Source organism: Diabrotica virgifera, chromosome 7 (assembly GCF_917563875.1).
Source record: "Diabrotica virgifera virgifera chromosome 7, PGI_DIABVI_V3a".
NCBI lineage: Eukaryota > Metazoa > Arthropoda > Insecta > Coleoptera > Chrysomelidae > Diabrotica > Diabrotica virgifera.
Window position 1 is genome coordinate 88,844,501 of NC_065449.1, and position 233,055 is coordinate 89,077,555.

Sequence of the window (233,055 nt, forward strand, 5' to 3'; positions counted from 1 at the left end):
GCTCTTCTCCAGAAGTCAATTTCTGTTACTAGTAACATTTTCTCTGTTCTTTGCTTCAGTGTCCATACTTCACTGCCATATCTGATTACACTTTTAAATATGGTATTACAATGCCGTTCATCAGTGATGAACGGCATCATCATGGCTTTTCTACGCTGTATGTTTCTGTCTTTTATAGCAGCCTCAAGTGTTCGATCTTAAGTTATCTTCATGCCCAGGTACTTGTATTCATCACAGTGTTTAATTTCTACCTCATCAAATAACTTCAGTTTTCTTAATGTAGAATTCGAGACCCCATTTTTTATATTCTTCGATTTTGGCTTCCGCGTCATATAATTCAAGTCGTCATCATCTTGAGCAATCAGAATTTGGTCATCAGCAAAACAGTTTTCTTTTTAAATTTTTAAAATCTGAAAACTTACAATTGCCTTGTTTAGCGTTCCTTAATAGATTGTTACTTTCTCTGTGGCTTAGTTGTAAGAGAGCCTACCTTTGGGTTCAAGAGTCGTGAGTTTGAATCTCATCAGGGGTAGGAAATTTTTCATTTATTATAAATTAATAAGTGAAAATAGTTTCTATCCTTTGGGGATCGGTATTTACCGGAGGGACCGCAGACGTTAGGATACAATTAGCGTCCCTTTGTAAAGACAATTAAGCCGACTTTTCAAAGTAACAAGACATATACTCAACACACACAAAGATAATATAGCAGACGCAGATCATGACTTCACAGAAGAAAATGCGTCAGCGCTTGAATATGGGGGATGATCATGATCACCATATCGTCATTGGTAAAGAAATAAGACATATTTTTATCCAATTTTAATCTTTACTCTGTTTGTGTTACTGATAAAGTTATAAACCAACATAATAACTTTTAGTCTAAGTGTAATTATAATATTGTCCTAATTTTTATTTTTATTTATTTAAGGAGCTGTGGAACAAACAAATAAAAGAAATTCACTTCTTTAATATGCCCAAATATGCAGAACAGATAGTTTATCTCTGTACAACGTTTTTGAACAAGGAATTACGTGAAAAGGTACATAACTGTGAACTTTTATTATTCTTATTATTACTTGCTTTATTTATTAATTAATTCGAGATTATAAATACTTTAATATTTATAATTATTGCAGATATTTGTCCACAATTCTATAAAAGAAGTTTATAAAGTAATTCCAAGAGAAATTTTACCAAAAGATTATGGCGGCGATGAAAAATGTTTAGACGAACTTAATAGTAAGTATTTAGTTTATGATACAAATATAAGATATTTTGTATGAATGTGACTGAAATTAAAAAAAATCCGTATCAAATATAAATAATATTTGTCTATGGATGCTATACAATGTGCAATCATTTTTCTCACTACTTATATAGATTCAAAACAAAGAAGTTCTCACTCAATGAGAAAAGTCGGCCATTGCACTGAGAAATAATTTCTCACTGGTTCTCCGCCGGTTTTTCATAATACATAATGATCGCCGTTTCCATGATAACGTGCGCAATACAAGCACAATTATTGTTGTCAAACAAAATGTGTTGAAGCAAAACTTACCAGGAATTACCTTTCAAAGCTGTTAAAATATAGCTGTTAAGTACAATTTTAAATAAATAAGGTATAAACAAATGCCAAAATTAAAGAAAAAAAAGAGAGAAAACATAGCCAAATATACAAAATCGCTTCGATTAGAATGGATACGACATATACTGAGACGCCCACAATCAGTTATGTTGAGAAGGATAACTAACTGGACACCACTATGGCCCAGGTGCAGAGGAAGACCCAGATGAAGATGGCTGGATAATCAGAGCCGTGCGGTACATCTTTTCAATATGATGCAAGTCTTCGAAATGCCGCCCACTCAATATTATTGAAACTTAATACTATTTAGTATTTATTTTTATTAAATGAAAATACACAAAATGAATGAAAACTTTTATTTTAAAAACAAAACATACTTAAAATTAAATGAAATATGTATTAACATTAAATAACATTTGTGAAAATTACAATTTTATCCTTTTGATTTTAATTTTGGCAAACTCAAATCTGCTCAATCAGATTGGTGTAGTCTTTTTTTTTCGAGGTGGGAATCTTCTTAAGACCGGCTGGGAAGGTGTCCCAGGTGTGTCGGATTCGGCCCGCCCTCTCTGTATCACGAGCCGCCTACCGACTAAACCCACCTCCTCTTTCTCCAGCCGACGGGTCTGGAACCGCTCTTAGCGAGCATATCTGATGATTGGTGTAGTCTAAAGGAGCAGCTAGTGAGGACTCTATTGAAATGAGTGCAAATTTTTTTAATTTTGTTTGTCTTATGGAGCTCCGTAAATAGTAATCATTTTTAGTTTTGAACAACTTCTTTCCCCAAGTTACCGAGACAGAGAGTGTTAATAAAATTCTTAGGGCCGGTACTTTCTGCACGTCGCATGACAAAATTCCTCTAACCGAGGTTTAATCGGGACAGATAATACCGGCCCTTAGTGATACAACTATATTTGGGTATAAAGAAATTAGATTATTTTGGCACAAATAGTTCAAAACCTCTAAAGGTTTCATGGAATATGGGATCATTTGGGATTGGGATAAAGCATGCAATAATTCTAGAAAATCATTTGCCTCTATATCCGATTATTTTTCTATGAAAAATATTGAATGAAGATTTTCTAGTATTTTATCATCTTTCCCTTTTCCTTTTTCTTATATTTCCCTCAATTTAAAAATATCATATAAAAATTTAAAATTTTTATTATGAGTTTCTAAAAGCGACCATCGATCAATTAAAGAATTAAAGGCAATGTCTAAAATATAGATGAAAAAATTTACTTTAAATAATTGATCTTCCTCTGTTGAGAGCTGATCCACAGATCAAATTGACGCATTTTTCTCTTGCCTTAATAGTCATTTTCAGCAGGAAATTCGGAACTTATTTACAAGATTTTTTGCAATTTCATTATCAGTAATTTTCATTTGGTCATAGCCAAATTGTCAGTAAATTTTCATTTTTTCCATAGTTTCTGACGACATTTTTACACAATCTGACAAAATAGTTCCATGTTGCAACGTCTTCGAGACTGAATTTATATGAAATAAAATATCATGCCAAAGAACTGCACGGTACTTATATAAATTTATAATTTTTAATATTTTTTACTAATCCTCGTGCTTTGACTTTAGTTTCTGAATCATTGTTGACGTCTTCTACTATTTCGAATAAGGCATTATATATTTCACAAAATTGAAATCTTAGAGGTTTCAATGCATCTAGTCGACTTAACCATCTAGTAGTACTCAACGGTTTTAGTGTTAGTTGTGCAACATGTTTTTTTAAGAACTTCTCAACGCTTTGTAAAACCAGAAAAAAGTGTACAGTTCTTGTATAATACACAAAAAGGTTGTTGTTTCTGTAGAAGAAGACGCTGCGTCATTTATGACTAAGGTGGCATGCACAGGTCACGTAAAACGCCCTCGGATATTTTTCAAATATTCTGTTTTGCACACCCTTTCTTATTCCTTTCATATTAACCCCGTTATCATAGCCTTGTCCTCTGAGCCGTTTTAAATCAAGAACTAATTTTTCCAAAGGACATCGCACACATCTTATGGAAAATATAATGTCACTCAAATTCAATAAAATTTATACCAATAGATTCGTTTTAAATTAAAGATCAAATCTTATCATTGCGCCAACTCTCCATTTTTAAAAATAAGAGCAGAAATTGATATAAATAAACCTGAAATCAAATGGGTAGGTACATAAGTTAGAGAGAGAAAAAATATTTTAAAATACCCAGATTTTCGGTACTCCATAAATCAGCGGATTAGTTTCACTAATCCGCTTAGGCCCAGCGGGATTTAAGCTGTTATGAATAGCACTCAGAGCAATAATGATTGTAAACTAACATTTTATGGACTCAAAAAATGTGATTTCGATAAACTTTAATTGCAATTTGCGCCGTAATTAATCATAATTAAGAGTTGGCGCAATGATAAGAATTGATCGTTATATTAAAACGAATCTAATCGTATAAATTTTATTGAATTTGAGTGACATTATATTTTCCATAAGATGTGTGCGATGTCAAAATAAGTTCTGTACCTTCACCGGTTAAATATTTTCGGCTGACACTTGGTCCTATATATATTTTTAATTATTGAATGGCTCAATTATTTGTATTTTGATTTTACTGATTATGCCGCCCCTCTTGTGATGCCGCCTGATGCGGCTGCCTCACCGCATCATTGCCCCGCACGGCCCTGTGGATAATGTAGAAGAAGACATAAGAGCAATGCATGTGAAAGACTGGAAAGTTCAGTGCAAGGACAGGAAGAAATGGAAAAAAGTCACGAGAACAGCAAAGACACACAGCAAGCTATAAAATGACAGACGACTAATCCACCTCACCCAAAAATAGGATTTTAAACGCCATGGCGTTAGCTATAATCTGTAGGGATTGTGATGCTTATTGAATGTATGTATGTATACACCGTTCTTAGGCGTCAACGCCCTTCGGTAGGGATCTATGGAGGAGTATCACCAAGCCGGAAGCCCTTATCCCTTCCCGTACCGCTCCTCCATAGGCCGATCAGACGCCAGTTTATTCCAGACCAAGCCGTAGACTCTATTGAGTTTTATATTACGGCGTTGGCCTTTTATAAATTTCATGACCTAGCTGAGGCTCGAACCAGCGACCGCAAATCGCAAATCCACTAAACTTGTCGATCGACTGAGCCCCAGCTAACTGGACCGTCAAGACCGACTGCTTATTAAATGAATGAATATAAATATTAAGAACATTAGATACCTACATATTATAATATGTATATTTATTTTAAGTATATATTTTATTATATAGGGTGTCCCAAAAGTAGCGGAACGGTCGAATATTTCTCGAAATAAACATCGTATCGAAAAACTGAAAAATACGTGTTCAATAATTTTCAAAAATCTTTCGAATGAGGTGGAGTGGGGGGTAACTTTGAAATCTTAAATGGAAACCCCCAGTTTTTATTTCAGAACTGGATTCCTCATGTCAAAGTAAGCAGCTTTTATTGAGACAGATTTTTGAATTATAGGTAGATGGCGCTATAATCCGAAAAAACAATTTATCGTGATACCATAAGGTAACTAATTATAGGAACCGTCTAATATCTCGAGAAATACACTTCCAAATGAAAAACCAAAAAATATGTTTTTAATATTTTCAAAAACCTGTCGAATAACGCTAAACATGACCCTCCACCTCACCCTCTAGAGGTGAGGTGGGGGTAACTTTAAAGTATTCAATAGCAACCTACATTTTTTATTGCAGATTTGGATTCATCATGAAAAATTAAGCAACATGTATTCGAAACAGTTTTTAGAATTGTTGATAGATGACGCTAATAAATCGTCTTTTCCCAGTTATAGAGCCATCTATCAACAATTCTAAAAAATGTTTCGTCGAATAAATGTTGCTTAATTTTTCATGACGAATCAAAATCTGCAATAAAAGATGGATGTTGCTGTTTACTATTTTAAAGTTACCTCTAGAGGGTGGGGTGGTGGGTGATGTTTAGTGTTGTTCGATAGGTTTTTGAAAAATATTAAACACGTATTTTCTGGTTTTTTATTTGGAACTGTATTTCTCGAGATATTAGACGGTTTATATAATTTACATATGGTATCACGATAATTGTTTTTTTTTTCGATTATAGCGTCATCTATCCACAGCTCGAAAAAATGTTTCGAATAAAAGTTGCTAAATTTTACATAAGGAATCCAAATCTGCAATGAAAACTAGGGGTTTTTATTTAAGATTTTAAAGTTGCCCCCCACCCCACCTCCAAGAGGTGGAGTGGGGGATCGTATTTGATGCCATTGGATAGATTTTTAAAAATGATTGAAAACGTGTTTTTCGATCCAATGTTTAGTTCGCGAAATATTCGACCGTTCCGCTCCTTTTGGAACACCTTGTATATTTTATATTAAGTTAAGCATACATAATATTATAGTATGCGTAAAATCACCTAAATTATTTAATTTTTGAAGTTCGAACTCTTGACAACAACGCATCCATAGAAAAAGTACAGTGTACAACACGTGAGAAAATGACACATTTCTCCCAGGCTTGATTTGCGGCATTCACCATGCCAACAATATTTTGCGCTCGTGAGAAATATGTCTTTTTTCTCATTTGTTGTACTTTAGTCACGCGATTCCATACAAGTTAATCACTATAAATTTTTAAATAACTTTAAAGCAGTTTTGTTTTTCTTGTTTTTTCATGAAGCATGTTTTTCCAAAAAATTATGATATAGTCTTCTTTTTAGTTGAATATAACGATTCAACGATTTTTCAACATCTTTATGCCGTCTACGTCGCAATAATACAATTCTGGAAGCTCTGTAGAAAAGGTGTTTGTGTCGTAAATTATCTCTTTGTTCGAGCTGAACTTTTCGCTAATCAAAAATTTTGTTTGTCCATATGCGTCACTTTTCTAAACACACCAACTTTTTGCAGCTGTCAAAAATATGCTAATGGTTGCATCGTGCTAAAATTTGAGATGTGTGCCCAAAAAAGGTTAGATTTTCTAAAACTAACGTTTTTTGTAATACCGCAACGCCCCAAATGGAAGGAGGATACTTATCAGCTCACTAGATAGTTTTCGAGTTTTAAAAATTTCGAAAAAAATAATACAATACAATTTTCTTTTTTAGAGGAATGGCTACAGAAACTTAAAGAATACAGAAACAGATTTGAAATCCTTGAAAATATTAAAGTTAACGACTCGCTGAGAATACCGTATGGAAAGAATTGTGATATTTTGGGATATTACGGAAACTACATGAAAACTGAGATTGATTAAATCATTTTTTATCTGTCAGTGTTTAGTTCATATTTTTATACGTTATACTGTTAATTTCATACCATGTATTTTAGTTTATTAAGTTACTAGTTTTAAATAAACTTTTTTAGTGTACTTAGTGTAGTTTACTTTAGTCTGGTTTAGTCTTACTACTAATACTCGTTTTGGTATTAATAATATTTTCTTATTCTTGACAGGCTTTCCAACTCGGGGCGAGTCTTCGTCATATCCACTATAGCCCTCCAGACTACGATCTTGTTCTTCAATTTTCCATTGTACCCCAATCCTAGATAAATTGGCTTCAACATATTCCTTCCATCTTTATTCCGGGAACAGTCGCGCTCACTTCTGTCACGTAAGCAGTCGCGCGTAGACAATAATCTCACAATACGAATTTAAATACGAATTTAAAATAAATTTCTATTTAATAATATTTTTGTTTACTTGTTATGTTAAAAATATCTATTTCTAACAATTTTAGAACTAATTGGTTCTCACTAAAGCCATAAATTCCACAAAAAAAATATTAAAAATAAAAAAAAATAAAAAAAAAATTCCCACGCATTACTACAATCTTCCTCGAGGCACTTACAAGTGGAAAGTTATGTTGCAATTTTGTTCATTAAGTTATCACGGAAAAGGATAAAATGTTAGGTTTTTTTCTAACGGCGCTGCTGCTCCCGGGTTATCTAGGAGGGCCAATTGGTCATATACTGTCTGATCGCTCAAATAATACTTTCGTCAACGCTCTGTCATCATCTTATTTTACCGTATGACCTGCCCATCTTATCTGAGTTAGTGTTTATATATCCGACGATGTTTTCAGTACCATACAGAGTCGCCATACATCTACAGAGACCATATACAGGGTCACAATATATCTCTTTGAGGGTCAAATATCATTCTGAGAACCTTCCGTTGAAATAACAGCAGCTTACTTATTTTCCACTGGTGTAGAGTCCATGTTTCCCTTCCATAAGTAACAATTGGGCGAATCATTGACATGTACAGTCTTAATTTAGATTGTCTTTTTAGCAGCTTAGACCTCAGTAATGATGATAAGGAGTATAATATAACGCGTTATTCCCTGTAGCTATCCTTGCTGATACCTATGTGGTTGTTATCTATTTTTGCCACCTCCAGATATAACTCTTTCACTATTTCGAAGTTGTGGTCATTAATATTTATGTTCTCCCTATCTGTTGCTATTGGATTTTTGGTTACTAGCATGTATTTGCTGTTGGTACGAAAGAAGCTTTGTTTTCAATACAAGTCTTATTCCACAGATGCAGAGCCGTCAATTGCGACGTATACGCATATATCTGGTTGATTACGAGAAAGCGTTTTTTGTCATGCGATATGCTTCATGCTTACAGGACACCATGATGATGCATGTACTAAAGAAGCAGGAATTAACAACTAAGGTCTGAAAATAATTAGAAACCTTTATGGGAATCAGACTGCGCACCCCAGAGTTGACGGTAATATGTGAAAATTATGCGTGGAGTGAAGCTAGGCAGCATTATTTCTTCAGAAGTAGGGAAAGCGGAAGGAATTGGGAGCCAACCAAGGACATATTTTTATATTAAATTAAAAATTATAAAACAGCTCATGTTTCATTTTTAAATTCGATTAAGAGGTGATGCACCATCCATAAAAGTCCCCTGGTCCTGGTGACATCCCTGCAGGATTAGTGAAAACTGGTACAGAAAAACTCCAGGAACAGCTAAGAAAACTCTTCCAAGATTGCCTAAATGGTGCCGAATTACCAAAAGAATGGAAATTATCTATCATGTCAACCATCCACAAAAAGGGCAGCAAATACTAATGTAAAAGTTACAGAGGAATTGCGGTAAACAGCACAATAAGTAGGATGTATAGGAAACTTATTAAGAACAAAATAGAAAATGACTAGAGAGATTACGAAGCAGAGGAGCAAGCTGGTATGACAGCCCTTGCATTAAGGCTATCTGCTCCCGGTGAGGGTGGTTATCCCTTATCCGAGGGGTGGAATAATTGATACGCTTTTACTTGTTGAGTTGTTTTATTTACACTCGCATGAGCATAAGCTGGTAGCACCGCACCCAAAGAACGTCTCGTGTAGAAAGAGACACTATCTTTAATGTGGAAATATTACGTCTGATCACCAAAATAGAATGACGAATGTCTCATATAATAATAAGAATTCCCTTGTTATAGTTTTGCTGTTTATATATTTAGAAATGCCTATTCAGCATCGACCATGAAAAGTGTTTATAATTGACTCTGCAATTATTAGTGAATCGTGATCTAGGATAACAATATTTATATAATCGAATGAAGGTTGTAATATTGTTATGATGACATAAATAACTGAAAGTAATTATCGTAGATAATTACAGGGTGTTTTTAAGATATATCTACTGAGTACAGATGAATTCTTGTACACTGGTTTTAGAGCTGGGCGGTCCACACTAAACCACCTGTACTCTATTACGCAAGTTACTGAGAAAAAACAGCCGTCAATAAAGAAATTCTCCTGGTATACGTAGACTTACAAAAAGCATATGACAGTGTACCCCTCAGCAAACTATGGTCAACCCTACATCAAACCAACATTAAACATGGTCTTATCAAAGCAGCCCAAAGTCTGTATAATGAAACGATTGCAAAAATTAAAACTGGATCAAGGATGCCTGAGGGATTTAAGGTCACGAAAGGAATAAAGCAGGGTGGTACTTGTACTAGCAGGTACCAGGTACTTGTATTCCTCGCAGTGTTTAATTTCTGCCCCATTGTCTAATGTAATGGACTGCTTTGTTCCTCCAATACACATGGCTTTAGTTTTCTTAAGGTTGACTTCAAGACCCCATTTGTTATATTAAGATAACTCACGCATGAAGATACCTCAAGATGGAACACTCGATGGTGCTATAAAAGACAGAAGCATACAGGGTAGAAAAGCCATATACATGATGAACGGCATTCTGTGGGACAGACAATATCTAAAGCGAACAAATAGCTCATATACAATAACATATTTAACAGTATAATCACATAGAGTGAAGTTTGACCACTGAAACAAAGAACGGAGAAAATGTTACTAGCAACATAAATGGACTTCTGGAGAAGATCAGCAGGCAAATCAAGAAGAGACCAAATGAGAGAATACGAGAAATGGTGGGAGTCACACATACAATAATTGATGACATAAAAACAAAACAACTAGTATGGTACGGCCATGTACAGAGAATGCCAGATGACAGAATCCCTAAGCAGATTTTGGCATGGACACCACAAGGGAGAAGAAAAAGAGGAAGGCCGAGAAAAAGCTGGAGGGAGGGAATCGAAAAAAAGAACTAGAGGAAAGAGAAATCCCTTCAGGTCTATGATTAAACAGAGAAGAATGTCGGTTAGTGGTCGGAAGGCGTCGGAGAACGCTGTAAACCGATATTAGTAGTAGTGATGCACCATCTCTGGATCAGGGATGACGAAATATTTTTATTTAAACTATACCACACTATTAGTATATAAAATTACTGGTATTTTCCAGTAATACTACGTTACCACATATTGCCACTCCGGCGAACAGTTTAAAACGAACTCATTTAAATAATCGCAAAACTTATGAGCCATAACAACTCAAGATCAACCATAAAGAGCGTTCAGCAGTTATATTAAGGCATTTCAGTCCGTAAAAATAAGATGGCTCCCATTACCAACTCTCAATACCACCATCTCCCCTAAATGGAAGCTTTTGGGTATGTGTTTCCTTCATCGGTTTTGTCTTCTTCCTTACATGCCATCTCCGCGAGGAAGGTTGGCAGTCATCATTGCTATTCACACTTTCGACACTACAGCCCGAAAGAGTTCAGTTGAGCTGCTTCCAAACCATTCTCTGAGATTTCTCAGCCAGGACATTTTTCTCCTACCTATGCTGCGCCTTCCTTGAATCTTTCCCTGCATAATTAATTTAAGGAGTCCATATCTGTCACCACGTGTTATATGACCCAAGTATTGAAGTTTTCTTATTTTGATCGAATCCAGTATCTCCTTGCTGTTCTGTATTCTCCTTAGTACTTCATCATTGGCTATTCTGTCTGCCTCATGGTCTATTCTGTACATCTCAAATGCTTCCAATCTATTGAGGCATTGTTTATTGAGAGTCCATGTCTGCACACCATACAAAAGAACAGAAAATACATAACACTTTAGTACTCGCTTTCTAAGATCTAGGCTGAGGTCTCTACTACACAATATTTGTTTCATATTAGTGAATGCACTTCTAGCCTTTTCTGTTCTAATTCGGATTTTCGTGGTATAATCGTTTGTTTCACTAATGTTCGTCCCTAAATAGTTATAATTCTGAACTCGTTCTATTGTCCTATTATTTACGTGTAGATTGATGTTTCTAATATTTTTCTTTGATATAATCACGAATTTCGTTTTCTTTATGTTTAGTGACAGACCAAATTCTTCACTTATTGCAACAACCTTATTTAAAATTCTTTGTAGATCTGTAATAGTTTCTGCTATTAGTATTGTGTCATTGGCGTATCTAATTTCACATATGGATAGGCCATTTATTTTTATACCTGCTTCTTCATCTTCTAATGCTTTTTTGAATATTTCTTCTGAGTATGCATTAAACAGTGATGGCGACAAGACACAGCCCTGTCTAACGCCACTTTTGATTTTTATTTTATTGGTGTTTAAATTATTTATTCTTATGACAGCTTCTTGTTTATAATACAGATTATTTATTATTCTTATATCCCGTGTGTCGATGTTCTTTGTTCTCAGTAGGTAGTTTTATTAACGGATTATGTTTTCACCGTATCGAATGCCTTGTTATAATCTAGGAAGCAGACATAGATGTCCTGGTTTACATCTAAACATCTCTGTATTAGCACATTTACTGCAAATAATCCTTCTCTGGTTCCTTGAGCATTTCTAAATCCGAACTGAGTTTGTCCAATGTCTTGTTCTAACTTTTTGTATATTCTACGATGAATAATCTTTAGAAATACTTTGAGTATGTGGCACATTAGACTGATGGTACGGTGTTCGCAACATTGTCTGGCGTTTCTCTTTTTCGGTATAGTCACGAATGTTGATAGAAGCCATTTTTTAGGTAATATACCTGTTCTGTATATGATATTAAATAATTCGACAATTACATGTATATTGCAGTCGGCTATAAGTTGCAATATTTCTGTCGGTATTTCGTCCGGTCCTACTAGCACGATCAAAGAACAATCTGTCCCCAAAAAAAATAAAGGAAGGGTGAAAATTTGGGAATAGGTAGTTGAAATTATCCATTATTATATATGAAAAAGTTTACAATTTTACATCCCCTCCATTTTACAAAAATGGAGGAGAATACCCCCCTCTCGAAGATGAAATAAATACATTTAAAATAAGACCGGAATTGGATAAAACGACTAATTCTAAACAACTTTTCCTCTATTGAGTTTTTTCACTAAGTCAATTCTTTTCGAGTTATTTGCGAGTGAATATGTTCATGTTTAACAAAATAAAACATGTTTTTGGACGGTTTTTCGGAGATAACTAAGAAAGTCAGTATTTTAGCGAAAAAAATATTCTTAGCAAAACTATAGCCCATCAAAAATTTAAAAAAATGGTGTATACATGAGGTCTGTAGACCCAGTAAAAGTAGAGTTGCAGCTAATGAAAAGTAGGTTCTTCTTCGTCAAATTCCAAATCGAATATTTAAATGTGAAATATTCCAAAAACGGAGCACTTTTAGGGGAAAATTCATTTTAACTTTTTTAAAGTGATTAAAAAAGGTTTATTTTTGTTAAAAAAAAACTTGTAATATTAAAAGTAAGCGAATTACGCTCCAAATATTGTTGGTCCCTTTTATTTTTTGGTAAAAAAATCGCGAAAATCACTTCCTAATTAGCATCACATATACGTTTTAATATTACCACTTCACAAGTTACTTTGTCTATGTATTATTTATATGATCTGTAAGTTTCATTGGTTCAAAGTGCTTCATTTTGAAAAAGCTGTAGTTAAAATGGGTTGAACGAGTAACTAATCACGAGTTTAGGCAAATTTTGAACAGCCATAGCATAACCAATTTTTGTCTAACAAGAAAACAAAAAATCAAAAGTATTCAGAAAAGCAAAACGTACATTTTATTACTCTTTGATATTTTTGGTATTCCTAACTGTTTTTAAGTTAATTCCATAAACAATTACGATTTTCCTCAAAATTAAAAATAATGCTTTATTTTAAACCCAATTTTTTTCAAAACTAAGCACTTTGAGCCAACTAAACTTATAGATAATATAAACAATACATAAGAAAAGTAACTTGTAAAGAGGTAACGATTAATTTTATTTGAGAACCTAATTAAGGGGTGATTTTCGCCATTTTTTTACCAAAAATAAAAGGGACCAACAATATTTTGAGCGTAACTGACTAACTTTTTTTGTTGGAAGTTTTTTTTAAAAAGAAAAATAAACTTTTTTTAAACACTTTAAAAAAGTTGAATTTTCCCTGAAAAGTGCTCCGTCTTTTGGTTATATCACATTGAAATATTCGATTTGGAATTTGACGAAGAAGAACCTACATTTCATTAGCTGCAACTCTGCTTCTACTGGGTCTGCAGACCTCGCGCATACACCATTTTTGTTAATTTTTTATAAGCTATATTTTTACTAAGAATATTTTTTTCGCTAAAATACTGTTTTATACAAAAACATTTCTTTTTGGTTAAAAATGAACACATTCACTCGCAAATAACTCGAAAAGTATTGATTTAGTAAAAAAACTCTATAGAACAAAAGTTACTTAGAATTAGTCATTTTATCCAATTCTGGACTTATTTTGAACGTATATTTTTTCACCCCAAGAAAAAATTTTTCACCCCGTATTTTCCAATTTTTGTAAAATGGAGGGGATTTAGAATTGTAAACTTTTTCTTGTATACTCATAGACAATTTCAACTACCTATTGACAAATTTTCATCCTTCCTTTATTTTTTTGGAGGTTTTCGTAAAATTTTGCGTTCCCTGATCGGGCTATACAGCTTTCCCAGTTTTCAGTTTTTTAATGGTGTGTTTTACTTCACTTTCTGTTATTTCTGGTCCAGTCTCTTCAACGAAATATGCGTTATCTATTGTGCCTCGGTTGTCGTTAAACAGCTGTTCTATTTGTCCATACCAACAATTTGTTTTCTGTATCCATTACTATGTCTCCCTTTTCATCAACTAGTATATTTTGTTTGCATCCTGGTTTTCTAGTTAATTCTTTTATTTTACTGTGTACATTAAAGCTGTCATGTTTATGTTGTGGCGTTCCGATTTCATCACATTTTTCGTTTAAAAAATTTTCTTTTGCTATGCGAATTTGTCACCATATTTCGTTTTGTGTTTGCTGGTATAACGATTTATTTTTGTCCTTGTATGCTCTTCTTTTGTTCATTAAGTTTAGTATTTCGTCTGTCATCCAATCTTTTTTCTTTTCTTTGGGTTTGGGTAGATACTTTTTTGAAAGGTCTATTAAGTCAGTATTTATTTTTTCCCAGTTTTTGTTGATATTTTCTTCACTGTATTCCCCCTCAATCTGTACCATGTTTAGACGTTCGTTAATTCTTTCTTTGATATTTTCTCTGATTTCTGGATTTCTTAGTGCACTTATATCAGTTCTTTCTTATTTTGCTGTTTTCTCTATTCTTTTAATTTTAATTTTCATGTGAGCTACCAAGAGATTATGATTAGATGATATGTCTGCTCCTGGTTGTGTTTTGACTGCTGTAATACTATTCCGATATCTTTCTTTGTTCATGATATAATCTACTTGATTTCTCATTATCTGATGTTCATTATCTCTTGGCGATTGCCACGTGTACAAACGTCTATTAGGTAATTCAAAGAACGTGTTTGTAACAATCATATTATTATCTTGGCAGAATTGTATCAACCTATCTCCTCTTTGATTTCTATCACCTAATCCAAAATTTCCCACTACGTTACTTGTGCTACCCTTTCCAATTTTGGCGTTTAGATCACCCATTATTACTGTGACGTCACGTGCTTTGGTAGTTACTCAATGCCTCTTGAATTTGTTCATAGAACGATTCCACCTCTTCGTCATCTTTTTCGGCCGTTGGGACATAGACTTGAATTAGGTTTATTTTTCTGTCTGTCGTTTTTAGCTGTAGTAGCATAACTCTTTCGGATAAAGGTAGAAAATTATGGACGTGTTGTGAGACTTTATTGTTCAGTATTATTGCTACGCCATGTCGATGTTGTGTGTCATTATTACCAGAATAGTATATTGTAACTTGACATTTTCCATTTCCTATCCATCGGGTTTCACTTATTCCTAAAATATTGATGTTAACTCTTTTCATTTCTTGGATTACATTGTGTGTTTTTCCGGATTCGAACATGCTGGTTACACTCCACGTTCCAATTTTAAATTCACGGTCTGCTTTTTTCTTTTTCTGGCAGGGATTTCGCTGGTTGACCACCTGAAAAGCTCTGACTCCTTTCCTGCCGGATCTTGGTCTCCGATACCCATGATTAGTACCCGTCTGCTTACTCTGTCTTATCATTTCATGATGATTCGACTAGGGATATCTTACGACCTTTAATACAGTGGTTTCCCGTTGCCTTCTGTATTCTTATGCCGTTGGCTAATATCTTAGCTCATCCGCCTTTAGGGCCAGTTTCCCAACCCCAGGACAAAGGAGTGCCCTACCACTTACCAACTAATCCACCCGAAGCCGTTGGTCAGTAAGTGGGGGAGCCACTTGGTAATCACTCGGACGCCAGAGCCTCGTTAGTTATCTAGCAGGATGTACCAGATGACCATGATCTGGATCATCACACGAGCAGATGAGGTTGACTTTTGGATAGGAGTGGCTATACGTTGCGCGTCACTATCCCTTACATCGGTTTTGTACACAACTATAATAATAATTTGTAAATAGTCTTGTGGTATCGTTAAGGATGTACATATTTTTATTATTCAGCTTTCTTTAATAAAGTTTTCATTTTCCGAAATAAACATTTTAGTAAAACTTCATAATATAGTTTTATTTATGGGGCTCTATATTGCAAGCATATTTTTCAGTTTTCTTTTTAAGCACTTCAATCAAGTAACCTTGTATTTGAGTGACCCAAAAAAAATCAGAATATTTTTATATGTATATTTGGTATTTTTGTGTTGTTTATTTGTCAAAATTGAGATGGGTAAAATAAGCCATGGCCATAAATAAAATTTTTATTAATTCATTGACCACTGTTAACTGTAATAAACTATAATATTTATATACTCATTAGAGTCATTATAAATATATTAGGTCTGGATCCCGCGTATGAAAAAAAAGTTGATTAATAGCAACCTGAAAATTTGTTAATAGCTTAAGGGTGTCTAGTCGGATAAACTTTGATATATGGGAACACTGGAACAGGGGCAGTTTTAATTGTGGAACTGGTTAAAAATTTGGAACGGTCAGACCACGAAAACGGCACATTTATTTTGTCCGACAGAACAAATTTAAACTCTCCCAACAGAGATTAAACTCTCATGCAAAAATCAGACTGCTATTATCACCTGTCATAATTCCTGTCATTTGACATATTATACATGTTCCACTCATTAAAACGCCCATTTGGTGATAAATATCAGTCTGATTTTTGTATGAGAGTTTAATCTCTGTTCGGAGAGTTTAAGTCTGTTCTGTCGGAAAAAATACATGTGCCGTTTTCGTGGTCTGACCGTTCCAAATTTTTAACCTGTTCCACAATTAAAATTTCCCCTGTTCCAGTGTTCCCATATATCAAAGTTTGTCCGACTAGCTTAATCTATTAACAAATTTTCAGCTTGCTATTAATCAATTTTTTTTCATACGCGGGATCCAGACCTATATGTTTTCAAACGTTGCTTACCATACGAACCAGATTTTCTTATATAAAGCCTTTTTAGTATACAATTTTAGTATACTACGTATTGTGACAAACTTAGTTGTACCAGAATATTAAATACTATTGATTATTGAAATGGAGTCTGAAAATTTTCTAATAACAGATTATAAAAAAGTCTGGACTCATTTTGGAAAAACTGAGGAAACTGTTGATAAAGATGTAAAAATTATAAAAAACTGGATAAAATCTAATCATTATTTTCCTGAAATACCAGGTAAGTATTTTGGAAAATTTGTTTTGACTTTATGTAAATAATTATTTTTTAAAAGGATCAGAAAATAATCAACAGATTAAGGTTTAGATTATTTATTATGTTTATCACATATACTTGCTCATTGTTATTTAGTCTCATCATTATCATTGAATCTTCGCTTGTCCTTTGCTGGACATAGATCTCCCTTATAATTTGCCATCTGTTTCGATCTTGTGCCTCTTGTATCCAATTCCTATGACAACATTTTAGATCATCAGTCCAACGTGTTGGTGGACGACCTCTGCTTCGGTAGGCATTATCTCTTGGTCTCCATTCCAGTATCCGTTTTGGCCATCTGTTATCTGTCATTCCAGCCACGTGACCTGCCCAGTTCAATTTCAGTTTTGCTATTCTCTTCACTGTATCAGCCACTCCTGATCTTTGTCGTAGCTGACAGTTTGGGATCTTATCTCGCAGTGAAACGCCCAACATAGCACGCTCCATCGCGCTTTGATGCACACGGATCTTTTGCTCTGTTCTACTTGTCATGCTCAACGTCTTCTTCTACTACGAATATTTTGTAAATTTAGTTTTTTTTTAATGTTGTACTTAATATTTACAATCTGTCCTCAACTAAGAGCAATAGGTAAATTATTTGACAAAAATTGAAAATTTGACCTGTAGAGGGAGATCCAGTGATCACCCTCTTTACATAAATTAAATTAAAACAAATTAAAAAAAGTTAAGTTATCACAGATTATTCGAATCTTCTTGCTAGGTCCACTACTTTGAATCTCTTCAGGCGTCGTACATCATTGTGGTCATCAGTGAGGTTGCTGGCTAACTCGTTTGGATGAGATTCTAGTCTCTTGGAATATTTTCTGTAATATTCCGTTATTACTGTTTTTATGGATGGCACATTGAGGTCTTGCTCTATCACATAGTTTGGCACGTACCAAGGGGCATTCAGCATTGTTATAAGGACTTTGTTCTGGAATCTCTGCAATATTTCTAGGTTAGTTTGACTGGCTGTCCCCCAAAGTTGGATACCACAGGTCCACACTGGTTTTAATATAGTTTTATATATCAGCAGTTTGTTTTCAAGTGATAGTTGAGATTTACGACCGATGATCCAGTACATTTCTCGAAATTTTATTCCTAGTTGTTTTCTTTTTGTAAAAATGTGTTTTTGCCAAGTTAATCTCCTATCAAGATGGATTCCTAGGTACTTGACAGTATCGGTTTGTGTGAGTTGTGTTTCATTCAGTGTTACAGATGGACATGTTTGTCTTCTCATGGTGAAGGTTACATGGATGGATTTACTCTCATTCGCCTTTATCTTCCATTTTTTAAGCCATATTTGTATATTATTAAGGTCTTTCTGAAGGGTTCTGGATGCTGTATTTGGATCATGGTGAGAGGCTAGTACAGCAGTGTCATCAGCAAAAGTTGTACACGTTGTTTTGTTACTTGTGAGTAGGTCAGCAGTGTAGAGCAAGTACAATATCGATCCCAAGACAGTTCCTTGTGGTACTCCAGCTTTTATTGGTCTTAGGCTTGTGTATTCATTATCCTGCTTGACTAGGAAATGCCGGTTGGAAATATAGCTTTTTAGGATTTGATAAAAAGAATGTGGAAGGTTTTTATTTAGTTTAAAGAGCATACCAGCATGCCATATCTTGTCGAAGGCCTAACCAATGTCCAGGAATGCAGCAGAACAATACCTTTTATTTTCTAGATCACTTCTGATGTGTTTTACCAGTCTATGTACCTGTTCTATCGTTCCGTGTTGTGTTCTGAACCCAAATTGGTGTTGGAGAATTAGTTTCCTTTCTTATATAACCGGGGATAATTTTTTAAGGAGAAGTTTTTCCAAAATTTTTGGTAGAACAGGTAGCAGGCTTATTGGTCTGTATGAAGTCACCTGAGTTTTATTTTTCCCTGGCTTAGGTATGAGAATAATTTGAGCAACTTTCCATTGTTCTGGGTAGTAACCTAGCCTAAATATTGCATTAAATACTTGCGTTATCATTTTCAGACCTTTGCATGTCAATTGCTGCAGTATTTTCCCGTTGGTCAGGTCATACCCTGGAGCTTTTTTTGGACTGATTTCATGCTGGATCATATTTCTAACTTCTTTAGTGGTGATTTTCTGTATAGGTAAGTCCATCTGGTAGGGCGATTCCAGGAAGTCATTTATTTCTTCCTCTGTGTCGCCATCTTCCATGGGATGTGGCTGGAATGCATTAGTGAGGTGATTTGCAAATGCTTCGGCTTTTTCCTTATTATTTCTACACCAGTTTCCCTCTTGGTTTCGTATTGGTGGTATTTGTTGTTTCGGGTGTTTGATTTTTCTCGTGGCCTTCCAAGGGGAATATTCACTATCTGCGTTTGCTGATAAACCTGTAAGATATTCTTGTATTTTGTTATTTTTGATATTATGCAATTGTAGTTTAATTTCCTTGGTGATTTTATTTAATTTCGTCTTGTTCTCACGTGTTCTTTTTCTTCGCCACTCCTCCTTTATTTTTCTCTTTCTAGCAATCATTTCCTTTATTACAGTTGGGCAATTCTCTTTCAATTCTGTTTGGTAGCAGTTAGGGGTAGCATACCAAGCAGCTTCTTGTATAGATTTCTGAAGATTTTCTATTGCTGCGTAGATGTCACTTTCTGTTTTCAATGGGATGTTTATGTCAATTAGTTCATCTAGTTTAGTCTTGAAAATGCTCCAGTCTGTTTTGTTACTGTATAGTGATGGTTGTTTAGTACTGTTTGTTATTTGTGCATACCATGTCGCGATTACGCTAGAGTGGTCAGAGGGTAGATCGTAACAAGATTATACTTTTGCCAATTTAACATTAATTCCTTTAACAATATAGAAGTCGAGTAGATCAGGTATTTTTGCATTGTCGGTAGGCCAGTAAGTTGGTTCCCTTGTGGTGAGGTAATTTGCATTGGTCGCATTTATAGCTTTAAGAAGTTCTCTACCTTTTGTGGTAATAATTCTGGATCCCCAGGTAGTATGCTTAGAATTAAAATCTCCCCCTGCTATAAATCTATTTCCTAATGTTTTAAAGAAATTTTCAAACTGTCCCGTTTTGTTATTGTGCTTTGGCGGACAGTATATAGCTGATACTGTTAGTGGGCCTAGTTGATCTTCCACAACAATGCTGGTGGCCTGTAGATAGTCGCATTCATGTTTTTGTATTTCGTAGTGCTTTAGTTTATTACTAACTATTATTGCAGTGCCTCCATGTGCTTTTTCGTTGGGATGTTGCGTATGATAAGTTGTAAATCGTGGAATATTAATGTGGTTTTTGGATGTAAAATGAGTTCCTGTAATCAGCATTATGTCAATTTTTTGTGTGTTAATAAATAGTTTTAATTCTTCTACATGTTGACTTAAGCCATTGGCGTTCCATAATACTAGCTTTAGTAACTGAGTCATTTCTGGTTGAGAATTATGGTCAGGAGGTTGAGCATAGTGCTCATTTGTTCCGTCAGTTTTTTTAACATGTCTTTCAGTTCTGACATGTAAATTTAGTAAACTCTTCTTAATCATCATTCTCTTTGCCTTTACCCTCATGCGAGATCGGCTTCCTTAATTAAATGTCTTCTTAAGTTTATATTTTGTGTCATATCAATTCCCTTTACCTACCTGCCCTGCTTAAGCGTCTTCTTTCAGGCGTTCTTTGGTCTTCCTCTGCTACTTCTTCCAGTAATTGGCAGATCAGCAATTCTTCATATAGTGGAGTCAATGAAGGTTTTCACCTCCGATTTCGTTGAACCTCCTTCGATTTTCATGAAAATTGGTGAGTAATTAAAGGATACCTGAAGGAACAAAGGTGACATGATGCCAACTTGCGCTTTTACCCTGGGGGGGGGGGATGCCACCCCTTCTCGGGGGTGGAAATTATTTTATTTAAAATGATACTAATAATCGAAGAGGGACAAATTATAAGTAAAATTTGTTATATAAAGATTCCAATAAATCAATAGTTTTTGAGTTATTAAAGATCAAAAGTTTTGATTTTTCCTGAAAAAAATCCATGTTTTAAGGCAGTTTTTCATAAATAAATCAAAAACCATAAATTTCTTCAAAAAAGTTGTTATTACCAAAATCGAAGATAATATAAAAATAAATGAGCTCCTTATTCGAAAAATTCTTTATTATATATACAAAGTGAGTTATATGCAATTGAGTGTATATTTTTTTTCCGCAAGTACTCAAATCTTAGAATTCAAGCTTAAATAACAGGAAAACGATGCACTTTGTTAGATATAGATACTAAACATTTTAATAAAGTACTTAAAGGTAACTATCAAAAAGCTATATAAGAAGTCGATAGCATCAAAATTAAGCCAGTTATGATGGAAATAATAGGACCCTTTCAGATTTTTTAGGGAAGAATGTAAAATGAAACATACGTCATTTCCACAAAAATTAAAATTTATAGTAACCCATTTAAAACTTTATTTATTTTAACATGAGTAATAACTTCAACAATTTTGACCGGTTCAGAAAGCATATTTTTGAAAAAAACACGATTAAAAAAATTAGAATTTTTCAAATTTTCGTGAATTTCATTTCTTTTGATAATAACTCCAAAAATACTCGAGATACTTAAAAAACGGTAGAGAACAAAATTTTAGTTTTAACTTTATTTAAGCTTTTTCTTTTTTTAATATTTTTTTTCCACAAAAAATAACCGAGATAGAAACATTTAAACCCTAAATTTTACTGCGAGAACCATGTAACCGGGGCCCTTTCACCTTGTATTTAAAAAAAAATAAAGGATTTAGAAAATTATGTTTAATACAGTGTTACAGACCTTTTACTTAGCTTTGTAACAGTTTTTGGGTAAATCTCGTATTTCAAAAATTAACGGAGTTATTTTAAAAAAACCAATAACATTTTCTTTGAAAAAATTTTATGGCGGAGATTTTGTATGTATACAGGTTGTGGGAAGTACAATTAGTCGTTTGTTGTAGGAGATACGAAAAAAGTTTATTTAGGTGAGATTGGGGCATAGATAATATCAGAATTTAAATACATTTCCAAACATACAGGGCCACCCATATTGACAGGGTGAAACAAAATTATCTTTTGTTTAATGGAACACCCTGTATATTTTTACATTTTTGGATTCTCCTCTATGTTTTATTTCTTAAAATATTAGGTTTTGTGATGTTATACGAAGTAGTTTAAAAGATAATTACGTTTTTTTTTTCAAATTTCATAGCAATATTCACCCCCTGTATTATTGTAGTGATTTGACATCAGAAAATCAATTTATATTCAAGTGATTTTTAATATAGTCTATTACTGTTAAAAATTATTAATCTAGCAAAACGTTTAATTTTAGCTAACACAGGGTTGGTCGAAACTGAATGAGTGTTTTCTCAAAGTTTAAGAGTTTGAGTTTTCTCAAACGGAGCAGCCTGTAATGCCTGTAATGAGCATTGTAATGAAATACTATTGTATGACACTTTTTTATTTCCCACCCTGCCAGTGAGAACTGAATTTATTTTTGAATTCCCTAACTTTATATCTTTAATTATTTTAAATATTGTAAACGATTAAAAAAAATCAAATTAAATTGAAATGAATAACCAATGTATATCTTCCACATTTACTTCATATTTAAAGTAGCCTGTACCATAATATTGCACAGATTATTATCCCTGTATAGCAACGATATACCATGACTGTGAATTCATACTTGAGAAATGTCCTATATCCAGTCTCACAAAAAAAAAGGGATTCCTCAAACATAATATATATGCAGATAAAATCAGCCAAAGTGATTTGCGATATCTAATGAAAGGTATGTTCCGTTTGTTTGTAGAATTATATTTAATTAGATTTGCTTTAATTACTAAAATAAATAAATTTTCAATTATATTTTATGTATTTGTGGAAAAGGAAACCTAGCATTAGCGGGCACATTTCTATAACGGCCAATTGTGTTCTATTTTTAGTTGCCGTTATTGACAGGTTTTACTGTACCAATAATGTTTTATTAAATTATGAAACATTATTTAAATAAAAAATTTATAAACTTGGGAGTTATTTTTAATAAAATAGTGTTCACCCATGAGAAGGGGTAACATCCACCCCCAGGATAAAAGCGCAAGTTGGTACCACATCATTTTTGTTTCTTGGGGCATCCTATAACCACTTACCAATTTTCATGAAAATTGATGGAGGTTCAACGAAATCAGGGGTGAAAACCTTCAGTGACTGCCTTTTTGGAAATATAAAAGAATAATTTTTTTCGTGATTGTCGTGCTAATTTTCTGATTTTTGGTTGCTATAAGGTCTGAAAAATTATTAAAAATTATAAATCATGCAAATAAATGTAAAAAATATTTATTTTACTTAATTAAACGAGATTGCTTAAGCCAGAATGCTAAAATCTGCATTTTTATCATTAAAAAAAAGGTGGATTTCACCCTAAAATGCAGAAAGCGCAACTTGGTGCCATATCACTTTTGTTTTTTGAGGTATCCTCTAACTACTCAACAATTTTCATGAAAATCGATAAAGGTTCAAAGACATCGTGGCTGAAAACATTCAGTGACTACACTTTCAGAAATATAGAAGAATAAGCTTTTCGTGATTTTCGACTTGTTAATTTTCGGATTTTTGGTTGCTATAAGGTTTGAAAAATTAGAAAAAAAATGTATTTCATGCACATAAATATAAAAAAATATTTATTTTTCTTAATTAAACGAGATTACTTGCGCCATAATGCGGAAATCTGCATTTTTTACAATTTAAAAAGTATGGGTGTATTGCACCCCTAAAATGCAAAAGCGCAAGTTGATGCTATATAACTTTTATTGCTTGAGGTATCCTCTAATTATCTACCGATTTTCATGAAAATCGATGAAGGTTCAACGAAATAGGAAGTGAAAACTTACAGTGACTGCACTTTCAGAAATCTAAAAAATAATTTTTAAAAAGGGGTGTATTTCACCCCTAAAATGCAAAAAGCGCAAGTTGGCACTATATTACTTTTGTTCCTTGAGGTATCCTTTAAACACTCAGCAATTTTTATGAAAATCGATGGAGGTTCAACGAAATCTGAGGTAATAACTCATATCCACCTTCTTTGACTCCACTAATATATGATTAACGTCTGGACGTTGAACATGACCAAAAATGTTAAACCTTGCTCTCTCATTTTGGCATCATACTCTTTCCTAATTTTATCCATTTTTTCGCTTGACTCATCGATCAAAGCATTCTCATTTCTGCCATAAGGATTCGTCCTTTCTTTTTCACTGCCAAATATTATTCAGTTCCGTACATTTTGTGGCTGTTTTATAAAATTTTCTCTTCAGATTTAATAGACTTTTTCTGTCTTACAATATATCACTTGCCCTCCACTTCAATAATTCAGCCCTAATAGTTCTACTGCACGCATCTCCATCTATTTCCTCATTACACTGCAAAAGGGAACTTGCACATTTTTTTTATTAAATAATAATGTTCAGTTTTGTATAAAAATGAGATTTACAAAATTCCACGCTTCAAAAACTCATAATAAATTAGAAGTACAAAGGACCCCGCACAAACCTTATGAAAAATAGGTCCCAGTGGATTTCGTTCACACTTTGGGAAAATACTCTTTGAAGCATCCTGATAAAAAGTTCTCATGGACACAACTCAATCGTATGAAGGATTTTCAAGATATAGAGGCCCAAACTTGTAAAATTATAAGATTTACGATGTATTCCAATTCCGTGAGTTACTGGTTATTTGGCAACATGTAGAAGTTTGGATCAAAGAAAAGTACTAGTATTCTAGGATTTCTTCCTGGCTATCCAATGGCGACCTTTACTTTGACCTTGACCTTCAACGTACGTCATCTTCTAGAGTTTCGAGGGTTTTCGGCATTCAATTGATATAAACAGATTACTCATGGGTTTTTGGGACCGCTTAACACGAAAATGCCATCAGAATTGCCCTCCGGATGATGTGGTGGTCAGTGCCTCTGCAAGCGACGTCATCTTCTAGAGTTTCGATGGTTTTCGGCATTTAATTGATGCAAATGAATTACTGGAGGGTTTTTTGAGGTCGCTATACACGAATATGCCACTAGAACCGACTCCTGGAGCACCTGATTTTCAAGGTCAATGAAAGGGGCTCTGGGATTTTCGAGGGTCATTGGTACTACATTATTGCAAACGGATTAGTTATAGGTTTTTGGGGTTGCTGAACACGAATACGTGATGCATGTTATTTTGATCCCAACCCCTGTTGGATAACCAACAGGTTATCCTTGACAGGATAACCTGTCCTTTGTACGTCCTTTATACCGTTTTCAAAGTCAAAAATATTAATAAAATAACTATATTGTGCTCTTAAATTGTCTTAATTATTTATAAAAAATATAAACTCAATTTATATCTGACAATGTTTTTCCTTCATTTATTTTAATATCGATTTACTACATTGTATTTTGATAGTGGTATTCATCGTGGCAACTAGATCCTCCAGAGTCTTTTATCTAAGTCATATTCGTGTTCAGCAACACCAAAAACCTATGAGTAATCCGTTTGAATCAATGTAGTACCAAAGACCCTCGAAACTCCAGGAGCCCCTTTCATTGACCTTGGAAATCAGGTGCTTCGGGAGTCGGTTCTGGTGGCATATTCGTGTTTATCAACCTCAAAAAACCCTCCAGTAATTGATTTGCATCAATTAAATGCCGAAAACTATCAAAACTCTAGAAGATGACGTTTCTTGCAGTGGCCCTGGCCACCACGTCACCCGGAGGTCAATTCTGATGGCATATTTTTGTTTTGCGATCCCAAAAACCCATGAGTAATCTATTTATATCAATTTAATGCCTAAATCCTTCGAAAATCTAGAAGATGACGTCCGTTGAAGGTCAAGGTCAAAGTAAAGGTCGCTATTGGATAGCCAGGAAAAAATCCTAGACTACTAGTACTTTTCCTTGATCCAAACTTCTACATGTTGCCAAATAACCAGTAACTCACGGAATTGGAATACCCAGTAAATCTTATAATTTTCCGAGTTTGAGCCTTTATATCTTGAAAATCCTTCATACGATTGAGTTGTGCCCATGAGAACTTTTATCAGGATGCTTCAAAGAGTATTTTCCCAAAGTATGAACGAAATCTACTGGGACCTATTTTCCATGAGGTTTGTGCGGGGTCCTTCAAAGTCTGCTTTATCTTAAAATAGTTCAAACGACCCGTGACATCACAGAGTTTAACTATGTGGTTCTGTTTATGGTTATATTTGCGTATATTCTTCTTCTTCTTCTTTAGTTTATTGACCTCCACCTACTTGGGTATTTAGCCAGCTCGTCGTCGGGGAATAAAGGAAAAATATTTTTATTCTAATGACATTTATCGTATGTCGTAATATTATATACCAGTTTGTTGAGATTGGAGTTTGATACAGTTTTTGAAGGAAAGGAAAGAAGGTTTACTATTGAAAATAAAACCATTTTGTAAAAGTACAAATTTTCTATGAATAGTTCAAACGGTCAAAAACACTTTTAACGTCACATAACTGTATTTTTTACTGACGTTTATAATGTCTAATTTAAAATTATATATTATTGGTGTAGAATGTAAACATACAACCCCGTGACGTCACGACGCGTTTTGGGGTGGCTGGTGTAAGATGAACTTTTAGTCGTCTTTAGGGGCCAAACGAAAGAAAAACAAAACTTTTTTATCTTTGATACAGGTTCTAAATTATGTTCTGTTGTGATTTATACCATTTTTTTCAAATTTAAAATTTTATGCAAGTTCCTTATACTGATCCGATATGCTTAAAATTCCGTAACCGTCGCCGTATGGGCTCCGATGATTTTCTCACTTATGCTATTTAACGAGGCATATTGATTTTGTTTTTTAAAATTTTCGCATTAGGGCTACTGGTGCTCTGTAGGTGTTAATTATGACTATGACCCAAATTTGTAATGTTAATATAGCCCAGTCGGGATAACATTTGACCTTGCATTACGAGATGTCCCAAATTTTACTTCTCTAATCGTTAGTGGGTGTCAATAGTAGTGTAAATTTAAAATCTCGTCTGAATTCCACTGTTGCGTTCGCCGCCATCTTGATTTTAAACGAGAACCGTTTTTGCTCAATATCTCCGCTATTTTCAACTTTTTGACAAAAAGTGGAGATATTGAAATTGTTCAAAATGCGATTTTCTATAATTTCATTTATTATAATTTTTTCGTGCGGTCGAGATTTTCCGAGTTATGGAGGGAAAATAATGACAGTTTGAGCATAATTATTGAATTATTGGATTATCTCGTTTATTATTCGTTTTACAACAAATTAATACCTATAGAAAAATGAAGAGAATTAAACTTTGTACGATTTTAATATCTTTCATTTTTTTGATAAAATTAATATTTAAGGTAGTACGTTTGCGGTAAAAGTACGAGCGTAAAACCTGATTGATTTTATAGCAATTGTTTTTGTTCAATATCTCCGCCATTTTCAACTTTTCGACAAAAAGTGTAATGACTGAAATTGTTGCAATTACGATTTACTACAATTTTTCGAGAGAACCAGTGGCGGGTCTACGAGGGGGGGGGGTGAGGAATTTTCCCCCCAACAGAGCCCATAAATTAAAAAAAATTGAGGATATATAAAAATATATTAGCTGACATAAAACTTAAAATATCGACCGACAACATCAACCCATAAAACCGGCTGGTTAATAAAATTAAGTGAAATTATTGCATATAAGTTATTATGTACATATGTCTCTTATGTACTTAATTTGGTTGGTGTTTCATTGGGAGTTTCAAAAATTGTAGAAAATATAATTCTCTTTATTTTTGTTTATATACAATGATGTCGTAAAGTTAATAATAAATGAGACAATTCAATAATTATACTTCCCCTCCGCTTCCACTATTTTCCCCTTTAACTCGGAAAATATTGATCGCATAAAAAAATAAATTGTTAAAAAAGATTGTAGGCAATTGCATTTCGAACAATTTTAGTTCCTACACTTTTTGTCGAAAAGCTGAAAATGGCGGAGATATTCAGCAACAACGGTTCTCCTTTAAAATCAATATGGCGACTAATGCAACCGCGGAATTCAGTCGAGATTTTAAATTTACACTAATATTGATCTCCCCTAAGGGATAAAATTATAAAATTTGGAGCAGCTCGAAAACAAGATTCAATTCAATAACTATGCTCCCCCACCACTTTTTACTATTTTCTCACTTAACTCGGAAAATATCAACCGCATAAAACATTTTTTAAAGAGAAATTGTAGGAAATCATATTTGGAACAATTTTAGTTGACAATGGCGTAGATATATTGAACAAAAACCATTGCTATTAAATCAATCAGGTTCAGGTCTTACGCTCGCGCGATTACCGCATACGTACTACCTTAAAAATAAATTTTAGCAAAAAATAAAATAAATTAAAATTGTGTAGAATTTAATTCTCTCTATTTTTGTATAGGTACATTTTTGTCTTAAAACTAATATTAAACGACATAATTCAATAATTATGCTCTAACTGCCACTATTTTCTGCCATAACTCAAAAAAGATTGGCCGCACGAAAAAATTGTAGGAATAGAAATTATAGAAAATCACATTTTTAACAATTTTGGTTCTTATACTGTTTATCGAAAATTTAAAAATGACGGAGATACTGAGCCAAAACCGTTCTCGTTTCAAAACAAGATGGCTGCTAAATTTAAATTTAATTATACACTACTGTTGACTCCCCCTAAAGATTAAAAAAATAAAATTTGGGGCAGCTCCTAATGCAAGGTTAGGCTTGTTATTCGTCTAACCCGACTGGACTAATAGGTTAATGCCTGTGCTTTTCTCCTTCATACCATTTGAAAATTTGTTAGTTTTTCGAGTTCTTGTTCGAGAAATCTTTGGAGAATATTTTTTCGGCATTCCGTATATGGTCTATCTCAGGGTTTCGCAACCTAATTCAGAAACAGGAAGAGGGGTTGGTGACGGCAACTCAAGTAATCACTAATTTTAGAGACGAAACTATCAGATTGAGTTAGATTGATGCGCAGTAAATCATCTATTCGCATCTTTACAGGTCAAGACATTTTGAGTACATAGAAACTCTGTAATCTTATGAAATATGTTACATAATATGTTACATAATATGTTATATAATATGTTATATAATATGTTACATAATATGTTACATAATATGTATGAAAAGTGAACTATGTAGAAACCATAACTATAATGTGTTTTATATACATATCTATCTTGAGTAGGTATAACATAATTTAACTATTTGAAATAAAAATAAAATTCCTTCAGATGATATTATGATCCAACACTTTCTGACCAACTGCAACTTTAGTATTGAAAGAACAAAACAGTGCTTGGACATGTATTATGCAGTTAGAATTGTTGTACCGGAGATGTACAATTACACCAATCCAACATCAAGTTACATGGCTGCAGCTTACGAACTTATGTAAGTATATTTTTTATTATTTTTACTCAACTAGGTATAACGGTACAGAGTACAAACAGAAATCGAAAAATTTTAATTTAGAGTTCCAAAACTACGTAGCATTATTTAAAAATTAAAATGTAAGGGTCAATTCAGACAATGTTTAAGAAGTGCGGCTCTTTCTAAAAAAAAAGTATATCGTGGGCGTACTGAGAAAATCTACTAACTCCATTTTTTTTCCAATTTTGATATTTTAATAGATACCATTAAATCCACAAACATCAATATGTTAACAGGAAAAACCATATATCTCCAAACTCGTCATCCACTGTGTTTAAATCGGTACATTCAATGACAAATAAAATCAATCAACTCCATCTTTTTCTAAGTTTTCATGAATAAAATAATGTTTTTCCAAATATTTGTATGTACATGTATGTGCACACCACCTGTGGTTAACATCCTTCAAAATAATATCCAGGTACCAAAACCTTCCATCTGGTTCTTCATTAAGTATTTTTTTTTTTTGAAAAATGGCTTTGGCAGAGCCAATTAGCCAGACTTGTTTGTGATTGATTGCAGATTCATAGTCATAAATTTCTTATAAACATAAGTACATTCTACAATATTATTTTTATAGATACATTGGTACATCGTGTAGCTTTTTTTTTATTTTGTTTTTTTTTAATTATTTTACTGTTTTTTTAATATATATTGTAATTTGTGCGAAACACTTCTTTTTTTATGTTTGTTTCTATTTTTTTTTTCTTTTTTTTTATATTTGTTTCTATTTTTTTTTTCTTTTTTTTTATTTATTATTTTTTTGTTATTTTATTATGTGTTTTTTTTATATATATATTATATACTTTTTTATTTTTTCAAACCACATTAACAAATTATGCCTATTATATTACGTTTATAACTTGTATTTACATAATTTAACATGTTTGTAAATGAGATGAAGAATTTCCATATCATTTGTAAATATTAAAGTATTAAGGTTTATTGGGAAAAAACATTTTAAATCTTTTAATTCTTTATAAAGGTCGTTTATGTTATTTATGTTTAAATGACATTCTAATATGACATGTGTTAGATCTCCGATTTTGCCACAAGTACAATTGGGAGTATCTGACAAGTCGATTCTATGCATGTAATATGGCGTAAGAGCATACTACTTCATTAAGTAGCTCTCTAAAATGCTCCTGCCATCTATCTAGTTTCCCCTGCTTATCTCCTATCAGGTGCCCTTCCTTACTCTTGTAGTAATTCTGTTTTTTTGCACATTGTTCACTGCTCCTTCTAGCCTCCTGGTAGAAGTTCCTTACATTTTTATTAATATAATGCTGTTCAATCTCTTGAAGCTTTTTATCCATATGCTCCCTTTTCTTCCTCCTACACATTTTTTTCGCGTTTCTTCTCGTCGCTTCATATTCATTTCTGTTTTCGTCACTTGGTTTATCCATATATTTTAGTCTTGCCTCATTCCGTTTGTTATGACTTTTCTTGCAATCGGTTTTAAACCCTTATTTGTCTCTTCCCTTCTTAATTGGACCTAACTGTTTTCGGGCTGCTTCCTTCACAGCTTTTTCTATTATTCTCCACTCCATTTCAATGTCACCTTGCTTTTCGCTCTGAAGTAGTTTTGCTGTCACCTCTGCCTGGAAATTTTCAGCGGTTTCTTTGATTTTTAGTTTGGCGACGTCATATTTTTTATTTGTTATTTTCTGTTCTCTGACCTTTGGGACAGCTTCTCTTAATTTCGTGATCATTAGTATGTGATCGGAATCCGCGTCTGCTCCTCGATAAGTTTTAACATATGTTATTAATTTCTCGTGCTTGCTCTCAACTAGGACGTGGTCGATATGGTTGCGTGTTCTGCGGTCTGGAGCGATCCATGTTTCTTTGTGTATTTCCTTGTGGTCGAAGTAAGTACCCATAATTCTCAAGTCATTTTCCTGCGCAAAGCCTACCAACATCTTCATATTCTCATTACTTTCGTCATGTTTACTTTTACCTCCAGTAGTTTTTCGGTACATTGCTTCATTCCCTTCTTTGGCATTTAAATCACCTATTATAATTTTAATATCATATTTTGGAGTTTGATTATATGTACATACATAAGTTCAATCTTACTATAGAAATCCTGTTTTACATTTTGGTCTTTATTCTCTGAGGGAGCATGCACATTTATTAGACTTAATTTTCTAGTCTTACTTCTTAGTCTCAACCTACAAATCCGATCAGATATTGTCTCGAACTCCACTATCGCACTTTGCAACCGGTCACTGATTATAAAACCAGTTCCCAACATTCGGTCCTCCCCACCACTACTAAAAAAGCTGTAGTTGTCTATCATTATTACACCAGTTCCCTTTTGTTTCGTTTCCTGCATTACCAGGATATCCACTTTGTATTGCTTCATCACTGACACTACATGTTTTAATGCGCCTGCTTCATAGGTATTTCTCATGTTCCAGGAACCTATCCGGATTGAGTTTGGATGACCTTTATTTTTCTTACGAGCATTTTGATATACTTAGTCAAATTTCGAGTTTTATTCGAGAATCATAATATAGAAGTCTCTTGATTCTCTCGAAATATTTTCTGACCTGTTCTTTTCTCGATCTTATTTCTAGATCAGGATTTAAGCTGCTATTGATTCACCATTCCAAGGACTAAAATGTATTGACCTCTTCTAAAGTGTGCCCGTTTATTGTGCAAGGTTGAGGTATACTACCAAAAGTTAGGAGAAACTTAAGAGAACCAATTTATTTAAATAAAAATAAATACAATTTTTTTTAATGTTGTAATATTTACAATCTGTCCTCAACTAAGAACAGTAGGTAAATTATTTGACAAAAAATTGAAAATTTGACCTGTAGAGGGAGATCCAGTGATCACCCTCTTTACATAAATTAAATTAAATCAAATTAAAATAAGTTTAGTTATCACAGATTATTCGAATCTTCTTGCTAGGTCCACTACTTTGAATCCCTTCAGGCGTCGTACATCATTGTGGTCATCAGTGAGGTTGCTGGCTAACTCGTTTGGATGAGATTCTAGTCTCTTGGAATATTTTTTGTAATATTCTGTTATTACTGTTTCTATGGATGGCACATTGAGGTCTTGAGGAGATATGAATGCACGAGTGGGCAAAAAAATAGGAAATAATGTCATTGGCAGGTATGGAGAAGAAATCCTAAATAATAATGGCGAGCGGTTAATAGAACTTTGTACGCTAAATGAGCTAAAAGTCATGAACGGATTCTTCAAACACAAAGATATACATACTTACACGTGGATTCAAACAACACGCAATTTGAAATCGATTATTGATTATCTAATTGTGGCCCAAAAAACTAAACTGAAAATCCTTGATGTAAGAGCATACAGAGGAGCAGAAACTGGAAGTGACCATTACTTGATAAAATCCAAAATAATACTGCCTTCATGGGCCCAACAGAAACAGGGTGTCTTAGACTCAGGGAATGGAGAGAAAATTGAAGCGGTTCGATATAATCTAGAAAGTTTAGAACACCACAGTACAAAAATGGTATACAGAAGCCGACTAGATAATATATTGGATGAAGGAACACTGACACAAAACATAGAAAACGTACACCAACACATTACTTTAAGTATACACCAAGCCGCCAAAGAGGCGCTAGGTATAAAAGAAAATAGAAAACATAGGTAATAGCTGGTGGAACGAACATCTACAAACACAAAAAGAAAATAAACAACAACTATACCAAAAATGGTTAAACACTGGCCGGATAGAAGATAAGGAAAAATACAGAAACGCCCTCAAAAAATTTAAACAGGACGTATGGCAGATAAAAAATGATTCATGGGAAAAAAATGTAATGAGTTGGAAATATATATAGGTGGTAGGAGAAGTAGAGAATCGTGGAGGTTTATCAAAACATTGAGGTCAGATACAACAGAAAATGTAAGGCTTGACAACATAACAACAAATACATGGGAACAGCATTATAAATCTTTGCTGACTGAAGACCGTCCACAATACATACAAGAAAAATCAAACCCAGTAACAGTAGAAGGTGAAGAAATAACAGTAACAATAGAAATGGTACAGAAAGCTATCTCACACTTAAAAAATAGTCGGGCACCTGGCCCTGACAATGTTCCCGCAGAACTAATAAAATCAGGTTCAAAGAAATTAATCCCAATGATCACAGAATTCCTTCACAGAATTATTAACGGAGAACAAGTTCCGAAAAGCTGGAAAGAGGGCTGGATCTCTTCAATACACAAAAAGGGAAGTAAAACTGATGTCAACAATTTTAGGGGAATAACTGTAACAAGCACAATGAGCCGTTTATATGGCAGAATACTGAAAACCATTATTTGCGAAGAATATCAACCCTATGAATCCGAAGAACAGTGTGGTTTCAGGGCCGGTCGATCTACGATTGATAATATATTCTGTCTAACACAGATTATGAAAAAAAGACTAGAACGTGGACAAGACACACATATACATTTTGTCGATCTAACGAAAGCATATGACACAGTGCCCGTGAAAAAATTGTGGGAGGTTTTGGACAATACACACATATCTGCAACTGTCATCAAAGCCATACAATGCCTCTATAAATATTCTATGTCAAGGGTAAAGAGAGGTAACCATCTGTTATCTAGCTTCCAAGTAACAAAAGGCCTTAAACAAGGGTGCTGCTTATCTCCCATTCTTTTCAATATATATATATATATATATATATATATATATATATATACCGACGGTGCTCTCAGACTTTGGAAGCAGAAATGCAGTGGTATGGGTATACCAATCGGAGACATACCATTATACACTTTGAACTACGCAGACGACCAGGTGGTAGTTGCCCAAGATAAGGAAGACTTAGAATATATGACGAGAAAATTGATGGAAGAATACAGGAAATGGGGTTTAGAGGTAAACATAAGGAAAACACAATATCTACACATTGGTAACCAAATACAACAGGAGGACCTAGATCTTGACGGAAGTGACTATATCAGGGGTTGTACAGAGTATATATATATCTAGGGATTAAATTAACAAATAGTGGAAGAACGGAACTCAGTATAGATGATAGAGTGACCAAGGCTAGAAAGGTTACTGGAGCCCTAAACCCTGTCTTATGGCAACTTAACATAAATTTAAATACAAAAATGAGGATGTACGACGCTATTCTGAAACCAATTTTAACGTATGGCTCCGAAGTGTGGCAAATGACAAAAAATCCGAAAATAAGTTGCTTCCTACTGAAATGGATTTTTTTAGAAGATCTGCCAGAATATCGAGATGGGACCATGTTCGAAATGAACAGATCAGAGAAAAAGTAGGTAAGCAGAAAACAATAGTGGACGAGGTACAACGAAACCAACTTACTTGGTATGGACACGTCCAACGAATGGGAGATGAAAGATTACCAAAAATTACAATGAGATAGATACCTCCAGAAAAACGGAAAAGAGGAAAGCCACCGACCTCCTGGAAACAAGGAATTACAAAAGCCATGTCAGAAAGAAATCTTCAAGAAAGAGACTAGCTAGATCGATAGGCTTGGCGATTGGTTACCGGAAGGCGTAGAACGCTATAGAACCGGTTATATACAATATATGTATAGTCGGTTCGCTAAACTCAGACGCAACTGGCTAGATATTTTAGTCGATAATTTTTTTGTTTTTACTATTTAGTGATTATTAACTATTTAGTAATTATTTTTTGCCAATTTTACTAAAATTGGCGAAATTACCGACTAAAATATCTAGAAAGTTGCGTCTGAGTTTAGCGAACAGACTATATATACATTGAGGTCTTGCGCTATCACATAGTTTGGCACGTACCAAGGGGCATTCAGCATTGTTTTAAGGAATTTGTTCTGGAATCTCTGCAGTATTTCTAGGTTAGTTTGACTGGCTGTCCCCCAAAGTTGGATACCATAGGTCCACACTAGTTTTAATACAGTTTTATATATCAGCAGTTTGTTTTCAAGAAATAGTTGAGATTTACGACCGATGATCCAGTACATTTCTCGGAATTTTATTCCTAGTTGTTTTCTTTTTGTAAAAATATGCTTTTGCCAAATTAATCTCCTATCAAGATGTATTCCTAGGTACTTGACAGTATCGGTTTGTGGGAGTTGCGTTTCATTTAGTGTTACAGATGGACATGTTTGTCTTTTCATGGTGAAGGTTACATGGATGGATTTACTCTCATTCGCCTTTTTCTTCCATTTTTTAAGCCATCTTTGTATATTATTAAGGTCTTTCTGAGGGGTTCTGGATGCTGTATTTGGATCATGGTGAGAGGCTAGTACAGCAGTGTCATCAGAAAAAGTTGCATACGTCTTGTTACTTGTGGGTAGGTCAGCAGTGTAGAGCAAGTACAATATCGGTCCCAAGACACTTCCTTGTGGTACTCCGGCTTTTATTGGTCTTAGGCTTATGTATTCGTTATCCTGCTTCACTAGGAAATGTCGGTTGGAAATATAGCTTTTTAGGATTTGATTAAAAGGATGGGGAAGATTTTTCTTTAGTTAAAAGAGCATACCAGCATGCCGTACCTTGTCGAAGGCCTGACCAATGTCCAGGAATGCAGCAGAACAATACCTTTTATTTTCTCGATCACTTCTGATGTGTTTTACTAGTCTATGTACCTGTTCTATCGTTCCGTGTTGTATTCTGAACCCAAATTGGTCTAGGGGAATTAGTTTCCTTTCTTCTATAACTGGGGATAATTGTTTAAGGAGAAGTTTTTCCAAGATTTTTGATAGAACAGGGAGCAGGCTTATTGGTCTCTATGAAGTCACCTGAGTTTTATTTTTCCCTGGCTTAGGTATGAGAATAATTTGAGCAACTTTCCATTGTTTTGGGTAGTAATCTAGCCTAAATATTGCATTAAATACTTGCGTTATCATTTTCAGACCTTTGCATATCAATTGCTGCAGTACTTTCCCGTTGATCAGGTCATACCCTGGAGCTTTTTTGGACTGATCTCATGCTGGATCATATTTCTAACTTCTTTAGTGGTGATTTTTTGTATAGGCAAGTCCATCTGGTGAAGCGATTCCAGGAAGTCATTTATAAATACAAATAAAAATCTAAAAGATTTCTTAACACGGAAACAAATTGTGATTTTCACCTGTACCCCATCCTTTCATAGGTCCCTTGAGTTTCGCCTAGCTTTTGATAGGTTTCGCTATAGCGAACAATTGCAAATTATTTCATATTAATTCGCTTACATTTTTTTTATTTAGCTCTCAATTTATTTACAATTTTTAAAACAAGTTACAATGAGTAAATGTTCTGACCACTGGTGTAGGTGACTTGGAGAAAATGATTCTTTAATCATTTTCTTTACAAATATTTTACATGGCTATAAAATTGTTTGTGTGTGTGTGTGTGTGAAAAAATGGCTTGGATGCGAGTCCGTTAGCCACAGATTTTTATTTTATTTTTACCTCAATTTATTAGTTTTGTTATATTTATACGTATTTCACTTTAATGATTATATTTGTTTCTTTCAAGTAGTTTATGAGTAATTTAAATATTTCCATTTTATGACAACTTAGTAGATATTCTATACTAATTGAAAAATGAACTTGTGTTTGTCGTAAATTGTAATATAATTGATTTATATATCTCTCGTTAATTTTGCATTCCAAGAAAATATGGTTTAAATCTCTAATCGAAACATTATCACAAAAACAGACTGATGAATTAATTATTCCTAATTTGTGCAGATGTGCCTCATATTTCCCGTGTCGAGTTTTTAATCTGACGATAGTAGCAATCTTGCTTTGGCAGGTTATATTTAAATATGTATTCAGGTGGCGGAGGAAGTTCTTGATATAAAGAAAAATATAAATTTTTTGACATGCTTGTAATATTTTTCCATTCTTTTTTCCATATTTTATTTATTCTAACTTTGACGTCATTTATTGCATCTGTCGATAAAATGTGAGTTAGTATCTCACCTTTTTTATTGCATCTTTGGCCAACTCATCCACTTTCTCATTACCCAGTATACCGGCATGCCCTTTTGCCCATATAAATACTATTTCCACTTTAGACAAATTATTTTTTATATTACATAAAATTTTTGATTTGTATGAACTAAAATTAGTATTTTCAATTGCATATATTGCAGATCTGGAGTCTGTTATTATCACAGCTTTTTCAATATTATTCTCTTTAATCCATTCTAGAGCTTTTTCGATGGCTATAATCTCAACTGTAAAAATACTACTTCTTCTTCTTCTTCTTGTGCCACTCCTATCGGAGATTGGAAATCATCAAGGCTACCCTGATTTTGTTTACAGCTGACCTAAAAAGTTCATTAGTGGTGCAGCCAAACCACTCTCTCAAATTCCGCATCCACGACATTCTTCTACGGCCTGGATTCCGTTTTCCTTCTATTTTTCCTTGCATTATATTTTGAAGTAATGCGTATTTATGACCTCTCATCAGGTGACCCAAATACTCGAGTTTTCTTCGTTTTATCGTTAATAAAATTTCTGGGTCTCTTCCTATCCTTCGTATTACTTCAAGATTTGTGATTCTTTCAACCCAACTTATCTTCAGCATTCGACGGTAGCACCACATCTCGAAACTTTCAATATTTTTTATGTTGTTCTGTTTGAGAGTCCAGGCCTCTACACCGTATAATAGCGTGTTAAATACGTAGCCACTTAGCATTCTTAATCGTAGAGGGATGCTTATATCTCTGTTGCAGAAGAATTTTCTCATCTTTATGAAGGTGGCCCTGGCAATTTCGATACGTCTTTTTATTTCATTGTTTTGGTCTCCAGTTTCGTTTATTAAAGTTCCCAAGTATTTATAACTTGATACTTTTTCAATTTGAATGCCGTTTATACTAATATGTGCTGGTTGTGTCATGATTTTACTGAAGACCATATACTTGGTTTTTTTGATATTAATGTTTATGCCATAATTGTTGCAAGCAATATTTATGTTTGTAAGTAATCGTTGTAATTCTTCTACTGTTCTTGCAACTAGTACAGTATCGTCTGCGTATCGAATATTATTTACAACCTCTCCATTGATTACATTTGCTTGCAAAAGGGCTTCCTGACAGATGCTTTCACTATATACATTAAACAGCAGTGGTGACAAAATGCATCCCTGTCTTACTCCTCTACGTATTTCTATTGCTTTTGATATCTCGTTTTCTATTTTGATGTTAGCTTTCTGATTCCAATATAAGTTGAGAATTATTCGCAGATCTTTATTATCTATGTCTTTCCTTTCAAGAATGTCTCTTAGCCTATCGTGGCGTACTCTGTCAAACGCTTTTTCAAAATCGATAAAACATGCATGTACTTCTTGATTAACGTCTAGGCATCTTTGTGTAAGAACATTCAAACCGAAGAGAGCTTCTCGAGTACCTAGTCCTTTTCTGAACCCCATCTGTGTATTACTAATATCTGACTCCAACTTTTGATAAACTCGGTTGTGGATGATTTTTAGAAATATCTTTAGTAGATGGCTCATTAAAGATATTGTTCGATGTTCTGAACATTCTTTTGCATTGGATTTCTTTGGCAGTGTAACGAATGTAGACAGCAGCCACTCTTGAGGTATAATACCAGTATTGTATACTGTGTTAAATAAGTGCAATATTATACCTATTGATTCATCATTCAAGAGCTTTAGTAATTCAGTAGGAACCTCATCGGGTCCATTTGCCTTTCCAGTTTTGGAATTTTTAAGTGCCATTTCTACTTCACATTTTAGGATTTCAGGTCCCGTTTCACCATTTACCTTGTCAATGTTATTTCTGTTGTCCTCAAACAATTCTCTTATGTATTCAGCCCATCTATTAAAAATACTACTAATACTAGATAATTTGTAATTATTATGTTGATAGGTATTTTGCCCATACATAGCACATCCTACTCCTGTTTGATTTTTAGAACCGTCTGTATAAATTACTGTGTAATCCACAAAGTCGCTCAGTATAGATTTTACTAAAATATTATTTAAATGATTTGATTCTGTATATTTAGGAATTATGATTCTGGGTTTTTTTTATCAAAGTTTTATACGGAAATTTATAAATTGGTAATAATTTACTGTTGTGTAAATCTGTAAAATTCCTGGTTTCAATGAATGCATCTGTTAGTGGTGGTGAATTTTTTATTCTCCAATATTTACTAGTTAAGTTTTCCATGTTTAATAAAGCCAGATTTGTTAAAAGGTCTGACTCAGTGTTTCTTAGCTTTATGCAGTATTTTTGAGCTAAAAATTGTGTACGTAAATTTAATGGGATTTCATTACACTCTGCTAGCATAACGTTTATTGGAGTGGATACCATTGCACTAAAACATATTCTCAAGCATCTGTATTGTATCCGATCTAAAAATTTTAAGTTCGTATTGCTTGCTGATCCATATATCCAACACCCATAGTCCACGACTGACCGAATACAAGCATTGTAGAACAATAAAGCTGTTTTGGGATCTGCACCCCATTTTCTGTTGGTAATACACCTTAGTACACCGAGAGAAAAAAATTCTTGACATAAAGAAACTTTATTAATATTTAAGAAAGATCGACTTGGCATATTGCCTAAGAAATATATCTTTGTATGTAAGATATAATTTTCTAAAATATTTCAAATAAATTCTACTATAGCCAAAGAAATATATCTTATACATGATTGAACTATCACTTTCTGGCAAACTTCAAACCCATTTATCAGAAAGAAATTACACTTGATGTTAATTAATTTTATTAGTCATAAAAATATATTTTCTACACATTAGAAAACTGTTCTTTCTGAGCAATAATATTTCTTAGTAAGGAATATTATTATTTTACTATTAATAATTTATTTATTTAATGTTAAGAAATATATTTCGCAGAGATTAACGTATATTTAGAGTTAAGTTAATATTTCTTGAAAATAAAGTGATATTACATACGGCGAAATAAATCATTGTGTTAAGGTAAAATCATTACTTATTAATAAAACAAGATATAAAACGTTATTATTACATACAAATATTTTCTCCACCCTTAAACCACTGGCTTCTACACAACAATAAAAGAATGGAGAGGCAAATCCCACTTCCTCAAATTTTCCTTCTTTTGTTAATCACTTAAACACTTTGTATATCAGCAATTCACTAAAACAAAATCGTTATGTAGAAAGAGTAAACTTACTTTAATAAAAATTTTTTTATAAAGATATATATATAATTATTTTGACAAATTTAGGAAATACAAAAAGAAACAAATACACGGCCCCACGTAAGAACTATTAATACTAATAATAATCAATCATATTTAGTTCAAACATATGGCATTATTTAACCTACATATATTTGTTTACTTTTTTCTTTTTGTTAATGAAATATTAATTATTTATCTGTATAATATTAAGTCACACAATAAACATTGTTAGCTAAAACAAGAGGGAAAATACAACCAATGTAAAGCATTGAAGCAGACATAATAATATGTAATTTTCTTAATTTTTTTAATCTAAAAGAGACAGCATACCTAATCATTAAGAAATTTTATTACGGGAAAGTATTATTAGTTTACATCTAAGTCATTTAATACATATTAACTAATTCACGGTTTTCGGCAATAACATTTCTTAACCATAAACATATATTTCTTTTAGACTAACTGATTTCTTTATCTCAAATAAATTAACAGAAAAAATCCTCAGCGTTGCACCCGCCATGTTTGATATAGCGTTATATTGTATATTTTTGTAGAAGACGATACATTCAAGAAACCTATTATAGTTGATACATAAGTATACACATTTTTAAAAAGGTACTTACATGTATGAAATTCTGGAAGGTCCCGCGCAGTTGGTTAATAACTCCTTTCTTAATATTGTTCTGAAGCTATATATTATATCATTCTGTCCCAGCTTTAAATTGTGGCATATTTCCCAGTCAGAATAATAAGCTCCTTTATTTCAGAGTCGTCCATCATTATACCTAAAAAGCATATAAAGATACTATTATATTTCTTTTTTAACCATTCGGATACGCAACAATATTATTATTACATCTTAAATTACTCAATTTACTTTTATTTAATACCTATAATATATGTACGTACCTTCAAAATATCCGTTAATTTTTAAAGTACACCAATAAATCCAACATCCATCTATATGAACATGAACATATCACGCCATCTTGACAAACACTGACGACTAAATCATAAATAGTTAATCTGCGCAATTCTTTTGTGGAAGAAAATCTCTTTGCAAGTAACATTTCGGCATTAATGACAAAGTTTTTATCTTATAACCACAGTTACTACAGAGGGTATTTCTGAAGAATTATTTCTTGTGGTTTAAAATATTTATTTAATTGCAAGAAAATTTCTTGTTCACAAATATAAATATGCATTAACTTAACATTATATTTCTTATACTGCAAAATATTTGTAGTTTTCAATTTAAGAAATAAAAACTTTAGGATAAGAAAATTAAATGTAGCCATTAATGCATTTCTTAGTATTGAAGAAATTATCTGTAAGAAATTGTTGAGTTGTGTTTAAAAAACTCGTTTCTTTATATGTGAACCGGTATGTTTAAGTTAATAGGATATGTTAACTTTTAAGAAATATTGCTCAAAGAAATCGGTGTTTTAGGAGAAAAGAAATTGTTCTCTCGGTGTATATTTATTTTTTTTCATACTTACCTTTGATGTATTGAATATGTTTGGTCCACAGAAGTTTATTATCTAGTACTATCCCTAGATACTTATACTGATTCACCACTAGTATAGTACGCCCACTCGAGGTTACGTTTCCCGGTGCGCGCAACCTATGCCTGGTGAAAAACATAATATTGGATTTTTCTGTGGACATTGTCATATTATTTTCATTTGTCCATTGTATAATAATTTCAACTATATGCCTCAATGATCGTAGACATATCGTAGATCGTAGATCGTATACGTGTGCCTGGATGGACTGAAACATGTGAAGACTTATACACGAAGTTTCTCGAAAGTGGTGACCGAGAAATAGCCGATGAGCTTTTACACAACATCGATACAGCTAGACGCCAAAAATGGATAAAGACTGTCGAAAACCTTGACTTCAAAAAATCAAGCCGGCAGGCATGGTCCTTGTTGCGGAAAATTGGAGGAGCTAACCAGCTGGAATCCAGAGAGTCTAAAATGTCTCCTAACAAGGTTGCCTCCCATATAGTATCTCTATCCAGAGCTCCACGAGATCGAACACATACTACCAACGTGAAAAGAGACTTAAGGGCATTAAAACAAATGAACAGAACAAACTCCGAATATTCAGCAAGAATACTTATTTATGAAATCACACATGCGCTGAAAGAAATGAAATCAGGTAAAGCACCTGGCTTTGATGGTATCCATCCAGAGTTCTTGATACACAGTGGTGCATACACGAAACAGTGGCTTGCAATGTTCTTTAATGATATACTTCAGTCAGGTAACATTCCTTTCTCACTTAAGCGAACAAAGATAATTGCCATTCCGAAACCGGGCAAATCAAACGATAAGCCAGAAAACTACCGCCCCATAGCTCTACTCAGCATGGTATATAAACTATTAGAAAAGCTTCTCCTCAACAGAATTAGTCACAGGATACTAGAAAATGTCCCCATTAAACAAGCTGGCTTCCGCCCTCATCGAAGCTGTACGGACCAAGTGCTGTCATTAACAACTTTTATAGAAGCTAGTTTTCAAAAGAAACAAAAGACAGCAACATTATTTATAGATCTAACAGCAGCATATGATACTGTTTGGAGACAGGGATTAATATATAAACTGGCCCGCATTATCCCCTGCAGAAAGATAATTAACCTCATTGACAACATGCTGACCAACAGAGCCTTCCAGGTTATAATGGGAAAGGAGACGAGTAGACAGATGAAACTTAACAATGGTCTTCCACAGGGTTCTGTCCTTGCCCCTTTACTTTTCAGCCTCTATATTGCTGACATGCCTGAAACCGAATCTCGGAAGTTTGGATATGCTGACGACTGGACCCTTGCAACAAGCCACCAATCTTTAGAAACTACAGAAATCACTCTCACGAATGACTTATCCATCCTCAGCGAATACCTTAAGAAATGGAGACTACAGCCAAGTACTACAAAAACTGAAGTATCAGCTTTTCATCTAAACAACAAGTTGGCAAACAGAGAATTGCGAGTGTATTTTAATAACAAGCTGTTAAAACACAATAAATACCCGAAATACCTTGGGGTTACTCTAGACAGAACGCTCACATTCAGAGAACACCTGACGAAAACAGCAGCAAAATTGAAAACACGCAACAATATAATACAGAAACTCTGCGGCACTACATGGGGGTCCACAGCATCAACATTAAGATCCTCTGCTCTTGGCCTGATATATCCGGTGGCAGAATACTGTGCTTCAGTGTGGCTAAATAGCAGGCATACAAACCTGGTCGACACCCAACTAAACCGTACTATGCGTATGATAACAGGCACAATTAAGCCCACCCCTACAATGTGGCTACCTACCCTTAGTAATATAGCACCACCCAACCTACGCCGCGAACATGCATTGGTTAAAGAATATAACAAAATAATGGACAGTCGCCAGCTTCTAGTCCACAACGACATCCCCGATATTCTTGGAAACCGTCTCCGATCCAGGTTACCCCCTCTACAATCTGCTCAAGCGCTGCAGCAATCCAACTTTGACTTAAATACCCGATGGAGAGAAGATTGGGAAAGTAGGACAGATCCACATTACCATAGTCTACCGGACATCATAGGGAAACCTGGCGAATTTGAACGTCCCCGTAAGATTTGGGCAGCCCTTAATCGAATTCGAACAAACTGTGGAAGATGCGCCGACTCCCTCCACAGATGGGGTAAACTCCCCTCGCCTTCTTGTGACTGCGGCGCTGCAAGACAGACGATCAGTCACATTGTTCAGGACTGCCCACGCAGAGCATACACAGGCGACCCTATAGACTTTGTAATGGCAACCGAAGGGTCAATCGAATATATAAAAAAATTGGACATCTGTTTGTGATGCATTGTATAATGCATAAATCTAAATATGTTCTGTGATATACTTAAGCCATACGCTAAATAAATAAATCGTAGACAGTTTATAAAATTGTTTGTCTCTGGGAATTAGGGCGCATATGCCTTACGACAATTCGTTTACATGGCATTTGGATTTGGTTTCGATTCAGAGCAACCACGGGCTGTTCTAAGGAGATCAAGATATCGAAACATGTGGTCTCTCAAACGAAATTAAATCTTAACTGTGTCAAGGGCGGATCCAGAAAGGGGGCCATGGGGGCTATGGCCCCCTCCGAGAATTTAAAAAATATAAATTTAAATATTTGCAGTTCAAATGTGTTTAGTGTCAAACACATATACATATATTATGTACAAAACAAGGAATAACCAAAGATGTCTTCTGGACTAGAATTGAACAAAAGTAGTAACGGAGGCTTCAAGACTGACATAGGATGTTTTGTAAATCAGAATGTTGGTAATTTTACAAAGTGCCAATTGTTAGAACGACCTTGGCAGCCATCAAAATGATATCAATTTCCATAATCTGTACACACAAAGAATAAAAAGAAGACAAATAAGAAAAGAATGAAAAATGTGGTCACAATAAAGGGATAACAGCCCAAAACCTTGCCACGAAACCTTAAATATCTTTCCCCAAACTCATGGGCACAGACGGAGCCATACACCCATGAAAAAACATTATATCACAAGGAGTGCGTTTAGGCTGGACTGGATTTTCTGCAAAGTTATCGCAACCCGCAAAAGTCAGTCATTAACCAGATAATATACTCTCAGAGGTCTAAACAGATACAAGAAAATAGGGAAAGACTACGACCAATATTAGAGTCTATAGTGTTCTTAGGTCGACCAAATATTCCTCTAAGGGGTCATCGTGATGATGCTGCCTTCTGCTTCTGGACGAAGATGCTGGACCAATCAATGAGGGAAATTTCAGGGAATTGTTTAGGATTAAAATCGCATCAGGAGATGAGACTCTTAACCAACACCTATCCACAGCATCGGACCAAACATCGGACGAAATAGAAATACGTAGAGGGGTACGACAGGGTTGTATATTGTCACCGCTCTTGTTTAATATCTATAGCGAACAAATATGCCAAGAAGCTCTCTCATATGCAAACTAAGGTTTAATAGTCAATGGAGAAGTTATCAATAACAATCGATATGCTGACGATACTGTGATAATGGCATGAACAGCGGAAGATCTACAACATCTAGTTGAAAGTATGAATGAGATATGTAATAACTACGGCATAAGGATGAACGTCAAAAAAACCAAATATATGACCTTCAGTAAGAATCCAATAAATGACAATAGTATCACAATAGACGGTACCCAACTTGAAAAAGTAAACGAATACAAATACTTGGGAACCCTTATCAATGAAACAGGTGACCAAAATCACCAGATAAAAAGACGTATTGAAATTGCCAGGTCTACTTTTATAAAAATGAAAAAATTATTTTGTAATCGTGATATTAGTATTAATCTACGAACTAGAATGTTAAAATGCTATGCATTCAGTACTTTGCTCTACGGTGTTAAGTCATGGACTCTTAAACAGAGGAATATTAAAAATCTTGAAAGCTTTGAGATGTGGTGCTACCGCCGTATACTAGGAATAATTTGGGTGGATAAAATTACAAATGAAGAAGTAATACGCAGAATAAATAACGAGCCAGAAGTTCTACTGAATATAAAAAAGAGAAAACTTGAATACTTAGGCCACCTGATGAGGGGACAAAAGTACACATTCCTACAAAATATAATGCAAGGAAAAATCCAAGGACGAAGAAATCCAGGCCGTAGAAGAATGTCCTGGATGAGAAATTTGAGAGAGTGGTTTGGCTGTACCACTAACGAATTGTTCAAAACAGCAGTAAATACAATTAGAATTGCCCTAATGATATCCAATCTCCGATAGGAGAGGCACTCAAAGAAGAAGATCCACAGCACCTTCCCGAGCAACATACACGTATTGTGGTGAAGAAATAATTGAGCAAATAATGAACCAGGTTCAAAGTTCAAATTATTACTCTGTTATATTTGACGAAACGACCGACGTATCCCACGTGGAACAGCTTTCTCTAAATTTGAGATATGTACATACACAATAACAACATTCGTGAAGATTTAATGAAGTTCATTGACGCTTATGAGAACATAAAAATACTTGGTGAAAGTCAAGAAAGAGGGGAAGAACAACGCCTGACAGGAGAAGTTTTGGGAAAAATAGTATTAAACTTGTTGAAAGAACTGCACTTGGATCCGAAGAAATGTGTAGGAATCGGTACTGACTTTAATATTACTTTAATAACAATAAGTTTTGATTGTCTTTATGCCACTCAAAAGTGTGTGAGAAATGCCTAAAAACTCACCACCTTAGCCATAATTTTTAAAAAATTCCCCCAGTCCCCCGTTACTCCCCCAAAACAGCCCATGGCCCCCACCGAAAATCGGCCCTGGATCCGCCCTTGAACTGTGTTTATTTATATTCGTTGTTACTCACGAATTGAGTGCTAGTAGTAATCAAAATTCGTATGATGTTTCTTCTTCTTGATGTGTCTATCCGTGACGAATGTTGGCGATCATCATGACAATCTTCACCTTATCTGCAGCAACGCGGAAAAGCTGCACAGATGTTGTGTTGAACCAGGTTCTGAGGTTCTTTAACCAGGATGTTCTTCTTCTTCCTGGACCTCGCTTTCCAAATATTTTTCCTTGCAAGATGGCTTGTAGAAGGGCATATCTGGATTTATTTCGCATAACGTGTCCAAAGTATTCCAACTTTCGAGATTTGATGGTGGTCAGTACCTCTCAGTTCTTCCCCATTCTTCTCAGGACCTCCTCTTTTGTGACCCGATCAGTCCATGGGATTTTAAGGATTTTCCGATATAGCCACATCTCAAATGCTGCCAACTTTCGGCACATATCCTCGTTCAAGGTCTATGATTCAACATCATAAAAAAGGACAGAGAATACGTAACATCTCAACATTCTTACTTTTATACCAAGAGAAAGGTTGTGGCTCTTGAAAAACGCACCCATACGCTTAAAGATTGATCTAGTTTTTCCGATGCGCGCTCTTTCTTATCTTTTGGTTGTTGATCCATTCTTCATTTATTATGGTGCCTAGGTAGTTGTAGTGCCTCACTCTTTCTACAGGGGTTTGGTTGATATAGAGTAGACCTTTTGTTATCTTTTTCTTGCTGACGATCATCAGCTTTGTTTTCTTTACGTTTATATTGAGTCCATATTGTTGACTATAATACTAGTGCAGTCACTGAAGGTGAATATGAGCTATAACCTCCGATTTCGTTGAACCTCCATCGATTTGCACGAAAATTAGTGAGAGGTTAGAGGATATCTCAAGGAACAAAGGTGACTTGGTGCCAACTTGCGCTTTTACCATGGGGGTGGATGCCACCCCTTCTCGGGGGTGAAAATTATTTTATAAAAAATAACCCCACAATTCGATAGAGCGACAAATTATAAGCAAAATTTGTTATATAGAGTTATCAAAACTTTTTGAGTTATTAAAGATCAAAGATTTTAATTTTTCGTGAGAAAAATGCATGTTTTTAGCCGATTTTTCATAAGTAACTCAAAAACTATAAGTTTTTACAAAAAAGTTATTATTGTCAAAATTGAGGCTACTAAAAAATCAAATAAATTCCTTACTAGAAAAACCTTTCAATGTTAACTGAAAGTGAGTTATAGGTATGGTATGTTAAACAGTAAATGGTCAAGTTCAATTAGTTACCACTATAAACAGCCCGGATTAACCGATAATAGTATAAAAGGCCCGGTTTCAGGTAAAATTTGTTTTAGACTTTATTATGGAAGTACCGTATAGTCAGTGTTAATTGCAAAAGACCAACTCTGTCTACCTCGGTGGCTTATCGCTCCGGGTGGGTCTTAACAATGGGCCAGGTCAGATAAATTTAATAATATTTAAGACCGCACTAATTGAACTCAAACCATTTACTGTTGAACAAACCATAATTGGTTTACTCTAAGTATCAAATCTAAGTATTCAAGCTTAAATACCGGGAAAATGATGCATTTTATAACATAAACTTATTAAACATTTGTCAAAGCACATTGAACTATCTATCAAATAAGTGCTCGAACAAGTTGATAGCATTAAAGTTTATGCACCAAAAATGTTTCAAAATGTATCTTTTAAAAAATTTTCTAAAAAATGTTATTGTTTTTTTTGTAAATAACTCCGTTAAATTTTAAAGTAGCAAGTTCATCTAATGACTGGTTAAAATTTTATTCCAAGAGCTATTAAAAAACGTCAAAATAGTCATTTATACCTCTTACTTTTTTAAAAAATAAAAGGTTAAATGGCCCCGGTTACATGGTTCTCGCAGCAAAATTGAAATTTTAAACGTTTCTATTTTGGTTATTTTTTACTCTACAAAAATAGTAAAATGGGTAAAATATTTATTACAGAAAAAACCTAAAATTTAGTTATTTATCACTTTTTACGTATATTGAGTATTTTTGGAGTTATTATCAAAAGAAAATGAAAAGTACGATAATTATAAAAATTCTGATTCTTTTAAATTATAACTTTTTTTCAAAAATATGCATTCTAAACCGGTCAAATTTGTTGAAATAATTAACTATCATAACATAAAGAAATTCTTGTGAAGATTACTACAAATTTTAATTTTTGCGGAAATGGCGTATGTTTAGTTTTTAACTTTTTCCTAAAAAAATCTAAAGGGTTCTCTTATTTTCATCATAACTTGCTTAATTTTGATGCTATTAACTTCTACTGAAGCTCATTTGATAGGTATTCCGAAGTACTTTGACAAGTGTTTAACAAGTATATTCTATAAAATGCATCGTTTTCCCGTTATGTAAACTTGAATACTTAGATTTGAGTACTCGTCGAAAAAAATATACATTCAATTACCCACAACTCACTTTAAAATAACATTAGTTTAGTTCTTTAAGTAGGGAGTGTATTAAATTTTTTATTATCTTTAATTTTGGTGATAATAGCTTTTTTACAAAAGCTTACAGTTTTTGAGTAATACGTGAAAAACAGCTTTAAAACATGCATTTTTTTAAGAAAAAATAACATCTTTGATATTTAATAACTCAAAAAGTATTGATTTACGTTAATAACTTTATATAACAAATTTTGCTTAGAAGTTGCCCCTCTATCGATTTCTGGTATTATTTTTAATAAAAAAATTTCACCCCCGAGAAGGGGTGGCAACAACCCCCAGGGTAAAAGCGCAAGTTAACATCATGTCACCTCTGTTCCTTGAAGTAGCTTCTAACTACTTACCAATTTTCATGAAAGTCGATGAAGGTTCAACGAAATCGGAGGTGAAAACCTTCAGTGACTCCACTATACGTGATTTTGTTCATGAGGACATGTAGGTCTTCTAGGTTGTCCGCAAATACTATGGTGTCATCTGCATACCTGATGTTATTTAGCCGGTACCCGTTTAGTCGAATACCTTTTTCAGTATCGTGCAAAGCTTCGATAAATATTCTCTCAGAGTTCAGAGTAAAGATTGAAAATTAGGGGGGACAAAATACAGCCCTGCCTCACTCCATGCATGATTTTCACATATTCGGTGTGTTCACCGTCAACTCTGAGGTTTGCAGTTTGATTCCAGTAAAGGTTTCGAATTATTTTCAGATATTGGCTGTGAATTCCTGCTTCTTTTAGTATTTGCATCATCTTGGCGTGTTGCACTCGATCAAACGTCTTCTCGTAATGAACCATACGTGCGTATACGTCGCAATGGACGTCTCTGCATCTCTGGAATAAAACTTGTATTGAAAACAAAGCTTCTCTCGTACCAACAGCATTTATAAACCCGCACTATGATGTTTGCCCAGATAAATTGACGTGTTGTGGAATGCATATTTTAGATTTCCCTCATCTATTCATTTATCGCCCTTTTTCCTTGCAAATTACAGAAGGATGACGCACCGTACCATTGTGGTTGCAAATGCCGAAAACGTGGTCATGAACCTTGAAAAGCTTATATTGTTTGTAGACTTCGGAATTACTTTCGTTCATAAGGGTTTTTGACATCGCTGATCACGAATCTGACATTATTTTTTCTGAAAAACAAAATGGCGAATCCAACATGGCGGGAAGAAATTGAAAATATAGATCAAACCGCAAATTTTTTTGTCATATTTTAAGTTAAAGTCGAAAAATTACAAATCTAATATTACTACTTTTAAAACAAAATGGCGGATCCAATATAGCCGAAAGAAATACGAAAATTTTATTTTAAACTCATATTTGTTTAAAATTTTATACCGGGTGTCCACTTATATTTTCCCCCATTTCAACTGCCTATAACTTCTAAACGGCTCAAGATAGAAATATGCGGTTTTCGCTGAAAGGTTTTATTTTAGTAAAAGTTTTGTCTGAATGGATTGAATTTTTTATATGGCTTTCAAATACGAACAAAAAAAAAATGGCGGATTTTTGAAAAAAACGTTGTTGACTTTTTTTTAATGGAACACCCAGTATATTTTTTCGCAAATTGAAAGAAAGGTCATTCACCTATCCAGCGATATAAAGTTTTTGAAAATCGGTTGTCAAATCACTGAGTAATTAATTTTTAAAATGAGGGGTGCAACGTGGATATCACATACCTAAATAACATAACTGAGCAAAATGATATTATGTATGTTATGAGATTTCCACATTGCATCTCTCATTTTAGAAATTAATTGCTCAGTCATTTGGCAACCGATTTTAAAAATTTTTATATCTCTGGATAGGTAAATGACCGTTTCTTCAAGATACAGAAAACATACTGGGTGTTTCAAAAAAAAAGTCAACAACGTTTTTTTTTCAAAAATCCGCCTATTTTATTTAAAAGCGATATAAAAAATGGTCACTTACCTAAAAACTTGAAAAAACGGTCATTTATGTATCCAAAAATATAAAATTTTTTAAAATCTGTTGTCAAATGACTGAGCTATTAATTTTTAAAATGAGAGATGCAATGTGGAAATCACATAACTTGGTTAATTATGTTATTTAAGTATGTGATATCCACGTTGCACCTCTCATTTTAAAAATTAATTACTCAGTGATTTGACAACCGATTTTGAAGGACTTTATATCGCTAGATAGGTGAATGAACTTTCTTTCAATTTACAAAAGAATATACTGGGTGTTCTATTAAAAAAAAGTCAACAACGTTTTTTTCAAAAATCCGCCATATTTTATTTCGTATTTGAAACCGATATAAAAAATTCAATCCATTCAGACAAAACTTTTACTAAAATAAAACATTTCAGTGAAAACCGCATATTTGTATCTTGAGCCGTTTAGAAGTTATAGGCAATTAAAATGGGGGAAAATATAAGTGGACACCCGGTATGATAAGGGACTTTTGAAATTGCTGATTATCAATACATTTTCTTTATGATTGGCAATATTCAGAACCTATTATGTACAACCGCCCATACATACTCAACAATCGCCTGCATCATGTAATATGCGCCATTTACCCCTTTTGTATTCAAACAACTGCCAGCACTGCATAGGCAGTTATAGGCACCTAAACCAAAGTGATTATGTATGTTCTTACTGTGTATTTTAAGATTAACAAACATTAATCGCTGAATTATTCAGAATTTTGTACTTTTTAAATTTTACAAAAAAAAAAAATTTAATTTAAATTTTACAAAATTTTGATTATTTCAAGTATATTTTTACTATTTATTATTATGCATTAACAAATTTAAGGCATTTATTGCAATGTAATCTTAAGTAAACTTACATCTTACATTACTATATACTTAAAAAAGAAGAATCTGCTCTACAGCAATAAAATTGATAAACTACAAAACGTTTTACAGCGTTTTCAATATACGCCTCCTTTTTCACTTTCTCTGCTGGCCGAAATAATCTCGGACACTTTTTTCGCTTCATGATCACGTTTTCAGCATTTGAAAACAGTGTGCGTACAGTCAGAATTTGTTTCCGACCTAAGAGATTTTTAATTTTACTTAAAAATGGAAGTCACTTGGGTTTCGCCTAGTTTATAATATTAACCATGTTTCACTAATTGACAAATTTAGATAAATATAACTGTTCAAGTATAAAAATACTGCAAACGTTTTATTTTAGCTTATGTTGCCCTTTGCCACGTCTAACCGACCAATTGGAGAGAATATTGTTTCTAAAACTAAATGATGGTGATCTTCAAATGTTCAACATAAATAAAGCAATGGCTCTAGTATATAACAATGTTTCTGAAGTCAGAATTTGGGAAGATCTGACACTAGGTGACAAAATTGTCGGAGATCTTAAAGATATGAAAATTGGTCACGTTAAGAAGATATTTCCAAGCGATGTTAGGAAGTTGGGTTTTATTCTGGAGGTAAGTCGTTACCGGTTTTTTCCCAATGTCGTCCAGTATTTTGTATTACTTCATTACTTCAGTTAGTGTTGCCCAAAATAGGTCTGGGTCTTGCAGTCTTGGTCTTGTTCTTGCATTTTGGCAAGACCAAGACCAAGACCGCCTAATTTTAGCAACACCAAGACCAAGACTGAGCCTGCAAGATTTGAGCAAGAACAAGACTAACCCTGCGAGACTCTTGCGTCTTGCAGTTAGGACCGAGTGTCATTTAAGTATTAATATTTCGGGTATATACTTAGAGGTATAATAGAGACTATGAGACGCAAAAAAATATGTAAAACAAAAATTTGTAAAATTGGACTTATGCGCATTACGAACAATACCATAAGCATACATAGCGAATCAAAATATCGAAATAAAGAAAATTTTGCACATTTGATACCTACTCAGGGCTGGTCATAAGTACAATGTAAAAATAAAACATTTTGAAAATTTTTTCCAAGCAGACGCTTTCTTCGCTCTGAAATTAATTGTCCATATTTTGATAATAGCCGCCACAATATTTTAAAAATACGTATACGTCATCTTAGCTTAGCTGATAAGAAATATAATATTACAAATTTTATCGACCTAGCTAGGTTATTAGACTAAACATTGTTTGTGCTGAGTGTGCGATATCAGTTAAACAAACCGAAATTTGCTGAAAATGCGCGGCTATTTTCGACTAAAAAAAACTATCAAACAACATTCTATTTCTATTATATTTTAACATAATGAACAATAAGTTTCTTTCTTTGATATGCAATTCTTTTAGTGTTTATGACACCGATACATGTCGCGTTGTTAATCGCGAAACAGATTATGTTACCTTTTCGGTTTTCGGTATCCTTATCTTTGATAAAGAAATTTAAACTCATCATTCTTTTTAATCGCGCAGCAGACTACAAACAAAAAATTAACAGTTAAAATTTCATTGACACGTTCGCATTTTAAACTTAAAGATGAAGTCTCTAATTTCATGCTTTTTTAAATTACTTTAATCATTGTAGTATTAATGTTAAAAGTAGTAAAGTAGTAAAGTTTTATTCAAAAGTAACGAGACAAATTAACAGATAATTCCAGCTGCCCTATAAACAAAATACCGAAATATTTAAAGTAACGAAGTAACGGTATAAGGTATTGGACTATTGGACTAGTAGACCAGGGCGCATCTGTAAAAATATTAGTACATTTGGACGTTGAGAGGTGACTCAAATTTTGCAGAAATTGCTTGAAAATAACTCAAATAATAATATTTGAGTTATCCTCTCTCTCAAAAAGTCCCGGAACATTGTTTAAATAATTAAATGTCAAAAAATGAAGGAAAAATTCGATTTTTTCTTCGTTTTTTGATTATAACTTTAAAAGTATTTACTTTCGAGAAAACTTGTGCTGATGTAAAAGTTGCATAATTAAATTTCCTACAATAAAGAATTGGTTAAAGATTTAAAAAATAGTCACCCTTGTTGGAAAATAGCAATAATTGCGAAAAAACCATACAAAAACAAGTATTCGCATTTTACGTTTTTCAACCATTTATGCTACTTTTTAGGAACTTCATATTTCACCCAGAAAAACTTTATGATACAGTTAAACAAGACTGTCAATTTCATTAAGATCGGTTTAACAGATTTTGCAAAATAAATTTTGCAATCCAGCTTTTGCAAAAGAAATTCATTTTTTCAAAATGTCACAGGACTGAAAATAAAGCAGATAACAAGTTGAATTTTTTTTGCTTATAGAAGTGTGCTGTTCCTTTAATTTGCAATTTGCAAAACCAAAATTGATTAACTACCACGGCGCGGCGTCAGGAATTTTTTTAAATAAACATTAATTATTGGTGCTACGCGCAGGACAGCGGATAATTTGCTTTGATTGGGCATTTCAATGACCTTTGATAATGATTGATACATTTTAATTTTTATTACATTTTGATATAAATAAATAAATTTGTTTATTCCAAATTAAAAACACATACTCTATCCTTTGAAATAACACTTTTTTAAGCAAAAACTTTCTTTGTTCATATATTTTAACTTAGAGAATAGAAGTTTATTATTTCTAAACATACGCAATTGTTTAAACAATATTTCACAAACAATAATAAAATTAGTTTGACTTTTGTGGAAATAAAATATTAAAATACAACAAAATATAGAGTAAGAAAATAATATATTAGATAAAGATTGGAAGAAATTTTGGTGGAAATCAACTTGTGTGAATCGAACACCGCTGTCCTGCGCGTAGCACCAAAAATTAATGTTTATTTAAAAAATTTCCTGACGCCGTGGTAATTAATCGATTTTAATTCTGCAAATTGCAAATGAAAGGTACAGTACACTTCTATAAGCAAAAAAATTTCAACTTGCTAATTGCTTTATTTCAGTCCTGTAACATTAAAAAAAAAATTTTTTGCGAAAGCTGGATTGCAAAATTTATTTTGCAAAATTAATCAAACCAATCTTAATGAAATTTACAGTGCTGTTTAACTATATCATAAAGTTTTTCTGGGTAAAATATGAAGGTCCTAAGTATGGCATAAATGGTTGAAAAACGTAAAATGCAAATACTTGTTTTTGTATGTTTTTTTTTCGCAATTATTGCCATTTTGCAACAAGGGTGACTATTTTTTAAATTTTTAGCCATTTCTATATTGTAGAAAATTTAATTACGCAACTTTTATGTCAGTACAACTTTTCTCAGAAATAAATAGTTTTAAAGTTATAATCAAAAAACCAATAAAAAAATCGAATTTTTCCTTCATATTTTAACATTTTGATAATTTAAACAATGTTCTGGACCATTTTGAGTGGGAGGATAACTCAAATATTATTATTTAAGTTATTTTCAAGCAATTTCTGCAAAAAAATTTGAGTCACCTCTCAACGTCCATCTCAAAACAGATGCGCCCTGGACTATAGGGAAAGTAACAATATCCTAATACTTACGGTATTGGATACTTTGGATGGTAGTCCAGGAATTGAAGCTTTTCACCTAGCAATTTTTACAGAATGGATCGATTTGCTTGAAAATTTGAGAATAAGTAGTGGATAGTCCATGGGTCAAAATCTATATGATGCCGAAAGGCGCTTTTACCATGGGGGTGGTTGCAACCCCATCTCGGGGGTGGAAATTTTTTATTATATTTTGACCGCAAAAGTTGATAAAAACATTCATTCTAAGCAAAAAATGTTATATACATTTTTTTGATAAAATGAATAGTTTCCGATTTATTCGCTATCGAAAGTGTTAGTTTTATATCTGAGAAATCAATGTTTTTAGGTATAGGTACTCATTTACAATTCACTCAATTTGTACCGCAGAAAAAATATTTTCAAACCAAGTTCTTGGAAATTAAATAATCTACAATTTCATATTGAATCATTTTTTCGTATCTCTGATGTTATCTTTCTATTCTGAAGAAAATGGCATTTTTTACCAAACTACAAAAATTCGCTATTCGCTTTTAATTTCAGTTTTTTAAAAACTAATCATTATATGCCAGTCAAACGTCAAGAATCTAATAATAATACATAAATAAAGAAGAATGAATAAGGCAAATGACTAAAAATACCGCTAACTTACATTATTATGCTTCTAATTGGATTTCTCTTTTGTTTTTTTTTTAAATATATTGATTTTTTAACCGTAACTTTTTAATTTTTTATTTTAGAAAGTTTGGTGATAAATAATTTTATAGGTTTTTATGAGATCTATAAGGCTATTAATATTAAATCCTTTTAAAACCCTCAGTCTCAAAAAGGGGTGACTTTGAAAAGGTTGGTAAAGGCGGTTTTTGCATGTTATTACAAGTTTTAATTGTCAATAGCTCACTTAATTTTTGCCATAGGAAAAATTTTTGCAAACCATGTTCTTGGGAATTAAATAAACTACAATTTCATATTGAAACATTTTTTCGTATCTCTGATGCTAATCTTTCTATTCCGAAGAAAAGGGCATTTTTTACCAAACTACACAAATTAATTATTCGCTTTTAACTCCATTTTCTTAAAAACTAATAATTTTAAGCCGGTCAAACTACCAGAACCTACCTAAAAGATAAATAAAGAAGGCCAAACAGGATCAATGACTAATGTTAATTAGGCTGGTGATAAAGGGGTTGTTTCCGATAAATTTTTTGCTGAAAAAAATAGGGACTGACATTTTTTTCATTATAAGTTACTTAATTTTTGAGCTAGAGACTTTTTTTATTTCTAGAGATAGATATTTTTAAATAATTTAAATTAGTTTCAACGAGTTATCCTCGAAAAATGCATACTTTTTCCGTCGTTTGAGTTTGAATCTACAATATTGAGCATTGGCGAAGAAGAGCTAACATATAAAAAAGTATAGCTCGTTTATAAAAGTAGTATATCACGCTTATATAGCTCGATTACTATTGGTTTAAGAAAAAAATTTAAAAATAATTGTTTATTTTTTCAAAAGGTACATTTTTATTAAGCAAAATTGTTTTGATAAAACGAAAACTTTTTCAGTTATTAGCAGAAAACTGATTAAAAACATTGATCTTTTCGATATAAAACTAACACTTTCGATAGCGAATAAATGGAAAAGTACTGATTTTGTCAAAAAATGTATAGAGCGTTTTTTGCTTAGAATTAATGTTTTTACCAACTTTTGCGGTCTAAATATAATAAAAAATTTCCACCCCGGAGATGGGGTGGCAACCACCCCCATGGTAAAAGCGCCTTTCGACATCATATAGATTTTGATCCTTGGACTATCCACTACTTATTCTCAAATTTTCAAGCAAATCGATCCATTCTGTAAAAATTGCGAGGTTTTGTTCTATTGTAAGCTTCATTACTTGGACTATAGTAACGAGTATAAAGAATTGTATTATGTATTTTGTATTAATTCTTGGCCAAAAAAATTAATACAAAGATAAAGTAACAGTAACGTCAAAGCAATTGCGTACTGTTCTGTAATTTAATTTGCATTGTATTTTATTTTTTATTTAAATAAATTGCAAATTGTATAACTCTTTTATTTCATTTCATATAAGGTGGGGGTCGATGAATCTCTTTCTAGATAGATAGTCTTTGAAATACAGTCAACTTTATGTCATTAATTTGTTTTTCTTTGTATTTTAACCATGGTTTAGCACATGTAAGCTTATCAAAGGCAAACGTTTATTAAAAAACAGAGTGACTCCCGTGGACCATGGATAGCTCAGTTAGTTAGAGCATAGGCACTGGTCGCTTAGATCGTGGGTTCACACCTTACCCAATGTCAGTTTAGACATTTATTAATTTTATTGGTCATTACTATCGCTATGTTAATTCAAGATTAAAATGTACCTACTTTGTTACAGTGTACAGATTCTAAAGGTGCCGGTGGGGGATGACGTCTATAGTCGTTATAGTCGGTGTAAAGAGAGGACGTATTCGAAATAATGAAATAACAAATAATATAACATTTGTTATTCGGAGGGACCGCAGACGTTCGGATACAATTAGCGTCTTTTTGCAAAGACAATGACGTCGACTTTGCAAAGTAACAAGACACTTACTCAACACACACACTACACATGACACTAGGTACCTAACTGTAAAATTCACCGTACCTACCATGCCAATGGCCATTAGTTGGCGAGGCGTTAGCTAAATAAAAAATGTTTTTACAATTATAATGTGATCTCGAATACTTTCTCTCCCTTATACTATAATACTACGAATAGACGCCATCCCCCACCGACACTTTTAGAATATGTGAAATGTACGTTGTTCTAAGATCTAAAGTAACGCTTAATAAATAAATAGCAATAGGCTAATGGGTAACTGCGAGATTTGCAAGACTCTTGCTGCAAGACCAAGACCAAGACCGAGAGTTCAAGACCAAGACCAAGACCAAGACCAAGACCAGGTATATTGGCGCAAGACCAAGACCAAGACTGTCTAAGCCTCGTCTTGGTCTTGCATTTGGGCAACACTAACTTCAGTACAATAAGCAAAAAGACACTTTAAGGTATCTAATACTAACGCAATACAGCTTTTTTCTTCTTCCTCATGTGCCTCAGCCTTTAAGGACATTGGCAATCATCACGGCCCATTTAACTCTCTCTGAAGCGATTCTGAAGAGTTCTATTGTTGTTTTCCACTTTACTACTTTAATTTTGTCGTCTGCCCGATCCTCTCTTTCTTTCCAATTTCCCTTGTATAACTAATCACATCAACTCATATTTTTATAAATGGTAGCCCATTTTTCTTTTCTTCATAGTGTTGAGTATTCAATTTTTCATCTTTCTTAATATTCCGATATGTATTTTCCACATTATTCGATAACACCATATCTCAAAGCTGGCAAGTCTTTTTTCAATTACAGGGAAAAGGACAGAGAATAAATCATCATCATCATTCAACCAGGATCTATCAACTGCTGGATATAGGTCTCCCTCAGTCTTTTCCATGCATTTCTCTTTTGTGCTGTTTGCATCCAGTTTTTGTCGATCCATTTTATGTCATCAGACCATCTTGTTAGCGGACAATCTCTACCTCGATATGCTTCTTGTCTTGGTCTTCAGTGTATTATTCGCTGTGTCCATTTGTTGTCCAACATTCTAGCTATGTGTCCAGCCCAGGTCCACTTTAGGGTCATAATTCTTTCTATGGTATCCGTCACTTCTGTTCTCCGTCTTATCTCCCTGTTCGTAATTCGATCCTAACGAGAAATGCCTAACATTGAGCATTCCATAGCTCTTTGGGTAACACAAATTTTATTTCTTACTTTCTTGGTTATTGTTAAAGTTTCTGCACCATAGGTAAGTACTGGCAACACACACTGATCAAAGACTTTTCTTTTGAGACACAGAGGCAGTTCTGACTTAAGAACATAGCTCAGCTTGCCGAATGCCACCCAAGTGAGTCGTATGCGGCCGCTTAGTTCGCACGTTTGATTATCTCTTCCTATGCGTATCTCATGTCCTAAGTACTTATAAGAGATGGTTTCTTCAATAGGCATGCCATTTACTGAAATCTTTTCGCTTAACACAAGATTTGTCATGATTTGTGTTTTTGTATGGTTGATTTTTAATCCAACTTGTTAGGAGGCTAGGTATAGTTTCCCCAGTTGCGATACTGCATCATCGATGCTGTCAGCAAAAAGAACAATATCGTCAGCGAATCTCAAATGACTAAGTATTTCTCCGTTGATATTAATTCCTTTTCACTCAGATTTGCGTTCTTAAACATATGTTCTAATAATGTTGTAAACAATATTGGCGAAATTGTGTCTCCCTGTCGCACTCCCCGTTTTATTTTAAATAAGTTGGTCTTTTTATCTGCCAGTTTCACTACTGATATAATAATCACGCTTATATAGCGATGATCTATATGGCACTCTGTTAAGGCTTTTAGCATTTTTTGATGACTTATGGTGTCAAAAGCTTTTTCGTAGTCAACAAATATCAGGACTAATGGCTTGTTATATTCAACACTCTTTTCTATTAAGTTCTTAATTATTTGTAAATAATCATTCGTGCCATATCCTGCTCTAAAACCTGCTTGCTCTTTTGGCTGATAGAAATCCAACTTACTTCCTAGTCTGTTGGTAATAGTCCATGTGGTGAGACCGCTCCCGTCTGAAAAATTTCTGATTCGGTTTCTTTGTGGATTCCTTTTCAAAAACATCTCCTTTAAACAAATCTGAAGGGTGCCGGGCGGAATTTTTGGGCAGAAATTGTTTAAACAATATTTTTAAACAAATACAAAAGATCACCTTTTTTTGACCCGAGGAATATTCTTTTAGGTTTCTTGGGTCATTCTAAACAAGAAAGGTATCTTGTAATTTTTCTCAAGAATTGATAGTTTTTGAGTTATAGGCGATTTAAAATCTGAAAAATGCGAAAATACGCAATTTCAAGGCTTAAAAACTCATAATTAAATTAGCATTTTTAAGGTTGCCAAGTACTTGAATTGTAGTTTAAGCATTAGTTTTCAAGATTCTGCAGACTGATCGGGTCTAACTTAAGTTTACACCATTGTTATTTAATTGTTAACTATACGTGTTCATCCAATTTTTTGCCGGCGCGCACTATTTCCAAAAATCTCCTATTGTCTTCCGAAAAATATATTTGTTAGATTTTTTGGGACATTTTAAATAAAATAGGTTTCTTGCCATTTTTCTCAAAAGGTAATAATGGTAATAGTTTTAAAGTTATAAGCGATTTAAAGCGCATTTTCGGATTTTAAATCGCTTATAACTTTAAAACTCTTAACTTTTGAGAAAAATGACAAGAAACCTATTTTATTTAGAATGTCACGGAAAATATAAAAAATATATTTTTTGGAGCAAAATCGGAGATTTTTGGAAAAGTGCGCGCCGCACCGGCAAAAAAATCGGATGGACACGCATAATTAACAATTAAATAACAACGCTGTAAATTGAAGTTAGTCCCGATCAGTCTGCAGAATCTTGAAAATGAATGTTTAAACTACAATTCAAGTACTTGGCAACCTCAAAAATACTAATTTAAATATAAGTTTAAAATGCGTATTTTCGCATTATTCAGATTTTAAATCGCCTATAACTCGAAAACTATCAACTTTTGAGAAAAATAACAAGATACCTTTATTGTTTAGAATGACAGAAAAAAACTTGAAAAATATTCCTCGGGTCAAAAAGATGATCTTTTGTATTTGTTTAAAAATATTGTTTAAACAATTTCTGCCCAAAAATTCCGCCCCGCACCCTTCAGATTTGTTTAAAGGAGATGTTTTTGAATAAGAATCCACAAAGAAACCGAATCAGAAATTTTTTCAGACGGGAGCGTTCTCACCACATGGACTATAATAACTCTTGTGAATAGCTTATACAGTGAGCACGTAAAGGTTGGAATAAATTCATTTTCTCGAAAATGGACGATTTTGGAAAAAAATCCCGAAACAGGTCGATTTTTATTTTTAAATTACGATCTTTTGGCATATATATCATCCTAGCGACGTCACCCATTTGGGCGTGATGACGTCATCTATGATTTTTTTTAAATGAGAATAGGGGTCGTGTGATAGCTCATTTGAAAGGTTATTCAATTCTCTATTCAGTAATATAAACATTAACATAATTATTTATACATATAAATTTTTTTAAATTAAATTTATTGACATAAAAAGAAGAATATGTGTAATTTATTTAATTCAAAATACATTTTACTGCTCTCAGAAAACAGAAAAAATGTGTATTTGAAAAAAAAAATCATTGCTTTTCGATTAAATTAAATGCTCACATTGTCAAGAGGCAGATGGGTGACTGCTTTAATATTGACTTTGTAAAAAACAATATTTATTTCTCAAATGAAGATTTTTTCCTGTTGTCTGATAGCAGTAGAATGTATTTTGAATTAAATAAATTACACAGATTCTTCTTTTTATGTCAATATATTTAATTCAAAAAAAATTTTGGACACCCTGTATAAACAATTGTGTTAATGTTTATATTACTAAATAGAGAATTGAATTATCTTTCAAGTGAGCTATAACATGACCACTATTCTCATTTAAAAAATCATCGATTACGTCATCACGCCCAAATGGGTGACGTCGCTAGGATGATATATATGCCAAAATGTCGTAATTTAAAAATAAAAATTGACCTGTTTCGGTTTTTTTTTTCCAAAATCGTCCATTTTCGAGAAAATGAATTTATTCCAACCTTTACGTGCTCTCTGTATACTTGTGACAGCAAGCTAATGGGTCGGTAGTTTCTAAGGTCGTAGATATCTCCCTTCTTATGGAGTAAGACGATTTCTGCCTTGTTCCAGAGAATACATAGCATCTCAATACTCTAGATTTAATTTCTGTTTCCAGTTTTCGATTGTATAATACTGTTTTCATCTTATTGAAAGCGCTTCTGGCAATCTCTATGTGTCGTTTTATTTCGAGGCTGAGATCCCATTGTTCATTTAGTTCACATCCCAAGTAATTGTATCTGGGGACTTTCTCTAAAGCTTTTCCTTTACCGTAGATTGTTTCGTCTTCAATCTTGTTCTTACTGACAATTATAATTTTTGTTCTTTTTTTGTTCAGAGCTATTTCATACGTTTCGCAGTCTGCAGTCAAAATTTGCAGCCCTCTGCTGTCCGCAAGAAGTATTGTATCGTCTGCATATCTGAGATTATTCACTAATGTTACGTTAATTGATATGCCTTAATTGATGTGTTCTAGCACCTCTTTAAACATTTTTTCTGAGAACACAATAAAAGTAGAAGGTATAGTACATATCCTTGTAGTACTTATTTAATTATTGGAATCTCTTTAGATTTTTGTTATTTCAGAGAAATAAGATTTTTCTCGTGACACATCCCCCTCCAGGTCGAAACCAAATTTTTTGAGTGGTATGGACATCTATAATAATAACCTATATGTCTCCTGCAGCCGATTTTTATGATATACATAGTTATAAACAAATGAAGATCAAAAACGGTAAATTTTCGCTTTTTTTCGTCTATTACCAAAAAGTTAAACATTTTAAACAAATTTGATGGTAAGAAATCATAAATCCTATAAAAGAACTTCAATATGGCGTTCGCTGAATATGTCTATCCTTATTGGTTGCTTAGAAAATGGCAAAATAAATCATAAATTTTGAGTTTTTATAAATATTCATAACTTATGTAGAAATTAACTTTCTTCTTATTACACGGAATTTTGAGACTTCTTGTGCTTAAATTTTATTTTAAATTTCAAAGAAATTGGTCAAATTGTTTAAAAGTTATTTAATATGTTTATCCCAAATTCATTTTTTTTGCAATTCTATAAGTCAGAAAATTATAAGGTTACATTAATACTTTGGACAGTTTAAGAAAGAAGAACATTTATACTATTAACTTAATTAAAAAAATGACAAAAAGTAATTTTAATCAGTGTAAAATTATTTTGCAAAAACATGTCGTTTTTTTGCTTATTTATAAACAATTAGAATAACTTTTTAATCGTTACCCGTAGAAAATAGTTATTTATGATATAAGTGTTAAAAGTACAATTTTAAGGCACGCATGTAAAAGTTTGCAGAATGAGCGAAGCGAATTCTGCAATTCACATGAGTGCCTTAAAAATGTACTTTTTAACACGTATATCATACAATATTTTTCTACAAACGTTATAAATTTATAAAATACAATATTTTTTTAATTGCTGAAACCATGAATCCTGTTACCTGTAAAAGGTAGAACTGGTTGTCTACACTCGAGGGGAATGTCTAAAAATTCTTAGCGAAAATATTATATTACATAAACTTTTTTTTCTGCAAACTTGTTAAAAATGAAATAATACAGTTTAAATTAAATTTTAATAAAACTTTTAAACCACCTTTTTCAAATTGTGCAAGTTGTACTATTAATATTAATGTTAATAAATGAAATATAAATATTTTGACGTTTCACAATTTAACAATTCACTTTTAACTGCAGTGCCTTAAAATTTTTAAAGAACTAGTGCCCTAAAGTAGCATTTTTAACGCTACTATGGAGTGCCAAAAATTGCATTTTTAACACGGTTGTAGAAAAATGATTTTTTCATATTTAGAAAGACTGAATTTTTATATACATTTAAAAAGAAAAACAATTGTCCTAGGACAATAATTAGGGACGAAGTTAGCCGCACCTTTTTTTTAATTCACATGTTCTTACAAAATAGTTTTGCAATATGTAGAATTATTTTTTGTCATTTCTTTTTAATTAAATTAACACTGTAAATCTGCGTGCGTAAACTATTTAAAGTACTACTGTAACTTCATCATTTTCTGACTTATAGTGTTGCAAAAAAAAATAATTTGGGAAAAACAAATTAAATAACTTTTAAACTATTTGACCAATTGCTTTGAAATGTAGGGTATGATTTAAACACTAGAGGTCTCAGCATTCCGTGTAATAAGAAGAAAGTTAATTTTTACATAAGTTATGAATATTTATAAAAACTCAAAATTTATGATTTATTTTGCAATTTTCTAAGCAACTAATAAGGATAGACATATTCAGCGAACGACATATTGAAGCTTTTTATACGATTTATGAGTTTCTTACTTTCAAATTTGTTTAAAATGCTTAACCTTTTGGCAATAGACGAAAAAAGCGAAAATTTACCGTTTTTTGATCTTTATTTGTTTATAACTTTGTATATCATCAAAATCGGCTGCAGGAAACATATAGGTTATTATTATAGATGTCCATATGATACTACTCAAAAATTTGGTTTCGGCCCGGAGGGGGATGTGTCACCAACAGAATATTTTTTCCCTTATTTCTCTGTACTATGTTGGTCTAATCAAACTTCAACTTCAAGTTCGAATTCAACTTCCTCATGACATTTTTATTAGTTTCTTGAACACGTGTCCTTACACTAGTTGTTACCTTACACTAGTTGTTACTTCACCATACACATCTCTCATCTTTTCAATTGTTGTTTAAGATTTTACCTTTTTTTAGAACGTGTGGAATTTAAAAATAAAGGAAATTCACTTTTTTAACGTACCTAGATATGCAGAAAAAGTTATTAAACTTTGTAAAACTTTGTTTAATAAAAAGCTGGGCGAAAAGGTTAGTATAATTTTAATAAATAGTTATTTATGAAGTGTTAAAATACAATTTTAAGGCACGCATATGAAGGTATTTTGCAATTCACATGAGTGTCTTAAAAATGTACTTTTAACACGTATATCATACAATATTTTTTCTACAAACGTGTGAAAAATGCAATAATACAGTTTAAGTTAAATTTTAAAAAACCTTTAAAAAATCTTTTAATACATTGAAAGGAGGAGTTTTAAATTGCATCGTATATTACCTTAGCAACCATTGTTGACTTAATTTTTTATGGAAATTTTGAAGCATCTGTCAGACGCCTGTTAGTTTTTTGAAACGCGGTTGTGGATGTTTCATTAAAATGTAAGGAAATATCGTAGAAAGAGATTAATTTCAAGATATAGAGGTAGCAGCCAGTCTAGCTATCCTGGATTTGTTGCCGAGGAAATACAGAATGCAATATGATATCGCTTATAGTAAGTTTAAGAAATGGTGTGAAGCGAAAGTCGTTTCTGGAAATATACTGAAAATGTATTTCTGGCGTATTTTGAGGAGAAAGCAAAAGGCGGCTCTTCGACCAGTAAATGTCGGACATCAGCGATTTTTTCTGAAATACGTGAAAGGTAAATGTACCATAAATCCGATTGGAATTAATTCGTTTGGAAAATTTTCTGCTGCTATATCAAGATTTCTGGAACTTCCAAATCCGATCCTTTATACGGGGCAGTGTTGCCAATGTTGCTTACTTGCCGATGCTGCCGCAAATTTGACGACAATTAAGCGTCATGTTGGGTGGACATCTTCTACCGTTGCTGAGGGGTACATCGAGGATTCTTTGGAAAATAAAAATTTGATTGCCCCAGTGCCGGATTAAGCATTAGGCAAAGTAGGCAGTTGTCTAGGGGCCTCAATCCCAAAAAGGACCTCGTAATTGTTGAAAAATTCAAATATCGCGCAAGACCGTAAAAGTGATGGTGGACGTATAAAACTACATTACAATGCCAACTTTTATTCACATAGAAAGTCTATGATGTGAGAATAAATCACTAACAAATGCCCTTTGGTAAAAGAAAGAGTATTACAGATGGAAATAAGAAAAAAGTTCGAGAGTGGAGCAGAAAACGCAAGAAAAAGCAGGAGAAAGAAAATATCCTTAAGCAAGATCTAAAACAGAACCAAAACTCATTTAAGCTCAGTTTCTCACAGAAATCCATAGCTAGTGAAGCTGCAGCCAATGAAAATACACGTGGTGAAATAAAAATTACTGAGGGAAGCATAACCTCCATAACTAAAGAAGATGAAAAAAAAAATGTAATGACAGTTCTATTCCAGTTCAAGCAGTTAAAGAACCAGAAACCAAAACTAAGGTATAAATTGAAGTTAAAGATAAATTGGGTCCTAAATTCGGAAAACGACATAGGATTACGAAATACAATAAATGAAGAAGTACGGAAATTTTGGATCGGGAAAGGTTTTCATAATGTAAAAACTTTGATGGAAGTTTTTCAGCATAACAAAGAAATTTTAAAGGCATTACCACTTTTACACAATCTACGGTTTTTCGAAAACATATCAGTGAAACAAAAATTAAAAGAGATTGGCTAACGTATTCTCCCTCAAGTGGAATATCATATTTTGGATTTGTTCAGTCCGTGTACAACTTTTTGTCAGCCTCTACCCACCATTAGGAAGTTACGATCAATTAAATGAAACTCCACTAGACGATCACATTCGCCACGATCTAGTCCTTAAAAGATCAATCAGCACAGATGGACTGCAAGGACACATGCAACAAGACCTTTGTCTAAACGTTATAACGCTTTCAAATCTGCTCTTCATACTCTTACTGAAGACACTAATCAGAAAGCTGAAACAGTTCATGAGGCTAAGAGCCGGTTGTTCGAACGCTAATCAACAATGATCACTATCAGATATTTAATTACTGTCACAACTGTCAATGTCAACTTTGGTTGGGTTGCTGAAAACATAATTGATTATAATTATGAGATTAGTTAATCAATTAAGATAACAATTATTAACATAATTCATTAACTAATTTTATAATTGTAATCAATAATTATGTTTTCAGCAACCCAATCAAAGTTGACATTGACAGTTGTGACAGTAATTAAATATTTGATAATGATCATTTTTGATTAGCGTTCGAACAACCGGCCCTAGTGTTTGTTGAAAGAAATGTCAAAAAAGAAACATTCATAATGAATTAGTTTTGGTCAACAATTTTAGAACGCTGTCAGTAAATCATTACAAAGAGTGAACGTTAAACTGCTGTTCAGCCTCTAAATTCACTTTTGGAGCTCTTAAAATACCAAAGAAATAGGTACTTAATTTTGATTACTATGAGCAGAATGCCTGAATATTTTGACCCGAGTAAACAAAAAGCGAGCAAGAAAACTATATTTTGATGATTCCAATTAAATTGTTCTACGCAAATTGTACTATTAATAATAATGTTAATAAATGAAATATAAATATTTTGACGTTTGCTTTCAAAATTTGACATCTCACTTTTAACTGTAATGACTTAAAAATTTTAAAGCACTAAGGTCCGGTTTCACCAACATCAAATAAATCAATGAAGTTATTCGTCGAATAAAATTTATAGTCTAAGAGCTAGTGAACCCTCCGACTAACGGTCGTCCTGTAAGGCTAGAAATTTTTCTAGTGATAATTCATAGCACACCAAGGCTAAAAACCATGACCTGGCAGGCCTGAGTGGTGCACGTGTATCTACCAGGTGAATCGAAAAGTGCAAATTTAGGGGGTAAAATAAACTTTCTCCTGTAAGGTTTAAATTTAAGTATGTGTTTGAGTAAGCCATTCAGAAGAAACGTGTACAATGACAGGCGATTCTGAAGAGCATAAGACCTTGCCAGGCGAGGGGAAAGATTAGGGGTTTCTCCTAAAATTATTCTTTTTGCATCAAACAATTTTTTTTAGGTTTTTTGAATCATTCCAAACAGAAAACGTCTTTAGTGATTTTTCTCTTAAGTTTATAATTTTTTTATATAAGCGATTGAAAATTTTGAAAATTGCGAAATCGGCCATTTTTAACCCAAAATCGGACATTCATCTAAAAATTTCAATGTTGCCAAGATACGTAGATATTCTTTACACATTGGTTGATGAAATCCCGAAGAGTTTTTTGAAATAAAATATCGAAAACCCCTTTGTTTTTTAATTGCTAATCAAGCAGGTGCGACACTGTAGTATAAGTGAGGACGTTTGAGTTTGCATAAATTCATTATCTCGAGAATGGGCAAATTTCAAGAGAAATCCTCAGACAGGTCGATTTATATTTTTTAATTAGGACTTTTTGGCTTATATATAATACTAGTGACGTCATCCATCTGAGCGTGATGACGTAATCGATGATTTTTTTAAATGAGAGTAGAGATTGTGTGATCGTTCATTTGAAAGGTTATTGAATTTTCTATTCACTAATATAAACATTAATATAATTATTTATGCAGGGTGTACAAAAAATTTATTTTATTAAATTAACTTTGATTAAATTTGACAAATAGAAGAAAATTTTTTTGTACACCCTGTATAAATAATGATGTTAATGTTTATATTACTGAATAGATAATTAAATAACCTTTCAAATGAGTTATCACACAACCCTTACTCTTATTTAAAAAATCATCGATTACGTCATCACGCCCAGATGGATGACGTCACCAGTATTATATATATGCCAAAAAGTCCTAATTCAAAAATAAAAATCGACCTGTCTGAGGATTTCTCTTGAAATTTGCCCATTCTCGAGATAATGAATTTATGCAAACTCAAACGTCCTCACTTATACTAGTGTCGCAAACGCTTGATTAGCAATTAAAAAAACAAAGGGGTTTTCGATATTTATTGCAAAAAACTCTTCGGGATTTCATCAATAAATGTTTAAAGAATATCTACGTACCTTGGCAACATTGAAATTTTTAGATAAATGTGTGATTTAGGGTTAAAAATGGCCGATTTCTTAATTTTCAAAATTTTCAATCGCTCATATAACAAAAACTATTAACTTAAGAGAAAAATCACTAAAGACGTTTTCTGTTTGGAATGATTCAAAAAACCTAAAAAAATGTGTTCGATGCAAAAAGAATAATTTTAGGAAAAACCCCTAATCTTTCCCCTCGCCTGGCAAGGTCTTATGCTCTTCAGAATCGCCTGTCATTGTACACATTTCTTCTGAATGACTTACTCAAACACATACTTAAATTTAAACCTTACAGGAGAAAGTTTATTTTACCCCCTAAATTTGCACATTTCGATTCACCTGGTAGATACACGTGCACCACTGAGGCCTGCCAGGTCATGGTTTTTAGCCTTGGTGTGCTATGAGTTATCACTAGAAAAATTTCTAGCCTTACAGGACGACCGTATGTCGGAGGGTTCACTAGCTCTTAGACTATTACTAGACGTTTACATTTTTATTTTGTTTCAATATAATTTTGATAATTTTAAGTTAAACTGACGAGATTACTTTCTTATAGATATTTACAGCGAGATTACCTTGTCAATTTATTTTTATTCGAAATTGCGAGATTAAATATAGAAAATAAATAAAATAAGTCTTATTTGACGTTAGTGAAATTGAGAAATGTCATTTTATTGGTCGAATAACTTTATTCATAAAATAAACTAATATTTGTCGTTGGTGAAACCTGCCACCAGTGCTTTAAAGTGACATTTTTAAGGCTCCTATGGAGTGCTAAAAACTGCATTTTTAACACGTTTGTAAAAAAAATAATTTATGCTTAAAAAATATCAATATTAATAGTATCTTACGTTAACACAAATTTCACTATAAGTTTAAGCGAATATGTATAGTCAAAAAAGCGAAAAATATGCGTTGATTATTACAGATATTTAATATCTGTAGTTGGATTATAAAATGTACTTCTCCTTCTTTTAGTGCATTGTCCTCCAAAAACCTTGGCAACTAATGGCCATGATCTTTAGTTTGTCAGCAGTGGACCTAAATTGTGCCGTAGTACTGACTCCATACCACTGGCGGAGGCTCTTAAGCCAGGATGTTCTTCGGTGTCTAGGGCCACGTTTCTCGTCTATTTTCCCTAAATAATTAGATGCATTCATTCTTCTTCTTTAGGTGTCATCTCCGCGACGAAGATTGGCAGCAATGATCATGGCTATTCTGACCTTCGAGGCCGCTGATTTGAACAATTGCCTTGAGCTGCAACCAAACCATCCTCTCAGGTTCTTCAATCAGGAAACGCTTCTCCTTCCTACGCTGCACATACCCCCTATTTTTCCTCGAATTATGAGTCTCAAGATGTCGTATCGTTCGCCTTTCATCACATGTCCGAGATGCATTTCCTTTCTTTTATTGTGTTTTCCATTTGACTTTCTCCGCCTATTCTCCTTAACACTTCTATATTCGTATCTCTATCTACCAATGAAATTCTGCATTTATAATGATTAAAATTTCGGTTTTTCTCGTTTTTGCAGTATTCAGAACCTCCGCTTTCTGTTTGGACGCTGCAAAACTGCTTCATTCCTCACTCTCTCCATCCACTATATCCTCAATATTTGACGGTACGTCCACATTTCGAACCTATTCATCTATTCCATACCAATAGCAGAATTATAAGAACACAACAATGTAATCAAAATATACATATATAATATAAACAACTCCCCCCCCTCAGGGAAAAAGAAGTAGAGGAAGACCGAGAGAGACATGGAACGAAGTGATGGCAAGGATTCTGGACAAAAAAGGAATAGCATGGAACGAAGCAAAGGCGATGGCACAGGACAGGAAACAATGGAAGAGATTTGTGCACTGTTAACAGAGCACACGTTAATACCTACACCCGAGAGGGTAGAAGGTCTAAAGATTATATATATATATATATATATATATATATATATATATATATATATATATATATATATATATAATATAAAAAACTAATAAATAATACATATGTATATGTATAAAAATGAAACTATTATAGTACAACTATACAAAAATACAAATCCCATCCCCATTAAGAGAGGAGTGAGACAAAGAGACGTAATGTCGCCAAAACTTTTCAACCTAGCTATAGAAGACCTCGTCAAAACTACAAATTTGTCAACCTATGGCATTAAGTTAATGGCAACACGTTAAACCACCTTACGTCACCATTCGCTGATGACATTGTGATGATAGAGAGCACATTCGAGAAACTGCAAATTATGATGGATGAACTCACAAGCAGCTCCCAATACGTAAGCCTAAAAAATAATATTAGAAAAAACAGTAATAATGATAAACACAGATGACACCAGACGTATATCTATAAATAGTAGTGAAATAGAACAAGCCCAGGAATATATCTACCTAGTCCAAATCCTAAAATTTGACAAAGAGAACCTAAGTGCTGAAATTAGTAGAAGAACAAGACTAGCATGGGCAGGATTTGGAGAACTTAGTTGGACACTTAAGATCGCAAAATATCCCAATACTCGAGGAGCAAAGTGTTCAACTAGTCCATATTTCCTATCATCACATATGGATGTTAAACCGGGACCCCAACCAAGGCAAATATGAAAAAACAAATGTTTATTTATGAAAGAGCAATGTTTCGAATACGACTGCCAGATAAAAACAAGAATAACTGGGTAAAAACTAAAACAAAAGTCGAGGACATAACAACAAAAAATGCCAAAGTTAAATGAAGCTTTCTCAGGCCACATTGCTAGACAAAAAGACCCACATTGGAATTCAACAAAACAACTAACATTGGAAACCTTACGAAAGTAAACGACCAAGAGGAAGACCACAGATGAGATGGGTTGATGATGTAAAAAGTGTAGCAGGAACAAATTGAAAATATGTTTCTCAGCATTGAGACTTATGGAAAGAGTTGGGGTACGCCTATATCCAAGTATTGACGATAGAAGGATAAGAAGAAGAGGAACAAGCCAATAACCTGATTTCCAAAATAATTATTAACGCTCTGTTGGTTAATAACTTTTCATCTTCTTAAATTATGTTCTAGGTCTCATTTTGATTTTGATTATCCATGATAAGTCCCACTTTTATTTACTCAACTTTTCAACAAAATTGAATTTAAATCGTTAATATGTTTTAATTTAGAGATATGTATAAGAAATTTATATATTTTAAGATCTTTGTTCATAACTCAATTGAAGATATCTATAAAATTGTGCCTAAGGAGATACTACCAAAAGAATATGGAGGAAACGAAAAATCTTTACAAGAACTTAATGGTAAGTCAGTAGAACTTCTTAAAAACCTCTTTTAACCGGCAATACAAAGACAATAGGTTTTTCTTACCTTATTATTTATGTTTCAGTTTTCTTGATAAGTTCTGTTTAAACACGTCTTTTTTTGTTCATATAACATGACTAGTTATATGTAGGGTATTCGCCAAAATAAATAGGACCTAAATGTAGATGGCTGTGAAATTGACCACGATTGGGCTTATTTGTCGTTAACTGTCATATTAACAGAATTCTATTATTAAAACTTTTGTCTCTCACATTCTCTGTCAGATAGTTCTTCCATCTCCTCCTCGGTTTCTATCTACCTCTCCTTCTCTCAATTTCGAATAGTTTTCTTCTTCATCGGAGAGTACTCCGCTCATTCGCTTTCAGTTAAACCAACCAGCCTGTAGCCTGTGGACAATTTCTCGATCTAGTGTCCCATTTTTCATTAAATACGAGGTATTTAAATTCTCCTACTTGCCCTAGTTTTCCTACAAGTAATTCAACGTTCATATCTGTTCTTCCCATCAACATATACTCACTTTTCGACCTGCTAACCTTAAGTCTTTCCTCTCGGATAGCTCTTCTTCAACCCTTCAACTTTTACTTCTTTGCTCTCCTCCTCCTTTCCCTTTCCATCTTTGCTCTCCTCGTCGGCTTCCCTAATTGCATTTCTCCACACAATTCTATCTTGGGTCACATAAATGTTAATCCCTTTTATCAACATGTCCTGCCTTATCTTCTCCCCCTAGGTCTTCTTTGGTCTTCCTCTCATACTCCTTCCAGAAATCTGCACTTCAACTATTCTTCGTATTGGATGGTTAACTCTCTCATTTTGTCATCAATTGGTGCCACACCTAGACTTCCCCTAAAATATTCATTTCTAATTTCATCCTTCTTTGTCACTCCACTCATCCATCTAAGCATTCTCATTTCCGCCACATTCATTCGTTGTTCCTCTTTCTTTTTCACTGCCCAGCATTCAGTTCCGTACATCATAGCCGGTCTTATGGCTGTTTTATAGAATTTTCCCGTCAGCTTCATTGGAATTTTTCTGTCACACAACACACCACTCGCTTCTTTCCACTTCATCCATCCAGCCCTAATTCTACTGCATGCATCTCCATCTATTTCTCCATTATTCTGAAATACCGATCCCAGGTACTTAAAACTATTGCTTTTTACAATCAGTTCACCATCCAAAGATATCATTTTATTTATAGTAACTCCACCTTTAAATGAACATTCCAAATACTCTGTTTTTGTCCTACTAAGTTTTAAATCTTTTTAACACTAGTCGTTACTCCCTCATACATATCCCTCACAATCTTTACATATTCACCAGGGACTCCTTTCTTATTGAGTGCCCACCACAGAATCTCTCGAGGAACTCTATCATATGCTTTCTCAAGATAAATGAATACCATATGAGAGTTTGTTTTTTTACTCCTGTATTTTTCCATCAACTGCCTTATAATGAAAATTGCATCTGTTGTTGATCTGCCCTGCATAAAGCCAAATTGACACTCGGATATTTCGGTCTCTTCACGTATCCGTCTATCAATTACTCTTTCCCATATTTTCATGGTGTAGCTAAGCAGTTTTATGGCCCTGTAGTTTATAAATTGTTGTATATCTCCCTTGTTTGTTGTGTACTGTTGTGTACTGGTACATAGCAGGTACCAGTACACTGCTTCTCTATTCGTCTGACATTTGTCCAACTTCCATAATTCTATTAAATAGGCCTGCTAGCCACCTTGTTCCTGTCTCTCCCAATGCTCTCCATACTTCCCCAGGAATATCATCTGGTCCTACCGCTTTTCCTTTCTTAATTTTTTGAAGCACTTGAGGCACTTCCTCATTTGTTATTTTGGTGACCATTGCTACTACTGTCTCCGTTGACTCTACAGGCTGTCTGTCAAATTCTTCATTTAATAAGCTGTCAAAGTACTTTTTCCATCTCTTTTCGACATCCCTTTCGTGAACTAGTATTTTATTATTTTCATCTCGGATACATCTAATCTGATTAAAACCTTTTGCTTTCTTTGCTCTCTGTTTGGCTATTTTATGTAAGTACCTACCTTCGTTTCGCCTTCCCTGGTATCAAGTTGATCGTATAGGTTTGAATACGCTTCTGCTTTGGCTTTTGCTACTGCTACTTTCGCTTCCTTTTTCACCACCATATAGTTTTGCAGATCTGTGTCGCATCTGGTTTCTTGCCACTTTTTATATAATTTTCTCTTCTCTTTTATTTTTCCTTGAACTTCGTTTCACCACCACCAAGTCTCTTTATCCTCTTATTATTTCCAAGTATGTGCCCCATATATGCTGTTTTTACTTTTTAATAGTGGTCAAAATTTATTTGTCTCTTCCCTTCCATTCGGTGCAACACCATTTCGTTCGTAATATGATCGGTCCACGGTATTTTCAAAATTCTTCTGAGAAACCACATGTCAAAAGATTCTAGCTGTCTCATTAGGTCAACATTAACAGTCCAAACTTCGACACCATAAAGAAGAATAAAGTGGATATACCATTTAACTATCCGATATCGGATTTGCATATAGAACTTTTGGTTACTGAGAAATTTCCTAATCTCCAAAAAGGCTGCTCTTGATCGCTCTCTTCTGAAAAGACTTTCTGATATCGGATTTGACTTGTTCTCAACTATCATAGTAAATTTAGTCCATAAAGCCACTGCGCATCCGCTAGGAAAAATATTCCGATTCGGATTTTTTGCACAATCTTTCTTAACCTTCGGAGTACGAAGACTGGGTCAAGCGTGACCCGAAATTCAGTTATTTCTTAATATTTTATGAAATAATGTTTTTACAAATCCGATTGATCGTAAGTTCTCCTTATTTGTTTCAATGTATTTTTTCGTATATAATTCGTGAACAAGCAAATTACAGTTTTTCCTCTACGTAACATCTATGATGCCGGGTCAGTCCTGACCCGTTCTTCGGATTTCGAAGAATATTTTCATTATGTTTGTAGGTACACGTAAATCGCAGCCGTCTCTGTTTACGGGTATACGTACAGTGGAACCCCGATAAGTCGGCCTCCGATAACCGGAAGTCCGGCTAACCCGAACCGATTTTCATCAGACAAAATAAACATTTTTTCACTTTGACCAAGTTTTTTACCAAGAAATAAACAATACTGTATACAACTGTACTTAATTTAGATGTACATATTGTGCATATTTTATGTACTTTATGTTTTTGCAATTATAATGGAGTTTATCTGTAAGTATACCGTGTTTTATTAATTTTTACTATATTCTCCGGTTAACTCGGATTTTCGATAACTCGGATCGGCCGCTGTCTCGATTAATCCGACTTATCGAGGTTCCACTGTATTCAAATATATGGCCGGAGCAAATTTACCTATGCCAGTTTTCTGTAAGGTATTAAAATCTGGCCGCCGGAGCAAACTAGAATATGCCCATGAGTAACCATCTTAAAAAATTTAAATACAATAATTTAGGATTTTTTTGTTTTTTGTTGAATTAAAGATACTGTTTAATAATACTGACTATTTAAAACATCCTTATAAATAAAAAAATGAGAATGGGTCACGCTTGACCCATCTTCGTAATCTAAGTAAGTCAAATAATCTCCGTACTCCGAAGGTTAAAAAGGACCCCTTAAAACAAATTTGCATGTTGCCAGGTCCAAAAGTGGCAAAAAAAAACAGTTTTTTCTGTTTTTTTCCTAAAATAATTTTTTTTTTGCATCGACCAAAGTTTTTTTAGGTTTTTTGGATCATTTCAAACAGAAAAGGTCTTTAGTGACTTTTCTCTAAAGTTGATAGTTTTTGACATATAAGCGATTAAAATTTAAAATTGCGAAATCGGCCATTTTTAACCCTCAGAAATTATGTGAAAAACTGAAAATTTCGATGTTGCCAAGGTAAGAAGATATTTTTTGAACATCGATTGATGACATCCCGAAGTTTTTTGCAATACAATATCGAAAACCCCTTTGTTTTTTAATTGCCAATCGAGCGGGCGCTTGATTGGCAACCGTTCGATTCAATTTTTTTTACCATCTTGCTTGAAAATATTAGCTAATACCATCTTAACAAATTTGTATGTTGCCAGGATCAAAAAGTCAAAAATTTTTTTTAACGTTTGTTTTTTGTTTTTTCCTAAAACTAATTTTTTTGCATCGGACAAATTTTTTTAGGTTCTTTGGATCATTTCAAATAGAAAAGATCTTAAGTGACTTCTTTGTAAATGTGATAGCTTTCGAGATATAAGCGATTGAAATTTTAAAAATTGCAAAATCGGCCATTTTTAACCATCAAAAACTATGTGAAATACCAAAAATTTCAATGATACCAAGGTTCGTAGATATTCTAAGAATATGGATTGATGAAATCCCCAAGAGCTTTTTGAAATACAATATCGAAAACCCTGTTGTTTAATTGCTAATCAAGCTGGAGCGACACTATTTTCAACCGTTGCATGTGTATACGTAATCGGAGAACATTTTAAGTTTAAAAAAATTGTTTAAACATTTTTTTGACACATTTTTGACCATGGCAACATGCAATTTTTTTTCATAGGGAACCATTTAAGCAAGATGGTGAAAAAAAAATTGAATCAGGATATTTTTCCGCACATATATTTACGAATTTACGCATATTACATACAATGTTGTATACATGCAACAGTTAAAAATAGTGTAGCGACAGCTTGAAAAGCAATTAAAAAACAAAGGGGTTATCGATATTGTATTGCCAAAAGCTCTTCGGTACTTCATCAATCGATATTCTTAAAATATCTACGTACCTTGGTATCATTAAAATTTTCGATGTTTTACATAGTTTTTGAGGGTTAAAAATGGCCGATTTTGCAATTTTTAAATTTTCAATCGCTTATATCTCGAAAACTATCACATTTACAGAAAAGTTACTTAAGATATTTTCTATTTGGAATGATCCAAAAAACCTAAAACAATTTGTCCGATGCAAAAAAATAAGTTTTGGAAAAAACAAAAAACAAACGTTTAAAAATTGTTGGCTTTTTGATCCTGAAACATACAAATTTGTTAAGAGGGGATATTTTCAAGCAAGACGGCGAAAAAAAAATTGAATCGAAATATTTTTCCGCACATATATTTACGAATGTTACATAATACATACATGAAACGGTTGCCAATCAACCGCCCGCTCGATTGGCAATTAAAAAACAAAGGGGTTTTCGATATGGTATTGCAAAAAACTCTTCGGGATTTCATCAATAGATGTTCAAAGAATATCTTCTTACCTTGGCAACATTGAAATTTTCAGTGTTTCACATAGTTTTTGAGGGTTAAAAATGGCCGATTTCGCAATTTTTAAATTTTTAATCGCTTATACAGGGTGTCCCGGAAAATAGTGCGTTCCTTTAAGGTATGGAGAGAATACAGAATTCGGAACAGAAAAGTCCTATACCATTTTTTTCTAAAGTTAGCCGTTTCCAAAAAAAAGTTAACACTGTTTTCCATATACCTGTATTTTAATGTTTGGAAATTTTAATAAACTGGCAACATCGTACGCACTACGGAATAATAACATAATAAGAACTCGTTTGTGATTGTGATTAACAGTATTTAAAATAATCCAACCTAATAGTAGGTAATACTTATGTATTTACTATTAATTTGTTTACTAAAATTATTTTCTTTTGAAATGTATTGAAATACCTATTGCATAATTTTAAACGAATTACACATCTTTTAACATAAAAACACATCCTTTAACTGAACTAGTGTTATGTATTTAGTAAGGTTTAAATGGGTTGAATGCTGAGTATTGCTGAGGGCTTTAACTGAATTACATAGTTTTAATAGTTTACAGTGGAACTTAAATACACCAGATAATGTCTCAGTAATTTGTTTACTTGTGAACTGAAATAACTAAGTTGTACTTACTTGAAAATAATTATTATACCGAATAGATGTTTCAAGTAACCTTTCACAAACACCATTCATAGGTAATAACATAATAGGTAATACACTCACTATTCGAAAACATTTTCGGCATTGACACTAAACAGGATTCTTTAAAACTATCTGTTTACTATCTGTCTTCTATCTCTATTTATTTACATGGGACTGTCTATGCTTAAATTTGCGTACCGCACATAGTTGTCAGATTTAAATTTGCCTACCAAAATATATTTTAATTTTTTGGTCAAACGGTTGCATTTAGAAAAAAATGTTATAAGAGTTTTTTGTTCTACATGGTGCCTTCTACCTATACCTTTAAGGAACGCACTATTTTCCGGGACACCCTGTATGTCAAAACTATCAACTTTAGAGAAAAGTCACTATAGATCTTTCCTGTTTGAAATGATCCAAAAAACCTAAAAAACTTTGTTCGATGCAAACAAAAATAATTTTAGGATGAAAGCAAAAAATTAAAAAATTTTTGACCACCTTTTGGCCCTGGCAACATGCAAATTTGTTAAAAGGAGTCCTTTTTGAGTAAGATAGTGCAAAAAATCCGAATTGGAATATTTTTCCTAGCGGATGCACAGTGGCTTTCTGGACTAATTAGGTATTTAAAATTTTTATATCTTGTAGATATATGGCTAAAAAAGATGAAACAATATGAGGATCGTTTTACAAAGCTTGAAAATATGGATATTAATAATTTCATTAGACCAGAATTTGGCAGCAGTGATATATCAGGATATTTTGGCAATTATATGAAACTTGAAATGGAATAAATATCAGCTTTTCTTGGAATGGAATAAATAACATTAATACATATCTGCAATACTCGGTACTAATTATCTTTAGCTAATAAATATTATTGAAGCATAATTTATTTTATTTTTAACAATTCAATTCAAAGTTTTACTTTAACCTTAAGAAAACCAAGGGGGTAAATTTGGACCTCAGCGTATGTTTTTCTTAAGTAAATTCAAAAGTATTTTCAATTTTTAAACCTTATTTTTTTATTTGACTTTAATATTATTCTAGATATCCTCATGTTTTGAAAAAAAAAAATCCTATATTTTACGAATAAAAAATATATTCTGAAGTTGATGTTTAGTAAAATACCGTCTATTATTTGGAATTCCAAGTAGTTTTACACTGCGCGCTATCAAAATCTATTTTTAGACTGTGGTGTACGAATCATGATATTCCTGTCTGCTACAGTTAGTCATTATTATTATTTCCTGGCGTATATTATTATAGTTTCTTAGTATTTTGTGTACATATAAGATATGGCCCCCAAATAGCTGACTGAGGCTGAGTTACAGGAAATTGTTACTGCTAGCGATTTTTATGATGATATAGAAGACGAAATAGTATCAGAGAACGAGGATGTATTGTTAGATGAAGATTTAAATGCTGAAAACATTCATTCCAGGTCATTTTTGACCTGGGGTTATTTTTTACCCCCGTTGGTAATCCGTGTGACAAAAAAAGGTTGGTCATCGGAAGGTTAATAAAATTAAAAGTAATATCAAAAATAAAACTTTTATTGAAACCAAGTTTCTGGTAAAGCCTTCGTGGTTTCTATTATTTACAAACCAACCGAATGCTAAAATCAAAGACGTCTAGGGGAGATCTATAATTTGCATCTCACTTTCTACCTGTTCAGCATGGCAAAATTCCAACGAAGACTTGGTCCCGATACACAGTTAGGAGTAAGACTAACAGAAAATAATAATTTTGTTGTAAAACGTAATCAAGAGACGTCTTATGTTTCAGTTGGTTCGTTTGTTTATGACGCTCTCTGAACAAACTGAAATATAAGATGTCTCTTGGTTTCGTTTTACAGCGAAATTAGTATTTTATTTTTATTTACGTAATTTTGTGGATATAAACTAATAGTCATGGGCTTTTACGAAATTAATAGTGAAGCACTAGCCAATTTAACCCTCTTTAATCCAATGTATCTCACAAGATACATGACTTTATAATTGATTTTTTATATATTGCGGGCTTGCTCAATAGTTCAAACCTTGGCTGTCACATTCAGATGTCCTTTCTCTACGCAGTTGTCAAGCTCTGTTTGATTTAAAAGGTGTTAAAGTATTAGGTTTTGTTGATTTATTTTCTTGTTCTGTAAGTACGCGCCATTTTCAAGCCATCAACACAAAAGGTAAGTTCAGTTTACTGTTATTATTCTATTATAATGTTCTTTATGAAAACTAATTCAAGTCGCTGATTATTTTGTTATGTAAGTTTGATTATTGACACGTTTTAGGCACTAATACTGTATGGCTCATTTGCAGTATACTTTTATAAAATGTATCTTACAGTTCACATTGGGCTCTTGGACAGCATGATCCTATTTGTGACATTGTCAATTCGTATATTTGGTTTCATGCAAAGAGTATAATATTATTTTTTATAATTCGCATATTTTTATACTTACCTATATTATTTTGGCTGTTTATTTTTAAAGTTTGTTTTCGTTTTGAAATTGTAATTTTTTGTTCAGATTTTTTACTCTTGCTCTCAATTATGTTCAAAAATAAATTTAATTGGTGGAATATATAACGGCTAAGTTAAATTTAAAATATTTTACTAATTTCAAAAGTTCTTTTGATGATGTTTATGAGTTATCTTATCTCTTTTCTGCAAACCGAATTGAAATTTGAACCACCAAATTTTTGCTACATTATTCACTGTGGTCCACAAAATGAACCATTTACTAATCTATTTTTATCAAGTTACACCTACACAAAGAGGCTTGTAATATCATTGTCTTGTAAATACTACTGATTCCCTATATCCCTATCAAGTGTTATCTTTAATTGGTAAAATTCTCACAGTTTATATAGGTTTATTTATCGGCCAATTGCAAATGGTTATCAGTTATTTCTTGAAAAGTGAAGTTTATAATTATTAGGAAAACAACGAAAAGCCCCAGATACAAAGTTTACTACCTTTTAAACAATTAGAATTATTGAAATAAAAATATAATAAACAATATTTTAAATCTAAGACTTTTCGTTAATAAACTGCTTTCTGGCTGCATCCCGTATGTCCGGATTTTACAATATATAATCACAAGAGACGACGAAAGTAGGAGAAAGCAAATAGAGGACGCTTAGTCCACGCATTTACCTTCCCTTCGTCAAGGAAAAGGACCGAAAAACAGTTTCTAAATACTCAAACTGAGTAAAAATGAAAAAGATAAAAAAAATCAAGGCAGGTTTTGTTTATATTTGATTCAGAGTTGGACCACCATTTCCATATAGCTATTTCAGCATCCTTATGCCTCATCAGTGAAGCTCAGAAGTCTCAACTCTGAAGGAAATACAAACAATTCTGCCAATTTAAGGCAAACCATCGCAATGCAATGGACCCACCTCTGAGACGCAATTTAGCGACATCTCTCGTATTACGAGGAAAACAACGAAAAGCCCCAGATACAAAGTTTACTACCTTTTAAACAATTAGAATAATTGAAATAAAAATATAATAAACAATATTTTAAATCTAAGACTTTTCGTTAATAAACTGCTTTCTGGCTGCATCCCGTATCTCCGGATTTTACAATATATAATCACAAGAGACGGCAAAAGTAGGAGAAAGCAAATAGAGGACGCTTAGGCCACGCATTTACCTTCCCTTCGTCAAGGAAAAGGATCGAAAGACAGTTTCTAAATACTCAAACTGAGTAAAAATGAAAAAGATAAAAAAGATCAAGGCAAGTTTTGTTTATATTTGATTCAGAGTTGGACCACCATCTCCATATAGCTATAGATTTAAAATATTGTTTATTATATTTTTATTTCAATTATTCTAATTGTTTAAAAGGTAGTAAACTTTGTATCTGGGCCTTTTCGTTGTTTTCCTCGTAATACGAGAGATGTCGCTAAATTGCGTCTCAGAGGTGGGTTCATTGCATTGCGATGGTTTGCCTTAAATTGGCAGAATTGTTTGTGTTTCCTTCAGAGTTGAGACTTCTGAGCTTCACTGACGAGGCATAAGGATGCTGAAATAGCTATATGGAGATGGTGGTCCAACTCTGAATCAAATATAAACAAAAACTGCCTTGATCTTTTTTATCTTTTTCATTTTTACTCAGTTTGAGTATTTAGAAACTGTCTTTCGGTCCTTTTCCTCTTTTATATCTTTTTCATTTTTACTCAGTTTGAGTATTTAGAAACTGTTTTCGGTCCTTTTCCTTGACGAAGGGAAGGTAAATGCGTGGCCTAAGTGTCCTTTATTTGCTTTCTCCTACTTTCGTCGTCTCTTGTGATTATATATTGTAAAATCCGGAGATACGGGATGCAGCCAGAAAGCAGTTTATTAACGAAAAGTCTTAGATTTAAAATATTGTTTATTATATTTTTATTTCAATTATTCCAATTGTTTAAAAGGTAGTAAACTTTGTATCTGGGGCTTTTCGTTGTTTTCCTCGTAATACGAGAGATGTCGCTAAATTGCGTCTCAGAGGTGGGTTCATTGCATTGCGATGGTTTGCCTTAAATTGGCAGAATTGTTTTTATTTCCTTCAGAGTTGAGACTTCTGAGCTTCACTGATGAGGCATAAGGATGCTGAAATAGCTATGTGGAGATGGTGGTACAACTCTAAATCAAATATAAACAAAACCTGCCTTGATCTTTTTTATCTCTATAATTATTATACATGTACAAATTTTGTTTTGTAAATAGCGATGGTTTACCATATAACAGTGGTTTGGCGTGCACAATGTATCTCTTAGGGTACCGCTTCCAAGATCTATCTGTCCAATGTATCTCACAAGATACATATTTTTTAAACGCCTTTTTTAGAGGGTCGTAGGGCCGGAAAAAATTTTAAATGTGATTTTTGCTTAATGGGAATTTCTTGAACAGCTTCACAAAGAATTATCAAAAATATGTCAATCGCGAGAAATAATATTAAATAAATGATATTAACACCAGAGTAGGATGGAGACTGCATCATGTAAGAGTTCAGAGATGCGCGACATGCGATAGCAACAAGAAAGAAAAACTAAGCGAACGAAGATACAACATCAAAAGCATTGATTAAGAAAGCATAACCAACAATTGATGATAAGCTAAAAATTCTCCCCTCTAAAAATACTGATCAATTGTACGAACATGTAAAAATTTATTTTTATAAAGTAACATTTGAAGCATTGGAATACTACAAGACAGAATACGAGAAAATAGATATAATACAAGACACAATAAAATATTGAAAAACAAGCAGACTTGCGAAGTGAAAGTTTCTGCGAAAAGGAGAAGAGCGAGTGCTAGAAAAAAATTGCCAACGAATTAAAACTTTTCTAAGAAGAACCAGAAGCACAGAAAACTGAAAATTGATAAAAACTTCTTATTTTTTTCGTTCGTCTTCTTCTTTTTCTTCTTCTACTACTTTTTGTGTAGATATGACTTTGTCTGTTTTTCAATGTGCCTCCAGTAAGTTGTGGTACCATTGTTTTCTTGGTCTTCCCACTGATTGTATTCCTATTGGGGAACCGTCTCTAGCCTTAATTACTTACTCTATTTGTTGTCATTCGGCCTATGTGGTCGTTCCATTCTACTCTTCCGTTTTTTACCCAGTTAATAATGTTGTCCAACTTAGGCTGCACCTACATTGGATCCGTATTTCTCCGATCCGATCGGATATCGACCGACGTCGAACTGCTTCTCTGCTGTAGCTTCTCCTATCAATCGCCCGATATCGGTTTGGAGAAATACGAATCCAATGTAGGTGCAGCCTTACATCTGTATTTCTAACTCTGTCCCATACTATCTTACCATCGATTTTTCGAAGGATTTCCATCTCTGCTGTTTCTAACAATCTATTTGTCCTTTCTGTATCAGGTTGTGTTTCTGCTGCGTATGTCACTATTGGTCTCATGACTGTTTTGTAAATTCTGCCTTTCACTTCTTTTCCGGTATTTTTATTTCTCCATATGGTTTCATTCAGACAACCTGCGACACTGTTTACTTTATTCACTTAATCTTCCACTTGTGTTTCGAGTATTCCGTAGTAGACCAGGGCTCATCTGTAAAAAGATTAGCACATTTGGACGTTGAGAGGTGACTCAAATTTTTTTGCAGAAATTGCTTGAAAATAAATCAAATAATAATATTTGAGTTATCCTCCCTTTCAAAAAGGTCCAGAACATTGTTTAAATAATCAAAATGTCAAAAAATGAAGGAAAATTCGATTTTTTTCTTCGTTTTTTGATTATAACTTATAAAGTATTCATTTTCGAGAAAAGCTGTACTAACATAAAAGTTGTCTAATTAAATTTCCTACAATATAGAATTGGTTAAGAATTTAAAAAATAGTCACCCATGTTGCAAAATAGCAATAACTGCGAATAAAACATACAAAAACAAGTATTCGCATTTTACGTTTTTCAATCACTTGTGCTACACTTAGGACCTTCATATTTCACTCAGAAAAACTTTATGAAACAGTAAAATCATACTATAAATTTCATTAAGGTGGGTTTAATACATTTTGCAAAATAAATTTTGCAATCCAGCTTTCGCAAAAAAAATTCATTTTTTCAAAATGTTACAGGACTGAAAATAAAGCAGAGAACAAGTTGACATTTTTTTGCGTATATAAGTGTACTGTACCTTTTATTTGCAATTTTGCAAAATTAAAATCGATTAACTACCACGGCGTCAGGAATTTTTTTAAATAAACATTCATTATTGGTGCTACGCGCAGGACAGCGGATAGTATTTTGCTCTTATTGGGCATTCCATTGACCTTTGATAATGATTGATACATTTTAATTTTTATTACATTTCGGTATAAATAAATAAATTTGTTTAGTGCAAAATAAAAACACATACTCTATCCTTTGAAATAACACTTTTATTAGCAAAAACTTTATTGTTTATATATTTTAACTTATAGAATAAAAGTTTATTATTTTTAAACATAAATGCAATTGTTTAAACAATATTTCACAAACAATAATAAAATTAGTTTGATTTTTGTGGAATTAAAATATTAAAATACAACAAAATATAGAGTAAGAAAATAATATATTAGATAAAGATTAGAAGAAATTTTGGTGGAAATCAACTTGTGTGAATCAAACACCGCTGTCCTGCGCGTAGCACCAAAAATTAATGTTTATTTAAAAAATTTCCTGACGCCGTGGTAGTTAATCAATTTTAATTTTGCAAATTGCAAATGAAAGGTACAGTACACTTCTCTAAGCAAAAAAAAAATCAACTTGCTATCTGCTTTATTTTCAGTCCTGTAACATTTTGAAAAAAAGAATTTTTTTGCGAAAGCTGGATTGCAAAATTTATTTTGCAAAATCTATTGAACCGATCGTAATAAAATTTACAGTATTGCTTTACTGTATCATAAAGTTTTTCTGGCTGAAATATGAAGGTCCTAAGTGTAGCATAAATGGTTGAAAAACGTAAAATGCAAATACTTGTTTTTGTACTGTTTTTTTCGCAATTATTGCTATTTTGCAACAAGGGTGACTATTTTTAAATTTTTTTTACCAATTCTATATTGTAGAAAATTTAATTACGCAACTTTTATGTCAGTAAAACTTTTCTCGGAAATGAATACTTTTACAGTTATAATCAAGAAACGAAAAAAAAAATCGAATTTTCATTAATTTTTTGACATTTTGATTATTTAAACAATGTTCCGGACCACTTTGAGTGGGAGGATAACTCAAATATTATTATTTGATTTATTTTCAAGCAATTTCTGCAAAAAAATTTGAGTCACCTCTCAACGTCCATCTCAAAACAGATGCGCCCTGGACTATAGCTAGATAGTGTGATGCCTAAATATTTAAAGTCCATTGACATGATCTATTATCTGACCCTCCAGCTCTAATTATTCTATTGGTGTAGCATATATTGTAAATCATCTTCACTTTGAGAGATTAGTATTGCGTCGTCTGCATAGCAGATTATTTTAAGTTGTTTTTTCCCGTGATGAACTAGTTGCTGGTATGAGCACATTGTGTAAATGTTAAGATATAAAGAGTCTAATGCTAATAATCTTATTAAAGGTTTTATTTACTACAGTTTGTGGGGGACCCGTTTCGGCGTTTACAATTTGTACGCCATCATCAGGTCGCCCACAAACTGTAGTAAATAACACCTTCAATAAAATTATGAGCATTAGACTCTTCATATCCTAACATTTGTTTTTTTTTCATTTTGTATCCTGTTTTAGTCTTTACTTTTTTTGTTATTTCATCAATGATCAGGTTGAATAATAGAGGACTCAGGGAATCCAGATGGAGAATAAAGAGACTCAGGGTACTATTGCCAGCTTCAATTGGATCAGTTAGTTCTTCATCTACTTTTACTTTTATTAAGTTGTTTGGTCAGAGCCACCTCCCTTGCGTACAATAAATGAATAACGTTCATTAAATTGACCTTGCCAAATGCCTTCTTAAGGTCCATGAAAAATATGCCAGTTTTAAAAACTGATAGTAGAGAATGCGAAAGTAAAACCAAAATCAACATAGAATAGCAGTAGTAGACTCGGCAATAAGCTCGTTATTTCGTAATCCCAAAACAAATCGATTTTTATTGTCAATTTAGAGATTTTGGCATAGATATCATAATAGTGACGTCATCTGTCTTGGTCTGATGACGTAATCGATGTTTTGTCAGTAAGAATAAGAATCATGTGCTAGCTCACTTGAAAGGATATTGAATTATCAATTTAGTAATATAATGGGGTCAGAGCCGGATTTAAGGCAGTGGGGGCCCCTGGGCAGAATTATTGTGGGGGCCCCTGGGCAGAATTGGTGTGGGGCCCTTCCTCCTACCATTAAACAAATTTTTGTTATGACTACGGTATGGTTAAAGTCCGGGTACTTTTCGAGATTTTTAACTGAAAATTCCTTGACTATGTCGGACAGGTCTAGTTGCTTTAAGGCATTGTGTTCAATGCTAATTATAAAGAGATGGTTCAAACGCTCTTGGCCTATCATAGACCGAAGTAGATTTTTAATTAACTTAAATTTTTAGAATGATCTCTCTCCACTGCAGTTAGTTACCATCAGAACTAAATATAAACGAAGTGTCACTACAAAGTTTGAAGTTCTCTACTTATATTTGATGAGCCAATTTCCTCTTTAAATGAATTGAAAAATTCTACAAATTGTACTAGTTCGACACTTAGTTTGTTATCTAAATCATTGCTATAATTGTCGGTAAGCTTCAGTGAGTGAGCTTCAATTTCATTGGGAGTTTAATTTTCCAAATAATGTAAAAATCCAAAATTTTAATGAATGGATTCATATGCCGAAAGCCTATGACTTGAATAGGAAATGAAGTGATCTATTATAGCTATAAAATTTTGAGTCCTAAATTTCTCTGATGTTGTCAATTCAGTCTCTGAAATATTCCTTAAAAGAATATAAATTTTTTAATTGATTTAAGTGCCGCCACTCCTGAATTAAGGTCAATATTTGCATCTTGGAGAATACGACTTGTGCTGTTTATGCTCTCTAAGATTTCATTCCAAAAGGTTGCAAATATCCCTGTTTTCAGTAAACACACTCGATTATACAAACCATTTGTATCGCTACGAGTTTCAAATTGTTGCCCATCGTCTTTTGAAATTTTGGATAATACTCCTTTAATCTGATTATAACCTTTAACTAGTTCTTTTGCGGCATCACTTCTAGGCGACCATCTTCTTTAGGAACTTTAACATTTACTCTTTTTTAAGAACAATAATATTTCTGCCATGGTCGGCGTGTCTCTCGCTTAAAGACGTTTTTAAACATTCGATTAACACGTTGTATCTATATGTAGAGGAAGTGAAAAATATATAGGGTTCATATAGTCCTTAAAAAATCAAAGAATTCTATGGCAGCAGGACAACACTTAGCTGCAGCTTTAGCAACTAAATTTAGAGAGTGGGCGACACATGGAATCTACAACGCCAAGATATTGTGTTATCTAAATTTTAGCTGAACACCATTGTATTTTACACTCATAACTGACGCATTGTCGTAGGACTGTCCCCTACAGATTTTTAAATCGATATCATCTTCTTGCAAGAATATCCTTTATGACCGTAATTTGCCAAAAATACATTTATCTACTCTATGTATGTCATATTATGTATCAGTTTTTAGTTTGTGAAAACTGTTATTATATATAGCAGTCCGTGAAGGGTTTAAAGTGTGCGTGAAGTAACAATGTATTTTAAATGGGATTTACTTTTTCGCACACTTTCAATGGATTTTTTGGCACACTTTCATATATGGTTCATTCCACGAATATAAGACTGTTTTGGATTATCGCGACAACGATTATTTTAGTGTACAACATAAAAAGTACGAAAGTAAATGGCTCTAATAATTACTCCAATAAACAACAATGTAATTTGCAATTTACTTTCGTTCTTCATATTTTGCACAATAAAATATTTGTTGTCGAGATAATCCAACACAGTCGTATGTTCGTGCAATAGGGTATAATCAAATAACCTTAACTTAAGTAGTTAGGATTTTTAAATGTCAAAGTTCCAAAAAATTGTAGAATAGAAATGAATTTCAGTGACGAAGAGTTATAGTTTTTTTTATTTGTTTATCGAAGAGTAGATAAAATATTGTATGAAACTGTGCGTGAAGTACTTTTTGCGAACTTACGCGATGTATAGCACTCACTCCGTTTTCGCTCGTGCTCTAAATATCGCGTGCGTTCGTAAAAAGCATACTTCACGAACTGTTTCATAAATAACTATTTTAATAGGAGAGAAACCTTCCATATAACGAAATATTACAGTTAATCGATTGACAAAAATTATTCTATGTGAATAATGCGCTGATTTTTTTAAGTTTGGGGCTTTGTGGGGTCCCCCAAAAAGTGGGGGCCCGGCCAGCTGCCCAGCCTGCCCCCCTTAAATCCGGCCCTGAATGGGGTACATATTAATTTATTAAAATAACCGATTATTCCTAAGTCAGATAATAATATAAAAATTTAGGACACTTTGTATGTATGTTAATTTTATTGTTTTAAGTTATTTTTTACAATCTGATTTTTGCACATTTAGAGAACTCTTTTGAATTTATTTTGAAACTTATATAATCTTATGTTAATATGGATGCTTACCTTGAATTAACAGATATTTAAAGAGATGGTCGCAAACATAGTGGCTTACTATAATGTCTTAAACTTTAAACTTCAAATCCGACCAATAATATTTTTTAATACAGATTTTCAAAAAAATCTTTAACCATTTCGTGAAAAGTGGGGAAAGTGTTGCTCATGCCGTTGGTGTTATTAGCAACTGGCTTAAAACTCAGGATCACCTTTCTGAAATACCAGGTAACTGTTTCTTTCTACTTATTTTTTTTTTAATTAAACAATTTCGGTATGTTGCTTCCTTTTTTTCCCTATTAACGGAATAGATCCGCATCATTTTAACCTACGCTCCCTTATTTTCTGTGCTCCCTTTTGATTAATTTTATCATTTGTTTTTACTAGACTCATCCATCCAAGCATTCCCATTTTCGTTACATGCATTCGTTGTTCCGCTATTTTCTTCACCCCCCAACATTCAGTTCTAATTATAGCTGAATTTCATTGGAACGTTTCTGCCGTACAATCAAACACTCGCCTTTTTTCTACTTCATCAATTCCACCATATCTTTATTGTATGCGTCTCTAGATCTTTAATGCCTGCATGGTTACACCAAAAAATCTTAAGTTCCAGCTCAGTTTATGGATAGAGCTATAAGAGCTGTGAGACATTTTTGAGTAGGTATTTTAGGCAACCTGAAAATTTTTCAGGTGACTCTTCCATGATAGCCTAATACAAAAATGCCGGTCTGGCTAGAAAGTAGCGGTTATTTTCCCCAAAAATCCCCCCCAAAGTTAAAAAAAGGGTAAACATTTTTATTACAAAAAATATCATTGACGTGACTTTAAAGTAAATTTAAATATTCAAATATAAAGAAAATAAACAGGCCAGGCGATTTGAGGGCGATTTTAACTCTGCAAGCTACTTGCATGGGCGCCCCAGGATTATTTTCAGGGGATGCATCTGAACTTCAGAAGATTTCATCTGAATCTGTACATACTATTAACGAGTATAAAATATACAACTATACATGCAAAGCTATGTACATTCCTTCCGGACAGGGAAGTAAAATTATTATTTTGACAGGGTATTTTTTAATATTAAAAATAAATATTCTAAAAAGACAGGTTTTTTTTAGTGAAATTTTCCAACTGCCATGTGATCGAACAAATTACGCTTGCGTATAAATGAAAAGCGCTATAGGTAAGCAGGAGTGTGAGAAAGAGCGTATACCGATAGCTGTTTGCGTCCTCTGTTGTACCTGAGCGAGTCCGTTCGCTCGAGAAAAATCACGTGACCTGGCGATCCCATGTTGTTGTGCCTCGAAACGTCAGAGTAATTATTATATATTATAGTTTTTTAAGTAACTTTTTCTTAATTAAAAGAAAATAATTCGTACTTACAATAGATTTTGCAAATCAGATATAAAAAGACAGATTTATTATTATAAAGATATAGGTAGAAAAGTATAAAAGTATAAACTAAATTAATTCTGTGTCCGAATCTTGTACTTCTTCTTCAAACTCCTTATCTGAGCTTAAATATTCACTGTCTTCTTCTTCGTCAGACTCCCCTCGAGACTCAGATTCCTCTTCTACATGATATGTAAATAGTTGTAATATGTATTTAGAATTAATTAAAAATGAATTAAGGATTAATTAATTGAGTTTCTACATATTCTCTGTCCTTTTATACGGAGTCGAAGCCTGGACAATCACGGGCGCATCTGAAGATAGACTTGCCATTTTTGAGATGTGGTGTTATCGAATAATGTAAAAAATATCATGGACGCAACACGTAACAAACGCAGAAACATTAAGAAAGATAAAAAAGGCAAAACAAATATTCAATACTATGAAGGAAAGAAAAATTAGCTACTTTGGTCATATCTAAGAAATAAAAAACGTGATGTAATTTATAATATAAGTAAAAGTATTAAGTATTAGTTATTTAAATAAGAATACGTAGCAACTCAATTAATTAATCACTAATTAATTTTCAATTAATTCTAAATACATATTTGCAACTATTTACAGATCAGGTAGAAGAGGAATCTGAGTCTCGAGTGGAGTCTAACGAAGAATAAGAGAATGAATATTTATTTTGGCTCATTTTTCTTTCCTTTATAGTGTTGAGTATTTCTTTTGCCTTTTTCATCTTTCTTAATGTTTCCGTGTTTGTTACGTGTTGTGTTTATGATATTATTTACATTATTCAATAACAGCACATCTCAACAATGGCAAGTCTTTCTTCAGATGCGCCCGTGATTGTCCAAGCTTCGACTCCATATAAAAGGATAAAAAATACGTAGTAATTCAATTAAATTATCGCTAATTAATTTTTAATTAATTCTAAATACATATTACAACTATTTACAGATCATGTAGAAGAGGAATCTGAGTCTCGAGGGGAGTCTGACGAAGAAGAAGACAGTGAATATTTAAGCTCAGATAAGGAGTTTGAAGAAGAAGTACAAGATTCGGACACAGAATTAATTTAGTTTATACTTTTATACTTTTCTACCTATATATTTATAATAATAAATCTGTCTTTTTCTATCATATTTGCAAAATCTATTGTATAGTACGTATTATTTTCCTTTAATTAAGAAAAAGTTAGTTAAAAAACTATAATATATAATAATTACTCTAACGTTTCGAGGCACAACAACATCTGATCGCCAGGACACGTGATTTTTCTCGAGCGAACGGACTCGCTCAGGTACAACAGAGGACGCAAACAGCTATCGGTATACGCTCTTTCTCACACTGCTGCTTACCTATAGCGCTTTTCATTTATATGCACGCGTAATTTGTTCGATCACATGGCAGTTGGAAAATTTCACCAAAAAAAAACCTGTCTTTTTTAGAATATTTATTTTTAATATTAAAAAATACCCTGTCAAAATAATAATTGTACTTCCCTGTCCGGAAGGACTGAATATTTGTATAATACACCTTGTTGCTGACTGGATCAATTGAACATCTTCAAGCGTTATTGAACCAAATGGTGGCATTCTGCGCGATATATGGACTCAAACTCAACGCAAGAAAAACAAAGTTTATGGTTATTAGTAAACAGGCAGCCGTAAATAATAATAACTATAACGTAACAATCGCTAATGACTCAATTGAACGAGTAAGTAATCTTGTATATCTGGGTACTCATATTAATGAAAGCTGGAACCCTAGTACAGAAATAAAAAGTAGAATTGCCAAACCAAGAACAAGTTTTATGAAATTTAAGAAAATTCTGTGCAGTCATGATCTAGATTTGGAACTTCGCATAAGAATGGTCCGATGTTATATATTTCCAGTACTACTTTACGGGGTTGAAGCATGTACACTGACAGAATCGCTTTTAAAAAACCTAGAAGCATTTGAAATGTGGGTCTACCGCCGTATTCTGAAGATCAGTTGGGTAGAAAGAGTCGCAAACGAAAGGGTTTTGCAACGTTTGAATAAAAGTTGCGGAGTAGTGAACACGGTTAAAAGGCGCAAATTGGAATACTTTGGTCATATAATGCGTCACCCAGAAAAATATGACATACTTCACCTTGTCATGCAAGGTAAAATAATGGGAAAAAGAAGTGTGGGCCGACGTACAACTTCTTGGCTTAAAAATCTACGCCAATGGTTTGGGAAAACTAGTACTGAACTATTTCGTGCGGCTGTAAATAAGACAATGATTGTTAATATGCTGGGCAACATGAAAGCCAACGATCGACAAGCGGTCTCGGCACCTTAAGAAGAAGAAGTCCGGAAGGAATGTACATAGCTTTGCATGTATAGTTGTATATTTTACACTCGTTAATAGTATGTACAGATTCAGATGAAATCTTCTGAAGTTCAGATGCATCCCCTGAAAATAATCCTGGGGCGCCCATGCAAGTATCTTGCAGAGTCAAAATCGCCCTCAAATCGCCTGGCCTGTTTATTTTCTTTATATTTGAATATTTAAATTTGCTTTAAAGTCACGTCAATGATATTTTTTGTAATAACAATTTTTACCCTTTTTTTAACTTTGAGGGGGATTTTTGGGGAAAATAACCGCTACGCTCCAGCCAGACCGGCACTTTTCCTGAAAGTCCCAAGAGTCACCTGAAAAATTTTCAGATTGCCTAAAATACCTACTCAAAAATGTTTCACAGCTCTTGGACCATTATATTGCATCATAATTTTCAATTCTTATCTGACTTTGGCACGTGGCAATCTATTGTGTCAAACTAAAAATTGATTAAAGACTCAATGGTGTAACGCATACCTTTCGTAAGCTTAAGGCACGTCTTAAGCTTAAGATATGTTGGTGCCACCAGGCATAAAACTATTACTTCTTTCAAGCTCATTTTACACACATACCTACTCTGTTTTTGTACTAATGTTGTATTTATTATTGCGGTTTCATTTCGGGCTAGTACTACATCGACAGTGCGCATTAAGTACCAGGGAATGTTTCTCTGCAGTTTAAAGTAATTCATCATCATACAGCCAAATTTTCCATTGTCGGACATAGGCCTCCTCAAGATGTCTCCACTCTTCTCTGTCCTGCGCAGCTGCAATCCAGTTTGTTCGCTATTATTTTAATGTCGTCCATCCATCTGGTAGGTGACTTTCCACGACTTCGTTTGTCTGCTGTTGGCCGCCACTCTAAAATCTTCTTTGTCCATCTGTTGTCTCTCTGTCTTGCGACGTGTCCTGCCCATTTCCACTTCAACTTTTTAATGCGTTTTACAATAGCGGATCCAGCAACCTGGCAAGGTGGGGGCAGGCAATAAAATAAAAATTTTCTCGTCACTGGCGTAGGCAGGATTCTATTTCGGAATGGGCTATTACTTTCTTTTTCTTCATGTTCCATATACTTTCAGTACGTTGGTTAGCATCATAGCTATCTTATATTTATTCACTGCCACCCTAAATGAACCACGAAGTGATTCTTCGTCCTGGACTGCGTTTGCTTTATATTTTCACTTGCATAATATTTTGTAGCAACCTATATTTGGGACCTCTTATTACATGTCCGAAATATTTCAGATTTTTCTTGTTGATGCCTTTTATAATCGCAGTCGTCTTGCTGACACGTTCTAGTATTGTGGAGTTTCGACTCTTCTCCACCCAAGAAGCTCTTAAAATTCTTCTATAGCACCACATCTCGAAAGCGTCATGGCGATTTAGATCGATTTTATTCACAGTCCAATTATACCATACAGTAAGGCTACGGCTCCACGGGCTGGAAATTGACGCTAGCAGTAGCCGCAAAACGAACTGAAGTTTCCGCAGAACGGAATAGGAATAGCCGAACTGTACCGACTACAGGACTTGTGCGTAGTCGGTTCAGTTCGGCTATTCCCATTCCGTTCCCCGGAACCTTAAGTTCATTTTGCGGCTACTGCTAGCGTCAATTTCCAGCCCGTGGAGACGTAGCCTAAGACCAAGAACACATACTTCGCTTTTAGCAGCGAAGTAGGCGCATCCTTAATGCCAATTTTAGATCTCTGTTACATAATAATTTGGACATTCTTCTAAAAGCGGCTTTTATTCGGAGAGTTTTTGGTAAATGATCAAATAGATTTAACTAACTCTGCTTTGTTAAATATACTTAATTAAAATGGATATATGTACATCCAACGTTTGTAAAATTATTTAATTCACCTTAATAACATTTAATCATTATTTTCTAAAAGATATTAAAAAGTTGGTAAAGTTTATCAGTAGTACCTACCATAAAAACCAACTATACCTATTTGTTATTTAATCACTATTATACGAAAACGCAGTATCGCCCGAAATATATCACATAAATAAATCACACAAATGTATTAACAATATTTTCTATATTAATTTTAAATGAAAATGAACAAGTAAAGCTAGACCTAACAATCGATTATATAACTCCTTTTGTTTCTAAGCCAAGTTTTAAGGCGTTTGAAATCAGAAAACGATCGTTAATTTTATATAATCAATTTTATTTAATTTCTATATCTATTAATTTTAAATCAAAATGAAAATGGAGTAAAGATAGACCTAACAGTAAACAATCGATCCTGACTCATTTTGTTTCTAAGCCAAGTTTTAGGCGTTTAAAAGCAGAAAACGATCGTTATGCACGTGATGTAGGTACTAAAAGGTAAAGTAAGAAATATGTGTAATAGTATTTTACAATGTGGAAACACATCTTCATCGCAAAATTTAAAGCTTTGCATGACTGAATTTTTACTGTTTGTACTTCAGATCTTAAAATAGCCTCAGATGAGAATGACATTTTTTGAAACGAAACTGACTCATTAATTTGCCACAAAGAAAAAGCAAATTACTATTGATATATGGTCTCTGGCATTTGATGGTAATAAACAGATTTATTGTGAGAATTTTTCATGTATTATGTTCTAAAGACTTTTAATAATCTTCGATTCCAAGGAACTCTGTGTTATGTTTCAGTTATTCAGTAATCGACAGGACACAAAACTCACTATTTACTTTGAATCGTAATTATCTCTTTCTTAAAAAAACTGTCAGTAGACACCAGGCGAGGTTTCAAGTAGGGGTCAATTGACCCCATTGACCCCCCCCCCCTTGGATCCGCGCCTGGCGTTTTATGACGTCTTCCACTGCAATTCTTTGCCGTATCTCATTATTCCGTATTATGTCTCTCAAAGTTGGGCCAAACATGGATCTTTCCATTTTTTGTTGTGCTACTTGTAATTTTCTTATTGGTGCTTTAGTCAATGTCAGTGTTTCAGCTCCATAAGAGAGCACTGGTTAAATGTTTTTCTTTTTAGCTTTATTGGGATGTTTTCGTTGAAGACGTCTCTTAGTTTGCCACACGCTGCCACTCCTAAAGCTATTTTTCTAGATAATTCGCACGTATAGTCGTCTCTACTTATTTGTATTTTGTAGCCCAGATAGATGTATTTGTCAACTGTTTCGATATGCCAGTTTTCTAATATGATCCGCTAGGTACTCTATTGGTCATCATTTTAATTTTCTTGAAGTTTATTTCCAACCCTACTTCTTGCGAAATTCGTTGCGGTTCTTGCAGCATTTTATGGGCTTCCTTTAAGTCATCGGTTATTATAACTGTGTCATCTGCAAATCGCAGGTGGTTCAGCCTTTTGCCATCGACATTCAAACGTGCTGCAGTACGGCGTTGAATAGATTTGGTGACATGTTTTTCCTTGTATAATTCCCCTGTTTAATTTTATTGAATGTTATACTTCTTTAGGCGCGATTAAGAGTGAATTTTTATTATTCCGCGCATGCGCACACAGACAGTATGGCGTTAGTTGCCAATGGCCGGTTTCACCAACGACGAATAGTAGTTTATTTTATGATTAAAGTTATAATTCCCCTGTTTAATTTTATTGAAGTTATACTTCTTTAGGCGCGATTGAGAGTGAATTTTTATTATTCCGCGCATGCGCACACAGACAGTACGGCGTTAGTTGCTAATGGCCGGTTTCACCAACGACGAATAGTAGTTTATTTTATGATTAAAGTTATTCGACCAATAACTGACATTTCTCCATTTTACTAATGTCAAATTAGATTTATTTTATTTATTTATCAAAAAAATACTTACTGTTCGAGTAAATTGGCAAGTTAATCTGGCTGTAAACATTTAGAAGAAAGTAAATTTGCCAGTTTCACTTTAAATTATCAAAATTATATTAAAACAAAATATAAACTTAAATGTCTAATAAATTTTATTCGACGAATTTCATTGATTTATTTGCTGTTAATGAAACCGGACCTTAAATCTTTCAAGTTATGTATAAACATATCAGTGCAAAAAAGGTGTGAAAAGAATATATTAGTGTTTTTAGTAAATATATTTATTATAATTTTTGTGTCTTTGGATTTGTCTTCTTCGAGAGTAAGATAAGTATTATTAAAACATTTATATTTATTATACTTCACTTCGTCTGTTTGTTACCGTGAATTGTCATTATAGAATTTGTAGGAATAAAAGGCAGATTTCGAGCATACAGTTTAATCAAAACTTACCTTAAACTATCAAATCTTAAGCTATATGCTCGAAATCTGCCTTTTATTCCTATAAATTCCATATATTCGAGCATTCAACCTACTTCTATTTTAATTGTCATTATGCCCGAGACTACCTAAACAGAGACTTCGTAGCGGTATTGGTATAGCACTTGGCTACAGATCTAGAGGTTTTGGGTTCAAATCCGGACCATTCCTATTCTTCTTTTTATTTTTGGAAAGTGGTAAGGACTAAAATTAGTTTAATATTTAAATAAAATAAAAATAAACTGTGTAAAGTATATTTATTTCAAAGGTAAATAAGGAAAAGGAAAAATATTAAAAATATTACTAAAAGATTTTTAAATTGAAAACTTATTGGTCAATTTCCCTGATGACACCTCCAAGGCTTCTACAATATGCAAGCCAGATGGATGCTGCAGTTAAAAACAAAAGGGAAAAAGGGAATACTAATATAAAATAAAAATAAAAATGTATACCATTTTTATTTAGTTGCAATGCGAAGGCAAAACAATCTTATTTTTCACTTAGAAAAAAGAGCGCAGTCCAGCACTCTGAATCGACGATTTTCGACTCTTATTGGAGTCATCATGGGCAGACGTAGGCCTGCTGCTCTCTACTCGAAGTGACCAACCATGTAAGTTTATCCCCACATTGCAACTGACGTGTATGGATTAGGTGACTAGCGTCATCTGGCAATTGAAAGAAAAAGTTTTCAATCCTAATAGCAACATTAATAATATTGAAACATATTAAAAAAAAAGATTTTTTAATTCAAAACTTATTGGTCCATTTCCCTGGTGACACCTCCAAGGCTTCTACAATATGCAAGCCAGATAGATACTGCAGTGAAGACAAAGGGAAGGAATTCTACACTATGCAATTCACAACCCCCGTCCGCAGCTTGTAGTCCAGAAAGCCACTGTACATCCGCTAGGAAAAATATTCTAATTCGGATTTTTTGCACAATCTTACTCAAAAAGGAATCATTTTAACAAATTTGCATGTTGCCAGGACCAAAAGGTGGTCAAAAATTTTTTAAAAGTTTTTTTTGTTTTTTTCCTAAAATTATTTTTTTTGCATGGAAAAAAGTTTTTTTAGGTTTTTTGGATCATTCCAAACAGAAAAGGCCTTTAGTGACTCTTCTCTAAAAATGATAGCTTTTGACATACCTATAAGCGATTAAAAATTGAAAAATTGCGAAATCGGCCATTTTTAACCCTCAAAAACTATGTGAAAAACTGAAAATTTGAATGTTATCAAGGCAGGCAGATATTCTTTAAACATCGATTGATGAAATCCCGAAGAGTTTTTTGCAATACAATATTCAAAACTCCTTTGTTTTTTTAATTGCTAATCAAGCGTGCGCGACACTATTTTCCACCGACAGTATGGTGCAAATGAAAGGAATAAATTCGTTATTTCCTAAAACAGCGACTTTAAGGAAAAATCCCGAAACAGGTCGATTTTTATTTTAAAGTTATGATATTGTGGCATATATGGTGTACTAGTGACGTCATCCATCTGGACGTGGTGACGTAATTGATGATTTTTTTAAATGAGAATAGGGGTCGTGTGCCAGCTCATTTGAAAGATTATTTAATTCTCTATTCAGTAATATAAACATTTACATAATTATTTATACAGGGTGTCCAAAATTTTTTTATTAAATTAAATTATTTGAAAAAAAAAAGAAGTAGAAGGACACCCTGTATAAATAATTATGTAAATGTTTACATTACTGAATAGAGAATTGAAGAACCTTTCAAATGAGCTAGCACACGACCCCTATTCCATTTAAAAAAATCATCTATTACGTCATCACGCCCATACGGATGACGTCACTAGTATACCATATATGCCACAATATCATAACTCAAAAATAAAAATCGACCGGTTACGGGATTTTTTCCTTAAAGTCGCCGGTTTACGAAATAACGAATTTATTCCTTTTATTTGCACCGTACTGTCGCATGTCGGTGGAAAATAGTGTCGCGCACGCTTGAGTAGCAATTAAAAAACAAAGGAGTTTTGAATATTGTATTGCAAAATACTCTTCGGGACTTCATTGATCATTGTTTAAAGAATATCAACCTACGTTGGCAACATTACAATTTTCAGTTTTTCACATAGTTTTTGAGGGTTAAAAATGGCCGATTTCGCAGTTTTTCAATTTTTAATCGCTTATATATCAAAAAGTATCATTTTTAGAGAAAAGTCATTAAGGACCTTTTCTGTTTGGAATGATCCAAAAAACCTAAAAAATCTTTTTTCAATGCAAAAAAAAATATTTTAGGAAAAAAACAAAAAAAACGTTTAAAAATTTTTTGACTACCTTTTGGTCCTGGCAACATGCAAATTTGTTAAAAGGAGTCCTTTTTGAGTAAGATTGTGCAAAAAATCCGAATTAGAATATTTTTCCTAGCGGATGCGCAGTGGCTTTCTGGACTATTGGTAAAGTGCCAACGGAAAATGGAGTTTACGTACTAGTTACGTACATTATTTCACGGTTTTTGCTGTAAATTTTAAAGAACCGGTTGGATTGACATGAAATTTGGCGTACGCATAGCTAATATGTCAAAGAAAAAAAGTCATATGGTGCCGATGTGTGCTTTTGCCCTGTGGGTAAGTTTCACCCCATCTCGCGGGTGAAAAAATATATGTCCAAGATAAGTCCCTAAATGGTTAAACTGACTAATTTTAAGCAACTTTTGCTCTATAAAGTTTTTTCACCAAATCAATACTTTTCGAGTTATTTGCAAGTGAATATGTTCATTTTTCAACAAAATAACCACTTTTTAGACGGTTTTTCGCAAATAACTCAAAACGTAAGCATTTTTTCGAAAAAAATATTCTTAGCAAAACTATAGCCTATCAAAAAGTGAAAAAAACGATGTATATATTAGGTCTCCCTACACAGCAAAAACAGGGTTATACCTAATGAAAAATAGGTTCAAATTCGAAAACTTCCAAATAGAATAATTCAATGTGGAATATCCAAATATTGAAGCATTCTTGGGGAAAACACATTGCAACTTTTTTAAAGTGTTTAAAAATTGCTTTATTTCTGTTTTTATAAAAAAATTTCTAGCATCAAATGTAAGCAAGTTACGCTCAAAATAAAGTTGGTCCCTTTTGTTTTGCAAAAAAAAATCAGGAAGATCACCCCCCAATTAACAACTTAAATGAAATTAATCGTTACCGTTTCACAAGTTACTTTATTTATGTTGTGTTTATATGATCTGTAAGTTTCATCGATTAGTAAAATTTTAAAAAAATTAATTTTGGAAAAAATGCTCTCTTTCAAAATAACTTAAAAATTGTTAGAGATACCAACAATCTTAAACAACAGGAAAGTCAACTTTACTTTTCTAACTATTTTGTATTTTTTTGTTTTTCTGTAAGACAAAAATTGGTTAAGATTCCGTGTTTCTAAATTTGCATACACTCGTCATAAGTGACTCGTTCAAGCCCTTTTAACTACAGCTCTTTCAAAAATAAGGGCTTTGAACCGATGAAACTTACATAGCATATGATCAATACGTACGCGAGTAAAAAACTTGTGAAGGGGTAACAATTAAGTTCATTTGAAATGCTAATTAGGGGGTGATTTTCCCGAATTCTTACCAAAAAGAAAGGGACCAACTTTATTTTGAGCGTAACTTGTTTACTTTTGATCCAAAAAAAATTTTTAAAAAACAGAAATAAGCATTTTTTAAACACTTTAAAAAAAGCTAAAATGAGGTTCCCCCAAAAAAGTGCTTCGTTTTTTGGTTATGGCACGTTAAAATATTCGATTTGGCATTTGACGAATATGAACCTATTTTTCATTAGCTATAACTCTGCTTCTACTAGGTATAGTGACATAATATATACACCATGTTTTTCACTTTTTTACGTGCTATATTTTTGAAAGGAACTTTTTTCTCTACCAAATACTTACTTTTTGAGTTATTTGCGAAAAACCGTCTGAAAACGTGGTTATCTTGCAGAAAAATTAACATATTCACTCGCAATTAACCCGAAAAGTATTATTTTGGTGAAAAAACTTTATAGAACAAAGGTTGCTTAGAATTAGTAATTTTTTCACTTTTTTTCTTTGACTTGTTAGCTATGTGTTTGCCAAATTTCATGTCAATCTAAGCGGTTCTTTAAAATTTAGAGGTTTTGCAGTATTTTACCTTTAAAGAACGTACTATCCTATAGGAGTAATAATAATATAAAATAAAAATAAACATGTATACCATTTTTATTGAGTTGCAATGCGAAGGCAAAACAATATTATTTTTTACTTGGAATAGGGAGCGCAGTCCAGCACTCTGAATGGACGATTTTCGACTCTTATTGGAGTCATCATCGGAGAGACGTAGGCCTGCTGCTCTCTACTCGAAGTGACCAATCATGAAAGTTTATGGTTATTAGTAAACAGGTAGCCGTAAATAATAATAACTATAACGCAACAATTAGTAATGACTCAATTTAACGCGTAATTTATCTTGTATATCTGGGTACTCATATTAGTGAAAGCTGGAACCCTATTACAGAAGTAAAAATTAGAATTACAAAAGCAAGAACAAGTTTTAGGAAATTTAAGAAAATCTTTTGTAGTCATGATCTTAATTTGGAACTTCGCATAAGAATGGTTCGATGTTTTATTCCCAGTACTACTTTACGGGGTTAAAGCATAGACCCTGGCAGAATAGCTTTTAAAAAACCTAGAAGAATTTGAGATGTGGGTCTCCGCCGTATTCTGAAGATCAGTTGGGTAGAAAGAGTCACAAACGATAGGGTTTTGCAACGTTTTAATACAAGTTGTGAAGTAGTGAAGACGGTTAAAAGGCGTAAATTGGAATACTTTATTCACATAATGTGCCACCCAGAAAAATATGATACTTCATCTGGTGATGCAAGGTAAAATAATGGGAAAAATAAGTGTTGGCCGCCGTACAACTTCTTGGCTTAAAAACCTCGCCAAAATGGTTTGGGAAAACTAGCACTGAACTGTTTCGTGCGGCTGTAAATAAGACAATGATTATTAATATGCTGGGCAATATGATAGCCAACGATCAACAAGCGGTCTCGGCACCTTAAGAGGAAGAGAACATGGAGAAAGATTAAATCTTTAAATTAAATGTATTAACCGCAGATATCTTACAGGATACAGATTCTACGATATATCCGCTTAAAATTCTGTCCGAGTGAGCAGGATTAAAAATAAACTTCTTATGATAAATCTCGTAATGAGTGGAAATATAACTATTGACAATAATGCTATAAAACCAACAGACACTTACAAATATCTGGGACATGAGATCAAAATAAGCGGAGACAATCAAACACATGAAATTCACAGACAAATTAATAGGCCTAACATGAGCAACATTTGGCAAGCTAAGACATACTCAAAAACTTCAATTTCCATGTGTTTCAAACGAAAGGTTTATGTATAACCAATGTGTTTTGTCTGTACAAACTTATGGAGAAGGGACTTTAACACTGACGCAAAAATCCGCGAATAAACTCAACGAGCCATGGAACGTGCAATGCTGAACGTGAGCCTTCGAGATCACATATCAAACCAACAGTGGCTGCTCGTGATTTTTACAATAGGGGAGGCTATACCTAACTGTAAAATATCTAGACAAATTTGCACTAGCAAAAAATCCGCCAAAAAAATCTAATTTAAGGCTCCATTTTTTTGACCATTTTTTATTTACATTTTATAATATCACCATAATTCACAATTCCATAGTATCATATCATTTTAAAAATAGTTAGTCTGATTATTGTAAGTAAAAGTGTATTACCAAAGTCTCTGTCGTTTATTTGTTAACAATTCTATCTCTGTAAGTAGATATGCCTATCAAAATAAATACAGATTTGAAGTTTTGCAGTCCATTCAGGTTGAAAGTTCAAATTTTTTAAGATGGTCAACTGAATTTTTTTAATTCTAAAAGCGGCCTACTGCGAATCCAAAAACACGATAAATTACCGATATTTTGCTTTGCATTACAGATATCCGAAAAAGTTATTTGAACAAGTTGTTCCAAATATTATTCTTATCCCACATACCAAATTTCGTCACAAAATTCGCACTTTTAGTTTTTTCATTATTTATAGTCAGGATCCTAAAATCGCAGAGGAGGCTGCTGGCCGATTAGCCGCCCTTGCCCAATCTCCAGCAGCGTGTGCGTTAAGCGATAAGGCCCGGCGCAAATTAAACCTAAGCGAGACACAACCTGCGCTGGCGTGACGGTTGACCCGTGCATTTATTTTTCTAGCGCACCGCATATTGAACACAAGCCAACCCAACCGTTGACCATCGACGTGGCGAATAGAGACGGGTAAAATCAGTGCGGACATGTAACGGTTACTTTTGATACCGGTTCTAAGTGGTACTGAGTACAAATACTGATTACAAAATACTGATGTATCAGATCCTTGTACTGAATTGAGTAGGCAACTTAAAATCGGTATTTCCGTACTTGTAACTAGTAACGTTTTAAAAATGTCTTACAGGTTCCTAGTAGTCGTAGCGGTATGACTTTCGAAAACATCGAATTTGATCATCAGCGGGTGCATAAAAAGACATCTTACACTGAGTATTTTATTTCTACATACCTTTATAATAATAAGCATAAGTTAAACACTGCATTGATTGTGACTGCAAAAATGGTTGGCATGTATGGTGGCTCCCGCCTTCTGAGCCACCCTGGATACTGAGGGGTGGTTACCCCGACTATGAGGGTTGATGTAGTAAATATAGTTCGTTGTTAAGACATTTATTTACACGTTAAATATATCACAGAAAATAACTGGTGGTATATTATTTACTTGAAATCGATGTTACCCCGTCGAATCTCAACTGCTAATTGATTTATCTGTTCTCGTAAAAATATAATTAAAGTCGGTTATTGTTTATTTACTGTTTTGGTAAGCCGAGGTGACCGTGATTTAAAGTGCTGACTGTTAATAAACACCCACTGAATATTATTGCAACTCGACCTTGTATTAAATACTAGCATGCAAAACTAGGTTACTCGTATTTATTAAACAAACATTACCACGGGCATTTAATTATTAAAAGGTTTATTTGTAATATGATGTTTATTGAGATGCTGTGTATCCCAATTCATCTTCCCCTTCCCCCGAAAATTTTCTGACTACGGAAAAGGAAGAAAATTTTTCTAATAGTACCACTAATTACTTGCTGCGTTTTACGAAGTACAATATATATGTTACAGTTCAAGTTGATTCTCAGTTAGAGTTGACTCCAACTAGTTGGAGTCAACTCCAACTGAAACGAGCAGTAAAAGTTGATTTTAAAAATTTAAATCAACTTTTACTAGTTGGAGTTGACTCTTCCTGGATCGATTCAGTAAATGTTGATTATACGAGAATCTCAAGTGCATTTTTGATGAGTGTGCGTTTCTTTGTTTTGACCGTTTCAACTACTAATTAGTATAGTCTGTAGCGTCGCCCCCGTTAGGTAAATTATTCTGATTCGATTTTTTGCACAAACTTACACAGGGTGTCACGCGGTACCGCCGTCGAAAAATTGTTTAACCAATTTCAGTAAAGTCAGTCAGTAAAGGGACTCTATCGAACGAGTCTGATATTACGAGCAGAGGAACAGACGCGTTCGATAAAGAGTATTGAGGTGGTGCGTACAAAATTGTATCGTCAATCATAAAAAACATTAACACTTACTTACAACTTTGAGGAAATTTTTTTAATTTTAGACGAAATAAAAAATTCGTATGACAGTAATGACAGATGACTTTTGCATGATGGCCGGTGTGGATGTTTAATCGATAGTTATCAATATTGTATACCTACCTAATTACTAAATCTGTAAAGTTTTGATTTATTTTGTATGAATATAATTGCGAAACACTACAGAATTTTACTTTTTGACATAAATTTTATTAATAATAAGATAAATTTTGTACAATATTTTTAATAATTAAAGTAAATAAATTTTAATTTCACTTAAATAAATAATCGATTGCTGCCATTGACCACTTACATTCAATCTCGGTTAATTTGATTAATTATCGCGGCAGGTAAAGTAGCATTCTTCTTTCAATACAACAAAGTGCTACTTTACTGCCGAAAATGAGGGCAAATGAGTACAATAATGAATGATTTTAGTGACGTTTGGCGATAAACAATGATTTTAAACAAATTCGCAAAAATACACACACCGGCAAAATTAGCCGAACACCTTAAAAATGGGACATGTTCGATGTCTCGAGGTTCCTAAATCACTGATCCGATTTGAGTGATTCTTTTAGTAGGTTATAGCCTTATTATTTAAGAATATCGTTGTAATAATATTGTTGCTAGACAGGTAAATATCATTTTATACCGGGTGTACAAATCATGCTGTGTTTTTTTCTTAAAGTTTGGAACACCCTGTGGAATATTCTAGCACATGTAAAATATTAAAATTAATACTCGATTGTAGATTTAGGCATTCTTAACATTTTTCTTTTTGATTCATTTACTTATGTGAGATAATAAAAAAGTTATGTGCGTTAACAACTATCCATGTTTTTCATCAATAAATCCTCATAGTAGGGGAGGAAACTATACTAAATTTGCAGTTACTCGAGCTTTATGGGAACCTATTGGATTGTGAAGAGTATGTGCTAAAATCAGAAAAAGGTTAAGTTAAATTTTCCATAAAGCGGGGGACTTTTCATTTTTTAATTTAATTTTCCATTTGAAACAATCATTTTTCTCCGATTATAGCGCTATCTATCCATAATTAGAAAAAATGTGTCGAAAAAAGTTGCTTATTTTTACGTAAAGAATCCAAATCTGCAATAAAAATTGGGGGCTCCTATTTAGGATTTTAAATTAAATCCCCCACCCCACCTCTGTAGAGGTTCGTGACAACCCACGGAGAGGGGAGGGGGTAAATTAAAAATTTTAAATACGAACCCTGCGATATTTCGCGAAATGAACATCAGATCGTAAAACTGCAAAATACACCTATTCAATATTTTTCAAAAATCTACCGAATGGCACCAAACACGACCCCGACGGAGGTGGGCTGGGGGTTACTTTAAAATCTTAAAATAGGAGACATCTTTACAAACTGCAAATTTAGCATACTTTCCTCCCCTACTATGAGGATTTATTGATAAAAAACATGGCTAGTTGTTAAAGCACATAACTTTTTTATATTCCAACATAAGCAAATGAATCAAAAAAGAAAATGTTAAGAAAGCCTCAGTCTACAATCGACTTTTAATTTATTTTAAAATATTATATATACTAGAATATTCCACATTGTGTTCCGAACTTTAAGAAAAAAACACAGTATGATTGTAACACCCGGTATAAAATTACATGTACCTGTCTAGCAACAATATTATTACACCGATATTCTTAACTAATAAGGCTATAACTTACTAAAAGAATCACTCAAATCGGACAACAGGTTTAGGAAATTCGAGACATCAAACATGGCCCATTTTTAAAGTGTTCGGCTAATTTTACCGGTGTGTGTAATTTTTTCACTTCGTAAAATTTTTTTTTAGATCCGTTGGGCATTTTTTTCTCTAAAATTGACTGTTGTCGAGTTATTAGCGACTTAAAATTTGAAAAACGCCAAAATAACCATTTTCAAGGTTTGATAACTCGGTTAAAGATAATTATTGTGAAAGTCGAGCGAGCGGCCGTGGAGTAACGGCATAATCGCTGGCCTCATACGCCAGTGCACGTGGGTTCGAGCTTTGCTAAAGTCAAACCATTTTCATTTCCAATAATGACACGAGCCGTCTCACCGTGCCTCGGAGAGCACGTTAAGCCGTCGGTCCCCCTGGGCTAGTGTACATCGACACTAGTTACTTGAAACAGGGTTAAAGATGTAATTGGCGCCGGAACTGTCCGAAAGGCAAAAATGCCATACGATACTATATATTATGAAAATCAGAAACTAAAAAAAAATCAAAGATTAAAGCTACCTCTATAAGATCCTGAAGAAATTTTGTCATTATTTCATTAATAAGATATTATTTTTAATTATCAACAATGAGCGCTAACCGTGTATTGAGGCGGCCGTCAATGTGAGTGCGAGTGAGATTCACCATTGGACGGCTGGAATGGTGCATCTCTTTAGCACTCACCATTGACGGCCGCCTAATACGCACTTAGCGCTCATTGTTAATAATTAAAGATAAAGCTTAGTAATAAAATAGTGACAAAAATTTCTGCTGGATCTTGTAGAGGGGGCTATAAACTTTGATTTGGTCACTTTCTGACTTTCATAATAATGGATTTTAACCGAGTTATTAAGGCATGAAAATAGCTATTTTCGCATTTTTCAAATTTTAAATCGCGTATAACTCGACAACAATCAATTTTAGAGAAAAATCACAAAATACCTTTTCTTGCTCAGAATAACCCAAATGATCTAAAAAAAAAATTGTTCTAAAAAAGTGAAAAAATTATTTTTGTGAATTTGTCTAAAAAAATTGTTTAAACAATTTATCGATCAAGGTACTGCCTGGCACCCAGTAGATTTGTTATAAGGACCTCTTTTTGAGTAAGTTTGTGCGGAAAATTCGAATCGGAGTAATTTACCTAACGATGGCGACGATACAGCTTAGACTAATTTGAATATATTCAGTAACATTTAATTTCTAGAATCGGCTGTTTGTGTGAATCAGAATCAACTTTTACTAAATGGCATTGGGAAGAGTATACTTTTCCTAGTTGGAGTCTACTTTTACTAGTAAATGTTGAATATAAATCTTCATTTTATATTTATAATCAACTTTTACTGAAATCAGCCGTTAGAGTTGACTCCAACTAGTTGGAGTCAACTCCAACTGGATAATCAACTTGAACTGTAACATATACATTTTTCCTATAAATACTAATTAGATACAAAAAATAAAAGTGAAAATGTTCGTTATCTAGACTGTTCCCGTTTCACTTGTCACTCACGGTGTTCTCGGATTGTAAGCATATAGTCTATTCTTATGTATTTCCTTGATTTTATTGTTTTCCGATCTGATCTTACAATTAACATTATTTACCTCTGTTATTGTGAAAGGGCCTACATAAAGACTATCAAACTTACCATTCTCTTCCCTTTTTACCAGGACTAGGTCTCCTATTTTAAATTGTTGTGGTGTTGCTTTGAGCTTATTCTTTTCTTGTCGCTCTTTTTTGTGCTTTAGTAAGAAGGTTCTAGCTCTCTCGTGTGCGCTTTGTAGTTTGTAACGTAACTCATTGTAGTAAGCATCTATATTGTAACATGGTTGAACCTCCTGTGTAAGGTCTTCTGGTAGGTTAACCTTCCTGCCATATAATAGTTCAAACGGTGTGTAACCATGGTACGCGTTAGGGGTTGTATTGTAGCAGTATGTGAACATCCTGCAACACACATCCCAATTTTCTCTGTCTTCATCTATGAATGCTCTTACGTACTCGTTTAATGTTCTGTGTAGTTTTTCGCAACTTCCAATGGACTGTGGATGGTATGCCGTTGAGAAGTTGTGCTCTATTTTTAATAGCTTTGTTAATTCCTGCATTACTTCATTTTTATATTCTGTGCCTTGGTCTGTTCTTATTTGCTTCATGAGTCCGTATGTTGGTATGAAATGATCAAAAATTCCTCGGGCTATTGTATCTGCTTCTTTATTGCACACGGGTATGCTGACCGCGTATTTAGTAAGTTCACATAACATTGTTATACAGTATCTATTACCTTCGTTACTTTTAGTGAATGGACCTATCGTATCTATATATACTATGTCCCATGGTTTGGAAGAAGTGTCCGATATCACGAATTCTTCGACATGTGTTTTTTTCGGTTTATTAATTTGACATTTATGACATTGTTTAACGTATTTTCTTACGTCTTTTTCCAAATTTTTCCATCTAAATCTTGCTTTTAGCTTCTTTATGAGTCTGTTATTTCCTACGTGTCCTCCAAACATCGGATGATTGTGATATTCTTCTATTAGCCTGTGTTTTTCTTTGTCTTCTTCTATTGTTTCTGGTACTTCACATATGTATATTTCAACATTCTTTAATATTTTGTTTCCTTGTTTAATAAATTCCTCAATTGTGCACACTTTAAAAATAATATCGTTTACGTATATTTTTACTTTACGTACTGCATTCTCTACCGCCAGCTTATCAAGCTGTGCCAACATTTGGTTTAAATCGAAATGATTGAATCCTGTGGCTATGCTCTTGCTGCACTTTATTTTGTTTTTGACCCTAATGCTCAGCCTTGGTGAGATTAGTTCTGCTCCAAAAGACAAAATTGGTAGTCTATGCGCCTCTAAATTATTTAGTACCTTTCTTACTGTCTGTTTGTGGGCTTCTGGCTGTAGTGCGAGTTCGCTTTCTGCCTTCGTTTGCCTTGCTTCCTTCTTATTTTCTCTTGCTTGAGCTCGTGTTATAGCTAATATATGGGTATTGTCTATGTATAGGTTCTTTAGTTGATGTAATGTTATTCTTGAAAGACTATCTGCATAGTTATTTTTCCCTGTTATGTATTCTATTTCGAAATCGTATTCCTCTAAATCTAATCTGATTCTTGTAAGTTTCGAAGTTGGTTCTTTCATTGCAAATAAATGTGTTAGTGGTTTATGATCCGTTTTTACTAAAAATGTTGGTGCTCCATATAAATAACATTTGAAATGATTAATTCCCCAATGAATCGCTAGTAATTCCTTAACGATTATAGGTTTATTACATTCTCCTTTATTAAAACTTCTTGATGCGTATGCTATAGGTAGGTCTATTCCGTTATAATCTTGACTTAAAATTGCTGAACAACTCTCGTTGGATGCGTCTGTTGTTAGGATGAATTGTTTATTGAAATCTGGATATTTTAGGATCGGTGGCTTCATCAGAAATGATTTAAGCTTATTGAATGCTTTTTCACATTCTTCTGACCAAAAAAATTCTACTCCTTTTCTTGATAATCTGTTGAGTGGTCTGCATATTTCAGCAAAATTTTGAATAAAACGTCTATAATAGTTACAAAATGCTACGAATCTTTTTGTTTCTTCCGCTGTCTTAGGTGTCGGGTATTGTTCAATCGTTGCATATTTTGCTTTGTCTGGTGATACTCCTTCCTGAGAAAGATCATGTCCTAAATATGTTACTTCTCTTCTAAAAAATTGACATTTTCCTGGGTTAAGTTTCAAATTGAATTTTCGACATGTCTCAAATGTCTTTTTCAGGTTGTCTAGGTGATGTTTTTCGGATATTCCTATCACTACTATATCGTCCATGTAAAGAAATGCTTTGTCTGGTGTTAATCCCGAAAATGCTATTGACATCATCCTTGAAAAGCTATTTGGGCTTACATTTAGTCCAAAAGGTAATCTGGTAAATTGAAATGCTCCATTTTCTGTGCTAAACGATGTGTATTTTCTCGATGATTTTTCTAATGGTATCTGGTGAAAACCTGACATTAAGTCTATAACTGAAAACCATTTTGCTCTTCCTAGTTGATCTAGTATCGAGTCTATCCTTGGTAAAGGAAATTTGTCTGTGACTATTTTCTTGTTCAGTTGTCTAAAATCTATGCATAATCTCCATGCTTTATTTCCATCTATCGTCTTTTTCGGTACCAGTACTACTGGGCTGTTGTATTCTGATGTAGACGGTTCTATTATTCCTTGGTCTCTCAGTTTTTGCACTTGCCGGTTTAATTCCTCTGTTTGTGCATGAGGTGTCCTATAGTTTTTAATGTACACCGGAGTTTGGTCTTTAACTCTCAGTTTCTGCTCGTAGAAGTTGTTACATGTTAGCATGTCGTGCCTTAGGGCGAATATATCTGAATAATCTTCACATAAAGATACTAACTTATCGCGTATGTATTCTGGAATGTCTAACTTCAATGATTCCCGTAATTCCTTTTTCCTATCCTTGCTGTCGTTGATCAGTCTATATATGTTGAATAATTTAATGTCTTATGTTTTGATTTCGTTTGTCTCTACTTTTACTGTTTCGTAGGTTGTGTTCAAAATTTTGATGTACGGATTATTACTTGAAATAATTGCTCTCGCTATGAATATTCCTGGTTGTATTTCTTGTTGTTCCACTATCCTGTCGTTCTTCAGCGTTTGAAAAATTTTTACGATTCTGTAAATTTCACATCTAGGCGGTATTATTATCGTGTCATTATCTATATTATCCAAAATGTTTGTACTAATGTAACAATCGTTGTCCTCTTTAATGTGCATTTTAAGGTTAGCATAGTCTAGTATGCATTGAAAATTTGAAATGAAGTCTCTCCCAATGATTCCGTCGGTTGGAATAGGAAAGCTAGGTTCCACTAATTGAAAGATATGCTCAAATCGAGATCCTTTTACTTCTAGTGTTGTTTCAACTTCTCCCATTGTTTGTAATTCTCCTTTAGTTACTCCTTTTATTTTCGCTTTTGTGTTTGGTTTCACATGTTCCTTCATAAAATCTTGTGAACACTTCAGTATTGAAATATCAGCTCCTGTGTCTATGATAAAGGTATTTGTGTTTTCTAGGATTCCTGTTTTCATTCGTACAAAATTCGTTAGGTTTAAGTCGAAGTTGTAAATATTATATTCCACTTCTGACTGTGTACTTTCCTTGTTTCGTTCATTCAAAACCCCAACTGCTGGTTTTCTGTTTCCTCTTGGCTGTCTTCTAACTCAAGTAGCCTTACGTTTCTGTTTCGTCCTCCTCTCTGGTTTCCTCTGTACGTTTGGTTGTTGAATTGTCTATATCCTCTGTTGGAATAATTCCGTTGGTTTCCTGTTTCTTCTCCTTCGTTCCGTTGTCCGAAGTTATTTCTTCTTCCTCTGTCGTATTTGTTGTGGTATCCCCTTCGGTATTGCTGTTGTCCTCTCCTATTTTCATAATTCGTCCTATAATTGAACACTCTTCCCTGTGTGTTCTCCTCTGTCGTATCAATCGATAAAAATTTAGATACTACTTCCTGCGGTGTTGTGAAATTACCTGCCTCCAGTATTAACTTTGCTCTATCCGTATTAACGTTTCGCTTCATTGTTGCTACAACTGTTTCCGTTGTGTATTTTTTCGCTAGCTCCAATGGCATTCCTTCCGCTATGTATGCTACTTTCAACTGTTCCGCTAATTCCTCTACTTCGGATGCGTACACTGCTGCATCTTTGTTTCCTTGCCTTTTCTTTGTTAACTTGTCTATTATCGTTTTCGGATTGTCACCTCTTAATTCTTTCTTCAGTGCCGCTGCTATAAGTGGGATCGTATCCTCTGTAGTTATCAGATTTCTAGCCTTATTAGTCAATCTTGTTTTTATTAATGTTATTGCTGTTTCTTCATGTCCTTCTGCTATTTTTCCAAGTAACTCTAATGCGTCTAAAAATGGTTGTAATTTCCCTGCGCTTCCATCAAACTCGTTGGGCAATACCTTGCTTGCAATATTCAAAAATTCGTTGATTGTCAGAGCCATGTTTAATATTTTTATCTCTTGTTTTATGTCGCTTTTTCCCTCTTTTATTTCCTCGTCAATTTTTTCCTCTATCTCCTCGTCACTTTTTTCCTCTTCTACTTCTTCGTCGCTTTGTTCTTCCTCTATTTCCTTGTCGATTAGTTGATGTATTGAACTTGGAACTACTGTCCTTAAGTTTACAGCTTGAAATGAGCGTATAACTTTGTCTCTTATTTTTCCGAAATATTTGTTGCACGCTTCTCTTTGTTTGTCCGATAGCGCTTCCCAATTTTTCTTCGTTAAATGTGTGAATTTGTTATACAATTTAATTAGCTGTGTCGTTACTTCTTCTTGTATATCCTTAGATTTAGGTACTTTCTTCTTCAAGACCCTTCTACTTTGTCTTGTTACTTCTTGCGTAATCTCCTCAACTATTTTGATGAAATCTTCCCAAGTAACTTTGTTGCTACTCATTTATTCATAATTTTCTTATTCCTGTACCCGTAACGAACGCATAAATTTGACAGTCTTACGAGGTATAGTAAATATATATGAAAAATATTATGTCAAAAATAGTAAAAATATAGTAAATTGCCATAAAAATCAGTATATCACTCAATATAAATCACCATTAAAAAGGGGTCTACTGCTTAGCCAATACAAATGTAATAAAAATCAGTATTCAAATAATAAATGGATAAGAATCAGCAAAGATAAAATATGTTGGTAAATATATAAAAAAAATCATATAAAAATCAGTATCAAATAAAATGTATCATTACGTCCTATAATAACTAATATCAGGGTTAAAAAAAAATTCTGTATATTTTGATAAATATTGGTATCATAAGGAAATTAAAATAGAATAATTAAGTAAAAATAGGTAAAACCTAAAAGGTAATGTGCGTCTTAAATGATAATTAGGTTAATATTACTTTATACTTTATATTTTATATTATACGAATCAGGAAATACCATAAAAATAGATAATATGGACTCACCACTTTTACACTGTGTTCGTATCACCAAAAAGTCCTCGCTGCACGTTCCATGGCATTGTCCATTGTCCCACGATGTTCCATCTCCATACCAAGTTCCATTTTCCATATCATTCCATTTTCCATACCTCAGCTCCGTCTCGGGCCTGACGTCTCCATCGTTTTCCTATATACCACACTGTTCTAGGGTGGTCGAGGTGCCAGAACATTGACGTGTTTCTCCATTTCTAGTTCTAGACTGCTTGTTCCTTACGTTCTCGCCTGGTCTTGGATCGCCATATGGTGGCTCCCGCCTTCTGAGCCACCCTGGATACTGAGGGGTGGTTACCCCGACTATGAGGGTTGATGTAGTAAATATAGTTCGTTGTTAAGACATTTATTTACACGTTAAATATATCACAGAAAATAACTGGTGGTATATTATTTACTTGAAATCGATGTTACCCCGTCGAATCTCAACTGCTAATTGATTTATCTGTTCTCGTAAAAATATAATTAAAGTCGGTTATTGTTTATTTACTGTTTTGGTAAGCCGAGGTGACCGTGATTTAAAGTGCTGACTGTTAATAAACACCCACTGAATATTATTGCAACTCGACCTTGTATCAAATACTAGCATGCAAAACTAGGTTACTCGTATTTATTAAACAAACATTACCACGGGCATTTAATTATTAAAAGGTTTATTTGTAATATGATGTTTATTGAGATGCTGTGTATCCCAATTCACATGTTTTAAATAAGATTTTTGCTGATTATGTATTTTGCTAAAATATTAAATAACACAAAAAATACAATTCACAACCATCATTTAATTTTTAACGATCAACAAAAGTCTAATAAGATGACAAGTTTGAGATTTATCACTTTGTCGATAACAGTGTCATTAACAGATATTTTTAAATACCTACCATGAATCATTTTCCAATGATTGTGTGGATTTAAGAAATACATATTAAACAATATTTTTACATGTATAAAGGAGATTATAGTTATTATGGCACATTACGGTATGTACTCCTTATTTTTCAAATAATATTATTATGCTCTTGTACACGCATAACTTTGATTTATTGGCTAAACCTACATTATTAGATACGTCACAAGAAATTAAAAATAATTATTTAACATGTAATAAATTCACTATTTTAATCAGATATATTATATTCCCTACTATTGCAATAAAATATTAAAACGAATAAACGAAAACTTGTTGAGCAGTGCTGATTGGATAAATACCTAGGATGTTGGATAAACGAGACACTAAATCCGGATGAACAAATTAAAACTCGTATAGAAATTGCAAGAGGAGCATTTATGAAACTTAGATCTATTCTGAGCAACTCTCAGCTGAACTTAAAACTAAGAATCAAGTTCCTAAAATGTTATATGTATCCTGTATTACTATATGGATGTGAAACCTGGATCATGAAGGTTAACATGATGAACAAATTAGAAGCCTTTGAGATGTGGTCATATCATAGAATGCTCAGAATATCTTGGGTTCAACGCATTTCTAACAGAGAAGTCTTAAACAGAGTAGGTCAAGGCGAAGGTGACTTAATGAAGATGATAAAAAAGAGAAAACTTGAATATCTGGGGCATATAATGAGAGGTAGCAGATACAGGATGCTGCAGTTAATACTCAATGGAAAGATCGACGGAAAAAGAGCAGGTGGTCGAAAGAAATATTCATGGCTCCGAAACCTTCGTCAACGGACTGGCTTATCAGCAGATCAATTGTTACATGCCGCACAAGATCGAGAACGACATCGGCAAATTGTTATGGAAGCTACCCACGCCTAAAGATTTGGGCACGGTACTTAAAGAAGAAAAAGTGCTGATTGATACAACAGAGCAATAACATGTTATTCATAAAGATAGTTTAAGTCTGTGATAGTTTAAGTGTAATCTGGAATAAAAACATCAAGGGAAAAACAAAAAGAATGATATACCAAACAATAGTAAGAAGCATCATGACATATGCCGCAGAAATTTGGGTCATAAACAAAAAAACTCAAAAAAGCATTCTGGCAACCGAAATGGAATACTGGAGAAGATGCTGTGGTCTCACCAGAAGAGACAGAATAACAAATGAGGAGATAAGGAGAAGAATGCAAGTGGAAAAAGATGCCCTGCAATATATAGACGAGAGAAGACTGAAATGGTACGGCCACGTACGCAGAGCAGAAAACACTTGGATAAACAAGGTTGCAGAATGGAGCCCAAGAGGAACGAGAAGAAGAGGACGACCTAGAAGATCTTGGAAAAATGAAGTCGACGAAGCCATGTCTAAGAAAGGATTGGAAGACGGAGACTGGGAAGATCGAAAAAAATGGAAGTCCTGGCTGACGGAAGGGAAACGGCATTAGCTGTAGACAACCCTTTATATATTGATGTGATCTTGATTATTGATATGAGATAATATTCTTATATGTCATTTAATTTAATCAATGCATTAATCATAATCTAATTAATTTACCAGATCACATATCAATATGTTTTCAATCTCAGGGCGAATTATAAAATTAATTACTTACTCTCGTGGCTTTTAAGTATTTCTTAATGGTTCCTAATCGGGATAGGAAAGAAAAGAGTAAAATAATACACACATATGGGTTACAATTATAATCAAAATATTGTTTATTTTATTTAAATGGCAATCACTGCTTAATATTTGCTATATCTTATTATTCTTAAACATAACATTTACACATGGGAATCTTATTTCCTTTTGGTTTCCAATTGAAAGTTTTTATTAACATTTAACTATCATGGTTTATTAGCAACAATTCTATTTAAGTTTGATGAAGCTTTTCTGATATTATTGATTATGTTCTTCAATTTTAAATGTGGTATTTAATACGAAAAACCCATACATTCATGTCCAAACAAATGAGACTGACCTTTTTCTGGTGAACTGAGAATGTCTTCACACAAGACCCGTTTCCTGCTATCCTTGGCTGCGATCAAAACCTCGTCCTGGCTTTCAGTAATGTTCTCCTTTGAAAACTAGCTCGTATAGCTCTCGTTCCTGCTTCTGTCGTGATGCTGTATTCTACCTTTTTCGAAACTGCAATCAGCTACCGGGACACTCTTGGCTCAAGGAGGTTCTTTTACTCTCAACCTGGCCTACCTCTCATTCCACGATAGATACTCCACACTCACGGAACTACACCGGCTTTCTCACTCTCCGTACACTACCGTCTACTACTGGACTTCACTTCTCGACAGCTCAAAACATTCTGATCTATCTTTTTCATTCATTCCTACTTTCTAAATATCCCTTTGTAACAAAAAGAAGAAAACTTCTGTTGGAGTGAAAGTAAAAAGAAAGATATAGGTACTCCAACAGAAGTAAGGAAAAAAAAATAAAGACTAGAAGTAAGGAAAAAATGAAGAGAGAGTGGGGTGTGTGTAAAGAAAGGGTGAAGTGGCTTCTACGTTGAGAAGCCGCAATAGGAAAAATACTACTAAAGTGCAGTAGTACTGAAGAAAGGGGAATTAGAAGGGATAGAAGTAGAAGTGGGAAGAGACAGAGGCAAACTGAATAGAGTTGGCTAGCAAGAGATGCAAGAAAACCACTTGACACTCAAGGATGGATACGGCTCGTTTGCATGCCTGTCGAAGAACAGTAGCTCTATATAGATAGTAATGATGACTAAAAGATGAAATAATAAAATAAGAATAATGTACTGAAAATGAATGGAGATGAATAATGACTAAAAACGAACAAAATAAATAAAACTAACTAATCATGGGCGCCATGAAAATGATCTTCGATCATTTTCCCAGGTATCTTACACTGCTTTCAAATATTAAATATATTAAACCTGTAATAATGAACATAAAGGAATAATAAAATAATTAATATACAAAATAAATACATATTTATTAAAAATAACTACTAGATTTTTGACAATCTCTGAGTTACACAAAGTGTATATCATGTGACTCTAAAATGACATAAGTTATACAAAAAGTTATCTCTAAGATAACAACAATAATGTTATCTGTTACAAAATTACAGGTATAAGTACCTCTCACTAACATATAGGGTACAAAATTACATAAGTCTTCTACCAAATGGTTATAGTACGCCTGCTACGTACAACTAAAGGAAACTGACAAAGATGAAAATACTACAAATAAATAGGCCCAAGCCTCACTAAGGGAAAATACAATAATGAATAAATAAAGTTAAATATACAATTGACTAAAGTAGAAATGAAGTTGAGATAAATACCGACGATGACCTAAATTAACCGAACAAATGGAATAAAGCGAATAACAGTAAAATATTTGGGAAACAAGCTAGTAATATTAAAAATTAAATTTACCCGAATTACATAAACCAATATCAAAGCAATAATAAAGTATTAAAAACCTAATTTTCTCTAGGCTTATTCCTGTGCACAAGAAGTTACCGTAGATACAAAGTTTGGGAACCAAATAATCTAATATACAAATATGTCAAAAAAAAAAACCAGAGGTAACCTAAATCTGGAAAAAAAACATAGTGTATTTAACAGATAGTCTGAAATATAAAAAAAACCAATAGTTACTAAAACACCTCACTAAATGTTCCCAAACGAGGTTGCGGTTACATCCTAGAAAATGATGCACCAGGATGGTGCGCCCCCATGACTCCTGTAGGCCCAGGTGCCAAGACGAAAATTGAGCTGGAACGCTCCCATAGCTTGCTCCCAAATCGACATACTCCCAATGGTGACTTGGCCGTGGCTGCAGTGGTTTCCCTGGGTGGTCAAAGGGCTACGGTTTCATGTTAGGGTTTCTTCCAAATGGCTAAAAACATTCCCAGTTTTATATCCCATTTTAAACATGAGCAAAAAGTAAAGGGAAGAAGAAATACTTTTTAGAAGCAATAGTATAGAAAAACCGGCCATTAAAAATGGAACAAAAAACCAATCTCAGGTAACCTTGAACTATTTTAAGTGTGAAGACATGAATAAATGACACTGAAATGATTTATTTGAGGAAATATCTGTAAAAATATATTGAATTTATAAAATATTGGATGTTCAATAAATTTAAAACCTACAGAGAAATGGTAATTATTTCCAATATTAATTTGAGGACTTCAAAAATGTTTGGTTATGTAAAACCAAAAACCCCATTAATATAAAGATCGATATAAAGATAATATAAAGATCGAAATCATCTACACCCTTCCCTTAATAGATTGACTAAGAAAGTTTAACAATGGGACTAATATTTTAAATATTCCACAACAAAAAACACATGACAATGGCTAATTAAAAATTATTACAAAAAAAATAAATCTCACCGAATGATTATGTCTCCCTAACTCCAGACAACCCTTGATGGTAACTTTTTACTTTAAAAACTGGATTGATGTTATAAAATAAGGTGTATGGAACTCATTCGCCATTTCATGGTACCAGTACCAAGTACCAAACCAACCCACTTAATTAGCAGCCACAAACCAAGTGACGAACGACTAACGAGAGACGTTTCTCCGCCAAGGTGAACGTCAAATTCTCTCAGAACAGGAAATAATTCTCGATAGGTAGAGTACGTTCCATCACCGAGGTATGACGTCACCCCAGTAGTCCTATACGAGAAATTAGAGAATTTAAATGGAGACCGAGGGAAAATAATTATAATAATAATTAAAGAGCTAATTTTGTAACGTGACCGTTACACCTTCCAGATTCACAAATCAACCTTCCACCACCAACTCTCATTCGCAGTATTCCTCAAAACCCATTTTTAATCTTTCTAAATATGCTTAATGGATTTCCAAAAAAAATAGTTAATTCCCATTCTAAAATTACTTTCTACTATTTACAAAATTTAATGACCTATTATCTACTTCAAATGAGTCTTATTTAGCATAGGCTAATGATCGAACCTTCCGCGAACAACGATAATGACCTATTATCTATTTCAACTGAGTCTTATTTAGCATAGGCTAATGATCGAACCTTCCGCGAACAACGATAATGGTACGCGCCATTCACTTTGTTTATTCTCGGCGCATTGTCCCGAGTTTCGTAAGCTCCTTCTAATCACTTCTTAAAATTAAACATAACAATTTGTTGTATACAGGTTGTTCTAAATTTATATGCCCGTGGTTGAGAAAATTGAAAATATTTTATATTAAATTGAATTTTGTTTATAATTATCAAATTTTAATTTTCATATCAAATAGAAATATAACAAATCCCCGCCTTGTATTCGATAAAATTTATCTGCATTTTTAAATAAATTTTCTCGAGGCAAAACCAACGCCCTGTATATTTCCTTACTTTAATCTACGTCTTATACCTTTTCTTCTTGTATTACTCTAATTAGTCCCACCTGTAGAGTAATTGTTTCCTTATTTTCAGTGTCCTCATCCTGTGTTAGAGTGTCGGCTATTATGTTGTCTTTCCCTTTTTCCCATATCAATCTTCTGTCTTTTTCCTCAGATTTTTCACATACTTTTACCGTGTATTCTGCATCCTCGTTTTCATATGCCTCCTCTTCAAATGCCACTGTTTCGATCATATCTTTTTCGCTTTCATTTGTTAGCTTTATTTCTTCTTCTCCTGAGCTCATCTCTTCTTTTGAGGAATCCCAGTTTTCTTTTGCTTTTGATACTCTCAATTTTTCTTCTTCTGGGCTTAACTCTTCTTTTGAGGAGCCACAGGTTTCATTTTCTTTTGTCTTTTTCTGACTTTTTCTCCCTTTTCTTCTTTGTCCTTGCTTCGTTGCCAAATTCATTTCCACTGTTTGTTCTTTACCTGATTCGTCCGTATTTTGTTTCTCCTGTTCCTTGTCCTGTTCTTCTTCTTTTTCTTCTGTTAGATTCATCGTATTATTTTTAAAATCTATCACTACATGTTTTTCTGCCAATTCGTCAACTCCTACTATCATGTCATGTGACATGTTTGGCATTATTACACATTGTAGTGCATACATCTTCTTACCCAGTCGTACCATTACTCGTATGCCTTCATTTATAGTTGCCAATGTCCGTTTGTTTGCGCCCACTAAAGTTACCCTAGGTATTTTGTAAATTAAATTTGTTAAGTTAACTTCTTCTATTAGTTTTCTGTTGACCAATGTTATTTCAGATCCAGTGTCTATCATAATTTTAATTGGTTTCTCGTTGATAAATCCATCCACAAATTTTAAATTAACTCCATTTTTCTTTTCGTTGTTTCCTGCCAATTTAATAAACTCCTTGGGGTGACAAAAGATTCCTGTTTGATTTTTGGTTTTTAGTGAGCGCCGTCGTGAAAAGACGCCGGTTGCTCATCGTTGTTTATATTTTCGTCATAATGTCTCTCTCCGTCATATTCATCTGTCTGGGTATTATTTACTTCTCTTCTATTTTCTCTTGGTCTGTCGGATCTGTTTCGGTTTTCTCGATATCCCTGTTCATTTTGTCTACCATTATTTCTGTTTTCTTGATTTGAAATAAATAGTTAAATACTTTCTACTAGTTAAATAGTTAAAAAATAGTTAATTACTTTCTACTATTTACAAAATTTAATGACCTATTATCTACTTCAAATGAGTCTTATTTAGCATAGGCTAATGATCGAACCTTCCGCGAACAACGATAATGACCTATTATCTATTTCAACTGAGTCTTATTTAGCATAGGCTAATGATCGAACCTTCCGCGAACAACGATAATGGTACGCGCCATTCACTTTGTTTATTCTCGGCGCATTGTCCCGAGTTTCGTAAGCTCCTTCTAATCACTTCTTAAAATTAAACATAACAATTTGTTGTATACAGGTTGTTCTAAATTTATATGCCCGTGGTTGAGAAAATTGAAAATATTTTATATTAAATTGAATTTTGTTTATAATTATCAAATTTTAATTTTCATATCAAATAGAAATATAACATATATATATATATATATATATATATATATATATATATATATATATATATATATATATATATATAGTTTAAGTAAAATATATCGCCGCTTATCTGGTCCGCTGGTAATAAAGTTATCCGAATTTAATTGCAAAGCGGTCTTCTTAGCTGTAAAATACTTGTAAATACCATCCGTATTCATTTCAGATACTTCCATCTCACAAACAAAAACACGTAAAAATAAACATCTGGCGGTGAGTCACGCGTCCCAAGGCCCAATAAAACTGTACGCTGATGACAAACCTTCCCAAGCAAGACCTGCGAACGCATGAACTGATAGTATGATGCGCAGAACGGTCTACGCAGTCCGCCGACGCAGGTTGTGTCTCGCTTAGGTTCAATTTGCGCCGGGCCTAATGCAGCTCTAAGGAGACCGGGTCTCCTTAAACTACCATGCTTAAACGCTGCTGGGCTGCGCGGAGCATTAGCAAGTGAGATTTTCCGGCCAGCAGCCTCCTCTGCGATTTTAGGATCCTGACAACAAATAATGAAAAAACTAAAAGTGCGAATTTTGTGATGAAATTTGGTATGTGGAGTTACAATATTATTTGGAATAACTTGTTCAAATAACTTTCTCCGATATCTCTAACGAGAAGCAAAATAGCAAAGTAAACAAAACAGTGTAGCACGTGTAAAAAATTTATGGGGAGGCTAAGCCTCCCTTGCCTCTTCTGACCAGCCGCCACTGCAAACCAACAAATCAGACAAAGATCAGGGGTTCAAGACGTCATCGAAAGAGCTACGACGCTTAAGTGGAACTGGGCAGGGCACTTAGCTGGAACACAAGATGAACGGTGGACAAGACGAATGGAGGCCCAGAAACTATAAAAGAAGCCGAGTACCTTAAAATGGGGTGAATAGAAACAGTTTTCAAATTTTAATATAAATATCGTAAAGTATTATGAGATCTAAGGAATTGAAACCTACCTTAGTTTATGGGCCTTGCAGTCTTCTAAAAACCTACACCATTGTTTTTTCTTTTAAGTATATACAAGGAAAAAATTTAAAAAATTAGAACATGCTGTTTCTGTTCACCCCATTGAGTGGGATGAATAGAAACAGACACTGTTTTCCAAGTATATTTCAACTGCAGAACCTATGGGGCTTACAGAAACAGTCAGCAGTGTCATGGGGTGAAAAGAAACAACACTTGTTTTGATAAAAAAATTATGTATAATGTAAATTTCAAATTATAAATGACCAAATATCAAATTACAAATGACAAAATGAATCATTGCTAGCAGGGCCGTAACTACGATGTTAGGGGCCCCGGGGCAAAGGTGGTCCGGGGGTTTAACCCCCAGAGCGAAAGGCGGGGTCCGGAGGAAAAATGTTTGATATTTAACCCCTTGAAAACGCATTTTAATGGATTCTATGACTAAAGTTTCTTGAACCTACACATTGCTATTTTAGTTGACCAACACAAAAAAATTTTGAAATCACCTTATTTTTTATTCGCTTTAAAAAATTTAAAAGAAAAACAACAAAATGAACAGATAGTAAAACAAAATGAGATAACATAATGAAACAATAAAAAGAAAATTTCTTGAAACTTCGAAACCGAATGGAAAAATATGAAAATATGAAGGTTTATTTAGAGAAAATGCAGGAAGAGGTAAATCAGATTGCTGAGGAGATACAGAAAATTGAAAAGGTGGAAGAACAATTCAAGAATGCGGTAAAATTTGATATGGAAAAAGTGGAAGAAAAATTGCCGGATATAGGAAGATGTCAAAAAGGAGGAGACCGTCGGGAAGTAATTGTATACAGCTCTAATGAGAGCAGAATCCTATTTGACGAGGATATTAGAAAACGATATCCGGTACCTTCAGAAGTGACACTCTCAAAGACCCTCGTACCTTCAGCAGTGACACTCTTGTCACTGCTGTTAGATTTATTATGCTGTGGTACTGGTAAGGCTGATTCCAATGTGCTCATTCCATCTTACCCTTACCTTTCTTTTCAATATGTGGTACCATGTGGTTCCGTTCACGTACCAAGATGTGGTCAGGGTAAATTAATTAAGACAATTGCATTTTAGTTTTTATTTCACCAAAATAACTAATTTCCTCACTAACAATTTATATCTTCACGAAAGGTCTCGGGGGCCAGCTTAGCCCGGGCCCCTCTTCCAATGGCTTTTAGGTTTTATTACGCCGAAATAAGTAATTTCTTAAGCATTAATTTAAATTTTTATGTTAAGGTCTCGGGAGCCACAGCTCAGCTCAGGCCTCAGCAGGGGCCACTTCTTAGGGTTCTGTTCCAACTGCATTTTAGTCGGAAATACTAATTTCTTCAGTGAAAAATTAAAACTTTATGTTCAGTTCTACGGTGCCCCTGTAAGGTCTTTTTAAAATTGTGTCATTTGAAAATATTTCGTTGGGATCGGTTTTTAAAACACATATTTTTATTTTCCTGGTTAAACTCTACGCACGGTCAAAAAAGGGGCACCTGCGGGGCCCCCCTTGGCCGGGGGACCCGGGGCACTGCCCCGGATGCCCCAATGGTAGTTACGGCTCTGATTACTAGTCAAGTAAATTTAATTCTTCTCCTTCAAGTGCCATCTCCGCGACGGAGGTCTGCAATCATCATAGCAATTCGGACTTTAGAGACGGCTGCTCTGAAAATTTCGTTTGATGCACATCCGTACTATTCTCTTAAGTTGCGCAGCCCACCGGTATGTTCGACCTGAACTGGATCTTCTGGAATTGGAAAATCTGCCACAGAAACACTTTTTCCAGGCTACACAGAAACTTCCACACGTTTTTTGCGAGGTGCAGTTGCTTCTGGTTGTCTGAGAGCTTTCAGTAGTTCCTTGAAAGTGTCGTCAATAGCAGCGACAGGAGCTGTTACTGTTGGAGTTAAGGCTCCTGACTCCTGAGTCCTCTAGAGATGGTAACATCTTTAGTACTTGATTGCGACAAAGAAGCACAATACCACATTTTCTAGAAATAGCTGTCTACTGTGTTTCTATTCACACAACACATCCTAAATATGTGACACAATCTTAACTAACATTCTGAAAATAGAAAAGTGTGTTATTTTGACCTAACATAATAGGATATAATACTTACATGTAAAGTTTAGAAGATGACGAAATATCTGCTTAAAACAAAACGTGTTATTCTTGCAATAAATCTGACTCTCAATGCTACCAACCACATAAACTTATTTTTCTCTTCAAGTTTAGAGTGTTATCAACTTGCAGCCAGGAATTTACCCCTTTGCCACTACTTTTATCCCCTGACATATGACATAAAACTATTTTGGAAGTTTTGTTACTATTCACCTCACTGTTTTTATTCACCCCATTTTACGGTACGACCACCGACTAGACGGACAGACGATATAAAAAGAGTGGCGGGAAACTGGTTACAAGCGGCTCAGTGTAGAGAATATTGGAAAGAACTGAGGGAGGACTATGTCCAGCAGTTGTCGTGATTTGCTGACTGATGATGATACGAACGGTAAAAATGGCGAATGATCATAGAATTTTGTCGCATTGAATTACAACGGGTTGCTTAATCATCAACAAGAACTCCAAGCTATCATTGACATTGAAAATTGTTTTGTTTGATTTGTGTCTTGTCTCTGAAAGGCGTTTCACAAATCAGTCCTATATCAAATATAAACAATACAAGATATATCACACAATACTTCCTGACAATGTGACCAAAAGAGGCCGTCCAATCATCAACAAAAATTGAGGGCCGAGAACCATAAGGTTTCAAGCGCCATTTCACAAAAAGAAACAAATTTACATACAAATTAAAACATAACTTAGTTATTTGAAGGGCTGTAAATGTTAAAATGATTTTATCTACTCTATGTCATATTATGCGTAAGTTTTTAGTTGGTGAAAACTGTCACTAGAGATAGCAGTACGTGAAGCGTTTAAAGTGTGCGTGAAGTAACAATGTATTTTAAATGGGATTTACTTTTTCGCACACTTTCAATGGGTTTTTTGGCACACTTTAATATAATCAAATATCCTTAACTTTCGCGTTGTCATGGTGATGACAATATGAGCAATGACTTACAACAAAATGTTTGACAGTTTTGTGGTGTGAAAGTAGTTAGGATTTTTAAATGTCAAAGTTCTAAAAATTGTAGAATAGAAATTAATTCCAGTGACGAAGAGTTACAGTTTTTTATTTGTTTATCGTAGACAAAATATTGTATGAAACTGTGCGTGAAGTACTTTTTGCGAATTTACGCGATGTATAACACTCGCTCCGTTGTAGCTCGTGCTCTAAAAATCGCGTGCGTTCGCAAAATTCATACTTCACGGACTGTTTCATAATAGTTATTTATTACCAGCGTACGGAAAAAACGAAAAATGTTATCTCGGAAAACGTGCAGAAAATAAGAAAATTTCAAATTTCTCAAAAAGGAACCTGGTTCAACTCAAAATTTCTTTTTTTCTTGCTAAAATCCGATGGTCTAATAGTGATTCAAACAGTTGATTTGACGTTTTAAAAAGTAACAAATATTTTGTTCTGCTAATGGTTTTTACACAAATAAATATTTACCAATGAAAATAATTGAATAAATACAAAAATAGATTCTGCATATAAATTATTGCGTCTTGAATCCAAATATAGCAAAAATATTGTCCTAATAAACAAAAATATGTTTTTATACAAATTCAAAACTAAAAACTATAATATAAGTAAGTCAATATAAAAGCTTTGTAAAATGGACACGCGCCAACTCGTAACTTTTAATGACAACAATTTTCAAATAAAAATGTACACCGGCCAATTCGTAACTTTTTTTACCTGACCTGCCAACCCGAAACTTTCTTCAAGTGAATTCGAAACCATTGATTAAATCTAATACCTTAAATGTAACCCGAATGTTTCTTGGTTTGCTTAAAAACATTATATTTGTACTATATGTACCTATAAAAAATAGCAAAAATTGAAATATCTTAATAAAATAATTGAAACAATATTATAGTGTTTCATTAACACGTGTTGAAATATTATTTCCATCAAGTATAGCTCTACACGAGCTTGGTTTTTATCAAATAATTGTAAATTTAATATTTTTTAGATGTTTAGCAATGATAAATTATTTAAATCCATCTGATAATTTAAAAGCAAAGAGATTTTCCATATTATGTTTATTTCAAGTCTAAAAGATTATACCTTTATTTAGTTACGAATTCACCGGTAGGTAGTTGTTGAGTTACCGAAAAATTACCTGAGAAGGTCAGAGTTACCAATTGGCCTGTAATTAGGATGGGGGATTAAAATAGTTACGAATTCACCGGGACCCTGTAAAATATTCATTCGAGAACTTAAACACCCGTTTGATACTCAGGTTGTTGTTTGACTATCTTTAAATTTTAGAAAAAATATGTCATCTCAGCCATTCTATAAAACCGATCGTGAATTAGTGTGGAAATTCTTTGGCAAAAATGAAAAAACTGTTAATGTAGAAGTCAATGTTATAAAGAGGTGGTTGGAAACCCAAAAACATTTACCAGAAACACCATGTAAGTATGATAACTGTTATGTTTGTATTGTATTATTGATATTAGCATTTGCTTTAAATACTATTATGTACATCTTCTTTTCATCAAATTAAATTGCAACTCAGGATAGTTTTCCTATTTTAGGTTATTTTGGCATTAATCGGAAAAGTTTTCGAAAAAATGTTCCGTTTTTTCCAGGATTTTATTCAAATATTTCCAGAACAACTGATTTTAAACTATAGAGCATTTTTGATTTAAGATGTAATTACTTTGATAAGTTAAACATTTCTGTGTTGCAAACTAGGGATTTTGACCAATACGGCATGCTATTTCGCAGACTTACCGCAGGACTCGACTTTATGTATCAATTTTATAGCATGTTGTTTACTTACTTACTTACTTACTTAGTCCTAAGCCTTTTTCCGTTAGGTGTAAGGCTGGTGGAGTTGAGTTTGGCATGGTAGTCTCCATGCTTTTATTCCGATGGGTGAGTTGCGGAATTTAATTAAAAAATGAATATAATAAAACAAACGGTAATTTTATTGTTGTAACGAAAATGTGTTTAGGTCTCTCGGAGAGGGTCCAGCCGGTGCGTGTTTACCGTTCGCATGATGAGTAGTGACTAACGAAAACAACCACAAACGATGATAATGTTTGTGTTCCTTTCCCCTTGACCTGACCAGATGAGCAAATAAATCACTAAGTCTGGCGTCTACTTTTACAGTTTTAAGAAAAACAATTTCGAATGGATAGCGAGCTGTTGACACAATAACTGTCTGATAAAGTACTCAATTAATGAGGGTGCAGCCTGTTGCACCGCGCAGACGAAAAACAGATGTGACAGGGCAAACCCATGTCTCTTAACATTTTGTATTTGAATGACTAACGCTGTTTCGTTTTTGAGAAAAAATATTAAAATTAAAATTAGCAAAAATAGTAATTAAAGCTTATCGCTATACACCCCCCTCTGAGAGACTAAAACGATAGATAATATATAATATATACAAATTACATATAATGGAAATTGAAAATAGGAAGGAAAAAATAATAATGCAAAGTTTATACGAGGAGAAAGAAAAAAAAATCACTGTGAATTACTGTGAACCAAAGAATCACTGTGAACTAACACTTTCTTCGTAGCTTCCTGTAAATCTTGCTCTTCTGTTGTTTCTTTTGCTGGATACTGTCATTTTTTTGTTTCGTGATGGGTAGAGTCGTGAAGCTCGTACGCTGGTTTCAATCTGTCTATTGAAATGTTGATTGTTTTCCATTTACCCGGACGACAAAAGTCTTGTCACCTCGCTTAACAACTGGAAAAGGCCCGTGATATGGGTTTTCTAAGCTGCTTTTGATTGTATCACGGCGGATGAAAACGTGAGAGGTGGTTTTCATGTCTTTGAAAATGAAGGTACTTTTGGATCCATGATGCGACGGTTGCGTAGGACGGAGGTTTTCGAAATGGTTTCGAAGCGTTTTTAAATAAATGTGAGCATTGTCGTCGGTGTTTCTTTGTGACGAAAACAATAGTTCACCTGGCAAATACAATGGTTCTCCGTACACGAGTTCGGCGGCGGAAGTACCTAAATCTTCTCTCCACGCTGCTCGTATGCCCAGTAACACTGAAGGTAGGCTTTCGGTCCATCGGATGTTTTCATGACATCGAATTGCTGCTTTTAACTGTCGATGAAACCTTTCTACCATACCATTTGCTTGCGGATGATAGGCGGTTGTCCTTAAATGGGAAGTTCCAGTTAATTTGCATAATTACTTGAAGAGATGCGATTCGAATTGTCGGCCTTGATCTGTTGTGATGCGCTTGGGGGTGCCGAAACGAGCTATGCAACCAGAAAAAAATGTTCTGGTTACTGTGTCTGCTTCTTGATTAGGCATCGGGAAAGCTTCTGGCCAACGTGTGAAACGATCGACACATGTTAAACAGTATCTGTTTCCTTCTGAAACCGGCATCACTATAATGTCTATGTGGACATGTTCGAATCGGCTGGAAGGTGGTACAAAACTTCCGGTAGGTGAAACAATGTGGCGCGATATTTTCGATTTTTGGCACTGTAGACACGCTCGAGTCCATTTCCTCACATCTGATTTAATGGATGGCCAAACATATCGCTGTGTGATCATCTTCACAGAACTGTTAATTCCGGGATGTGCTAGCTTATGCATGGTGCGAAAAATTGCCATTCGAAGTGGTTTCGGTACAAATGGTCTGGCTGTAGATGTTGATATGTCGCAGTACAAACTCACGTTTTGCTCGAAAAAACGTATTTTCTTCATTTGTAGTGATGTTTTCTCACTTAAAAAAGTTTGCAGTTCTGGATCAGTTTCTTGTGCGAGAGCTAAGTCAGTGATGTCGATATTTTTCTTGATGCTATCGACTCGAGATAGTGCGTCTGCCACAATATTTGTTAAACCAGAAATGTGCTGAATGTTAGTGCAAAACTGTCCTATATAGTCTAAATATCTAAACTGTCTAGGACTACATTTATCTAGCTTCTGAGTAAAGGCGAAGGTGATTGGTTTCTGGTCTGTGTATATCGTTATATCCTTGCCTTCGATCATATGTCTGAAGTGTTTTATGGGTAGATATATAGCTAATAGTTCTCTGTCGTATGCACTATATTTCTTTTCGCTAGGTGAGAATTTCTTAGAAAAGGTTTCATACCTGTATCCGTTTTTTGTTGTAGTACAGCTCCCGCACAAAAATCAGAAGCGTCACAAGTGATGGAGATATCAACATCGTTTACAGGGTGGCTCAGTAAAGCAGCGTTAGCTAAACTGTTTTTGCAGTCGTCAAAGGCTTTGATTCGCTGTGGTGTCCATTCGATTGGTGCTTTTCCTTTGACATTACCTTTTAGGGCATAATGTAGTGGTGCTTGTAGCTCAGCTGCATTGGGTATGAACCTTCGGTAGAAATTTAACCTACCTAGAAATCTGCGTAGGTCTTTCACTGTTTTTGGCTGAGTGAAATTCTGTACAGCTGCTACTTTTTCTTGTGGAGGTGTGAGTCCTCCGTCTGATACTGTGTATCCCAAAAAGGTAATCTCGTTTTTGCCGAATTGACACTTCGCTGGATTTATCACAACGCCAAACTGCCTTTTGAAAATCTCTTCCAAATGCGACATATGCTGCTCTTTGGATTCTGATGCAATGAGAATGTCAGCGATGTAAGCGTAGGCGAAGTCTAGACCACGTAAAATCTCGTCTATGAAACGCTGGAATGTCTGTCCTGCGTTTCGTAAACCAAAAGGCATATATAAGTATTCGTACAGCCCAAATGGTGTGGTAACGGCGGTTTTTGGTATGTCATCGGTGGCTACTGGTATCTGGTTGTATGCTCTCACTAAATCTATTGTAGAGAAAATTGTCTTACCAGCTAGCGCCTGACCGAAATCTTCGATGTGCGGAATTGGATATCGATCTGGAACTGTTTTTTGGTTGAGACGTCGATAATCTCCGCAGGGTCTCCATTCCTCACCTTTCTTTGGGACCATGTGCAGTGGAGTAGACCAGTTGCTTTTCGATGGTCTTATGATGCCTAGTCGTAGAAGATTTTCGAACTCTTTTTTAGCCCATTGCATTTTGTCAGGTGCTAATCGTCAAGGCTTCGAAAAAACGGGTGGACCTGGTGTTGTATCGATGTGGTGCTTCGTTTGATGTTGAATGTCTTTCACGATACCGGCGGGTCGCGTGATTTCCGGAAATCGTAGCAGCAGTTCATGGTAACGCGACGCTTCCGCGATAGTCTTTACGCTGCCGTCGAAACACTCTTTAACGAGTCCCTTTGTTCGAAGGGTTGTCGTACTGTCTACTAAGCACTGGTTAGCAATATCCACTAGGAGCGCGAAATGGGAAAGAAAATCGGCTCCGATAATGGGCTTTGAAATGTCCGCCACTACGAATCGCCACGTAAAATCACGCCGTAGTCCGATGTTTAATGTCAAGTTCACATAGCCGTATGTCGCGATTTTAGTGTCATTGGCCGCGTATAGTTCGTATGAAGTCTTTTCGCGTGCACCCCGTACATATTTCCGCGGGAAAACGCACAGATCGGCACCGGTGTCGACTAAAAACTGTTTTTTTTTGTATCATAGTCTATTACGTAAAGGCGGCGAGACTTTGGGCTTCGATCGGATGCCGCATTTACCGACTGCCCGCGATGTTTCCCTGGAGCTTGCAGGGAGGAGAGCACTTTTGGGCCTGGTTACCAAAACGGTAGTGATACCAACATAATATGTGACTATTATGTTCCCTACTGTAGCTACTGTCTCTAGGATATGGTCTTCGTCTTGAGTTGCTGCGGTTGCGACGGTATGTGTTAGCTTGTGCTCGAGCGCGCGACAAGCTAGCTAGCTGGATTTTCATGTCAGCTAATTCGGCTGTCAATTTCCCGATGGCCACTGCAATCCGATCTGAAACACTATTGTTGGCACTGGTCATCATTTTCGATGTTCACTGTATATTATTAACCGGCAAAAATATATTATTAACACTAACCCTTTTTTAAATTTTCGCGGCGGTTTAAAATACTCGCGAGGGTCACCAATATTCCGATGGGTGAGTTGCGGAATTTAATTAAAAAATGAATATATAATAATAAAAAATATATTAATAATAAAACAATAATAATAAAATAATAATAAAATAATAATAAAAAATATATTAATAATAAAACAAACGGTAATTTTATTGTTGTAACGAAAATGTGTTTAGGTCTCTCGGAGAGGGTCCAGCCGGTGCGTGTTGACCGTTCGCATGCTGAGTAGTGACTAAAGGAAACAACCACAAACGATGATAATGTTTGTGTTCCTTTCCCCTTGACCTGACCAGATGAGCAAATACATCACTAAGTCTGGCGTCTACTTTTACAGTTTTAAGAAAAACAATTTCGAATGGATAGCGAGCTGTTGACACAATAACTGTCTGATAAAGTACTCAATTAATGAGGGTGCAGCCTGTTGCACCGCGCAGACGAAAAACAGATGTGACAGGGCAAACCCATGTCTCTTAACATTTTGTATTTGAATGACTAACGCTGTTTCGTTTTTGAGAAAAAATATTAAAATTAAAATTAGCAAAAATAGTCATTAAAGCGTATCGCTATACTTTCCTATCTTGTGTTAGGTTTGTTGCACTTTCCAATGTCAATCCTTTCTTCTCGACTTCTTTACTGATTTCATCTACCCACCTAACTCTTGTCTTGCCCTTTTGTTTTTTCCCTGGACTCTCGTTTCGAACACTCGTTTTGTTAGCCTCTCCTTCAACATTCTCCACACGTACCCCAACCGTCTAAGTCATCTCTGTATTATTTTTTCATTGATTTTTTTTTAGATTTAGATTTGGTCTAATTGTTTCGTTCTGTATTTTTTTGTCCTCTTTCTGTTTGCTACTTTCCTCTGGAACCTCATTTCTATAGCATTGACTCTGGATTTTTGTCTCCCCGTCAATGTCCATGTTTCGCTGCTATACATGATTGTTGGTCTAACTACTGATCTAACGATTGCCGTTTTGACTTCCTAGTTTTAAATAAGCTTCCTCTTCGTCCCATTCTCTCGTTTATTTTCATGTCTTGTTTATCATTTGATTCAATTGTTACTCCTAGGTGATTAAAATATTCTATTTGCTCTAGTTGTTTCCCGTCTAATTCTATTGCGTGTGTCTTCCTCGTATTTGAAATTATCAGTGTTTGTTTTTTCTGTATTAATTTTCATATTTATGTTTGATAGTTCTTCTTCTAGGATTTCAACATTGTTCTGTAAGTCTTCTCTGTGTTCTGCTATCAATACAATGTAGTCTGCAAATAGTAGCTCCGGTAGTTGAGTATGTTTCATTTGCCAGTATCCTAATGTTAGTTTTCTCATTCTTGGCTCTTGGCTTTCTTTATTGCTGCTTCCAGTACCACTGAGAATAGCAGTGGACTCAACACGCATCCCTGTTTGACGCCTTGACTTGTAGTAAATTCTCTGGATTCCTCGTTATTAGTTCTTACTGTGTTTGTATTATTTTTGTACATATCCATTATTACTTCTATTTTGTGCCTGTCTCTGGTTAGATATTTATAAATCTAAGAACTGTTTCTTGTGTATTTGGGGTATCTATTGATATCCTGTCTCTTCTGGTCAGGCCACAACATTTTCTCTAGTATTTCATTTCGGTCGTTAGAATGCTTCTTTGGATTTTTTATGGTCTAAATTTCTACTGCATATTATGTGATAATACGTTGTACTATATTTTGGTATATCATTTTATTTTGTTTTTTTTTTCTTTGATATTTACATTCCAGATTACAATTTGGAGTGGTTTTATACAAGATGTTGTTTGTTCTAATCTATTGTCTTCTGTCGTCTACTATCGTCTGTTTATCTCTTCTTCTGTTGCTGCGTTTTCCGACATTAAAACACGCGCCAATGTGTTTTAAATGCATTCAGTTTTTTCGATTTCTGAGAAAACTAAGTATTTTTGAAAAATTTAAAAGCAGAATGAAAGATTACATTATTACCGAGAGCTAAAAGTCAATAATAAATAGTATATAATAACCAAATATCTTTTATATAATGAATAACCAAAAAGTTTCTTTTGAATGAGATATTTGAAATTTTATAATAACATTAAATTTTCTCTCTTTCTTTTTCACCACTGTAACTTCTTAAAATAAATATTGTAGAACTTTTCAGGGACTTACAGAATGCAATCATTCATTCTGCGTTAAAATTAAAAAAAACTTATTAGTTTTCTAGGGATTCGATAACTATAGTTCTGGATCCGAACTATAGTATCTGAGACATGATTATACATATCCCTATCCAATATAATTTTTCAGCTGATTCTATGATCCAATATTTCTTGACGATATGTCAGTTCAGCATAGAAAGGACGAAGCAGTGCTTGGATATGTATTACGCTATTAGAACAGTTATGCCAGAATATTTCGAACAAACGAATCCAACATCATGCCACATGAGTGCAACTTATGATATATGGTAAGTTAGCACCAAATAGGTAGGTACCTAATACAAGCTCTATATAAACCATTTTCATAATATTTATATTATTGCATTTATGATAGGAAAGGTTTATTCCTGATTAAATATTGTATTTAATTAACAAGAGCTAGAAACGACCTTTAAAATTAGATAATAATTAAACAGGAACTGAACACACAACATATTCCAGTAACAGTAAAAATAATATACAGTGATGAGCGCGCTAATAACCGGCAAAATAGCGCAAAAGATTGAAAATGTATTAAATTGTGAGATCAAAAGGAATAAAATTAGTAGAGATGTTAACTTTAGCGATAGTAACATATACACTGACATTATATTGATTTTGTTCTGAAGCTATTTCCTTGTGGCATTTTTATAATTACGTATTTTTTATGGGAAATAAGCCACAATTTTACTAAAAAATTGTGGCTTCGAAACGTTAATAAATTCATTTTTTAGTAAAATTGTGGCTTATTTCCCATAAAAAATACGTAATTATATTGTTGATTTGGGCTTCGAAACGTTAATAAATTCATTTTTTAGTAAAATTGTGGCTTATTTCCCATAAAAAATACGTAATTATATTGATTGTTTCCCACCTTTAGATATCAGACGAGTATTTCAACTAAAACTGTCACTGTGACAGTGGCATTTCTCAAACTCGTCCGATAGGTCTAAAGGTGGGAAACAATCAATATAATGTTTTTTTTTCTCTGATTCTAGCTTTGGTTTAGAACTAGAACCTTTAGCCACGGTTCTTAGACATTACTACGGTTGCCTAAATCGACTAACCAATGAACATTAAGGTTGAGATTACGTCACGAGAGTTTACTGTCATTTGAATCGTAATATGATTTTTTTCGAATCCTGAGAAAACGAAAATTTTAGAAAAATTTAAAAGCAGGATGCAAGATTACATTATTACCGAGGGCGGAAAGCCCTTAGAATAAACAAGCAGATTCTATTGAATGAAATATTTGAAATTAAATATCACACTTCTCTTTTATTTTCAGCCCTGTAACTTATTAAAATAAACATTATAGAAGTTTTCAGGGACTTTCAGCCCTCGGTAATAATGTAGTCTTTCATTCTGAGTTTAAATTTTTCAAAAATATTTATTAGTTTTCTCAGGATTCGAAAAAAATGAATACAATTAAAACACATTGAGAATTTTGACACGCGTCAAAGTTTTGCATTAACTCAATGTAAAATTCTGAACTGTTGAATTCCAGCTTCCCTAATAATTATTTTACATCAAAAGACATTAGAAACTATTTGAAGAGGATTGAAATCTGTATTGGAAATAACTGTTAAAATTGGTCTACGTAATTAAACATATTCCAAAATTTTGTAAAAATGTAGTACATTTTAGTTTTCAGCCCAAACTTAGGCCACACACAATGCAATAATGTTCACATTTTTGAACTGTCAATATTTTTATTTTATCATCTATTGTTTAAAAACAATACAGTTGATAAGATACCCTCAGTTGCGGAGAAAGGATTAATAATAAAGATTTTTTTATTCAGTCAATGGTGTGAGCACTGTCAGTTAAATAGTAACTTGTGGTCTTACTTTTACACGCATACCTATTGTGGCAAATGTATCATATTTTTCAAAATTTTGGAATGCATTTAAATCGTAGAACACTTTTAACTTTTGATTTTAATACAGATTTTAATTCTCTACAAGTATTCTCTCATGACTTTTGATGTAGAATAATTAGGGAAGCAGGAATTCAACAATTCAGAATTTTACATTGAGTTTCCTATGGCCCTTTTTACGATTCACCACCCGGTATAAGATAAAATGTGTACTATTTGTCTTATTATTTCATAATAACACAAATAATACACATATATACACAATAGCACACATTCAATGATCGAAAATAATTTAAAAATATGGGAATGTAAACTCTTGTGACGTAAAGTCAAAAATATAAGTCTCCACACCACCGTCGGACAAGACTACCGTAATAAAGTCTAATAACCGTGACCTTTAGCCACGTAATTGTATAACTTATCACTAAGTCAGGGGAGTAATGTGTAGTGTGTGTGTTGAGTAAGTGTCTTGTTACTTTGCAAAGTCGACGTCATTGTCTTTGCAAAGAGACTAATATAATGTCAATTTATAAGTTACTATCGCTAAATTTAACACCTTTAGTAGGTTCATCTCTTTTTATCTCACAACTTAATCTGTTTTCCATCTTTTGCGTTATTTTGTCGGTTATTAGTGTGCTCATCACTGTATTAACATATAGGCCGTTTCAAGACTGACGTTTATGACACTAATATGAAAGCTGGGAGGCACACATTGAAATTATTTATATTTGTACCGCATTGAGTTTCTTGAGTTTTTTACGTTTAATAGTTTTTTTATAAAAAAAGTTATTGTTGTTATAAAATGGTGGTTTATATAATTGTTTTTATATAATAGTTTAATCGTTGTACAGCGTGTCTGCGTAACTTGGAACCATATGGGAAACTTTTTTAATATCAATTTTACGAAAAAAAGTTATACTTTATAAAATGCTCTGCATAGTCTAAAACCTAAGAAGCAATCATCAGATATAACATTTTAGCAATGGTATACGAGGTATGTCAAAAAATATGAATTTCTCTCAAGAGTAAAGTGCCTTTATATTTCACAATATCGAAAATTGTCATTGAGAAAAGTTGTTTGTAATTCAAAATTATGTTATAATCTGCATTTGCACTATTCTAATTGAAATTTTTTTTTGAAAATTTTCCTCAAATCGCGGACACCGAACATAATTTTTATTTATGATAGCTCCGTTACTTTTAATTTTACGAAAAAAAGGTATTCCTTACAAAAAGTTTTGCATAGTCTCGTAACCAAAATAAAATTATAAGATATTAAATTTTGTCAATTTTATACGAGGTATGTCAAAAAATATGAATTTCGCTGAAGAGTAAAGTACCTTTATTTTTCACCATATTGAAATTTGTTATTATAAAAAGTTGTTCAGAATTAAAAACTATGCTTCAATGTGCAATGACATCCTTCTATTTGAAATATTGTGAACTATAAAGGTATTTTACTTTTGAGCGAAATTCATATTTTTGACATACTTCGTATAGAATTGAAAACCAATTGATATCTTATGATTGCATCTTAGTTTTTTGACTATTCAGACATTTTTATAAAGAATAACTTTTTTCGCAAAATTAATAATAACGGAGTTATCTTAAATAAAAATGATGTTGAGTATCCGTAATTTGAGGAAAATTTTCAAAATTTTCTTTTCAATTAGAAGAGTGTAAATGCATATTATAACATAATTTTGAATTACAAACAACTTTTCTTAATAACAATTTTCGATATTGTGCAATATAAATGCACTTTACTCTTGAGCCAAATTCATATTTTTGGACATACCTCGTATATTATTGATAAATTTTGATACCTGATGATTGCATCTTAGGTTTTGGACTATGCAGAGCACTTTATGAAGAATAACTTTTTTTCGTAAAATTTATATTAAAAAAGTTTCCCATATGGTTCCAAGTTACGCAGACACCCTGTATAATAGTTTTTTATAGTTGTATTTTCCGAACATTTTGCTGTTGACTTCGTGTAGCTCCTAGCTGTAGAAGTACTTTAACAACTGTATTTAGTTTTAAGCAGTGAATAAATAAACATAAGTAAATATTTTCAAAAGCTGTTGGTATATAGATCCATTTTCCCTCAAGGGGTATGAGTTAACCTACAGTAGAAAAAGTTTTTCAAGGGTAACAACATGGACATAGTTTTTTTTTTGTATTTAGAGCTTAGTAATAGTTTTTACACAGGTCAACAAATGAAGGCATTCAAGAGTTTAAATTCTTACAAATATTTTGAGGTAGGATTTGTATATAATTGTGGAGCTATAAAAATAAATAATTTCATCATAGTGATTCACCTCAGATATCTTAAAAAATTGACCTTTTAAAGAATTTGTACAGTCAGAAAAATGAAACAATATCCATGAACGATCACATCAATCAGATACAATTACATATCTTGTATTTGCTCTTCTTTTTCTATAAATAACAAACGATAGAGATAGATTATTAATTATCTTAATAATATGTGATTGATGTGATCGTTCATGGGTACTCTTTCATTTTTCCGACTGTACCTGCAGTGAAAAAATTTCAAGAGAAGAAACTGGGAATCTGCTGGAAGAGGTGAAATGTTTTTTGATTTTAGACAACGCTCCTGCTCATCCCTCTGAAAATATTCTATGATCAAAACATGGCAACTTTAGTTGTATGTTTTTGCTAAAAAATACAACATCGCTTATTCAATCCATGGATCAGGAAATAATTTTAGCAACAAAACGAATATATCGCAGACAGTTTTTAGATGAAGTAATTGTATGATGAAGATAACGCAGAAGATACAAGAGGGCAGCATACTTTGCAAAACTTAACTGTTACAATTTCAAATTAACAATTTGTTAAGTTTGCTACAGCATGGAAAGGCAAACATTAAGGGGTTACATAGGTCTTGCGGGTAAAAAAGTGACTTTTTAAACAAATTATATCTTGGAAACTAAAAATTATTTTTATTTATAATTGGAACATGTAAAAGTATAGTACAGTAGAACCTCGATTATCCGGCTGCGGATTATCTGTGCTGCGGATTATCTGTGCTGCGGATTATCCGTGCTATGATTTTCTATTACTCAATTTGCGTTTTTGAGGTTTTATCAAAATAGCGTCATCGTAAATCACTTGACGGAAACTCTATATGACGAAAGAGAGACTTATAATGAAAGATTTATTTTTTCTGTTATTTTTTATGGTAGGTACATACAGGGTGAGTCATGAGGAACTGTACATACTCCTACCTCGTATAGAGGCTCCTATGGGGAATAACAAATGACCATTAAAAAGTGTCTGCTCCCATTGTTTAATAATATACAGGGCGAGTTTCGCATTTTGACAGAAATTTGTATTCGTCATAATTTTTGAACGGTCAGATCGATGTGTCTCTTATTTTGGCCAATCGTTACACTATTACCACCTAGTCAACTAATTTATTCAAACTAGAAAAAAATCAGGTCCAGCTTTAAAAAAATTAGTTCGTTTGGGTCTTAGAAAAAATTTCACCCTGTATACGCTTTTTGAAAACTCTAATATGAATTTTACGAATTAGACAAATAGGTAATTAAAATGGCATATTTATTTTTTTCCCCACACGATTAGTTAATTTTTTATTAAAAAATCAAATTTGTCAAAATCGGAATTTTAACCTAAAAATGAAAAAAAAAAAAATGAACTCACGGTTTAACTCGCTACAACTCTGTTCCATTTTAATATTTTTTTTCTGAAATTTTTACAGCACATACCTCTTACCATTGTGAAGACTATGAAAATTGTTGTAGTCTTTCAGTCTTCTTCTTGTAAAAGTTGCAAACTTGTAAATCGCAAAAATTAGGTGGAAAAATTTAAAATTTATCAATTTGATCACGTCTATGTTAAAATATAGAGTCCAAAAGAAGTGTTATGGGAAGTTTTAGATCCAGACGTGTTATAGAAAAAAAAAAATGGTAAAACTCTTAATTTTAAGAAAAACGTTGTTTTTGTAAATTAATTTTTGTAAAAAAAGTTCATTTTTTTAAATCTATGCAAAAACTTTGCCAAACTTTTTATGCTAGTCAAATTTGATTTTTTAATAAAAAAATTAGTAATCGTGTGGGGAAAAAATAAATATGCCATTTTAATTGCATATTTGTCTTATTTGTAAAATTCATATTAGAGTTTTGAAAAAACGTATACAAGGTGAAATTTTTTCTAAGACCCAAACAAACTAATTATTTAAATCCGGGCTTGATTTTTTCCTAGTTTGAATAAATCAGTTGATTGGGTGATAACATAAATTAAATTTTGTTCAAAAAAAATTCATTTTTGTAATAAAAGTTATTTTTTTAAATCTATGGTTCTCTTTACCAAACTTTTAATTATTCATAGTCAAAATTTGATTTGTTTTTATAAAAAATTAAGTATTCGTGTGGGGAAAAAAATAAATATGCCATTTTAATTGCCTATTTGCCTAATTTGTAAAAATCATATTAGAGTTTTCAAAAAGTGTATACAGGGTGATGTTTTTTCTAAGACCAAAACGAACTTATTTTTTAAATCCGGGCCTGATTTTTTTCTTGTTTGAATAAATCAGTTAACTGTTGGTAACATATATTAAATATTTGTTCAAAAAAAATTAATTTTGGTAATAAAAGTTAATTTTGTTAAATCTATGGTTCACTTTACCAAACTTTTAATTCATAATCAAATTTGATTTAAAAAAAAATAAGCAATCGTGTGCGGAAAAAAATAAATATGTTATTTTAATTGACTATTTGTCTAATTTGTAAAATTCATATTAGAGTTTTCAAAAAGCTTATACAGGGTGAAATTTTTTCTAAGACCCAAACGAACTAATTTTTTTAAAGCCGGACCTGATTTTTTTCTAGTTTGAATAAATCAGTTGATTAGGTGGCAATAGTGTAACGATTGACCAAAATAAGAGACACATCGATCTGACCGTTCAAAAATTATGACGAATACAAATTTCTGTCAAAATGCGAAACGCGCCCTGTATATTATTAAACAATGGGAGCAGACACTTTTTAATGGTCATTTGTTATTCCCCATAGGGGCCTCTATACGAGGTAGGAATATGTACAGTTCCTCATGACTCACCCTGTATGTATGTGTATACGTATTTATGCATTATACATGCCATGCCACATTGTTTGATTTGCTTGTCTAGATAATGTTTAGAAGAAATGCGTTCAATGTGCTTCCCCGTTTAGGATTTTGTCCTCTTCAGGGTTGCATTATACAATAGAAATACATGTTCGGATTATCCGTGCTTTTCAATTATCCGTGCCACCCTTCGGTCCCGAGGAGCACGGATAATCGGGGTTCTACTGTAATCTCAAAAAAATTTCAGCCAAAAATATTCATTTTTGTAGAGTTGACTGCAATTTTTCGACAACAGCCCTTTTTTGCGTTGAGCAGCATAACAAGTCCAGTCTCATCTGAAATCAAAAAGTTTCTTGTAGTTTATACCTCTGGCTAGTGAATGAACGAAGGATTTTTTATTAGATAAGGTTGTTTTTATTTTATAAAAAAAAAACCACTTTAAAAATGAGAAAAATTGGGGTCAAAAATGTGTTTAAACTTATGTAAAATCTTCAAATGTCATTTTTTTTAATTCCTTCGTTCATTCACTAGCCAGAGGTATAAACTACAAGAAACTTTTTGATTTCAGATGAGACTGGACTTAGTTATGCTGCCCACCGCAAAAAATTAAACTCTACAAAAATGAATATTTTTGGTTGAAACTTTTTTTGAGACTACCTTAAGTACTATACTTTTACATGTTCCAATTATAAATAAAAATATATTTTAGTTTTCGAGATACAATTTTTTTAAAAAGTCACTTTTTTTACCCACAAGACCTATGTAACCCCTTAAAAAAATGTTTGGAAGAATTTGTTTGATGGCCAAGATGCATACATATATTTAGAATGAAAGTTCCTGATTTCTGTAGTATAATACATAATAATACCAAAGAGGAATTAACCCTAAGCGCCGGACTTCACTTGCGATTTGTAGTCGTGAAAATTGAACACATTCTTTTAAATAGAAGTCAATCCATGATTATTTAGTCACAAATGGATTGACTTGTATTTGAAACAATGTGTTCAATCTTCCTGATTACAAATCGCAAATGGAGTCCGGCGCTAATAACACCAAAACATTCCATATATGTCCATAGAAGGTACACAAACATTGAAAAAATTCCTGGAATATCCCCAAAAACACAAGAACGTTCCCTGAACATCCCAGGAAAATCCTGTGCCAGCATTTTAAACATTACCTGAATATCTTATTGGAACATTCCCTGACTGTCCACGAATGTTCTTTGGACATTCAAAATATATTTTTTAGACATTCCCTGGATATACCAGAAATACAGTGATAAGCTCGCTAATAACCGGCAAAATAGCACAAAAGATGGAAAACGTATTAAGTAGTAAGATAAAAGAAATGAAACTAGTCGAGCTGGGAAATTTAGCGATATTAACTTATACATTTAGATTATATTGATTGTGTCCCACCTTCAGACGTATCATTGGAAACTACCACTGTCACAGTGACAGTTTTAGTTGACATACTCCTCTGATATGTGTAAAGGTGGGAAACAATCAATATAATGTAAATTTAAAGGTTAATTTCGCTAAATTTCCCAGCTCGACTAGTTTCGTTCCTTTTTTATCTCACAACTTAATACGTTGCCCATCTTTTGCGCTATTTTGCCGGTTATTAGGGCGCTCATCACTGTATATCCTTGCTGATGTGACAATACCTCCTATCTGTTTTTTCATGAGTTTTGTAGAAGATATGGAAAAACATGTTTTAAGGTCACCTCCTGTGTTCATATATGTAAGTTTTGACTTGTTTTGTAGTTCATACATAGTTTAATTTACTACAAAACAAGTCAAAAAATATCATATGAAAACAGGAGGTGACCCTAAGACAAGTTTTTAGTCTCTCTTACAAAACTCATGAAAAAACCGATAGGATGTATTACTACATCACTGACGATATGTGGCCATACCAAATAATACATCCTTGATAAATATAAACATTTTTATTGAACAAAATCTTTTCATACATTTTTTTAATGTAATTTACTGATATTCCTAAACACTTAAAAAGAAATGTGTCACATTTGCTTTGTAAACGTTTCCTTTGCCTTTCATAGCCACATATTCCGTTTCCTTCCTGTTTTTTGTAGACCACTTCTCTCAGCTGATTCTAAAAAAAATTAAAATAAATGGTAATTTTTCTATCCTTTACAATTAACAATCAGAAGAAATATTTACAGGTAATAATATGCATAAATAATAATATTTTGTATTTTGACAATGACGTCTGATGTGGAAGTCGAAAGGTTAATAAAATTATTTTTTCAAGTTAAATTGTGGCTTATTTCCCAATTAGAATAGTTAATTACAAAAATGCCTCAATAACTAGCTTCAGAAAAATAAATAATTCGTTTCATACCAACATTCGTTCAAAGTCAATTATACCTGTAGTATTTCCATGAAAAGATTCTTTAAGTGAATTTTGCATAGTTTTCTTTAAAATATCTCTATCAGGCCAGAACACAGAATTTTTTAACCTAAGGCACATTATATACAAAGTATTTTTGAAATAAGTTGATACCGAGTAGGGTGAAATATTAAACCTATATCCCAAATCTTTATAATCTAAGTTTAAGCTTAGTTTAGCTAAAGTAAGCAATACTTGATCACTTGACGACAAAACAGTATTTTGATGGTATTTGATAAATGGTGTAATATAGTTTAAAGTTATTTTAAAAACACATGTAATTTGCTAAACCAGTATAATTTTTAGTTTTGGCATCATCATTTTCTATACTTTCACAAGATAAAGCTAGTTTCTTAAGCTGGTATTTAAAATCCTGTGTTAATGTTAATGACATAAAATGTATTTGTTAATTTTTCCATTGTAATATCTGTTTGACTATTCGGCAAAATCTTGTCTTCTACTAAACTAGCTTCTATACCAAATAACTGCTATCTACCACTAACTATCCACTGTTTCTAAATTTACTAAAGTAACAGTAACCTATCATTAATGAAAAATGTGTAAAAGCATAGACCTACCTAGTATTTGTAGAATATAAGACAGTCCAGTGTCTTATAAATCATTTCAAGAGGAATAAAAAAAGCAATGTTTTCTTGTAGGTACCCTTTTCTTTTAATTCTCCTTTGATACTGCTCCATTTTAGATTTTGGGGAACTCATTTCATTTTGTTTATATACCCCATATTTATTGAAGGAACCCAATCTGGATTGTTATTATCAGTTAAGTCGGCTGGTTTTCCTATGGGTTTTCCTACAAGATTAGAATGTTAACATCTTCAAAAATCGTTAATGTTCAAATGTTATAACTTACCAGATATAAAATGATTACAACAGAATTTTCATTTTGCTAGTAAAACCTTTACATTTTATTGCATTTTACCATTGTTGTTGTCTCTCAGATGATAACTATAACTTATTTAGTTCAGTTTGTTCAGTTTTGTGCTTAGAATGTAGCACTGATTGTAAGTGGTAAAAGCAAACTTTATCACGATTACTTTGCATTTCACACTTCAAAACACAACACCAATGAGGCATATTATCTTTCTAAATTAATACTTCCAGAGAAAATGTTAAATTAATCTTTGTACAACACACAATTGCAAAGAAACACAACTAAAATGATCTAAAACCATAAGAACCTGATAGAATAACATTTAATGTTTGACTCCCGGTAGCCATATTGATTTAATTTTGACAGCATCTTGAAACGGCCTATTGAATTAGAGAGTATAAAGTATAGTATACGCTGTGAGCTCGTACGTTGTAGCTGACGCTTGAAGTGTTCTGTATTTACTGAATAACTATTGAAAAACACTATAAATGCTAATGTATTTATTGCTATAGTGACAAAATTGTATGTAGTGTACTACCCTGAAGACGAATGAGTACTGGTCTTTCCCCTCAGTCAGGGTGATGATCGCACGCATCCACGATGCGCTCTGACTCAAATTAAAATTGGGGGTGAGTGGCGCGTACATGCCCCCCGCCTTGAAATACATTTCAAATATGTCAACACAAATTATGCAAGTATATATACAACATAAATGAAGGAAATACATATAAATAAGATAAAATACATAAATGAGATAAAAAAATGGTTATGAGAATAACGCAAAGTGTTCAATATAAGTGAAAACTTAAATGTTCGGTAGTGAAAATAACGAAAGTCTTCAATATAAGTAAGCTTAAATGTTCGGTAGTGGTGAAATGTTCTTAACCGCGCGTTTGTATTCGCCGCGAGCTGTTTTCACTGACACTACGCGAGTCACACCATCTTGTCCTGGATGAATGGCAGTCACACGGCCTAATGGCCAACACAGAGGTGGAAACAGCATGTTCTTGATTAAAACTAATTGTCCCATTTGTATATTAGGTGAAGGGTCAGAAAACCATTTCTGACGTTGCTGCAACTCTCCCATGTATTCTTTGGACCAGCGATGCCATAGGTGCTGGTGCATCATCTGAAGATGTTGAAAACGAGACAATCGGTTTGTAGATACGTCCGTCAGGTCTGGTTCAGGCAATGCAGTGAATGGTCTGCCGATGATAAAATGAGCTGGTGTAATGGGATTTAAATCATTGGGATAGGAGCTAAGAGGTGAGAGTGGTCGGGAATTTAATACTGACTCTACTTGAATTAAAAGTGTTTGAAATTCCTCAAATAGTCCTGTCGCCAGGGGGGGTACAACGGCCTCCTTAATTCAGATGGACTTACCCAAGTTTTTTTATGTATTTTGACCCGTAGAACACGAATTTTTTGGGTAACAGTTGATCCGGATGTCGATAAGGTTGTTATAAACAAAGAACTTGAGGAATTACAAAGCAGCGATTTTTCGCAAAACAAAATATTTTTTTGTATTTTTTGGGTGATTCTCAGCAAAAAATGATTCTACAAGTTTTTTCGTAGGACGCGTAGTTTTCGAGATAAACGCGGTTAAACTTTCAAAAAATCGAAAAAGTGCAATTTTTGAACCGGAATAACTTTTGATTAAAACATAAAATAGCAATTATTATTACTGCATTTGAAAGTTCAAGTCAAGTTCTATCGGTTTTGATTATTTGCATTGCTAAAAAATAAGTTTTTATTTGTTAAATAAAGGTATAAACACATAGTGTTTCCCGGGCCCAATGCATGCGTTTTATTGGACGTAATGTACGTAGAAATTCTGTATAGTCCTGTCGCCAGGGGGGGTACAACGGCCTCGTTAATTCAGATGGACTTACTCAAGTTTTTTTTATGTATTTTGACCCGTAGAACACGAATTTTTTGGGTAACAGTTGATCCGGATGTCGATAAGATTGTTATAGACCAAGAACTTGAGGAATCAAATAACAGCGATTTTTGGCAAAACAAAACAATATTTTGTATTTTTTGGGCCATTTTAAGTAAAAAATATTTCTACAAGTTTTTTCGTAGGATGCACAGTTTTCGAGATAAACGCGGTTGAACTTTAAAAAAATCGAAAAATTGCAATTTTTGAACCCGAATAACTTTTGATTAAAAAATAAAATAGCAAGTCTGCTTACCGCATTTGAAAGTTTAAGTCAAACTATATCGGTTTTGATTATTTGCGTTGGTAAAAATTTATTTTTTTATTGTTTAACAAAGCTATAAACACGTAGGGTTTCCCGTGCTTTTACATGCGTTTTAACGCATGTAACGTAGAAATAGTCTTGATTGCACTAGTACCTATTCTACCTACTCGTTCGATTTTAAATGAGAAATCATAGAAACATCACTCACGCACTAGTTGTTTGTAGCTTTGTTTAACAATAACACAATAAATTTTTAGCAATGCAAATAATCAAAACCGACATAATTTGACTTGAACTTTCAAAGGCGCTAAGCAGAATTGCTATTTTATTTTTTAATCAAAAGTTATTCGGGTTTAAAAATTGCAGTTTTTCGATTTTTTGAAAGTTCAACCGCGTTTATCTCGAAAACTGTGCATCCTACTAAAAAACTTGTAGAAATATTTTTTGCTTAAAATGACCCAAAAAATACAAAATATTGTTTTGTTTTGCCAAAAATCGCTGTTATTTGATTCCTCAAGTTCTTGGTCTATAACAATCTTATCGACATCCGGATCAACTGTTACCCAAAAAATTCGGGTTCTACGGGCCAAAATACATAAAAAAAACTTGGGTAAGTCCATCTGAATTAACGAGGCCGTTGTACCCCCCCTGGCGACAGGACTATGTATGCGCGCCTACTCGTTCGATTTCAAATTAGAAGTGCATTGAAAACATCATTCAATCACTATGTGTTGATAGCTTTGTTTAACAATAAAAAAATTAATTTCTAACAATGAAAATGATCAAAACCGATAGAATTTTACTTGAACTTTCAAATGCGGTAAGCAGAATTGCTATTTTATTTTTCAATCAAAAGTTATTCGGGTTCAAAAATTGCAATTTTTCGATTTTTTGAAAGTTCAACCCCGTTTATGCCAAAAACTGTGCATCCTACCAAAATACTTGTAAAATAATTTTTTGCTTAGAATGAACCAAAGAATACAAAAACATGTTTTGTTTTGCGAAAAATCGCTGTTACGTGATTCCTCAAGTTCTTAGTTTATAACAATCTTATCGACATCCGGATCGACTGTTACCCAAAAAATTCGTGTTCTACGGGTCAAAATACATAAAGAAAACTTGGGTAAGTCCATCTGAATTAAGGAGGCCGTTGTACCCCTACTGGCGACAGGACTAAAAAGTGCGTGACCCGTCAAAATAGCCCGGTCAAAACAGCCCCGTCAAAAAAGCCCCGTCAAAATAGCCCCAACACAAAATAGCCTCGACAAAATAGCCCGCAAACAAAATAGCCCCGACAAAATAGATCGCACACAAAATAGCCCCGGTCAAAACAGCCCCGGCTAAAATAGCCCCGGCTAAAACAGCCTCTTATAAACAATTACATAATTATTTATACAAGGTGTCCAAAAACTTTTTTTTAATATTATTTGACAAAAAGGAAGAATGTATTTAATTTATTTAATTTAAAATGCATTTTACTGTTGCCCGAAAACAGACAAAAATGTTTATATCATAAATTAACATTGATTTTCGCTTAACTTAAATGTTCGAACTTCCAAGAGGCAGGAAAGACAGGACTCGAGTTCTCTGAAAAGACAATTTTTATTTAATGTTGTTAAGATAAACATCTGAATAGAGGATAATAATTTCTCTGCGCTGCCAAGGCAACAATATGGCAGCAATTGATTCCTTTCTGCAACAAAAGCTGTATTTACGTTTAAATTAAAAAATTCCACCAAAAACTCATTTTGTCAAAATTAGTCATTTGACCCCTTTCTGAAATAAACGATTCAATTACCATTTCCGAAAAAATGTATTTTTAAGGAATTATTTCATGATGAATTCTGAAGGGAGCTTTTTTCTCGGGGCTAATTTGTCGGGGCTATTTTGTCGGGGCTATTTTGTCGGCGGGCTATTATTCCGCGGCTATTTTGTCTGCAGGCTATTTTGTCGGAGCTATTTTGTGTGCGGGATATTATGTCGGGGCTATTTTGTCGGGGCTTTTTTGACGGGGTACCAAAAAGTGAGTATGTTGTTTTTCATTGTTCGGTGTAAATGCACTTTCATTGATTTTACGCCCGCCTCCAAAATTCCCCCGAAATGTGGAGAATTTGCCGGAGTCAATTTCCAAACTATTTGATCGTTAGCGCAGAATGAAGTTGTTAGCTGTTGTTAGTTGAAGAATTGTTAGCTCAGCCTCATTATTGAGTAAAAAATTTGAAATTGCATCCAACTCACTCTTGGCTCCTGTGAAATTAGTGCCATTATCCGAAAATAATTGCAAGGGCCGGCCTCTTCTAGCTATAAAGCGCTTGAGGCAGGCAATGAATGCTTCGGAAGTAAGACTTAAGGCTATCTCCAGATGAATAGCCTTGGTTGTAAGGCATATAAAGAGGCAAACCCAAGCCTTAAACGTCTTGCACACCCGACCCTTCCTATCCTTTAGGAGAAAGGGACCAGCGTAATCCACGCCAGTTGAATGGAAGGGAAACGTTTGGGTAACCCGCTCCTTGGGAAGATCACCCATTATAGGGGTTTGAAAAGAGGGTTTTGCCCTGAAACATGTTATGCAACTATGCACTGTTTTGCGAGCAATGTTGCGGCCGGAAATGGGCCAAAACCTGTCCCTAACAGAGGAAAGTAAATGGTTGGGACCTGAATGAAGAAGCCTTTTATGTTCATCAATGAAAAGTAATTTTGTAAAATGCGAATCTTTGGGAAGTAGAATAGGATGGCGTTTTTCGAATGACCATGAGGCATGTTTGAGTCTACCTCCAACTCGCAAAATACCCATGTCGTCCAAAACCGGCCAAAGAAACTTAAGAGTACCCTTTTTTATTGGGCATGATTCTCTCAACAATTTTATTTCTGAACTGAAATATTCAGCTTGAATTATCTTTGAAAGAATGTTCAACGCATTTGACAGTTCTTCACTGCTCAATGGCCCATGGCACTTATCGTTACCTGGTTTGAGGTTATGAATAAAACGTAAACAAAATGCCATAGAGCGATGAAGTCTTGAGAAATTTGAAAATCGTTCAATATCTATTATTGCAGTAACTCTTATTGTAGTTTGTAGCACTTGAGGGGTTTTTATTTCAGGAAGTTCCGTTTCCTTGAAAACGGAAGCAATGGGCCAATTCACTGAGGGAAGAGAAAGCCAGTCTGGACCATGCCACCATAAAGAAGATGCAAATAATAAAGTTGGAGTGACACCTCGTGACAATAGATCTGCAGGGTTCGAAGATGAATTGACGTGGTACCAATTTTCACATGAAGTTTTGCTCTGAATTTCAGATATCCTGTTTGCAACAAATGTTTTTAGTGAAGAAGAGGATATGTTTATCCAGCCCAAGACTATTGTAGAATCCGTCCAATGAAATATGCCACTGAAAGATATGGTGAGCGCCCTCTGAATATGATGGGACAAATTGGCGGCTACAAGAGCACCGCACAATTCCAACCGAGGAATTGTAAGAGCCTTGATTGGACTCACCTTGGATTTGGCACAAAGTAGATGAACATGAACATTGCCTTGAATGTCAATTGTGCGAATGTATGCGCAGGCACCATAAGCCTTCTCACTTTCATCGCAAAAAGTGTGGAGTTCAGTTACAACAGGGTTGTTACATCTTATATGTCTAGGAATCGTAAAGGTATTAATATGATTGAGCTCATCACGAAGATTTACCCACACTGTGTGGATATATGCTGGGACGGACTCATCCCAAGATAACCGTTCCGTCCATAGTTTTTGAAGAAGAATTTTTGCTATTATGACACAAGGACTTAGTAAACCTAATGGATCAAAGATCTGTGAGACACTGGATAAAATTAGGCGTTTTGTAACGGTTTTGGAAGAGTTGCCTAATAAAACCTCTGAATTGTAGCTTAGGACATCTGACGAAGATGACCAAAATATGCCCAATGTTTTTGTATTTTCCTTGGAACCTAAGTTCAATGTGTGTAATTGCACATTGGAATCTGAAATATGTTTAAGGGCTTGAGGTTCGTTAGATATCCACTTCCGTAATTCAAAACAACCTTGTTTGAGGATTGAAGATACATCTTTGCAAATATTGGACAGGTCTGTTAATGAATGCCTGTGAGTAGATTGTCTACATAGAAGTCGTTTTGGATGACCTTGGAAAGGACTGAATATGAATTCATATTTTCTAAAGCCAATTGAAAAATGGATCTTATGGCTAGATATGACGCTGAAGATGTGCCATACGTAACCGTATTTAATTGAAATTCCAAAAGAGGATCTGAAGGTTTTTCTCTCCACAGAATTTGTTGAAGATTTCTTTGTGGAGGATGAATTGAAACTTGGCGATACATTTTGCATATATCAGCTGAAACGACATATGTATGTTGCCTGAAACGAAGTAAGATGTGAAAGAGATCATTTTGAATGGTTGGTCCTACCATTTGTATATCATTTAAGGACCAGCCTGAAGATGAAGGACAAGAACCATCGAATACAACCCGTAATTTGGTTGTAAGTGAATCTGCATTTAATACGCCATGATGTGGCAAAAAGAACTGTGTTGTATTATTCGACGGGTCTACCTTGGACATGTGCCCTAACTCTTTATACTCTCTCATTAATGAAGTGTATAACTCTCGAAGCTGTGCATTCCGCTGAAGTTTACGTTCTAGACCATGAAACCTTTTAAGTGCAATAGATCTTGAGTCACCTAGTCTAGAAATAGATTCTTTCAAGGGTATTGAGACCACGAATCGACCTTCGTTGTCTCTGTAGTGTGTAGAAGTAAACATATCTTCACAAGATTTCTCTTCTGGAGACTGAATTAAGTCAGAACACTCCTCTATTTCCCAAAAGTGAGCAAGCTGACTTTGTATGTTTAAGTTTTGTGAATAACTTGGAGAAGAACTGGATCGGTCTGAAAGAAGGGGCTTTGAAAGTGGACCACTAACTATCCAACCAAACTTAGTTTTATGAAGAAACGGACCTGAAGGTTTAAGACGAATCTGTCCTATGCATAATGTTTCCCAAAACAACTCAGCACCTATGAGAAGATCAATTTGTTTGGGAATGTGAAAATCAGGATCTGCTAATTTATGACATGTAGGTATCGAAAGAGATACTGGATCAATAGGAGCTTCGGGTACAACATCGCTTATTTCTGGAGCTACCAAACAGACTAAAGGAGTAGTAAATGGAGTGTTTTTAGACACAATTTGAATTTCACAAACAGCCTGAATTTTGGATTCCACCTTAAATGCCCCCGAAATCGTAATATTTGTAGGCTTTCTTGGTAGTGCAAGTTTATGGCATAAATGTGAACTAATGAAATTAGACTGGCTCCCTGGATCTAAAAGTGCTCTGCAATCATGACGATTTCCCTTTGAATCAACTACCTCTAACAAGACAGTGGATAGAAGTACCTGTTTTGAACTTAAATTAAATGTAAATAGAGACTGTTGCGTATTGGTGTGAGATGTAGACGGTTCGGAAACGTGCAATAGAGAATGATGCTTAACAGTACAATTTTTGCAATGACCAAAGTTACAATTGTCTACTTGATGCCCCCGATTTAGACAGTTAATGCAAAAATTGGATTTTTTGACTAAATCGGTTTGTTCAGGCACAGACAACCTTAGAAACTTTGTACATGTATAAATTTTATGATTTGGAGCATCGTATGATGCACAAGTACGATTTGAGATGTGATAACTTCTCTGAACATGAGAATTAGATCTATTACTAGACTCTGCTGGTGGTTTAGAAGTTTATCCCTTTACGTTTTGGCTTGAAATTGCCTCTGTAGGTTTTTCCTCCATTCTTTTGAGCATTTTTGACTTTTGTTTCAAAAATGTGAGAAAAGCTTCCAACTTAGGAGTATCATTCATGAAATCCTTTGATTCCCATTCTCTAATTGTCACTGGATCAAGTTTAGTGAATACCAAATATATAATTAAAGTATCCCATGATTCTGTAGCCTGTCCTAATGACTTTAAAGACCTTAAGTGCATCCTCACATTATCTACCAAGTGGCTTAAACTCTTTGAAGATTTCTTTTTTACAGGATGGATATCGAATAAGGCCTTGGTATGTACATGCAACAATGCCCTCTTGTCAGTATATTGGTCACACAATAAATCCCAAGCTATCGGAAAATTGTCATGTGTGACCTGGATATTGGCGATAACTTCAAATGCTTCACCCTTCAAAGCTCTCTTTAGATAGTGTTTCTGTACATTGCTAATGGAAAGGTTGCTATTTATCAAGCTATCAAAGCTATCGCGAAACTGGAGCCATTCACCTGCCTCTCCTGAATATATTGGCAGATTTAGGGCCGGTAATCGTACTTCTGATGAGCTAGGGAATCTGCTATTTTCTGGATTGGAAACCGAAGCTGAACCTACATTATCTGTACTATTTTCCTTGACAAGACCTTGCGCTTTTGAAATAATTGAATAAAAGTCGTTTTCAAATGCCTTGCGCTTGTCATACTCGCCTTGTAAGTCTTCTTCTTTCACCGAGCATTCAATGCCTACCTGAAGCTCCGAAAATTCCGCGAGTAGACTTTCAATATCCGAAAGTCTGATTTTTAAGACTCTATCGTCTATTGAATCGATTTGTGTCATGCATTTTTCAACGTATATCTGAAAATTTGCTAGTCGCGCTTCTAAGCTACCTCGCTTGACACGTAATGTTTTTAAATGTTCCATTTTATTTATTAACAAAACAAAAACAACAAGATTTATTTAAAAGTGCAAATAGAATTTAACTAAAATAAAACCGAATACTAAATATGACTGTACTATATAAATATGCGATATAATGATATTGTGTAATTATTTTTATAATATAATAAATATTATATTTAATAGTATATGTAATATTATTATTTAATAGATAAGTATAGCGTAAGGTAAATAAAATGAAATATGTAATTGAATTAAAATTAAAACATGTTAAAATGTCTTTAAATTGCTTTCATTGACTAATTGAAAAATGGTATAGGAAAACGGTAAATAAGGATTATATTAGCTCTGAATATTTGTATAATAGGTACCTGACTTGAGAATCTTTGTCTGTTCTCGCCTCGATGTGGTCGTTGCGATCGGCCAGTTGAAGAATCGAAGAATCCTACAATGCAGCGCTCCTCTCATGAATGATGAATCGTTGGATGACTGGGTCTAGAGCGCGCGCTTTTTCGGCTTGGCTTGGCGTCACTTCCACGAAACACAATGCTTTTAAAAGAACTAATCTTATTATTATTAATTGAACTGTAGATCTGGTTTATTACGAAGGACCAAAATTGTAGCTGACGCTTGAAATGTTCTGTATTTACTGAATAACTATTGAAAAACACTATAAATGCTAATGTATTTATTGCTATAGTGACAAAATTGTATGTAGTGTACTACCCTGAAGACGAATGAGTACTGGTCTTTCCCCTCAGTCGGGGTGATGATCGCACGCATCCACGATGCGCTCTGACTCAAATTAAAATTGGGGATGAATGGCGCGTACATACGTAGAGGGGATATTTACAAATTCGCGAGCGCCAGTAGTGGCAAGTCTGTAAACGTTTACCGGAAATTTGACATAAATGTCAAAGTGATTAATTTAAAATTAAAATTAAAAACATTAATTATAAAAAATATTAGTTGGTCAAAGCTGTCGTATATATTTTTACCTTAAATATACTTACATTTTAAATGCTGAATTTATGTTTTTTTAATGTTCCGTAATATGTAATTATAAATTAATCTGCGCCATCTACACGATAATTGTGAAAGTATCCGAAGTAAGAAATTCATATTTTATCAATAGAACGTCAAAATGATTAGCAAAATCTTAAAAAAATCGATTACAATTTAATTACTTTTTTGCGTTGTAAATATTAAGCGATAACAATTAAATAATAAATTTAAAAATTACCAGTGAAAGTTGAATTAGTAATCCGCCAGGAGCGACATCAGCGAAGCTCAGAGCGTATACGCTACGATATGGAGGGGATATTTACAAATTCGCGAGCGCCAGTAGTGGCAAGTCTGTAAACGTTTACCGGAAATTTGACATAAATGTCAAAGTGATTAATTTAAAATTAAAATTAAAAACATTAATTATAAAAAAATATTAGTTGGTCAAAGCTGTGGTATATATTTTTACCTTAAAATATACTTACGTTTTAAATACCGAATTTAAGTTTTTTAATGTTCCGTAATATTTAATTATAAATAATATATTACTCTTTCCGCCATCTACACGATAATTGTGAAAGTATCTGAAGTAAGAAATTCATATTTTATCAATAGAACGTCAAAATGATTAGTAAAATTAAAAAAAATTCGATTACAATTTAATTACTTTCTTGCGTTGTAAATGTTAAGCGATAACAATTAAATAATAATTTTAAAAATTACCGGTAAAAGTTGAATTAGTAATCCGATAGGAGCGCCACCAGCGAAGCTCAGAGCGTATAGCAAGATAAACATAAGGACACCATGACACCAAATACAAACAAAATTACATAGTAACACCTATGAAAATAAAATAAATAAGACAAAAATACGAAAATGTTAAACAAGAGTATTCACTATACTTATGAAAAATTGATAATATTAAAGAGGTTAATATACAAATCGACAAAAGAATTCTGTGAAATTAAGAAAAAAATTATAAGTTCAAACAAAGATTCCAAATGACAAAGAAACTAGATAACAATAAAAAAATGACCGACCAAAGAAAAAAAAATTGACTGGTATTGATATACGGGACGGAAACATGGACTTTATCTCAAAGTGATGAAAGACTTCTTCTTGGTATTTTTGAGAGAAAAATTCTTAGAAAAATTTTTGGGGCCGTAAATCAAAATGGGCTATGGCGTCGAAGGTACAACTTCGTTACTATAGAGTCTACTACAAGTCCAGAGACTTAGATGGGCTGGACACATTGCTAGGATGTCAGATCACGAATACAACAAGAAATAAACATTTTCAAAACCAGAGGGCACAAGAAGTAGAGGACGACCACGAAGAAGATGGATTGATGATGTGGAAGAAGACCTAAAAATTCTAGGGGTCAGAAGATGGAGGGAAGTTGCCAAGAATCGACAGGAGGCGACTGCTTTGCGGGCAGGCCCAGACCCACAATGGATTGTCGAGCCACTTATGACGATGATGAACAATAAAAAAAATATAAAAAAGGTAGTAAATATGTTAAATTAAAATCCTGGGAAGAGTTTGAGAATAGCTTAAATGGAGATTATAAAAATAACATTAGGTCTCTTTGTAATAAGATCAAAGCCTCAAAGGACAAAAGAAAACATAAACATACGGCATGAAAGATAGAAAAAAACAAGATAATACCTACCTATAAACCACACGAAACGGTAAAAATTTAGAAAAATTAAAAAATCTGTAAATTTAAGTTACAAGAAGAAAAAAAGCTTAACTCAATAATTGACACGTCAAGCTGAAGCCAATAAGAGAAGAGAACACAGAGGATAAAGTAAAAACATCATGGAAGCACCAAAAATAATTAAAAATAGATTATTTCTCTATCATCTGAAATGAGGAATTTAAGCACAGTAAAATACCTAGATATTAAGAAAATAATCTTATTCTGCCGATTTATAAGAGAGGGCACAGAACAAAGTGGGAGAACTATAGGGCGATATATCTAGCGAAATTAAAAAAAAACTAGAAGAAGAACAAGTGACCTTCAGAAGACAAACACAGCAAATAGAAAATATTTGTACTGAGAAATATAGAAAGAAAAATGAATAAGGTAGTGTCGCCAAATAAGGCCAGTGTCTTAATTAGGCCAATTGCAAATATTTTCTTAAATATAGATATTACATATTAGATGTCATCGTAAATGTCTTTCTCAGTCAAAATCGTCTAAGTCATTCAGTCGGTAGTATCACATAGCAGCGCCAAGTAGACTAGACACGTGTTTGTTACGGTGCGGAAGTTCGTTTATAAATTTTAGGTAAGTTATAAAATTACTAAAATGGTACTTAATGAATATAAGCCAATTATTTTTTCTTTGTAAAGCGATAGTAAATTAATACTTTTTAAGGAACTGGAACTGTTTTTTCTCTATATTGCTTTTTATTATTTTTTTATGTTAAATAAAAAAGTAGACAGTGTCCTAATAAAGCCAATTGTCCTAGATGTGTGTAAATGTGCGATATGTGTGCTTAATGTATTGACAAATTTTTGTTTTTAATATGAATAAAAGTTTCTTTCACTAAATTTTGTATTTGTTCTTTAATTTTTAGGTTTAAAATTTATTATCCACCTCAATTTGCGTAAAAAATGAAACTGGCCTTATTAAGCTACCAGTTCCTAATAAGGCCAAATATTCCAAATTTATTCAATGTTAAAATTTTATATATCTTTATTTATTTAGTAAGTATTTTATCCTGAAATTCGATAGCTAAAATGTTAGGCAATACGCTATACAAGAGTTTTCCCCCATATTGTTCCTGAATAAAATATTACAGATATTTAAACGTTAAGGTGGCCTTAATTGGCGACCTTACCTTATAGGGGAGAACCTAGTACTAGCATTCGTAGAAATACACTAGATCATTAACGTAGATTATATGAATTCTTTATTGATCCTTTATGTTATCCTCCATCTCCATATTGATATTAACTAAAAGATTTGCAATTTTAAATATTATTATCGTTTTAGCGCATTATGTCCATTACCGACTCTTACAAATAATCTGGAGCGAGTCTTTTTTGTCAAACTCTATCCAAGAGACACTGAACTGCTCGACCTAAATAAAATAATAGCAGCAGCATTTTTTAATATGAACGAAGTCCGCTTGTGTGAAGATTTAGCAGTAATGGATAAATTTCTTGCGGACTTTGAAGAATTTAAAATGTCTTATATCCCTAAATTCACACCAACTCATCTTAAAAAAATAGCCTTTATATTCGAAGTAAGTATAAAAATATTGACTTGGTAATTATGTGTAATATGCCGTCTTCTTTTTACTACTACTACTATTAGTTTACCACTAACCGACATTCTTCTCTGTTTAACCATAGACCTGGAGTGCGTTCTCTTTCCTCTAGTTTAGGGATCCTGTCATCTGGCATTCTCTGTAGGTACATGGCCGTACCATATTAGTTGTTTTATTTTTATATCATCAAAATAATTATTTTATGTGTGACTCTCATCATTTCTCGTATTCTCTCATTTGGTATCCGATCTCTTCTTGATTTGCCTGCTGCTCTTCTCCAGAAGTCCATTTCTGTTACTAGTACCATTTTCTCTGTTCTTTGTTTCAGTGTCCAAACTTCACTGCCATATGTGATTACACTTTTAAATATGGTATTGTATATGAGCTGATTGTTCGACTTAGATATTATTTGGTCCCACAGAATGCCGTTCATCATGGATATGGCTTTTCTACGTTGTATGTTTGTGTCTTTTATAGCAGCATCAAGTGTTTTCACCGTCTAATGCAATGAACTGCTTTGTCCCTCCAATACATAACTTCAGTTTCCTTAATATATAATTCGAGACCCCATTATTTGTTATATCCTTCGAGTTTACCTTCCGCGTTATACAATTCAAGTCGTCATCATCCTGAGCAATCAGAATTTGGTCATCAGAAAAGCAGTTTTCCTTTTAAAATCTGAAAACTTACAATTGCCTTGTTTAGCGCACTCAACGAAAAAGGTACGTAATATTAATAAAAATGTTAATTCAGACAACAAAAGCAATATGTACTTAAAATTTGTCCAATTCTTGGTTTTATTGGAACAACAAAGCGATGTTCATCAATTAATTATTTTTGTTAGTTGATCCAACGTAATACGTTTATTGAATGGATGAACATCCATTTATTAATATTACGAACACTGTTCACTGAGCCAACGAACACTATTCATTGAAACAACAACGTCGTTAATTGACCGACGAAGACTATTCGTTGTGTCAATAACAGTGTTATTTCTTCTAACGTATTTCGTTTATTTCTACAATTATTTCCGTTTATTCTTACAATTAATTCCGTTCATTCCCACAATAAATACGGTTATTATTACAAGCAATTCTATTCATCCCTACAATCAGTTTCGTTCATGCGCTGGAAAAAGTGTTGGCCCCTTATTAACTTAGTTATTTTTAGCACATAAGCAAAACGCTCGGACAGGTCGATTTTTAAAATAATCAAAGTATATTATAGCATCAATGTTTCGAACTTTACGCGATCCCTCTTCAGGTGACAGCCACAACTTTGGTTTTTTTAATGGGAAAGTACATCTTGTGACAGCTCATTTAAAATCGTTTTAAATAGTGATTCCAAAAATGTACAACACTTTAATTCTTTTGGAGAGCGCAGGTGCAAAATTTCGATGGAATTCCTTTTAAACGCATTCATTTTTTTTGGAATCCTGAGAAAACTAATAAGTATTTTTGAAAAATTTAAACGCAGAATAAAATATTGCATTATTACCGAGGGCTGAAGTCCCTTAGAATTAACAAAAAGTTTCTTTTAAATGGTATATCTGAAATTAAAATCATACTAAATTTTCTCTTTTTCACCCCTGTGACTTATTAAAATAATCATTATAGAAGTTTTCAGGGACTTCAGACCCTCGATAATACTGTAATATTTTATTCTGCATTTAAATTTTTCAAAAATACTAATTAGTTTTCTCAGGATTAGAAAAAAATGAATACGATAATAGACACACGAAAACTTCCTTCCAGTACGGACTACACTTGGAAACGAAATGAAATTATTCGGCACTTCTACAGAGGTAACAGCATTGTTTAACAAAGAACGATAAGGAAAAGCCGTTACATTTCAAATGGTCAAGCAAAACATTTATTGTTTCAACAACTTCGTTTATTGTTATCATGCACGCATTGATTGTGGTTATTAAAGGCAGTAGTAGATTGATTAATGCATTCGTTGTCACAACAATCATTTTACATCTATAAAATAATCAAATATTACTCTATATTAACAACATTTGTACATTGTTTTAATGAAATCTGCTTATAATCTACGAAATCAAGAAAGTGCTTTGCCGCCAGAATTACCATTATTTTTTAAATATACGAAATTAAATTATTGTCTGAATAAATTGAGTGTTATTGATTAATGTACTCTAGTTATTTTCACAATAATTATTATTCAATCATTGTGACAATAACCAAATACATTCATCAATGTCTAAGAGTTCGTTGAAACAAAAAATTAAATTGTTGTTACAACGAAATACTATTTAATAATCACTGTTAATCAATATTACGAACTAAATTTTTTTGAGTGCGTCTTTTAAGAAATTGTTACTTTCTCTGTGGCTTAGTTGTAAGAGAGCCTACCTTTGGGTTCAAGGGTCGTGAGTTTGAATCTCATCAGGGGCAGGAAATTTTCCTATTAGTTTCTATCCTTGGGGGATCGGTACTTACTAACCGGAGGAACCGCAGACGTTCGGATACAATTAGCATCCCTTGTAAAGACCATGAAGCCGGCTTTTCAAAGTAACAAGACATACACTCAACACACACAAAGATAATATAGCAGACGCAGATCATGACTTCACAGAAGGAAATGCGTCAGCGCTTGAATGTAGAGGGTCATCATGATTATCATATCGTCAATGGTAAAGAGATAGGACATATTTTTATGCAAAAAAGTGCACTAATTTCTATCCAATTTTTACCTTTACTCTGTTTGCGTTAGGCCGATGCCACATTATGCGTTTTGACCGGATGCGTTTCCGCCGCATCCGGTGGAAACGCATAGTGTGACAGATCGGTCCGGTTGCGTTGGAAACGGATGCGTTTTGAGTCATCGGTACGTGCTTACAAACTGCACCAGACTAAACGCATAGTGTGACAGGTCGGTCCGGTTGCGTTAGAAACGGATGCGTTTTCACCGCATCCGGTTAAAACGCATAATGTGGCATCGGCCTTACCGATAAAGTTATAAACAAATATAATAATTTTTAGGGTGTAATTATAATACTGTCCTAATTTTTATTTTTATTTATTTAAGGAGCTGTGGAACAAACAAGTAAAAGAAATTCACTTCTTTAATATGCCCAAATATGCAGAAAAGATAGTTTATCTCTGTAGAACATTTTTGAACAAGGAATTGCGTGAAAAGGTACATAACTTTGAACTTATAGAGTGCGCTGGAATAAGTGGTACCCCCCCCCCTTATTAACTTATTTATTTTTAGCACATAAGCAAAACGCTCGGACAGGTCGATTTTTAAAATAATGATGGTATATTATAGCATCCATGTTTCGAACTTTACGCGATCTCTCTTCAGGTGACAGGCACAACTTTAATTTAATACTTTAATCCTTTTTAAGGGCGTAGGCGCAAAATTTCGTTCGAATTATTTTTAAACGCATTTATTTTTTTCGAATCCTGAGAAAACTAATAAATATTTTTGAAAAATTTAAACGCAGAATGAAAGACTACATGATTACCGAGAGCTGAAAGTCCCTTAGAATAAACAAGATGTGGTTTTTGGAATGATATATTTGAAATTAAAAATCAGACTAAATTTTATCTATTTTTCACCCCTGTGACTTAATAAAATAATCATTATAGAAGTTCTCAGGGACTTTTGACCTAGATAACACTGTAACGTTTCATTCTGCGTTTAAATTTTTCTAAAATACTTATCAGTTTTCTCAGGATTCGAAAAAAATAAATGCGTTTAAAAATAATTCGAACGAAATTTTGCGCCTACGCTCTTAAAAAGGATAAAAGTATTATACATTTTTGTAATAAAGCTATTAAATGACCCGTGTTGAGCTGGCCCCCCCCACTTGCAAAAATCAAAAAACAAATAGCCCTGATTTATGAGCTATTAATGAGCTCTCATATTCCGCAAATTAAAAATTTTGAGCTCGTTCCACTGAGCAGGAATTTGATACTTTAGTGGGGGGGGGGCTGAGTCAGCCCCCCCCACTACTTAAAAATAGGAATATTGAATCGGTTTTTGCGGCAGAATTACGAGCTATTTATGAGCTCTTGAAATTATATAGTTTAGATTTTTGAGCTCATCCCCTTCACCCCCAAACAACCCTTTAATTGATTTAACTTAAGAGAAAAATGCTGAGAAAACTTAAAATATGTCGTATTGCGGATATAATTCCTATAGCTTATATACTCTAAGAATAAACTATTAAACCACGTGCATTTCGATTATTGAGCTACAACCCCTTCGCAAGAAAACCACCCTATCTTCCCGACTTAAGAGAAAGTTGTACTTAAAATGCATTAAACTAATTATTTGGCGACTACATATCATTGAATAATTTATAAGCTTCCAAATTACGCGCATTTAGATCAGTAAATTGCAATTTATTTTGTATAGTGCAGTCACTGAAGGTAAAAATCAACGATTACCTTCAATTTCGGTGAACCTTCATCGATTTTCACGAAAATTGGTCACTGGTTAGAGGATACGCCAAGAAACAAAGGTGACATGGTACCACCTTGCGCCTTTACCCTGAGGGTGGATACCGCCCCCTCTCGGGGGTGAAAATTGTTTTATTAAAAATAACTGCACAAATCAATAAAAGAACAAATTAAAAGCAAAATTTATTATATATAATGTTAATAAAATAAGTCAATACTTTTTAAGTTATTAAAGATCAAAGATTTTAATTATTCGTGAAAAAATGCATGTTATGAAGCGGTTTTCCGCAAATCACTGAAAAACTGTAAGTTTTTACAAAAAAGTTAATAGTAGTTTAATTCGTATAGCTTATATTCTAAGAATAAACTCTTAAATCACGCGCCTTTCGATTATAGAGCTACAACCCCTTCGTAAGAAAACCATCCCATATTCCCGGCTTAAGAGAGAGTTGTACTTAAAATAATTTAAATTAATTATTTGGCGACTACATATCGTTTAATAATTTATGAGCTTGCAAAATATACGCATCTCAATTATTGAATTGCCATTTTCTTTCTATAGTGCAGTCACTGAAAATAAAAATCAACTATGACTTTCGATTTCGGTAAATCTCCATTCATTTTCACGAAAATTGGTGAGCGGATTTTGATGCTATCAACTTTTTCTGGAGCTCATTTTTGATAGGTATTTCTAAGTACTTTGACAAGTATTTAGTACCTAAGTGTTATAAAATGCATCTCTTTCCCGTTATTTAAGCTTGAATCCTTAGATTTGAATAGTCGCAGAAACAATATGCTTTAATTACCAATAACTTACTTTAAATTAACATTAAAGGGTTTTTCAAGTAAGCAATTTATTATATTTCTTATTAGCTTCAATTTTAGTAATGAACACTTTTTTGTAAAAACTTACAGTTTTTGAGTTATTTATGAAAAATCGCTTTAAAGCATGCATTTTCTTTCACAAAAATTAAAATATTTGATCTTTAATAACTCAAAAAGTATTGATTTCTTTTAATCACATTATATAACAAATTTTGCTTACAATTTGTCCCTCTCGATTTGTGGGGTTATTTTTAATAAAGTAATTTTCACCCCCGAGAAGGGGTGACATATACCCCAGGTTAAAACCCCAAGTTGTTATTGTTAATTCGTGAAAATTAATGGAGATTTACCGAAATCGAAGGTCATAGTTGATTTTTACCTTCAGTGACTGCACTATAGAAAGAAAATGGCAGTTCAATAATTGAGATGCGTATATTTTGCAAGCTCATAAATTATTAAACGATATGTAGTCGCCAAATAATTAATTTAAATTATTTTAAGTACAACTCTCTTTTAAGCCGGGAATATGGGATGGTTTTCTTACGAAGGGGTTGTAGCTCTATAATCGAAAGGCGCGTGATTTAAGAGTTTATTCTTAGAATATAAGCTATACGAATTAAACTACTATTAACTTTTTTGTAAAAACTTACAATTTTTCAGTGATTTACGAAAAACCGCTTCATAACATGCATTTTTTTCACGAATAATTAAAATCTTTGATCTTTAATAATTTAAAAAGTATTGACTTATTGTTGTTCTGAAGCTATTTCCTTGTGGCATTTTTATAATTAAGTATTTTCTATTTTGACAATTTATTTTAATTCAATAATTTATTTTAATAGTATTTTATATTTTGACAACGAAACCCGATTTGGGCTTCGAAACGTTAATAAATTCATTTTTTAGTAAAATTGTGTCTTATTTCCCATAGAAAATACTTAATTTATTGACTTATTTTATTAACTTTATATAATAAATTTTGCTTTAATTTGTTCTTTTATTGATTTGTGCAGTTATTTTTAATAAAACAATTTTCACCCCCGAGAAGGGGCGGTATCCACCCTCAGGGTAAAGGCGCAAGGTGGTACCATGTCACCTTTGTTTCTTGACGTATCCTCTAACCACTGACCAATTTTCGTGAAAATCGGTGAAGGTTCACCGAAATTGAAGGTAATCGTTGATTTTTACCTTCAGTGACTGCACTATAAAAAACAAATTGCAATTTACTGATCTAAATGCGCGTAATTTGGAAGCTTATAAATTATTCAATGATATGTAGTCGCCAAATAATTAGTTTAATGCATTTTAAGTACAACTTTCTCTTAAGTCGGGAAGATAGGGTGGTTTTCTTGCGAAGGGGTTGTAGCTCAATAATCGAAATGCACGTGGATTAATAGTTTATTCTTAGAGTATACAAGCTATAGGAATTATATCCGCAATACGATATATTTTAAGTTTTCTCAGCATTTTTCTCTTAAGTTAAATCAATTAAAGGGTTGTTTGGGGGTGAAGGGGATAAGCTCAAAAATCTAAACTATATAATTTCAAGAGCTCATAAATAGCTCGTAATTCTGCCGCAAAAACCGATTCAATATTCCTATTTTTAAGTAGTGGGGGGCTGACTCAGCCCCCCCCCCACTAAAGTATCAAATTCCTGCTCAGTGGAACGAGCTCAAAATTTTTTGTTTGCGGAATATGAGAGCTCATAAATAGCTCATAAATCAGGGCTATTTGTTTTTTGATTTTTGCAAGTGGGGGGGGGGGGCAGCTCAACACGGGTTATTAAATGAGGTGTCACATGATGTACTTTCCCATTTAAAAAAGTAAAGTTGTGCCTGTCACCTGAAGAGGGATCGCGTAAAGTTCGAAACATTGATGTTATAATATACTTTGATTATTTTAAAAATCGACCTGTCCGAGCGTTTTGCTTATGTGCTAAAAATTAATAAGGTAATAAGGGGGATAACACTTATTCCAGCGCACTGTATAATTATTATTATTATTACTTGTTTTATTTATTAACTAATTCGGTACTATAAATATTTTAATATTTATAATTGCAGATATTTGTCCACAATTCTATAGAAGAAGTTTATAAAGTAATTCCAAGGGAAATTTTACCAAAAGATTATGGCGGCGATGAAAAATGTTTAGACGAACTTAATAGTAAGTAATTAGTTTATGATACAAATATAAGATATTTTGTATGAAGGTGGCCGAAATTAAAAAAAAATCTGTATCAAATATAAATAATATTTTTCTATGGATGCTATACAATGTGCAACTTCTTTCACTACTTACATACATTCAAAACCAAAAAATTTCTCATGCAGTGAGAAAACTCGGCCATTGCAGTGAGAAATATTTTTTCTTACGGGTTGTCCTACGGTTTTCCATATATGATCGCCGTTTCCATGGTAACATGCACAATACAAACACAATTAATATTGTCAAAAAAATGTGTTGAAGCAAAACTTACCAGAAATTACCTTTCAAAACTGTTCAAAAACAACTCTTAATTAGATTTTTAAATAAATAACGTATATAGTTTTAAGAATATTAAATACCTACATACATATATATGTATTTTATTTCAATTTATGCATATAATATACCTAAAAGCACCTAAATTATTTAATTTTTAAGTTTGAACTTTTGACAAAACTGCATCCAGAGAAAAAGTACAGTGTACAACACATGAGAAAATGACATATTTCTCCCTCGCTTAATTTACTTAACAAACTTCTGCGCTCGTGAGAAATATGTATTTTTTCTCACGTGTTGTACAATATACTATTTTCTATGGATGCTATACAATGTGCCACTTCTCTCACTACTTACATACATTCAAAACGAAAAATTTCTCATGCAATGAGAAAAGTCGGGCATTACAGAGAGAAATATTTTTCCTCACGGGTTCGCCGCCGGTTTACTACATATGATCTCCATTTCCATGGTAACATGCACAATACAAACACAATTATTTTTGTCAAACAAAATGTGTTCAAACTTATCAAAAATTACCTTTTAAGACTGTTCAACTGTGAATTATAATTTTAAATAAATAAAGTATATATATATATATATATATATATATATATATATATTAAGAATATTAAATACCTATGTGTATATTATATATTTTATTTAAATTTAGGCATATAATATACCTAAAAGCACATAAATTATTTAATTTTGAAGTTTGAACTCTTGACAAAAACGCATCCATAGAAAAAGTACAGTGTACAACACGAGAGAAAATGACATACTTCTCTCTCGCTTGATGTGCGGCGCTCGCCTCGTGCCTCGGCTCGTGTCAACAAACTTCTGCGCTCGTGAGAAATATGTCTTTTCTCTATCTTGTTGTACAATATACTATTTTCTATAGATGCTATACAATGTGCAATCATTTCTCTCACTACTTACATACATTGAAAACAAAAAAATTCTCCCTCAGTGAGAAAAGTCGGCTATTGCAGTGAGAAATAATTTCTCACTGGTTCTCCGCCGGTTTTACATAATACATACGCGCTATTCGCGCTGTACAACCTGAACGTACTCAGAGTAAGTTCGGGATTAGTCTCCAAGGCGCAGGCGTCAACGTAAACTTATCCAGGACATGCTCAGGATTTTATTCTCCGCGAACAATTTTCGGATTCGTAATGTAATGATGGGTTGCATATATTAAGGTTAGAGAAGGAAGCCTTTCCTTGTCCCTTTCTTATTTCGAAATCAAAAATGCAAATGCAACAAATTTGTATGTCAACAATAACAAAGAGAAAGAGAATAACAGCAACAGGCAAAGGCAATGAATGGATTAACTTCTATTCAATGCTTTCTTAGAAGTTAGAAATTTGATTAGCGTCTTTTATATTTGCTTTTATTTCGACAATATAATTTGGTATTTCCACGCCAAAATCCAGCTTAAATTTTTGTAGAGAGTAAAAGATTGTTGAGTTACTTGGAATGGAAATTGCAGGTTGTTATTTAGATACAAAAATTACCTTTAACTTCCAGGGGGTCGAACAATATCTGAAGGAAGGAATAATTTAGTAAAGCAATCCTTTCCAATTTTGATATATTGAATTTGATAGGTTGTGGCATTGCGTTGTGATTTATTACACCACAAAAATAATGAAGTATAACAAGACACAAGAAATAGTTTCAGAATAAGTTTGATGTGTTGTTTACCTTTCATTATATTTCATAAGAGTAAGAGACTAATTTAACTCATAAATTAAACTGAAAAATTAACAACAAGAATTTGTAGGTACTTATAAGCTCATCAAGATAGAAGAAATTAAGTAAAAACAGAGTACAGTTTATTGTAATACTACTGTAATATAGATAATTATCGAATATCGAATGAAAAGTAATAAGATAATAATACTAGAAAAGGTACCTACTTATTTATAAACATACTAAATGGAAAAAATTGACAAAAACAACTAAAAAAGATTTAATATAAAAAATATTAAAATTTGTTTGAAGAATATTTAAACGATACAATACTTTACATAATTTCAAAACTTTAAAAACCAGAATCTACATCTACTCTACAAGTTGTTTAACAATATTTTAGGTTAAGAATTGGAGGGAGTAAGAACAGAATGGTCAGAATGTCAATAAATGTTTTCCAAATATTTTGTGCGCCTGTGCGAACTTAGAATCCGAAACAAAATCCTCGAATGTCGAGAGGGTATCCCGTACACGTTCAGGATCTTTTTCTGTACTGCGCGAACACCTAATTAAAAATCCGGAGGGTGTTCAGAGGGAAAAATTCCACCCCTGCGAACGCTCAATTTTGTAATGCGCAGGCGTTCTCCCTCTGGGTACGTTCAGGTTGTCCAGCGCGAATAGAGCTTATGATCGCCGTTTCCATTATAACATGCGCAATACAAACACAATTATTGTTGTCAAACAAAATGTGTGGAGGCAAAACTTACCAGGAATTACCTTTTAAATCTGTTCAAATATAGCTCTTTAGTATAATTTTAAATAAATAAAGTATATAAATATTAAGAACATTAAATACTTACATATTATATGTAGGTATATTTATTTTAAGTATATATTTTAATATATATTTTATTTTAAGCATACATATAGTATACGTAAAATTATCTAAATTATTTAATTTTGAAGTTTGAACTCTTGACAACATCTCTCTCTCTCTCTCTCTCTCTCTCTCTCTCTCTCTCTCTCTCTCTCTCTCTCTCTCTCTCTCTCTCTCTCTCTCTCTCTCTCTCTCTCTCTCTCTCTCTCTCTCTCTCTCTCTCTCCCTCTCTCTCTAGTCGGTTCCCCATTACCGAGGATCGTGAATTCTTCCAATATTCCTAACATTGTTTGTCCATTGGTCTCTACCTTCAGCTGCTCTAAGAGCTTCGCAGAATGAGTTTCCAGCTGAATTCTTTATTTGGTCGGACCATCTAGTTGGTGATCGTCCCCTTGATCTTCTTCCGTATAGAAATATTGAGAATACAAGGGCATTCACCAGTCTCATCTTGATATTTTGAGAGATAGATATGTCTTTCCAAACTTTAGTTAGGCGAATCATCACATTTTTTGCCATACCAATACATCTCCGAACTTCTGCTTCACAGTTACCATCGTTAGTTATACTAGACCCGAGATAGACAAAGGTGTTTACTATCTGGTATTCCTGTAACATGTTACGTCAGTTGAATAGTTTCGAATCTACGATGGACCACCATTATTTTTGTCTTAGTTTTATTGATTTTCAGATCAGTTAGATCAAACATTTCTTGCTTATTTGCTGCTATAAGTGTAGTGTCATCAGTAAATCTTAAATTGGAGATTTTCCTACCAGCTACTGTTACTCCACCGGCCCATCCTTCTAAAACAATCCTCATGACATGTTCACCATAAATGTTAAATAAATCAGGTGACAACATGCATCCTTGTCTAAAACCTCTCTCGGTCTTGAATTGGTTTGAAAACTTATGGTCAAGTCGTACTGTCGCTATATTGGACTGGTACAGATTTTTAATAAGTGTCACTAGGTGCATTGGTGCGCCCATTTCTATTAAAAATGACCACAGATTTATCCAGCTTACACAATCAAATGCCTTTTGGTAGTCAACGAAGCATATACTCATAGGTACTTGAAATTCTCTAGACTTTTCAATGAGTTGTCTCAGGTTCAGGATTTGTTCCCTTGTACCTTTACCCTTTACAAACCCCGCTTGTTCCTGCGTTGACAACAACGCATCCATAGAAAAAGTACAGTGTACAACACGTGAGAAAATGACATATTTCTCCCTGGCTTGATTTGCGGCATTCACCATCGTCTCGTGCCAACAAAACTTTTGCGCTCGTGAGAAATATGTCTTTTTTCTCACTTGTTGTACAATATACTATTTAGTCACGCGTTTCCATAGAATTTAATCACTATAAATTTTTAAATAACTTTATAGCAGTTTTGTTTTTCATGTCTTTCCATGCAGCATGTTTTTCCAAAAAATTATTTTATCTTGTTCGATATAGTCTTCTTTTTAGTTCAATATATTCAACGATTTTTCAACATCTTTATGCCGTCTACGTCGCCATAATACAATTCTGGAAGCTCTGCAAAATAGGTGTTTATTTCGTCAATTATCTCTTCATCCGAGCTGAACTTTTTCGCTAATCGAAAATTTTGTTTGTCCATATGCGTTACTTTTCTAAACACACCAACTTTATGCAGCTGTTAAAAATATACTAATTGCATCGTGCAAAAATTTGAGATGTGTGCCTATGAAAAGGTTAGAAAAGGTTAGACTTTCTAGAATAATTAACGTTTTTTGTAATACCGCACCGCCCCAAATGGCAAAGGAGGTTACTTATCACCTCACTGGATAGTTTTCAAATTTTAAAAATTTCGAAAAAAAAATACAATACAATTTTCTTTTTTAGAGGAATGGCTACAGAAACTTAAGGAATACAGAAACAGATTTGAAAGCCTTGAAAATTTTAAAGTTGACGACTCGCTGAGAATACCGTATGGAAAGAATTGTAATATTTTGGGATATTACGGAAACTACATGAAAACTGAGACTGATTAAATCATTCTTTATCTTTCAGTGTTTAGTTCATTTTTTTAGACCTTATACTGTTAATTTCATACCATGTATTTTAGTTCATTTTGTTACTAGTTTTAAATAAACTTTTTTTAGTGTGCTTAGTCTAGTTTACTTTAGTCTGGTTTAGTCCTACTACTAATACTCGTTTTGGTATTAATAATATTTTTTTTTTCTTGACAGGTTTTCCAACTCCGGGTGAGTCTTCATCATATCCACTATAGGTCTCCACCTTCTACGATCTTGCTCTTCCATTGTCCATTGTTGTACCAAAATCCTAGATAAATTGGCTGCAACATATTCCTTCCATCTTTATTCCGAAGCAGTCGCGCTCACTTCTGTCACGTAAGCAGTCGCGCGTAGAGAAAAAATCTCACAATACTAATTTAAATCCGAATTTAAAATAAATTTCTATTTAATAATATTTTTATTTACTTGTTATTTTAAAAATATCTATTTCTAACAATTTTAAAGCTAATTGGTTCTCATCAGAGCCATAAATTCCACAAAAAAATATTAAAATAAGAAAAAAGTAAAAAAATAAAAAAAAATTCCCACGCATTACTACAATCTTCCTCGAGGCACTTACAAGTGGAAAGTTATGTTGCAAAATTTTTCATCAAGTTATCACGAAAAAGGATAAAATGTTAGATTGATATTTTCTAACGGCGCGATTGCTCCCGGGTTATCTGGGACGGCCCATTGGTCATTTACTGTCTGATCGCTCAAATAATACTGTCTTTAATGCTCTGTCTTCATCTTATTTTACCGTATGACCTGCCCATCTTATCTGAGTTAGTTTTTATATATCCGACGATGTTTTCAGTACCATACAGAGTCACCAACTCAACATTGCGGCTCTTCTCCACTCTTCTGTCAATTTATCTCTTTGAGGGTCAAATATCATTCTGAGAACCTTCCGTTGAAATAACAGCAGCTTACTTATTTTCCACTGGTGTAGAGTCCATGTTTCCCTTCCATAAGTAACAACTGGCCGAATAATTGACATGTACAGTCTTAAATTTAGATTGTTTTTAGCAGCTTAGACTCCAGTAATGATGATAAGGAGTATAATATAACGCTCTATTCCCTGTAGCTATCCTTTCTGATACCTCTTTTTATATTATGTGGTTGTCATCTATGTTTACCACCTCCAGATATTTAAACTCTTTTACTACTTCGAAGTTGTGGTCATTAATAGTTATGTTCTGCCTATCTGTTGCTTTTGGATTTTTGGTTACTAGACTGTATTTGCTGTTGGTACGAAAGAATCTTTGTTTTCAATACAAGTCTTATTCCACAGATGCAGGGCCGTCAATTGCGACGTATATGCATATCTGGTTGATTACGAGAAAGCGTTTTTCGTCATGCGAGATGCGTCATGTTTACAGGACGCCAAGATGATGCAAATACTAAAGAAGCAGGAATTCACAACCAAGATCTGAAAATAATTAGAAACCTTTATGGGAATCAGACTGCCAACCCCAGAGTTGACGGTAATATGTGAAAATTATGCGTGGAGAGAGGCAAGGCTGAATTTTGTCCCCCTAACTTTCAATCTTTACTTTATCGAAGCTTTGCACAAAACTGAAAAAGGTATTCTACTAAACGGGTACCGGCTAAATAACATATATGAGGTATGCAGATGACACCATATTATTTTCGGACAACCCAGAAGACCTACAAGTCTTCATTAACAAAATCACGTATTACAGTCAACAATATGGACTCAATATAAACGTATAGAAGACAAAGCTTATAATCATTAGCAAGGAAAAGATAAAAACATCAAATCTATATCAACCCTGTAGAAAGAGTGATGCACTACAACTACCCCGGCACCATAATAAATGAAGAATGGACCAACAACCAAGAGATATGTAAAAGCGGGCATCGGAAAATCTAGATCAGTCTTCAACCGTATGGGGGCCTTTTTCAATTTTTCAAGAGCCACAACCCTTACTTTTGGTATAAAAGTAAGAATGCTGAGATGCTACGTCTTCTCTGTAATTTTTTATGCTGTTGAATTATGGAATTTTAACGAAAATATGTGCCGAAAATTGGAAGCGTTTCAGATGTGGCTCTATATCGGAGAATTCTTAAAATCCCCTGGACTGATCGGGTCACAAATGAGGAGACCCTTAGAAGAAGAACCCAGAGGAACTAACCATCATCAAATCTCAAAAGTTGGAATACTTTGGACACATCATGCGAAATGAATCCAGATATGCCCTCCTACAAGCCATTCTTCAAGGAAAATATTTGGAAAGCGAGGTTCAGGAAGAAAAAGAACATCCTGGTTAAAGAACCTCAGAACCTGGTTCAACAAAACATATGTGCGACTTTTCCGCGTTGCTGCAGATTGCCATGATGATCGCCAACATTCGTCACGGATAGGCACATCAAGAAGAAGAAGCATGTATTTCGTTTTCTCATTTGTTCGAAGACCCAGACTACCTGTTTCCTCCTCGAATTGTGAAAACACCTCTTACGTCTCTTGTAAAACGAGCGAATGCATCACGAAACGAGATAATCAGTAAATGCCACCCCTAAAATGACCAGGTACTGACCACGTAGGGCCGAAGGGCTAATTTTATTCATACTTTATATTTTCGAGGGTGCTGAAAACGAAAATGAGGTTTATTTTATATGGGGGAACATTGTCAAAATCGCAATTTTAACCTAAAAATAACAAAAAAAATAAATCACGTTTTTTTGCATTTACCTCGCTACAACTCTGTTCAATTTCAATATTTTTTTCTGAAATTTTTACAGTGTATAGCTCTAATATTTCTGAAGACAACGGCACTTATTTTACGCATTAATTCTTATTCTGATAAAGGTTATGAATTTTTCAAAAGGAAAGGTACGGATTTGTGCATTGCAAAGTTTAATCGCAAAAGTTGAGTGACGAAATTTAAAATTTAGCCTTTTAATCACGTTTATGTTAAAGTAGAGAGTACAAAGAACTTTTCTGGAAAATTTTTGATCAAAATGTTTTATAGAAAATATATAGTGCAACTTTTATTATCGACATTAGAAATCCCCGATATAACGGTTATTTTTCGAGATACTGACCATGTGTGGTGAATGGCTAATTTTGGTTTTAGATTATGTTTTTGATGGTGCTGAAAACGAAAATTAAATTTATTTTAAATTTTAGGTGGGGGAATATTGTCAAAATCGCAATTTTACCATAGAAATAAAAAAAAGTAAAATCAAATTTTTTTTTGTTTAACTCGCTACAACTCTGGTCGATTTTAATATTTTTATCTAAGGTTTGTACACTATATGTTGCTCACTTTTTTGAAGACAACGGTATCTGCTTTAAGATTTTAGTCTTATTCTAGTAAAAGGTATGAATTTTTTAGAGTACAAGGTACAGATTCTTGAATTACAAAGTTTAATCGCAAAAGTTAAGAGGCAAAATTTAAAATTTATCTTATTAATTACGTTTATAATAAAACATAGAGTACAAAGAAGTTTTCTGGAAAGTTTTAGTTACAAATGTTTAATAGAACAAAAATTGCGCCCCTTTTAATATAGACGTTATACGTCCCCAAAAAAGCGCTTATTTTTCGACATACTGACCATGGAAGGTGAATGGCTAATTTTGGTCTTATTTTATGTTTTCGGTGGTGCTGACAATGAAAAAGAGGTTTATTTTGAATTTTATGTTACGGAACGTTGTCAAAATCGCAATTTTAACCTAAAAATGAAAAAAAAGTAAAGTCACGAATTTTTACGTTTAACTCGCTACAACTCTGTTCCATTTTAATATATTTTTTTTTAATTTCTATGGCATATATTTCTTACCTTTTTCAAGACTATGCAAGCAACTGTAGTATTTCAGTCTTTATTTTGTAAAAGTTATGAATTTTTAAAAATTAAAGGTGCAGATTCGTGAATTGCAGAGTTAAATCGCAAAAATTAAGTGACAAAATTTAAAATTTATCTATTTGATTACGTTTATGTTAAACCATAGAGTTCAAAGAAGTCTATTATCAAATGGGGAGTTTTAGGTCTAGATGTGTTATAGAAAAAATATGGTGCAACTTTTAATTATAAGAAAAACGTGATTTAACTTTTTTTTATTTTTAGGGCAAGATTGCGATTTTGACAATTTTCTCCCACCTAAAATTCAAAATAAACTTGATTTTCGTTTTTGGCACCATCAAAAACATAAAGTTAGACCAAAATTAGCCATTCACCACCAATGATCAGTATCTCGAAAAATTAGCGTTATTTTGTGGATTTATAACGTAGATGTTAAACGTTGCACCATTTGTTTCTATAAAACATTTTGATCCAAAGCTTTCCAGAAAATTTTTTGTACTTATGTTTTATTTTTGAATTTGATTTAAAATCTATTTTTCAAATTTTGTCAGTCAAATTTTGCGATTAAACTTTGCAATTCACGAATCTGCACCTTGTACTTTAAAAGATTCATAACTTTTACTAGAATGAGGCTAAAATCTTAAAGCATAAACCATTGTATTAAAAAAAAAGTGAGTGATATACAGTGTAGAAACTTTATAAAAAAATATTAAAATGGACCAGAGTTGTAGCGAGCTAAACGCAAAAAAACGTGATTTAATTTTTTTTATTTTTGGGGTACAATTACAATTTTGACAATATTCCCCCACCTAAAATTTAAAATAAATTTTATTTTTGTTTTCATCACGGTCACAAACATAATCTACGACCAAAATTAGCCATTCTCCACCCATGATCAGTACCTCGAAAAATAAGCATTATATTTGGCATTTCTAATGTCGGCATTAAAAGTTGCACCATTTTTTTTTCTATAAAACATTTTGATCTAAAACTTTCCAGAAAACTTCTTTGTACTCTTTATTTTACCATAAACGTAATTAAAAAGATAAACTTTAAACTTCGTCAAACAACTTTTGCAATTAAACTTTGCAATGCACAGATCCGCACCTTTTCCTTTGAAAAATTCATAACCTTTATCAGGATAAGAATAAAAGCTTGAAACAGGTACCGTTGTCTTCAAAAATATTAGAGCTATATAGTGTAAAAATTTCAAAAAAAAATATTAAAACGGAACAGACTTGTAGCGAGGTAAACGCAAAAAAACGTGATTTCATTTTTTTTATTTTTAGGTTAAAATTGCGATTTTGACAATGTTCCCCCACATAAAATTCAAAATATAAAGTATGAATAAACTTGTCCCTTCGGCCCTCCGTGGTCAGTATCTCGAAAACTAAGCGCTTTTTTGAGGGTGTCCCGCTCGTGTACTATTAATTATAGATAATTATAGATATGAATTGAATAGGGGAGGCTAGTGATGCTAACTTAGTCCATATATTAGTCCTGCCATAGTCTGCCTTGCGCACATCATTTAATACAACCATCTTGCTATGGTTCTTTCATTATTTCTTCAGCAGTTGGGAAAGCGGCGGGGGGGGGGGGGGGGGGGGGTTAATGGGAGCCAACTAAAGAAATATTTTTAAATTAAATTAAAAATTAAAAAACAGCTCAGGTTTTATGTTTCAATTCGGTTAAGAGGTGCTGCGCCATCTCCGGATCATGGGAGATGAAATATGTTTATTTAAACCATACCACATTATTCGTCTTTAAACAAATTAAAAAATTTATATATTATGTAGGTTTGTGTGCATAGTTATTTAAAAAAAAGGATTTGGCTCTCATTATCCCATCATGTGGGTAATAGGAGCCACTAGTTATTTTAATAGTAAAAGTAAGATAAGATAATTTCTAATAAAGGCTATAATAAACTAAATCTAAGGAAAATGATTAAAACAGGAACAAAAATGATAAAGAACTTAATTCTAAATGTTCATTTTCTGGTGATGAAGCAAAAATATGCAGTTTTGATTTTTCTTTAGGGGTTTTATCATTTTTTGTTTGCTCTTTTTGCTAATTGTTTGGTATTACCACATTGTACCACCACCTTGGTATTACACCAGTTTACATTATTACTACCAACTTGGTAAAACCATTGTATTTACCACATTGGGGCACTACAGTGGAGCAATACAATTAAAATGTTTAAAATAAAAAAAAAACAGCATAATTTAACAGAAAATCATATGTGATGCAATGAAACTAAATACTTTTACGAATCTACAGTGAACTAATTTGGATCTGACAAAAACCAGTAATACTACGTTGCCACGTATTACCACTCCGGTTAACAGTTTAAAACGATAGAACGAACTGAGTTAAAAACGAACTGATTTAAATAATCGCAAAACCTATGAGCCATAACAACTCAAGATCAACCTTAGAGAGCGTTCAGCAGTTATATTAAGGCATTCCAATCCCTAAAAATAAGATGGCTCCCATTACCAACTGACTCTCAATACCCCCATCTCCCCTAAATGGAAGCTTTTGGGTATATATGTGTTTCCTTCATCGGTTTTGTATACAACTATAATAGTAATAATTTGCAAGTAGTCTTGTGTTATCGTTAAGGATGTACAAATGTACCGGGTGTCCCAATAAGTATGGCTCTCGGCCATATCTCAGGAACCGTTTATAGCAGAGCTTTGAAATAAAAAATTTTATAACAAAAGTTACCTCAGGAATAGCCTGGAAATTATTTTCATAATTCTGGGTCCACCGCTAGAGGCGTAATTGAATATCAAAAATTAAAAAATCTAAATTTTACAAAATTTTCCTAATGAAGGGGTACTGGAAATCCGATCATCGTATTCTTCATAAAATTCTGCGCATATTTGATCTCACAAGTTTAAGTCTACCTTTGCAAATAAGAGGTGGGGAGAGTGGGAACCTTGTTATGAAAAAAGGGCTGTAAATCCGGTCCTGCTAAATCAAATTTTGCAAACTGGGTCTTGTTGAAGATAGATCTTTTTCGTTAATGTAAAAGTTATAATTTCGAACCAGCCTAATAAGTAATAAGTCAGCTGGGAGGCGTTATTTAATTTTTTTCAGAAATCTAGCTTTCTTTGGAAAATATTAAATACAAGTATGCCTTTTTAATCCTACATTATAAAGTTAGATTAAATTAGCAATAGAATAGCGAAAACCGCATGTCGATACCTTTTTTCTATCTCAAGATATCCTAAGAAACGTGTAAATTTTAAACATAACTGTTGCTGTCACCGGTAAACTAAGTTAATGAAAACTAATGTGCTATGAAAAAAACAAAGAAATATTTTCCAGATGTCAACGTATAAAAATATAATTAATTAAAACAACAATATAAAGACAAACAAGACTATAAAATATAACAAAGAAATAAAAACAACTACTTAGTGACGACCTAAATATTCAAATTATTGTCCATCATTTTTGAAGCAAGCATTTACAATACTAATATACTACTCGAGAAAACATTATTCAGAGAATACGAAAGCATTTCAAGAGCAGAAATTGAGACCGCTGTTCAATGTGAAAGAGTAAATGCTTGCAACGAAAATGATTTGCAAAAATTTGAACATTTATGTCGTCACTAACACTAAATAGTTGTATTTTTTTGTTGTTTCAATTAATAGGGCTTTTCAACGCTTCTCATTTGTTTCGAGCCTCTGTCAAATGTCGTATAATCTGTGATAATATTAATAAAATGTATACGAGATATGACCGAGGCTCGAAACAAATGAGAAGCGTTGAAAAGCCCTATTATATAAGATGACATCTGGAAAATGTTTCCTTGTTTTTATCATAGCACACTACTTTTCCTTAACTTCGTTTACCGGTGACAGTAGTTATGTTTTTAAATTTACACGTTTCTTATGATATCTCGAGATAGAAAAAAGGTATCGACATGCGGTTTTCGCTATTCCATTGCTAATTTAGTCCAATTTTATAATGTAGGATTAAAAATGCATACTTTTATTTAATATTTTCCACAGAAAACTAGATTTCTGAAAAAAATTAAATAATGCCTTATAGCTGGCATATTACTTAGTAGGTTGGTTCGAAATCATAACTCTTACATTGACGAAAAAGATCTGTTTTCAACAAGAACAAATTTGCAAGATTTGATTTAACAGAACCGGACTTACAGCCATTTTTTCATAACAAGGTTCCCACTCACCCCCACCTCTTATTTGCAAAGGTAGACTTGCGAAATCAAATATGCGCAGAATTATATGAAAAATACGATGACCGGATTTTCAATGCCCCTTCATTAGGAAAATTTTGTAAAATTTTGGTTTTTTTAATTTTTGATATTCAATTACGCCCTCTAGCGGTGGACCCACAATTACGAAAATAATTTACAGGCTTTTCCTGAGGCAACTTTTGTTATAAAATTTTTTATTTCAAAGCTCTACTATAAACGGTTCATGAGATATGGCCGAGAGCCATTCTTATTGGGACACCCGGTGCATATACATATTTTTGTACATATTTTTATTATTCAGCTTTCTTTAATAAAGTTTTTATTTTCCGGAATAACTACAGTGGAACCCCGATTATCCGTCAGGGCACCGGACCAAGGTTATGACGGATAATCGAAAAGACGGTTAACAGAACATTAAAAAAAATTGAAAATTGATAATACAACTGTTGATAATATAAGGGGAATTATAATATAATAATGTTTTGTTTGATAATATAAGGGGAATTTGTGTTCGTGTTAATATTGTCGAATTTGGTTTAAAATATTCTGAAATCTTTGTTTGTTTTATTGATACTTCACGTTTTACAAGGGCTGAATTTCTTAATCGGCGTAAGATCATGCAATCTACTTTATTGGATTCTTCTTGTCAAGAATACCACTCTTTGAATGGTTGCATGTGCGATGCACCTTCTCTAGCTTCTTTAGGCAAATCTTTGTCAGTTGCAAAATCATCATCGACATCGCCACCGTCAAATTCCAAGTTTGTGTCAGCTTCCGAACCTGTTTCGTCAGCCTCTGTTTTGCCATTTCAACGATTTCATCATCTGTCAGCAATCGATAGCCGCTTGCGTCCTCATCACAAATTAACCATTGCTGAAGGTCATCTTTAGGCAACGAAACCAAAACAGTTGATCAGCCATAACTTTATTTGTTACCGCATTGTACATTTCAGCGAATTTCTTCTGGCTTATCGCCATGCTAAAAAAAATGAATTGATGACTCAAATTTTTTCTTATGTACTCAGTTTAACTTAAGTATAGACCCTGACGGTTAACAGAGGTGACGGTTAACGGAGAGACGAATAATCGAGGTTCCACTGTATTTTAGTAAAACTTCACAATATAGTGCGTCCATTAAGTAACGCATAAATTCATTATTTTGTTAACCGGTGACTTTAACGAAAAGTCCCGAAACAGGTCGATTTTTATTTTAAATTGCAATTTTTTGGGATATATATCTAGTGCAGTCACTGAAGGTGATTATGAGCTATTACCTCCGATTTCGTTGAACCTCCATCGATTTGCACGAAAATTGGTGAGTGGTTAGAGGATATCTCAAGGAACAAAGGTGACATGGTACCAACTTGCGCTTTTACCCTGGGGGTGGATGCCACCCCTCCTCGGGGGTGAAAATTATTTTATAGAAAATAACCCCACAATTCGATAGAGCGACAAATTATAAGCAAAATTTGTTATATTAAGTTATTAAAATAAATCAAAACTTTTTGATTTAATAAAGATCAAAGATTTTAATTTTTCGTGAGAAAAATGCATGTTTTTAACAGATTTTTCATAAATAACTCAAAAACTATAAGTTTTTACAAAAAACTTATTATTGTCAAAATTGAGGCTAATAAAAAATCAAATAAATTCCTTACTAGAAAACCTTTCAATATTAACTGAAAGTGAGTTATAGGTAATTGAATGTATATTTCTTTCGTCGAGTACCCAAATCTAAGTATTCAAGCTTAAATACCGGGAAAATGATGCATTTTATAACATAAACTTATTAAACATTTGTCAAAGCTCATTGAAATATCTATCAAATAAGTGCTCGAACAAGTTGATAACATTAAAGTTTATGCACCAAAAATGTTTCAAAATGTATCTTTTAAAAAATTTTCTAAAAAATGTTATTGTTTTTTTGTAAATAACTCCGTTAAATTTTAAAGTAGCAAGTTCATCTAATAACTGGTTAAAATTTTATTCCAAGAGCTATCAAAAAACGTCAAAATAGTCATTTATACCTCTTACTTTTTTAAAAATAAAAGGTTAAATGGCCCCGGCTACATGGTTCTCGAAGCAAAATTGAAATTTTAAACGTTTCTATCTCGGTTGTTTTTTACTCCACGAAAATAGTAAGATAGGTAGAGTATTTGCTACAGAAAAAACTAAAATTTAGTTATTTATCATTTTTTACGTATATTGAGTATTTTTGGAGTTATTATCAAAAGAAAATGAAAAGTACGATAATTCTAAAAATTCTGATTTTTTAAAATTATAACTTTTTTTCAAAAATATGCATTATAAACCGGTCAAATTTGTTGAAATAATTAACTATGATAACATAAAGAAATTCTTGTGAGGATTACTACAAATTTTAATTTTTGCGGAAATGGCGTATGTTTAGTTTTTAACTTTTTCCTAAAAAAATCGAAAGGGTTCTCTTATTTTCATCATAACTTGCTTAATTTTGATGCTATTAACTTCTACTGGAGCTCATTTGATAGGTATTCCGAAATACTTTAACAAGTGTTTAACAAGTGTATTCTATAAAATGCATCGTTTTTCCGTTATGTAAGCTTGAATACCTAGATTTGAGTACTCGTCGAAAAAAATATACATTCAATTACCCATAACTCACTTTAAAATAACATTAGTTTGGTTTTTTAAGTAGGGAGTGTATTAAATTTTTTATTATCTTTAATTTTGGTAATAATAGCTTTTTTTCAAAAGCTAACAGTTTTTGAGTACTACGTGAAAAACCGCTTTAAAACATGCATTTTTTTAAGAAAAAATAAAATTTTTGATATTTAATAACTCAAAAAGTATTGATTTATGTTAATAACTTTATATAACAAATTTTGCTTAGAAGTTGCCCCTGTATCGATTTCTGGTATTATTTTTGATAAAAAATTTCACCCCCGAGAAGGGGTGGCAACCACCCCCAGGGTAAAAGCGCAAGTTAACATCATGTCACCTTTGTTCCTTGAAGTATCTTCTAACTACTTACCAATTTTCATGAAAATCGATGAAGGTTTCTACGAAATCGGAGGTGAAAACCTTCAGTGACTCCACTAATCATACTAGTGGCGTCATGCATCTGGGCTTGATGACGTAACCGGTGATTTTTTTAAATGAGAATAGGGGTAATGTGATAGCTCGTTTTAAAGGGTATTCAATTCTCTATTCACTAATATAATCATTAACATAATTATTTATACAGGGTGTTCAAAAAATTTTAATTAAATTAATTGAGACAAAAAGTAGAATGTACCTAATTTATTTAATTCAAAATACGTTTTACTGTTGTCAGAAAACAGGAAAGATATGTTTATTTGACAAATAAATATGGCTTTTCGCTTAAATTCAATGTTAAAGCTGCCACCCACCTACCTCTTGGCAATTTGAACATTTCGTTCAAGCGAAAATCAATGTTTATTTTTTAAATAAAACAATTTTTTGTTTTCTGACATTAGTAAAATGTATTTAGAATTAAACAAATTACATACATTCATCTTTTTGTGTCAATTAATTAAATTAAAAAAAAATTGTGAACGCCGTGTATAAATAATGATGTTAATTTTTATAATAGTAAATAGAGAATTAAATACCCTTGCAAATGAGTTATTATATGACCCCTATTCTCATTTAAAAAAATCATCGATTACGTCATCACGCTAGTATGATATATATGCCAAAAAATCGTAATTTAAAAATAAAAATCGACCTGTTTCGGGATTTTTCCTTAAAGTGGCCGGTTTGCGAAAAAATGAATTTATGCGTATAGTTTTATTTATGGGGCTCTATTTTGCAAGCATATTTTTCAGTTTTCTTTTTATGCAGTTCAATCAAGTGCCACGCTGTATTTGAGTGACCCAAAGAAAAAATTCAGAATATTTTTATTTGTATATTTGGTATTTTTGTATTATTTAATTGTTTATTTATTAAAATTGAGATGGGTAAAATAAGCCTTGGTAATATATAAAATTTTTATTAATTCATTGACCACTGTTATCTGTAATAAAATATAATATTTATATACTCATTAGAGTCATTATAAATATATATGTTTTCAAACGTTGCTTACCATACGAACCAGATTTTCTTATATAAAGCCTTTTTAGTATACAATTTTAGTGTACTACGTATTCTGACAAACTTAGCTGTATTTACCAGAATATTATTAAGTACTATTGATTATTGAAATGGGAGAGTCTGAAAATTTTCTGATAACAGATTATAAAAAAGTCTGGACTCATTTTGGAAAAACTGAGGAAACTGTTGGTAAAGATGTAAAAATTATAAAAAACTGGATAAAATCTAATCACTATTTTCCTGAAATACCTGGTAAGTATTTTGGAAAATTTGTTTTGACACCCCCCCACTTGCAAAAATTAAAAAACAAATAGCCCTGATTTATGAGCTATTTATGATCTTTCATATTCCGCAAACTAACAATTTTGAGCTCGTTCCACTGAGCAGGAATTTAATACTTTAGTGGGGTTGGGGCTGAGTCAGCCCCCCACTACTTAAAAATAGGAATATTGAATCGGTTTTGCGGCAGAATTACGAGCTATTTATGAGCTCTTGAAATTATATAGTTTCGATTTTTGAGCTCATCCCCTTCACCCCCAAACAACCCTTTAATTGATTTAACTTAAGAGAAAAATGCTGAGAAAACTTAAAATATATCGTATTGCGGATATAATTCCTATAGTTTATATACTCTAAGAATAAACTGTTAAATCACGTGCATTTCGATTATTGAGCTAAAACCCCTTCGCAAGAAAACCACCCTATCTTCCCGGCTTAAGAGAAAGTTGTACTTAAAATGCATTAATTAATTATTTGGCGGCTACATATTGTTTAATAATTTATAAGCTTCCAAATTACGCGCATTTAGATCAGTAATTTGCAATTTATTTTGTATAGTGCAGTCACTGAAGGTAAAAATCAACGATTACCTTCAATTTCGGTGAACCTTCATCGATTTTCACGAAAATTGGTCAGTGCTTAGAGGATACCTCGAGAAACAAAGGTGACATGGTACCACCTTGCGCCTTCACCCTGAGGGTGGATACCGCCCCTTCTCGGGCTTGAAAATAATTGCACAAAATCTATAAAAGAACAAATTATAAGCAATTTATTATATAAAGTTATTAAAATAAGTCAATATTTTTAAGTTATTAAAGATCAAAAATTTTAATTATTCGTGAAAAAAATGCATGTTTTGAAGCGGTTTTTCGTAAATCACTGAAAAACTGTAAGTTTTTACAAAAAAGTTAATAGTAGTTTACTTCGTATAGCTTATATTCTAAGAATAAACTCTTAAAACACGCGCCTTTCGATTATTGAGCTACAACCCCTTCGCAAGAAAACCATCCCATATTCCCGGCTTAAGAGAGAGTTGTACTTAAAATAATTTAAATTATATTATTTGGCGACCAGATACCGTTTAATAATTAATGAGCTCGCAAAATATACGCATCTCAATTATTGAATTGCCAGTTTCTTTCTATAGTGCAGTCACTGAAGGTAAAAATCAACTATGACCTTCAATTTCGGTAAATCTCCATTCATTTTCACGAAAATTGGTGAGCGGATTTTGATGCTATCAACTTTTTCTGGAGCACATTTTTGATAGGTATTTCTAAGTATTTTGACAAGTATTTAGTACCTAAGTGTTATAAAATGCATCTCTTTCCCGTTATTTAAGCTTGAATCCTTAGATTTGAACAGTCGCAGAAAAAAATATACATTTAATTACCAATAACTTACTTTAAATTAACATTAAAGGGTTTTTCAAGTAAGCAATTTATTATATTTTTTATTAGCTTCAATTTTAGTGATGAAAACTTTTTTGTAAAACCATACAGTTTTCGAGTTATTTATGAAAAATGTTTTAAAGCATGCATTTTCTTTCACAAAAATTAAAACATTTGATCTTTAATAACTCAAAAAGTATTGATTTATTAATAACATTATATAACAAATTTTGCTTACAATTTGTCCGTCTCTCGATTTGTGGGGTTATTTTTAATAAAGTAATTTTCACCCCCGAGAAGGGGTGACATATACCCCAGGCTAAAACCGCAACTTTTTATTGTCAATTCGTGAAAAGGAATGGAGATTTACCGAAATCGAAGGTCATAGTTGATTTTTACCTTCAGTGACTGCACTATAGAAAGAAAATGGCAATTCAATAATTGGAATGCGTATATTTTGCGAGCTCATAAATTATTAAACGATATGTAGTCGCCAAATAATTAATTTAAATTATTTAAGTACAACTCTCTTCTCTCTTAAGCCGGGAATATGGGATGGTTTTCTTGCGAAGGGGTTGTAGTTCTATAATCGAAAGGCGCGTGATTTAAGAGTTTATTCTTAGAATATAAGCTATACGAATTAAACTACTATTAACTTCTTTGTAAAAACTTACAGTTTTTCAATGATTTACGAAAAACCGCTTCAAAACATGCATTTTTTTTCAAGAATAATTAAAATCTTTGATCTTTAAAAACTTAAAAAGTATTGACTTACTTTAATTTTAATAACTTTATATAATAAATTTTGCTTGTAATTTGTTCTTTTATTGATTTGTGCAGTTATTTTTTATAAAATAATTTTCACCCTCGAGAAGGGGCGGTATCCACCCTCAGGGTAAAGGGGCAGGGTGGTACCATGTCACCTTTGTTTCTTGACGTATCCTCTAACCACTGACGAATTTTCGTGAAAATCGATGAAGGTTCACCGAAATTGAAGGTAATCGTTGATTTTTACCTTCAGTGACTGCACTATACAAAATAAATTGCAATTTACTGATCTAAATGCGCGTAATTTGCAAGCTTATAAATTATTAAATGATATGTAGCCGCCAAATAATTAATTAAATGCATTTTAAGTACAACTTTCTCTCAAGCCGCGAAGATAGGGTGGTTTTCTTGCGAAGGGGTTGTAGCTCAATAATCGAAATGGACGTGATTTAATAGTTTATTCTTAGAGTATATAAGCTATAGGAATTATATCCGCAATACGATATATTTTAAGTTTTCTCAACATTTTTCTCTTAAGTTAAATCAATTAAAGGGTTGTTTGGGCGTGAAGTGGATGAGCTCAAAAATCGAAACTATATAATTTCAAGAGCTCATAAATAGCTCGTAATTCTGCCGCAAAAACCGATTCAATATTCCTATTTTTAAGTAGTGGGGGGGCTGACTCAGCCCCCCCAGTAAAGTATTAAATTCCTGCTCAGTGGAACGAGCTCAAAATTTTTAGTTTGCGGAATATGAAAGCTCATAAATAGCTCATAAATCAGGGCTATTTGTTTTTTGATTTTTGCAAGTGGGGGGGGGCAGCTCAACACGGGTTGTTTTGACTTTAAGTAAATAATTATTTTTTAAAGGTATCAGAAAATACTCAACAGTTTAAGGTTTAGATTATTTATTATGCTTATCACATACTCGCACATTGGTATTTAGTCTCATCATTATCATTTAATCTTCGCTTGTTCACTGCTGGACATAGATCTCCCTCATAATTTTCCATCTATTTCGATCTTGTGCCTCTTGTATCCAATTCCTATGACAACGTTTTAGATCATCAGTCCAACGTGTTGGTAGACGACCTCTGCTTCGGTAGGCATTATCTCTTGGTCTCCATTCCAGTATCCGCTTTGGCCATCTGTTATCAGTGTTGCTATTCTCTGTACTACATCAGCCACTCCTGATCAGCCACTTGTCGAAGCTGGCGGTTTGGGATCTTGTCTCGTAGTGAAACGCCCAACATAGCACGCTCCATCGCGCTTTGAAGCACACGGATCTTTTGCACTGTTCTCCTTGTCATGGTCAACGTTTTCTTCTACTACGAATATTTTGTAAATTTAGTAAACTCTTCTTAATCATCATTCTCTTTGCCTTTACCCTCATGCGAGATCGGCTTCCTTAATTAAATGTCTTCTTAAGTTTATATTTTGTGTCATATCCATTCCCTTTACCTACCTGCCCTGCCTAAGGTTACGTTCACTACGGAGAACATCGCATGGTATCCTAGCCTAGAGCATAGTATCCTACTCTTCATATTCGTGAATTCTCGCATATAAAATCATGCATTTATTTTACCTGGCGATCGAAACTATATTATCGATCGCCATGTAAAATAAATGCATTATTTTGAATGCCAGAATCTCTTTCAATGTTTTCGTTAATAGCATACGGTGTGAAATGTATATTAGTATGCATATCCATGTAAATCAATATTATGCACATAATATGGTTCATGAGGATTTTTCAGTGCGTCACAAACGATAGAAAAAAGGTAAGTCCGTGATAATATACATTTATAATTATAACATTTATTCTAACATGACATTTTAGTTCAATCTGACAGTTGTCAAATTTTATTTGCAATTGGGCATAAAAACAAATCAATTGTCTTTATTGCATTTATAAAATGGTATTTTCTTTGATTTGTATAGTCTTACAAGAATAAAAAACTGCTAAACGCCGTAAAAATGAGTGGCGCATACAATATTCCAGCTAAAAAAGATCTGATATGTATATTACGTGGCGCGAAAATGTATTTTCATTTTGATGCAAAACAAAATTCTACTTTTAATTTAAAAGATTTTTCCATAATATTTGCTAAATTTGAAGTAAACGCGCCACAAAAGAGTAACTTTGATACAGTTTGAATTTTGAAACTCTTTTGTGGCGCGTTTACTTCAAACTTAGCAAATATTATGGAAAAATCTTTTAAATTAAAACTAGAATTTTGTTTTGCATCAAAATGAAAATACATTTTCGCGCCACGTAATATTCATATCAGATCTTTTTTAACTGGAATATTGTATGCGCCACTCATTTTTACGGCGTTTAGCGGTTTTTTATTCTTTTATCAGGTGTTTTTCACAGTTATTTGTAAATTAAATGTATGAAGTTGAATGCAATGTTTCTCGATTACACGCTAAGTTTTATAAATGGTCGCCTTTGTCGCATTACCTCCCAAATTATCTAGTGTCCATCGAATGTAATTTAGATTTTTTTTTATTCGAAATAAATTGAAAAATATATTGGGATGGCCGGTAAATAAACTCTGATTGCCCGTTGCCAGATCAAATTTAGCGTCGTAACCACTGCAACTACATAAACGGAATAATCGTTAATTGGATTATACTTTTGTAGCTTAATAACTTCTAAACGGCTTAACCGATTTTGATCCCTAAACATGAGTTTGACACATATTGACAAGTAATATCTGATGCATCGAAGGTCAAGTAAGATAACTGAAGCTGTTACAGGAATTATTGAGCTTGAAAAACCGTTTTTCCCATAGATAATAGATTTGATCATAACTATCAAGCCAATTACTTAAAAATTCGAATTTTCCCGAATATAAGGTATTCACCGTTAGATTTGTCTGGAGTCCTTCTACAAATGCTCAGTTATTGGCGCAATTTGTAGGTTGAAATTTTGAGTAATTGTCGAAAAACCAAAATTTTCAAAGTTTAGTTTTTCAGGTTTCCGCCTACACTGAGCCGAGTATATGTCTGATCCTGACGGCTTACACACCATTTGAAAGCTTAACTCAACACTATTGATTTGGTGTATTTGAAGTTCTCCTGTCTCTTCTTGAACCGAAGATATATACCCCCAAAAAATATGCCGTTTTGTACTTACCAAGTTCTATAGCTGGCTTATGGGTGGTCAAAAGTCACAAACTACACCGGTTCTGAATCGGCCCTGACCCCCTCTTCAAACACAGAATAAAAATTCAGATCGGTTTAACTTTTCCACACACATACATACATACATACATACATACATACATACATACATACATATCCACAAACATTTTCCCTTTTTTTAATAGAAATTGAGTCATATTTCTGAGCTCGGCAACTATTGTATGGTATAACCGATTTTCAAAATTAGATATGCGTTCGAAAGGTAATAATCAGTACTATTAGAGACCGCAAAGGTCGACTTAAACTTTCGAAATTTTTGGATGTTTTGGGGACGAGAACGAAAAACAGATCCTAAATACGAAGGGCCGTAAAATCCACACCATTGGACCAAAATGGATGGTTGACATATGAATGGGTGAGTCATTTCCTGAACTTTAAGATGGGATTGGCCCAATTTTCAATTCAGTCAGATTTAGAAAATAGAAAGTTTCGTGTATATAATATAGTATCGCGTGTAGGGGGGTGTAGGTGTGCGCCACTGGCGAAAACTGCCGTTCTCTGGTAATAAGTTTTTAACGAACACCATACAAAAAAAAACACCGCTAAACTACATTATTATGCTTCCAATTGGATTTTTCCAGTTTTTTTATTTATTGGTTTTTTAACCTTAACTTTTTATTTTTTATATTAGAAAGATTGTTAAAAAAAATGTTTGTAGATTTTTATAAGATATATAAGACTATTAATATTAAATCCTTTTAAAATCGTCAGTCGCAAAAATAGGTGACTTTGAAAGGGTTGGTAAAGGTGGTTTTTGCATGTTATTACAAGTTCTAATTGTCTGTAGCTCACTCAATTCTTATTGTAGAAAAAATTTTCGTAAACCATATTCTTAAGAATTAAACAAGCTACATTTTCTTATCTAAACATTTTTTCGCATCTCTGATGCTAATCTTTCTAGTCTGAAGAAAAGAGCATATTTTATCAAACTACAAAAATTTTTTATTCGCTTTTAACACCAGTTTTTTAAAAACTAATTCTTTTAAGCAGGTCAAACTTCTGTAATCTATTAAAAATACATAAATAAAAAATTCGGAATAAGCTCGATGACTAATTTTAATTAGGGTGGTAATTAGGGGGTTGTTTCCGATAACTTTTTGACGGAAAAAATAGGGACTGGCATTCTTTTCATTATAAGTCACTTAATTTTTAAGCTACATACTTTATTTTTTATTTTTGAAGATAGATCTTTTTAAACATTAAAAATTAGTTTCTATAAGTTATCCTCGAAAAATGCATAGTTTTTTCGTCTTTTGACTTTGAAACTACATTATAATATTTAGTATTTGACGAAGAAAAGCTAACATATAATAAAGTACAGCTCGATTACTATTGGTCTTAAAGATAAAAAAAAACACTTTGTTTCTTTTTTAAAAGGTATATATTCGTTAAGTAAAGTTGTTTTGATAAAGCAAAATCTTTTTGAGTTATTAGCAGAAAACTGATTATTAACTTTGATTTTTTCGATATGAAACTAACACTTTCGATAATCAATAAATCGAAAACAATTTATTTTATCAAAAAAATTAATAAAATATTTTTTGCTTAAAATTAATGTTTTTACCAACATTTGCGGTCAAAATATAATAAAAAATTTCCACTCTTGAGTTGGAGTGGCAACCACCTCATGGTAAAAGCGTCTTTCGGCATCATATAGATTTTGATCCTTGGACTATCCACTACTTATTGTCAGATTTTGAAGTGAATAGTTTCAGTTCCTGGACTAATTATATTTTGAAGCTCTATAACTTCTGAAGGGCTTAACTGATTTTGATCAATAAACATGAGTTTGAAACGTATTGACAAGTAGTATCTGATGCATCCAAGATTAAGTATGATAACTGAACGTATTACAGGAATTATTGAGCTTGAAAAACCGTTTTTCCCATAAGAAATAGATTAAATCATAATTTTGAAGCCTATAACTTAAAAATTCGAATTTTCCCAGATATGAGGTATACACCGTTAGATGCGTCTGGAGACCTTCTACAAACTCTCAGTTATTGGCGCAATTCGTAGGTTAAAATTTTGAGTGATTGTCGAAAAGCCAAAATTTTCAAAGTTTAATTTTTTAGTTTTTCGGCTATGGTGAGCAGTGTATATATCTCATCTTGATAGCTTAGGCACCGTTTGAAAGTTTAACTCAATCCTATTGATTTGGTGTATTTGCAGTTTTCCTGTCTCTCCTTGAACCTAAGATATATACGCCCAAAAAATATGCTATTTTGTATTTACCTAGCCCTCTAGCGGGCGCACCGGTAGTCAGAAGTCAAAAATAGCACCGGTTCTGAATCGGCCCTCACACCCTCTTGAAGCACAGAAAAAAATCCAGATCGGTGTAGCTTTTCCACACACATACAAACATATAAACATATCCACAAACATTTTCCCCGTTTTAAATAAAAATTGAGTCATATTTCTGAGCTCGGTAACTTTTGAATGGTATAACCGATTTTCAAAATTAGGCATCCGTTGGAAAGGTAATGATCAGTACTATCAGAAGCCGTAAAGGTCGGAGTTAAATTTTTGAAACTTTTGGGAGTTTTGGGGACGAGAACGAAAAACAGACCCTAAATGAGAAGGGCCATAAAATCCACACCCTTGGACCAAAATGGAGAGTTGACATATGAATGGGTGATTTTTTTCCTAAACTTTAGGTTGGGATTTGGTCCAATTTTCAATTCAGTCAGATTTATAAAATCGAAAATTTCGTGTAAATATAGTGTCGCTTGTAGGTGTATTGTTGTTGGGGTTGTGCGCCACTGACGAGAACTGCCGTTCTCTGGTAATAAATTGTACAGATTATATTCGTAGATATATTATATCATTAGCAAATAATTTTTTTTATCGATCGACAGCTAGAATAATCACCGAACTAGAATAATTACCAAAGTAATCACCGACGTGCCTTTTTTTCTGTCATATACAATTTAATGCGTTAGAAAGAAATCGAAAAACTGTGACGCACTGAAAAATGCTCATGACAAAAAGCATATGTGTTTTATTTTTAACAAAATGTGTTAAGGCCATGGGTACATAATTCGCAAGTATTTTACGACATTCCCTATCTTTTCTGCCTTTACATGGCAAATTACGTGTAGTAAAATTCACACTGGTATGGATATGTAAATATTACTAGAATGTCATTCTACTTGATAATGTCATAACTAACTTAAAGAGATGGGTTTTGAATGTTCTTGGATAACTGTTATTTTTTGTATAATTGCAAATTAATAATTCAGTTAATAAATTTGATAATTTTTTCACTAACTATGTATTCAGTGATTGTAATAATTTATATGTACCTACAAAAAAAACTAATACTCAATCGAGGAAAGAGAAAAAGTGTTAAAGTGATTTTTTAATAATATATTGTTAATATGGAACGCTTACAATTTTGAACATATTAACAACGAAATACTTGGATCACAGAAATATCTTGATGTATTATCTGTTTCTATCTTCCATAAATAATACACAATGAATAACTTTTTATAAAGTTCACGTCTTAAATCAATTATTTATCAAATACACTATATATCAATATTATTTAATCAACAACTCAAAATATTCCCGATTCATGTCAAATATTTAAAATTGTCACTGATTGTCAGTGTCTGACTGACATTATCCTGACAATATTCTATTCGACTAAGTGTGTTGTATGGCAAAGATAGATTTGGAAAATATTACCACAAACATTGTGTTCATTTTTTTCGAATCCTGAAAAAACCAATAAATATTTTTGAAAAATCTAAACGCAGAATGAAAGACTAAATTATTACTGAGGGCCAAAAGTCCCATAGAATAAATAAAAAGTTTATTTTGAATGAGATATTTGAAATTGAAAATAACACTAAATTTTCTCTTAGTTTTTCACCCCTAAAACTTATTAAAATAAACATTATAGAAGTTCTCAGGGACTTTCGGCCCTCGCTAATAACGTAATCTTTCATTCTGCGTTTAAATTTTTCAAAAATACTTATTAGTTTTCTCAGGATTCGAAAAAAATGAAACCCCATTTGATTAGCATTGCAGCCGAAAATACGTACCCATCCTCTTAAATTATCAACTTGTAAAAAAAATCGTTGACCCAAAACAAATTTTGGACCAACTTTGGATATGCTTTATAATAGCCCGGGAGGTAGTCTCGAAGGACCCCGCAGGAACCTCATGGGAAATGGCTATCTGTCAAATGCTGTGATACTTTGGATTCTGGTAGTCCTTGATGTGTAGAACAAAAGACTCAATGGGCGCGTAGCTCCAAAAAATCACGGTTTTAAGATATAAGACTCTAAAGTTATAGGTACAGTGAGGACGTTTGAGTTGGAAGAAATTCATTTTCTCAAGAATGGGCGACTCTGGAGATAAATTACGAATCAGGTCGATATTTATTTTCGAATTATAATATTTTGGCATATATAGCATACTAGTGACGTCATCCATCTGGGCGTGATGATGCAATCGATGGTTTTTTTTAAATAAGAGTAGGGGTCGTGTGACAGCTCATGTGAAAGGTTATACAATTCTCTATTCACTAATATTAACATTAACATAATTATTTATACAGGTTGCCCAAAAATTTTTTTGAAATAGATTAATTGAGACACACAGAAGAATGTATATAGTTTATTGAATTCGAAATACATTGTACTGCTGTCAGAAAACAGAAAAAAAAATGTTAATTTGAAAAATAAACATTGCTTTCGCTTAAATTAAATGTTTAAACTGCAAAGAGGCAGGTGGGTAGCAGCTTTAATATTGAATTTAATAATTTTTTATTGAATTTTTTAATACTTATTTATGAAATAAACATTTTTTACTGTTTTCTAACAACAGTAAAATGTATTTCGAATTAAATAAATTATATAAATTTTTCTTTTCGTCTCAATTAATTCAATTAAAACAAATTTTGGGCACCCTGTATAAATAAATATGATAATGTTTATATTAGTGAATAAAGAATTGAATAACCTTTCAAATGAGCTACCACCCGACCCCTATTCTTATTTAAAAAAAATCATCGATTGCGTCATCACATCCAGATGGATGACGTCACTACTATGATATATATGCCAAAATATTATAATTTAAAAATAAAAATCAACTTGATTTGTAATTTATCTCCAGAGTCGCCCATTCTCGAGAAAATGAACTTATTCCAACTTAAGCGTCATCGTCCTCATTGTATCTATATCTTCAGAGGCTTATATCTTAAAACCATGAATTTTTGAAGCTCATTGTGTCTTTTGTTCTACACATCGAGGACTACCCGAACCCAAAGTTTCAGAGCTTTTAGCAGAGAGCCATTCCCCATAAGCTTTCTGCGGGGTCCTTTGACCGGATCATTTTAGTCTTTCTTTATTTAGTTAGGTTTTCCATTAACAAATGAGGTGTCAGCTGGCCCAAAATCGGGGCTTTTAGATAAAACAAGATAAAATATGAAACTAGATGGAAAAACCCTGGATGAAACTAGATGGAAAATATGTCAAATATTTATCTCCGTGGCTTACATCCATCATGGCCTAAAATACCTAGCTCCTGGCTTTCACCCAGGCGAGCTGGGTTCCATTTTTTTTAAATTGTTTAAATTGTTTTTTCAAGTTTTTTTTTTTTGCAATCTTAATAGCCGAAAACGAAGATGGCTTACAACGCCTACTACAAAAATTCAAAATAACCGCCGAAAAGTATAACCTGACATTATCCAAAGAGAAAACCCAATCGATGGTAATATCCAGGAATCCAATTAGATGTAAATTAGTAGTGGACGACCATATAATAAAACAGGTAATGGATTTTAGATACTTAGGTGTGGAAATATTTAGGGACAGGTATCTGTGGCAAGAATCAAAAGAGCAGGCAACGACAGCAGCGAGAATATCTGGCGGAATAAATATATGAGCACCGAAAGCAAAGTCCGCATTTATAAGACATGTGTTAGACTCGTACTGACATACACAGCTGAGACAAGGGCCAAGACAACAAAGACCAAACAAATAATGAGAACAACAGAGATGAAAACCCTAAGATCCATAAGAGGTATCACACTCAGAGATAGAATACGAAACGAAGACATATTGAGAGAGCTAGGCGTTTAAGACGTAGTGATATGGACAAGAGCACGACGACGCATGTGGAGAGACCACGTAGATCGGATGGACCCGAACGTATGGCGCATTGGGCTAAAACACAGAAGCCCAACACCAAGCGACCCATAGGAAGATCCCAAAACGATGGTACGAGAGTTAGAGCTCCGGTTAGCAGCAAAGACTATAACAGAAGAAACAGGACATAGTCCTATTACAAGAAGAAGAAAAAGAAGAAGTGTTTTTTTTGTTTTAAAGATTGAAATTTTGATTTGAAAAAGAATTATTTTTATAATTAGTATGGTACAGTTAGACCCAAACCCAGACATCCGAAGTGAAAGTTATCCTCCAACACCAAATTGTTCTATATGGTCCACATAATGTTCAGAAAAAAGTCACAACATTTTGAGCATCGGGTTTGGGGGGGAAGAGGGGGAGAAATCTGCAAATTCGTAGTTTTTTAAGTTTTTCGTCAATATTTCTAAAACTATGCGGTTTAGCATGAACAATCTTCTACATTAAATTTTAAATAAAAAAGGCCCTATGCATAACCCTCCTAAAATGAACGGTTCCAAAGTAACGGAGGTAGTATAGTATAATTGGTCCAAAAAAAGGCCCAACCCAGACATCCAAAGTAAAAGTTTTTCTTCAACACCAAATTGTTCTATATGGTCCACATATTGTTCAGTAAAAAGTTACACCATTTTGAGCGTCCGGTTTGGGGTGGGGGGGGATGGGGAGAAGTCGGTAAATTAGTAGTTTTTTTACGTTTTTCGTCAATATTTCTAAAACTATGCTTTAGCGTAAGGAATGTTCTATAGAAAAATGTTCTACATAAAATTTAAAACAAAAAAGGTTCTATACATAATTGTTATAAAATCATTGGTTCCAGAGTTACGGAGGGTGAAAAGTGGAGGTTTTCGATACTTTTTATATTTACCGATTTCTTTCTCCTCCCTCTCCCCCCAAACCCGACGCTCAAAATGGTGTGACTTTTTTCTGAACATTAGGTGGACCATATAGAACAATTTGGTGTTGGAGGATAACTTTCACTTTGAATGTCTGGGTTTTTGGTATAGTTATATCATAAATATTGCCCAACAAATATAAAAAGTATCGAAAACCTCGACTTTTCACCCTCCGTAACTCTGGAACTTTTGATTTTATAACAATTATGTATACAACATTTTTTGTTTTAAATTTCATGTAGAACATTTTTGTGTATAACATTGTTTACGCTAAAGCATAGTTTTAGAAACATTGACGAAAAACTTAAAAAAATACTAATTTACCGGCTTCTCTCTCATCTCCTCCCAAACCGGACGCTCAAAATGGTGTAACTTTTTACTGAACAATATGTGAACCATATAGAACATTTTGGTGTTGGAGAAAAACTTTTACTTTGGATGTTTGGGTTAGGCCTTTTTTTGGACCAGTTATACTATACTACCTCCGTAACTTTGGAACCATTTATGTTAGAAAGATTATGCATAGGGACTTTTTTATTTCAAATTTAATGTAGAACAATTTTGTATAGAGGGTTGTTCATGCTAAACCGCATAGTTTTAGAAATATTGGCGAAAAACTTAAAAAACTACGAATTTACCGATTTCTCCCCCCTCTCCCTCCCAAACCCGACGCTCAAAATGGTGTGACATTTTTTTTGTACATTGTGTGGACCATATAGAACAATTTGGTGTTGAAGGATAACTTTCACTTTGGATGTCTGGGTTATGCCATATTTTGGATCAACTATACTATACTAAATACCACGTTTTTATTATTTAGGTATACGACACAATATAATACATAAAGTCTGTATGTCCTTTATACATATAATGTAATATGTCACATAGCCAGAAATAATTTGCTGCCAAAATAAATCGATTAGTTTAAATTTGAAGTTACGATTGCAATTTATTATGAACTATTGTCAAAAGTGACAATTTTTAGTCTCTATAGCTTGGACTGTAATAGTCTTAAATGGCAACACTCAACGAAAAAGGTGCGTAAATTAATAAAAATGTTAATTCCGACAACAAAAGCAGTAGGGCAGACCGGGCTTGGTTGTTACAGGGGCAGGTTGTTACAGACGCTTTTATTACTTACGAATAGTCGTTGACTCCATAACAAGTCTGAAGAATTTCGCGCATGTCTGTTACCTATAATATATCCAAACGACACAGCGCCAGTCCATCCCGTAGAGTGTGGTTATGTGTTTTCATGCCTCCGAATAAAATTTAATGTGCCGAAGTAAGTATTAATATCTTTGGTAATACTATTAAATATTCTTGTGACGTGTAAATGCATCAGTATATTATGTTTCTTTTTTATTATATAGTTGCTCAATAAATATAGTTTTGTTAAATTTATTCAGTATTTTTTACAAGCCATGCTTTTGGGGTTGGTTGTTACGTTTGTCGTCAGCATATATTTTACACTTTTTGTCTAACTCAATAGTGTTTAAGTATTATTTTAGTTCTTTAATAAGTAAAAGAAGTGTTAAACTTTTGTTTGATTTATTTAAAATACATTTCTTAAAAACATTTTTTGTTATATTATTGTTTTAGCCAAATCTGTAACAAGCAACCCCGGTCTCCCCTACTTTTTCCAATTTTTGGTTTTATTGGAACAACAAAGCGATGTTCATCAATTCATTATTTTTATTATTTGATCCAATGCATGGCGTTAATTGAATTGATGAATAGGCATTAATTAAAATGTAATACTTTCATTATGTTTACCATAATATCACTTTATTGATATTGTAGCAAAAATACTAATTTGCAGTAGTATTTGTATGGAGAATGAAATTGATAAGGTGAAATGAGTAAGTGGGATGAACTGATAATTACAGTATGAATACAGAGGCAAACGGAATAGAGTTGGCTAGCAAGGGATGCAAGAATATGACAACTTGACACTCAAGGATGGATACGGCTCGTTTGCATGCCTGTCGAAGAACAGTAGATCAAAGTAATGATAACTAAGAAGGAAATATTAAGATAAGAATATATGCTCAGAATATAGATTAAATAAATATAATAATATAATAAAAATAGAAGAATATAGGAGATAAATACAATAGACTGAATTATGGGCGCCAGATGTTGGGATGGACCAAACTCCCAGGTATCTTACACTGCTGTAAAATATTATATATATTAAATTATTAAATTCAAAAATGGGAAAAAATAATTGATATACAAAAACAAATAAATATTTATTAAATATAACTACTTAGATTTTTTTTACAACCTCTGAGTTAAGATAAATACAAACTATGTAACTCTAAAATGACAATTGGAAATAAATACCTATTAATATAAATATAATCACTTATCAAATTAGTATTGGAGTAGCTCTCATATGAAGCATACTCCCAACTTACGTCTAGGTTAAATGACAACCCTTCACCAAATAATAGTACGATTAAAATACGTACAGTAACGCTAAATACTACAACAAATGAACGGTAATATAATTAATGGAGGGTTATTCACAATGAATAATCTCCGTGACTCTCAAAGACTTAAATAGGCACCAGCCTCATTAAGGTGAACCTACGGTCTACTTGATATATAAAAATCAGTTGCTTCGACACGTAGTCACAAAAAAATATAGCAAGTAAAATGGATAGCTATTCAGAGGGAATAGCGTCCAGAGATATAATTAAAAATTGTTTAAATAAATTTAAGTAAAAAGTTAAGCAAATAAGTTAAATTAATTATAATGATTGACTAAAGAATGTTAAAAGTTATATGAATAGTTTATAAATTAAGCAAATTAAGAAGAAAAAGTGAGTTTACCTTATCAGTAGTAATTAGTGTATTTGATTTCGATTTAATAGTGTATTTTAAAAAGTGATTTCTGGACAAAATTTGTACGTATTGCTTTCTTTATATTATTAAACCATTATAAATTGTATTTAATTTATAAAAAGTGCATACCAGCGGCTGGTTTCACCAGTTTGCTGGTTCTTGCTGACCATCCAGCATAATGGCTTTGAATGCAATTCTGATACCAGAACCATTTAAAGAAAAAATATAACACGAAGCTATTGTCTGTATCTGCATGACAAGTACAAACATACACAGTAATCCTACAGTTTCTACCTCAACCATGGCCCTTCAAAGTGCTACAAATACTCAAGCTACTACATCAATTTCGTACGTAAACGCTGCAAAATCTTCGCCGAAACCACCATCCCTACCCAAAAAAGAGCAAGCCATAGTCCTTCACGCAGAAGAAAACCTTAAACTTCTAGATTACGTTAAAGCTATTGGTGATGTCATCGGACCAAAAAATATTTCCTTTGCTTCCAGAATCTCTAATAATAGAATCTGCATATATCTAGCCAACCCAAATCTCGTTGATCAACTTCTGAAGTCCCACCCAACTATCCAAATCGGATCCCTAATTTTAAGTATTAGGAAACTTGTCTCCCCGACAAAAAGAATATTAATCTCGAATATCTCTCCTTATATTCCCCACCAACTTGCAGAAAATGCAATCAAGAGTCTTGGTCTTCAAATAGCCTCCCCAGTGTCTTTCCTTAGAGCAGGAATTCCAGGTGATGAATATTCCCACATCCTCAGTTTCCGCCGCCAAGTGTATGTCTTTTCACCCTCTGATAATTTCGAGCTTCACACCTCCTTATTAATTTCAATTGAAGGCAATGATAATAGAATTTTTCTTTCAACGGACAAGATGGAATGTTTCGTATGCAAACAGACTGGACACGTTGCCTCAAATTGCCCCAATACTTCATCTGACAATCATGACCCAACTCCCACTACCGAATCAACGCCACAGCAACAGCATACACAACTTGTGACAGACAATGTGTTATCTCAAAACTCTACTATCTCTTATGACCTAACCACCACCACCGAATCTACGCCACAGCAACAGAACACACAACTTTTCTCCCATACTGAATCACATCAAGCTGAAGACGGTGATCCAAACAACATAAATATTCAAAAACCTTCTTCAATTTCTTCTACTCCTCAAACCCTACTGCCAACTTCTGAAGCGAGCAAAATAATTCCCACCGAAGAGAACATTCCCACTAAAAATCCATGTGAAAAAACTTCTGAAGTAATGGATCAACAAGCTTCACTCGGAATCATAGGAGAATCATCCAGTACATCTGTGAAAAGAAGTATTGACGAAACGTTATCCCCTCCCATCGAAAATCTGAATACTAATAATCCAACGTTTGCTCTCCCTCAAACATCACGTCAAACCAACATCCAAAAGCCCAAAAAACCTAAACGCACAGCACCTACTCCTGACGCACTTAAAATTTTCATGAATAAAAATTCCACAACACTCCCATTAAACTATGATCAGCTAATAATGCTAATTGAAAATACCCAAGGTAACAATTCACCTATAGAAATTATCCAGGAATACACAACCGATCTCCCCGGTTTAATAAACCTATTAACCATATCTTACCCATACCTATCAGACAAAACTACGAAACATCGCTTCACCCGACTTAAAAATAAATTGAATCACTATCTAGGTAAAGATATCACTGACAGTGAATTATCTTCCTCCGATGCCTAATTTTCAACTCTATATTACAGTGGAATATTGATGGACTGTTCCATCGTTTACCCATGCTTCAAATCATCCAATCAGAATACTGTCCAGAAATAATTTGCCTACAAGAAACTAACCTTAGTCCAAACACAAGTTACAATTCTAAGCAGTTCAATTGTTTTAGAAATGACAGAAAAAGTAATAGTAATTATTCTTCTGGTGGGGTTGCCACTTTGGTAAAAAAATCATACGTAGCAAGCCTATTTCCTGTAAAAACCAACCTCGAAGCAGTAGTAATAAAACTTTCAGCACCCTCTACACTCTACATTTGTAACATTTACCTACCATCAAGTACAATATTAACTTTTGACGATATAAATAACCTTATCGAACAAATTCCAACTCCTCGTATCATACTTGGTGACTTCAATGCTCACAATAGCATTTGGGGGTCTGTACGTACTGATACCAGAGGTAAATTACTGGAAAAGTTAATGTCTGACTTACAGCTTAACTTACTCAATAATGGGACTCCTACACGTTTTAATATTCAGACTGGAGATTCATCCGCAATTGACCTAAGTCTTTGTGACCCAGCGTTGTCACCTCAGCTCTTATGGGAAGTCTTATCACACACATATAGTAGCGACCATCATCCCATTCTTATAAGAAATCTCTCTAGGCAACAATCGCCTTATGAGTTTCTACCCAAATGGAAAACAGAGTCAGCAAACTGGACAGAATTTAAAAACTACATCGATAAAGCTATGCAGAACTTTATTGTAAAAAGTAACGTCAATAGTACTCTAGATGACTTCAATAATATCATTATACAAAGTGCAGAACAGTTTATAGGTAAAACTAAAGCGCCAAAAAAGCATTTACCCGTACCATGGTGGAATCGTGACTGTAGCGAAGCAATCCGGGCAAGTAAAAAAGCTTTCAACAGGTACAAAAAACATAAAAATATAGAGAACAAAATAGAGTACAAAAGACTTAAGTCCAAAACTCAACTATTAATTAAACAGGCCAAAAAAGCCAGTTGGATGAAATATGTTTCCAATATAAACAGTTCTACGCCAATAAGTGAAGTTTGAAAAAAAATACGCAAAATTTCCGGTTTCCACCAATCACCCTCAATATTCAGTCTGAAAGTAAATAACCAAATCATTACATCACCAACAGAAATTTCCAATATATTGGCACTGAATTATAAAAAAATATCTTCCAATGAAATCTTCGACCCCACTTTTCTTGAAAACAAAATACAACTCGAAAATTATAATACATTTCCATACGAAATTAGCCACAATCCTCTAAATCTCCCGCTAACATTTCATGAACTAAATGACTCACTTATAAATTTGAAGGATTCTAGTCCTGGCCCAGATGATATACCATCTATTTTTCTGAAACAGCTTCCAAATTCAGCCATAATCGTAATGCTACAGATATTCAACATCATATGGCAGCAACACCAGTACCCCACACTTTGGACTAAGGCTATTGTGCTTCCATTTCTTAAACCTCAAAGTCCCCGTCTAGCTCCCGAGTCCTACAGGCCTATAAGCTTGACATGCTCTATGGGAAAATTACTAGAAAAAATTGTCAATGCACGGCTCACATGGACACTTGAAAAGTCAAATCTACTGATACCTGAACAAAATGGTTTTAGACAAAACCGATCAGGCATAGATAATATTCTAGACTTATAAAGCGATATTCAGGAAACTCTAGCAATTCGACAACATTGTATAGCAATATTTTTTGATTTAAAGAAAGCATTCAACACGTGCTGGAGGTATAATATTTTGAAAAGACTGCACTCATGGAATATCCGAGGTAATTGTCTAGAATTTATTAAAAACTTTTTACGGTACAGAACATTTCGAGTAAGGGTTCAAAATTCATATTCAGAAGAATATATTGAAGAAAATGGGACTCCTCAAGGATCAATAATTAGCCCAACACTATTCTTAATCGCTATAAATGATATAATTAAAAATTTGCAAAAACCTCTGAAAGCTCGCATTTATGCAGATGATTTAGTAGTTTACATCAAAGGCAAAAACCCCTCTCTAATGTCGAAATCATTACAAAATTTTCTACACCAACTAGAAGAATGGTCCCATGGCACGGGATTTAAATTTTCGGTTTCCAAAACAGTGGGCATGGTATTCACCAATAAACACGCTTTCAGCACACCAATACTGAAATTTTATAACTCAACTATCATGTTTAAAACAGACGTAAAATTTATGGGAATGTGGTTGGATCAAAAACTGACTTGGAAAAAACATATAAATCAACTAGTCGCATCTTGCAATAAAAGATTAAATTTATTAAGAACATTATCCAACAGGGACTGGGGCTCTGATTATGATACCCTAATTAGCCTATATAAAGCCTTAATTAGATCTAAAATAGACTATGGCTCCATTGCGTACATATCTGCATCCGAAACAACACTAAAACCCTTAGATAGTATACACAATGCAGCATTAAGACTTTCCTCGGGAGCATTTAGATCGACGCCGGTAGAGAGTTTATATAGTGAAACCGGAGAACCTTCTTTATTCCACCGTCGCATTTATTTAACATTAACTCATGCAACTTCTATAGCTTCAAATCCAAACAGACCTCTTTTTGATAATACATTCAATAATAAATATACGTCTCAAAATAGACATATTTCACACAAACCTTTCTATGAGAGAATTCGATTTTATCTAAGATATTTAGAAGTAAACTTTCCAGATATATTCCTAATAAATTTGGACCATCCCCCTCCTTGGAAAACTGATACCCCCCAAATAAATTATAATCTTACTGCATTTAGTAAGCACTCAACAAATCCAGCTGTTTTTAAAAATAACCTTAATTCAATCATAGCCAAACATGGAGATAATTGCTACAAGATATACACAGATGCATCAAAATGTAATACAGGAGTAGGTGCTGCATATGTAACCCCTAACAACCAATATCATTTTAGACTTCCCAAATATTTCAGTATTTTTTCTGCTGAACTTTATGCAATACTCAAAGCCCTTGAACATGTCAACAAAAACAAAATACTAAAATGCTTGATCCTAAGTGATTCACTCGGTGCTTTACAAACTTTAAATCATGTGTATCCTAAAAACCCCCTAGAGAAAATGGTAAAATCTGAACTAGAAGAGGCTCAAGAAAATTCCAGACGCATTACCTTCATATGGATCCCATCTCATATTGGTATCGATGGAAACGAAGCAGCAGATCAGTGCGCCCGTAAAGTGTCGGAAAGTGTCGAAACAGAGGTAACGGAGTGTTGAAATCTCGCGAGTGACATAAAATCGTACTTTAGAAATCTAATCACGTGTAAATGGAACCAAGAATGGAAATATTCACAGACATCTTTAAGAACAATCAAGGATAATGTTTACCCGCGGCTATCGAGAATACGAGCCCGAAAACTTCAAACTGTTATCACACGTCTGCGTATAGGTCACACAACATACACGCACTCTCACCTGTTTACAAGAGACGATCCCCCTAAATGTGAAATTTGTGACGAAATAAATAATGTAAAACATTTTTTAATTGACTGTCCACTTTTTGCAAATGAACGAATTAGATTCAATATTCCTAACAACATCAACAAACTTTTAGGCACAGATGGTTACTATGACAATATCGCAAACTATTTAAAATGTATAGGGCTATATTATAGAATCTAAATTACTGGAAGTTATACCTACACTGTATTCTTAATTTAAGATACATACTGTAATTATAGATAATAATATCGATAATTATTTAAAACTCATAGAATTATATTATAGATTGTAAGTTATTGGAACTGTACTCCTACACTGTATTCCCGCTAATCACCTCTTGGTGGATGCGGTAAATTTTCAATAAAAAAAAAAAATGGTACAAGTAAATTTCAGGTAATATGTAAAGGTAAAGAGAATCTCATGTGGGGAAAAGATGATCTGAGCTCAAACCTGTTTGACCAGAGAGTTTACCGGTTTGGGGAACACTATCAACTATTATAGATATATAAAAAAATATGCAATTTAAATATTGAAACAAAATATGTGCGATTAACTATAAAACTTAATGATCAAAATAAATGTCCTGAATATTATAAAAAAAAATTAACGTGGTGTAATGGTAGAAGTAACAATAAATTTGCAGATACCAACTGTCCCAAAACAAACCCTATATGGTTCCCGAGAGTGTCCTTGCTACGGATTTCAAAGTCCCTGGTAGACGAATTAGCACAGGGATGGTCCTAGCTTGTACCAATTAATATACAGACGCCCCTCTGGGGTGCAAAGTGCAGAATACAAAGTATGTATGTGGGAGATTATCCAGGCTGGTCTCCAAAATGACCTGGCTTGGCGTAGAACGGTTGCTCCCAGTTGTGAGGGGAGCTGACGGACTGGTTACAGTTTAAGATGTCACCCAAGTGGCTAAAAACAAACATGTCCCGTTTTACTTTCAATGTCAGAATCTAAGGAAAGGTCAAAGAGCCAAAGGAAAAAAAATGAGATATCTTTTTTCAGAATGAACAACAAAAAGAAGATCATTAGCAAAAACAATGATGGATTTGACCTTGATTTACATTACAGACACATTAATTTGGGATTTAACTTTAAATTCAACATTTAATACAGAATATGATTTTTATCTGAAAAAATATGTCTATAAAGGGTAATTTTTTATTATTAAAATGGTATAGGATAATGTAATGTGTTGTAAATTTTAAGAAAAATACTGGCTTTTGGAACGAAATTTAAGGTGGCTAGAATGCACACAATCTAATAGAATAGAGAATAATGAATGTAATCTGTAAAATTTGAATTCAATATTATGAGGTTGACATAACCCCACAAATTAAATGATATAATTTACAGGATGTGACAAGATAATCTTCATCTGAGTGTATATTTTCGAACTATGGATATAATTAAAAGATACTAAATTCAAAGAACAACTTCGATTCATAAATTTACAGAAATAAACTCAATAGGAATTTAATATGACATGATGGCGGCCATCTTCGTTCTCTTTTTTTAAAAGTATCTAAAAAATTTACCAGATGACATGAGTTCAATTCCTCCGGGTTCTCCCAAAACTTCGTCTCCTAGCTTCTCCAAAACACCACTAACGGCCGATTTCATAATGAAGTTAAAGGAGGCTTTAAATTTAAAGTTGCCTTTAACTGGAGATTTTCATTTCATAATCAAGTTAAAGGGCCCTTTTTATCAAAAGTCCTCTTTAACTTTAAAGTGCAGATTTCGGACCTTTAAGTTGCTAAAGTCTCCTTTAAAGGATACATAACCTATTTTGTTGAGACGAAAACACAGTTGTCAGTTGTTTTTGTATTTAACTTTTAAGGTTAATATAACAGTCAATAATAATTATTATATTATTACTAATTAGGATTCATTAATTGTACTTTAAAAGCACAATTATGTATAATTCTGAAACGTCTAGTTCAAGAAATTTATTGTATTCAGAAGACCAAAAATTAACCAGAACAGATTAAGAACAAACTGTTTTGAACAATAATAATATGATGATCTGGATTTTTATCAAAGATTTAGGTTGAAAACAAACAGTTTTGTGGGCCTTCTTAAATAACTTTGCCTATTATTAGGTAAGTGACTAAAAATTTGTTGATGCAAGTAAAAACAATGCTGTTTTTTTATTTGAGAGGTGGATGCATTACTCCCATGCAACAAATTCTGTTGGGATTTTATACATCAGGAAGTATGCAATTAAATGTAGCTGATTTTACGGCAGTGTCCAGAGGTTCAGCAAGTAGAATTTAAAAATTATAAAAATAGTATCCTTTAAAATTGCAAGAATCATCAAGAGACGGAAAGCTGTTGAAGATTTTTACAAGATTGCTGTATTCCCTAGAATAATGAGTGCAATGGGTTATACTTTAATTAAAATAGATTCTGCAGGTGTCCAGGATTCAGAAATTTTCAGGTCCAGAAAATCATTTTTTGCATTGAATGTTCAGTCAGTGATGCAAAATTTAAAATTAGAGATATAATAATAGTAGGCTGAAGCATAATTCAGGGGCTTAGAATCACACAAACGTAGCCACATTTTGTTTTATTTTCTTCTACAGAAATATTAGGGTTACGGTAACTGAACGTTATAATATGTAGGTACCTAGCCTAGGTATGCATGTCCAAATCAGAACTAAAGCAGATGGACATACGTTCATGTGAATCTTAAACTAGAAGTTTAATGTAGTTATGTTTGTTTGACCCTAACCCCCTGAATTTTGAAAGTGGTATCTTTGGCCATTACATATTGGTTGTAGACAGTGACGAACAAGGAATATAGTAGAACAGCAATATGGGTTGTGGAAATGAAGATTTCCTATACTCCGCTTAGGAATGAGACTACAATTAGAAAACATGACTGTCATTGTTGCAACTAGAGTGCCTCATAATATTGCCATTGATATGGATGACGATTTTCCTGTGAATAAAACTGCAGATGAAGCAAACAATGAATAATTACAACAGATAAAAAAAATGAAAATATTTCAGAAAACAATATAACTGTGTTAATAAATGAACACTTTGGTAGATTGTAAATATATTTATTAATAAAAACAAAATGAATGTATTGAACTTTTTATTTATTTTTGTTTATCCCATTTTTTTATAGACCTGGATCCCACGTACCAAAAAAAGTTGATTAATAGCAAGCTGAAAATTTGTTAATAGCTTAACGGTGTCTGTCGGACAAACTTTGATGTATGGGAACACTGGAATGGGGAGAGTTTTAATTGTGGAACAGGTTAAAAATTTGGAATGTAAAACTACGAAAACGTTCCACGTATTTTGTTGGACAGAACTTCCAATTGATTTGTTACCATTCATTAAACTCTCATGCAAAAATCAGACTGGTGTTTATCACCAACTGGGCATTTTAATGAGTGGAACACGAAGAACATGTCAAATGACAGGAATCATGTTGGTTAGTAATAGCAGTCTGATCTTTGCATGAGAGTTTAATGAAAGGGAACAAATCAATTGGATGTTCTGTCCGACAAAATACATGGGACGTTTTCGTAATCTGACTTTCCAAATTTTTAAACTGTTGCACAATTAAAACTTCCAGTGTTCCCATACATCAAAGTTTGTCCGACAGGACACCGTTAAGCTATTAACAAATTTTCAGTGCGAGTGTGCGAGATCCAGGCCTATTAGGTAGTTTTATTTTTAAATCCAATAATATCCTTTTTTATATCCTGCCTCTTCCCTTTCTATCATTTTTTTCCTTCTGTTCTGCAAATATGCAATGCAACTGAACACATTAGCTTGCCTGTACATGATACTCAATTATTTGGATAATTTAAATGATTTTTAACAAATAAAATATTATACCGACCTTTCCTTTATTCTTCACATTTATTTATTATATTTCTATAACTTTATATCTTTTGTAACAAAAGAAGTTCCTCCTCTTTGCTAAAGTTTGTAGAAGTAATTTTTTGTTATCTCGTTATATGTCCATTTTTTTAGATTTTACTTTTTATTGATGAGTAATTAAGTAATAGTGGTGTATATAATTATTAGGTAATAGTAATACCTATACAATAATAAAATTAAAAAGTAAGTAAGGTGATTAAAAAGAAAAGTAGAGTAATAATAAATATATAGAAATAGTAATAACAAGTAATAATAATTAAGTAATAATAAGTAACTTTTTGTAGTAAAAACAAAAATTATAGGAGTAGTATCCGAGAGTGGGTATCCTACAAAACGCTACAAACTGGCAAAATGTATGACATTCAAATGTCATTATTTCCATTTTAGTTCAAATATAACATAATTCAGTTTAACCAACAGTATAAAGTTTCATTAAAACAGACTTTACTAAAAGCATCCTTTAAATCGAATTATGAAATCAAAATCGTTAACAGCCGCTTTAAAGTCCACTTTAACATAAAGCCTCCTTTTACTAAAGTCCACTTTTTCGAATGATTATGAAATCGGCTGTAATAATTTGCCACTAAATATTACTTATAGAAGCTTGAAACTATCGTATAGGGCTTTTCATCGATTGTCATTTGTTTCGAGCTTCTGTCATGTGTCACATAATAATAATATATCTACGTCATACGTCTTCGGTTTGTATCATTGGTAATACCAATAACGTACGACGTAGATATATTAATATTATGTGACACATGACAGAAGCTCGAAACAAATGACTGTGAATGAAAAGCCCTATTAATATTTCCGTTATTTCAATCAGGAGCGCCTAAAGATAGAGTGCGGCTCCCTACTTTGCGCATGCGTCAAAATATTTACAACGTTGTCATGTTGTTTACACATTGACATCGCCGGGAAATTCAAAATGCTAGCTCCTTGCAAGGAATCTTTTATTTTGACAAATGACATAATATTTTTGTAATGTAAATATAAAAATAACCTATAAAAATAAAATTCTATTTTGTTTTACCCCTAGACAAGTTGTCTAAGGTTTCACCTGTACCTGTAAAAGGGTATTAAGAAAATATAAGATCACTGAAAAGAGTAAAACGTTGAATTTAATTATTTTGTCAGTTAAAGAACAACATAACCATCATACAATATGGAAGTGCTATTTTATGTTTATAAGTTTTTAAATACTTTTGCATATTATGGGTATATAAAATGACACCATTGCAGAATCTTCAGTCAGACAGTAGTTGAAGTGCTGTATAATCAATCACAAATTGCCTCAAGAATTGTTATAGAAAGAATATTTGGTATTTTATGCAGAAAAGATTCCCCATATTAGTATGTGAAATGAGATGCAAGCTACCTTTTGTTTGAAGAATAATATCAGCTTGTATACTTTTACATAATATTGCAGTTGTTAATAGAGAAAACATTGAAATACTGGAAAAGGAGGATGCTGTTATTTAATCGAACAAGCTGTGGCAGTACCTACATTTTCAACCAGGAGCAAATCTAGTGTAACTAAATGTTGTGTGTGTGTTTGTTTTAAAAGATTATTCTCCATTTAACTCAAGCCTAAATGGTTCCCACATAACAATTTCATGTTCTTGGTAGATTCGATATTCAATATTCGATAAATAGACTATTGATTATCTATTTTAGAAAGGAACTACAACGTTAACGGGGTTTTATTGTTTCATATAGTCAATGGACTTTTAAATATGAAAAACCCGCGGAGTGCTACCATTTAAAGGGGTGAGTTTTTGAGAAAGGGGTGAATTAATCCCTAGGCACAGGACGAATTAGGGTGAGTTCTATGCACTTTTGGTGCAAACACATCTGCAGGAAAATTGTTCCAGGTTAAATTTACTATCGAAACATTATATTTTAAAGTTAAAAATATTTTTTTTTTTACAAAAATATATTCAAAAGAAAAGCAAGAAAAAAATCTTCAATCCTTACTCTTTAAAATGACATTTAGTAGAAGTCTCTATGATTTATGATTTCCAAAATATGATTTTTCAAAGTTTGCCACTCACAGCGATTTTGGCCCATTTTCCTTGTTAGTTCTCAAACATTGTTCTGTAATTTTCTTCTACGTAGCTTTAGGTATATGCAATGTTACATTTAATAGGAAAAAAGGTCAATTACCTTTAAAAAGTTTTATACTTTTAATGATTTTTGATATATTTTACGATTATTTTTAAATTTCTCATTATAACTTTTTTTATTGTATATGTAGGTATATAATTGGTAGGTATATTATTGTCTAATAAAAAAGAAAGCTTATTTTATTTACTTTAAAATGGTGTATCGTAAAAAAATCTGGGACTATTTTTAAACAAGATTGAAACCTTATGGAAAACTTTTTTATTAATAACTTTATGAAAAAAAAAAATGATGATATATGCAATCATATTTTTCTAATTGAAAAAAATAAAAAAAATTTAAAATTTTTCTCAAATTACGGATACTCTTGGATATCCTACGGATATCATGTTTAAAAACTGTCCTAGAATTTTTTGCAATACACCATTTTAAAGTAAATAAAATAAGCTTTTTTATTCTACAATGTATATACTTAAACGTACAAGAAAAAAAGTCATAGTGAGAAATTTGAAAAAGCATAACTTCCTTAGAAAGAGCTGTATAAATAACCTTATACAATAGACTATTTTAAAGGTAATTAATTTCACTTTCTACTATTGCATATACGTAGAAATGCGCACGAAATAGTTACAGAACAATGTTTGCGAAATAATGGGGAAAATTGCCCAAAAATGCTGTGAGCGGCAAACTTAGAAAAATCCTATTTCGGAAACTATAAATCTTAGAGAATTTTACCAAACTTCATTTTAAAGAGGAAGGATGGAAGTTATTTTTCGCTAAAGCAATGCCTATACCTATATCCCTGTGGAAAATAGTTATGGGGCTAAAAACAAAATTGCTTTCTTTCGTGTTTTTTTCTTGCTTTTATTTTGAATATATTATTTTTGTAAAAAAAAATATTTTTGACTGTAAAATGTGATGTTTGGATAGTAAATTTAACCTGGAACAATTTTCCTGTAGATGTGTTTATATCAAAAGTGCATAGAACTCACCCTAATTCGCCCTGTGACTAGGGACTAATTCACCCCTTTCTCAAAAACTCACTCATTTCAATGGTAGCACTCCATGGTTTTTTCTAATTTAGAGACAGATATGAGACAATAAAATCCCGTTAACGTTGTAGTTCCTTTTAGTTCTCTTATTTTGAACATAATCAATAGCCTAAAAGGTTTATTCCAAGAATAAACTTTTACGAATATTCTAAGTAACTACATACATGAATGTGCTCAGTATATTTGGTCCGAGAATATTCTTCGAAGTATATGCAAAAAACATGAAATTTAGAATGTTTTTATAGTACATGCTATGCTTCTAGTACACACATACTAAAAAGAATATATTCCGACGAATGTTGGTATAATATTTGTGTGCTTACTTACTTTTGTTTCGATTAATTGGGTAATTATAGGATGAAATAAAATTAATAAAACACATGGTTCAAATTGACATCTGAGAGGGCTGCTCCCTCCCTCTTCTCTTTTTTTCACTTTATTGAGTAGGCAAATTCTAGCGAATGCCAGCCATCTAAACGATGTCATCATGACATCTCCCTTCCTAAGATAATAATTCAACATTCGCTAGAAAAGAACATGTCAAGAACTTAGAAGCTATTACAATAATAAACATGTAGACCCATACACATATATACACACATATACAGACAAACAGCTTATACACTATGATTAAAGTTTAGCAGAAAGTTAATTACCAAATTATAAAATCATAAAATACATTGCTTACACATTATAAATTAGGTCGAACAGGAGGTCTAACAATTCGCCCAGATCTTGTTCTACAAGATGTATGCTCAGAGATTACAGTTGAATTATTTATTTCATGATGTGATAAATCTGTATCACATCTGGAAGAGTGATTAGAACTTACACTTGAATTTAATGAATTTTCAACAGTGTCGCGTATGTGTGTGCTATTTGCAGAAGGTGCATTATCATATTGAAACTGATTGTAACTACATGAAGCTTCACCTGAATTTACATTTTTCAACTCTACTTTTATTAGGTGAGCTCTATTTCTTACTACATTATTAGTTCCACATAATCTTATTTTATATGATCTCGGATTAGACAGTTTTTCAACTACTATACCATCTAGCCATTTTTCTTTGTTAGATTCATTAAAATTTTTTACTTTAACTTGATCATTAATTTTTAATACAGGCAATTCTTTAGTATTTTTATCATAGTACTTTTTATATTGATTTTGCCTTTGTGTTAATTCCTTCCGCACATTGTTTTTTACCACTTGTGGTCTCAAATTTGATTTTAATACAGGAAAAGTTGTTCTAACTTTGCGACTATATAGCAATTCAGCAGGACTTGGAACTTTATCTGATATTGGTGTATTCATTAAATCTAATATACACAAATAAGGATCTTTATTAGATTTGAATGCCTTTTTTAACATTGACTTTGCAGTTTGTACAAATCTTTCTACCTGACCATTGGATTGAGGAAAATGGGGACTAGATGTTTTATGAGAAAACCCCCATTCTGCAGCAAAACGACTGAACTCCATAGAAGAAAAGCAAGGCCCGTTATCAGAAAACAAAACTGTAGGGATTCCATGTCTGCAAAAAATTTGTTTTAAGAACTGTATTACTCTATTACTAGTTTGTGACGTTAAAGCAGACATTTCCACGAATTTTGAATAGTAGTCAACCACTAAAATATAATTTTGTGAATTAAAAACAAATAAATCAATTCCGACTTTATCCCAAGGGAGGTCAGGAATGGTGTGAGGCAGTAAAGGTTCTCTCTGATTACATTTTCTCTCTGATAGGCAAATATTGCAACATTTCACAACATTTTCCATATCTCTTGACATTCCTGGCCAAAAAAAAATATTGCCTAGCTAATAATTTTGTTTTCTGTATTCCTTGGTGTGACATATGTAATTTATCCAGGGTTTCTTCCCTTAGATCTTTAGGTACAAGCAATTTATTATTTTTTACAATTATACCTTGAACTACACTTAAAAACATATCCTTACCTTTCTTATAAACAATAGTAAAACTATATGGTTGTAACATGACGAGCATTCTTTGAAGTCTAGCTGGAGCATCCACTAGAGGTTTGTTAAAAACTCCAACAAGAGGCTTGTGATCCGTCTCGATTGTCACATCAACACGACCAAAAATATACTGGTGAAACTTCAAACAAGCATTAACAATAGACAGCATCTCTTTTTCAATTACTGCATAATTTTTCTGAGTTGGTGTAAAAGCCTTCGAGGCATATGCCACAGGTTTATTATTTTGTAGTAAAACAGAACCACATCCAAACTGACTGGCATCTGTTGAAATCACTACAGGACATTTTACTGAATAAAACTGTAGGATAGGTGCTTCAACTAACAGCTTTTTTAATTTCTGAAAAGCAGTTTCCTGTTGGTTTTCCCAATGAAAAGAAATATTTTTTCTTGTCAGAAGTCTTAATGGCTCTGTAAGCTCAGAAAAGTTAAGTATGAAACGACATAAATAATTTACAACACCTAAGAATCGTTGTACATCTTTTGCAGATCTTGGTCTTTGCATCTTAGTAACAGCTTCAATGTTTTTCTCATCAGGTTCCAGACCCTTTTTAGAAATATTATATCCCATATAATTTACAGAAGCTAACCCGAACTTGCATTTATCTCTATTAAATTTTATATTATTTTTTCTAGCAATATCTAAAACCTGTTTTAATTTTTTATTGTGACCCTCAAGAGTATCAGAATATATTAATAAATCATCAAAATATAACCCTATTTCTACATTTTCAAATAATTGCTGTATTTTCTTTTGAAAAACCTCAGGAGCTGAAGCTATGCCATTTGGCATTCTTAAAAATCGATATCGACCAAATGGGGTATTGAATGTACATAGTTTACTGCTGTTATCATCTAACTGGATATGCCAAAATCCGTTGCTAAATCCAAGACAGAAAAATGACAAGAACCTTTTAGTCGACTAGAAATATCATCAAGTGTAGGGATATAAAAATGCTCACGCTTAATAGCATTGTTAAGATCTTTAGGATCCATACAAATTTTTATATCATTATTAGCTTTTTTATTAACTATTACAAGAGAATTTACCCAATCCGTTGGTTCTGTCACTTTTCTAATTATCTCAAGTCTTTCCAGCTCTTTCAGTTTCTCCATCAGTTTGTCATGCATTGCAAATGGTACCTTTCTAGGTGGATGGATTCTGGGGGCTACTTTCTCATCAATTTTTATGGTATGTTTACATTTCAAACATCCTACACCCCTAAAAGCATCATCATATTCATGAATTATTTGACTAATACTCTCAATATCATTGTGTAAATTATCATTTATTACATTAATATTATTTTTCTGAATTAAATTTAACATTATACAGGCATCAAGGCCAAGTATTGCATCATTATGTGTTTTAACAATATAAAATTTCAATTTAGCTATATTTTCTTTATTTTAGCATTGCCTGACTTTTAAATATACACTTCCTACTGTATTTATTATTTTTCCATTATAATCAGTAATTTTATTGGTGCTACTAGTAAGTTCAGAAGTTTGAATATTTAATTTTTTAAAATAAGTGTATGGCAAAACACAACAGTCTGCTCCTGAGTCTAATCTAAAAGATACAATTATTTTATTATTTATAAAACAGTCTTCATACCACTTTTCTGAAGACTTTTCATTTATATTATTTAGAAAAAACTGATCTGGGGAAAAATCAGAATCTGAATCGGTATCACTTTGATGGATATTTACATTTTGGACTCTGTTTCTATAACTATTAGCATTACAAACTTTTGCAAAATGGTTAAACTTATTACAAATTTTACACCGTAATCCATAAGCCGGACACTTGTTTAAACTATGATTAGAACCACACTTATAACAGTTTTTTATAAAATTGTTACTTATCTTTTGATTTCCTGACGTCTGGGGATGATTTCGGTAAGACTGACCAGGATCAGCTGTATACTGAGGAGCAGATTTCGGCTGCTGGTTTCTATTTGATTGATGTTTTTTCTGTTTTTGTATTTCTAGAACTTCTAATGATTAACTACTATTGACCTCACTAATAACGCTCAACTGTCTTGCTGCCACCTCAGCAGCTCTGCATATTTCTAATCCTCGGCTCAGTGTTAAACCTTGTTCTCGTAACAATCTATCCTTTAACGAAACATCCGAGATTCCAAGGATTAGACGATCACGTATTAAACTGTCAGTTAGAGTGTCGAATTCACAGGTACTTGCAAGCTGTCTCAGTTCTGTTACATATGAGTCATATGTCTTGTCTATAACCCTATCTTCTCTCGAGTAAAAAATAAGTATCGCTCATATGTGACATTTTTTGAGGGTGTAAAGTACTCTTTAAACTTTTTTAGAATAGCTTTACAAGACGTTTTCTTTTCATCTGAAGACCACTCGAAATTGTTATAAATACGAAGAGCCCGATCTCCAACTCGATTCAACAGTACGCTGCCTTGCAAACTGTCGGTCTCTTCATTAAGCTTGCTGGCTTCCAAAAATATATTAAATTTTTGTTCGAAAAAACTCCAATTATCTCCCATATTACCATCAAAACACAGTTCTGTTACTGGAACAATGTGGTCGTTCATTTTGAAGGTTAAGTCAAATTTAACAATTATGTGCGAAGACAACGAAATATGACTGCGCCATATAATATTTGTGTGCTTACTTACTTTTGTTTCGATTAATTGGGTAATTATAGGATGAAATAAAATTAATAAAACACATGGTTCAAATTGACATCTGAGAGGGCTGCTCCCTCCCTCTTCTCTTTTTTTCACTTTATTGAGTAGGCAATTTCTAGCGAATGCCAGCCATCTAAATGATGTCATCATGACAGTTGGTAGTGTATGCTTCGAACATGAAAGGAAAATCATTGTTATGTAGTATAATGTTGATAATTTTATTTTTATTGGACTACAGTTTGTTAATAAATTTATAAATAAATAGGTATATTATATTGGTGTTTGATTTTGAGTATCCTTTAAAATTTATTTTATATCTCATTCTGTTAAAAGGCCTTCCACAACTAGCAAAAATGTATGAACAAGGAAGTTATTTTAAAGGACAAAAATAATAGAAAAATTAGCTTTATGGTGTTTTTTTTTAGTAATTTTTTTGACAGTATGTTTAAATAAACAAATGCTGATGACATGAAAATGAAAGTGTAATACATACTTTTGGCTCAAAACTTTATAGATTATGGGACTTATGTCGCCGTTAAACCTCGGTTAGCTAATCGGGACAGAAAAGTACCTCTTTGGGCCTCTTGCGTTGTAATATCATGTATAATCATAATATCATCATCATTGGCTCCGCAACCCATGGTGGGTCTTGACCTGTTCCAGAATCAGCTTCCTATCCCTCACCTTGGTTTTCCAATTTCGCACTCCTAATCATAATAATAAGTACAATTGTGTTTATGTCTATGTTATGCATACATTTCTGTCCTGATTAAACCCCGGTTAGCTAATGGCGGTTTAACCGGGACATAAAGTACCGGCCCTATATCTAAATAATAAAGGATTAAAATTCCAAAAACCTTTGTTTTATTGTATTAACCTGTTTATATTGTTAATGCCATACGTATATTATGTTATATCTGTTGAATTGAACTGTACTTTTTAATCCAGAATTTTAACAAATCCTAAGCTTTTCCACAATTTCACAAGCATATTTGTGCATTCAAATTAATTGAAATTACATCTTATATATCTATACCTACTAAAAATATTTATTTCTACACAAAAATGTCTAAATTAATAATTATAAAGAATGTCTATGTGATTCTTTTAATTAACAGTTTAAAATTATTTACAAATTATATTTATAGCTTCAATAAATGTCCTTGTTTCATATTGATTTGGGTCAAACCATGCATAATCTGTATCTGAGAATAAACTTTTATTTAGGAATCCTTTTTAATGAATAAAACAGGACATACATAACCAACTTAGATCCAAATATCCAAAATATAAAAATAAATCCAATATCCAATAATCCGATCAAAGATGTGACAGTGACAAATACAAAATACAATTGAAGTTAGACGCGTTTCTTGTTTCTTGTTTCAACGTAATTTGTCCTTCAAACTATTTCGGAAACGGCAACGTTGGAGTTGAGGACACGCACGCGCAAATTAGGGAGCCGCACTGTATCTTTAGCAGGTACGATTAATTACAGGGACCCGATCCGTCAACTGTCAGTGTCAGTTAAATTCACACGTGGTATTTGTGACATTTGATAGACGTCAAGTTTTATTTTTGTTTGTAGAAATGGAATATTTATATTGCTTGTACGTTATTATTATTTAATTTCTATAAAATGGTAATGTGTTGGGTACCCGAATGGTTATCATTGATATTGTAAGTACTAAATATCTAAAATTGTAAATTTAGGGTATAATGACACCATATTTTTTAGGAAATCTGCTGCACGGACTAAAACTACTCATTTTATGTTAGTGCTATTTTTATAAAGACGATAAAGAAAATCTTCTCACCATATTTTCAGATAGGACTGGTGAAGATGCTGAAGAAATGCAGTAGTACTATCTTGTGTGTAAATCCTTGATTTTGTGTAATTTATAAAATTAAAAGCAATATGATATGACTAACAAATTGTGTCTTTATAAAAAAATATATCACAGGTACAATTATAATGTATTATTGTCTTTTTTGATAACTAGAAATGCGGTTACAACGTTGTTCCAGCATAGCATTCTAGTATAGATTTCCATTTCAGCATATCAAGAAGGATCACAATTTAGTGAAAGTGTACATGGGAATAACAACTACTGTATATTGAAATATTGTTTAATATTTAATATGCTAAGTAATATTCAGTTAGAATATTATCATGGATCATGGATGGGTGAAATATCACAGTTTTAACAAAAAAAAAAGAATGTGTTGTATTTTGTACGCACCTAAGAAGTTATACGTCTATTATATGATTTCAATGAAATAAACATATTTTAAACAGTTTATTTGTATTTTATTTAAATATTAAACTAATTTTAATACTTATTTCTTACCAAATTTTTTTATTAAAATACCAAAAATTAAAAAAAGGTAAGGCAAAACAACAACATAAGACGTTCCTAAGCAGTCACCAAAATAAGTTATCCAAAATATAACAGCGGCCAACATTGCTTGACTATAGTTATCAATCATGACCACTGTGTAAGTCAGTGTGTTATGGCTGTAAAATTAATAAGAAAATTAATTATTTTGACAGATTTTACAAATAATATTAAGATGGTTTTTAATTTTCTTTTCATCATATTTTAATACTTATTATCATATTCCTGAAGAAGACAAATCCAAAGACCAAAAATTATCAAGAAATATATTTACTAAAAACACTGATATATCTTTTTCACACTTTATTGATATATACGTAACTTGAAAGATTTAGCAACTAACTTTATACTGTGCGTGAGTGCATGTACTTCATACTGTCGTTTTTATAAAAATTCATCATCAATGTTTTCCCCAATCGTGCCTAAATAAGTATGTATAACTTTAAATAAGATCAATAAAATTATTCATGACATTGATGCAATTACGTTTAAATTTGTTGCAGACACACCTGGCTGCAGTAGAGGGACTATTGCAAATATTATGTATACATTGTTAATCGTTATGCATGAAACTTTGTTCATCCAGCTAATAAAAAATATACCATCACAACTTAAAAATAAATTATGTTCACCTATAGTTTACAGCACTTTTACATAATAGCTTTGTTCCAGCAGAATGTTGAACTGATTCAGGATCGTACTGAGCGTGTGCTTTACATAAAACCGTGTAAATTTCTCGTTGCTGGAAGGCGTTTTATGTAAAGCGCATGCTCAGTACAATCCTGAATCAGTTCAACATTCTGCTGGAACAAAGCTATTATTGTGGATTGTACAGAAGTGACATACCAAAAACCAACATTATTTTCACATCAAAAACCAACTTATACATTTATAAACACATAAATAGTTTCAAAGGTTTGTTTGCTCCTAATTAGTGATTTTTACATCAGACAAAAAATGTCCAGGATGTTGGTATTGTGCATCAAATGAGACCTGGTGATTTAATTCTTGCAGTTAAAGGGTAGTACCACAGTTTACCAAAGAACAAGTAACTTCTTTTATTAGGGCAGTGACCAGAGGAAGAATTAAATGTTTTTCAATTCATGGTAATTATTCTAACTTCGCTTTATTTTTCAAGTTTGTGCAGCACTTACAAATTTTCAGTACCTACCCTCTAATAGCAGAGGGGAATTAATGGTAGAAGAATGAAATATCCTGGTAGTTATATTAGTGAATAATCACAATACTTTTTTTAATTAGGGGTACCTATATAAATAAAATATCTTTGTAGTTAAATTTGTAAATAATCACAATACATATTTTAAATTTTTTATTAATAAACTACTATATTGTGATTTTTAAAGACATACAAACACATAACAATATCAAAGATTAAAGTACAATAATAACCCTTCGACTACAAGAGAAGATCCCCTTAAATGCACCTTAATTAATTAAAAATTTCAGTTGAAGTGTTGAACCACAGTATTAACACAGAATACACTGGGTGATGTATTCTGTTAAATTTGTTATCCCTTATCTATGATACTGTGGTTTGACCAGGGTTTGACACATTTAAACTCCGTCGCCTCGCACATGCGCAGTTTACGGACAGTTGACGGATCGGGTCCCTGTAATTAATCGTACCTATCTTTAGCCGCTCCTATTTCAATCAGCCATCTGCCACTTGTTTCCCGTTCAAGCTTACCAAGCGAAGTGTCAAATATTTCCCAAGGAGCCTCACAGAACGAGACTTACATGACAGCGAATTGTGTCTACTACCAACTGAAGAACTTGTGACAACTAATAGTTAAATATGACGTCAGTCAAAAATTTATTTTAATTAGATCTTATTGTTTTCAAGTATAACTTAATGACAAACCGTTATTAAAATTTAAATAAAATAACTGTAAAGATAATTAGAAGTTAACGGAATGTTATATCACGAACATTGTTCATTGAATCAACGAACACTGTTCGTTGAATCAAAAACGTCGTTAATTGACCGACAATTCAATTTAGTCGATTTTATAAAGACTGTTAGTTGTGTCAATAACTGTGTTATTTTTACTAATGTATATTGTTTCATGCACCCAATCAATTTCGTTTATTTTACAATTATTTCCGTTCATATTAATTCTGGTCATTCCCACAATACATACCGTTATTCTTACAATCACTTCTATTCCCTCCTACTGTTATTAATTTAAATTTTATATTGTATGTCTATCTGAAAAAAAAAAAAAAATTAAAAGTAAAACAAATTTATTCTTTATTCGTAATCAATCACATAGCAAGCTATATCCCGAAGAAGTTTTATAAAATGACCTTGCTTCCATGTTCCATTAGGTATAGATTTTGTTGAAGCAAGCTTCTTTATTTGAATCAAGCCGTATTTAGAACATGCCCTCCAACATTGGTCGGATTCCTTAACACCCAAATTACCATATTTTAAACAACGAATGATGCTTTCTGCATTGTCTTCAGGTTCTAAAAATAATAAGATATCGGCAGTAATTTTTTCCTACTTTAATGTCAAAAAATATTAATCAATTAATAACTTTTATTATGCCTACCAAAAGTTTCTCCGTGGCGTTTTTTCTTTGCCTTTTTTGTCTGCAGAAAATGGCCACTTACTGCCGATTTAAAAGAAGACTTGATGTTGCAGTATTTATTATAAGTTTTTCCCTTTTTGATAACAAAATAAAACTCCTGAAATGAAATATTTATTAGTAATAAAAAATAAAAGTGTATACCATTTTATTAATAATATTTCGAATATGAAAATAATTGTACCAATTTTCTCTGTAGCCCTTTCAGGCCTGAATTTTTTTTGAGTAAAAATGAAGTTTCCCTTTTTAATAAATACGATATATGGTATCTAAAAAAGGTGTAAAAAATGCAGAAAAAAAATTCATTGTTTGAATCTGTCACAAATGACATGTTACGTTCGTGAGCTCTGGGCTTATGTTCTATGAATGCGGGATCGTAAGTGTATGAAAAAATTCATTTCTATTAAACGTAAAACACCATTAGGGCCAAATAAAAATTATTTTTATAATTGTTTAATATGCTATTACATACTAACTAAAATAGAACAAACATTTTTTGCTGAAATGTCATGTCTTTCCATTGCCTCTTTGCTGAAGAAGAGCTCGTTGAAGGAACAGGTTCTTCATCCAATAAAGGTTCTTCATCTAATACAGTTTCTTCAATATCCTTGTCATCGGTGTTATTTTTAAACATCTGAACGTCAAAAGCAACATCATTTTCGCCATCTAAATCTTCTATTTCGGACTAGTTACCATCATTTCACACCTCTAGAGCCAAATCGTGGGTGAGGGGCACACCTGTAATAATTAGGAAAACTACTTTTATCATTAAAATATAGAAAAATTATTAAAAAGTCAAACCAATAAATATTTAGTATTTTAATTTCCTGCTATTGAAAATTGAATGTGTGACGACAACTCACTATCGTGATATTCAAATTTTACGGACAAGATCTCTACAAACAAACCAATAATTTCTTAAATCTTGTTTATTATCTTGAAGTTGAAACTTTATAAAAGACTAAGTTTTTCAACCTAATAAAAATATTTGTAAATTAAATATTTTTAAAAGATTTTTAATTGAAAAACTTTATATAAAATATAAATGGTATACATTTTTATTTGAAACTTTATCTATACCACAACACCCTTACAATAATATAAACACTTATAAAAAATAAGATATCTTTTACTTACCTTTATCGGTTTTGTCGTCAAAATACACAACCTTCTTCCCACATAACAATGATGTTCGCATCATGTTCTAAGCATATCCTACCAACATTCGTCGAAGTATATCCTTTTTAGTAAGCATAGCATGTACCATAAAAAACATTCTAAATTTCATGTTCTTTGCATGTGCTTCAAAGAATATTCTTGCACCGAATATACTGAGCACATTCGTGTACGTAGTATCTCGGAATGTTCGTAAAAGTTTATTCTTAGAATATACCTTAATCGAATATTCTTAGTATATGCGTAAGTATATGCAAAAGTATATGCTTAACACATACTTGTATATACTTTTAAAATATCTTAAAAAGAATATACTGTATGTACCTATAGGAAGAAGAATAATGTTAGCCTATAGATTATCAACTTCGCGTTAAGAATAATTAATAAAATTTAGGTATTTTGGTAGGTACTACTGAACTATCTACCTAATTCATTTTTTTTAAACCGTTTTAATTGTATGGTAAAAAACTTTAAAACTTAATTCTATTGAAGAAAAATGAGAAATTCTCGTTTCGTTTTCAATTGAAATAAATATAATACCATTTTGATTTAAGTTTATACCATAAGTATTTTTACCTATAATTTTCGGGAATCCGGAAACGGCTATTCATTGTCATTCTGATCCCTTGCATTGCATATTTTATACCTGCAAAAGGGAAGGGGGTAGGTAACAAAAGGGCAAAATATGAAAATAGTTTCCAGAGTACAGTTAGGCATTTATGTTTACGCTGTTAGGACGAAGCGAAGAGAAGTATTTCTAGCTACAAGGACTAAAACATTTTTAAGAACATAAAAAGCAGCTTGAAAATAATAAATTCATATTGGTACTTCAATATTTCCTAAATACCTAGTAAGTAAAAGTATGCATAATGCATATAGACACCTATAAATTTTAGTAATTTAAATACATATTATATATATATGTATATTCGGTTATTATATAATTATATAAGCAGCATTTTTATTTTGATGTGCACATAATAACTAAATATATTACTTATATTTTATATATAGGCTACTTACCCATATAATATTTATTATACATAGGTACCTATATAACATAACTAAAGTTTATATATTTTATACTTACTTTTTACGTAATATTGTAGAATGTAATAACTACATTCTCAAATGCAATTAGAATATGTAAATAATATTAGTAGAACCTAGGATGAGATTGGGTGATGTTGAAAACATACTTTTGAGAAATACAGCACATCCTTGGAATATTCTTCCAATATACTAAAAATATGTGCGATAGTACATTCTAAGTATATACATAGAAGGTATATAGCACTTCCTTGGAATATTCTTCCCATATACTAAAAATATGTGCGATAGTACATTCTAAGTATATAACTAGAAGGTATATAGTAAGTACTTCCTTGGAATATTCTTCCCATATACTAAAAATATGTGCGATAGTACATTCTAAGTATATAAATAGAAGGTTTATAGCACCTCCTTAGAATCTTCTAAAAAGTATGTTCTTGGTATATACTGAAAAGAAGTGCGGTAGTACATTCTAAGTATATACATAGAACGTTTAAGTACTGTAATGTAGTATATTCTCAGTATATGCTCTGCACATTCGCAATGGTAATTACGCATATTCTAAGTATATACTTTTTCTGAAAAGTATGTTCTATGAATCTACTAAGAACATGAAATTGTTATGTGGGTTTATAGGGTATTCTATTGCAAACTAAGCGCGAATTCCTTAAATAATTTCAGTTACTCTGATAATACACGATAGACACAACATATTGATATCATACTTCCTAGTAAAAATATGTTTATTTAGATATTGATACCCACATAAACATGAGCTCACGATCGTGTCAGCCGGTCACGAAAGGGGTAGGGAACAGCTCCAAAATTTCTTGTTCCAAACGTTGACCTAAAGCTAAGGACAATTATTATTGTAGCGACTTTTCTTCTTAATAACCTTAATTAACCATACCACGAGAATGCGCTGCTCCTCTTTAATCCTTATCAAACTTTGTGTAGTATTCTGTAAGCATCAAATTTTGTGAGTTTTCTGAGAATTCTTCTGTAATAGATGATCTTTCGTAGGACATAAAGCGTGTAGGTGTGCTCTCTCTGGAAATTATTTGCGAGGTATAGAAATATTTCATAAGCAAATCTATCTGATGTCGTTTTCGTTTAATTACTTTTAAAATAGGTATAAAACATTCTCTCCTGAAACAAACAATATGTGGATAAATTGTTATTCATAATTATTTACTTTGATTAATTGACTCTCACCTATAAAATGATCTATCAGACTTTCTAGTCCATTGAAATGTTACATTTAGGGTTGTATTTCTTAGAGGAGTCGATTTTATTTTTTTTAGGCGGTTCAGTAGAAGCTTAAGTTCAAGTTTTTGGGGTCGTCACTCTTGTCCCCCGGCCGCCATATTGGAAAAAGAGGTGCAAAGGGCTTTCGCACTGTATCTCCTAAACTAGCAATCCTACAAGAAATTTAATTACACATAAAATGTAGCAAATTCAATTTCCTACAATTTTATATCTATTACTTTTTATCGTCAAGTGACCAACAAAAAAGTTATAAACAAAAATAAAAGAAAATTGTGTAAGAAGTTTTTTTTGGAGGTTATAACTTTTTTTCCGTTCATTTCACAATAAAATGACATCACAACGATTTTGTAGAGGATTTTTCAATGAACAATTTTCACTATAAAGTTGTTTAATGTTATTTATTATCTAGGTTTTACAGCGCTCCAAACTTGACCAGATTCTCGAATTATCATAGGAATACAATAATACTTTTCTATCTATATTACGCGAGCGGCATCAACCGTTATGCCGACCACGAAAATCAAATTTAAGATAAATGACCAATTTTCATCATCATAATCATACATCTTCAAGTGGAGCAAAGGGCACCTTGCGGTGTTTCAAGTAGCATGAGGAATGATGGTGAGGTTGCTAGTCCCACGCATTATCTGTTGAGTTCCGTCCAATTTTGTTTACTAGTTTTCTCCATTCTCTTCTGTTTTTTGCTATCTTTTTTGCATCGTTCCATGTTCAATTATTTTCTTTGAGTTTTTTCTCTATTGTTCTTTTCCACGTATAAGATGGTCTACCCATTCTTCTTTTGCCTCGAGCATTATAGTTTAGAGCTTGTCTAGCAATATTTGTTACTGGTTTTCGTAAGGTGTGTCCTATCTACTTCCATTTCCGTTTTTTTTTTATTGTACGTTCTATCCTTTCTTCATTTGTTATTCTCCACAATTCGTCATTAGTAATTTTGTTTGGCCAAAATACTCTCAGTATAATACGTAGGCACCTGTTAATGAAGGATTGTATTTTCTGAAAAAATTTTTTATGGTGTTTCCATGTTTCTGCTCCATATAACAGGACAGACGTTACATTAGTTTTGTTTGTTTCTTCTGCTGATGTTTGTCGAGGCCCATATCTTGCGCAAAGGGTTGAAAGCGTTTTGTGCGAAGCTTATTCTTTGTGTTATGTCCTTTTCTGTGCCTCCTGTTGTGTTTAGCAGACTGCCCAAATAACAGAAATCTTTTACTTTTTCTATTTGTTTCCCTTCTAAATATGTATTTATTTTTAAGCCGGTTATTTTTGCTATGTTGCTCAATCTGCTGATTTTGTTTTGCATCTGTTGTCTGTTTGATGTTATGAGGCATATATATATCGTCAGCGAACTCTAGATCATCTAGTTTTTTAAATGGTGACCATTGTATACCTGTTTTTTTATCTTCAGTTTGTTTCATTATCCAATCTATGACTATTATAAACAACGTCGGTGACAAGACACACCCCTGTCTTACTCCTTTTTTGATGCTTATTTGTTGGGATAGTTCCCCTTCATGTTCAACTCTGGCAAAACATTCGTCGAAGAAAAGCCTTATTACTCTTATATATTTGTCTGGTATTCCATAGAGGTTTAATATCCTCCACATCGTATTACCATTTATTGAATCAAACGCTTTTTCGAAGTCTACAAAGTTGATATAAACTTTCTGATTCATTTCCGCTGATTGTTCCAGGATGATTCTTAGGGTATTTATATGGTCAATACAGGAACTGTTCGGTCTGAATTGTATTTGGTTAATTCTTAATTTTTCATTTATGGGATCTTTAATTTTCTCCAATATTATTCTGGCCATTATTTTGGTAGCTACAGTGAGAAGAGTGATTGGTCTCCAGTTTTCGCATAGTGTGATATTTCCTTTCTTTGGTAGCTTTATTATAACTCCTTCACCCCAATATTTTGGTATCTTTTCCTCGATCCAAATTTTTTTAAATAGTAAGTAGTACATATCCACTGAGAAGTTTAAGAGTGATTTTATCAGTTCTGCGGGAATTCCATCAACACAAGCCGCTTTGTCGTTTTTTAAAAGGTTTATAGCATACCTTACTTCGTCCTTCGTAAATTCGTCGTTTCTTATGATTAATGTTTCGTTTCTCTCTGTTTCTTCCATCTCTATTTGTGATTCAATTCCTTCTTCATAGAGTTCTGCGAAGAATTGTGTCCATATTTGGGCAATTTCTTTTTGAGTTATGAGTGTTTCTCCTTCTTTCGCCATTAGTTTCGTTCTTTGCTGGCTCTTGCCCCCTTTAATTTCTTTGGTTATTGAGTAAAGTGTCCTTGTGTCATGTATTATCGCTGCTTCCTCTGCTTTTTCTGCCATTTGTTCCATATACAGCTTTTATCTGTTCGGGCTTGTTTTTTAACTTCTTTATTTTTTTCTGTATATTTTTCCTGCATTTTTTTTCGTTTAATCGGGTTTGTTGTTTTGATCAATTCAGTTTTGATTGCTCTTCTTTCCTTGATTTTTGTTTTAGTGTCCAGCGTTATCCATGGTTGATCAGCTTTCTCCTTGCACCCTAATATCTCTTTCCCTGCTTCCATGTACGCGTTTTATATATATTTCCCATATACCTTCAATGCTAGATTTTCCCACTGGTTCCAAGTTCCCTACATGCCTCTACAACGTTTGTTGGTATTTGTTTGTTATGCTAGAGTCTCTTAATTTATTTGTATTGAATTTTCTATGTTTTTTGTTTGATTTATAATTAGCCTTGAGGCTAATTTTTATTTTTGCTCTCACTAATTCGTGGTCTGATGTACAGTCGGCTCCTCTCATTGCTCTCACATCATTTGTCGAGCAAAGTTCTATTAATCTCATGCCATTGTCATTCCTTTCTCCCATGCCATGAATCCCCATTATATGTTCCTTTCCATTATTATTAGATCCTACTTTGGCGTTCCAATCCCCCAAAATGATTTTTATATCCCGTTTGTATGTCTTTTGTATTTTTGCTAGCAACATATACATCTGGTCGTAGAAACTGGTCTTTTTTCCGTTCATTTCACAATAAAATAACATCATAGCGATTTTGTAGAGGATTTTTCAATGAACAATTTTCACTATAAAGTTGTTTAATGTTATTTATTATCTAGGTTTTACAGCGCTCCAAACTTGACCAGATTCTCGAATTCTCATAGGAATACAATAATACTTTTCTATCTATATTAGGCGAGCGGCATCAACCGTTATGCCGACCACGAAAATAAAATTTAAGGTAAATGACCAATTTTAGTCTATTTTTATTATTTCGAGGTCGCTGAATCCGAATATGAAGTTTATTTTTATCTAGAGTTGGTGGAACATGTTCAAAAATCAAATTTTATACAAAAATTCAAAAAATCAATTTTGATGATTTTTCAAATTTACTTCGCTATATCTTTGGTCGCTATAAATACTTACTTTTCAAAATTTTATTGTGTCAATTTTGAAGTATGTAGATAACAATGAAATTTGTCCAAAACGTTTAAACACATTAAAAAAGGAGTTGTTAGTTTTTAAACATTTTGTCATCATATTTCGTTAGTTTCATGTTTACTTAAAAAAGTTGAGTGACAAACTTTTTAGTTTATAATTTTAACTAACACAACAATAAAATATAATGCATGAAGAAGTTTTTGGAAAATTTTAAGTCAAAATATACAATAGGAAAAAAGTTATGTTACTTCATATACAAGCCGCACACCTCAAAAACGCTTATATCTCGTGGGTCATCTCTCGAATGGCTAATTTGGGTCATACTTTATGATTTTGATACCAAAAATCCTTTTTTTGTTCTTCTTAAGAATTTTGCATTTTGCGGTTGCGTCATTCTTCTTCTGAACCTGCGAATTTGTCCTCAAACAACTTCTTGGGCGTTTTCTATATGTAGGGTCGGAAAACTAAAGCACATAAGTCAAAAAACTACAGATTTTCGGAAATCGAATAAAACTGTATAAAAAAATAATTCAATATTTCTTAAAAACATTTACTTATTGCATTTTATGAGAGTGTGTATAACATCCTTACTTGTAGCTAAGTATGACTCTATAAAAAAGTATGGAAAATTGTTTTTCTTGATTGCCAAAATTGAAAACCAGCTCTGAAATGAACCTAAAACAGCTAAACTTATGGCTAAAATTTAACAAACTGACATTAAATATTAATAAAACAAAATATATCGCCTTTAGCCCAACAATTGTTGACCAACCTACAAATTTTCATATAAAATTGCATAACGCAAAATGTCAAGGACAAAATTGTGACTGTTCTTCAATAGAAAAAGTTTTCTCTATAAAGTATTTAGGTGTCTTCATAGATCAACATTTACATTGGTCAGACCATATCACTCATGTCAGTTAACGAATAAGGGCTCTAATGCATAAATTTTATATCTTGAGAGATATTCTACCCAGGAAAAAATTAATCATGGTTTATAACTCGCTTGCAGAATCAGTCTTAAGATATTGTATTGTAGCATGGGGTGGCGCGTTTAACAAAACTCTTAACATTTTAGAAACAGTTCAAAATACTCTATTAAAAATAATTATTTAAAAAAGAAAACTGTATCCAACAAAAAAATTATATGATGAATCCAAGATATTTAGTGTTAAATCTCTCTACATCTACAACTGTGTTTTAAATGTTTATATAAACTCAAACAAATTTAAATTTCAAAACAACCGACTAACTCGATCAATAACAAATATGTATATTAGTATTCAGCAGTTCAAAAAATCAGTAACACAAAGATTCCTAATGTTCTTTGGACCTAAATTTTATAACATAATTCAATTCCTATACATATCAAACAAGAACCTAAATTATTTAAATTTAAAAAATACATAAAAACCTATCTAAAAACCCACTTACAATTATTTTTGGACGCAATGTCTTAATGTATGAACGACAGTATAATCAGAGTAAAATTTGGGTGTATATTGGTATTATAATTAACAAGTACAGTTCACCAAATATAGCTGAAAGTGTGAAATTCCCATTGCCTGCGCTAACAATGATGCGAGAACGCACATACAAACGGTCTGGACCGTCAGTGCGAGTGCGAGGTCCGTCGTTTGACGAATGCGCATCATGATCGTCACGCGTTTTCAGACTTTCAGCTATATTTGGTGAACTGTATTCAGCAGCTAGAGAGGTTTACCGTCCGTCTTGTTCTGTTGCATTATCTCTTCGATATAGTTAGGTATGTTACTTCCTAGTTCCAACCTTAATACTACTTTTATGTACAATTGATACATAGTATTCCGATTTGTATTTCGATTGACATAGTACAGTGCAAAACAGGCAACTCTTGCCTAGGCATGGTGCTGAGTCAGGCGACACTAATAATATAGGATCTAAATGTAAAATTTTGTACACACATATTTTTGAATAAATTTTAAATTTTTTTTGACTTATGTTAAAAAGAACACAAGTATACATGACTTATGTCTAAGAACACATCTAGGAATTTTAGTTTGTTACAACACAATATTTTCTTCCATCAATCCATATTAGCTACATTTTCCTTACTAGGCAAATCTATATAAAATTTATGGAAAACATTAATTTGGTATTATTGTTAGTGGAGAAACTAAGTCATCTTTTTGTCTTTTGATATAGTTAAAGGCAATAGTGATATAATTGGAATGTTATTAGGTATAAAGGATGGGTGCGGTCCAAAAGATTAACTGTCATCAACACGCTTAACTTCACGCGCAACTTTTATATATCCAAAAAGCATAGGCCCCAAGTTGGATACGACCTATCATATTCACAGCAACTCGGATACATAATATTAAGAAAAGTAAATATTTAGAATATTATAGAAATTGAATCAGTAATGTATCAAAGTTGCGCGTGAAGTTGGCGTGTTGATGATAGTTGAGATTTTGGGGGCGACCCATAAAGGATGCCCTCCGTCTTAAATGTATCTTGTGAAAATTTGATTCCATTTGTAAGGTGTCTTTGTAAGATACCATTCTAAATTCCGTATCATAGCGGAGCCACCTTTTGTCCAACCATTTAAACTGCTTTCCATCTACATCTTTATTTCTTAATACCAGAGTAAAAGTCCAAAAATCCAAACAGTCAGTATTTCCACAACTTGAAATTTGTTACTGCTGGCCTAATAAGTTGACTCCAGTCATGAGCAAGATATATTTGGATTTCTGTTTTCTTTTTTCTTTCTATTATTCCATGAACTGTTTAACTTCTAAATGGCTATGTTCGGGAACCATAAATTGATGGTTGATTCTCTCTACTGTAAGTTATGTACAGCCCACGTAAACATAGAACCCACGTGAGAATTTCTATTCTGACCTCCACAGGTATCAGAGTAAAATATTACACTTCTTGTGTTATTAGGTAGATTTGTTTGAAGATGTTTAAAGAGACAAGATGCAATCTGATTCGCTCCTCGAGCAGTAGTAGATTCATACCACATATATCGTAAAGCTCTTCTAGTCTTATTGTCATGTACGGTCAAATTGAACGTCCACAATTGACGTTTATAAAAAGCTACATAAGAAGTCAATGATGGAGTCAGTAAACACTGTTGTAAATCACATGTATTGTATGCACTTGTACGGTACTATCATTTTTGTACATCTGTGTGTCGTTTTTTTTAGATTCGTAAGCTTGATCTGGTTTGATCTGGTCTGAAGTAGGTTTGATAGACAAATAGTTGATATATTTTGGTGATTGTTAGAAGGGAAGGCAAATATTCTTTGATGTACTCTTCTGGTGTAGTGACTTTCTTACGACGGAAGAGACAAGATATGGTTTTTTATTTCCTTCCTTTGGTCCTCGGATATTTTATTTTTAATTACATTTGTTCCACGCATATCATTAATTTTTGTACCACCTACTGAAGACCGTTTGTTCATTGCCACCCCCTACAAATAGCTTAACGCAGTACATCTATTACAACAAAATATTTATACGTCTTCATACGAAATTTCTGTTTTCAGGGTCTATTTCGCGTTGTCTTTGAGAAGCTTTTTCTACAATCTCTATTAATGATGACATGTAAGCAGACCTTTTTTTGTACAGTCGGAAAAATGAAAGAATACCCATGAACGATCACATCAATCACTTATTTTGTATTTGCTTTTTTTTTTTCTATGACAAACGTTTGTTATTTATAGAAAAAGGCAGCAAATACAAAATAAGTGATTGATGTGATCGTTCATGGGTATTATTTCATTTTTCCGACTGTATATACTCATTACCCAATATTTATTGAATATCGCTTCTCTCTTAGCCATGTTTTAAATAGGTACCTAAAGTTAAATATCTGTATATTCTTAAACAAAGAAGACGATAACGTCAAGTACTTGATATACATAACAACTTAAGTCATGCTTATAAATCAGCAAAACTGAATATATCAGTTGTACTTTTTCACATAATATGCGAATTATGAGCACTTATTTCGACCACAAAGAAATCCCTAAAGGTACCTGGGTATCACCAGATGGACAAACAGTAAATCAAATAGATCATTTGCTAATAGAAGCCAAACATGCAAGAGCCATACAAGATAGCCGAAGTTATAGAGGTGCAGATGCAAATTCTGATCACTTTTTGGTCAAAGTCAAAATGGAGCAAATAATTCCCACAATCCCTAAGACTAGTTGTACAAAAATGAAAAGATATAACGGTGCACTACTTCAGAATGAAGAGGTTAAGAAAAAATTCAAGCAGCAAATTGAACAGAAAATAGAAAGTGAGACAACGGTAGATGATGTAGAAAGCAGATAGGTACAGCTAAGCAGAAACATTCAATAGGCAGCCGACTCAGTATTACTAAGAAAAAGACAAAGTAAACAAACAGACTGGTATGATGAAGATTGTAAGAAAGCAATTAGGGACCGAAATAAAGCCAGAATAAACAGCATATTGAGAAATAATGAAGAAAGTAAACAAGTCTATGCTGAAAAAAGACGGGAAGCAAAGAAGATCTGTAGAATAAAGAAACAGTTAAATCTAGAGCAGAAATTAGACCGCATTGAAGAAGATTTTTTAAATAAACAAGTCAGGAATTTCTACCAAGAAATAAAACGCGACCGAACCCAGTACAAAACCGCATCAAGATATTATAAAGATGAAAAGGGAAATCTGATAGGTGGAATAGCTGAAAAATTAAGAAGATGGGCCAATTATTTCCAGAATATATTATGCACAGACGATCAAGACGAAATAGAGCAAATGCAACTACCACATGAAGAAGATAGAGACCCAAATGTGAATGAAGAAGTACCTACCAAGGAAGAAATTATAGATATCATAAAAAACTTAAAAAACAACAAAGCACCGGGAGAAAACGGTATCATTTCAGAGTTTTTAAAAGATGGTGGCGAAGGGATTCAAGAAGAAATCACTGAATTAATATGAGAAGTGTGGATCAAAGAAAAAATACCCAATCAGTGGAAAGAAGCTTTCCTATGTCCTGTACATAAAAAGGAGACGTGGCAGAATGTATAAATTAGAGGGGAATAGCTCTACAAGATACAGTATATAAGATTCTGGCCATATTAATTAGAAATAAAATTAAAACAAAAGTTCAAAATTTTCTAGGTGAATATCAAGCGGGTTTTAGAGCACAAAGATCGGTAATAGACCAAATTTTTGCAATGAAACAAATTTTATCTAGCTCATATGAATTCAACCTAGCATTAAATATGTTATTTATTGATTTTAAACAGGCATACGATACCATAAAAAGAAGTAAAGTATATGAAGCGCTAGAATATTTCGAATTTCCACCAAAAATAGTAAGATTGACTAAATGCATACTTAGTGACACTAAAAGTAAAGTTATGATAGAAGGACGGGCTTCAGATAGCTTTATCACCAATAGAGGCCTGCGACAAGGTGACCCGATATCAACAGATTTCTTCAATTTAAATTTAGAGAAGATTATACGAGAATGCAATATCTAAATTATCCAATATCCTAATCAGCGTAAAAACCTAATAACCGGTTTTTACTTTAAAAAGAAAAACCGGTTATAACCGGGACAAAAAACAACCGGTAAAACCGGTTATTGCGAAGTAAAAAAACCGGTTTTAGGTTAAAACCGGTACGTTTTTCCCATCCCTAACTAGTAGAACCTACAAGAAAACGTATGAACACTGTGCCGTCACTTTTTAATGGCACATGTGTCGACAGTGGCGCATCAAACTTGTTTTTCATATTTTTAAGTTCTATGTGATTAAAAAATAGAACTTAGCATAATTGTAACCAGCCATCCCCTTACCCCTCCTCCCACCATCAAAACTCCTTTTTTAGGTGGGATCCAATCAATTTTAAAGTTTCAAAAATTTCAAACGCATTTCAAATTTTCAAATTGATTGCAATCCACCTAAAAAAAATAAAAAGGAAAATGACGTTTTTGTTGGTGGGGGAAACGGGAAGGGGGTAGTGGGTTAAAAATACGAATCTTATTTTGTAATCACATAGAACTTGAAAAATATATGTTGTAATCACAAAAAATAAAATAAAAAATAAATTGAATTCTGGTAGTGAGGGAGGGTACCTTTTAGTTTATTTATCCCTTTCATAAGTAGAAACGTTGATGCGCCACTGTCGACGCAAGTGACACTAAAAAATTACGGCATAGGGTTCATACGGC

The 233,055-nt window shown here is 33.1% G+C and overlaps 2 protein-coding genes and 1 long non-coding RNA gene across 3 annotated transcripts in view; all 3 read left to right on the forward strand.

The window, feature by feature from the left end:
• LOC114340462 (alpha-tocopherol transfer protein-like) overlaps positions 1–6,966 on the forward strand; it is a 19,202-nt gene extending 12,236 nt beyond the window's left edge. The window contains exons 4-6 of the mRNA XM_028291207.2: positions 932–1,042; positions 1,140–1,242; positions 6,704–6,966. Of these exons, the coding sequence (XP_028147008.1) occupies positions 932–1,042; positions 1,140–1,242; positions 6,704–6,852 (363 nt within the window). The 3' untranslated portion in view covers positions 6,853–6,966. The remainder of the gene's footprint in view (positions 1–931; positions 1,043–1,139; positions 1,243–6,703) is intronic.
• Positions 6,967–17,004: 10,038 nt separating this feature from the next.
• Positions 17,005–170,240, forward strand: LOC114340458 (alpha-tocopherol transfer protein-like). The gene is made up of 7 exons (XM_050656109.1): positions 17,005–17,010; positions 127,488–127,633; positions 134,445–134,604; positions 157,524–157,776; positions 160,855–160,965; positions 165,125–165,227; positions 169,977–170,240. Exons 2-7 carry the CDS (start codon positions 127,495–127,497, stop codon positions 170,123–170,125), a joined length of 915 nt encoding a protein of 304 aa, XP_050512066.1. The 5' UTR covers positions 17,005–17,010; positions 127,488–127,494; the 3' UTR covers positions 170,126–170,240.
• LOC126888087 (uncharacterized) lies at positions 89,786–92,336 on the forward strand. The gene is made up of 2 exons (XR_007699381.1): positions 89,786–90,018; positions 92,152–92,336. It is a non-coding gene; the product is annotated as an uncharacterized LOC126888087 (long non-coding RNA).
• Positions 170,241–233,055: the final 62,815 nt, after the last annotated feature.

What these genes read in the sequence shown, in the direction of transcription:
- LOC114340458 (XM_050656109.1), top strand. Translation starts at nt 127,495, where the DNA reads ATGTCATCTCAGCCATTCTATAAAACCGATCGTGAATTAGTGTGGAAA. An exon ending in ACATTTACCAGAAACACCAT is followed by an intron (nt 127,634 to 134,444) that starts GTAAGTATGATA and finishes ATAATTTTTCAG; the next exon opens with CTGATTCTATGATCCAATAT. An exon ending in AGTGCAACTTATGATATATG is followed by an intron (nt 134,605 to 157,523) that starts GTAAGTTAGCAC and finishes TTATCGTTTTAG; the next exon opens with CGCATTATGTCCATTACCGA.